This window comes from Natrix helvetica (genome assembly GCF_964273705.1).
Source record: "Natrix helvetica genome assembly, chromosome: 1".
NCBI lineage: Eukaryota > Metazoa > Chordata > Lepidosauria > Squamata > Natricidae > Natrix > Natrix helvetica.
Genome location: NC_138548.1, coordinates 210,079,062 through 210,367,419, shown reverse-complemented (window position 1 = coordinate 210,367,419; position 288,358 = coordinate 210,079,062). Strand labels below are relative to the sequence as shown.

At 42.4% G+C, this 288,358-nt stretch overlaps 2 protein-coding genes across 8 annotated transcripts; one reads left to right on the top strand and one right to left on the bottom strand.

Annotated features, from left to right (window-relative positions):
- Positions 1-38,706: 38,706 nt before the first annotated feature.
- On the bottom strand, positions 38,707-43,252 carry LOC309383071 (inhibin beta E chain-like). The gene is made up of 2 exons (XM_081935220.1): positions 42,667-43,252; positions 38,707-40,261 (listed from the first exon to the last, which is right to left on the bottom strand). Exons 1-2 carry the CDS (start codon positions 43,025-43,027, stop codon positions 39,543-39,545), a joined length of 1,080 nt encoding a protein of 359 aa, XP_081791346.1. The 5' UTR covers positions 43,028-43,252; the 3' UTR covers positions 38,707-39,542.
- Positions 43,253-79,647: 36,395 nt separating this feature from the next.
- R3HDM2 (R3H domain containing 2) lies at positions 79,648-279,594 on the top strand. Of its 7 annotated transcripts, none has more exons than XM_081934635.1 (25): positions 79,648-81,814; positions 198,629-198,825; positions 201,433-201,474; positions 203,505-203,591; positions 205,305-205,431; positions 209,292-209,370; positions 211,000-211,059; positions 215,048-215,188; positions 216,971-217,079; positions 219,914-220,009; positions 223,500-223,531; positions 223,628-223,681; positions 228,351-228,586; positions 235,955-236,109; positions 242,019-242,120; positions 249,444-249,686; positions 256,361-256,487; positions 260,188-260,423; positions 262,489-262,643; positions 264,006-264,106; positions 271,274-271,443; positions 271,561-271,708; positions 273,612-273,712; positions 275,206-275,290; positions 278,760-279,594. In XM_081934635.1, exons 2-25 carry the CDS (start codon positions 198,661-198,663, stop codon positions 279,098-279,100), a joined length of 3,192 nt encoding a protein of 1,063 aa, XP_081790761.1. In that variant the 5' UTR covers positions 79,648-81,814; positions 198,629-198,660; the 3' UTR covers positions 279,101-279,594. The 7 variants fall into 7 exon arrangements, with proteins under 7 accessions (XP_081790761.1, XP_081790765.1, XP_081790759.1 ...); XM_081934633.1 differs by having other exon boundaries at positions 81,093-81,814; positions 262,486-262,643; XM_081934634.1 differs by lacking the exon at positions 79,648-81,814 and adding an exon at positions 128,963-128,981 and having other exon boundaries at positions 262,486-262,643.
- Positions 279,595-288,358: the final 8,764 nt, after the last annotated feature.

Below are 288,358 nucleotides of genomic sequence, written 5' to 3'. Positions count from 1 at the left end.
TTAGGAAGCTAAACTATTGTACTGTGGACGCATCATGCAAACTGACACAGGTATGGAACAAATGACAATCCTGGCTAAAAGGGATGAAAGGTGAGGGAGAGATCAATAGCGCATGAGGTTCATAGGTGAAATTTATTTATTAAATGTATTGAAATACTGGAAGATTCAGGACTGCACTTGCACGATTTCCATAATGTCACAAGAGATAGAACTTGGAAAAAGTTCATTCTTAGCATCATTAAGAGTTGGCTATGAATTGATCTGGCAATTAAGGAGTACAAAATGTTCAAGGGGAATGTTCCACTCGCCTTAATCAGGTGTTCCAAAAATGCTTCCCATGTGATCGCACCAGTTCATTCCTGTTCCTCCCAGATACTGTTGCTCAAATGAAGTCCACTTCCTGCAGACATTTGTGCATTTAGGGTGAATGTCTCCAGGAGAGGAGCCAACAATCCATAGTTATTAGGACAACATTCATGATAAAAGCATACATTCTGAAGAAGAATTTACCTTTTAAGCAACAGTGGTGATGGGTGGGGCATTACTGGAGTGCTCTGTTTTTTTAAAGATTGAATAGGGCTTTTGTGATTGAGACTTCGGCTTCATCATGAAAGGAAAATGGGGATCTAAACCATTTATTGTGCTTATGGTTTTCAGTAACACTTCGTCAAGTTTATTTAGAGAAACACAATGACTTTGCCAAACTATTAAAACTTAAAAGAAAACCTGATGCATACATTCAGGGAATAATTTTTCCCTTGAAGTTTAAATTAATGTCAGTTTGACTTCCACCATTTTTCAACAGGAACAGGAGAAATGTAGAAGGAAATAAAGATAATGTTTAGCATGTAAACTACAATTCCAGGAATAAAAGACTGACCAACCCAATCTTTTTCAACGTATAGATGAGGTTTCTGAAACTCTATTTATACATGGGTTGGTCCCACAATCAGCCAGATATGTAGATGAATTTGGCATTTTTATTCACCTGTTGAGTCCTCCTCAAGGATGTGAGATAGGCAGATGCTATTTGATGATGTTAAAGATATCATTGCAACTTTTATGCTGTTCCAAATAAAGTTGCCTTTTGCAGTTGACTGATGGTCACTCTACTGCTATTTGCAGGTCTTTGTGATTTTCTTCCATTCTCTTTTACCATTTCCAGGGCCGTGGTAGCTCGTGAGGTTAGACCATTGGGCTGATGGTCAGCAGCCTTGCACTTGAGACCCATTGCTGCCACAAAGTGGGGTGAGCTCCCATCACACACTCCAGTGCCTGTTGACCAAGCGGTTCAAAAGTGGGCAACTGCAAATAGATATACATTTTGGTGGTAACTTCACAGGGATGCGAAAGGAGCCCCAGCTTGATGTCCTCCAGGCAACAGTGATGTCACCAGCAAATCCTTTCACAATAGAAATACTTCAGTGCTTCCAACATGGAAATATTAGTATCTCCAGGTATTGCAAGTTCACTGTCTATAGTTTTTTTTTTTTTGTCTTTCTTATCAACAATTATTAAGACTGGGATGTTATGTGGCAAGTGCTTCTCTGTTTGAATTCTAAAATCATAGAGAACTTTAGCTTCTTCATATTCTATTAGTTTATGTTTTTTGTGGTCTCACCAACTCATTTCATATTCCAATGCAGTATTGTTGCTACTTTGTCATGCCATTGTTTGTAATCAATCTTGACATGCTTAACTTGGTAGTCCATTGTTTCTCCAACTTTTTGCAGAGATGGCATTTGCTGTCTATAGCTGTCTTCTCAACCCTGGCTTTTTGTGCATTTGTTCTTAAAGCTTAGTCTTGTGCAGCCATAATTAGCTGTTTCTTTCTTCATTTTTCATTTTTTAGCCATTGCTAAGTCTTACTGTGTAATGACTTCACCTTTCCATGTTTTTTTCTATTCGTCATTTGTTCTTTTTGTAATTCAGTTTGGTCTCTTCAGTATTCAATAAGCCTTTATGGTGTATTAGTTTCAGTGCATCTTCTGTAATCTCCTCGAGATATTCTTCCAATGCTCTTTTTCCTTCTTCAACTGTCTGGTCTACTTGTAATACTCCATGCCTACATATGCTCCTTGGTAAATCAAATCTGTGAGGATGAAAGGCATGTTTCATTGTCATTATTTTTCTGGCCAGGGCTTTTAGTTCTGCTTAAGTCCAGTCTACAATTCCAGCTGTGCATATACAGCCTGAAGTAGTCTGTGTGTTTAATTGGATTGATGAGTTTGGGCTTTAAGATTTTCTTTACTTTCATGATATATTCACTTCTAATTTTCTTCTTGACTTCAATGTATTTGGAATTGTCAGCTTGAAGGATGGCCAGATATTTGTAGTGAATTTCTTCATCCAGACTCCTAATGTTATTTCCATAGGGCATCTTGATTCTTTCAGTTTTCATTACTTTATCATATTTATGGTAAGGGTGTCATATTCATCCAATCCAAACTTGCTTGCAATATCTTGGCTGTATATATAGACAGTGTTGAGCTGCGATTCTATTTCAAGCGATGTTTTTCCATATAGCTAGATTGTACCAGTGGTGAGCTGCTGCGTGGTTGCACGGGTTTGGGTGAACCCTTAGCTTTGATCGCTGGCTGGGCATGCCCACCCGCCTTGTACTAAGCTATCCATTTATAACTAAGTTTGTTCCCTCCGCCCTCGCTGCCCAGCTGAGTTTCGCACCACTCCTGCTTTACTCACTGGAGCTGCCTGAGTTGATTACCTGCTTCTTTGAAGCTCCGTTTCACTCCCAAAGGGGTGGTTCGCTGATTGTGAGTGTGTGTGCTCACAACCAGCAAACTACTTGTGAACATATCATATTTTTCGGAGTATAAGACGCACCTTTTTCTTAGACACTGAATGTAACCACACCCACCCACCGTCCCCCACCCTTTGGCCTCTGCCTCCCAGCAATTTACCTCCTTGCAGCATATGGGAAAATGGGGTTTGCGGAGCTGCAATAGGCAATAGCCATGATGGTGAACCTACGCCACGCGTGCCACAGGTGGCACGCAAAGCCATTTGTCAGGGCACGCGAGGCGTTGCACTGGCCAGCTAACTTTGGCCTTCTTCTGAGGCCATTTTTTGCCCTCCGGAGGCTTGAAGCCTCCGGAGCGTGAAAAACCAGCCCTATAGGCAAACTGGAAGTTCAAGAACGGACTACCGGTTTGCTCATGGGGCCGGTTTTAGCCCTCTGGAGCATTCAGGGGCCTTCAGGAAGCTTTCCTGAAGGCTCCGGAGGGCAAAAATGACCCTATGAGCAAACCGGATTTCCGGGTTGCTCGTAGGGTCGTTTTTTGCCCTCCGGAGCCTTCAGGGAAGCCTCCTGGAGGCTCTTAAACACTCCGGAGAGCTAACACCAGCCCTAGGATCAGTTTTTGCCCTCCAGAGCCTTCAGGGAAGCCTGCTGGAGGCCCCTGAAGGCTCTGGAGAGCTAAAACTGGCTATATAAGCAAACCGGAAGTCTGTTCCCGAACTTCTGGTTTGCTCATAGGGTTGATTTTTTGCACTCCGAAGGCTTTGGGGAAGCTCCTGAAGCCTCTGGAGGGCCTCTGGGGGGGGGCTGTTTTCACCCTCCCCAGGCTCCTGTAAAGCCTCTGGAGCTTGGGGAGGGTGAAAAAAGCATGCCAAAAAAGGGGGGGCGCTGCTTGTGCACCCATGTGTGCTGGGGTTGTGAGGATAGCACTATGGGTGTGGCATGCCCGTGCACAACTCCCCTGCGCTCCCCCTGCTTTTGGCACGCAAGCCAAAAAAGGTTAGTCATCACTGGGCTATAGCAATCCCTGCAGCCTGAAACAGCTGATGATCGGGAGGCTCTTAAACTGAAAGTGAAACTTGCTGTTTGCTCCACCAGGCAAATTGCTGGGAGGCAGAAGCAGATTGTTTTTTCTTGTGCTAATCAGGCTGTTTGCTGTTTGCTGCAAGAAGGTAAGTCAATAACTATAAATGCCTATAAAATGTTCAAATTATTAGACTTATTTTTTAAAGACTGCTTTATTATTGTTCTAGACAGCTTAATAAAATGAAGAAGCTTTTTAAAATAAATGCTCGATCTGAAGAGGACCAGTGCTATTGTATCTTCTTTTAAATAGCAGAGAAAAACTATACTTCCAGAAAGCACATCAGTTTTAACAGCATCTGTACAAGTATAATCTGAAATGTAACATTACAAACAGTGTATATTGTCTGTACTGCTTGCTGTTTGTTGCAAGGAGGCAAATTGCTGGGAGGCAGAAGCAGATTTTTTCCCCTTGTTTTCCTCCTCAAAACCTAGATGTGTCTTATACTTCGGAGCATCTTATACTCTGAAAAATATGGTACGTGCAGCCCACCTCTAGATTGTACATGCTAGAGCTAGACTTGACACCTCCATACAAATCCCTTTTTATGTCATCTTACATAAAATGATCTCCCAATCCGATATTCTTCATCTGTGCTGGACTTTTATTTCTATTATTACTAACCAACATGGCCAAAGACTGTGATAACATGGCGATGATTGGAACTGAAGCACTGCACAACACGCTGTAGCACTTCTGGACAGCAAAACTCTGGTAGTTCTGTGAGAATAGGAGCAAAGAGGTGCAGAATGTGTAAAATCTGGTAGCCCAGGATTTTTGCAATCTCGGCATGGTAGCTCAAGTCTTGCAACGTTTGGTGAAGGCTGTCATGTAGACTCCAGTAAAAGATTTGTCATTTCCTCTCTCTCTCTCTCTGCCCACTAGAAGGCAATAAAGAGCCATTGACTGATTGACGGGTTACATTGTGAAGCCCAAGACTTTTCGTTGCCTTTCTTCTTCTTGTCCCATTCTTCTTGTCATGTTCAGACGAAGGACCAACACTCTACCTTCCAGCTGAAAATAAGTGTGGAAAAGAATGAGATTTCCCACCTCTTCTCTTTGGGTGAAATAGGATTAAGGGCAAAGCAGTTTCCCTAAGATGGCACAGGAAGGGTAAGAGGAGATAAACTTCAATGGTGCTGCTGGCCGCTCCTGTGTAGCCCTTTCGCCCATTGCAAAGCAAAGTCAAATGCCACGTTGTGTATATTTGTGTATAAAGGGTAAGCAAACACACACTGTTGTGTTGCAGGTACTGCAAAATAAAACCTGCTCTTGGGCAAGGCTGGAGATGGGTTGCGTGTCTTGTCCTCACTGTTTCTTGTGCAAGTGGGGGGGGGGCACTGCCTGCTTCCCAGAAAGGCTGAAACTGTCCTTACCTTCTGTCCACCAGGACATCACACATTTCCCCACAACCATCTGTTCTTGCCTGTTCTTGCATCAGCACATAAGTTGATAAGCAAACTTTCCTTTGAGATTAAAACTTTATAGCAATGGGCTGTACCTTGTGTAGCAACATGAAATGTCATTATGGTAAATAAAAAAAATTGCCATAGAGGTAATTAATTACCAAGTGGGGGCCGATGTGGAGATGCTATTCCTCCGTAGCAGATCTGGTCTTTGGAACAGCCTCTCACCTGAATCAAACTTGGTCCCTACTCGAGTTTTCCGGCAGTTGCCGCTCTGGGAGTATGCTCTATGGTTGTGGGCTCTCTGCCAGCAGAGCGTACAACCATACAGCGTATTCCCAGAGTGGCAACTGCCGGAAGACTCGGCATCTTACCTCCGTGCTTTGGAAGCCGCAGAAAAAGCCATGTGGCGGCAGCGGCAGCGGAGATGCCCTGGCTCTGCAGGGAGAGTTAGGCAAAGGCATAGTGAGCCTGGGAGTCGCACGAGTGGGGAGCGGCAAAGCCGCTCGCACAAGCCCCCTCTCCAGCCATGCAGAGCCCCATTCACTGACCTAGGGGCATTCCAAAGGTGCCAAGCTGCGGGAGCCGGAGGGTGGTGAACAGGCGCTCACGCAGCTTGGCAATACCCCTAGGTCAGTGAATAGTGCTGTGCCCGGCTGGAAAGCGGGGTTGCTGGGTGGCTGCTGTGTAATGCTGCTGTGACAGCACAACACAGCCGTTTGACCCTGAGGCTGTGCCTGGCTCTTCGGGAGCCCACTTGCAAGAGAGCAGCTGCCCAGCAAACCCCCTTTCCAGCTGGGCACAGCGCCAATCACCGACCTAGTGGTATCCCAAAGGCACCAAGCAACGTGAGCCTTTGCCCCCCCCCACCTCGTTCTCGCAGCTTGGTTCCCTCGGCATACCGCTAGGTCGGTGAGTGGTGCTATGCCTGGCCAGAGACGGTTGGTTGTCCAGGAGGTTTATTTTTGGGGGAGGGCTTACATTTTTGTCCACTCAAAAAGTGTGGCATGGCCTTATTTTCAGGACATGTCATATTTCTGGGGAAACACAGTAGTAGGATGTCATATAGTTTGGTTATATGTTGAAGTTTGTTTATTATGGTCTGATCTAACATTTTAGTTTACCTATACTAAGGGCTTTTAAAATATATTTATATCTTTATTTAAATACTTAATATGATTGTTTTGACAGCTACTGGGCATCCAATGAGGTAAAAATAAAATAAATACCCTGTTTCCCTGAAAATAAGACCTCCCCAGATAATAAGCCCAATCAGGCTTTTGAGCGCATGCACTAAAATAAGCCCTCCCTTGAAAATAACCTTCCCTTAAATAAACAGAGTTTGACACCCCTGTTCTAGTCCAATCCTCTGTTTAAGTTAGGAGCCTTACATGATCCCTATTTTTGAAAACCTTGTGGATCACCCACAATCCCAAGAGGCAAGCTATTCCACTGTTTAATTGCTCTCACTGTCAGAAATTTTCTTTTACTTTATAGGTTGGATCTCTCTTTAACAAACTTCCACCCATTACTTCTTGTTCTGCCGTCTGATATTCTAGAGACTAAATCAATCCAGTGATTAAAGACACTGAACTGGAAAGCTAACAGCCTAAGTTCAAGACCCAAGCGCCACACAACAGAGTGAGCTCCTGTTCCCGTCCCATCTCCTCCCACTTAGCAGTTCGAAAGCATGCAAATGCAAGTAGATTAATATATACCACTTTGGTGGGCAGCAGGATTCTGTGGGCCTTTGGTATGCAGTCATGCTGGTTACATGACCACAGAAAATGTCTTCAGACAATGCTGGCTCCTTTGATTAAGAAACGAAGATGAGGACCATGCCCTAGAGCCAGACATGACTGAACTGGGAAACCTTTACCTTCTTATTTATGACAGTCCCTCAGGTACTGGAAAACAGCTATCTTGTCACTCCTAATCCTTCTCTTCGATAGGCTAGAGCTGTGATGGGGAACCTTTTTGTTACAGCATGTGTGCTATCGCGCGTGCATGCCCACTCAATCTCCCCGCCCACCTGCGCATGCACGTGCAACCCCCCAGGCTCCGGAGGCTTTCCTGAAACCTGGAGAGGGTGAACACAGCCTCTCCCAGCCCCCTGGAGGCCCTCCGGAAGCCAGAAACGGATTGTCTCCAAACTTCCGGTTGGGCCGTTGGGGCAGTTTTTTGCCCTCCCTAGCCTCCAGAGGCTTTCCTGAAACCTGGAGAGGACAAAAACAGCCTCCCCTGGCCCTCTGGAAGTGTGAAAAATCAGCTGGCTGGCGAACATATGAGTGCTGGAGCTAACAGCTGGCGTGCCACCAAATATGGCTCCGTGTGCCACCTGTGTCATGCGTGCCATAGGTTTGCCATCACGGGGCTAGAGTATCTAACTCCCTCAAACATTCATCATATGATTTAACCTCATTTAACCTTGTTGCTCTTCTCTGCACACTTTCTAGAGTCTCAACATTTTTTAAATAATGTGGTTACCAGAACTGGACTCAATATTCCAAGTGTGGCCTCATCAATGTAGTATGAAGGAGTAGTATCACCTCTCATTGTAGATGCTATTCTTCTATTGGTATGTGGGTATGTATAGTGGTTGTCCACTAGGATAACACAGGTTGTTCTGGTGGATGACCAAATCAAGTGTACCGACTCACATTTAAGTGGTTGTCCACTAGGACACCTAAATCCTTCTCATAGTCATTATAGTTGATCCAGGTACCATCTACTCTATTATCCTATTCCACCTGCACATTCGGTTTTTCTTGCCTTTTCTCACCACTGAATTGCATTTTGTTGAAGGGGCCCCAGTATTCATGGATGCCAGGCTGTCCATGGATGTCCATGGATGACCATGTGACAGCCGTGGCTAGGGGGGCGTTCCACCAGGTTCGCCTGGTGCGCCAATTGCGCCCCCTATTGGACCGGGACGCCTTACGCACAGTCACTCATGCGCTGGTGACGTCTCGCCTGGACTACTGTAACGCTCTCTACATGGGGCTTCCCTTGAAATGCACTCGGAGACTGCAGCTGGTCCAGAATGCGGCCGCGCGGGTGATTATGGGGAGTACAAGGTACTCCCATGTGACACTGCTCCTGCGCGAGCTGCACTGGCTTCCTGTGGTCTATCGGGTGCGTTTCAAGGTCCTGATTACGATCTTTAAAGCGCTCCATGGCTCAGGACCTAGTTACTTGCGGGATCGTATTCTGCCCCATACATCCCTACGACCCATTCGCTCGCACAGAGAGGGACTTCTCCAGGTGCCGTCCACCAGACAGTGTCGGGGGGCGGCGCCTAGGAGCAGAGCCTTCTCTATGGCGGGCCCAGCCCTGTGGAATGACCTCCCTCCGGATATTAGGACCACCACTGACCTCCGCTCCTTCCGTGTAAAGCTCAAGACCCACCTATTCCAAATAGCTGGCCTGGCTCAATCATAACCTCACATCGCTCCTGACGGGTTTTTAATTTGGTAATTTTATTCAATGGGATTTTAAATTGTGTTTTTTTTTTAATTGTTTTCACTCATCAGTCTACCTCCTCCATGCACATGTATATGTCTTTGTTCTTATGTATGTTTGTCTTTATCTGTATTTTATTTGTTTTGATTGTGCGCCGCCCCGAGTCCTTCGGGAGAGGGTTGCGGCTAACAAATAAAAATCATCATCATTATTATTATTATTATTATTATTATTATTATTATTATTATTATTATTATTATTATTATTATTATTATGTCTTTCAAGATCCTTCTGAATCTTGATAGATTGAAGAAACTCAAACTTATTGCATCTTAACTCTCTAGAGCGGGAAGGCAAAACATAGTCAGGCTTTAGCATTCTTTAATGTAGCCTCTATTGAAAAGTAGAATTCCAGTCATTATGAAAAAGACTAAAAGGCTGAGACATGAAAACTTAGAGAGATGCCCCCACTATGTTACTTAGAAAAAAGGCAGATATCAACTAAGCTGATACTTACTTAGGCTAGTAGAGATAAATGATAACATTTTTGATAAGGAATTACGATTCTCTGATGCTAGAGCTAGCATAGCCAGTGATGTGGACTGGAGGAATATATAGTTTAGCAACATCTGGAGAACTTACGTTTACTATGCAGAAAAGAGTAGACATCAAGGTGAATACTATGCCAAGAACACCCCTTTTCTGTTTCATTGCTTTACTATCAAGTATGGAAGCTACGTTCCTGATGATTGCCAGCCTGGGTAACTTAACCCAGGCTATTTGTTTGAATCCAGAATAAACCATTTCTGTTTCAGCTCCCCACTCAATCAGATCTTGCTTGAGGCTGCCCTCCAAACTTGGAGGGGATAAGTGGCTGAAGCTGACTTCTCCATTTTCTTGCACACTTATCAGGTTAATTTGCCTACTCAGAATTATTATTTTTTTTTTAAATTACACTACTTTGCACATTACTGACCTGGCACTAAGTAGCAGCACTTTGCGACCTAATAGATCTCCATGAGAAGAATTTGGAATCTGTGGACTGAATGATTTATCTCAGGGGTGTTAAACTCGATTTCACTGAAGGCCGCATCAGGTTTGTGTTTGATCTCTGGAGGGGGGGCTGGGGTGTGTGTGAAACCAGAGCTCGGGGGGGGGAGGGCATGCACAACCCTTGTGAGCTCTGTTTTCGGCTGTAACAGCCTCCTGCAACCCTCTACCAGCAAAAATGGAGCTCGGGAGGGCTGCATACGGCCCTCGCAAGCTCCATTTTTGCTGACAGAGGCACCGCGGGCCAGTCCTTCACTGTTTTCAGGGCAGCCCCACAAGCCAGATCTAAGCACCCCATGGGTTGAATCTGGCCCATGGGCCTTTAGTTTGACACCCCTGATTTATCTGAAGGAGGACACGCCCAATGTATTTCCAAGGATTTTCTCCTTTGGGGGCATTCCTGTGGGTTTTTTTTTTCTAAAAGAGAGGGGGTAACAAATCAATGCCCAACTGCTGTTTAGACGTCCTACCGGATTTTGTTAAATTGTGAATAAAATCATGTCTAGACTACCCTATACTTATTAGCTAACAACATTTAATTAACATTTAACTTTTAATCAGTAAGTTTTGTATTAATAAGTTAAGATATATAAAGAAAGGTTATCTAGGCAGTATCTGGTTCCTCCCAATGACTGAATTTGTGTTGCAAGTTGAAGTGTTCCATTTGTGGCATAGGAACATTCCCAAATGCAGGACTCAAACCAAGCAAGCATTCATTAGTAGGTTTCTTAATTGTAATAGAGGTTTATAGAAAATTCATTCACAAAGGGTAGACAAAACCTGCCACTTAGCTAGATCCTACCAGGAGGAGATTTAATGACCATGAATTCTTTGTTTGTTTCTTTGTTTGTGCATGCCTGCTTGTGAAAAAGAGCAAAAGGGACCTGGCTTCAGACTGCCAAACGAGCAGGCAGACTGATAGACCAAGGAAGGGGCACAGGGTAAATACTGATTTCGCTCCCATTGTTCCCTGGTGAACAGGAAGTCATGACATGCTGGGTTTCAGTGCCATTAGGTTTGGATCTCTAACAATTCGCACCATATGCAGGACCACAAGCTCACCACCCACATTTCATCTTAATTTTATTTTGCAAATTCAGTCCACGTGGTTAGTTTATGGCTGATTGTGATATGTGACACCTCACAGTTGGATTAAGTAAACCATGCTTCAGTTATTTAGGGGAAGCATGTCGTGCAAACACAGCCTGTATGACTCCTATACGGAGGTTGTTTGGCAGATTTTTAAAAAAAAAACTTGTATCACAACCTGATGTGAGCTGAAACTTAAAAAAAAACATTTCCTTGTCTCAATGCACATCAATTACATCTTTCCCCTCTCCATTATTTCCCTGCCTTGTGGTGCAATTAATTGTGGGGGGTGGGGGAGATACAGGTGGTCCTTGACTTACAACCACAATTGAGCCCCAAATTTATGTTGCTACGTGGTGAGACAGTTGTTAAGTGAGTTTTGCTCCATTTGGGGACCTTCCTTGCCACAGTTGTTAAGTGAAGTTAAGTGAATCGCGGTTAAGTTAGTAACACCGTTGTTAAGTGAATCTGGCTTCTCCATTGACTCTGCTTGTCAGAAGGTCCCAAAAGTGGATCACATGATCTCAGCACAATGCAACCGTCATAAATATGAACCGGTTGCCAAGCATCTGAACTTTGATCACATGACCATGGGGATGCTGCAATGGTTGTAAGTGTGAAAAAAATGGTCATCGGTCACTATATTCAGCGCCGTTGTAACTTCAAACAGTTGTGAGTTGAGGACTGCCTGTACTTAAAAAACACGTGAGACGTGAACCTCCTGAAACATTTGTTCCTTGCATCATTCATTCATTCAGTCATCGCTAGGGGGCATTAAGAGTAGATAACACAGTTCTCAGAGATGGAAACTTTCTATTGGAATGTGTAACTTTTAAAGATAAACTGTACTTGTCCTTTCAGACCTTAAGCACCTGTCTCTGGCTTCCTTTAACTAGCTTTGTTTGACTTGTACATAGATGCTTTTCTAAATATGTACTCAGTGGGATGTACTAGGGTTATCTTATCTCAATATTTTCCCTCTAAGATACCCTTTCTTTCTCGTCTTTCACTGACTGATTGCAAATTACACCTGTCCTTTCCTCTGAAACACAAAAGCTATTTTACTACCATCTTAATAGAATGGAATGGAATAGGAATAGGAATAGGAAAAGAATAAAAGAGTTGGAAAGGACCTTGGAGGTCTTCTAGTCCAACCCCCTGCCTAGGCAGGAAACCCCACACCACTTCAGACAAATGGCTATCCGACATCTTCTTAAAGACTTCCAGTGTTGAAGCATTCACAACTTCTGGAGTCAAGCTGCTCCACTGATTAATTGTTCTAACTGTCAGGAAGTTTCTCCTCAGTTCTAAGTTGCTTCTCTCCTTGATTAGTTTCCACCCATTGCTTCTTGTCCTGTCTTTAGGTGCTTTTTTTTTACAATAGTTGACTCCTTCTTCGTTGGGGCAGCTCCTGAAATGCTATCATGTCACCCCTAATCCTCCTTTTCATCAGACTAGACATACCCAGTTCCAGCAACTGTTCTTCATATCTCGGTGAATGTAAGCCAAGGACATGTTGACAGCAGAATGGTTTCCAACCCCAATCCTTCAAATGCAATTTGAAGAAGATCTGTGGTTGTCCTTGCTGTCACCATCTCTGCAAGGATGAGAACAAAGAGCATTTGGGGAAGGTCAAGTGAATCCTGCAGTGGGCAGGGGGGTGGATTGGATGACTTCCTTGGTCCCTTCCGCGATTCTGTAGTTCTATGAACCGTCTGCATGATCTGGGGAACTGCATTACTATAAAAAAGTCCTTCAATCCATCAGTCTCTCTGTCTTGATGATGATGATGATATCCATGTATTCATGTCCGACTCTTGGTGATTCTATGGATCAGATCTCTCCACATCTTCTGATCTGGCACTGCTTCTTTGACTTTTTCTGTGCTTTGGCTGGTGTCCAGCTATTGTGTTTTTTGGCAGCCTGGTTACTGCAAACTCTTCCCAACACAATTGCTTTCTCCAGTGAATTCCTCCTCGTGATATGGCTAAAACAAGTGAATTTGTTTTAAACCTACAGCCAATCAATTTATTTTGGGCAATGTTGACTTTAGTATTCTGCGAGAATGAGAGAATAATGTTTTCCTCTTTGAGACAGATATTCACTTGCTTTTGAATTTTGCCACGACTTTCTTCTTTTTTTGTTGGTTGTGATGCATCAATGGAACGTTCTGTTGTAGCCTGCCAGCGGCCAGTGGAGCGGGCAGCAGATTCGGACAGTGAGGAGGTTGGGGAGGAATGTGGGCCAGAGGAACATGGAGTCTGGGGAAGGCTCTGATGGGGGCTCTGTGATGGAGGCAAAGAGGAGGCCAGAGTTGTATGCCAGTTATCAGCTGCCTTCAGAGTCAGACATCAATGAGGCAGACGAACAGCTGGAGCCTGTTCCCAGAGTACTCATGCACAGAGTTGCCAGATGAAGGGAGCAGCTAAAGGACAGGGGTCGACTTAGGAGTAAGGCCACAGGTGGACGATGAATGGCATTTCCCAGAAGAAATAAAAGAGGAGTGAAAGGGGAGGGGAGTTTGCAGGAGACAATTAGTTCACTTAATTGGTTCGTGTCTCTCTGAGACTCCTTACCAAGTTTTGCAGATATCGCCTGGCAGCCCTCCAAGCCAGATAAGACTGTAAATCCTCCCTGGAAAGACTTTGCTGTATGTGAATGAGCAGAATGCACAGTAAATTAATAAAGGTTTTTTTGTTGTTGTTGGGACCAGTAGTTTGCTTCATGCTTTTGGGAAGCCTCGGTCAGAACACATTCCCAAATTGGCTTCCATTCTCTTCCCAAGCCCCAAACCTCAAGCTCATTCCAGTGCATGAAAGCACTGTTGGATCTGTGGCCATTCCCAGATTCTGCACCCATTTTCAGCAGGCCAAACAGTTCTTTCAAACTAAAGTAATAGACTCAGTTCTCTTTTGGAAAAAGGGGTGCAAGAAGCCTCACCCCACAGAGTCTGTCCTATCAGTGCCTTTCTCGTCTGGTAAGAAGATCAGGCCTGAGGTTTTAATCCCGTCAAAATCCTTTCTTCACTGCGCATCCCTTGGGATCAAAAGCCCCGGATCTTTGCTCTCAGCCCATGTTCAGACACATACAAGGACAAGAGGGGGGGCCATGGGCACCTTATCCAAGACCCCTGTTTATTTTTTACCTCTGAGGCCAAGCCCTCTTGCTCTGGCCTGCGGGTCCTTGCCCTTAAGTGTTGCCATGGCGCTTGAATGCAGGGCAGAGGTCCTTCCCTGGCGGAAGGGACAGGCAGCTATTTCAGGCAGTATGGACCTTGCCCTCTCGGAGAGTGCCAGAATATGACATAATACATGGCAGTGAGATTTGACTTCTGAGAGACCAAAGTCCATTGCCAGGTATGTCTAACTGTCTCAGCATTAACAGAAAGGGAGGAGGGGACCCATCCAGCGAAGTCTTCAAGGTAGAGTGGCAGTGAAATCTTTGTGTAAATATTCTTCTTGTACGCTCCGGGGTGGGGGGGACCTCTCTCGGCCTCATGACATAGTTCTATGGGAAATGCAATTGACCAACCTCCAGGCTTGGCTCAAACATGGCTATGATGCTAAGTGTTGCATTCAAGAAAATTATTAATATGACAGGAGGGAATTATTTGAAATCAATCCAGTCAGGAATGGCGTGGCTCTGTCAACAATGGAACTTTTCTTAGAGATCATGTGGATGCTGCTACTGATCTTCTCTAGGTGTTATGCTTTGCTGATACTTTGGGATTGTGTTTCTAGGCTTTTAGTTTAATTTTGATATTACATTGTCTACTATCTACATTAGATTTCCTTCACTGACTTAGTGGCCCACAAATACACTAAATCACAATTTCCAGAATTCATGGGCATTCAAAATCAGACAGTAGTGATCTAATGGAGGAATAATCCCCCCTCCTCCTCTCTTCCTGTCCTCCTCCTTTTTTTTCTTTTTCTTCTTCTTCTTCTTCTTCCTCCTCCTCCTCCTCCTCTTATTGTACTTCATAGCAGGGTGGGTTGCTGCCGGTTTTAATATGCGCGTGTGTGCTGTTCATTAGAAATTGTTCTTCGCACACGTACAGAACAATTTACAGTGAACTGCAATGCGCAGTCACTAATAACCAAAATGGCGGCGGCCCAGCAGTGGCAAGGGAACTTATTGAAGACTAGGTCGAACATAGGCATCAGAGTTACTGAGGTACTTTAATGGCTTTATTAACACAGAACACAAGCTCAGAGCAACAACAGTAACTTCAGCATCTCGCCCTGCTTGACAGCTATTTATACAGGAGCTGTCCAGCAGGGTAACCAATAGAAACCCTTTAAAATCACGCTTTCAGCCCGACGCGTCTAAGCCAATAGGCACAAGCCTTTGGTTGCTGGGCTGTCAGTTGTAAGTTGAGGACTTGTGGCCGGTCGTAAGTCGAGGTCTTCACACCGCTTCCCCCCAAGCATGCGCAAAGATGGTGCATGCATAATCTGACAAGTAGGCAGGGTGCCTCCGGATCCACCCAGAACGCCTCAGTTGTGGCTCATCAGCAGAGGAGGTAGGATGTCCCTGTGGTAGCTCCTTGCCAGCAGGAGTGGTGCTCCGGGTGACATCACCAAGTCCCAGCCCAGGAGGCAGGCCCAGCTCTACAAGTAAGTCCTGTGGTGGTGGTGAGGTGGCTTGAGGCATAGTTCTTTCGGGCAGCCGGTGGGTGGTGGCTAGTTGCAGGATGTTGGAGGATAGGCCTGACTGGGGAAGGCCTCGATTGGAAGGCAGCGCCTCAATTGATTGATGTGGTACCATCATTCTTGCCCATCTTGTAGGACGGCCATGTAGGAACAGGGGCCCATTAATACAGTTACAGTTGCTGGCACCCACTTAAGGTCCCCTATAAAATTTTGGGTGAAAACGGGGTCCCTCTCCCTAAATTGTCATGTAGCCATTTCCAGGGGTTCGGCCTTTGAGTTCACATAGTGGGGGTGCAGCCAGTCCAGGGTAGTCTGCAGGCACCTGCCCATCAGCAGTTCTGCTGGACTTTTATTCATAGTGGGGCACGGAGTGGAATGCTGCCCCAGGAAATAGGCTGCCACCTTGTCCGGCCATCCCCCTTGGCCCATCCACCCCAGCGGACAGCCCATTCAGCCTGGCCATTGTAAGTGGGATGGTATGGGGCGGTAAGGGCGTGGCGGATTCACAGACCAACTGGGAATCCCTGGAATCCTGTGGCCATAAACTGTTATCGGACACCAAGATGTCAGGCAACCCGTAAGTGGCGAATAGACACTGCAAACCCCGGATAGTGGCCTTAGTGGTGGTGGACTGCATAAGAAGCAATTCTACCCACTTAAAATAAGCATCCATCACCACCAGGAAGCTTTGGCCATGGAAGGGCCTGAGAAATCCACATGCAGCTTGGACCAGGGGCCTCTAGGCAGCTCCCAGTCTCTGACCAGCATGGCAGGGGGGGCAGTCGGGATTGCTAGCAGGGGCGGCAGCTAGCTACCCATATTGTGATGGCCTCATCCATCTTGGGCCAAGGGCCTTCATTCGAGCTATGCCTGGGTGGCCCAAATGGAGGTGGTCAAGCACCTGGGCCGCACGGTGGGGGGAACCACCACCCGATCCCCCCAGAGGAGGCACCCGTCAGAGCTCCAGTTGGTGAGCCTTGTAAGGGCGGAAATCATCCGAGACCTTGCTAAGGGCCACCCCCTGCACACTCAGTTAATGACTTGGGAGAGGAGGGAGTCAGCCTTGGAATGGTGGACAACATCTGTAGCAGATGTTGGTAGGTCAAGGTCCTCAATGGACAAGACTGTGGGGCCTGTGGCAGGATCGGGGCCATCCGAAGAGAGGAGGCAGTGACTGAGGGCATCAGCATGCCCAGCTGCTTTCCAGGCCTGTATTGCAAGGAGTACTGGTAGGCCACCATAAATTCTGTCCACCGTGACATGCGCGGTGACAAGATGGGAGGGGTGGGTCGATCACCAGCCAGAAGCCCAAGGAGAGGCTTGTGGTTGGTGAGCAAGGTGAAGTGGCAGCTGTACAGATATTCATGGAACCTTTCAATCCTGGATACTACAGCCAGAGCCTCCTTGTCGATCTGGCTGTAGTAGCCAGGATCAAGTTTCGGAGAAAGTCCAAGAGTAAAAGGCAATGAGGGCCTCTGAGCCATTGGGAAGGATATGGCTGAGGATGGCTCCCAATCCATATGGGGAGGTGTCACATGCTAACATCATCATCAGCCTGTCACTATATTGTACTAGAACAGCCGCTGACATAAGCATGGATTTGACAGCTGCGAGTGCATGCGCTTTGCAGCTGCCCCAGTACCACTATCGAGCAATCGATGGAGCGGCTCAGCTAGTGATGCCTTATGCTTTCTACATGGGGCTCCCCTTGAGATGCACCCGAAGGCTGCAGCTGGTCCAGAATGCAGCCGCGCGGACAATTATGGGGAGTACTAGGTACTCCCATGTAACACCGCTCCTGCGCGAGCTGCACTGGCTGCCTGTGGCTTTTCGGGTGCGTTTCAAGGTGTTGATTATCACCTTTAAAGCGCTCCATGGCTCAGGACCTAGTTATCTGCGGGATCGCATCCTACCCCACACATCCCTGCGACCAATCCGCTCTCACAGAGAGGGACTCCTCCGGGTACCATCCGCTAAGCAATGCGGGCGGGCGGTGCCCAGGAGTAGGGCCTTCTCTGTGATGGGCCCAACCCTCTGGAACGACCTCCCCCTCGATATTAGAACTACTGCTGATCTCCGCTCCTTCCGTAAGAAACTCAAGACCCACTTGTTCTAATTAGCTGGCCTGGCCCAATCGCAATTATAAGTGTAAGTATAATCTAATTCCTGACCTTCCTGGATGGCATTTTAAAATTTTAAATTCTGGGGTATTTTAATTGGTTTTAAATTGGTTTTAATGATCAGTTAGTTTATGGTTACTGTACAGACTGTGTGCTTAAGCTGTTTTGTCTGGGGTTTTGTGTTTTGTTTTGTTGTCTATTATATATTTATTGTCTGTACACCGCCCCGAGTCCCTTCAGGGAGAGGGGGCGGTTTATAAATTTAATAAACTAAACTAAACTAAACTTATGGGGAACAAAAGGGGCGTAAAAATGTAAAAGGCCAAGGAACGCCTGTGGTTCCGTCTTGCAAGTGGGGATGGGGGTATTCCGCACAGCCTTGAGTGTTGCAGGAGTGGGGTGGAGACCTTGGCCGTCAATGACAACGTCCAAGAACTCCACCTGGGGCACTCCTATGCAGCATTTGCAATTTTAATCCTGAGTGCCTAAAGCGGGATAAGACATTCCTTAGCATTTTGATGAGTTCTGATCAACTGCCAGCAGCAATCAGAACATCATCGAAATAAGGGACGATTCCAGGAAAGTCTTGGAACAAGTGCTCCATCAGGCTCTGAAAGGGGTCCGGAGCCACGGAAATGCCGAATTGCAAATAGAGGCAGTGGAAATCTCCCCAGTAGGTGACGATGGTCTGGGCAGCTGCAGCCTCGTCATCCACTGGGAGCTGCTGGTAGGTCTGGGTCATATCCAGTTTCACGAATATGCAGCCCTGCCCCAAAGAGTGGAGCAAGTGTTGCACAACTGGAACTGGATATGGATTTGCCTGGAGATCCTTGTTGATGGTTGACTTATAGTTGGCACAAATCCTGATGGACTCATTGGCCTTAATGGGGACCACAATTGGGGTCTCCCATTTGGAGCGGTCGATGGGCTCCCGGACTCCTTGTGCCAGGAGCTTATCCAGCTCTGCATCAATTTTGGGTCTCAAGGCAAACAGCACCCTGCAAGCCTTAAGCCTAATGGGGGCTACCTGGGGGTCTATATTGAGACTGTGTGGAGAGCCCTTGTATTTACCTAAGGACCCATCGAAGACGTCAGCAAACTCCCTAATGACATCTTCGATGGAGGCATCTGCTGGGTATGTAGCATGTATGATGGTGAGAGACAGCCCCAGAGGAGGGAACCAGTCCAGGCCCAGGAGAGCTGGCAAAGGCTTGGCAACCATGACTGGTAGGCGACCACGGAAAGACCCATAGCCAACTAGGACATCAAGGTAACCCAGGGTGGGAATAGAGCATTCCTGGTAGTCTTTTAAAGAGGTGGTAGGATCTAGCAGATCTTCTTTCTGGAGGGAAGGCATCAAGGCAGAGAGGGTGTCCCAGGAAAGGACGGTCTTAGAGGAACCGGAGTCCACTTCCATGGTGCAAGGGCTTCCCTCAATGGTCAAGGAGATGTGGATCTTGCAGCTGTCAGCAAAACAGGACGAGGCATTGCTGACTGAATCAGCTGGGCAGCTAGGCATTTTGTTGATGCTATAGCAGCCATCATGCTGGGGTGTTGGTTGGCGGTCTTGGCGTGGAGGCAGTGGACGGAACGGAGGCTGTCCCGGTGCTGGCAGGTTCGCTCGGCAAACATGTGACAGGTGGCAGGTGGAATTTTTAAAGGGACAAGCCGTGCGGGAATGAGTTCCCCTGCAGCTGAGGCAGCCTCCCTGGGAGGGTGTTGGTTGACCAGCTGGCCGCTTGTTTGGCAGGGACCGCAGGTGATCCACCTGGTCTTTTTCCTCAGGGGATGGCTCCTGAAGCGGGGTGATTTCATCGATGAGGCGGGTTTTAGGTGAAGTGTAACACTGCTGGCACTTTTGGAGCTCAGCTGTGGACTGTTCGGACATTTCGGCCGCCCGGGCCTCATCCACGGCTGCTTGCAATGTCACCTCCAAGCATGCCAGCAGGCACCACTTCAAAAGGATGTCCCTGATTCTGCAGATGAATTGTTCCACCAGGGAGTCGTCTAAATCAGGGAATTCACACTGGATGGCCGCAGTCCAGAGAGAAGTGAGGAATTGACTGACCGATTCCCCTTCCTTCTGCAGGCATTGCCTAAAAGCGTAGCGACGGGCAATGCGTAAGGGAGTGGGTGCATAGTGGTTTTTAAGTTTTGTCAGTAAAGTGTCCCAGGCAAGCATATGGGCTGGCGCTGGGACTGACAGGGCTCGTGCGGTCGCAAACATTTCTGGACCGCAGGAGCTGAGAAAAACTCCGGTCTTCCTATCTGCAGGCAGCTAGTGGAAGTTGGTCGCTATGAGGAAGCACTCAAAGCGCTCGAGGCACCCGTCCCAGGTTTCCGCAGTCGACCCAAAAGGGGCGAATTGAGGAAAAGCAGCCATCTCTCACAGCTGAGGAAAGCTGAGAAGAGCGGTGAGAGAAAAAAAAAATCCTTTCCCTCTAGTGTTGTCAGCACCTCAGGATACCATCTTCGTCACCAGTATTGAAGACTAGGTCGAACATAGGGGTTGGAGTCACTGAGGTACTTTAACAGGCTTTACTAACACAGAACACAAGCTCAGAGCAAGAAAAGTAACTTCAGTACCCCTATTTATACAAGAGCTGTCAAGCAGGGCAACCAATAGAAACCAGTTAAAATCCCGCTTACAGTCCGGCATGTCTAAACCAATAGGTGCAAGCCTTTGGTTGCCAGGCTGTCAGTCGTAAGTCGAGGACTTGAAGCCGGTTGTAAGTTGAGGACTTAAGACCGGTTGCAAGTCGAGGAATTCACAGAACTGGTTCAGCAGCAAGGCAGGCCTGGGTCCTTGCCAGTTCTGCGACCCAGGCTTGCATTCCACTACTGGTTTGGCTGAGCCAGGCCGAACTGGGAGCAATCCACATCTGCTTCATAGGATATCTGTCTATTGCAGCAGTATACAGTCCGAAAATCAATCCCTCTCTCCCTCTCTCCCTCTCCCTCTCCCTCCCTCCCTCCCCCCCTCTCTCTCACACACACACCATCACCATCACCACCACCACCACCACCACCACCATTGTCCATATATGCATCCATACATATGTACCTACATACCTACATATATGTATGCATCCTATGGTTTAAATTGTAAGCTTTTTCTTCTGGCCTTTCCAATGTAATGGCTAATTGGCTGATTTCCCCAAGGATAGGCAGAAGGCAGCGAGGGTTTGTTGATGTAAAGTTTCTCACTAATCTGGGAACTGTTCGTTCCTATAACATTGGATTCATTCCTGATGCCATCTCCCTTTCCAATTTCTCTCTCCCCTCATGCCACTTTCTGTCATGGGTGGCTGGGAACCATTGTCCTTCCAGAGTTTCCTTTTCTTTGCCAACTACAACGAATGAGACCTCCTCCCTTACAGACACCTTCTTGACTCAGGATAGTACTAAGAAGAACAGGATCTCCATCTTGTTGTGGGCCAAGGTTATTAAATATTCGATTTCTGTCCTTTCTACCCATCCTTCCTCCTGAGACTGGACAGCAAGGAGGAGGTTTCTTCCCAAATTTTCTACTTTTCTGCCTTGGTTCCCCACCCGCCCTTGGAACACTCCCCTCCCCCACCAATATTTAGTTGGGACAGTCTTGATTTCTTTCCCATCAGTTGTACAATTGTCTTCCACGCCAGAAACAAGATCTGCTCTTCTTCAAAGGTAGAAATATTGACAGTGGGTACCAGTGGGCGACTCTATGGCTGGACTCTCAGAAGTCTGGGGTCCATTGGCAGCAGATGTATGTCTTAACTGGCCTTAAGTGGCCTGAAACGACAACATGTAAGCAGAGGCATGAGCTAAACAAACTCAGCCATGCACAAAATGTCAGGCCATTGTTTAGGGGTAGCTTGCATAGCAATGAAGATATTACTCTAAGGTGGCATCTGCCCTCACCATTTCATAGTGGGCTGAGGACAGGCAAAGGTAAGAGTTGAAACAGAGCTTTCTGAAGATGGCCATGAACGGTAGGCTTTTGCCAGAAATAAAAGTTTGGTGAAGTTGTTGTTCGAGAACGCTTGTTACATGAGCCAGCTTAGCAGTGGAAGAGAGACCACAAAATGGGATAAAGGAAACATCTTAATGAACAAATAGAATGCCATCTTTGAAATGTGTTAGGTCACTTATAAAGTCCAAGGAACCTACAATCCAATAAGAAAATAATATGGAATAGGTCAGTGGAATAGGTCAGCCAATATTTTTACTACTGGTTCGGACGCGCAATGCTTCTGCACAGAAGTGTCCGGATGGGTGGGTGGAGCCTCCCGCCACCACTACTGCTGATTCACCTGATCCAGGCCAAACCGGGAGCAACCCACCTCTGGAATAGGTAATAGAAAGCCAGATAAAAATCGCTAGGTTTTCCACAAAACCAATGGGACATAAATAAAGCTTGCACGATCCACACGTCAGTCTACTGTAAAATGCAAGTAGTCACATCAGGTTGTCATGGCAACTGGGGCAGGCTTGCCATTGCTAAGTGATGTGGTCGTAATGTCATGTGACCACAGACAACAATTTCGTCATTCACAGTGGCTGTCGTCATTCAAAGACATGCATATTATTAAGCAGAAAATGATGGGAAACTCAGGCAAGGAGTGTGAGAATACCACAGGGGACGTGGAGGAGGCTGGGAGAGGGCTTGGAAGGCCCGGTGTAAGCTGTGCATGAGTGTAAGAAGGCTGGTGGATGGACAGTGCAACCCAACAGTGAAGAACAGAAGAAGCTTCTTGTATGAGAAGGAAAAAAAAAAAACAAGGTCCATTGGGACAACCATGACCTGAATGATTGAAAATCTGCACAGACATTCAAACATGGAGCTTGCATCCCTGAACTTAGATCCAAAATTTTATGGAGAAACTATGGAGTTTCATCAAGGCCTCTGACCATTTTCCCAGTATTGCTCTCCATAGATGTTATGATTTTGTTTACGCAGAATAAATTTGACCACACGAAGGTGACATAAGGCTTTGGAAACCAGGGAAAAGTTAAAAGCCCAGTCAGGGACAGAACACTCCTTCAGATAAGTTGTTGTTTGGGTAGGGGCTATAGATGAAAGATAAGGTCAACCTAATTGTTTGATGGACAGAATATGCCCTGATAACCGTCAAGGTCCCTGCCCTCACAGCCATTTCAGTAACTTTCCATACTCCCTGGAATTACTCTGGAAATCCCAAAGAGGACTGCCCAATATTTCTATTGCCATGTTCTTTGCTGCCCATAAAGTCGCCCACCAATCTTCTGAGAAGCTGCTCTTCTGACCAGAGTAGCTGGGTAAAGTCTCGGTGAGTCCATTCCAGTGGTGGGATTCAGCCAGCTCGCACCTATTCAGGAGAACCGTTTGTTAACTTTCTAAGCAGTTCAGAGAACCGGTTGTTAGAAGAAATCTTATTTTGTTTTTTTTCCAGTTTACAGGCTAATTCTTTAAGGAAGCGCAGGAAGGAAAGATTCTGGTGTTGCTTCTAGCCTAATCTTTATTGCCCTGCTTACAGAAACTGCCTCTCTGGTTAACCCTTATTACATTGTAACAGCTAAAGCAAAGCGCCCATCGCCGTGAGTGACGTTGAGTTGGCCACACCCATCCAGTCACATGACCATTGAGCCACGCCAGCCCAGCTGGTCATTAGAGCAGAGAACTGGTTGTTAAATTATTTGAATCCCACCACTGGTCCAGTCCCAATCTGAGGGCCAAAATGACATCTCCTGGCACCTACCTAGTGTTACCACCACCAAGTCTGCTGGGGATGGTGGACAATACTGTTGAATTGAATGCTCAGCTTGATGAGACAGAGAGGTGCCAGTTTCTCAGAAGAGTCTTCTGAATGGTCTATTCAGGAAGAGCTTTTCTCCAACAACTGTAACCAAATCTGAGTAGTGTCAGTTGTGCTGAAACAGACATAGAAACTCTCATCTGGGTACATTTAATCACTGGAATAATATCAGAATCTAATTCTTGCCTTCACTGATGGCATGATTTCGCTTTGATCATCTCTTGAATGGTGTAATGTTGCTCAGAGGTGGTATTCAGCAGGTTCTGACCAGTTTTGGAGAACCGGTAGCAGAAATTTTGAGCAGTTCAGAGAACCGATAAATACCACCTCTGGCTGGCCCCGCCCCCATCTATTCTCTGCCTCCCGAGTCCCAGTTGATCGTGAGGAAGTGGGGATTTTGCAGTAACCTTCCCTTGGAGTGAGGTGGGAATGGGGATTTTGCAGTCCCCTGCAGTCCCCTATCCTTCCCCTGCCACACCCACAAAACCACACCCACCAAACCATGCCACACCCACCAAGCTACGCCCACATAATCGGTAGTAAAAAAATTTGAATCCCACCACTGATGCTGCTGAATATTCTGAACCCATAGATTCTGGAACTCTTTCAGGAAGATGGGCAGTTTAGAAATGTGAAAAATAAATAAATAAAGTCTTGCTCTGGTGAAATTTGGCCCTACATTTATGGACTAATTTGCAGTGCTCTGATTTTGTGATGGTCAATTTTTTTTACTACCAGTTCTGTGGGTGTGGCTTGGTGGGCATGTCAGGGGAAGGATACTGCAAAATCCCCATTCCCACCCCACTCTGGGGCTAGTCAGAGGTGGTATTAGTTCTCCGAACTACTCAAAATTCCCACTACCGGTTCTCCAGAACCTGTCAGAACCTGCTGAATTCACCCCTGGTGGGGAAGCTGGGGGGAGTGGGGTCAGGGTGGGCATGGCCAGATTGACGTCCCTTGTGTTGGGGGTGCCTGTGGTGATCCAAGTGCTCTGCCAGTGAAAACGGAGCTTGGGCTGCACGTGGCCCTCCCAAACTCCGTTTTCACTGGCAGAGGCACCACAGGCCAGTCCTTCGCCGTTTTCAGGGTGGCCCCAGATCTAAGCACCCATAGGCCGGATACTGCCTGCAGGCCTTAAGTTTGACACTCCTGCTTTAAGGAGTTGCAGGCAAATGCTCTGTGAGTTGCTCAGATGCTCCAAAGCACTGATTTAGTAATAGATTTCTATTCTAATGTGTACAACTCAAAGCTGGTATTCAAAGCCTACCCCTTCCCCCCCATAAAGATAACTTTGTGAGATGGATTGAGCTAAGAGAGAGAGTGCCTGGCCCAAAATCACCTGATGACTGCCTACAAGAGGATTAGACCTCATGGATTCCTCTTTGCTAGTCCAGCACCAAGTACATGTGTGGGTGCAGCCATGAATGAACCGGCAGTAGTGACTGCCGGAACCCACCCCTGCCCCTGATCTAGAGGAAAGAAGGACTAGGGGGGACATGATAGCAGTATTCCAGTATTTGAGGGGCTGCCACAAAGAAGAGAGGGGTCAACCTATTTTCCAAAGCACAGAGGGCAGGACAAGAAACAATGGATGGAAATTAATCAAGGAGAAGAAGCAAGCTGGAATTAAGGAGAAACTTCCTAACAGTGAGGACAATCAACCAGTGGAACAGCTTGCCTCACTCGAGGTTTTTATGAAGAGACTGGACAGTCACTTGTCTGAAATGGAATAGTTTCTCCTGCTTGAGCAGGAGATTGGACTAGAAGACCACCAAGATATTTTGGTTGATTGAAATTGCCCCAGGCCTTGCAATTAATCTGGAGTATTTCAATTGTGGGAAATGGTTTTGCCAACCAGGCAGAACAACTGATTGGCTGTAGGACTGAAGTGATGATGAAGAAGAAGGGAAATTTGGTGCGTGGCCTTACCAAAGAGTAATCAACACCAAGAAGTGCATTTCTATGCTGGGGAGGACAACCTCTCTGATACTGATATTGAAAGTCTATTTATAAAAATGGAGCTACATTTGGGAACCAGGAAACAGAGCAGCAGCAATGCTATTATATTTAAACCAGATTAGAGGTGGTATTCAGCAGGTTCTGACCAGTTCTGGAGAACCGGTAGCGGAAATTTTGAGTAGTTCGGAGAACTGGTAAATACCACCTCTGGCTGGCCTCGCCCCCATCTATTCTCTGCCTCCCGAGTCCCAGCTGGTCAGGAGGAAATGGGGATTTTGCAGTATCCTTTCCCTGGCACGCCTACCAAGCCACGCCCACCAAGCCACGCCATGCCCACAGAACCGGTAGTAAAAAAAAATTTGAATCCCACCACTGAACCAGATGGTGGTATAGAAAAGGGAAGAAGAACAGCTGGATTCAGATTGCTGAGCTGGCCAAGTTAATTGTAATCTGCCCCCTCTTTGATCATTTCTCCTGCTTCCCGGAGCTGCTTCTGTGCTTTATAGGTTATCATATGTGCATATTCTATATTTGGTTACATTATCTTTTTTAAAAGCTGTATGTAGAGGTCGGGTGGCTCACTTGCAACTCAGGGAGAACGTGTTTTCCTTTAAAAGTGCAAACAAAGTGGTAAATAAACGGAGATTGCTGTGGGTCCTTTTCCTCCCAAATGCAATAGGTCAAAGGTGACATTCTAGTGCAGGTGAAACAGTTGTTTCCAAAGCTGGTAAACACTAGTCTTTTCTGGGTAGTAGGTGCAGGTTCTCATGTGAAGCAGAGAGAGGCACCAACACAGGGAGAAACGCAAGGCAAAGTAAGATGGCGGAAGGCAGGGAGAGAAGAGGAAAGCAGCTTTTTAGAGGTACACTAGCTCAGGGGTCTCCAACCTTGGCACTTTAAGACTTATGGACTTCAACTCCCAGAGTTCCTCAGCCAGCTTTGCTGCGCTATCTTAGCCTTAACCACAGATAACCCACTCTGATATAGTGAGCATGTTTCCATGAGAGGGCAAATTAAACATCTCAGTTGACCAGTGCAGATGGTCCTCGACTTACCACAGTTCATTTAGTGACTGTTCAATGTTACAACGGCACTGAAAAATGTGACTTATGAGCGTTTTTCATCCTTACCATTAATGCAGCATCCCTGTGTTCAGGTGACCAAAATTCAGATGCTTGGCAACTGGTTCACACTTACGACCGTTGCTGTGTCCCAAGGTTATGCAATCACCTTTTGCGACCTTCTGACAAGCAAAGTCAATGGGGAATCCAGATTCATTTAACAGCCAGGTTACTAAGTGATTCACTTAGCAACGGTGAGAAGAAAGATCAACAAATGGGGCAAAACTCACTTAACAAATGTCTCAGTTAACAATAGAAATTTTTGGGCTCAATTGTGGTCGCAAGTCGAGGACTAACTGTACATGTTACCATTTTACAGCCTGTCCAATGTGTCTCTTGAATCAAATGTTGCACCTTAAAGGGCTGCCCAAATCTCAAGGGAACACCATTTTGATTTTCCTAATATTGGACTTGTAAATTACACAAACCGTCAGTTTATTTATTTTTTTAAGACACTGATATAGCTGCTTATCTTAAAACAAGTCTGGGCAACTTGCAACCAATAAAGCAGTACAAAAAAGGTATAAAGCAGTGTGTGTGTGTGTGCGTGCCAGTGGTGGGTTGCAGGCGGCACGCCCCAGTATGGGCGTACCAGAGCCTGCCTGGAGCACCCGGTACCGTTCCTGTACAGTGCTCCGGAGGGCCCACCCACCCGCCTGAGCTCCTTACTTGTCCTTTAAGCCGTTGGTGCTTCCGCGCACACGCATGGCACATGCGGTGACTGTGCGATGCTCCGCCAAGCAGCTGGAGCATCGCGGAGGCTTTTGGAGGTGTCGCAGGTAGGTACGATGCATGCACGTGTTGCACGTGTGTGCGCACATGCTGTGCGCGTCCATGTGGGTGACGCAGGGCCCGTTCCAACCGTACCGGTTGGAACGGGATCCGGAACCCATCACTGGTGCGCGTGTGGGTTCTTGCGCATGCATAGTATCTTTGATTTACTCTTTCACCCTTGGCAACTGCCTGGACATGTCCTTGAAGTTTTCTTGATAAGATTTCAGAAGTAGTTGGTCCTTGCCTCCTCAAGTGGCTGAGAGAAGTGACTGTCACTAAATGAGCTGTTGTAAGTCAAACACCATATGTACTAAAAAGAAACAGTTAATAGGCAAGCTGAACAGCAAAAAATAGCATCAAATCCCTCTCGTAACACTATTAATGTATTTAACTTGCAAAAAGTTTGCAACGGGTTCAAGTCCAGCCTTATCCACTCCAGTCATTGCCTCCTGTCTTACCAGGATCAAATACCCTTGATTGCTTCTTAGTACTGTGATTCCCCGAAAATAAGAAAGAGTCTTGTTTTCTTTTGACCCCTGAAATAAGCGCTTGGCCTTATTTTTGTGGAGATCTTATTATTTTTGAGGTGTAGGAGATGGCGAGCATGGTCACCTCCTGGTTGCTCCTGTGTTGCAATATTTTTTTGGGGGGGTTATTTTCAGGGGAGGGCTTATTTTAGCGCATGCGCTCAAAAGCCCGATTGGGCTTATTATCCGGGAAGGTCTTATTTTCAGGGAAACAGGGTAATACAACGTCTTCTTAAAGTTATTACAATGATCTTTCCTTTCCATGCGTTTCATAATTGTGAGGATTATTTTTCAGTTCAAAAATTGGGGATCTGGACTGAATAGTGCACACGAAAATAGCAGGCTGGATTAGAACCAAAAACCTTTAACCCAGTAGTTCATTCAAGAGAAATGGCAATGCCTATTTTACATTTCAGAGAAACCTAACAGATATGGGTCTTGTGAAATTGTATGAATATGCCTGGAAATATTTACCAGATACCTTGACAAAGACCTTAAAATTTTAAAACATTTGATAAGTAACCTATCAAAAATGTACATTTTAAAAAAATGAGTACAGATTGCTCACCAAGTAGCTAAAATGAGTAATGAAATAATTTCTTCATGATGGAATTAGTGGAAACTGAAAAGCTGGCATGCTATTTTAGAAACTTTTAGTTGATCTAATTAAAGCTTTGGTGTAATCTGTATTTCTCCTCTCATGGTCAATACAGACTGCTTTTGCTTTTTCTATAATTGGAAGGGGGAACACACAACTTATTGGAAACACAACTTTAGCCAAAATGGAAGGGGGGCGGGGGGAAAGCAGAACTGCAGACACTGGAAAGTAGAGCACAACAATGATAAGAGCTATCTTGAATGCATTTGGGTCAATATTAAAGGTTGGGGGGGGGGGTGACATTGCCATAGGTCTATACTACAGGCCAACCAACCAAGCAGAGGAAGTAGATGTACTTTTTGCTAGTCAGCTAACTAAGGTATGTAGGAAGCACATCACAATAGTAATGGGGAATTTTAACTATCCTGACATCAACTGGGAAACAAACTCTGCACCAAGTGGAAGATCCAACAGGCTCCTAACAAACCTAGCGGACAACTTTGTTTCCCAAAAAGCAGAGAAGGGAACAAGGGGATTGGCCATATTAGACTTAATTCTCACTAACAGAGAGGAAATGATAGAAGGTGTTGAAGCCATAGGAACCCTGGGGGCAAGTGACCATGCAATATTGGAATTCAACATTATGCAAACACAAGTAGTAGAACAAAGTCAAACTAGAGTCTTGGATTTTAAGAGAGCTAATTTCAGTAAAATTAGAGAGAGCTTGGGAAGAATTCCATGGATGAGAATCCTCAAGGGGAAAACAAGAAGCTTGGGAAATTTTGAAAAACAAGATTACAAAAGCTCAGTCTAGCACAATACCAGTGAAGAAGAAAAATAACAGCTCCCAAAAGAAACCAGCATGGCTGCATAAGGAATTATCTGACAAACGGAAAGACAAAAAAGTTAAGTATAAAAAGTGGAAAGAGGGGGACAAAACTAAGGCAGAATATCAGCAAATAGCCCGAGCCTGTAAAGATGAAGTAAGGAAAGCTAAGGCTCACAATGAAGAAAGGCTTGCCACAAAAGTAAAAAATAACAAAAAAAAGCTTCTTCCAACATGTTAAAAACAAGAAAAGAGTTAAGGAAACAATTGGTCCATTGCTGGGAGAAAGTGGCAAGAAGGTGACAAGCAACAGGGAGAAAGCAGAACTATTTAACTCATGTTTTGCATCTGTCTTTACACAAAGGGATAAAACAGTCCAACCTATCAAAAACAGCACCACAAAAATCAGATTAGGAACACAAATTGAAATTGGGAAGAAAATGGTAAGTGAGCACCTGTCTACCTTAGATGAGTTCAAATCACTAGGACTGGACGGATTACATCCCAGGGTTCTGAAGGAACTGGCAGATGAGATCTCAGAACCACTGAACTATATCTTTCAGAGATCCTGGAGCACCGGGGAACTGCCATAGGACTGGAAAAGAGCTGATATGGTTTCCATCTTCAAAAAAGGAAAAAAAAATAGATCCAGGAAACTATAGACCTATCAGCCTGACCTCAATACAGAAAGATTCTGGAAAAGATAATCAAGCAATGAATTAGCGAACGCCTAGAAGTAAACAAAGTAATAGCCAAAAGCCAACATGGGTTTGTCAAAAACAGATCATGCCAGACTAATCTTATTGCATTCTTTGACAAAGTGACAAAATTAGTGGACCAGAGGAATGCCATCGATATAGTTTACTTGGACTTCAGTAAGGCTTTTGATAAGGTAGACCATCACCTACTACTAGATAAAGGGAAGTATGCAGTGGAGTACCCCAAGGCTCTGTTTTAGACCCAGTACTCTTCAACATCTTCATCAATGATTTGGATGAGGGAATAAATGGGGAACTCATCAAATTTGCAGATGACACCAAGCTGGCAGGAATAGCCAACACTCCAGAAGACAGGCTTAAGATATAGAAGGATCTTGACAAACTTGAACATTGGGCACTATCTAATAAAATGAAATTCAATGGTGAAAAGAGTAAGGTTCTACATTTAGGTAAGAAAAACGAAATGCACAGGTACAGTATAGGTGGTACCTTGCTCAATAGTAGTAACTGTGAGAGGGACCTTGGAGTCCTAGTGGACAACCATTTAAATATGAGCCAGCAGTGTGCAGCAGCTGCCAAAAAAGCCAACGCAGTTCTAGGCTGCATCACCAGAGGGATAGAATCAAGATCATGTGAAGAAGTATTAGTACCACTTTATAATGCCTTGGTAAGGCCACACTTGGAATACTGCATTCAGTTTTGGTCACCACGATGTAGAAAAGATGTGGAGACTCTAGAAAGAGTGCAGAGAAGAGCAATAAAGATGATTAGGGGACTGGAGACTAAAACATATGAAGAACAATTGCAGGAACTGGGTATGTCTAGTTTAATAGAAAGAAGGACTAGGGGAGACATGATAGCAGTGTTCCAATATCTCAGGGGTTGCCACAAAGAAGAGGGAGTCAAACTATTCTCCAAGGCACCTGAGGGTAGAATAAGAAGCAATGGGTGGAAACTAATCAAGGAGAGAAGCAACTTAGAACTGAGGAGAAACTTCCTGACAGTTAGAACAATTAATCAGTGGAACATCTTGCCTCCAGAAGTTGTGAATGTCCCAACACTGGAAGTCTTTAAGAAGATGTTGGCTAGCCATTTGTCTGAAACGGTATAGGGTTTCCTGCCTCGGCAGGGGGTTGGCCTAGAAGATCTCTAAGGTCCCTTCCAACTCTGCTATTGTATTATTGTATTGTATTGAAAACAATTTCTTTATTTTTAACAAAAATCTGATTAAAAATTATGGATAAGCAAAACAACATAAAAATAATTTTGTGTCCAAAATATGCAGCTGAATATAATAAATGTATATGTTTGAATTGGCTTAAAGTTGGGGGTGATGTGGGAAAATACACTTTTTTTGGTAAAAGAAATTCATTCACACAATAGTTCATCCAATAAAAAGCAATTTTATTAAAAACAATGATTAAAAAGGAAATGTAAAAGAACAAAAGACACACATATCTTCTTACATCCCCTCCAATCAAAAGGGACATACAATCATGGGTGTTGTTTTCAGTGTTGTGGAATTTTGCTATATAGATGGGGAAAACCTAGGAGGAGCAGCGATGCCTTAAAGGTGATGAACTTGTAAATAAATAGATGAATAATTATTTGTACAGCTAAAGGATAACACAAATTATTAAGAGGAAAATGCTCATAAAATATATATGTTATCTTCTAGAAATGAAAAACTTTTCACTGAATTATGTGGAATAGGTTGTAAACGAGAATCAGTTAAAAAGTAAATAACAGTAGTAGTAGTAGTAGTAATAGTAGTAGTAGTAACCTGACACTAAATGTAGGACACCCACCACCCCAGTTCAAGATAATCAATTCTTTTTAGCTTCATTCTTGGAAGTCATTGAAGGTTCTCTGATCTCTGAAATTCTGCATTGCCTAAGTTTGCTAGATAAAGATTTTTTTTTGTTCCAGATATTCTTTTTCTTTAGAATTCTTTATTTATTTATTGGCCAAGTGTGATTGGACACACAAGGAATTTGTCTTTGATGCATATGCTCTCAGTATACATAAAAGAAAAGATACATTCGTCATGAATCATAAGGTACAACACTTAATGATAGTCATAGGGTATAAATGAGCAATCAGGAAACAATCAATATCAGTATAAATCGTAAGGATACAAGCAACAAAGTTACAGTCCTGCAGTCATAAGTGGGAGGAGATGGGTGATAGGAACGATGAGAAGATTAATTGTAATAGTAATACAGACTTAGTAAATAGCGTGACAGTGTTGATCTCAAGTAAGAAAACCTGCAGAAACTCCAGATGGATTTTACAGGATGGGTAAGACAATTCTCCTTCAAAAGAAGGCTACAGTTGCCTCCTTCATGTGGCCTGTGAATCTATTCTTTGGGGATCTCAACAGCTCCCAGTATCTGTCCGGTACATATATCTTACCAGCCTTGTCCGTCTTGTTTTTTCCAACACTTTCCTTTTCCTCCCCCCTCTGCTGTCAAACTCTTCATGGCTGTCAGAAATAAAAATGTCCATTTCAATGTCTGGAAAGAACTTTATTGCTAGTAGGGCAATGCAGTGGTGGGTTGCAGGCGATACGCCCCAGTACAGGCATACCAGTGCCTGCCCAGAGCACCAGGTACCGTTCTGGTATGGTGCTCCGGAGGTCCCACCCACCTGCCCACCCAAGCTCCTTACCTGTATTTGAGCTCTTTGGCATTTCCACACATGGAGCGCATGGCGCCTGCGCAATGCTCCGCCAAGTAGCTGGAGCGTCGAGGAGGTTTTGTGGAGGCATCGCAAGAGGTAAGGACGCATGCGTGTTCATGTGGTGGACGCCGGGCCCCGTTGCAACCGTACCGGTTGCAACGGGATCTGGAACCCACCACTAGGGCAATGTAACAGTATCTTGGTAGCCTTCCTAAGGAATTATTCAGAGCAACTTATAAGTAGTATGAGTAAGGCAAATTAATGTCATGATCTGAGTGCAATTACTAATAAGCCAATTATCAGCAGCATGAACTGAATGATAAACATTCCATTCCGACAAGCTCTCCCTACGTTTTTCGTATGAGTTGGCTGAATTCTATTAAGTCCAAAGCTTTGTCCAAGCACAAGGAATTAAACTGCATTTAAACATTATATTTGAAGAGGCCATTCTTAAGCATAAGTCATGGTGTGCAAAACACAACAGCTGAATTTACATGACCTGCTTAGTCTATAGATTGAGCTGACTTGTTGTATCAGTTCAACCACTGTCAAGTGTTTATTCCTCCGTCAACTTTCTACAGCATCCAACTCCCAGCATTTCTAAATTTCAACTATACCAGTATATATCTCATGCTAAGACTCGAAGGTGTATATTAAGGAAAGTATTTCATCTGAAATAAGATTGAACCTTGCCCAGGAGAACACTTTCTTTGCATAAATAATGCTATCAAGCATCACATCCTCATAACAATAACAGCCAAAAATAATTTTTTAAAAAATGGGGAACTAGACATGCTCTATCACCAGAATATTTAGGCACTGGAGACTGTTCAATACAACGGCAGGAGGGGTGGGTTCTGGCTGGCTTTACTGCTGGTTTCTTGCGTGTGCACTGGACCTGCACTCTGCGCACATGTGCAGTTCAATTAAAATTGTTTTGCGCATGCAGAGAACTTAAAAACAAGATGGTGGCACCAATGGCGCAGACCGGGGAACCAGTATGGGGGCATGGCAGGCCTGGGGTGCTGCCGGTTCCAGCGACCCAGGCCGCCATACCACTACTGGTTTGTCCGAACTGGGCTGAACCGGTAGGAACCCACTTCTTAATGGCAGGGCACTCAGTAGTGTTCATCACAATTCTTTCAGCACAGGATTATAATAGATGTGTATGCCATTATTCATTAATAAGCATTATGCAACAGCAATAGTTTCAGTTGGACAGAAATCTAGTGATGGAATATCCCGCTTGTTTTTTTGGGGGGGTTAGAATGTTTAGCTCTTTGCTAAGCTTGAGTTGTCTTTTGAAGTTCTGAATTAAAAGCCATTAGGGACTCCAAGGGGACGTGCACATTGCAAGCAGAGGTAAGCCTCTGATGGAAATATCACGGTCTGTTTGATCCTTCCTCATCCAGGAATCAAATCACAATGTGATCTGCTCATGCACAGAGCGACAAGAGCAGTAGATTGTGCACAAAGAGTCCTGGCTGATGAAAGCTGCCCTTTGCTCTCTGCTCTGTACTTTGCCAAGCTACGGATCCATGGCCATGAGAGAGGGGAACCAACTTGGCTTGATGATCGTGGACTTCTGAGCTGCCATGCAACACTGGACTTTGAGCAGTATTTCTTTCACAGAGTGATAGAACAAAATTGTGTTTATTATGCCCGGCACAGCTCTTCTTTTGATTGAAAAGCAGAATAAACACATCCATTTCTTAGACATCCCCAGAACTATTCAGAAAGAGTACCTGTCAGATCAACTAGGAAGATCTCTAGATATTTATTTGTTTGGGTAGGAGGAAATGTTCATTGCTTGTTGTGGACAGAGTTGGGACGTATTTGCTTGAAACAGGAGATTTGTTCTGAAATTTCCATATACTTCCCAGGAAGTTGATATCTTGTTTATGGTTGGGTGTCTGCAGGCGGGGAGTGAACCAAGGATGGAGTGTTTAGGCAACTTGCAAGTTGCCCAGTGGTGGGTTTCAGCCAGTTTGGACTGGTTCGGGAGAACCAGATGTTAATTTTAATCTGGTTCGCCAAATCAGTAGTTACAAGGGCCATCTGACTCCGCCCACTCCACTCCACCCCTCCCAGGAGTCTCCATGTGGCCCGCTCATCATGCCAGGTAAGTGCAGAGCCCATGCGGAGCCTAGGGAGGGCGAACAATGAGCCTATCAGAAGTACCGGAAGTCCAGAAACGGGTCAGTTTCTGGTCTCCGGAGCCCGGGAAAGGCTGTTTCCACCTTCCTGGAGACTGAAGGAGAGCCTCTGGAGTCTGGGGAGGATAAAAATACCCCCCCCCCTGCCACCAGGGTGCAGGAAGCCGACTAGGCCATGCCTCATGGTCACGCCCACCCAAGTTGCCTCAAGTGATAAGTCACCAATATGAAGAGGTGGCGGCGGCTTGCAAGGAGCCTTGATGCTTTTCTTCTGTGTCACTGTGCACCCCTCCTCAGGGCCTGTGAGCTGTCGCTCTGGTTAAAAGGGGGAAACAAACCAAATTCATGCCAGTTTCACTCAAGCACCCATATATCCAACATGGTGGCAGTGTTGAAGGAAGTGGTTCTCAGTACCTGAAAGTTGTCATTGCCGGTCCTACTGGGTAGAGCAAACCAGGAAGCCAGCTCCACAATGAGGCTAAAACTAGGTTTATTGAGATTAGCTATAATATCTGAATCTTGCAAGTCTGATTGTGCTGTGCCTTCTCATTCTTATAATTCACCGAATTAGAGAGGTATCTGTGTGTGCTGCTTCTGAATGTTATCCATATTCTAGGCTTTAAAACTGCTCCAGCTCAGGTGTGTTGTCAAACTGGATTTCTTCGAGGGCTGGATCAGCATTGTAGTTCTCCTCTGTGGGCCAGCCGGGGAAAGGGACGGCACAGATGCCTCCTGCAGCTCCCTGCTGGCCAAAATGGGCCAGGGGGGGGGGGCTCATGCGGCCCTCCCATGCCCCATTTTGGCCAGCAAACTGCTGCAGGAGGCAGTCCAGACTGAAAACAGGGCATGGGGGGGGGCTGTGCGCCCCATGTGCCCTATTTTGGCTGCCAGAGGCACCACTGGCTGGTCCTTTGCTATTCCCAGGCTGTCACCACACGACAGATTTAAGCACGCTGAGGGCCAGATTCGGCCCATGGGCTCTGAGTTTGACACCCCTGCTCTAGCCTGTTTTGCGGAGGAAACAGCTTTTTCCTACGTCCATCAAGGTCATCTTCCCCACTTTCGACATTTATAAAGTAGGCAAAGTGGTGCAAGAGTAGACAAAAGGATGCCCCTCACTCAAGTATGTTTGCTTGAAACCTTGTGTTGGCTGAAGCAGCAGAAAGCTCATCTGGGCCAGAAGTCGCAAAGTACAACTGGCAGAACTTGGTTCTCATTCATCTTTTAAACCATCCTTTTCCATAATTAGGTTCGTTTTAGTCCTGTTTTTTCATAAAAACATAGAAGCTAGGAATAGGAAAGAATGTTAAGGGTCATGTACTCCAACCCCTTGCCCAATGCAGGAACTCACTACTACCACAGCTAGAACAGCCATCTGTCCGTCCGTCCGTCCGTCCATCTATCTATTTATCCATCCATCCACCCAGTCATTGTTGAACAGTTCTTACTGTCAGGGAAATTCTTCCTGATACCCTACTGAACCTAACTTTCTGGTAACTTAAACACACCTATCTTGCTTCTGGAACAATTCTGAAGAATTCTGGCCCATTTTCTACATAATAACTGTTCAGGCAACGTGTCAGCATTCCAAATAGCACCCAAAATTAAATCAGAGTCCAAGACAAAGTATTGCTCAAAGTTCCAATTTATTCAGAGAGCCATGTTGGCACATCTGGGAAAACCTGAATCTGAAAGCTTCCCAGTTTTCCCCACCTAGTTGAAAGTTCAAGATCTTGCCCCCACACCCACAAGTCCATCACACGGTCCAATCTCCCACTGCCATGCTGTTCCACCAGGGGTGGGTTTCAATTTTTCTTACTACCTATTCTGTGGGCATGGCCTATTCTGTGGGTGTGGCTTATTGGTCATGTGACTGGGTGGGCATGGCCAACTTAATGTCACTCACCAGGAGATATCATGGATTGGGTAAAATGTGGTGAAGTTCACTTAACAACGCTCTTGCTTAGCAACCAAAAATTTGGGCTCAATTGTAGTCATAGGTCAAGTACTACCTCTGCCTTCCTCTGCATGGCAGCCTTGTCCTAGTAAACTCCTTCTCCTTTCTAGCAATTTTCCTCTCTGTTAGAGGCAGCAAAATAATCCAGACAATGTAAGGTTTTCTGCTGCAGCAGGGGGTTGGACTAGATGACCTCTGAGTACCCTTCTAGCTCTAAATTGCTGTGCTGTTTTTCTTTCTTTCTTTCTTTCTTTCTTTCTTCTTTCTTTCTTTCTTTCTTTCTTTCTTTCTTTCTTTCTTTCTTTCTTTCTTTCTTTCTTTCTTTCTTTCTCCCTTCCCTCTATGGGAAGCAATCAACCCCCCACCATCACCAAATAAAATATTATTCCCAGAAAGGCTCATTCCACATTCCTGCCAGAGATAATGAGAAAATGAGCCTATAGAAAGTTTGGCTCCATTCACAAGCAGGGAAAGATCCAAATCGTTTTAGAAACATAAAGCCCATATTGCACAAACCCCAAAACTTCAAAAACATAGAACCATATAAGAATCCTACCTTTTATCCAGTTTGTTGTTCAGTTGACCCAAAAACAAACTGCTGAATGTCACTTTGCAAACTTCCTTTTGAGCAGATTTTCAATTTAAAGCAGGTGTCAATTTAAAGTTTGCAGCATTAAGACTTGTGGACTTCAACTCCCAGAATTCCACAGCCAGGCATGCTCAATTCTGATTTAAAGTGACAGCATTTGTTTTTCTCCTTTGCTGAATCCCAGCTAAAAAGTGAACTTCCTTCTTTCTTTTTCTTTCTTTTTCTTTCTCTCTTCCCTCCCTCCCTCCCTCCCTCCCCCCTATCTCTCTTTTAGTTTCTAAAACCTCTTTTCCCTTGCCTGAACTGGCAGGGGAAAAGGCTTTAGAAAAAAAAAAGCTTCTGACAAAGGTTCAGGGGCATGCCAATCCACCATTACTAGCGGTCCGATCCAGTACGCCAGATTTTCACTACCTTTTCTGGCGTACCAGACCAGACTGGGAAAATCCCACCTCTGAGTTCCACCCATCCAATTCCAGTCAGGTGCAGAGATGCATAGACAAAGAATGACCTTGGCTATCTAGAAAGAGTTTTGTTATGGCTAGATAGTATGTAACTCCTTACAATCCTCCCTCCCATTTTCCCAAAATAGAAAATGCATAGTAGAATAATAGAAAGTGTGGCAGGCCTAAGATCCAAAAGAAAAGATGGCTGCAGGCCTGACACAATGATCATGTCTTGTTCAGTCTTCTCTCCTCCAGGTTTAGCCTATACAGTGTTACTCATAAGTTTTTCTTCAATTATCATTTTGCTGGCTTTTCTCAAGCAGATTCTAGTTAGTTTGTCAGCGTGCTTCCTAAAATGGAAGGACAAGGTGCAGTCTGATGATTACTAAATAGAGAGAGTTAACATTGTACTTCTGTTGATGCAGCTTAGAGTTTTCCTTCTTTCTTTCTTTCCTTCCTTCCTTCCTTCCTTCCTTCCTTCCTTCCTTCCTTCCTTCCTTCCTTCCTTCCTTCCTTCTTCCTCCTCCTCCCTCCCTCCCTCCCTCCCTCCCTTCCTTCCTTCCTTCCTTCCTGGATCTTTCTGGTTTTCTGCATAGGCCTAAGTGCAACTGTGATATTGCAACTTGTGATAGTGCGTAGGCCAACTTCCATCTCAACCCCAGTTTTCATTATGATGTAATTTCATAGTGAAGTGACAGAAGAGCTCGAGAGTTTAGATTCAGAAATTTTGTTAGTAAAATAAAAAGGTTGGTGCAGCAGGAGGTGGGAGATGGACACCTTTGTGAGTCGCAAGGAGGAGGAAAGGGAACAAAAGTGAAGCTGTGGTTGAATTCTAAGGATGGATTCTTATAAAAGAGAGTATCTGTTTTTGAAGTCCACTTTTACTCAGGATACCCATTTACAGGTGCTCCACACATTTCTCAGAATACACGGAATTGTTGTTTTAGTTTTTTTTTATTGAAACTTGCTTTGCTACGAATGTCATTCCAAAAAAATAAAATAATATAGATACGTTAAGAGAAATACAATAAATCTCACGCACAGTACAAAAGGCAAAACCTACTTAGAGTCCTTCAGGTATGGATCTGGGCAGCTCTTCTTGGTCTCCTTCTTTTTCTGCCCACCCAGTGAAGGAGTTCCCAAGTAAACTTGGCCCAATCCATGTGGAGCCTTGGATTGAGAAGAACACCATGAAGATGAGAAGAGCAACAAGGAGAACTTTTAAATGCACCATGATATTTGCCTTTAGGGGCAAGTAGTTAGGCTTGAGAAGATGTGTGTGATTCAAGCATGTGTTTCTCCTGTTCGCCAACCCTATCTTGAAATCCTGAGGGCCTATGTACACCCTGTATGCAGAACTCTTATCATTCCAGGACCATTTTTCCTGACTCTTCTCCCCACAGAACAGGACTGGGGAAAGAGAGACGAGTGAAGCTACTGGGAGTGGGGTGGAAAGAGTTAGGGAAACAGCTTGGAGGGTCTATCAAGTAGCAACGTCAGAGAGGAAGACAAATACTGTGTCCCAGGACTTAGAAGGATATTGGCAGCCCTGCATAGCACTACAGTATACAATATACAATGGTAAGAAAATGGGCTAGTTTACATCTTAGTGTAACTTGTTCTCTCTGAAAGAACAAACACTGCTGCTCTTTTGAAAAGAGTCCACATGATAACACCACCCCTTCAATTTGGCTCAGAGTTCTTTTGAAGTTCGTGGAGTCCAAAGGGAAGTGGAAACTCATTTCCTACTTTTTGTCCATTCGGTTTTCTCTCTGCTGACCCTCCCATTTTTAGCTGCAACCACAAGCATCAACAACCATGTCGGGAATGTCTGTCTTGATGAGGTTGCTATTGGGGTCAAAGTACAGCAGAGAAAGGGCCCGTCGCTGTGTGGGGACGCAGCAGGAATGGCCTGCGATGGGGATGTTGTTGGCTTTGACCAAATTGAAGACAGTCGTGTGGAAGGAGGCTGCCACCCCAGGCACACCTGCCAGGTGCATAGGGCATTCGCCCATGCAATAGTTGATCTGATAGCCCTCTGGCTTGAAGATCCAGTCATTCCAACCAATGTCCCGAAAATTTACATAATAGTCTTTTCGACAGCACAAATCTGAGTTCTGGTCGCAGCTCAGGCTGCGTTTGGTGACCCGATGGCCCGATTCTTTTATCTTCGCCTTCACCACCAAGAATGGCTGATGGGAGTTGCTACCGGTAGCCATCAAAGACATAATGTTGGGATGGCAGCCTTCGCAGTGCAACTCCAAGCGCAAGGTTTTGTCTTCATGCTCGAAGAAGTTCTGCAAAGCTGGCATGAGGGAAAAAGTGTGCCAGCCACTGCCCTGGCTTCCCAGCTGCTGCTGCCCCAACAGCACTTGTGGCTGTCCTGTGACATAGATCTGTATTGTGATGTTTTCGTGCGCCTTAAGGTGCAGCCATAACTGGGCCTTCAGGACATGCATGGCTTGGCCTTTGGTATGGGTGAGCTGGAACTGAAGGAGGCCAGAAGGCTCTGTGGAGGAGAAAATGGTGAAGGCAAAAATCAGTATCAGTATCCTTTAAGCTGCCAGCCCCAAACCAGAGTTCTTCTAAGGGGTGAATGTTGTGTTGTTGTTGTTGTTTTTTGCGGGGGAGTTTTTACTTATTTTCCCAAATTTGCATTTAGTCTCACTGTCAATAATTTACTAAGAATGTATTACTATTATTCTTCTCTTCCTTCCTACTATATATCTCTTCCCAATTATGACTATAACCATGTTGCTTGTTATCTTTCAATTTATATTGTTTTTGTTTCCTTTGATAGTATGATTTGATGGCTTATTAGTAGCCTTGACTATCACTAAGTGTTGTATCTTTTTATTTTTGATGAATGTGTTTTATTCTCCTTATGTACACTGAGAGGATACGCACCAAAGACAAATTCCTGGTGTGTCTAATCACACTTGGGCAATAAAGAATTCCTATTCTGTTCTATTCTATTCTATTCTATTCTATTCTATTCTATTCTATATATTGCCTATTAATCTGTCTTTAAAAGCATGCTAGGCAAGAACTCCAACAAGGCACCAGGAGGGGATGGTCAATGCAGCTCATTGGATTGAAACCACAGAAAACACTCAGTGAGGTTCTTTTGTTTTTTGTTTTTAGCTCAGCTCCTTCTTGAAATAGAGCTACTCAGTCCAAGCAGCCCTAATAGCAACTGCAGTAGTAATAATCATAATCACAACAGCACCATTTCAGTGTTTCAAGTTATGGGTATGCAAATAATTGCAAAAAAAAAAGAGAGAGAGAGAGAGAGATAATTTCATTTGCTCTCTGAACAACATTAAATATATACTTTTGCCTACTTTAGCTATATCTTTGGTGTGACGAGTCTGTCCATCACAAAATATGGGTCCTAAATTGTAAACAACCTTACAATAATGTGCTTAGAAGCTTAAATAGGAAAGCTTGCCCAGGATGAGATGGTTGTGTGCACATTAAACCTGTTCCCCATACATTAATATAAAAACCATCACAGAGTGAAGTAATTGCATATACATGAATTAAGTTTGAGCAACAGCAGTGTTGGGGTTGAATCTGCTCTTGTGTTCTATGTGATATGTAAGGAATTCCCCAAGAACCTTGAGGTCTGGGGTTTACTGGGCCAAACCCAAAGGATGAAATCAGAAATATGGACGACTACATGAAACACTAAACTAGTAAGACATATACACAACTGTGCAGAATATTCCTGCAGTTACCTGTTTTCTATATGGATGAAGAGAGAATGACAGGCAAGCTTCTTTTAAATCTGCTTGTTGGCTATCAAAAGACATTGGTGTGTGTGTGTGTGTGTGTGTGTGTGTGTGTTGTATTTGTGCTGATAAATAAATAAAGGGAGACTAGTATAGATCTATTTCAAGCTATTTAGCTCTCATCAACTAGCCATACCCTTACTGGGATTCGAACCAGGGCTGTATTACATATTAGGCAGTTGTATTAGCCACTAAGCCACAGGCTCTCCTCCTTATCAGCTGAGCCAGGTAAATACTTTATCCTTTTTAAGCAGCTGCATCCCATTATTTTCATCTTAGGTTGCATTTTAAGCAAAGAAAAAATAGAGCAACAGCTGCAGGAAACAAACATTTTTTTTTTAAAAAAAAAGTCAATTTGATAGAATCTTCAATGACTCTGAGGGGACAGAATTGATTCTTTTGTCCTCCTGATGTTCTGGGTCATTTGGTTTTTAGCTTCTGTTGTTTTTTTTCACCATGGCAAAACCTGCAATGATAGTATAATATTCCCCAACCCAGTGGCTGCACTGGAACAGGTAAATGGGAATTGTAGTCTTTCAACATGATAAAGTTCCATGAGAGACTAAGGGAGGGGGGGAGTTCATTTGAATACAGTTCTTTTTTTAAATCACCAGAACCTTATCCCTTAATCAGGGATACTGGGATTTTATTTCATTAAAAAAAAAATTAACAGATTCCAGTACTTCAAAAAGTTTGAAAACTTCCAATCTAGCCGATTTTAAAGATTCAGCTGGTTGGATAAAGTTATGACAATGCCAAATGTACATATTTCTGACAACAGAAACACGCAGCTCCCTGGCAGAGGAAGTGATCTCTGTGTAGATCTGAGATGCCACAGGAAGCTAGACCTGATGAGAAAGGTGTAACTTGTTCCCATTGATCAGTAGACCCAAAACACACATTAACTTTTCCCTTTTGCAACTGATGCATTCCATAGTCAGGCTCCAACCTAAAACCATGGGATAGATTTCAGGAGTAATTTGTAGACTTTCCTCTCCATGCACATTTTTATAGGTAGCAAATCATGGAGCAGAGAAACATATACATAAAGGATCTGTGATCTCTGGTCTAGCATATGCAGTCCTTGGCCTGCATATTTGGAAGACCTACGAGCACTCACCTGTCTCTGCAAAACTAATGATCTCGTACCCCTGCTCATCAGACTCTGTTTTTTCCCAGCTGGAGAAGTGCCCCATCCCATCTGTCCAGCCTTTGCCCATGTGTAGTCGCCGCAGGGCATTGGCCACCGCCATGCGTGGCACAGGGTGGGTGATGTTGGGCCTCTCGCTCAGGTTCAGTTTCTGGAGTATCTGCTGTTTGGCTACTTCGATCAGGAAGGCTTTCTCGGCACTGGGTTCCAGTGGGGGCATCCTGCAGGAAGGGCAACTTGGCTTTCCTTCAACCCAAGCCAAAGAAGTCCATAGTATCGTCAGTGCAGCTAGAGGAGTCCAGCTTCCTTGGAGGCTGTAGGTGGAAGCCATGAAGCACTCAAGTAGCAAGATGCAGTGAAGAATGATGTTGTTAGGAAGTCTAGTGGCAGTGCCAGGAACTCATGGACTGTGCCTCTGCTGCATGCAGGGTGCTTGGCAGTCTGCCTAGAGTCAGGAGAAGACAATCAGCTCCAGCACCTCTGAGACTTTCTGGTCACCAGGACCTGCTGCTGTTGCCAGAACAGGAGGACTCTCTCCCTTAAGAGATCTCAGCTCATCAACTGGATATTCCCAAGTGTCAGCCTCGACATTTGTCATTCTGGCAGGCTTGGTCCTGCCCTTTGTCCCTCTGTGATTGGCTGCCTGCCTTCTGGTGCTCAGAGGGAGGTTTTATCCAGATGGGGAGAGAGCCAGAGTTTAGCAAAAAGAGTGGGAATGGGTGCCTGGGGAAAGGAAAGATTGAGCCCCAAACAGGGAGGGTGTGAAGGGAGGTGTGAGTGCCCTTTGCTCCAGATGGGGCTGCTGAAGTGCCGTAACATTGAGAGCAGGATGGGGGAAGCTTGACAGGAGAGGAATTCACAGGAAGAGGGGGTTGTGCGTGAGCCCTTTTTTATATTTTTAAAAAATCTTGCCATGGTGCACTTCATGGTAAACAGTACCTTTGGGGGCAAATAAGAGGACTGTTATAAAAGATGAATAACATCATGTGCAGTGCACAAGGAGCTGTGTGTGTGTGTGTGTGTGTGTGTGTATGTATGCATTTATTTTTTTAAGTGTTATGTTAAAGCACCTGGTATGCTCAAATATGGGAGGGAGTATACTGCTTCCCTTTTGCCTTTCAGCTCCACCCTAGGAGTTTTCCAGGCAGAAAACAATTTTTGTGTTGCATTTCTGCTTATAAATAAATGAAGACTAGTATAGATCTATTTCAAGCTATTTATCTCTCATCAGCTAGCCATACCCTTACTGGGATTGCCGGTAACTGCCTAACATGTAAAAACAGCCCAGGTTCAAATCCCAGTAAGGTTATGGCTAGCTGATGAGAGATAAATAGCTTGAAATAGATCTATACTAGTCTCCCTTTATTTATTTATCAGCACAAATGCAACATACATACATACATACATACATACATACATACATACATACATACATACATACATAATATATAAAAGAAACCAATATAATGATCTCCAGAATGTTTAAAATATATTGCTCACTGAGCTTTCGTTAGCAACTGCTAACATCGTCAGAGTGTGAAAGCCATTAAATAGCTTTCATTAGCAACTGCTAACATCGTCAGAGTGTGAAAGCCATTAAATAGCAGTTGCTAACGAAAGCTCAGTGAGCAATATATTTTAAATGTTCCAGAGATCATTATGAAGGTCGGCAGTTCGAATCCCTAGCGCCGTGTAACGGAGTGAGCTCCCGTTACTTGTCCCAGCTTCTGCCAACCTAGCAGTTTGAAAGCATGTAAAAATGCAAGTAGAAAAATAGGAACCACCTTTGGTGGGAGGGTAACAGCATTCGGTGTGCCTTCGGCATTTAGTCATGACCACAGAGACATCTTCGGACAGTGCTGGCTCTTTGGCTTTGAAACAGAGATGAGCACCACCCCCTAGAGCCAGGAACAACTAGCACATATGTGCGAGGGAAACCTTTGCCTTTACCTGTAATAAACTGGGGAGAATGTTAACATTCCACCTCTGCATTTTATATGCTTAATACCAAGCACGAATACCAATTCAAATCACCCGTTTTCTTTGGGATGACACTATCTTCCCTCCTGGTCTGCTATCTTGTTCTAGCAACTACCGATTCTCTTCAAAGACTTTTGTCTTTTTCAAAACATGCCCTTTAAATCTTAGGCCTAGTGTGAGTTTTTACTTAGGGTCTGAATTAGGCTTTTGGCTTGAAATCCAGCTTGGAGCAATGTTGCAAGAAGCAGAGGAAAAAGTCTGCATTAAACTACCTTTTGGTGGAAATGTTTGCTGTGCAGAGGAAGCAAAACAAACTGTTTGATCCCAAAGCGTTAGTAGACCCAGTAGATCAATTCTACTAATCTACCACTTCCCAGAAATGCTAGTGAACTTGAGTTTTCTTCAACCGGTAAGACTAGAATACAGAGAATGCATTATATTTAGCATGCAATAAATATTATATCTTTAGCATGCTAAAGCTAATGCCAATGAACGCTGACAGAATATTCAAAGGGCATGACTGCAGATACAGGACAAAGGAAGATAATCTAGATTCACAATTCATACATCATTCACACATCATACATCATTCACACATTCCTCACTGCTAAATTAAAATGCAATCCATTGAATCAACAAAAAACTAAACTGACTAGAAACTTCGCAGTCTCCATGTTCAATCCCTATCACCACTATCACCACTATTTTTGTAAATAGTATGTGGGAATGACATAACAGAATAACAGAATTGAAGGGACCATGGAGGTATTCTAGTCCAACCCCCTGCTCAAGCAGGAAACCCTATATCATTCCAGACAAATGTCTGTCCAGGCTCTTCTTAACAACTTCCAATGATGGCAGCTTCTGAAGGCAAGTCATTCCACTGGTTAATTGTTTTCACCATTAGGAAATTTCTACTTAATTCCAGGTTGCTTCTCTCCTTGATTAGTTTCCATTCATTGTTTCTTGTCTTGCCTTCTGGTGCTTTGAAAAATAAGTTGATCCCCTCTACTCTGCAATAGTTTTGTTGGCTAGAAATGATGGAAGTTATCATTCAATAGACTTGGGGTGTATCAAAGTAAAGAAGGCTGCTTTAATCACCTGTACTCATTATATCTGGATGGAAAACCTGGGCATCCAATGCCATATCTCAATTCATGTGGTGCCCTAGAGAGCTGATCCATACTTTCAAAATCCCACTATAGGGAGTCCTCAATTTAGGAAGGTAACTGAGCCCACAATTTCGATTGTAAGTTGTGATGGTCTTAAAACGGGTCATCATGTGGCCATGTCTGATTTTACCATCTTTTCTGTGGACAGTCATTAAGGAAATGTGGCAACTGTAAAGTTATTAAGTGAACACCAGGGTCATTAAGCAAACCCATGGGGCGTTTTTCTCCAGAAACCAGAAATAAACGCTGGTTTCCAGCAAAACCATTGTAAATTGCAGTAATATGACTACAGGGCACTGCAAATACCTGTAGCAATAGCAATAGCACTTATACTGCTTTACGGCCCTCTCTAAGCAGTTTACAGAGTCAGCTTATTGCCCCCAACAATCTGGGTCCTCATTTTACTGACTTGGGAAGGATGGAAGGCTTGGTCAACCAGAGGTGGGTTGCTCCTGGTTCAGGCCAGATCAGGCGAACCAGTAGTGGCAGCGGTGGCGGCGGAAGGCTTCACCCACCCGGACGCTTCTGCGCATGCACAGAAGCATTGTGCGTGCGTGTGAGCAAACCGGTAGCGCCGGGATTTGCAACCCACCTCTGGAGTCAACCTTGAGCCTGGTGAGATTTGAACTGCCATTTTGCAAGCAGCCAGCAATTAGCAGAGGTAATCTGCAGTACCGCACTCTAACCACTGTGCCACCGTGGCTGTAAATGTGGGTGGGTTGCCGAAAATGTGGTCATGTGACTGTGGAGGGAGAAAGGAACATCAGAACTTCAAATCCAGATCATAAGTCCTATTTTCTAGTGGTGGGATTCAAATTTTTTTACTACTGGTTCTGTGGGCGTTGCTTTGCGGGTGTGGTGTTGCTTTTTTGGGCGTGGCAGGGGAAGGATACAGCAAAATCCCTCCCACCCCACTAACCTGCTTTCCAGCTCCGTTCTCCTGTTCAGGGAAACAGGGCCAGCCTATTTGCTGGTTCTCCGAACTACTCAAAATTTCCGCTACCGGTTCTCCAGAATTGGCTGCTAAGCGATCCGTCATAAATTGAGGACTATCTACATGTGCTTTTATGCTCTTTTAGTTGGGAAAGCACTTCAAAGAGATAGCAGAAGGCCTGAAAACAGGCTTAGTGAAAGAGTGGAACAGTCTCAGGCTGCTCCTAGAAGCACAAAGGGCGGGGGGGGGGGAGGCAGAAAATTCTGCCTCCCACCGCATGGCATTTGCATCATCACCCTGCCAATTGCTGTGATTGCCCTTTAGATGGATACGCTATGCTTCGCCTGTGGCCAATGACCAGGTGGCCAACCTTTGTACCGCACTTCATTAGCCAGCCACAGAGAAACGGACCCAACTTCAGCATTCACCTGTGAGCTCATCCCGCTTCCCCATTTTTCAGAAGCCCTGAAGCCCTTATCAGCTGCTAATAAACCCCTAATAAACAAAGGGAAGGAAGGTGGATTGCAAGCACCCGAAGGATTTGCATCTCTGTATGATGATGTCTGGCAGGTGCAACGTCACTCGGCTGCTGCTCAGGGTTCTGCCACCTTGAGATATCAGCTAAGCTTTGCTCAGGTGTCAAGGTCCCTCGCCTGATTTTTCCATCATCATGTCCCATCTCCAATTCCATAGGTGGAACATATGATGCAGATTAAGAAAACGTATTGCAAAGCTAACTTCAGAATCATAATTCTGGTTGCAAAACGAGCCTGGAATTTTTCTTCTGTTCTTTACACCTGGCAGCTTAAAGGTAAAGGTTCCCCTCGCACATATGTGCTAGTCGTTCCCAACTCTAGGGGACGGTGCTCATCTCCGTTTCAAAGCCGAAGAGTCAGCGCTGTCCGAAGATGTCTCCGTGGTCATGTGGCCGGCATGACTCAACGCCGAAGGTGCACGGAATGCTATTACCTTCCCACCAAAGGTGGTCCCTGTTTTTCTACTTGCATTTTAACTGCTGGGTTGGCAGAAGCTGGGACAAATAACGGGAACTCACTCCATTATGTGGCGCTAGGGATTTGAACCGCCAAACTGCCGACCTTTCTGATCGACAAGCTCAACGTCTTAGCCACTGAGCCACAGCATCCTTCCTGGTGGCTTAGTTGCTTCAGTTTTTATGCCTCTGCCATTATTTTTTATGGAGGTCCAGACATTATTGTCTTCCATTTCTAATCTTCCTGTGTTCTTCTGTTGTTTTGCCTCTTCTCTTTAGTACAGGGGTGTCCAAACATGGGAACTTTAAGACTTGTGGACTTCAACTCCCAGAATTCCCCAGCCAGCATGGCTGGCTGGGGAATTCTGGGAGTTGAAGTCCACAAGTCTTAAAGTTCCCAAGTTTGGACATCCCTGCTTTAGTAGGGGGAAAAATCCAACAATGAATGGAAATGAAATACCAGAAGAGAATACCTGTGTATTCCATCTTATTATTTTTTACAAATAAGGCAGTGAACATATTCTACTTTTCCCCACCACAAGAACCTTGTGAGGTGAGTTGGGCTGAGAGAGAATGACTAGCCTTAAATCACCCAGCTGGATATCATGGCTAAGGCAGGAATTAAACTCATAGACTTCTATCTTCTAGCCTGGACCAAACTTGGTGCTCTCTGAGCTTGGTTGTTTGCTTGCAGGCATTTCATTACCCAATTACCGAATATAAACAGGGAGCAAACTCCACACTCACTAGCGCTGATGATGTTACCTAGTTTGGTAATGAAACATCTGCAAACAAACAAGCAAACTCAGAGAGCACCAAGGATGCCACTGAAATGAAATATAAGCAATCCTCAAGACCATAACTGAGCCCAAAATTTATGTTGCTAAGTGAGAAATTTGTTAAATGAGTTTTGCCCCAGTTTATGACTTTTTATGCCACCTTTGTTAAGTGAATCCCTGCAGTTGTTAAATTAGCAACACCGTTGTTAAGTGAATCTGGCTTCCCCATTGACTTTGCTTCTCAGAAGGTCACAAAAGGGGATCACATGACCCTGGGACACTACAACCGTCATAAATATAAACAGTTGTGAAGCCTCTGAGTGTAAATCACATGACCACGAGGATGCTTTTTTCTACTGAAAAAAGAAACAGAAGGCTTTATTTTGGCAGCTGAAGAACAAGCCTTAGCCAAAAACTGCATGAAGGCAAAAATTCAACAAGTTGTCACCAACAGCAAATGTCGCCTCTGTAATGAGAAAGATGAGACAGTCGACCACTTGATCAGCGGGTGCAGCAAAATTTCACAAACTGACTACCTACAACGCCATGACCGCGTTGCTAAGATTATTCACTGGAAATTGTGCCAAAAGTTCTTGAGCTGCCAAAATAAAGCCTTCTGTTTCTTTTTTCAGTACTCCTGATCTTAACCAGTTCCAAGTTAGTTTTTGGTCAGCTTTGCCTTCAATACTTTTCAAGTATTGGCCATGCATAGCTTTGCTTTTCCAATTTTCAGCTCGCTTCTCAATTACTTCTTTCGTATATTCAGCTTTTAACTTAGTTGCCTTCAAAAGGCCTCCTTTATTTACTTCCTTAATCATTGGTTCTTCACTTTTCTGGATGTAATCATTCACATCATTGTGTCTTTCTTCTTCCACAGTCTGCTGTACTTGTAGGAGTCCTCGACCACCCTCTGCTCTTGGTAGATACAATCGGTCAACATCACTTTTAGGGTGCAAAGCATGATTCATTGTCATAAGCTTCCTTGTTTTTCTGTCCAAATTGTCCAACTCCATCTGGGTCCAGTCAATTATTCCTGCAGAGTATCGAATTACAGGTTTAGCCCAGATATTTATGGCTTTTATGATGTTTCCTCCACTCAGTTTGGACTTTAATATCTTGCGAATTCGTCGAACGTACTTGGCTGAGGTTAATTCCTTGACTTTATTATGCATTAAGTCAGAGGCCTCTAAAATCCCCAAGTACTTGTAGCCTTCTTCTGGTTTTACTGCCTTTATCATTTCTTCATTCTCAAGTTGTATTCCATCATCTTCTAGGACCTTGCCTGCCTTGGTTGCCATTGTTGCACATTTGAATTTTTGCAGCATCCTTTATGTTCTATAGGAAGCAAGTCATTTCTTTCCAAGTATCCGTAAATTTGGTTTGCAATGATACCAGTAAGGAGCTTGTATGTTGTTGGCAAACAGGTGATTGGCTTATAGTTTCCAGGGTCCTTTCCGTTTTCTTTATCTTTTTGGATCAAAAATGTCCTTCCAGTTGTCATCCATTCATCGTCAGGTGTTTTTAAGATCCGGTTCATTTGGGCTGCCAATCTTTCGTGCATACTTGTAAGTGCCTCTAGCCAGAAACCTTGTAGCTCAGGTGCAATTATTATTATTATTATTAATTGTTAGAATAATTAATCGTGGAACAGCTTGCCTCCAGAAGTTGTGAATGCCCCAACACAGGAAGTCTTTAAGAAGATGTTGGATAGCCATTTGTCGGAAATGGTATAAGGTTTCCTGCCAAGGCAGGGGATGGACTAGAAGACCTCCAAGGTCTCTTCCAACTCTGTTATTGTATCAAGCTACATCCGATTGTTATAAAATACCAAACAGATGAATAGGAATAACTATAAAAACCACGGTGAATTGAGAGCCCAGGGTGCACAAACTATTGACTGCATTTGCATATTTTCTAAGCCATTTTTTAAATCCCTGCCAAATGATTTCTTGTAAAATAGCTAGTCTCAAGATCTGCAGGAAAGCAAAATATTTCCTAAGCATGTGGGATTGTCCATATTTTCCTCCTTTTCCTCCCTAAATAATTCTATCCTTGGGAGCAAAAATCCCTCCATCAAATACAACCTCCAACATGAGGCTAGGAGCAATCACCAATTGCTCCAACTTCTAGTAAGATAGAAAGATCCAGAGGAGACATCCCAAACAATTCCCAAAATCGGTCACCTCAAAAGGTTGTTAGAAAGTTAGAAAAGAATGTTATATCAGCAAGACAGTAGTGTATGCAAACAAACAACACAGCAATTTATTTCTGGATGGAGAATGAAGATAGACTTTTGCTTTGAAATGTTAACCATTATACAACTAAGCCAACAGAAGCAAAGCACATCTGCATCAGATCATAGCAAAGAAGTCAGCTGTAATTGCAGAATCCACAGGCTTATGGCTTAGTTATGGCAGGAGTAAATGGGGTAGAGATGGTAAGCTACACGGATGTGTTTCTCATGACATTTTATGTGGCTCTGCCCACATTTTCATTAGAATTTGCAGTGATTCACTGACTCTCTGGATGGGAAAACCTATTCTTGGTTCATGTTTTCATGGGTTTTTAATATTTTTTAAAGATCTGGATAGTCAACCAAGGATATTGCGTTAGCATAAATGCCATAGGATTCATGCATGCCTGTTGGCTTCTTAATTTGCTTATGTTTTGCAACACTGAAAATGGACTGGGAAACAAACAGGATCTGCACCTTTTCACAGAAATATGGATCAAGAACCAGCTAGGTCCAAAGCCACTGAGATCAGAAGTTTTGGGTTTGGTATCAACTCAGCATTCATGTGCCTAGTAAGAACACTAAGACCTTGCAGGGAGTTTCTTGGCAATTAACCACCAGGAAAGACAGCCTGGGCAATGCCTGACTTTGTGTGGTTGCAAACATCCCTGTAGCTCTGGGTTGCTGTTTGGGGTATAAATGTTCCATGACATCATTTTTATTTAGTTAGTTAGTTTGTTTGTCAAACATGTGTGAGATAACAGGTATAAGTATAAACATGGACATGAGCACCGAAAATGGGTACGAACAAATGAAGACAGTAGGACAGGGATGGTAGACACATCAGTGTGCTTATGCACACTCCTTTTACGAACCTCTTAGGAATGGTATGAAGTCAATGGTAGATAGTTTAAGGTTAAATTTACGGGAGTTTGAGGATATAACAACAGAGTCAGGTAGGACATTCCAGGCACTGACCACTCTGTTGCTGAAGTCATATTTTCTGCAATCAAGTTTGGAGCAGTTTACCTTGAGCTTGTATCTATTGTTTGTCCACGCATTATTACGGTTGAAGCTGAAGTAGTCATTGACAGGTAGGATGTTGTAGCAGACAATTTTGTGTACTATACTTAGGTCAGACCTTAGGCGGCATAATTCTAGCTTATCCAAGCCCAACATTTTGAGCCTTGTGGCATAAGGGATTCTACTGTGAGCAGAGGAGTGGAGTACTCTTCTTGAGAAATACCTCTGGACTCGCGCAACTATATTAATCCTCATTTTGTGAGTCTCTGGGCGTGAGATGGGGCCCAGGGAGACAGTTGGGCCTGTTGATAGTATACTTGGCTCCTCACTATACATCAACGGCCTTGCCCGGACTCCTCGAGCGGATCGCTGAGATGGCGGTTGAGACCCCCAAGCTATTAGTGATGGGGGACTTCAACCTGCCGTCGATAGGAGAAGCATCCGAGGTAGCTCGGGAATTTATGGCTTCCATGACAGCCATGGATCTGACTCAAGTAATTCAGGACCCCACACACGAGGGAGGCCACACACTGGACCTTGTGTTTGTCTTCGACCAGTGGACGAGTGATCTGGGAATAGGGGATTTAGCCAGCATGCCCCTGTCATGGTCAGATCACTCACTTCTCCAGCTGGACTTCCCTGGCGCTACCCCCCGCCGTGGGGAGGCGGAACCAGATTGTCCTAGATGGTTCCGCCCCAGGCGTCTGATGGAACCAGACAGGTTCCAGGCGGAGCTTGGGCCACCTCCTGCAGACCTGTCCCGCTCCCGGGCAGAGGACCTGGTAGCTGCATGGAATAATGCGGCTGCCGGGGCCTTAGACCGGGTTGCACGTTTGCGGCCTCTCCGGTGGCAACGATCGACCCGGACTCCCTGGTTTAACGGGGAGCTAAGGGCGATGAAACGCCACAGGAGACACCTAGAGAGCAAGTGGAGATCCTCCCATTCCGAATCTGACCGAACACAGGTAAGAGCCTACCTAAGGACCTACCTTGTGGCATTAAGAGTGGCCAAATGTCGATATTGTGCCACCCTTATTGCGTCCGCAGAGAACCGCCCTGCCGCCCTGTTTCGGGTGACCCGCTCCCTCCTGTCACAGGGGCAGCGGGATCCCCCTTTGCAGGGCAGGGCAGAGGAATTCGGGGAATACCTGCAGGATAAAATCGCTCAGATCCGGAGGGAATGGACCCCCTTCAGTGCTCCAGGGGGGGCGTCCGAGGCGAGTCTTGAGAGACCACGCTGGGAGGAGTTTGACCCTGTGGTCACCGAAGATTTGGACAGGTTGCGCGGGCGACTGCGAGCCACCACATGTTTATTGGACCCGTGTCCCTCCTGGCTTGTACTGGCATCCTGGGAGGGCTCACGAGGCTGGCTACTGGGACTGGTGAACGCTTCGTTGAGTGAGGGCCTTCTACCAGCCACCTTGAAAGAGGCGGTGATGAGGCCCCTGCTCAAGAAGCCTTCTCTGGACCCAACGGAGCTAGCAAATTATCATCCTGTCTCCAACCTTCCTTTTTTAGTGAAGGTTGTTGAGAGTGTGGTGGCTCAGCAGTTCCCGCGTCACCTGGAGGAATCTGATTATCTAGACCCGCGCCAGTCCGGCTTCAGGCCCGGACACAGCACGGAGACAGCCTTGGTCGCGTTGGTGGATGATCTCTGGAGGGCAAAGGATAGGGGTTGCTCCTCTGTCCTTGTCCTATTAGACCTCTCGGCAGCTTTCGATACCATCGACCATGGTATCCTATTGCGCCGTCTGGAGGGGTTAGGGGTAGGAGGCACCGTGCTGCCGTGGTTCTGCTCCTACCTCTCTGGCCGGACGCAATGCGTGTTGGCAGGGGAGCAGAGGTCGACCCCGAGGCCCCTCACTTGTGGGGTCCCGCAGGGGTCGGTCCTCTCGCCTCTCCTGTTCAACGCATATATGAAGCCGCTGGGCGAGATCATTCGTGGTTTTGGGGTGGGATACCATCTGTACGCTGACGACACGCAGCTGTACATTTCCACCCCAAACCACCCCAACGAGGCCGTCGAAGTGATGTCCCGGTGTCTGGAAGCCGTGCGGGTCTGGATGGGGGACAACAGGCTCAAGCTCAACCCCTCCAAGACAGAGTGGCTGTGGCTTCCGGCTTCCCGGTTCAACCAGTACATTCCATCTCTGGCCATCGGGGACGAGCAATTAGCCCCGGTGGAACGGGCGAGCAATTTGGGCGTCCTCCTAGATGCCCGGCTGGCTATGGATGACCATGTGGCAGCCGTGGCGAGGGGGGCGTTCCACCAGGTTCGCCTGGTGCGCCAATTGCGACCCCTTTTGGACCGGGATGCCCTGCGCACAGGCACACACGCGCTGGTGACGTCCCGCCTGGACTACTGCAATGCTCTCTACATGGGGCTCCCCTTGAGGTGCGCCCGGAGATTGCAGTTGGTCCAGAATGCAGCCGCGCGGGCAATTATGGGGAGAACGAGGTTCTCCCATATAACACCTCTCCTGCGCGAGCTGCACTGGCTTCCTGTGGCCTACCGGGTGCGCTTCAAGGTGTTAGTTACCATCTTTAAAGTGCTCCATGGCACAGGGCCTAGCTACCTGCGGGATCGCGTTCTGCCCCACACATCCCTGCGACCTATTCGCTCGCACAGGGAGGGACTTCTCTGGGTGCCGTCCTCCAGAGAGTGTCAGAGGGCGGCGCCCAGGAGTAGGGCCTTCTCTGTGATGGGCCCTACCCTTTGGAATGACCTCCCCCCAGACATTAGGACAACGACTGACCACCGCTCCTTCCGCACGAAACTTAAGACCCACCTGTTCCGACTAGCCGGCCTGGCTTAATTTAGAGCTTCTCCACCTCTTGGGCATTTTTAATTTTAATTTTTAACTTTAACTATCATTGGGGTTTTTAATTGTTTTAAATTATTGTAATTTATTTATTTATTGTTCCACCTCCTCCATATTGTATCATTGTAACCGCTGCTGGTGTACGTCGCCCCGAGTCCCTTGGGGGAGAGGGGGCGACTAAGAAGTCAAAATAATAAATAAATAATAAATAAATAAATTTTCAAATAGGGTATTTTCTAGTGAATGTGGAGCCGATCATGAAATCCTATCTTTTTATTTTGAAAGGCAATCAAAGAAAAAGTACACGTTCCCTAAGTCTCAGGGCTGAAAAGATAAAGGAAATTTTGGAACCTAGAAAATGATGGATTCCTAGGGCCTTCAATTATTTCCATTTGTTCTCTTATTAGAACAAACCAAATAAATTGGCTGATTAGGTGGGTGTCCCCCCTTTTGAAATGCAATGTATTTAAAGGCAGGAAATATGCATACTTGGCCATAGCTTTAATCTTCATTGTATGATCCACTGATCATAGTAGATAACAGCTTGAACCAACTCTGGAAATAAAACATTTCCCCCCGTTTGATCAGAGGACTAACTCATCTATAGTTTCTTTCTGTTTTTCTGTAATTGTGCAGACGTACTTCCTAAAGTTTCATATTGCCCCAGGATCTCCCAAATTGAACTGAAATTGTTATTGTGATAGGTGGATATTATAACTGGAGAGTGATTAGATTAACTATATTTCATTTCAATCAAATGCAGATGTAAATTAAAGCAAATGTACTTTTTGTCCAGGCTTCTCCCATTTTTTGGAGTGAAGCACCTGGCATGTCATTAAAGAACTGTGTGGCCTTTAGCCTGGAAAAAAATGTGATCATCTCTGGTGTTGGAGTCTGAAGCAAAGATCTCAGATGTGGTGTGCATCACTTGAAAAGTTTCCACCACCAACTTTGGCAGAAGGAAGTCCATCTGATATTTGTGGAGCTGCTTGTTAGGGTTAAAAGGAGCCCCTGTGGATTTTACTCCGCTAGTTGTTGCCGACTCTAGAGGGTAGTGCTCATCTCCATTTCAAGGACCATTGAGCCAGCACTGTCTGAAAACTTTCCCACAGTCATGTGGCCAGCATGACAATATGGAACGTGGTAACCTTTCATGCTGAAGTGGTACCTATTTATCTACTCACATTTGCATGCTTTCGGACTGCTAGGTTATGGCAGGAGCTGGAGCAAAGATGGGAGCTCACCCCATCTCACAATGCTTGGGTCTTAAACCTGGACTGTAGCAGAGGTGGGTTCCTACCGGTTAGGACTAGTTCGCCCAAGTAGGTAGTAATTCGGCCTGCCATGCCCCGAACCAGTTCTATTGGCAGCGGATTCTGCATGTGCAGAAGCATTTTTCATTCTGCGCATGCACACATTGTGCGCATCAAGCCCTGAGCAAACCCACCCCTGGACTGTAGGTTTTCCGGCTGTCAAGCCCAGCATCTTAACTGCTAAGCCATGGCACCGCTGACTGTTATGGAGGCTTATTTAATTGTGTCTGAGAGAGACATAACAGGAGAGTTGGTTTTGGCCAAAGGAGGAGGCAATGTGTAAACAGGATTGTCTGGGAAAAATTACCTCTGCAACATTGTGCAACTGAAGGGCTGAGATCAAAGCTCATAGCACACTAGGGCTGCTGGCAGCAGAGCTCCAGGAATAGGAGCTATGAATGCAAATAGTTAGCAATTGGCCTTGGCAAGATGCCAGGGCATATGTCACACGCTGCTTCTCTACCTGCCTGGAGATGCCAACCCCAGTGAAAGGAAGGCCTACAGTGCTGTTTCTGGGGACCTAAAGCTGGGGACCAAAATGTAGTTTCACTACATTTGGAACTCTCATATGTCCTAGTGAATCCGTGAGGTCATAAAAAATCTTGTTGTTATGAAACTGATTTTATGTGTTTCTTCCATTGGTTCTTCCAATGGATGGAAGGGAGAACCATGTTAATTTCGTACCTCTGGGGAGCAGCAGACCTCAAAAGTTCAAGCCTACTTCTACAGCAGAATGTTCCACTGAACCTGAGCCATCAGACTTTCAAGATTAGAGAGTGTGACAATCAGGCAAGCAAAACCTCAAAACTGGGATTTTCAAAAAGAGTTCAGTCCTGTCATCTTTTCAATTTTACCCTTCACTCTTGGAGATTGGGAAGCCGAAAAGAAATCATTTGGGGTTTCGGGGGACACGAGAGAGTGCTTTCAGTGACAGCATATCATCACACAAGGCTGCTTGGAATCGGTGCATCATAACCACAGAGGAGATACATTTGCCTTGATGGACAAGCAGGTAAACTTAAGCTGCACTGAATTTAAGGCAAGAGCATTTGAGTGCCTTTCTGGATTCTCAGAGCTCCAGCTTCTAATCCAAAGAGCATCTAAGGGAATCTAGGCCAGAGGTCAGTATGGTATTTTGAGATTTACTGTACATATTGCATAAGCCACTGATCAATAGAGCCTTTCTCAGAAAGCAAGCCTCACACCCAACTCACGTGCTAATGAGAAACAGAGTGGCATGATTGAGAGGACGTGAGCTTCAGCAGAGATAGCATTTAGGATGGGCTGCTTAGGGATTTGATTAGCACATCCCACTATACCACAATTTCTTTAATCACGGTTTTGGAATAAATCATCTTTGGATGAATATCTATGGAGAGTCTCAGTCATCCTTGAAAAAGCAACTTTGGGATTTCCATTGGACAGTACCCTTTGTGCTAAGCTAAGCCATAGTTTACACTTCAGAATGGCTGGATACGCACAATGCAAAAGACCACAAACAAACAGCCCACATGGGAACTAATGTTACAAAGTAATTTGGGGTTCCCACATTATGCTAAGACATGGTTTGTTTAACCATTGTTTGTGTACCGAACAATTTCCCAATATTTACATCACCACCAGCCCAATCCTGATAGATTCCAGGTGAATAATAATACAATAAAGCATTTGATATAAAAGAGAAAATGTAAATAGAATCAACCCAATGCCTAAGAACAACTAAGGCCTGAAATTATGTTCAAACATAATAGTTTTTTTTATTAAACATTTTAAATAAGTTTTACAATTATTACCCCCCTTTGCCCTTCCCTCTTCCCCCATCCCTACCCCTCATCCCTCCCTCCCTCCCCCCGACCTCCCAGAGCAAAATACAGGGTATAAACATTTAACAATCATACGCTAACATAAGCTAACTAATTTTAACTTGTTACTATTCTTGTGCTTTAACTCCCTCTTTATTAAACTAGCTTTGAATAAATTGTAGCATTCTTTATGCCTTCATTCATAAGCTAACTGAATTTTTTTAGTCCGATATTTATTTTGAATATAGTCAATCCATCTTCTCCAGTCCAGTTTGTACTTCTCATCTGAATGGTCCTTCAGATACGCTGAGAATTTGGCCATCTCTGCTAAGTTTACTACTTTTAACGTTCATTCTTGGATAGTGGGCAACTCTTCCTTCTTCCAATACTGCTCCACCAACAATCTTGCTGCCGTCGTTAGGTTCAAAATCAAATTAGTCTCTATAACAGTACAATCTGAAACTATACCTAACAGAAACAACTGGGGCGTGAACTTTATCCTCTTTTTCAAAATATTTTGAATACCCTACCATATTTTTATCCAAAATTCTTTAACTTTTTTACAAGTCCACCAAATATGGTAATACGTGGCACTAACACAATCACATCTCCAACATTTAGATTGTAGATTCGGATACATACAGGCTAGCCTTTTTGGATCTAAATGCCATCTGTACAGCATCTTGTAAAGATTCTCTCTCAAGTTCTGAGCTTGTGTACATTTTACATTTCTTACCCAAATCTCTTCCCATGTTTCCATCATTATTGGTTCTTCAAAATTTTGTGCCCATTTTATCATACAATCTTTAACTAATTCTGTTTCTGAGTCTATTTCTATCAATACATTATACAACCTTTTTACATGCATTTGACCCTGGTCCCTAATTTGTTTTATCAAATTATCCTCATTTTTAAACATAATAGTTTTAACTTTGTGGAAAATATGCAGGACTGGGAACATAATCCAGGGGGAGAATGTTCCAAAGAATTGGGGACTACCACTAGCTTGGTATGCGAAATACACTAAACCATAAACCATGGTTTACAACCACAGTGGTTCACTTCATGCAACATGCTAGCTGAAATTAATCAAGCTACTTTATTTATTTACTTGCATATTTACTTGTATATTTATTTATTTATTTATTTATTTATTTAATCGATCGATGCTATGATGATGTGAGTTTGACACCCCTGTTCTATGACATTTGAAGGGACTAAAAATTAAGATAGTTAGAATATAATGTTGGTTTATTTGACCAAGGTTTAAATATATATGTTGTTATCTCTAATAACCCTTAATGAACTTTTTCTGTCATCCAAACTGTTATATTTTAAGAAAAGGTGATATGTTTCTAAAAAGTTTATGATTGTTGCAATTAAGGTGGGAAGATACTTATATTTTCTTTCTTCTCTATTTCTCCTTCTATTTTTCCCTTTTCTTTCTTTTCTGCACTTTCTTTTTATTTTTTATTTTTTGCAATTTGTATTACATTTTGTAATTATAATATTTAATCAAATTACTATAACAAAGGGAAATTATCACCATAAATACAGTGATCCTAAAAACAGGAACAGAAGGGACAAACTCTAACATACAGATGATAGCATTAACATTATGCAAAAATAACACAGACATAGATTAATATGGGAATTGCAAAAAGGTTCTTCAGGAATAACTTAGATACACTCAAACCTATTATTTTACCTTGAAAATTAGAAATAAGACAAGACACAAGAAAGCCCGACATGTATCAAAAAACAGTCTATTGAAAAAGGTAAAATATCTACTGTATTAAATTTATTAATAAAATGTATATTCGGGGAAGCAAAAAACAAAAACTGGAATGGACGAGCTCAAGTGAGAGAACATTCTGGTAAACAAGAGGCCTCAAACTTTAGTTTTGCAAAAACAAGACATTCTTTGTTGTCACTATGATCCAATCTCATTTGTAGTTCCATGGCCAAATTTCAGATTTTTAAACAAGTTGAGAAACTGCTTACATTTGCTACCTTTTTTCTGGTTTGCTCCTCCAATTCTCATAATACTATTCTGATTTCTCCACACATATAAGCCAGATAAACACAAAAAACCTTTTCATATTAAGCAACTGTATTATTCTTTCATAGGGGAAGCAAATTCTTTTATAGGGCTAATATAAAGTATATTTGATATTGACAGCAATATTTTATTTAAAGAAATTAACATTTTTGCAAAAGAAATTAAATAGTTTTAGAGTAATCCTCAACTTATGACCACAACTGAGTCCAAAATTTAGGTTAAATGAGACATTTGTTAAGTGAGTTTTGTCCCATTTTACGACCTTTCTTGCCAGTCATTAAGTGAATCACTGCAGTTGTTAAGTTAGTAGTTGTTAAGTGAATGTCTTCCCCATTGACTTTGCTTGTCAGAAGATGGAGAAAGGTGATCAAATGACCCCAGCACACTGCAACCATCATAAATACGAGTCAATTGTCAAGTGCCTGAATTTTGTTCATGGAATTGTGGGGATGCTGCAATGGTCCTAATGCTCATAAATCATTTTTTTCAGTACCATTGTAACTGTGAACTGTCACTCACTGACCTGTTGTAAGTCAAGGACTACTTGTATTGTTCTGGCGCAGGGGTGTCAAACTTGCATCGTCACGGTGTCGTCACATGATGTATCACGACATTTTTCCCCTTCGCTAAACCGGCTTAGCCTCTACCTCAGTGGTGAAATTCAAATTTTTTTACTGCTGGTTCTGTGGCCGTGGCTTGGTGGGTGTGGCAGGGGAAGGATACTGCAAAAGCTCCATTCCACCCCACTCTGGGGCCAGACAGAGGTGGTATTTACTGGTTCTCCGAACTACTCAAAATTTCCGCTACCGGTTCTTCAGAACCTGTCAGAGCCTGCTGAATTTCACCCCTCCTCTACCTTCTGACAAGCAAAGTCAATGGGGATTCACTTAACAACTGGGTTATTAATGTCCGACCCTCAGGCTGCAAGTTTGACAGCCCTGTTCTGGTGGAACAGCAATTTTTCTCTCCCTTTATAAATCTATTCCCCCTAAAATGCCTGAACATTGAATTTCGCCTCATAAAGGATTCGTGTTAGCGCTCTTCATTACTTAGCTTTCACCTTTTTCAGTTTTTCAAAGTTCTTGTGGGGTTTTGGCCTGAAAAATACCTAGATTAGATCTGAATTTTTTTGCTTCTAGCTATGTATCTGCTATGTTGCTGTAACAGGAGATTTCAAGATTATTTACAGATCCAAATTATGCAATTTAATGCAACACTCTTGCCACCCTGTGGCTGCAGTTTGAATAATGAACCACCTTTTGTGCTTATTAAACTGAACAACTTCCACACTAAGACTAGTAAGAATTTAGGGAAATGTGTTTTTTTTCCTGGACTGCAGTAATGGGGGAAATAGTATCTGTATCATTCTTTGTGTATCATGATCCAGATGGAAACTGACAGTTCCTTTCTGTAGCAGAAAATAATATTTCAAAGTGGGAAACAAATTAAATTCCCACATTTAATGCCACATCTAATTTAACTGTTAAGACTCAGGACACCACATCTAAAAGTCACCCTATAAATAGTACATATACATTCTCATATTTTACAGTATCTTATGAAAATCATTGTTATAAAATTAGCACGATATGTAGTATAATCTATACCACGATCAGCTCTTTCCCCAGATTTAAATAGGAGGTATAGAACTCAAATGTGCACTGTAGTACTTTCCTTGATGTGACTGGAAACAAGGAAGGTGCTATCTGTGCACATCCTGCAGTATTTTTTTTTTACTTTAATTTCATTAAAAGTTTTAAATGCAAGAGTAAAAAATAAAGTAAGGAGGAAAAAAAGAAAATGGCAGAAATAAAAGACAAAGCTAAAGTGCAAAACAAAAACAATAATAAAAGCGAATCAGTCAATGCAGTCTTACAATAAAGTAGAATTACTTCTTCACATTGGAACTATTTCTCTTGGGAATTATAAACAAGAAATACAACAAGGGGGTTTATCATTTTAATTATACATATTATCATGGCAGCAAGAATGGTCTTTCCCCAAAATTGGAAAAACAGGGAAACTCCACATGAAGGGGAAATAATTAGGAAAATCTTGATCTGCGCTGAAACGAATAAATTGACGTGGGAATTTTAGAATAAAGGTGAATCTGAATATTATAAGATCTGGGATAAATTTTATCAATGGTTGGAATATAAAAGGGAAAGCCCAAAATAGGCATGAGCCAAGAATCATAAAATGCAGACTAGAATTACGTATGAAATGATAAATGCGAGAATGTACAAGATAAACACAAACCAACTACAGCTAGAAATAGTTACTTCTTTCCTTTTTGTAAATACGGTATGGATCAAATGTTAAAAAAACAGGGTGGCTACAATGTACAACTGAATATCTTAGCGTATATGGCATAGATTCTGTCAGGATGGTTTGCACTGTGTCCTATGTTTTAATTTATGTTTAATAAAAACCTTTTTAATAAAATAAAATAAAATAAAAATAAAGTAGAATTACTTCGTGTAGTGTTGTTTCCCATCTGGTTTAACAGGGAGGTCTGACATCACGTATCTTTCCCTCAACCTATTTTTTCCCCTAATTGTCATTCTCTTTGATGAGTGTTGTGATGGCCTAGAGATGGAGCTCTTGCCTCACAATCAGGTGGCTGTGATTTTGATCGTAGGAAACAGCAAGTATTTCTTTCTCTGGGTGCAAAGAGAAAATATTTGCTGCAAACTCTGGGTAGGCATCAGGAAGGGCATCCAGCCAGTAAATGCTTATTCATTCATCCATTCAGTCACCCTGACTCCACCCCAATGCCAGGAATTACAGGGTTGTTAAAAAAAGAAGAAGCATTCTCTTTCATTCATTTTTCTCACCATAGTCTCTTTTACTTCATCATTACACCACAGATCCTTTTCCACACTTCCCATTTGGTATATATTTTATTTGGTATATATTTATGTGCCACTCACTCTTCTTCAAGGAACTTCCATGTCTTCTTTCCTTATTCGATTTTCCATTCATTCTATGAGGAGATATATCTGTTATCTAAGCCCCTTTTCATACCTGGCTACATTTTCTCTTCTTAGAATCATTCTTTCACTTTCACTTTCTTCTGTGTCCTTTCCCCCACGAGATCTAGTCATGACACTATGAAAACCGATATCACATGCAGAATTTCACTCTTCACTCATTAATATCCTTTATTAATGTGGTAGAATATGCAATTGGAGAATGAATGCGGCAGAATTTCGGCAATCACACCATGGCTTGCAAGGAAGAGACCCAAATAAGAGCCTATTGATCCCAGAAACTAATACATACATTATCTTAGAAAAGTCCATGTAAAAGTGTAGGTAGCCATTAGCATTTTCTGAGAGTCATTGAGGCCACTTAGAGGTTTATCTGTGTTCTCAGGGTCATCTGAATAGTGAAAATGGGTGTGGAACCTTCTTGGAACTGCTGAAAGGACTGTGTTGTAAACTAGAGATAGGTAAAGATAAAGGTAAAGGTTCCCTTGTACATATATGCTAGTTGTTCCTGACTCTAGGTGGCAGTGCTCATCTCCGTTTCAAAACTGAAGAGCCAGCTCTGTCCAAAGACGTCTCCGTGGTCATGTGGCCGGCATGGCTAAACACTGAAGACCCACAGAATGCTGTTATCTTCCCACCAAAGGTGGTCCTTATTTTTTCTACTTGCATTTTTACATGCTTTCGAACTGCTAGGTTGGCAGAAGCTGGGGAAAATAACGGGAACTCACTCCATTATGCGGCACTAGGGATTCAAACCGCCAAACTGCCAACCTTTCTGATCAACAAGCTCAGCATCTTAGTCACTGAGCCAACGCGTCCCTTCAAGACTGGAGATAGATGATGTCATATCCTTCCCCCCATCAATCTTGATGTAGATGGCCTCTTTGACCTCTCTTTCAAACCAACAGTCCTCTCTGTTCAGAATGTGGATGAGAAGTGAAGCATCTTCAAGTAAAAACAAAGAAAGGCATTGCCTTTTGAAAAAAAAAACTTTTTTGGCACAACCATGACTGATGACCGAGAATCTCAATAGACATTAGGCTTCCTATTTCTTATCCCGTTTCTGATTTCTGCATCATGTAGCCAGATATGCAATACATTATTGATGTAATAAACCCTGCAAATATTGGTGCATGTGTTGATTGTATTTTATTGGATGTATTTCTTCTTCAGTTTGTTACTAGAAAATACTGCTGTTATGGTTTCTACATTGAGATTAATACTTGTTTTATAAAAGTTAATTTTCATAATGGTGGATTTTATTTATGTATCAGTCTCCTTCTCTGTTTCATAATTTTAGTGTAGTTTTTTTCTTCCTTTTGAATCACTTTCAAACATCTTTTTCTCTTTTCTTGTACTAATGTTCAGGTATTTGTGGCTCTCAAGTTATATTGAGCAACAGGTCTTATTTTTCCTAATTATTTGGCATCCTGCCTGGGGTCAGTTGGGACAGAAATCCTACTACTTTCTAGCCCTGGTTTTCATTTTTGGGAACTGGTCCTGAAATGGATCACATCAGTCAACAGGAAGGTACATATTCAATCAGATCTTCATTTTAACTCAATATCTATTCTCAATATCTATTTTCACACTTCATGCCAACTTGTTGTTTTGATTTAACTATGATTTGCTGAGCAAGTCCTTGTGGATTGATTTAGATAGAATGCTAACCCCTAAATCATGGCTTATAAACCTCATTGGCTAAATAGCAATAGCACTTATATACTGCATCATAGTGCTTGATTGCCCCCTCTAAGCGCTTTACAGAGTCAGCATATTGCCCTCATCACTCTGGGCCTTCATTTTATCTACCTCGGAAGGATAGAAGGCTGAATCAACCTTGAGCCGGTCAGGATCAAACTCCTGGCAGTCGGCAGAATTAGCCTGCAATACTGCATTCTAACTGCTGCGTCACCACGGCTCCTAAAATTCATACATTGTACTAAGCTGTAATATTGTTTGCTTGGTTTTGGCCAACAAGTGTAGTCCACTCAAAACAGAAGCACCTTTCTAAAGTCTTGGAAGGGGAATAGTCTATCTCAGCTTTGTTGTCAGGCATTTGGCAAGTTGAGCATCTGGTTCTCTGCTAAGGGGGCACTTTTCCTTCCTGCAGAGTCTTTTCTTTCCAGAAAAATCAGAGATCAGGTAGCTTACATGAGATTACCAATGACAGAGAAACATAACAACATTCTTGACAGAGGAATTAAAAATTAGCCCTTCACGTGATGAAGGCAGGATCTTTGGCAGATCTGGCCTTGGTCAAAATAGTCCCCTAGACCTTTGCTATTTGTAGATATTGATATTGGCAAAAGAGCTTTCAGAAGTAACAGACACCACTTTGTTATTGGCATAGGAGCAACTTGGCACTGATTGCAGTGTTTAGATGCCTCTGGTTGCTATTTCCCTATTCCAGCCAGGTGCCTATTTTTTTTTTAAAAAGGAAGATTTTGTAGCATGGAAAGAATGTAACCGATACACTGGTGGACCTGCCAATCCAATCAAACTGCTTTGCTCTCTTTTGTGCAACTGGACTAGAATCCTGCTTGCCACTGCAGAAACTAGAGTTAACGATACTAATGTAGAAGCTGGAGGGTGCCCAGCGGTTGCACAGCTTTGCTTTCAAATAAACCACCAATCTCCCTCCCTTTCAGCTTAGTTCTCAAAAACCACCCAACATCCGTGGAGCTGCTCAAGTTTGGATCCGGTTTTAAACAAGTATTAGCCTCCCTGTGATCGTGCGACACCTGGAACTCACTGAGTTGTCATGATCAAACTGGTGTAGAAATTGTCCTCTCACAACTGATTTTTACACAACCCTGCTGATGTTTTCAAGATCATTTGCAGACTTTGTTTTTCAACTTGCCTGCTATTGTCACTTTTTGAAGGTAGTGCAAACCAGGAAATCAAAACCAAGAACCCAAATACTATCTTTATGGTAAAATTACAGTAGCAGAATCCTTCAAGTCTGAAAGCCCTTCCCCATTCCTCTACCTTTATATTTCAGAAAATGAGGAAGGGTCCTTTGTGATATTTTTTTTCCTATTCCCACTTCTGCTTTTGGCCTCTTATAAGAGTAGGCTGCAGCTTTTCCTCCTGTCTCCTAAGTTTATTCTCACAGCTCACTACAGCTGTAATCTGGCAATGGGATCAGCAAAACATAAGTGCTGGAATGACTGCTGTAGCTTCATTTTTAACTCAGGATTCACTGGCAAAACCTTAACCTGTGCAAACTTGAGGGCTAAGGAAGAACTGGGTTTGTGATGACTGAACATCACTACTAAATGAAAATTCTGATTGGATAAGTGGAGGCCCTTAAAATCTTTCCATGAAACAGGAATGATGAACTGGTTCTTGTGAAATGGTCCATAAGATCCCTGAAAAAAAAATAGGCTGCATAAACATCCATCAATGTCCTAACTAAGACTGTACGGGGTTAATTCAGTCAACTTTGACTTAAACAACTGGCATCTGACAAAAGGCCATTTTTATATATGACAAAAGGATTGGGAATGTATTTACTACAATGTTTCTCCGAAAATAAGACAGAGCCTTATTTTCTTTTGACCCCTGAAATAAGTGCTTGGCCTTATTTTCGGTGAGGTATTATTATTTTTGAAGTGCAAGAGGTGGCAAGTGGGGTCACCTCATGGCTGCTGCTGTGTTGCAATATTTTCAGGGAGGGCTTATTTTTAGAGGAGGGCTTATTTTAGCACATGAGCTCAAAAGCCCGATTGGGCTTATTATCCGGGCAGGTCTTATTTTGAGGGAAACAGGGTATGTGGTTGAAGATGAAGGATGAGTTCTCAAGAAAGATTATGGCAAGTATAGCTACCATTTCCAATTATCACCTGGCAACAACTATGAACACCTTGTGACTTAGGAAATTGATTTGGAAGAAGCAAATACCTGTTGAGAGCCGTCGCCTATTCATTCTTTGTGTAAACCCTATACAAGTTGAAATATCTTTCATGTAACAGAATATATGAAATATAACAGAAAAAAAGCATGTTCCCTTCTAAACTTTCAAGAAATGGTTTAGTTCTTTTAAAATTAGTGTTAAAGATTTTATGCATTACTACGGTATAATCAGAATTTTGGAAGTGCAGTTAATGTACTCGAAACCCCTGCACTGTGTGTGTGTGTGTGTGTGTGTGTGTGTGTGTGTGTGTGTGTGTGTGTGTTTGAATAAGTGTTGGCATCTGGCAACTGCTTAGAAAAGTCCCTGCAGTTTTATTGGCAAGATTTCAGAAGTGATTTGCCATTGTCTGCTTCCTAGGGTTGAGAGAGGTGACTGGCCCAAGATTACCCAGCTGGCTTTGTGCCTAAGGCAGAACTAAAACTCACCATCTCCCAGTGGCTAGCCTGGTGCCTTAACCACTTCACTGCTCAGGTTTGACTGCCTGGCTGCCAGAATGATCTCAAGAGTCCAGTGCATATCTAAATGTTTCCGATTTGTAGCTTTGCACAAAAATAGGTGAAATATTGCTTCACATTGATGCTAACCAGGCAGCCCTGGATTCTTAATGGCCCAACATCCTGTTAGCCAGGAAAGACGAAGAGTGGGGTGCAGGAGGCTAATTTATAGCTCTTTGTTCACACTTACGTCAAAACTTGTTTAAAAATACAGCCCTTTGATTCTTAGTCACTTTTCATGTGAGTCTCATTACAGTTATAAATACTGCAGCCATATGCCTTGCCAGTCTGTGGCTTGAACATGGTTTGTTTCCTCCCAAAAGTCTTCTGCTTGGGGGAAAGAGGATCCATGCCCCACTACAAGCCTTTTTTCATTTAATCCTGAATGCTCAGGCCAACCCAATGTTTGTGTAATAAAACCCACTCCTTGATCATATTTTGCAGGTGTAGGAAGTTAGCACCCACCCCTCTCCTAAAAGAATGAAATATTCTAGGAAATATTAAAAAGGCAGAATATTATACTTCCCTGGATGAGAAAAGGAGACACATGTTTTTTTAGCCAGGAGCAGACTCGCTCTTAATAGCCCCCACAGCAGATCTCAGCACTTAAGAGATAAAGAGATAGCTAGGTCTATTCATAAGCAAATGCCCTCACAAGATCCAACAAAGGTAGGATTAGCCCTCTATCCATCTAGCAACAGAACTCATCACATGGCACCTGGGGAGATTACATCACCCAGCAAGATTCAACCAAGTTTGGGACTCAAGACACTACAAAGTTACCCCTGCATGGCCCCATGGGAATCTGACAACCAATCAGAATACATTTCTTACACAGGAAAAGGAAGCTACAAGCCCATGAGAGGGTATAAATCTCCCTCTCTCTCCCACCCATGTGCTTGCTTTTGTCCAGGATCTCAAACCATGTGGTCCTGTCCACCATTAAGCCATCTTTCCAAGCAGTCTCCATTTTCCCAGTGTCTTTCTTCCCACTTGGAACTGAACCCAGAAGGGCATTTCTTCCAACACAGGAAAATGAAACAGGTTTATTTCCCTTCAAGTGAAACAGCCTAGCATCACAAAGCATATTCAATGTGCATGGCTTGCATGTGTGTGTTTTTAACATTCGTAAATATATTTATTCAATTTCTATACTATGGAATGGTATGACTTGTCAGAATGATAAAATAGAAATATATACAATAATTAAGATAAAACCCCAATTTCAGTAAAATGCTGCATTATACTAAATATACCAACTAAATATACCTGGGAGTTGTCAACCTTAAGCAGCCTTAACTTAAGTTGCAAATCCCCTACAGAATAGCTCTGTTTTTATTGCTTGGATAGCAATAGCACTTAGACTTATATACCGCTTCATGGTGCTTTGCAGACCTCTCTAAGCAGTTTATAGAGTCAGCATATTGTCCACAACAATTTTGGGTCCTCATTTTGCTGACCTTGGAAGGATGGAAAGCTGAGTCAACCTCGAGCCTGGTGAGATTTGATCTGCCAAATTGCAGGCAGCCAGCAGTCAGCAGAAGTAGCCTGCAGTACTGCACTCTAATCACTGCACCACCATGGCTCATGAATGAGGTTAAGGCCAATCTATCCACACTGGGGGAAGGTGGCTATTTAGGAAAGTAAGGGCTACACTCTCCTTGATTCCCCACTGATCTCATGTTAGGCATAAGAGGGGGGTCAATTTATTTTCCAAAGCACCAGAAGGCAAGACAAGAAACAATGGGTGGGAACTAATCAAGGAGAGAAGCAACCTGGAATAGAGGAGAAACTTCCTAGCAGTGAGGACAATTAACCAGTGGAATGGTTTGCTTTCAGAAGTTGTGAGTGCTTCATCATTGGAGCTTTTAAAGAAAAGACTGGTAAGTCACTTGTCTGAACTGGTAAGTCACTTGTCTCCTGCTTGAGTAGGAGGCTGGACTAAAAGACCTTCAAGGTCCTTTCCAGCTCTATTCTGATTGAAGTAACTTCCCCAATTGAATGAATGTCCTGGTTGGTTATGCGGAAGGTGGTCTGGAGCATGCCCAGAACCAAGCCAAGTCATACTTCAACAATCCAAATGAATACAGTTAGGTCTCATTTAGTGGCCACAATTGGGATTAGCAACCTGGTTGTTAAGTGAAGCCATAGCAAAGTGAAATCACAATGCTTATGATATGATTTCAGCTCTATTTTGCTTTTACAGATCTGTGAAGACCATAAATGTGAGGATTGGTTGCAAAGTTACTTTTTCTTCACCACTGTAATTACAAATGATTGCTAAATGAGGCAGTCACTGAACAAGGATTAACGCTGCTCACGAGTTTGATGCCTTAATGTAGAATGTAGAATTCTTTATTGGCCAAGTGTGATTGGACACACAAAGAATTTGTCTTTAGTGCATATCCTCTCAGTGTACATAAGGAGAATAAGATACATTTATCAAGAATAAAAAGATACAACACTTAGTGATAGTCAAGGTTACTAATAAGCTACCAAATCATACTATCAAAGAAACAAAACCAATATAAATTGAAAGATAACAAGCAACATGGTTATAGTCATAGTTGGGAAGAGATATATACTAGGAAGGAAAAGAAAAATAATAGTAATGCACTTAGTAAATTATTTGACAGTGTTGTTAAGCTGAGTGATGGCATTTGTGAAAAAAACTGTCCTTGTGTCTAGTTGTTCTGGTGTGCAGTGCTCTATAGCGTCGTTTTGAGGGTAGAAGTTGAAACAATTTATGTCCAGAATGTGAGGGGTTTGTAGATATTTTCACAGCCCTCTTTTTGACTCGTGCAGTTTACAGGTCCTCAATGGAAGGCAGGCTGGTAGCAATTGTTTTTTCTGCAGTTCTAATTATCCAATTATCCATTGAGGTCTGTGTCTGTCTTGTTTGGTTACAGAGCCAAACATTAAGCATTTCTAAGTGCCTTATACCTTTGTTTAGATCTTAGTTGGAGCACATGTACATTTATACATTCAGATTACCCGATGCTATCTATATTATTTAAAACTAAGAAGTAAAGCCTCTGTAATCTAATAGCCTAATTTCCATTTCTTCCCCCCACAATAACTTTGCTCCCAGATATCATCTCTGACTTTCTAGTCCATAACAGTGGCCTGCAGGCCTTCAGCTTTTTAATGTTCCTCTTTCATCTACTGACGTAGACCAGTTGTCACCACTAACACCATGGCCTTATCATATCACTTTGTACCTTTTCCTCAGCATCCATCTGATTCGCCTGGCTGTCTCACTCACACATACAGGAACAGGTCAAGTCTGCCATATTCCCCCACCTCCCCCCAAAGCCCTAAAGGGATTCACACAACAGTCTGGTATTGTGGGGTAAATTTTCCATAAAAACAAAGCAAGAGATAGCATGACATAATAGTGAGGACTGGTTGCCATTGTGGGAACAATGTTCCCTTAACCAAGGACAATGCCCTGAATTAAGTGTCTGATTTTTGTGTATCCATAGGCATATTACTTAGCTCTTTCTGTGGCTGGAAATATTCAGTTCAGTGAAACAATTATTCACAAGAAATGGCACATTGTGCTACCATAAAAACCTGAAAAGTAGCCACATAGTAACTGCTTTTGTTTGTCTCTGAGTTGTATGGATTGGATCAAGAGGTAATTAGCACCTGTGGAAGATTTTAAATTCGGTTAACTTTTACATTTCTAGGCTGGATACGGTAGTACCAGAATCTTTACTGGAAGGTTTTATACACCCTTTTACATCCCTTAAGTATACAAAGAATTGCATGCAATTTTACAATATTTTTTTTTTAAAAAGATTTCTGTTTGGATAATGGATATTTTTTGAAAATAATATACTGTTTTGGATTTTTAAAAAAGCATCCATTATTTGAGCATGTGATTTTAAACACATAAAACCATGTTTTGCATTACAAAAGAGCATGATTCAAAACTCTGGAGCAAGGCTTTAAAAATATAAAACCTCATTCTGGAGAAGAAAGGGCTGTTTTGAAAGAGCACTTATGCAGTTTTTTTAAAAAAAAAACTGTTCTATATTAGCAAGCCCCTTAACTGAAGGATTTAAGCAGCTCTGGAAAATACATAAGAAAAGATAAGAAATATCCCATACCACTCAAATCAGCTACTGCCTTATATTGTCTTGTGTCTAACCATATGCAGGTATCTGGGAAGAGAAGTATGTGCAGTCAGCTGGAATCTTCTCTCAAGCAAACAATCATCTCTGCTCCCAAGACCATGTGTCAGTTTCAATATTCTGCTTCCAAGCCAGGATTTCCTGGGGCCAGTTTTTATGGCTGGATAATTCTCCTATCAACTGTACTTGTTTGAGCCAGTCTGGGACAGTTTTTGCAGGTTTGTTTTTCATGACTCAAGAATAACTATATCCTTACCCCCTTGCCCCAATCTGGAATTTGGGACCATCAGAAATTAAAAAGAGTGACCAAAAGAGTGACTCTTGATGCCCCAGAGTGGTTCTGCACAAATTTAAAGCAGCTCCTATTGTCTTTGCCTTTCAATCACACTTCTTTAGCCAGCTTTCAATGTAAATGATGTTATCATATGTGATTTATATATTTTGCCTTTTTTAAAAAATATATTTCAATAGAGGCACTGCTGTTAGGTTTTCTTGTGTGTTCAGTTGAAGGTGGAATTATAAGCAGAGCAAATGAATGAATAGAGGTCACCACACTGTGTCCCTGCTCACATAGTGAACGTGGATCTTTCTGCATTAATATTCTACAACATCATAGTGATATATCATTAATTAAAAGTCTTAATATGGCTCTCACAATAGCAGGCTGATGCTTTAACACAGAAACAAATTTCTAGTATGGAAATCACCTTGGCCGTATTTTTAGCTATAGATGATTGAATAAGCTGCATTTGACTAGTTGATCTTGAGCCTTTCCTTGTTCCTGGAGGACGTCAAACACTAGTTTCCAGCCAGATCTCTGGAAGCTTGTCCATATACAGCCTTCCATGTTCAGATAGGAGCATTTTGGAAAAAATAGTATTATGTTTCAAGTAAGCCTAGGATGCATTAGAGGCATGATGGGCATGGTTCTTGACTTTCAACCCACATGTGGATATTTCTAAGGAGCACCTTATATGTTTGATCATTTCCCAAGAGCTGTGTTCACATTGAAGGATTTTTGCTATCAGATTGAAAATTCTAATATATTCTCTCCTATATTCAGGTACTTGGCTGTAGGCTCGTTTTTACGGCAGTAGATACGGTAGCTACTACTTAATATTTTCAGCAGTGTCCCCAATATAATGCATACTGTGGGAAATCTTAAATCACAGTTTGAAGACTCAGCCATTGAAAGTAAGGAGCAATTTTCCAGTCCTCTGTGAAAATTTATTTTTATCTTTTTAACACTATATTCATGTATATTGACTTTTCCTTATTAATCTGGAATGAACAACCTGAGATGGGTCTTCAACAAAAAAAGTGTTGTATCACTCAAAGGATGAAAGTCAGTCGCAATTCACTTGCACCTTAGGCTGAAGAAGTAGGCAGGTTGTGGCCGTATCTGCTGAAAGAATATTGTGGAATAGGAAATGCTTGCTTTTGACTGACCAGATTAAAAAAGTAACAAAAAACAGCTTATTCAGATATTCAGTCTTTATTATGGTCACAAACCAGCACAAAAAAGTTATTTTTCATGTTTACAGTGACTGCAGGACACAAAATCTGTTTGTTAAGGTTTAACAACACAACAAATGGAGAAATATTACACTTCTGATCTATTTTTCCACTGAATTTTGTTAACACAATTTGGGGGACTGGAAAAGGTGGAGGGGAGGCCAAGGCACATAGCCATGGTGTGAATTCATTCATTATAACATGTCCAATTTAGCATTTCATAAAGGGCAATAATTCTTTAGTGAAAGATCTTGATTAACGTTATAAACACCAAAAGAAATGGCAATTCCTTCCTATTGGCTTCTCTTTTTCAGCTTTTCTGTCTAGATTCTCCTCCCTCAGAAACAGACTTGAGGTAGAGATTAAGGAAGGGAAAGAACTCAAATTACAGTTTCCCTCTGGGTTTCCTGTTCCTTTTCTGCACCTTTGATGCAGCCATTGTTGTATACTTGGTGTGTGTGGGTGGACCAGTAGATACACAGCAGAATCAGGGAGTAGCACTCCCCAAAAACCTCTATTTTCCCTCTCTTTTGTGTGTGTGTAAGAGCTGTATTAAAGATCATAGCTGTGCTTTTAAAAGCATAATCTCTTGACACTCTCCAATTGCTCAAATGTGAAGCTCAGCCCTAAACCTCTAGTTTCACTTATCCTATCTCTAATGTAGCATTATTAGGCTGTAGGGAAAATACATATAATTTCAGTACAGGACAGAACACTTTGTTTGTAGGCAGGGGACATATTTGTATAGTTGTACTGCTGAACTTAAAATACACTTAATAAGAAAAAGCCTGACCTTTACATAAGAAGTAAATTTAAACAGTCCCTGACAGGACCTTAGCTGGAGAATTATATTGTATACAAAACTGGATTCCATCCCTTAACAGTGCTTAGAATAGAGGACAAACTCTTTTACCTAAGCCCCAGTTTATCGCAATCTTTCTTACTACACTGCTGGACATGCAAGCCTGTTGTTAATGGCTGTTGATGTGTGATAAAGGAATCGCCTATAATGAGACATTGGATTATACAGGCAATCCTCAATTTACAACTATTCATTAGGGACCGTTCCAAATTATAGCAGCACTGAAAAAAGTGACATGACAATTTACACTGATGACCATAGTATTCCCTATGGCCAATTTGGATGCTTGGCAACTGGGATTGCATTGTCTCAGGGTCACGTGATCGCCATTTGTAACTTTCACAGACAGCTTCCGACAAGCAAAGACAATGAGGGAGGCCAGATTCACTTAACATCTGCATGATTCACTTAACAATTAGTGATTCACTTAACAACTGTGATAAAAAGGTTGTTAAATGGGGTAAAACTCACTTAACAACTGCCTTGCTTAGCAACATAAATTTTAGGCTCAATTGTGATAAATCAAGGACTACCTGTAATATGTTACAGTTGGAGATGTTTGACACCACTGTATCAAATTCTCTGTCCAGGCATCTTTAGATTTACAATCATAATATATTATAATAAGATAATTATGTTTTATTTCATTCAGGATGTCTAAAACTGAGATCAGCTCTGATTTACTCCATGCTAGCATTTTTGCACTAGAAGAAGCTAATAATATTAATCCCTTCCATAATGGATTTCCTTCCTTGTGATAGGTAAGGAGCTTGTGATGCTCTGATGAAGCTCAGAGCTATGCTGCCGGTAGTATATTCTACCAGAGGGGTTAGCCGTGCCAGGCAGGTCTCAGCTGAAGAGCCAGACTAAGTGAATCCATCAATCCATTTAATATGGTGAGAAAACAGAAAAAGAACCTTGTACTAGATTAGTTGTTGCCTGGGTCAACAAGGATCCTGCCAGTTGTTGGAATCCTGGGCATCTGTTAGCAGAGGGACCCATGAGTTACGGTTGGGCAACCAGGCCTTGGCCCTGAAGGATTACTGGAAGAAACAACCACAAAGGAGATAAAAGTATAAAGTGCTTGAAAATCAAGCCATTATGAGCCTCAACTGTAAATTGGAGCTAACAAAACGGGGTTACCTAAAGTTAATGTTTGAACCGTGGATTGTTTTAAAAATCCGGATTCAAATATAATTGAGCAAAGATTAGCAGATCAAAGGATATTCATTACTAGAAGTAAAATACTTAGGGATGCAGAATTGGAAGAGATTGGGAAAAAATATGAAAGTGGAAGACCAAATAGCAATTTATTTTATTATTTTATTTCTTGGATTTCTAGACCGCCCCCTCTCCCAAAAAGGGACTCGGGGCGGTGTACAGTCAATGCAGATAAAAATACAATCATAAAACAACATTTGGATGGAGGAGATAGGCTGTACAAGAAATAAATATATTCTAAAACCCTAAAAACATCCCCAATTAAAAACCCAAACCCAATTAAAATAAATCCCCGGGAGGTAAAACTAAGAAAGTGCCAGGCCAGCTGATTGAAATAGGTGAGTCTTTAACTTTTGACGGAAGGAACGGAGGTCGGTGGTGGTTCGAATGTCGGGGGGGAGGTCATTCCAGAGGGTTGGGCCCATCACAGAGAAGGACCTACTCCTAGGTGTCGCCCGCTGACACTGCCTAGCGGACGGCACCAGGAGGAGTCCCTTCCTGTGTGAGCGAATAGGTCGCAGGGACGTGTGTGGTAGGATGCGATCCTGCAGATATCTAGGTCCTATGCCATGGAGCGCTTTAAAGATAGTGATCAATACCTTGAAACGCACCCGAAAGGCCACAGGTAGCCAGTGCAGCTCGCGCAGGAGCGGTGTTACGTGTACTCCCCATGATAACCCACGCGGCTGCGTTCTGAACTAGCTGCAGTCTCCGGATGCGTCCCAAGGGAAGCCCCATGTAGAGGGCATTGCAGTAGTCCAGGCGAGACGTCACCAGCGCATGAGTGACCGTGCGCAGGGCACTCCGGTCCAGTAGGGGGCGCAATTGGCGCACCAGGCGAACCTGGTGGAACGCCCCCCTTGCCACGGCTGCCACATGGTCCTCCAGTGACAGCTGGGCATCAAGGAGGACGCCCAAATTGCGCGCCCGCTCCACAGGGGACAGTTGTTCGACCCCTATGGCCAGCGATGGTGTCAGCTGGCTGAACCGAGGTGCCGGTACCCATAGCCACTCGGTCTTGGAGGGGTTGATTTTGAGTCTGTTGTCCCCCATCCAGACCCCGACGGCTTCCAAACACCAAACATCACTTCGACAGCCTCGTTGGGGTGGTTTGGGGTTGAAATGTACAGCTGAGTGTCATCAGCGTACAGGTGGTACTCAACCCCAAAGCCACGGATGATCTCACCCAGTGGCTTCACATATGCGTTGAACAGGAGAGGCGAGAGGACCGACCCCTGCGGCACCCCACAAGTGAGTGGCCTCAGGGACGACCTCTGCCCCCCTGTCAACACACATTGCTTCCGGTCGGAGAGGTAGGAGCCGAACCACCGCAGAACGGTGCCTCCGACTCCCATCCCCTCCAACCGGCGCAATAGGATACCATGGTCGATGGTATCAAAAGCCGCCGAGAGGTCTAATAGGACCAGGATAGAGGAACAACCCCTATCTCTGGCCCTCCAGAGATCATCAACCAACGCGACCAAGGCTGTCTCAGTGCTGTGCCCGGGTCGGAAGCCGGACTGGCGTGGGTCTAGATAGTCGGATTCGTCCAGGTGTCGTGGAAACTGCTGCGCCACCACATTCTCAACAACCTTCGCCACGAAGGGGAGGTTGGAGACTGGACGGTAATTAGCTAGCTCCATTGGGTCGAGCGAAGGTCTCTTGAGCAAGGGTCTCACCACCGCCTCTTTCAAGGCGGTTGGTAAGTAACCCTCACCCAATGAGGCGTTCACCAGGCCCAGAAGCCAGCCTCGTGTCACCTCCCAGGCTGCCAGTACCAGCCAGGAGGGGCACGGGTCCATTGAACATGTGGTGGGTCGTAGCCGTCCACGCAACCTGTCCAAATCCTCGGGGGCAACAGAGTCAAACTCCTCCCAGAATGGTCTCTCAAGACTCGCTGTTGACAGCTCGTCTGGTCCATTGACGGAGGTCCATCCGCTCCGGATCTGATCGATTTTGTCCTGAAGATATTCCCCAAACTCCTCTGCTCTTCCCTGTAAGGGTGTCTCTCGTGTCTCCTGCGATAAAAGGGAGCGGGTCACCCGAAACAGGGCGGCAGGGCGGTTATCCGCGGACTCAATAAGGGCAGCACAATGTCTGCGCTTGGCCGCTCTTATTGCCACAAGGTAAGTCCGCAAATAGGCTCTTACCTGTGTTCGGTCAGATTCGGAGCGTGAGGACCTCCACCTGCTCTCTAGACGTCTCCTGTGGCGCTTCATCACCCTTAGCTCCTCAGTGAACCAATTGTAGAGTAGTAGAAAAAAGTCAGATAACAATTGGAAATGTAGAAGAGGCAGCTGTTAGGAACTACAGACATGATAACTTAGAATAACAACCACATCAGTATAGGTACATTAATGATGTTACCTAGCCAGATAACAAAACTTCTGCAAACAACCAAGTTCAAAGTTCACAGAGCACAAAGAACTCCAAGATATGAGGAAAGTCAGTTTTTGCCTAATGTCCACTTTTTATAAAACAAACATCTCAAGAGATACTGTATAAGAACTTGTTAGAGTTCTTATCAAATTAAGGATGGCTTCAACTATGCATATTTCAGCCTAATTATTCCCCCCACCCCAGGCTTTTGCCATGTTTGGGTGAAGAGGGTATATATTATTTATAAATAAGAACTAAAATGAAACTATTGACTAATTTGACTAATTATTGACTACCTCCATAAACTATGGAGTTTTGTTGTTAAAAACCATATAGTTTAAGCAGATTTTTTTTTCAAGCCAAGTGTCTAAATAATTTTTTGCCCAATTATGGGACTGCAGTCTTGGCAAGCTTCTCTAGACACTTGGCTTGAAAAAAAATCTGCTTAAACTGTATGGTTTTTAACAGCAAAACTCCATAGTTTATGGTGTTAGTCGATAATTAGTCAAGGAATCCTACTGTGATAGACCATAGCAAGATTGCTTTGTGTTTGTAGGCAAATGGTAACACCTGGACCCTTTTCTTCAGTGGTGCTATCAAGCAGTGATTCTGCTGAGCAAGAGTGGGAGGAGTTGACTATGTATGGATAGCTTGTGCAGAAATTAGTTTCACTAGTTAGGTAGCTATAGATGGGACTTGTTTCAAATGGAGGGAGATGGAGAAGGATATCAGATTGTGACTTGCAGTATTATTTTTTGTTGTCCATGAAGGTAGGTACTTAGCTCTATACTTTGGACAACAAGTAGAATTGTATTAATTAATCACATACTATTCTTTCCCAATATAAAATCAAAATGGTCTTTATTGCAAAATTAACTAGGGACTTTTGGAAGTGTTATAATTGAAATATCTTTTCCACAGAAAGGGAATGTATATCTGATAAGGATCTTTTTAAATTCTCAGTTGAATTTAAAAAAAGAACAGTTTTCCTGCTGACCACTTCATGTCTAAAATTGACAGATGAGTCTATTCTTAACAAGGAAATTATTACCCTGCCAATGTCTATAGATTATCTGTTAAAGGAACAGCTAGAATACCTCTACTGTTAATGCTGAATTTAAAATTTTATTTACATATTCTAATATTTTGTGTATGAGTATCTTGAGTAGATTTCAGTCTTTCAGCTTACATGCTCTTACTATGTAGACAAAAACAAACAAGATTTAAGTAATATGGGGATGTCAATGCAAGTATTAAGTTCCTCATTGGATTTAATCTAAGAGGCTTGTGTTCCTGTAACTCCTTTATCGTACAGACAGTTGGGGATTAAAGTCCATGAAAACTTATGCCGCAATAAAGTGGTTGCTCCATAAGATGCATAATGTCTGAGCTTTTCCTGCTACACACGGAAGTTGCAATCTTATTCTTGTGCAGTGATTCGTTTTCCAATGGGAGCGCCATATTAACAACTTGGAAATCCTTTCAGGGTGTGTAATTAGAGAGAATAATGGAAAAAGCAGCATTCACATGTCTTTCTAGAAGTTGGGATTCTGACTTGACTGTGCTGTATTGTAATTATAGGAGCTGTATGCACATATGTTAGATGAGGCTGAAAGGTCTCCTTCGGGCAATCCTGATCCAAATCACCATTTTCTTCAATGCATTGCAATTGTTAAGGACAAATATATTCAATTATAATCACAATTATAATCACAAAGTTCAGGGCAAAAGGAACACCAATGCCATTGCGGACTGTTCTGCATTATTCCTCAGCTGCTTCTCCAAAGTTTTACTCATGGCAATTATGCTTTGAGTCCAGAGCAAATAATTTTTAATTTATAGGTGATCTTGTTGCAAATCTTATTTTAACAAACACAAAACATAAACAATTTGCTTTTTTCCCCATGGGAAGAAAACACCACCCAGTTGGAAAGTAGGTATATGGTAAGCACAGGATATACTTAAAATATTCCTTCCCTAATACTATTCAACACATGCATTAAAATCAGGTGAAGAGTATATGATAGTAGCGACAGCCACAGTAGTAACAGCATAGAGTATAAGTGACAGTCAGGACTAGGGCTATACTACTATGGAACTATTTTCTTGAGAACAATTGTTTTGAAATTTTGTTCTCCCAAGACATTTTAGGATATCAAGTCCAGTAAGTGGGACTGTCCTTCTGATTTTCTACTTATCAAAATGAGCTTTGTTTTAATTTTTATATTTTTCAAACAATTGTTTAATTTTGATTGTACTTAATTCCCCCCACCCCATCCCACCCCTCATAAATAGTTCTGCATTTATCCAGGAAGAATTGCATATATGTTAATGATATGCTTCAAATATAGTAGGCTTTACAGTTCAGGTTCCAGCATTTTTAGCCAGGACAGACTATAATTTATATCCTTCATCAATTATGAAGGAATACTGTTAATTATGAAACTAGGATAGTGGTCTAACATGACTAAAGACACCCTCGTATGTTCCTGGCCTTTGCTTCCACAAGGGAACTGTCTGTGCAATGGGGTGTGCACTGTGTACATTGCAGCACATTTGGCATGATTTCTTCTGGAACAATTCTGAAACAAGATATACATAGAAAAATATGGATAGGTCCACACATGGCCAGTTCCAAATGCCAAATTTAATTAACCAGATTATATATAACCAGCATCTTCTTTCCATTTCAGAGTTATTTCTCTATAAACTTGGTCTGTCTTTTGTAATTACATCATACTTAAGTGCTGTAAGATGAATATACTTTCATCTTCTAAATTAAGTTCTAATGAAAAGGGATGAGGCAAACTTTGAAAGTGCTGAACTTCCAGGAACTGGTGAGGCATCAACCTAAAAGTCACCCCAAGGTCATCCTACATAGTTCTTAAATATATACATGTATCTTGAATCTAAAATTTGCCATTTACAAAAAAAGCATCTGGGGAGTGGGGCAGCAAAATACTCTGTAGAAAAATATATATATATGCAGGTGATCCAAAGCAATTCTCATTATAGTTCAGCCTCTTCAACACAAAATGCTTATTTAATCTTTGATTCGGAAGGCTTTATTTCCAGCTAAGTCCAATGGAAGCTTAGTCCTAAGTGCCCAAGAGTACCGTAGTAGTCTAAATCTGAAAGAAGCCGCATGGTGTCACCTTCCTTTCCCTCCGGTAGAGAGACGAACTGCAGGCGGCAAGAATAACAAGCCGCACAAAGCTGGGTTTTTGAGGTACGATTCCCCCTCAGACCAGCCACTGGAGCTTCCAATGCGGCCCAGACCTCGAATCGAGATTGACCGTTGACCTCGTTTCCTCAGAAATATATTTTTAAAAGAAAATGTCTTCCTCAGCCCGGGATCCTTCAAATGGTGGACTACAGGTTTCCATGCTCCCCTGCCATCACGGCAGGGCATTGGCGGGAGCTGGCAGGCCAACACATCCGGCAGGACCCCAGCCGATGGGAAGCTGTTTCAGGGACGTTTCGTCCCGTCCCCCAGCCGACCAACCGGGAGCTCCGGCACCATACTCGGCCTGACGGCCTCCATTAAAGCTCCGCTACTTAAGGACAGTCCGGGGGACCACTAGCGCGGGACGCGTCGCCTTGCGACGTTGTCCAGGGCAACGCCGAGCAAAGCGACGGAGTGACGGGCGCGCCGAGGGTTACGTCGCCTGCGCCGCGTCGGGCGGGAGTGACGCAAGGCGCGCGCGCGCAGGCAGGGGGAGGGGCCGGCAGCTTCTTTCCCCCCTTTTTTCTGTTTCTTTTTTTCCCCTTTTCTTTTCTTCCCCCCTTCTTCCTCCTCCCCCACTCTTTAAAAAAAAAACTCCATTTCCCCCCTCCCTTTCTTTTCTTTTGGCCTTCCTGCCTCCCGCTCTCCGTCCCCGCGGCCTCGGCGGCTCCACCTTCACCGTCCGCAAGCCATCCATCCATCCATCCGGACGGACGGACCCAGGCCCCCGATCTGCCCACCCCTCCTGCCTCTCCCCCCCAACCCCTCCGGGTTAGCTCTCCGGCCCGTGGGACTCTCTAGGAACTCCAGCCTCGGTGGCTCGGCGGGTAAACCTCCCCCCCCCTTCTTTCCATCCTTCCACCCGGCCCGTCGCTCCGCCCCGAGTTGGCCCGTCTGCTTTCTCTCGCCGGGCGCTTCAGCCCCGCTGCAGCTGCCCTCACTTGTTGCTGCCCAGAACTTCCTCCTCCTCCTCCGGCGGCTTCTACCTACGCTCTACCGCTCACGTCAGAGGAAGCGGTGGGGGGACAGCAAGGTTCCCTCGGCCGGCGGCGCCACCTCTCCTCCTCCTCCTCCCCGCCCAAGAGGGAGGGAGGGAAGGAGGGAGCAGGAAGAAGACGAAGAAGAAGAGGAAAGCGGCGGGCACGAGGACACGCCAGCGACGGAAAGGCGAGGGGGGGGGACGACTGGGGTCCCTGCTCTCCCCCCTCCTCCTTCCTCCTCCCTCCCCCTCCCTCCCTTCCTCCCTCCCACCCCCGGAGGTAAGTGGCGCCGTCTCGCCTCTTCGGGTTGCAAAGTTCGGTCCCCTTCCCCATGCAGAAAGGGGACCCTTTCGGGTGGGAAGGAGCGGGTGGACGAGTTCAAGCCTCTCTTGTGTTTTTCCCATGCTGAGGGTGGTGGGGTGATGGATATGGGGGTGGGGGTGGGAGAGAAAGAGGAGGAATTGTCTCCCCCCCCCCCGGGAGAGAGAGAGAGAGAGAGGGAGAGAGAGAGAGAGAAGAGAGCGAAGATGCAACAGGTCCCAAGCAAAGAAGTGGGGAATGGTGGTGTCTGCAACGTAACTCTATTTTATTTTATTTTATTTTATTTTATTATATTTATTTGATTTGTCAATCGTTTACAAGATAATAGGTGTAAGAATAAACATGAGTATGAATGAAATGGAGATGAATAAATGGGGATAGTAGGACAGGGACGGTAGGCACGATGGTGCGCTTATGCGTGCCCCCTTTACGGACCTCTTAGGAATGGGGTGAGGTCAACAGTAGACAGTTTAAGGTTAAAGTTATGGGGATCCTTGAATGTGAGGAATGGCAGGAAGCTGTGGTTTCTTCTGGCCTTCAGAAACCAGCCCTCAATGTTGTCTGGGGTGGAGAAAAGAAGTGCTATTGAACCTGGTTTAAAGGAGGGTGCCCCCCCCTCTTGCCATTCAGCGTTTGGCTTGAGAGTCTTAAGTTTGGGGCCAGATGGAACAGTTAGAGGCCATGTGTGTGTTGTTAGAGCTGGGGTATATATTAGGGATTCATAGTTGCTGGGTGCATTCATGGCCTTCCTTATTTTGCAGAGGCTTTACTATCTTGGTTCATTGGTAGGCTTGATGCGCTGTGTAAAAAGGGATATTTCTTAACCATAGGGGTCCCAATGATTCTTGGGGGGGGGGTCCAGAGGTGGGAAAGCGCTTTCGCTTGCTGCTGTTTTTACCGAGATGAATATAGTAGCTTCTGAGTGGTAACCAAGATCCTTAAATGATGATGATGCCTGTTGTAAAGGGCATGAACATTCCCAAACCTGGAATTCTGTCCAAGAGTTTTAAAAAAATAGTTCTCAGAATCAGAGCCTGTCTAACATTTTGGAAACAGACTTATTATCTCTTTTTTTTTTACCTGGCCGTTGGAGTTCAGAGTTTAGTTATTAAAAAAAGTGGGGAGATTTAATTTATGGATAGCCTTAATCTGTTTTGTGGATGGACTTTTACAGATGTGTGTGTGTTTTTGCAACTCTTTGGGATGAGGTGAGCATATTTAAATAAGGAAGTAAGGAAACATTGGGGTTTTTTAGGAGTGATGAAACCAAGGCAAACAAACAAACAAACCCTCAGCAGCCACAAAAGATGGAGAGAAGAGTGATTGTTAGTCATTTTCGATGTTGTCTTTTGTTCAAGACCTACTAAAAACCTTTGAGATCAACAGACCTTAAAATGTATGCTAGTTTTGGAGTCAGTAAATTGGGCTTAGTACCTATTGACTGCATGGAGAAATGTTTGCCATTTTGACTTGTCTCTGGTAATAACTTGTAGCTTTTCTGGGGACAATTTTGTACTTAACTTTGATTCCATTCATCTACCTTGTCATTTTTCCCTTCTATTTCCCTCAGTTAACTAGGCATAGTTATTGTTTTTTTGCTCACCTGCCATGCTCAAAGCATTTGAGTTTCTGTTTGCTGATCATACCTTTCAGGCAGCAGTCAGTCTTTATTTGGTCAAAGACTGTTGGTTCTTTCTACAATCCATAATACTCTTATGGATTATTACTCCAAATCCATAATTCAAAGGTGTGTATATTCTTTCTCTCATCCTTTTTCAGTGTTGTCCAGTATTCACAGCCATGCCTTGTCATTGAAAACACCATTGCTTTTATCATTTTGATTTTTGTTGTAATAGTACTCATGATCTTGTCTAAGCTTGTTATTGCTTTCCTTCCTGTTAATCTGTTTCAAAACTATACAGCATCTTCATTTTTTCAGAATCAGTGAACTCACTAAATATATTAGTTGAAATTACCATTTTTATATATAACAATAAGTTACATTTTTACTTTTCAGTTACTTTTATAATTAGTTATTTTTCCAATTAACAAAGCTATAGTCTGCATATCACAAATAGTTATTGTCACAGCATCTGTTTGATTCTAGCTTTCTGTCATATATTGCAATCCTAGTATTTTTATATGTTCATATAAGTGAAACATGGGGACAATATATTTTGTGTGTGTAGATATGTGTGTGTGTGTGTATGGCTTACTCTAAATGGTTTTGCAGATATATTTTAACAATAGTTTCCTTTTTGTTGTAAAAAAAATCCTCAGAAAAATAATCAGATGTTCTGGCATACTCATTAACCTTAATATATTCAGTTCTGGTATGAGCTATGAATCAAAAGCCTTGATATATTCAATAAAGCAAAGATAAATATCTTTCTTATATCCTTTGGTTATATCTTAGGTCAACTATTGATTTTGCCAATTGCAAAACCTGCCTATTTGACATTTTTTCTATATGTTTATTGTTCTTTGTAAAATCTTAAACTACTGCTTTAAGTTTAATAATTTGCACATTCTTTTGTATGTTCCTGCTTTGGTGTCACACCAATTTTTTGCAGTCTCTAAGTAGCCTCGTTCCTTATTTATTGATAATAGAGCTGTTACCACTTTAATGATCTTCTGCAGCTTTAAAGAATTCATTGGATATTTCATCTTCTGATGCCTTTCTGTTTGACAAGTGTAATGATGCCTGTAGCACCTCACCTATTACCTGTCCTTTTTTTCCTGCAAATGTTTCTTTCATCTATAATACTATTTGTAAACAATGTCAGTTCTGCATAGCTTTTCTAATTTTCTTCCCACCCACATTACATCTCTTTTACAATGAAACAACTTCTCTCCGAGGTTCAAAAGCCCACTACTCCTTTTGGCCTTCTGGAAGGCCTTAATGGCCCTCAGGTACTGGGTGAGGATGTAAGTTGAGTCCAACATACGTGTAAAGGCTGTGACGTTGCTAGGAGCCTAGTTAAAATTTGTTAGTCTTTAGTTTGGTGGAGAAGTTGTTGGTATTTTTAAAAAATATGGGTTTGATTGATGTTAGTTTCCCAGGGTTACATTGTTGCCATCTAAATCTTAATAATAAGCAAAGGTAGTACCCGTAGTAATAGGCACCTTGGGTGCAGTCCCAAAACATCTGAAGTACTTCAACACCATTAGCATTAACAAAATCACAGTCAATTGCAAAAGGCAGCTTTTCTTAGAACAGCTTACATCCTGCAACAATACCTTTAACACCCATCCTAGTAACATCTGCCTATCACAGGTTATCAGCACACTAGGTGTCATATCAAAGAATTGTGGATGGCTCTTAGAAAATCTGCTCATTGGCAAAATTTACATCAATTACAAAAGACCACACTGCTTGGATCTGTACATATGTTATGCCAATACACTATTGCAACATCCTATGTTCTTGGGAAGAATGATATGAAGGCCAACACTGGCTAAAGAACTGGCAGCTGTGACAACAGGCTCTTCACTTGTTGTGAAGAGATAATAAGAATGACAACAATCCTTGAGTATTAAATGGAAATTTTCTTATGATTTCTCTGATCTTAGTAATACATCTTTCTGTTTTGTTTTGTTTTCTTCTATGTCCCTTCTTAATATTGGAAGTTTGTGGTCTGTCATCCTGTGCTTTTCTTATCCAAGACTTATTCTCTGGTTTTCTTTGGTTATCATGATAGTTTTTCTTTGAAAATGAGTTATATCTTTTCATCTGCACATTTTTTCCAAGTTGGTTTTTACAACAACTTTTTTCTCTTCCCATAGTTTTTCAGATTTTCCTTTGCATAAATTAAGTATTTATATTGCTCTTATATTTGGTCCATAATTCTTTCAGGTGTAATCTTATTGACTTGCTTTCTAACTTTCTAAATTTAACCTATATATTGAATGTCAGTAATTAATGATCTGCTCTATAATCTGAGCCTCAAAATGTTTTAATTGACTGGATTGTACTGTGTAGTCAATTTGATGTTAACATTGTGTCTCCAAAGATGCCGTGTTTTAAGGCCATGTTTAAATTGCTTAATGCAAATGTTGGTAATAAACAATAAATTCTCTACAAAATATTATTGATCTATCTTCTTCACTATTCAATTCTATTCATCCCAAATCTTCTGGTATTTCAAGTTTTTTTTCCATTCCTGCCCCTTTCATTTTGCAATTATACATTAATAATTCCGTGTCCTTCCTTGATATTGCGTTTAGCTCTTCTTATATATGCCATAAAATTTTTCAGTGACTTCTCCCATTTTTTCTGTAATAGGTGCATATACTGGATATCCACAAATCCTAATAGATATGATCCATTTTTTAATTAGGTTATAGCAAAGCATTTATTTAGCAATGTCTTTTGGGAGAGGTATTTGTCACAATTACCATATGAAGACTAGTTAGACTGAAGGCAGCAAAACTAAAGCTTTTCATGCATTGATGCTAAAATGTTTAATGAATCGAAAATGAAGAGTATTGTGGTATGCCATCACATCTACATTTATTAAATATCCAAATAGTTTACAGCAGCCACACAACCTTTTACCATCAATCAGAGTGGCAAATCAGCTATTTCATTTTGGCTGCTTAGCTGCCAATATGTTTTAATAATCAGAATACTAGTGTTAATTTTATTGCTGACTATATAGCTATATTTTGTAGAGGAGGGGGATAAGACCCAGGATGATACAATCTCATAAGAGTTCTGTTCTGTTCTATTCTATTCCTCTCATCTCAACTCATCTTTGGCTCCCTCCTGAGCACAGATCTTTTTCTGATTATTTCTATTCTTTCTCCATACCTGTAGTTCCTTCTCCTTTTCAAGAGAGCACTGCCAGGTTCCTACCATAGCTAGGGTATTCCTCGTCTGGAGGTGCTTCTTTAGCATATCCTACAGATCTAAACTGTGGTTTTTTCCATCCTTGTTGGGTAGCATCATCAGTGTGTACAGTATGTTGTGCAGACCACATAAATTATTTGAAACCGCCACATGACCAATGGGCTGTAAGTTTGAAATTCCTGTTACAGAGTATCATTGCCCCTGTGTTCTTTAATAAGGTGTCATGATTTGAACAATTTTCATCATAGGAATCTGATTTAAAGTGATCCATTCTGTTCCGTCTAAGTTCACTTTATTCTAAAATACCACATTTATAAAAACTTCATTTGTACTTCGGCAGTTTCAATGATCTTTGTTACATTGCTGTGTCTAATTTTATGTATCACTGTAAAATTAGGAACTTCTTAAAGTGCTTGCTCCATCAGCAATTAGACTTCCTTGTGGCTTTGGTCTGATCATATCATTACCTCCAGATCTACTTGTGAAAGTTTGATATTTTCCTCTAGTAAATAGAGGAGTATTATTCGAGTTGAGAATAGCATGACCTGTCATCCAAATGCATTTAAACATTTTAGCCAATTCTGTACTTTTCTCTTTACAGCAGAACTTGCCAAAATTTGATTTTGGAGAATTCTTCTCCTAAGTGATTGGCTTTTCTCACACCTGCAGCATCTGAATAGTTCTCACCCCAGCTGTAGTTTGCTTTTAGCTTCACTTTCCTTTTGACGTTATTGTCAAGAGTGGCCTTTACAACTAGGGTTCCTGCCTCAGTCATACTCAGAAGCACTGAAGTTTACAAAGCCCCACATGGCAGCAATATGGTTGTAATTTGTTGGGGCAAAATATATGGGTCATCCTCAAAAAGTATCCTTAAAGGCGGATCGTGATTCTTTTTAGTTATGTGCCTCAGATTAAAAAAACAGTTAAAGTATGCTTTTATGTTGCTAAGTTGCATGTTGCTCACAGTTCATTTTAATTGGTAATTTTTGTTTCAAGGTGTAGTAGGGGTTTTCAAGTTGCAGCATATGTGTTTTTGGTAGCTCATACATCTTTCCTATCTTTCATTCTTTTGTTTTTTTGAGTCACCCCTTTAGAGGAAGTTCCCTTTTTAAGGACTCTTAGAGCAAACGCTCCTTCCTTTTTAGCAAACTATTTCAGTTGTGGTCTTGTCAGATTAGAGACCTCAGCTCCTTTTCTTCATCTTGAATTATCTTTTCTTCAACACATGATACTCAGAAAATGACTTCTATTTTAGATTTAGATTTTAGCCTTGTTAGCTAGTTTGATAATCTGGTCAAAAGGATCATCAGTCTTTGTCATAATAAAGCACAGAACCAAGAACATATATTTCTTAGTTGTTCAGCAATTTTTCTAATAGATAACCTGAATGGATGCTATGGTACTCCTTGTACCAGTACTCCTTGGATCACAGTTTTGAAAATCTCAAATTTTCCTGTACGCTGTTTGGAGAGTCCAAGCATGGGTTAAACTCAGCCAATCTGCCCAGGACTGAATTGAAACTTTAGCCACGCCTCTGGTGTTGCCTTGACTGCCAGATTTTTCAATTCAGTCAAAGCCCAGTGGATGCGTTTTATTTTTCTCTCGGTCCTACAGATTGCTTGGACTCTCTAATTCCATTTTTTTGCTGTTACCTTAAGATTTTCCTTCCCATTCTTTCCCTAGAGAGCAGGAGCGGTGAGAAGAGTTTTTTTAAAACAAAGTTTTATTGGTTTTTTGGTGTTTTGCAAAAGGAAAAGGTATGGGGAAGGTTACAAATTGTGGCAGCCGCAAACTGCGGTAGGTATACGCCCCCTCCAGACTCATAGTGTACATTTGCATAGCATTCAAATATTACATAATAACATATAGTCAGTGTGGTAAATTCAAAAATAATTTCAATCAATTTGTATCATATGGATTTTCTTACTTATTTGTGTGATCTGAGCTTTCTTGATGTCGCCCCATCTCCCCCCGTTGGCAGTGCTCCGGCCCCTCCCATGTCTTGTGTATCTACTGGGATGTCTTCTGGTTTTTCTAGGCGTAATTTATTTTTTTCCATAAAGGCCTGCGCCTCTATGGGTGTGTTAATTCTGACCCTTGTCTCCTCCCAGAATATTAACATACCTTCAGGCAGCAACCAACGAAACCACACCCCCTTCTGGTATAATTTATTCGCCAATTGCGAATAATATTTTCTTTTCTCCCTCACTTTCTTGGGGATCTGTTTCAGTATGGTTATCTCCTTATCTTTGTATGTCAGGGCTTGTCCCCTTTGTATATTCAGAATTTCATCTCTTGTGCTTTTCCTAAGAAATTTAATGTGCACCTCCCTGGGGACATTGTGTGTTCTAGCATATGTGGAGTTCACTCTATAGACCAGGTCTATTTCCCATCCCATCTGTTGTTTTTCTTTCTGGGTATACTCAGCCAAGATAGTTGTCATGGTGTTCCTAATGTTTTCATCATCAGTCTCCATCACATTCTGAAATCTAAGATAAAAGGACATTCTCTCAAACTCTATTTTCATTTGTTGGGTGTCAAGCTCTTTGTTTCCCTTTTGCACGCCCTCCACCACCACCCCTCATCTCAGCCGCCCCCTGCTCCAAGTGATCCAATCTCTGTGAGTTCTTATCAATTTTTTCCTGGTTCCCTCTAATTTCTTCTTTCATCTCCTTCAGCTGTTTCTTAATTTCCTCTTGTCCCTGTAGAATTTGTTGAAACATTTGATGAAACTCCAAGTCCGTAGTTTTAACTTGTTTAAAAGCTGTCAATGTTGATTGCGTGCTCGGACTTGAGGTTGCAGATGTCGGGGCAGAGGCAGCAAAGCCGGACTTTCCAGGAGGTGGTCTTTTAGATGTCATTGTTAGTAATAAAGAGTCCAGTCAGTATAGAGAAGAATCAGTCAGAGTGGTAGAGCAGCCAAGGGAGTTCGGGGGGGTAGAGAGACCAGGCACAAGGGAACTCTCTAATCACCCTGGCAGGGAACAGACGTTTTTCACTCCAGAAAGTTCAAAAGCAAACAATCCACAAGAGAAGTATCCAAATAACACGGAGACAAAGACCGGAAGCCTGAAGTTAAAAGATGGAGTCAAGTTCAGCTTTCATGAAGACAACGGAAGTGTGCCATCTTGCCCTGCCAACTTCGAGAACTGAGGCAACAAAGTTTTCAGGATTCAAAGTTCCCAAAGATCACATTTTCTTGAAAGGGTTAAGTCTGAAGATCCATTTAGTTGGAGTGTGACCTCATTGGTTTGGCTCTCCCCCTCCTCCTTCCCTGGGGCTACGAGCACTTTTGTTTCTAGCCGCTTGTCCAAGGGGGGGGGGAAATCCCCCTCCCCTCCAGCCGCACTTCTCCAAGTTAAACAAAAGTTCCAAAGAGAAGAGTTTTTTTATTGCGCTTTTGTTTGTGTTTCTAGTCCTCCCTCACCATTCCCAGTTACCACGGTGTCTTAGGCTCGCTTGGGCGCTAAGGAGGTCGCAGGCAGCTGCCAGGTGAAGCATGGGGTCAGTGCCAATGCCCACGCGATCGTGCTGTTTTTGTCGCCTGTGCGATCATGTTCTCGGCAGGGGTTTTCGTTGCTGCTGTCCATGCTCACTTGGAGGAGCTGGCTGCTGGTGGGGAGCCTCGGCAGACTTCTTTAACTACTTCTTTAACTACTTCCATTTTGGATCAATTTTCGGCATGGCTGCCATTTTGTTTTTGCATTTTTCCTGCATTTTTCTTGCCTGCCAGTGCCTTTTTGCCCAGCTCACAGCAGATCGCCGCGTCAGACTGCTTGTCTGGACCTCTGGCGGGGTCTCTCTCTTGGGATTGATTCTCTGTGTCTCAAGCATTCTCTTGGCCTCAGTGGTCAGGCTTGCGACTTTTCCATCTGCGCTGGTGCTGGGAGTGATTGACTCGCACTGATCAATTGGCCTCAGCTTACACCAGGTCCATCTGGCTGCCGCCTTCAGTGCCTCCACCTCGGGAGCGCTAGGGCATTGATCCAGGGTCACTAGGGTGGTGAGTGAAGAGCCCCTAGTTCCTTTCCAGTCACCCCAAGATCGTTGAAATGGCGGAGCATGGCCCTGGGGATATTAGCCAGCCAAGCCCCTCTACCTGCAGGATTCTTTCCAGACAGGCTAGCAAAGCGGCCAGGGAGACCCTAGAGGCAAGCAAGCCTTACACTTGGCAAGATAAGCAGCTAGGGCCAGGCCTCGATAAGGATGCCCTTCGTCGCCAGAAGGCCTTGGAAAAACAATTCCACAAGGCCCAGCAGCAAACCCAGGCTTCTAATCGGTCCCCTCCCAGAGATTCCTCACCTGAGGCTAGACCAGGGCAAAGGCCTCCCATCTCTGAGAATGAAGGCGAAGGGCAGGCATTCTCCCCTCAGGCATGCTATCTGAGGGAGAGGAGGGTCCAGCTCCCTCGAGCCATCTGGCCCCACAATTCCCACTGGATCAACCTTCCATTAGGGGTCGCCCTGTGGAGGATCGGGCCCCCAATTTTTCTGTTGAGGTGCAGGACATTATTGCCAGGGCCATCTCCCAGGGGATTGAGAATGGGCCAAGTGCCCGCACAAGTCCCACCACTCTCTGGCCCCGGCTCCCCCCAAGGAGGTTCCACAGGCCCCACAGCCTGCCTTTTCCCATTTCTCACTGGACAGTGAGGATTCCGCCTGGGAGGAAGATATCCTGCCCAACCCTGAGCCACACTTCTCAGGGAATGAATCTGCTGTACCAGATAAGACCACTTTCACTGGTTTATTCACGCATACTAATTTCAAGATTATCTTGAATAAGGCTAAGGTCTCTACCCATTTGGGCCCTGCCACCCTGGACCAGGCGGCTCCTAATCCCTCGAACCTCAGTGAGGGCCTGTTCGAGGAACCGGTTCAGGCTCAGGAAGTAGTGCCCATTCCCAAATTATTCCTAAACGTCGTACCACAACAATGGGCACAGCAGGGTACCCTTGCCACTCCTAGTGGTAGTGACAGAAAACTATAAACGGTGGATGCTAGTCTGGAGGACTTGCTGAAGCTGCCCCCTGTGGACGCGCCGGTGGCTGCACTCACGTCTTCCTCTGTGCTTCCTCCTGACCTACTGGAGGGGCTCAAGGCAGAGGACAAGAGAGCAGAGAAAGCCTGCCATAAAATTCATCAGGCGGCTGCTTGGGTGATTAAGACGTCTGCCTCTGCTTCCTTCCTTTCCAGAGCCTCTCTCCTCTGGCTGAGACAGTTACCAAACTCCCGGCCATGGATAGCAGACTCAGACAGGATGTCAACAAGATTATTGCGGCTACTGAATACACGGCGGATGCCACCTTGAATGCCGCCAAGTTTGCATCTAGGGCCTTAGCTTCCAATGTCACCATCTGTCGCCTCTTATGGCTTAGACATTGGAATGTGGACATGAGATCAAAGTGGAAGCTTGCTTCCGCCCCGTTAAAGGGGGATAAGCTTTTTGGGGAGGCACTAGATCCAGTCCTTATAGAGAATAAGGACAAAAAGAAGGTTATGCCTTCGGTCACCAAAAAATCTGAACGTAAGGGTTCCAACTTTTATAGGAAGCAGCCCTTTCGGGCCTCAGACCAGCCCTCCACCTCTGGCTGCTACCAGATGCCCTACTCCCAGAATGCTGACAGGTCTCATGACCGTCAGTCCTTTTGTGACAGAGGCCGCCAGCAGAATTTCTCTAAGCGAACTTTCCGCGGGGGGGGGGGTCTGGCTGCAGACCTTTCCACCGGTACAAGTGACCACCATCGGATGGCTCCCATAGGGGGTCTTCAGCTGTTCCATGCCCAATGGGAGCACATCACATCAGACTAGTTGGGTTCTACAAATGATTCACATAGGTCTGATACTAGAATTCATTTCACCTCCACCTCATCACTTCATCCAGTGCCCAACCCCCTCCTGCCTTGTCAAAAAGGCTCTCATGGAACAGGAGATCCTTCACCTCAGGGAGATCAGGGCCATAGAACTGGTTCGACCCGGTCACGATGGGACACGGTTTTATTCCATTCTATTCCTTGTTCCAAAGAACTGGGGAGGGGGGCTATGGAGGGGCATATTAGATCTAAAAAATCTAAACCATCAAATAGCGTACAAGAGGTTCAAGATGCAGTACCTCCAATCCATCTTGGGCTGTATCAGGCCAGGGGACCTTCTAACGTCCATAGATCTGAAAAAGGCTTACCTGCATGTACCTATCTGCAAGGCCCACCGCAGATTTCTAAGGTTCTTCTATGCAGGCCAGCACTTTCTGTACAGGTTTCTGCCATTCGGCCTGTCATTGGCACCCAGAACTGTCACAAAAATCCTCGCGGTGCTAGCAGCCTACCTCAGATCGCGTCCAGTGCAGCTCCAATGCTACCTGGACGACATTCTCATCCAGTCATCGTCCCGCCAGCAAGCAAAGCAAGACCTGCAGTACGCGATGAAAATCCTCCGAGACCACGGGTTCTCTGTCAACCTAGAAAAAAGCCATCTGGAGCTGACCACCAGGTTGCAGCACCTCGGCGCCATCATAGACACTGTAGCGTGTCAGGTCTCCCTGTCTCCTGACTGAATGAAAAGCCTCAGGACCCTTGTGCAACAGGTACACCAGTCACAACACGCCCCAATTGTACAGTTATCCCAACTGTTGGGCAAGAAGATATCCTGTCTGTCCATTGTGCCTTGGCCCAGGCTCCACTCTCGATGGCTGCAATGGCATCTCTTACTGCACCAGCGGGCCAAACAAAGCAGCGGTGATTCCGGTCCCTCGGGTGCGTCGGTCTTTCGGAGGGTGGATGACTTCTGCCCTAGCAAAGGGCTCCTTCTTCAGAGAACCAAACTGTCTCATTATTACGATGGATGCCAGCATTTTCAGCTGGGGGGCTCACTTCCACAACCAAATAGCACAAGGCAGGTGGTCAGCAACCAAGTTGACACACAGCATCAACTGGTTGGAGTTGAGGGAGGTGAGATTGGCTCTGCTTCATTTTCAGAGCAGCATCCAGGGGCACCACATGATGATCCTGACAAACAATGTAGCGTCCAAGACACACAGAAACCACCAGGGGGGCACCCCGATCCAGGTATCTGATGGCGGAGGCTGAATCCCTGGGAAGGTGGGCAGAAAGACACCTGTGCTCAATTCAGGTGGAGACATCTCCGGGGTGAACAACATCCAGACGGATTGGCTGAGCAGGGCCACGGTTGACCATTTGGAGTGGCGCCTGCATCCGGACCTGTTCCATCGTCTGTCGCAGAGGTTCGGCCGACTGATAGTTGATCTATTCACCACCCTGGAGAACACTCACCTTCCCAGTTTTTTCACATGGTTTTACAACCCGCAGGCGGAGGGGGTCAATGTCCTACATTGCCCCTGGCTGCCGGGACTTCTTTATGCATTTCCTCCATTGCCTCTCCTGCCCAGAGTGATTCTGAAGATCCTGATGGAGGGAGTAGAGGTCCTGCTCATGACTCCCTTCTCGCCCAGGGGGGTCTGGTTCGCCGATTTTGTGAGTCTGTCTATCAATCCACCTTGGCGAATTCCCCTGCAAGAGGTTTCTCTCAGCCAGGGGGCTCTACAACATCTGGAGCCCCAGTAGCTTCAACTAGCTATCTGGTACCTGAGAGGGACCTCCTGAGCAAGGGCAGACTCTCCGCCAAAGTCATCTACACCATTCAGGCATCCAGAAGACCTGCCACGACCAAGATATACGATGCCACCTGAAAAATGGTGCACGACGCATGAGGTAATGCCGGCAGCAGCTACTGTCCCTCAAGTTCTGGACTATTTACAGGATGGACTGGACTAGGGCCTGGCGCCTAACACCCTCAGGTGTCAGGTGGCTGCCTTATCCATGATCCTTGTGCCTGACAGTCACTTGTCACTTGGCCGTCACCCCATTATCCGTAGTTTCCTGTGGGGTGTCATCAACCTGAGACCACTGGTCGTCTATAGGTACCTGTCATGGGAACTTGAGGTCGTGTTACGGGTCCTGATAGCCACGCCCTTTGAGCCTCTACGTTCTGCCAGTCTGAAACATCTGACATTTAAGACTGTCTTCTTAATTGCCATCATGTCTGCGCAACGGATCTCGGAGTTAGCAGCTCTGTCGGTTCAAGAGGACTTATGTCTGATACATCCTGACAGAGTGGTCCTTTGGCTAAGCCTGGCATTTATTCCCAAGATCAACTCCTGGTTTCACCGGGCCCAGGAAGTTGTCCTTCCGGATTTCTGTCTGCATCCCAAAAATCCGAGGGAAAAGAGATGGCACATGCTTGACGTTTGTCGCACGCTAGGTAGGTACATCAAGCGAATAGCAGCTTTCAGACGTTCTGAGTCGCTTTTGTGTCCTTTCAACCTGCATCCCAAGGTCACAAAGTCTCTTCATCTACCATCGGACATTAGCTGCGTGCATGCATTGCCCTCTCTTATGTCCTGCAATCCAGAAGAGTGCCACACCATATTACTGCACATTCTACATGGAGTGCCGCTACCACCAATAATCTCTACTGTGCTTTGAACTCAACAAATGTTCCTTGTTATTTGTGCCTGATACTTTCTATTCCAATGAAGGAAGTGGTGAGCAATGTCAACCAGCAACTGTTTCCTATCCATAGCAAAGAACTTATTGTCCTTGTTCATTTATCCTAGGATTAAGGCATAGACATCCACAACACATAAGCTACAAATTCAAACATAGGACAACATTACGTAGGCATGAAAACAAGATGTATGACTCTTTCTGTGAATCCTCAACAAGAAAACGATATATTGCTGGTGTCTATATTCAGGTTGGCAGTTCAAAGTTAGTCAGGCCCCAAATTTATTCTGCAGCAGGACAATGACCCCAAGCATACAGCCAAAGTCATTAAGAACTATCATCAGAGTAAAGAAGAACAAGAAGTGCTAAAAGTGATGGCATGGCCGCCAAAGAGCCCTGATCTCAACATCATCGAGTGTGTCTGGGATTACATGAAGAGACAGAAGGATGTGAGAAAGGCTACATCCACAGAAGATCTGTGGTTAGTTCTCCAAGATGTTTGGAACAACCTACCAAGTTCCTTCAAAAACTGTGTCCAAGTGTACCTAGAAGAATTGCTGCTGTTTTGAAGGCAAAGTGGTCAAATCAAATATTGATTTGATTTATATTTTTCTTTTGTTCACTCACTTTGCACTTTGAAAATTGACAAAAATAAACAATCATTTGTATTTCTGAAAGCATTCTTTGTTTACAGCATTTTTTCACGCCTGCCTACAACTTTTGCACAGTACTGTATGTCAGATGCGCTAAATCAGTGGTTCCCAAACTTTTTCAGTCCACCGGCCCCTTGGTGCTACAAACTGATCCTCAGTGCCCCCCACCCAGTGGTGGAATTCAATTTTTTTTTTTACTACCGGTTCTGGAGGCATGGCTTGGTGGGCGTGGCTGGGTGGGTCATGTGACTGGGCGGTTTGCACGACGGAAGGAAGATAGTAACAGTAAAATTCAAAACTGTAACAATTGCACATTTATTCAAAATCCAATTTAAAAACCTTTTTAATTAATGTTAATTTAACAAAATTGTTGAACATGATCCCTTGATACCAGGTTTTCAAATTCTGATAGTCATTTATCAAGAACCTTAGTAACTAGTAGTAAACTCAGTAGAATTTAGTAACTACTTCACTGTTCAGTAAATTCTTAATGTGATGGATGGGCTTGATGAAGTGATACCAGTTTCCCAATGTCTGGTTTTAAGTCACTTAACAGGAGTCTTAAATCACCACGTTCAGAAATCTGGAGTCGATTTCGATTTCGATTAGGACTGCGATTATATCTATAATTATTGCAGGTAATTGCTGTAGTCTAGTAAGATTGTAGGTGAGCAACAATAAAGAAACTGTTCAGAAGTAAGTCCATGTGTTGTTCATGGTTCTTTAGGTCTGACAAAGCCAGAAACCCAAGTGTTGCTGGACCTCTGCTGTTGTCAGGAATGCAAGAGGTACCTGTCTTGTGAACACTGGAGAGATGTGCCAGTGTCTCCCAACACTGGAGATATGTGCCACTTCCCAAATTCATTTTTGTTCCCCACAATAGGTTGCTGATCTCAAAATAACAGATAATAAGCAATACTAATTTGCACTTTGTAGCTATGGTTGAAATAATATGGACTTATGAGGAAAATGCCACTTTATAGCTAGTACAACTAACGATTAAAGATATTTCACTCATTACTGGGAATAAGATCAGGGCAATGACAATTCATTTTGGGGGGAAACACAAGGATGTAGTCAGGACATGATGTTAAACTGCACTGTAAGCTACTTTTGATAGGTGTGTCAATGCTTGAGAACCACTTGTCTCAATTCCACAAACTATTCTGAACAAAACGTGCCTCCCTCTTTCAGCAGATCAGCCAGGCAGCTAGTGCTATAAAAATTATTACTAATTTAAAATACATTTTGTGAAGTATTTCCAGCAGTGGGCAAGATTAAGATTGTTTATTGATGCAGATGATTTTTAAAAGAATCCTATTAACAATACTAATCCTATAGAAAAAAACATGCATCTATGAAGTAGCTGCAAAATCACGCCCTGCCCCAGCATGAAAGGATTACAATCCACAACCTCTTTTGTACGCTATTCAATCCTTATTTACATAAGAAAGTAGCTAAAGCAGAGTAGACGCTCTTCCTCTTAAGAATCACATTCCAAAATTTCAGCTTCCCCTGCAATTTTTTACAGAGGCAGCAGCTCAGTTTCTACATAGCATGACAGATCGACTGAGGGTCTTCGTGCGCTCATGTCAGGTGGAATAGGACTTTCGGCTCTTGTGAAGTTGTTCACCCACGTGCCCATTCAGCGGGCCGCGGAGAAGGAAGGGTGCAAAGCCAGTGAGAAGCGGGGAAGATAACTCCATCGCTATGTTTAGGGGTTCACGGTCGCCCCCCCTGCAGCTGGAGGAGCAGTTTTAACTGCCAGTCTCACGCGACGAAGAACCCAGCCCTTCCACCTGTTGAAGGCGCATGCGAGACCCGAGCCTTCCCAAAGGCGTGGTGTCGCCGGTTCCTGGTGAGACAAGACTGAGCCGCCACCTCCACACAAGCCGCACATTGAAGGACTCTCGCTTTTGGTCCCATTGCATTCCCTTCCACGCCTGCGCGCTAAGCTAGGCGAGTCAGGAATACAGTACAGCAGAACACCTCCAGCACTCCTCTGCCACCTCCCTTGTCTCTTAGCGCCCCCCTACCGCCCCTCCTTGCCTCTTAGCGCCCTCCTGCCACCCCCTTGCCTCTTAGCACCCCCCTAAGTCATCCCACCACCCCTCAGGCGGCGGTACTGCCCACTTTGGGAACCACTGCGCTAAATGACCATTGGCTTATCTGAAGGGTCGTTTTCTATATGCTGCGAGGAGAGTCCAAGCATGGGTTAAACTTAGCCAATCTGCCCAGGACTGAATTGAAACTTTAGCCACGCCTCTCGTGTTGCCTTGACTGCCAGATTTTTCAATGAAGGCGTGGATCTGTGCGCGTTGAAAGGTAGTCCATAAGATCATCCAATCGACAGCGGAGAAAGACTCCAGGGTGGGGTTCGACTCTCCTCGCAGCGTACAGAAAACGACCCTTCAGGTAAGCCAATGGTCATTTTCCTGTATGCTGCTTGGAGAGTTCAAGCATGGGACATCCCCAAGCCAAATGTCACTAGGGCGGGAAGCTGAAGAGTCCAGGGTCTCTCCGTTGGTATAAATACCCTGTAGGACTTGCCTCCCAAATGGCCCCTCCGCAGAAGCGAGTTTGTCCAATTTATAGTTCCGAACGAACGGAGATAAGGAAGTCCAAGTAGCTGCCCTGCAAATCTCCTCTATTGGTGCCTGGGTCGCCCTTTCAAGTAAATGCATGCAGTTTGCTCAATTCTGAAAATACTTCAGGGAAATCATTGGGAGTTACTAAATAAATACATTTAGGATTGGGTAACATTTGAGAATATGAGCTGTTAGATTGTCACCTAGAAAATAATTTCCCTACCTCACAGGATAATTCTGGGGATGAATATGTTAAAAACTTCATGTACTAGGATATAAATGTATTGGGGCCATGTAAGCATCTAAAAATAGAAAATGTGAGCTCTTCAGGGGAGGGAACTGAACAAAATCTGTAGGAGTGAAAATACATAGTGACCTCTCTTAAGAATTTGTGATGACTCTGAGTTCTATTTCTGTCCATGTCATCTTATTATGGGAGGAGAGATGGAGTATTTATTGAAGATCTATTTTAAAGCCCTATTGTGGCACTAAACTTACTAATTAACCTTCCTATCCCACAAAATAAGGTAAATTCAAAGAACAGTTTTTTGATGTTAAGGATAAAATCCTGTGCCTCCGATTGCATTGTGACTGCTGAAAAAAGCAAGTGGTTTTGCATATGCATATAGGTGGAGGCATCCTGGACTAAGCAGGCTTTGAAATGGCTGTGTGCACTTTGTAAAGGATGTGGCTGCTTTAATGGTTCAGAGGGAGTTGTTTTAATCATGGCTATGTAGTTGGCAAAGTAATATTTTCAAATGCCTTTCACAATCTTGCATGTATTCTACTAAAGTGGAATTTCGGCAGCACCTTCAACTAAATAAGTGGGCTCTAGAAGAAGAAAGTATTTCCTTTCTGGGAAAAAAGGAGCTGGAATACAAGTAAAATTGAACTCTGTTTTTCAACAAGTGTAGTGAGAGCTCTTCTTTGATATTTGGCTTAGCCATTATTATTCGCCAAATGGTGCTTGCTCTAAAACTTGTATGTTGTAGATTAAAATATATATTTATTAAAAATCCCCCCAATCTAAAGCACTTTTCCCAGAAAAATTCAAATCCTACTTCATCAGGTTTTCAAATCAACATATTCGACTGTGTGGGGGACATTTTCCAACCCACCCATTTCCCTCAAGAGATGTTGCTAGCACTAAAGAAGATTTGGGTGCTGTTCCAGCTGACATCGATTTCTGAAATAAGGAAATTGCTTTTTTCTTTAAGGAACTATCTAAATTGGTGCAAGTGTCCTTTTATCTTCTTGATTGTATCCCATATTATTATTTCAGCTCTCTGCATATTTGCAGTTAGAACACATGACTAGCAGAAATTTTAGATTGCGTGGGGGCGTGGGGGGGGGGGGGGGGAGATAGAAAGAACAGAAGTTGGACAACATGGCCAAAGACGGAATGTGGCTTATTTCTGTTAAGGGAAATTAATGAGAATTCTCATCTTTATGACTAAAAGAAGAAATACCTTGATGTATTGCATTGTTGATTAGGAGTTTATGGTGTTGTTTCTGGTTTGTTTGTTTGTTTGTTTGTCTGTTGTTTCTACAGACTCTTTTATCTGTAGGAAAATGTGTCGCCTACCTCATTTCACAAAGCAGCACCATAGATCTGTGGCTATACCCTGTTTTCGCAAATGGAAGAGATGAACGCACGTGCACGACTGCAAAACAAAACACAGCTGGCAGCAGAGCTAATTTTAGGTTATTTGCTTGGTCTACTTTAACCGTTGTGGAACGGAATTCCAGTAATGGAGAATCTTGAAGGAGCCTTTTGACCTTTAGAAATCATTTCATTTTCATAAAGGAATGATATCTTGGAATTCTTCACTGGAAATTCAGGCATCATTTAAAAATCATGAAGATTCCCCCCCCCCACTCTTCCTAGCAGCTCTGCCAAATATTGACTGACTTTGGTCCTCCCCTCTCCCCACTTTTGTGTTGATAGGGACTTCATCTGTTAGCTGAATGCTTCTACTGATCCTTCCCTTAACAAAATGTACAATTATTTGTTATTAGCATGTAAGCATTTTCTTAACAATTCCATAGCCTTCTCTGAATATTTGACACAGTTAAAAGAGGATACTTTCCTTTTGCTACTTCTTTGAATTCAGTATTGCATTTCAGATTTTTTTTTCCTTTTTAATAACTCATTAGAGAACCGAAGAGCAAGAAAAGATGGAAGTTTATCAAGCCGGAGGGTTAAAGTAATTTAACTGCTATATGTATTTATTTGACTTAATTTATACATGGCATTTTACTTTGCAAATACTCAAGGTATAATATGGGTTGTTCATGCGGAAATGGAAGAGATACTGCAAATGTTTGATGGAGCCATGGCACAAGTATGTGCATTTCAAAAGGATATGCATTTATGCTTATTAACTGAAGTCTGTGATAGTGAACATGATCTATCTGAAAGAAATAGGCATTCTAGAACATTTGATTTGGATGATAAAATCATTGTTCAATAACCAAGAAGCCCTTGTCAGAACAATTTAGAGAGACGAACTGGTTCAAGAATGGAAAAAGTGTACAGTAGGGCTTTATTTTATCCTCATTTTAATTCAAAACACAATGGCAGTTTTGAAAAAGTTTAACAGATGATTTGGAGATGATTTAAGATATACTGGCACTACTTTACTGTCAAAACATTTAAAATATATAAAACAACATATCTTAGAAAGTAAAGACATATAGTGAAAAGGCTGGATTGTAGCTAAACAAGAAGACCAAAGTAATGACAATAGTTATAGAGTGACAGTGAAATAAAAATTAGTAACAAAGACATTGATTTAGGGCTTTATTTTGCTTGGTTCCAAAATTCACTAAGCAGAACATACTGAACCCAAAATGAAATGCAAAATATCATTTGGGTACACTGCAATGACCAATGTGGATAAACGAGGACATCAATCTTAATACCAAATGCAAAGTAATGTTATCCCCCCCCCCCCCCCATGGTTATAAAAATTGGCCAATAAAAAAGGCAGATGGAAGAATATTAGATTCCTTCAAACTATGGATTTGGACAACAAAATAAAATTTTAGATTGTATCAAGCTAGAAATACCGCTGGAAACTAACATGACCAAATTAAGGTTGTTTTATTTTGGTCATGTCATTATTTTAAATTCTTTAAAAATAAGTTATATTACAAAGTAGATATTAGAAACTAAATAACCAGTGATCTGTTGAATCATAATTTCAGAGCTATTTACTTACCAGGTCATTTCATTCTTTTAAATTCCTTAAAAATAACTTATATTAGAAACTAGATAACTGATGTCCTGTTGGGTCATATTTTCAGAGATATTTCCTTACCAGATTCCTTAATGCCTTCAACAGTGACAGAGCTTCTAATATACTGCCCTTAGTGGAAAAGTTGGAATATATTAAGAGATGCCTCTGGCTTGAAATTAGCCCATGTTGAACTATAGAGCAGAATCAAACATCAGCACGGGAAATGTTTTATGTAATAAACTTGTATTATGTAATAAATTAAGAATTATGTAACTTACTGCTTTATGATGATTTTTATGACATAAGATGTTTTATAAAATTTGTGAAATAATTTCCATGGGAATCATGGGTTCTGGAGTTTGGATGCATTCTGAAAATCAGCCATTTTGAGCTACATTGGTTCAAAACGTTTTGCTCTACAGTATACTATTTCAGCTACAGAAACCAGAGGTTTAGTAGTATATAAATTGTTGGGGGTCATAGAAAATAATGCCATCAGATAACATGCTGGATAAATACGGTCAAGTAAGACAGAAATATTAACATTGTAAAAACATCGGCAAGAATGGTGATACATAGATCAATGAGGCCTTTTACAATTTTCCTTGTCCCTTTTTCCTTTCCATCTGTCAGATGAGAGAGGGAGAGGGAGAGAGAGAGAACTGATTTATCAGTAGTGGCCTTTCTACCAGGTTCTAGATATCTGGTGGAATTAAGTTTGCTACCCGCTTAATGAACTGTGAAGAATTTTCAGATTAGAAAATCAGTTTGAATGGAAGTTGTTAAATATATTTATTTTTCATGCATGAAGCATACAACAGTCTTGGTAGATTTAACTATAAGGAAGCTTATATAAAATAATGAAATCCAAAAAGAGGTTCAGTGTACTTTAAAACAGAGGCCAATTGGATGCCAGATTCAGCCTCCAAGGACTTCAATGTGTTATTTACCAAGGTAGAATATTATAATGGCAGATACTGAAAAGTATTAGATGCATCACTTTTTAACTAAACAAAAATATGAAATAATAAATGAAATCAAAAGTAGTTCTTTTACCCTTCCCCGACCTTTCTGGAGGGCAACCTTTAGCCTAGATCTCAAAAACTAAATACAGCTGTAATCCTAGGTAAGGTTGGGCAATCTGCTCTAAAGATTAAACTTGATCTAAATAGATGTTTTGCATTTGCTTGACTGGAAATGTAATTTCAGATGTAGATTCAGAACTGTTTGTATATTGTACAGTTTTCTAATTTTGTGTCAAATGTCAAGATGCACGCATTGCATAAAATTGCAATTTCTCTTCTCCCATGTATATATACTACCTATGTTTATGTGAAATTGCAAAAACTTGAGAGTAATTTGTACTCTCAAGAGACTTGTTAAATCTGAAACAATGCAAAACGTAGCTTGCAGTTTTCTCTAATCTAAAACCTGCTTAGTTGGGTCCTTGTTTCTAACCTAGGACATGGACAAATTATGAAAAACCGTATGAAAACAGTTCCTAAAGTACAGTGCACGTACAAATAGTATCACCCGCATCAGTAGATAGTATGTGTTTTTAGAAGTAGAATATATTTCTGAAATCAACTGCCTCCCTACTTTTTCTCTGTTGGAAAAAGAAAACCTTGATTGAACATGTTGATGGGTGGCCATATAAATTTGATTAATAAATACTTTGATTAATAAATACCGGTTGCCTGAAACATAGGTTGGTTGCCACATTGTGTTAATGAACAATTGTATGATTTATAATGTTATTTGAATTAAACTGCCAGTTTCAGAGTACATTAATGTGTATACATTTCGAATTGGAGAGTTACAAAGTATTAACAGTTGGGAGCCAGCTCAATGGTCATGCTCTTGTTTTATCATGGTCTTCTTTTCCTGGTTGCTAACTAGTCTGTTTACAACTAGAATTTGAAGCCAATCTTAATTTGTACGTCACAGGTAAGCAATCTGAAGTAGCTGCACTAGCCTGTGCTGCAGTGGTGGGTTCCGGGGCCAGGCGTCCATCACATGATTGCATACAACACGCTCGCATGCATACTTACTGCCCGTGATGCTCCACAACGCCTCCGTGATACTCCAGCTGCTTGGCGGAGCGTCGCGCAGGTGCTGTACGCTCTGCGCATGCGCGGAAGCCCCGAACAGCTCAAATACAGATGAGCGTGGGCGGGTGGGTGGGCCCTCAGGAGCACTGTACTGGAACGGTACCTGGTGCGCCCAGCAAGCACCGGTACGCCCATACCGGGGTGTACCGGTCGTATCCCACCACTGCTGTGCTGGTTATCTAGATACTGATAACGTTTAATAAACCTGAAATATTTATTGAAGTATACAAATCTGATTGTCAAAACAGTATGATGCTTATCTTTGAGGAAGTCTCAAGGGTTTTTTTCCCTTTTACAAATGGTAACTGCTCAGCATTCATCTATGACTTCAGTGGTCAGTTGTTTTCTTGCTATCTGGTAATTGCAGTGTAGACCGTATTTTGATAAATAGTCACTAGCAAAGTGTGATATAAAAAGTGCAGTGTAAGCACAATTGTGATGGGGGAGGGGATTTTTGAAATATTGCAGCCATATATCCTGTGAGAGCAGTGCTATACTTTGGAACAAAAATCCCTGGCAAATTTTACGGAAAGGTCAAAACTGGCATGCAGGAGAAAGGAATAGTGAGGATAATTAATGAGAAACCATCTTCCAGTGATAAGCCTTAAGATATGCAATTGAATCTGGTAGAAGAGGTCTTGCTAACCTTACTGATTCTCTCGCTGGGTGATGTCCCTCACTGTTACCCTCCACCCTCATTTATACAGATGCTTTTAACTCCTGTTGGAATAGCACCACCAGTTGTGCTACTATATTTAGAGTTGTGCCAGTATTTCCATGATAAAGACCCTGCTTTTCAAAGCAGGATCCACAACTCATCTTTAGTTAGGAAGGCAAGAAAACTCTTGCTTGAGCACAAACATCTTTGTGAATTCAAAATGTTAAATGCATTTCTTTATTAAAGATTGAGAGTGTTGTACAAAATTGCATTAGAGGTGCCAGCATATTGCACGTATTTAGTATAAGGATGGAACAATTACTTGTACAAGTAGAGTGTACCTCGACTTGCAACAGTTCATTTAGTGGCCAAAAGTTCCAACGATGCTGAAAAAAGTGACCTTACGACCGTTTTTCAGAGTTAGCAACCATTGCAGTATCCTCAAGATCATGTGATCAAAATTCAGTTGCTCGGCAACCGGTTCATATTTATGACCATTGCTGTGTCCTAGGGTCTTGCAACCTTCTGACAAGCAATGTCAGTGGAGTAGCCAGATTCACTTAAGAACCAGGTTAGCAACTTATCAACTGCAGTGATTCACTTCACAACTGTGGCAAGAAATGTCGTAGAATGGGGCAAAATTCACTTAACAAATGTCTCACTTAACAACAGAAATGTTGGGCTCAATTGTGGTCATAGGTTGAGGACTACCTGTATTAAGCTATATTAGTTGCCTGTCTGTGATGGCATAGTAAGAATTATTTGCAATTAGCATGTTATAATTCTAACAACGTGCAAGAATCAGAGCTACTGAACCTCATATTTGAAATGATAGGGTCCTAATTGCCTCCGTCACCATTTTCAAAGCTATGGCAGTGTGACAGTGCTTCTACTTAGCACAACAAACAGTGGGAAGCATGTGGAAGAAATAAGTGGGTAAGTTGATTTTTACAAATTGCTTAAACAGCTTTTGTGATATAGCTGAAGATGAGATTGGTGTGATTTTGAGATTGGCTTAGCTTTGCCTTAGAATTCTTGAACTCAAATAATCATGAATGCTGCATGAAATCTTGTTCAGCAGCCCAAGGGCCATAATACTGAAGCCTTTTTTAGACCTCAGTCTAAAGTAAATCTCTAGTACAGTAAGTAAGAAACAAAGGAAAAGGAAAAGAACCCATAATACTACAATATCTTAAGTAAGCCATCCATTAATTTAAATGTTGTCTCTTGACAAATTTAAAGGTACTAGACAATACATGCTTCCTGTTTATGTGAACTGAATGAAGGAAATTCATTCCGTTGAAATTGGGAAATATAAAACGAGGGAAGTTAGCAACCTATCATAAGCAACTTTGCTACATACCTTTGAATTTCCATTATTCCATTGTTCCTCACTAATTTTAAGAAAGGGTAGAGGGGTTCTTTATTTCTGAGGGACGTACTTTTTTTCCTGAGGAAAAACATATAGATGGTCCTCAGTTAATGACCTCTAGTTCAGCTACTGTTCAAAGGACATTGAATGAGTGGTTGTTATGACTGGTCCTTGGCGTTCCGGCCATTGCAGCATCCCCATAGTCCCCACAATCACATAGATTGTGTTCAAGGCATTCGGTGTCCAGCTTGCGAATACAACATCACAGCATCCTATGCTCACACGACAGCCACTTGCAAGCTTCTTTTCTGGCTTTTGACAAGCAAAGTCAATGGAGAAGCTGGCAGGAGGTCGCAGAGCAAAGAGTGGCTTTTTTGCTTGTGATTCGCTTAACTCCAACACTTGTACTGCAGGAATGATCTCTTAAGTGGTGTTTGCATCACGTAACAATGGCAGTTCTGGCCTCAATTGACTTCATAAGCTGAGGGGCCATTTGTACTTTATTTCCAAATCTGACTTTTGCATCTGTTGACATCTCAATAATTTTTACCTGCTTTTCTGGGGGGAAAAATGGTCATTCTGGAATAATGTCACTGGGAATCTTAATACAATGAGGACTGAACCACATTCCATAGATGAAACACATTTTCTCCTGAGTCTAGGCACATCTGTATTTCCAAGGGTGCAGTTTACCACATAATGTCAAGATTGAAGTAGAGTAGTTTATAATCTGAGAATTTGGAGTTTAAGCAAGCATGGAAAAACAGCAATGAAAGAAAACCTTCGAAACACTCGTGCTTTAGCATTAAAAAAGGGAAAACCAGTTGCTTTACACATTATGGACACTGATACATGGGAAAATATTTATGTCTGTGTATGAAAGAGAAATCTAGTCTTTTATATACTCTATATTTCCCTAAACAAAATTTAACAGCTGGTTCTTATGAACTCAATATTAATGCTCCTGTCACTTAGATGGCCGCATACCATCCATGTAAATTTGAACTCTATGCCCTAGAGCAGGGTTTCCCAACGTCTGCTCTAGTACCAGTCCATGGCCTGTTAGGACCACACAGCTGAAGGTGAACGAAGTGAGTGAGCGAAGCTTCATCTGTATTTGCAGCCGCTTCCTAGCGCCTCAGCTCCATCTCAGATCATCAGGCATTAGATTCTCATAAGAACATGAACCCAATGGCAAACTGTGCATTTGAGGGATTGCCCCCCTCCCCTGTTTGTGGAAAAAATGTTTTCCACAAAACAGGCCCTTGATTGCCCTAGAGGCTTAGGGATAGCTTTTTTAATATATGTATTTGAGAAGAGAAAGTTGAAGAGGAGATGGACGAGGTGGACTTTGTAGACCTTACACCAATGGTTCTCAGCCTTTTCTTCACAATCCAGGGCTGGGGGATTACTTTTTGTGGCCATGTACCATGGCCATGAACCACCAAGACTTAACTCAAGATTTAAATTGTAACATTTCCTGAAGCCTTCATGGACCACTTGTGATGACATCGCCCCCTTCTCCCAAGAGGCCTGTGGGCCACAGGTTGAGAAACACTGCCTTACACAGTCAAAGATGGATCAACTATGAAGTGAAATATATTGGTGAATGCAAACAAACAAAACAAAACAGAACTGTCATCACAAAATACTTCTAGCTTAACACACTTGCTTTAGCTGATACAGTAGCAAGGCTGTAGAAATTAATGGCATAGTTTTGTATCAAAAATTTAAAATCTCCACTTCCTTATAGCAGGTTTATTATAAACAACAAAGTATGTAGCTTCTGAAGATGATTATGCTTGAGTAGAAAGCATTATTTGCTTTTATTGATTTGGAATTTATAGCAGATCATTGAGCGGGGGGGGGGGGGGGGCTTACTGTAGACTAGAGTTGGGAATTAGTAGCTCTATGGAAGTTACTGATTTCAACTCTTGTAAGTTCCAGTCAGAGTGATCAAAGGAAAGGGATGTTAAAGAGTCTGGAGATCAGTAGTCTCACAAATTTTCTGTGATGAAACTAAGATTCAGTTTGTGTGTCAAACTTTGAATGGGAAAAATGATGCCCGTGGAATTATTTAACTTTGAGACAGTATAAAATTTGAAATATTCACCAACCTAACCGACTTTAGTATGGTTTTGGTTTTAAACAGGTAGTGTAGATAGGATTAGAATTAAGGCAGATATTCAAAGTAAGCTTGATTTAGTGTTTCTATCATCAAGTGTTGCATTCACCTGCTTGTTGGAATTAATGATTGGGGTCCAAGGTGCTGCTTTTCCAGATTTCTTTAACTTAAGATATTAGGAAATCACACGTATAAAGCCTTTTTTGCAGCTGAGTCTTTGCTCCAATTTTTGGAATCTAGCTTGTGTGTTACTTTAATTTCAAGTAATGTTAAAAATCATTTTACATTGCCCACGATGAAAAGAATAAAGTATTGTGCCTTAAAAGACTAATAAAATAAATATGGGATAAAAGTTTCATGGACAGTTCTGTTTGATAGATGCAAAAGTATTTCTGAGAGAGAGATGAATGAATGAATCCATGATCTCTCTCTCTCCCTCTCTCTCTCTCCCTCCTTCCCCTCCCCCCCCCGTGTTTGTGTGTGTGTGTGTGTCTTTCTCCACCCCCACCCTCCCCACATAATTGGGGTTGTGATGGAGGGTATAAAGATATATCAGTTTATCAGTTTATCTTTATATAAACTCTGGTTCCAGGGTAGTCTATTGTTATAGGATATACTATAACATAATTTTGAATATCTGTTAGAATTTCCCTCTGCTCCGTCTTGTACCGTACAGAATTTAAGATGTGATTATTTGATCTTTCTCATGCTCCATCTTTCCCCAAATGGAGATGTCATCTACTGTCTCTTTTATATGCACATCACTCATGCATTCCTTTGCTACAATTATCCCTCTATTCTCGTCACACAAGTTTGGAAATGAAGATGAAATCCAAATGTAAAACTTTTCACTTAGGTGGTTTGGTCAGATTATTCTTATTTATTATTTATTCATTAAGTTCATATCCTGCCCTTCCTCCAGAATTTTGAGGAAGTGTTCTCAATTTTCCCCTATCCATAACAATAATTCTCAAAATAGGTTGGACTGAGAAATAGTATTTTATATAGTACTAAGGCCACTCGGTTTCTGTGGCTAGGAATGTATTTTAATCTGGGTATCTCCAGCTCTAGCCAGGCATCTAAACAATCCATACTGTGTCTTTCTCTTTACATAGTGCACTTACTTGGAAGTTAGCTACCAGATTTAAACCAGGTCATTGAATCTGCCTGGAAGCTTTTATGATAAAGCTGTTATATATTCAGCTAACAATAGCCAAGCAAACTGGACTAGCAAGAAGACGTGGTTTAAGAGGAAATTGGGAATCTAACAACAGCAAGATATTAAATAAGGTTGGGCCTGACTTGTTTCACTTGACATATCGGAATTAAGTGAGGGATTTATCAATAGAGGTGCCCCCTTTAATTGTAGGGGTTCATTCCAGTGTAAAATCTCTGTGAAATCACAAACTGCTTCTTGAACCTGCAGACAGGCTGAAAATAATCTGGCCAAACTTCTGAGGCAAACATTTGCTCCATGCACAGAGGAAAACATCCTTGTGCATGTCCTTTTCCAGATGTGAGAATATTGGTTTTATTCTTTAAAACCCTAAACATTTTATTTCTGTCTGTACTTACTCATCTCAGTTTGAACCTGCCCAGTTATTAAGACCTATGGAGCAAGTTCTTTCTTGATGACACTGTCACATCCAGAATTATTCCTGTGCTCCACGCCAATTTTAGAACCTAGGAATCCTTGCACCAACCTTCTTTGCTTTTGAAAAAGATAATCAAGTTGCGTCTTTTCAATTCATACAATACAAATTATTATATTTTTGTTTTGTTTTTTTATCATATGGTTGATCATCTTCCCAAAATGAACCTTTGCAACAAATGACAGGCTCCTCCAGAACCTAGCCCAGCCATGACTAGGAAGGCCTTTGCATACCTTGGAGTTGTGCCTATTCTTGGCGTGGGAGGCCCTACTCACCATCATTGCCTTGTTGCCCCCTGGGTGGACTACTGGAGTGCTCTCTATACAAGGCTGCTCCTGAAGAATATTCAGAAGCTTCACGTAGTGAAGAACGCAGTGGCACAGGTAGCTAATTTCGCCAGGTATTCGGTGTACATATCACCACTACTTTGTGAGATGCCTTGACTACAGATGTGCTTTCAGGTGCAACCCAAGGTGCTGGCAGTTATCTTTAAAACCCTTCATGGCTTGGAGCTGGATTAATTAAGGGACTTTCTCTTCCTGGTTGTCTATTTGTTCCATCCGGTCCTGCTGGATGGCAATGCTGGGAGTCCTCCTGGCTAAGGAAGGCCCAGAAGACAAGCCATTTCTCTCATAGCACCCACTCACTAGGTTGACTTCAACCCTGCTGGCCTTTCATAAGATGCTAAAGACCTGGCTCTGTGCTCAGGCTTGAGGCTCTGAGTGTGTCAAGGGACCCGTCTCCTGGCTACGTGGGTGATGGTTTGTTTCTCTTGGCTGCTGTCTATTTAAATTTTGGGGTATGTATTTCTTTTATTTTTATCGTTTCACTACCCCGCATCATTGTTTTGATGGTTGCTGTATAAACTGATTGAAAATAAACTTAACAAAGATAGGTGATTTTTCAGTTTGAAAACGAGCGCCATTGCTTAGCAGTAGGAATGCATTGCAGGGCTGGGTATTTTAATAATGATAATGTATTTCCCTTGCTTAAAAAATAAAATAAAATGAGCCACTGCTTTTAGGAAGCGGCGGTTTGATGAACCCGCTGTATGCTGATGGTTGACTAATAGTGTTAGTGAGGATTGAAACGCCTGGGTCTATATTGAAGAATAGAACATGATGCAGTAGCAGCCCTATTTGAAGGCAAGAGAGTCTGCAGAATACTTTCCATCACTGTCTGTGGGAGAGGTTGGGGTGGAGGGGGATTTTCAGTACCAAGGATATCAGTCAAGATCTGTCTTAAAGGGAAAATCTTCAGTTGGGTTGAAAACATTCACAGATTAATAAGGTTATTCATGTAATTTTCATGAGGCACAGCCAATTAGAAGCTGCAGTCGTTAGTGGAAGTGGGTATGTTACTCTTACCTTTTGTTGTGAAATAGCTTCACTGAAATGAGAAGGAAGCCATTTTCCTATTCTGAAAGAAATGGAGAAATCAGCAACAAGCCTGGGATTTGTTGAGATGACCAACCTGCTTGGGGCCATGTGTGGTTTGTGTTGCTTATAAAGAACTTGCTGTTCTAAGAACTATATAGCCCAGTGATGGTGAACCTATGGCACGCGTGTCACAGGTGGCACACGGAGCCATTTGTCAGGGCACGTGAGGCGCTGCTCTGTCAGCTGAGTTGTCAGCTGAGTTCACTGTTTTTAAAAGCCATTTTTCACCCTCCCCAGGCTCCAGAGGCTTTATAGGAGCCTGGGGAGGGCGAAAAGAGCCTCCCCCCCCCGAGGCCCTCCGGAGGCTTCAGGGACCGTCCGGAGGCTTCCCTGAAGCCTTCGGAACGCTTAAAACGACCCTGCGAACAAACCGAAAGTGACTTCCAGTTTGCCCGGAGGGTCATTTTGAGCGCTCCGAAGGCGTCAGGGAAGCCTCCGGACAGTCCCTGAAGCGTTCGAAATGCTTAAAACGACCCTCCGAGCAAACCGGAAGTCACTTCCGGTTTGCTCGGAGGGTCATTTTAAGCGTTCCGAAGGCTTCAGGGAAGCCTCCGGACGATCCCTGAAGCCTCTGGAGGGCCTCCGGGGGGGCGGGGGGCTCTTTTTGCCCTCCCCAGGTTCCTATAAAGCCTCTGGAGCCTGGGGAGGGTGAAAAAAGCATGTAAAATGGGGGTGAGTGGCTGTAGTGCGCGCATGCGCACTGGGGGTGTCGCGCAGTGCATTATGGGTGCGGCACGCCCGCACACGACCCCCCTGCGCTCCCTCTACTTGTGGCACGTGAGCCAAAAAAGGTTCGCCATCGCTGATATAGCCTCTTCAAAAAATAGACAGGATAGGAAAGAAATTTAGCAGTCACCTAGAAAATGTATTGGTTGCCCTAAAGTACTACCAGAAGCCTTCTCCAATCTGGTGGCATTCAAATGTCCTAAACTGTATCTCCTAGGACCGCGATGGCAAACCAATGGCACACATGCCACAGGTGGCATGTGGAGCCCTCTCTGCTGGCATGCGAGCCATCGCCCAGATCAGCTCCACCGCGCATGTGTGCACGCCTCCCGTCAGCCAGCTGATTTTCGGGTCTGCTGTGCATGCGGGAGTTGCACATGTATGCACGGGGAAGGGGTCACACGTGCATGCATGGGGGAAGGGGGGAGCACGTGGGGTGTGCCCCCTATGCCACTTTTTCTGTTTCAGTAGGCTTCAGAGAGGCCTGCTAGGCCCAAAATGAGGCACGAGGGGAGCGCAAGCATGCGTGTGGGAGTGTTGAGGGGCCTGCACATGCACAGGAGCGGGGGTGGTTGTGCGTGCATGTGCATGGGGGAGGGTGCATTGCATTATGGGTGTGGGCATGTGTGTATGTGCTGTTGCGCACACACAATTTTGGCACACGAGGACAAAAAGATTAGGCATCACTGTCCTAGGATCTTTTTTTTTTTACCAGTATAGGTAATTTTTGAACTTCAGGCTCAGCAGCAGAACCAAATCTTTAGGAAGAGAAAGCCAGTAGCAAGTTAATCTCTGTGGGAAATACGTTGCAGAGCAGGGGTGAGGAACCATGGCCCTTTTATGACTTGTGGACTTCAACTCCCAGAATTCCTGAGCCAGCCAATACTTCCTAATGGGTGGGATCCAGAGCATGCCTGTCCTACTGGATCTTACAGGATAGATATGTATAATTGGGGAGAGACATTCCCCCCAAGTAATCCAGTCCCTTCTCATGGAAGACTTTATAGACTACATATTACCTTGAATTGAACTGAGAGGCCTACAGGCAGCCAATGCAGCTTGTGGAGAAAAGGTGGTCACATGCGCCAGAAAAATGTTTGTAACTGGCCACATTACTTCATTGCAGTTTTTTCTTTTCTTTATCATTCTACTGGCAACTAATTGATTCCCCCCCCCTTTAAATCCTTGAAGCTATGGGTTGACTGTTTGAGCTTGCTCCCAACTAGTAATCGTCTGGATTTATATGCCAAGATAAGGAATGTTGAAGAACTGGAATTTGAGAAAGCAGTTAGTTGTGTGGATTACCGTGAGAGCTGTGAATTATCCTAAGAACATACAAGAAGTCCTCGACTTACGATTTTGAGCACAAAATTTCTATTGTTAAGCAAGACAAGAGAGTTTTGCCTCATTTCTTGCAACAATTGTTAAGTGAATCTGGCTTCCCCATTGACTTTGCTTGTCAGAAGGTCACAAAAGGTGATCACATGACCCCACTATACTGCAACTGTCATAAATGTAAACCACTTGTCAAACACTCTTTTAAGTCACTTTTTCAGTGGCATTGTAACTTTGAACAGTTACTGAAGGAATGGTTATAGGCCAAGTATTACCTGTAACACGAAGAGAGAAAATAAGGAAAAAGGATTTTGGAGGGAGCAGAGTCCAGTGGGAAGGGAATTCCTTGCTAGGCAGGCCAAATTGTACAAGAGTGGAGTCCTTTTGATTGTATATCCAACCAGGTCAGATTCAAGGCTTCACACACTCTAGGTCAGGGATCACCAACCTTTTGGATCTCAGGGACCACTAAATTCATAATTCTAAATCCCGCAGACCACTAATATGGTTTTTTAAAAAGATAAATTGTATTTAGTGCAACATAAAAAAATGCAAATAATTTTTCTGCTGACCACTAACATTTTCTTGCGGACCACCAGTTGGTGACCACTGTTCTAGGTGGACTAGTGGACTATCAGCCAATCCATTTAAAAGCAAACTAAAAAAGTGTCTGCAGAAGCAGGAATTCTGGTCTTCCTTGTAGCCCAAGGAGGACCAAGGGGTTGGAGAAAAGGTTTGGGGGGGGGGGGAGGCAAAGGGCTTATCTCTCCAGTCCACATCAGCATGGCTTACAGTTTTTCCCCACCTTTTGTTAATGGAACACACACAACACACACTCAAAAATGAAAGCTTAAAATATATCTAAAAAATAAAAATGTGCACATTCAATATATGTCTCTCAAAATGCAACTTAAGCATTTCAGTAATCACATTTTATTGTAATAATCCATAGGTAATTTATGTCAATAAGTGATTTTTTGTTTATGTGTTGCTAATAATATCAGCTCTCTAAATCATTAAGTAATTGAGGCCATATCTTACATTCTTCAGCCTTGGAAGGTTGAACATATCAACATGTTTTAATTTGACTCCAGACAGTGTCTCCAGGCAGAATATTAGGGAAAGCATTCCTTCTAGAGTATAAGCATCTTAAGCTATCCTCAGCAGAAGGAGGACTCCAAGAAACAGGTTGAGCATGCAGCCTTGTGCTTGGGGAATGGTTAGATACCTGCCCTTGTGCCCGGGCAATGATGCTGTGTGAATTGGTCCATAATCTGACACATCTAGAGACAAGATTCGGAAAGATTGTTTCATGTGGCTGGCTGCAAGGATTACAGTTAAGATGTTGGAGGTGAATCTTTCAATGCTCTGTACAGATATAAAGAACTGCTTTTCAGATAATATGTTTATGTTCTATGTTCCTTTTGTACCTCTGGACTTTTAGATTGGGTTCACATGTCACATCATGCTAAACCACACTACAGGTAATTGTTGCTTAACAACAGTAATTGGGGCTGGATTTACTGTTGCCAAGCAAGTGCAGTTAGCCGGGAGAGGGGTTACAACAGTGCCATACAAACATGGCCAAATGAGCAAGCGTGCAATACAGAGTGTGTGCTTGAGGGTGGTGCAACTTAGAGAGATTTGCGACCTTCCCTGTTGACTCCCCCATTGACTTTGCTTGTTGGAAGCCAACAGAGAAAGTCAAAAGCGACAATCACGTGGCCATGAGACGCAGCCACTGTAGTAACTGTGTGAGTTGGTTGCCAAGCGTCCAGGATTGCAATCATGTGACCCAGAGGATGTTGTGATGGCTGGAACTTCCAAGACCAGTTGTAGGTACTAGTTGTAAGTACCCGTTGTTCAGCACTCTTGCAACTTCATACCATCACTGAATGAGGGGACTATCTATACGATTGTTGATTATGGCATAGTGTATTATAATATGCCAAGTTGTTGCAGCTGTGAGTCCTGATTTATGACTTGGATGAATCCAGTTAATTTAGGAATCTCTAGTTAAACACCATGGCTTAAAACTAAGCACCGCTTAATTTAAGTTGGGACTGGGTGTAACCTTCCATTCCAAATGAAGCCAGTATCTTGAGCAGAATAATTAATAACGCTATTCTGTAAGCAACAATGTATTCCTATCACAGTAACATTTTTCCTTTTTTAGTTGAGTAATTTAAAATCACCCAGAAATTAGCTGCCTGGCAACATAGAAGTGCAGATATTAAAATGACTTCCATGCCTTCCGACTGTTTCCATTACCTTGCTAAATTTAGATCAAGTAAAGCTTAGGAGCTGGCATTTTAACAGAAGTCAAGAAGGATAATACTGCATCTAGTCTATATAATCACTGGAGAATAAAGTAGCCATTTCTAGCTTCTTCTCAGTTATCCAATTTACTTCATTAAGACACATAATTCATCAAGTTCTCACTGCAACATTCATATTGAAGTGATTTGCTATATATCACCCTCTTAAAGAAATCTTGCATGTCTTCTGGGTTTTGCTCTTTAGTTCCTGCCTCCCACATTATCCACATTGGCTGGGAATTTTAGTTCAACATCATTTAGAGAGCTGCAGAATTGATATTAGCATAGAAATACTTCTTAAGTACATAAATCAAATGAGGCACTATTCATTTTAATAACATTAAAGTTGCCTCAGGTTTAAAAGGAATTTTTAACCATCTATTAACATCTAGTTAAAGCCTTTCTAAATGCTTTGGGTTATTTGTTTGCATATACCGTATTTTTCGGAGTATAAGACGCACCTTTCCCCCTCAAAATCTGGGTGCATCTTATACACTGGGTGCGTCTTATGCACTGAAAATCTGGGTGCATCTTATACACTGGGTGCGTCTTATGCACTGAAAATCTGGGTGCGTCTTATACACTGAATACAGCATTTTTTGCCTCCTGAAACCCCGCCCCTTCACCAAAATGGCCGTACATAGCCTTTAGGAAACTTGCAGAATGCTCCTGGGGGCTAGGGAGGGCAGAAATGAGCGAAAATGGGTCATTTTTTGCTCAATTTCCCCCCCCCCCAGCCCCCAGGAACACTCTGCAAGCCTCCTAAAGGCTATGCATGCCCCTTTTTTGACAAAAAAGGGGCCGTTTTCATGAAAAATCGGCCATTTTTGGCCTCCCCACACCCCAGGAGCACTCTACAAGCCGCTTAAAGATATTCTTGCCCTTTTTTTTTTGAAAAAAAAAATCAGGCCTGCTTTTGCAAAAAATGGACCGTTTTGGGGAGGTCTGCGGACTGCCAAAACTTTTTTTTTTAATTTGCCTCTTCAAAATCTTGGTGTGTCTTATACTCCGGTGCCTCTTATACTCCGAAAAATACGGGTATTTAAAATATTTTGGGGTTTATGAAGCCCCAGATATTTAATATAATCAATAGAAATCATGAAATCCATCTCTTTATGTAATTGGATGTACTACGGTCTATAATTTATACACTGGTAATGTAATATCCTTAGTATCTAAAGATCAGTGCAAAACTTCTTCAAAGCATCGGTTTACCTCTCATTGCTTAGGCACCAAAAGCTTGCTTTGAAGGTTCTTGAACTCTGATTCCCATTGGGAGACTTTTCACTTGAAACATTTAGAATGTTACTCAAGCTATTGAATCATTAAGAAGCAGCCTCTGTTCTACAAAACGTTTGCAGTGATGGTTCAGAAATTTACTCCTGATGCTTTTGCCATTTGAAGTAGGAAGATTGTTAGGTTAATTCTTGATCTGCTAAACAGTGGATGAAATGGCTGGGGCAAAAACATTGGGCACATTTTAATAAATTCTATGATGATATGTAATGCTTTCTTTTGAATGATCAAAATAATTAATGGGTAGCAGGCTGGTAATCTCCAGAACAGTCTGACATGAAGAATCAGTTTGAAGCTAAGAGATTCTGTCTTAGGTAAAATAATAAGATTTAAGATGGAAAATTCATAGCTACATTGCTGAATGTTTGTGAGTTTTGTAAGTACAAGTAGTACTCGACATGACTTTAATTGAGCCTAGAATTACGGTCATAAGTCATGCTAGTTGTTAAGCAGGTACCACCACCAGACAAAACCATTTCTGATTTTACAACCTTTTTCCAATGGTCGTTATTTACTTTCTTACTTATTTATTATTTATTTAATTTCCATAGTTGCCCAACTCAACCAAGTGACTCTGGGTTGCTATAAAAATTGAATAAAATAGAAATTGAATAAACTGAGTGAACCACTGCGGCCATTAAGCAAATGCCGTGATCCTTAGGTGACCATGTCAATTGTTTAGAAAATCCATTGTCTGCAAATTTTTTTTTTTTTGCTGGAAATTGGAAGTAAATGCCGTTTCCAGCAAAAAAACAAAACAAAACAAAAACCCCAAAATCTGCACATTGCGATTACGTGATCGCAGGATGCTGTAAATAGACATAAATGAGAGTCAGTTGCTGAGTGCCAAAAATGCAATCGCATAACTATGGCGGGTGGGTAGGGGAATCATAACATCAAACCTGGGTCATAAGAAACTGGGAGATCCATCATAACTTCAAACAGTCGCTAAGCAACCCGCCATTAGTCAGTCTAGCTGTATTCTTTATCATGCATTGCTGTGATCTGTAATATATTTGTCTTATTTATATATCAATTGGTTGTGGTTTAATAAACAGTACCTAAATAAAAGGTAAAGGTTCCCCTCGCAAATATGTGCTAGTTGTTCCCAACTATAGGTGGTGGTGCTCATCTCTGTTTCAAAGCGAAAGAGCCAGTACTGTCCGAAGACGTCTCTGTGGTCATGTGGCTGGCATGACTAAACACCAAAGGCGCATGGAACACTGTTACCTTCCCACCAAAGGTGGTCCCTATTTTTCTTCTTGCATTTTTACATGCTTTGGAACTGCTAGGTTTGCAGAAACTGGGACAAGTAACAGGAGCTCACTCCATTACGCAGTGCTAGGGATTCGAACCGCCGAACTGCCAACCTTTCTGATTGACAAGCTCACCGTCTTAGCCACTGAGCCACTGTGTCCCCGGCATAAATCCATTACTTGGTTGGCTGTGATTGGCAAGTAATGGGAGATAATTCTGTTACGCGACACTAGGGATTCAAACTGCTGAACTGCCGACCTTTCTGATTGACAAGCTCAGTGTCAGTAGCCTCTGAGCCACTGCGGCCCTAGTACCTAAGCAGGAACACATAAATTGTCTTTATTGAACTATTTGAACAACTAGTCATTTCTTTGTTAGAAAAGGCTGAGTTTTAGACATAATTACAAGTGGTGGCATATCCTTTACAAGTAATTATTTCAATCAGATGTTCCCTGAACCTGTTGATCATTCATGCATACATAGTGCATGGAAATTGGGTATGTCCCTTTTAGGAAGTTGCTTCAGCTCCTTATTAGTTTTGAACCATCTAGCTTGCTGCTGGCTTCAAGTCAATTGGATTAAAATTAGAGCCTTCTGTCAGCCATTCTGTAGCCTGAAATTTTTTTTTTTTACCCATTTTGTTATAGATTTACTTGTGTGTTTAGGATCATCATCATACTGCATGACTCACATTCGTTTCAGCTTCAGATTACGGATGGGCACCCTGACATTCTCCTGTAGGATTTGTTGGTGTAATTCAAAATCTATTGTTCCCTCAGTGATGCTGAGCTGACTCATCTCAGAACAACCCCCGAATCATGATACTTCCTCCACTATGCTTAATGGCTTAATGAAGTTCTTTTTTTTATGGAATGCATTGTTTAATTTTCTCCAAATATAGCATGTTTCATTAATGGCAAAACATTCCATCTTTGTCTGAACTTTCCACAGAGCATTATTCCAATCACCTGTTGTATCCTTTAGGTTGTCTTTCCAACCTTGAGACAGATGGCAATATAATTTTTGGAGAGCGGAGATTTTCCCTTTGCTATACACTCCTGTCAGTGGTGGGTTCCGGATCCTGTTCCAACCGGTATGGTTGGAATGGGCCTGGTGTCGTCCACGATGCGCACAGCGTGTGCGCATGCGTTGTACTGTCCAGCAACGCCTCTGTGAGCCTCCGCAATGCTCCAGCTGCTCAGTGGAGCATCGTGCAGGCGCTGTATGCGCCGTGCATGGAAGTGCCGAAGACTTTAAAGAGAGGTAAGGAGTGCGGGCGGGGGGGTGGGCCGTCTGGACCACCGTACCGGAACGGTACCCGGTGTTCCGGGCAGGCTCCGGTACGCCTGTACAGGGCGTACCGCCTGCAACCCACCACTGACTCCTGTGCTCATTCTGTGTTTTTCTTATGGGGAAGTCATGAAAACCAGGATTCCAGCCAACATTAAGAGTGGCATCAGATCCTTTAGGAATCTCTGGCTTTTGTTGGAAGGGTACTCTTGGGAAAAATAACAATAGCATTCATTTTCTCCATTTGGGCACCATCAGCCTGACCATAAGTTGATAAAAAGGCAAAGCTTTTCCAGTTTCATCAGTATTAAAAGCTTTTTTTTAAAGTTCACAGAGATGTTTTTTTCATTAGGACATGATTCATTTCCATAGATTTGTATTGGGAATAGCAGGCTGTGATGGCAATAACATGAGTGTGTGTTTTTTTCAACATTGAAGGGTCTCTCAAATTCACACATGATTATAGTCCCATTGATTGGAATATCTCAATATTATGAATCTCTCTCTCTCTCTCTCTCTCTCTCTCTCTCTCTCTCTCTCTCTCTCTCTCTCTCTCTCTCTCTCTCTCTCTCTCTCTCTCTCTCTCTCTCTCTCTTTTTCTCTCTCTTTCTCCCCCCCTTCTATTTCATGTGCTCAGTGAAGACATGGCACAGTAGTGTTTTAGTTGTTTAGTTAATCAGAATTTTTAATATGTGATTGAGACTTTGCTAAACCACATATATTGTAGATCATGAAGCTACAATATTACTGATAGTTTTAAAGGGTTCCCAAACTTAAACTTTTATCTTAAAGAAGTGCTGTTTTACTTTTTTGGGTTTTTAAACTTTACTGTTAATCATGTTAATGCATACAGTGTTCCCAGGTTGACCGTTTAATTTAAAGCCTTTTCTGTAATGTGAATACTTCTGGATGCTTGTCTACTAATCAGTTGAAGTATTGCTGTCACAGAGTAAGATATATGGATTTCTTAGAAAGTTTTTTTTCCTCTGTATTGAAGCAAGTAACCTAATGTTCTGTTTTTCTACATTACATCTTAGGACTGCTTTGGTACAAATTAACTCCAGGTTAGTACTAGGGCTTACAGTGAGTAAGTACAGTACTGATTCATTCAATATCACTTAATTTGAACTAATACAATCTCCAATTCTTGCTAGAGGAGTATTTGGGGCAGTGATAAATTGCTCTGGGATTTTTCATAGATTTCTTTATCAGAAGCCATCTTTTTAAAATGGCTTTGGAATTTGCATTTGCAACTTACCCTTCTTTTGGCTATTCCACTGGCTGTTCAAAGATAAGAGGGGTGGGGAAATCCTTCCTTTTTAAACTTGTTTGCAGTTGGGAAATCTGCTGTCTTTAAAATTACCCCTTGTACCCTTTGTCACATGCCTAGGTTGTTTCTTAAACTATATTGTGGATGGAATAGGGTCCCTTTAGGTTGTCTCCCTGAGTTTGTAGGCAAAATGGTGGGGAGGGCAGTAGCCCTCCCAACCTTATTTTTCACTTTGAGGGTTAGCGATGCGTCAGATAAATAAGTGGGTCTCTTACTTCATAGGCCGCCTCTGTGTCAGAACCCTGGGATTTCCTTCCGTGCCTTTTTTAGTGTGGCTCAGGTTGATGTATCCCTTCAGATATTGCCCAGCTTTCATTTTGTATTGTGTGTGTGTGTTTTGTGTGCACAGCACAGCCTATGACTCATTTATGACTCCCATTAATTTCCTTTCCAGTCAGTGTGGGCACAAGCAGCCCACTTGCTTTGTCAGCCTTTAAAAAAAAAAGTTAAAGTTTTAATGTTGGTTTGACGTGATCTTTTGAAAAGGCTGTTTTTTTCTGATGTTACTTTCCTCAGAAATTATTTAATTGGAGGCATCGTCATTTCTTTCTTTACCACTCGCATTTTTATTTCACTAACTGCAGTCCTTGAAAGGGGGGGGGGGAGGAAGAAATAAAAGCCTGTTGTGCAGCAGAAAATTAAAATACACCCCTGCAATTCAGCACCTTGCAATTGAAATATAACCATGGATGTCTGCTAAGGTCTTTGAACCATTGTCAGTAGCATATATTTTTCTCTATATTTTTCAGATCCTAAGGCCAAAAATGAGCAAGCTTTCATGTCCTATTTAGCAAAATTCTTAATTTTATCCAGCAGTTTTTACATCAGCCTTGGAATTATTCTTCAGTTGTCATAGAGATGGTGTGTGTGTGTGTATATATAACTATTTTTAATGCATGTTTTCTTCCCGCGCCTCTGCGAGGTGGAACATTTATTTCTTTCATCACCATGCTACAGAAGCAGTATGCGAGGATAAATTGAGATGTTCTAACTTCCCAATATATAAATAAAACTGCCAGAAACATTAATCCTATTTTTTTATACCCATATATAATGAGACGATAGGCTTGAATGGCAAAGATTGTTCTACAGTTATATGACAAAAAAGGGTTTATTTCATATTTAGGATATTAATTTGAGAAGCTTAGATGTGGGCATATTCAAACCTGTCAGGAAATGGTGTGATTGTCTCGGGATGATTCTAGGTATAGGATGTACGTTCTCATGAACTTTGCTTATTTCTAGAAAATGGAATCAGGAGGGCAAAGAGTATCTTTATAGCAATCTTGAGTTTCATTAAGAGGGATATTACTTGGCTTCAGAATAGAAATAATTCTGCCTCAAGAATTCTTCTGCACTGCTAGTAAGGGGGGGGGGAAGAAGCATGCATATTAGCGTAGCAAACACACCAAATTTGTCTACTTATTTCAAAGCAAACACTATCTAAATGATATGTGATACATTAGAGACAATTTGATGGAAGAAGTTAGATAAAAGAAATATTTCGGAGCAGCCTTGTCTAATTGAGTGTCCTTCAGCTGTGATATAATATAATGATTTAGGTTATTTTAAATCACTTTTTAAAACAAATCATAATTCTCCATAAGAACAAGATATAAGTTTTAAAAATGATTCATGAAACCATCCGGCACTGCCTCCCCCCTTTTTTTTTCTTATAGGACATTTTTACATAATTTTGGAAGCAGTATTACTGATTTGGGACATACGGTAGCTAAAGCTGTTGTTGAACCCTTGTACATTAGTTATGGGAGATCAGTCATGGAAGAATATTAGCTTATCAAATAGCAAATTTGTATGTAACTTCAGTTTATTCATTATTTGATATCTTTGCCCTTACCAATCACAGGATTAATGTGAGCAGTTCCTATAATGCATGTCGATTGATTATGGCATATTGTCTTATGATTGGCTGAAATAGGAATATTATCTATTCTTAGAATAGCTCATAGTTAAAACTAGTTAAGTTATTTGAGGATTTTTTAAAGCTCAGCCTTACGTTTCCAAGATATTCCCATATTGTTTTGTTGATTGAATAGTAATAACTTGTCACATCTAGAGAGAGAGAGGGGCAAAAATCTTAAACATATTTAATGATATAATCTGTTTTTCACACTAGGACATTGGGAGATCTTAGTTTCCTTTCTTGTCTTATTCAGTAAAATGCTGACATTTTTTCTAATACCTGAAATATAATTTTGTCACTTACAGTCTGTACTGCAAATAATCTACCAAACCTTCCACAGTTTTGCACTATTGTTAGGATATATTTATATGTTTGACAGTGTTTTTTTCCCAAGAGAACAGAAGAATGTAACAGATTCTGCATACAGATATAAGTTCAAATTCAGTTCATCTATTTATATGGTCTTTGAAAAAAAAAGTTTTTTTTCCAAAATAACCACAATTATGCATCTTGCTGGATATAGAAACTGGAACAACAATTTGCTTGCTGTTACCATCTCCTTTTGTTTATGATAGTCTTTGTACTGCATCATTTTATATTTAGGAATGTTATATGCTATCAAAACTATCAATACAGCATTCCCATTAACACATTAAGAATAAAGTCATATTTTTAATTATGTACATGTGTTGATCCATACAATTTTAAGCCCGGATTTCAGTTTCCATGAAATCAAACTAAAATCATGTCTTTTGTTACCCATCTTTTTCTGATATGAGCGCTTAACTTGACTTATGACCACATTTATGTTGCTAAGTGAGATATTTGTTAAGTGAAATTTGTTCCACTTTACCACTTTTCTTGCCACTATTGTTAACTGCATCACTGCAGATTGTAGGTTAGTAACATGGTTGTTAAATGAATCTGGCTCCCCCCATTGACTTTGTCAGAAAGTGGCAAAAGGTGATCACATGATCCCAGAACACTGCGACCGTCATAAATATGAGCCAGTTGCTAAGCATCTGAATTTTGATCACTTGACCATGGAGATGCTTCAATAGTCGTAAGTGTGAAAAATGGTCACAGGTCACTTTTTTTCAATGTTATAATATTGAACTGTAACTTGTAAGTCGAGGACTACCTGTATGTATTTTTTGTTGCAATTTGTAAACAGCACTTCTTCCTCAAGAATTCTTTAAAAAAATACTTTAAAAGCACCAATTAAATATCCCTCCAGAGAAGGAATCCAAGTGTTACTTAGTATAGAACGTATGGTACAAATGGCTAGAGGAAAGAGGGAAAAATAGGAAAGCAATAAAGGGAAGAAAAAAGATTAAGAGACCAGAAAATAAATACAAAACTGCAGAATTAGCAAGAGGGAAAAATATAAGATGTATTGTATATAAAAATAGTATGAAATTTGATCAAATGTATTAAAATGATGTATTGTATGGAATTAATAGAGATAGAAGATGTGTGTGCATGTGTGTGTGTGTGTGTATACAAACACATAGATGCATAAGGCATATATGTATAGATAAAAGAAATATAATGGATATTTAAAAGATGTAGAAGGGTTGCAAAGACAATATAAATGTATAGTAAAAAATAATAAAAAATATCCCTCCAGAGAAAATAATTAATTTTAATAATGTATTAATATAATTTTTCATAATTCATAATTATATTCATAATTAATATAATGGGATTGAACATTGGTTTTCTTGGCTTCAAATGCTATAATTTAAATGTGCGTGAATATTTGAGGACATGGATGAATTGTCCTGACTGGTCAGCCTATTAGCCAAGCTTCCTGGTGGTTAATTGGTTTTTTTTTTTTTTAGCATATACTGTATATGCTGTGGCTGCTGCAAGAATTTGCTGGATGACACAACTAAGGTAAAGGTAAAGGTTCCCCTCGCACATATGTGCTAGTCATTCCTGACTCTAAGGGGCAATGCTCATCTCCGTTTCAAAGCCAAAGAGCCAGCGCTGTCCAAAGACGTCTCCATGTTCATGTGGCCGGCATGACTCAAAGCCCAGTACTCTTCAACATCTTCATCAATGATTTGAATGAGGGAATAAATGGGGAACTGATCAAATTTGCAGATGACACCAAGCTGGCAGGAATAGCCAACACTTCAGAAGACAGGCTTAAGATACAGAAGGATCTCACTATCTAATAAAATGAAATTCAATGGTGAAAAGAGTAAGATTCTACATTTAGGCAAGAAAAACAAAATGAACAGGTACAGTATAGGTGGTACCTTGCTCAATAGTAGTAACTGTGAGAGGGATCTTGTATGGACAACCATTTAAATATGACCCAGCAGTGTGCAGCAGCTGCCAAAAAACTAACATAGTTTTCCAGAGTGGGTTTGCAGGATGGTCCAGTGATGATATTGTCACAGCCAATTGGCCTCGAGACTGGGTTGAATCTGAAGCCACGCCTCTGGGCTCCTCTCTTCTGACAGATCCAGGTCCAGGTCTCTCCTGGGGGGCCCTTCTAGGCAGGATTCTCCCCCCAGGTCCCTTGATTTCCTGAGGAGGTGCAGGGGGGGGCCTGCCCATTCCCCTCCCCTCTCCATGGAGGATCTTGACCAAGTAGCTAACCAGCCTGAGTTTCTATCCCTAGAGACACAGCTGGGAGATAGAGATCTGTCCAGGACCGCTCTGGAACCTATCCCCAGCCATAGTCAGATGCCAGTGGGATCCAGCTGGGTTTCCTTAGATATGGAGGACCTGCCTGTGGGTCTTCAGAACCTCATTGAAAGAGCCATTGCCTCTGGTGTTGCTGCAGGTATGCAGCACCAGGTGCCTCACTCTGCTTCTCACGGCGAGGTCACTGTTCCCAGCTCTTCATCATCCCAGCCACAGGGCCCTTCCCAGCCAGCATGTCCCCCTAGGTCCCTTCCTTGGCAAGTGAGGAGTCTGTCCTGGGGGACAAGGTGCAGCGTGACCCAGATCTCTCTGAGGACGAGGAAGATCTGGAGCCTGACCCCCCGCCTTCACGGGATTGTTCCCTGCTACCTTGTTCCGGTCCCTCCTATGCAAAGCGCATGCTACTGCTCAGCTGGGGGAGGGGGGCAAGTCGGCAAAGGAAGGGGAGCCATCAAGGAAGCTCCAAGGCACGGTCTACTCTGAGCCCAAAACGGTTAAGGAGGAGATCTCTGCTCCTGACCTATTCCTGGAAGTAGTTAAGAGGCAGTGGGAGACACCTGGGGCCTTCCCTACCCCAGGCAGCAATGACAGACGGTTCTATAACATTGAACCAGATTTTTCCCAAGCATTGCAGATGCCCTCTGTGGATTCGCCGGTGGTGGCTTTGGCTGCCCCAGACTCGCTGATACTCAAGGATGTCGCAGACAACCTGAAGGCAGAGGAAGACATCCTCAGGAAGACATTGCGACCATAGAGAGAGTCCCTGCGGACCAGGCGGCAAGGGTTTCTATTCAGACCTGTTCCTAGTGCCAAAATCATCGGGGGGATGGGGAGCCATTTTAGACCTAAAGCTCCTAAACCAATTCTTAGTACATAGACTTTTTAAAATGGCATCCTTCAAGTCCATCCTGGTAGGGGTTCGGGAGGGGGACTACATGGCATCCATTGATCTCACAGAGGCCTACCTGCACATCCCCATCCTCCCCGGACATAGGCATTTTCTACGCTTCTCCTACTTAGGGCTTCACTACCAGTACAGGGCTCTACCATTTGGGTTGGCTTCGGCCCCCAGGACCTTTACCAAGGTGTTAGCGGTAGCGGCTTCCCATCTGAGGGAGATTCCCATCAGGCTCTTTTGCTACTTGGATGACATCCTCGTCCAGGAGACGTCTCCTGCTCAGACTAGGTCAGATCTTCAGCAGGTCATTGACACCCTCCAAGGCTTAGGGTTCTTGGTTAACTTCGAGAAGAGTACTCTCTCCCCATCCACCCGAATCCTACACCTGGGGATGGTGATTGATTCCCAGTTGGGTCAAGTGTTTCTTTTCCCAGATTGCAGGTCCAGCTTCTTGAAGTTAATTAACCAGATCTGGAAGGATCGTTGTGTCCCTGTAACCCTTCTTTCCAGCTTGCTGAGAAAGTTCATCTCATGCATCGAAGTGTTCCTATGGGCGCAACTACATGCCAGGACGCTCCAATGAAGGCTGCTGCCATATCAGAGGGCCAATTCCAGCAACTCGACGCTCAAGGTACCAGCGACGCCACAGGTGCTGAAGTCTCTCAAGTGGATGTCCCCGGCATTGCTCAGGGGCTGCGAATTCAAGGAACAAGAGTCTCATATTGACAACGGACGTCAGCCTGTTCAGTTGGGGGGGGTGACCCTAGGCTCCCAGCTGGCACAGGGCCGGTGGTCAATGAACGACCTTCAACACAACATAAATTGGCTGGAGCTCTGGGCAGTCCACCTCGCCCTACAATGGTTCCAAACCTCAGTAGAAGGTCATCACGTCCTCGTTTTAACAGACAACGTTGCAGCAAAGGTGCACATCAATCGGCGGGGGCACACGATCCAGAGCATTGCACACTGAGGTGATGTCGCTGGGATACTGGGGCGGAGAAACACTTGCGCTCCATCCGAGTGGAGCACATCACCAGCATTGACAACCATCAGGCGGACTGGCTGAGCCGGGAGACGGTAGACAACAGAGAGTGGAGTCTGTCCAAGGAGCTTTTCCAAGGGATCTGCCAGAGATTCGGGAGACCGGTGGTGGACTTGTTCGCCACTCTGTCCAACACTCAGCTGCCGTGATTCTTTCAGTTCCCAGCTCGGGGAATGGAGGGGGTCAACGCCCTTCGCTCCAGGTGGCAGGTCGGGCTGCTGTACACTTCCCCCCCCCCACCTCTCCTTCCCGGGGTCATCCAGAAGGTAGTCAGAGAGCAGGCCGAAGTAATCCTAGTGGCCTCTTATTGGCCCAGGAGGGCCTGGTTCACGGACCTGCTGAGTCTGTCGGCAGGGAGACCGTGGAGGATTCCCCGGGGTGAGGTGAGATTGCTACAGGAGAAGTTGGCCCATCCAGATCCACAGTGGCTCCAACTGGCCGTGTGGAGATTGAGCGGGAGCGCCTGAGATGCACCCTCCTGTCCCAGAAAGTGATCAAAACCATCGAGGCCTCCCGCAGACAGTCAACCAACAGGATTTATGATTCCCCCTGGGTGACGTTTGTTGCCTGATGTCAGACCGCCCACGTGACCCCTTCCAGCCACGGTCCCTCGTGTCTTGGAATTCCTCCAGGAGGGTCTGGACAAGGGCCTGTCCCTAGCCACGGTTAGGAGACAGTTGGCGGCACTGGCCACGGTGCTCCCTGGGGAGGGCCCCACTCCACTATCCCGTTTGCCCCTAGTTAAGAGGTTCCTCAAGGGGGCAGCCCACCTTCATCCACCGCCAGTCCACAGGTTTCCTACGTGGCACCTCTCTACGGTGCTACGAGCCCTTATGGCCGAGCCTTTTGAATTGCTCTGGACGGTCAGCCAGAAGCTACTCACTTGTAAGGTTGTGTTCCTGGTGGCAATCACCTCGGCTAGGCGGGTCTCGGAGCTGGGACCTCTCTCCTCCAGGGAGGATCTATACATGTTTCACAACAACAGGGTAGTGCTACGCCTAGACCCAGCATTCCTGCCCAAGGTAAACACGGTCTTCCACCGGGCCCAGAGGTGGTTCTCTTGGACTTCTGCCCAGACCCGGCCAGGGAGCATAAGCACAAGTGGCACCACCTAGATGTAAGAAGGGCCTTACGGATCTACCTAAGGTGGACGGCGGAGTTCCGAAGTTCTGAGGCTCTGTTTATATCGTTCCAACCCTCGTCGCTAGGAAAGAGGGTTTCCCCGTCCACCATTAGCCGGTGGATCCAGCTGGCCATTGCCCTAGCCTATGAGGTGTAAAACTTGCCAGTTCTGGCTGGCATCACTGCCCATTCCACTAGGAGCGTGGTCACCTCGGCGGCCTGGGCCACTCAGGCCCCTATAGAGGACATCTGCAGGGCAGCGACGTGGGTCTCCCCGTCGCCCTTCATCCAGCACTACAGGCTGGATGCCTTCGCATCTTCCGACATGGCGTTCGGCCGCAGGGTCCTGCAGCAGGTCCTGTCGGATCAGTGAGGGCCCACCCTATGGGACGGAACTTGGGTATGTCCCATCACTGGACCATCCTGCAAACCCACTCTGGAAAATGACAGTTGGTCTTACCTGAACTATTATTTTAAGAGGTGTTTGCAGGATGGGCCAGTTCCCACCCTAGGTTAGATAGACAGTATTGGAGGTGGAGGTGTCTCTTTTGTGACTTGTTTTCAGGATCTCGGGAGCGCATACTGCATTGAAACTGGAGTCAGAGGAGAGGAGGCCAGAGGAGTGACTTCAGATTCAACCCAGTCTCGAAGCCAATTGGCTGTGTCAATACCATCACTGGCCCATCCTGCAAACACCTCTTAAAATAACAGTTCAGGTAAGACCAACTGTCATTCTAGGCTACATAAACAGAGGGATCGAATCAAGATCACGTGAAGTGTTAATACCACTTTATAATGCCTTGATAAGGCCACACGTGGAATCCTGCATTCAATTTTGGTCGCCACGATGTAGAAAAGATGTGGAGACTCTAGAAAGAGTGCAGAGAAGAGCAACAAAGATGATTAGGGGACTGGAGACTAAAACATATGAAGAACGGTTGCAGGAACTGGGTATGTCTAGTTTAATAGAAAGAACGACTAGGGAAGACATGATAGCAGTGTTCCAATATCTCAGGGGTTGCCACAAAGAAGAGGGAGTCAAACTATTCTCCAAGGCACCTGAGGGTAGAACAAGAAACAATGGGTGGAAACTAATCAAGGAGAGAAGCAACTTAGAACTGAGGAGAAATTTCCTGACAGTTAGAACAATTAATCAGTGGAACAGCTTGCCTCCAGAAGTTGTGAATGGCCCAAGCCTGGAAGTTTTTAAGAAGATGTTGGATAGCCATTTGTCTGGAACGGTATAGGGTTTCCTGCCTAGGCAGGGGGTTGGACTAGAAGACCTGCAAGGTCCCTTCCAACTCTACTATTGTATTGAATTCCAAAGGCGCACAAAACACTGTTATGGACATTACTATATGATTCCCTAAAAAGCTAAAATGAATTCTCAGCCACTATTCTTTAGTAAGCACAACAGACAAACAGGAACAAAGGTGTTTAGCCAGAGAGTTTTAAGAGGGTGGAAATGCAGTTGACCTCAGATCCTGCTAAAAGACTGGATGTTTGTGGAACAGCCGTGGTGACTTGTCAGGTGTGTGTTGTGTTTGTCTTCTTACCAGAAAGGTTTGCTAATTGGACTTACTGCAAGTACAAGCTTGTTTCTGTGCTGGAGAAAAAAAATCAATGGCTGGAGGCTAGCTTTTCTTAACAGAAAGTTTTCTAGGAAGGCCAGCAAATGAAATCTCTTAAGGAGGACAGAGTACAAGAACTTAGCTTGAGTGCAAATGATAGGACATGCTATTAGAAGATGAGTACTTGGGAATCTGTAACCCCCACTCAAAAACAAACAAACAAACCCAGGAAGACATTTGAAATTGATTTGAAGATCTTGACATGGAAGGTGTGGTGCTCCAGTCATCTGAGATACCATCCTTTCCAGAACAGTGGAAAAGACTTTCAGCTCTGCAGAGATCAATAAAGCAGACCCTCTCTACTAAGAAGAGTGTGGTAATAGAAGGTGGCAGAGGGGCAAGAATAGTTCTGTTTGGATAAATAAATAAGAGAACTTTTATTATGAGAAGTTTCCTGTCTTGCCCTGCCACATATCTAGGGGTGTCAAACTCGATTTCATTGAGGGCTGGATCAGGTTGACCTTGGGGGTGGGGGAGCTGGTGTGGCCTGTTTGATGCCACTCATGTCAGGCATCTGTGGCAGCCTGAGTGCTCTGCCAGCGAAAACAGGCTCCCGAGCTGCGTTTCCAGCTGCGACAGCCTCCTGCAACCCTCTGCCAGCGAAGACAGAGCTCAGGAGGGCCGCATGCATAAGTGACTAGGAGGGGTGCTGTAGGAGAAACATAGGATTTTTTTCTTTGCAGCCCCTAACTGATTGAGACATTTTTCAGTTCACCCCTTCCTTCCAAATTTGGTTCAGTTCTGTTTTTGAAGAGTTATTATGCTGATGAGCAGATAGATAAAGTCTTGATTCTCTTTATTTAATTTCTTCCCGACATTTGATTGGATGGGGAGAAATGCAAATTATACATAAATCCTGCTGGAAAAATGAATTTACTGTGTTCATTGTCCCCGAGTATCATTTCCAAGAATGAAATTATAGTCTCCTCCGCATCATCATTACCTGTGGATAGCTTTGTGAGTTGGAAAGTGTCCTGGGATTTTGTTTACCGCTGTAGGCAAATCTAAGTCTTCAAACAAAAAAGAAGAGAGAGAAAGATGACTTAATTTAGAAAGAAAGATGTTTCCTCCCCCACCCTTGTTAACAAGAGTGACATTACTACATGATTGTAAACAAGCTACCTTTAATGGTTTTGTGATAGAAAAAGCTCTTATTAAACTACTAAAGCATTTGCATTAGCTGCTTATCGGGGAATCAATCAATAAAGGAAAGATGGCTCAATTAATTTTGATAGATAGTCCAAAACCATATAGAAAGACAGAACTTATTTATGTTTAGGCCATGATTGGTGAAAATAAGTGATTGCTGAATGAAGTGTAAAGTGTGTTTTAGATATTGAAAGATGAATCTGGAAGGGAAGGAGTGAAGTCCAACTTTCCTAGGGGAAAGATAGGGCTTAAGGTTTCTTTCTGTCATGTGGAGAAAACCCTGTCCCTTTTAGTCTCATGGAATTACTTCAGCTGTGTGTTGTTAAAGTTCTTTATTGAATAATTCACTTTAGCTACAGGCAAAGAAACAGAGAAAATAGAAGAACATTGTACCTTAGTAAATATGGTAAAGTAGTTAATGGGTTGACTTTTGACTGCCCTGTTCATCTAGGATGGGAATGTTAGGTTCATCCTTTGGTGACTAGAAATGTACTTTGGGGTAAATTTATCCACAATTCTTGGACAACAACAAAAATGACATACTATGGCATTATTCCCAGGAAAAGTCAGTGGAAATTAAAAGTACCTTCTCTGAAACTGTGTGCTTGAAGGCCATGTTTGCAGAGTTGTTTATTTTATTTGTATCCTGCCTTTATTTATTTTATAAATAAGGTGGCAAACATAGCCAGCACACCTTCTTCATCTTATTTTCAGCACAACAACCCTGTGAAGTGGTTTGGGCTGAGAGAGAGCATTGTTGTTGTTGTTGTTGTGTCGAAAGTACCAAAGGCACTTGCTGGTTGGAAAGGAATAGCCAGTGGCACCACTGTTCCTCAAGGGGTGCCCAGTTTGAGGCTTGAGAGAGAGAGTGGCTGGCCTAAAGTCACCCATCTGACTTTCATGGCTTTAATGAGCATAGTTGGTTCTGCCTAGATTCCTTCTTTATTGGAGCTATTGATATAGCCACCCTGCATTAAAATGTGGATCACCTTATCTATTATCTAGTTCATCCAAAATCTGCCATGAGACATTGATGTGAGGAGCTTAGACCTTGGCTCACTTTACTTGGGCCATGAAAGACATTTTTCTTTTAAAAAAAGACACTTGCTATGCTGAAGAAGCTATACAACCATGGTTAATGTTAGTTAAATATATGAAGACCCCCAACTTTTCTGTTTGATTATAAATTTTAACTTATATTGAACTATGTGGGAATAATAGCTGAGAATGAATGAAGAAATGCAGTGGAGGGTATTGTGGTCTCTATACATGTAACTGCATTTAATTGTATTTATCTCCATGCCTGGCTTTTTTCTTTTATCCATCCATTTTTTAAATTTTTTGTTATAATACCCTTCATTTCTTAAGCGTGATAGGTACCACGTATTATCTCAGATCAGGAGCCTTCCTTCAATATTGGGAGTAAAAGAAGTTCATTTCCTATCTGGAGAATCACTGAGCAGGGAGCACTACAACCATATCAATATGAGACGTCATACGTGATTAACATAACAAATACATCAATAGACATGAATATTATATTACACGATCTTATCCTTGTAAGAATACAAATCCTAGTAAAAACAATGACGTTACGGGAGCTCTTGGCTCTCAGGCTACCCTTGCAAAACAGAATTGATGCCTGCAAAATACATTTTAAAATATCTACGAAGGAGATTTGGGATTGTTAGAGTATAATTTTTGAAAGACTCAAATGATGCATACTTTAGCAGAAGTGCCAGTTTGTGGCTTCACATAGTAGGTTCAGGTTTGCCCTGGATTTACAGGTGGTGACAATGGCTTTTTCTATACTTGACTCAGTAAAGATTGGGAGCAGCTGGTAAATAAAGGATGGTCTTTAAGGTGATCTGGAAACTTCAGCTGGTGTAGATTGTGGCTATTTGAAAATTCATGGCACTGATGTGATCAATTCATGTGATATCTACATTATGCCAGCTGGACTGATTTTAAATTAAGTTCTTTGCAGGATGTCTGCCATTCACCTCACGTATGTTTTTTGAGAAAGGTTAGTTGAGTCTTTTCACCAGTGGTTTTATGAATAAGTTATCTTCTGTTGCCAATGAATCTCATCATTATAATTTGTTAAACAGTCTGACTATATTCTGATAGTTAGAATATAGCTTTTAATGCTTTTAATGAAACTGTATGATATGTTATTATTAGCTAAATGCTGAACTTGGATGTTGCTTGTAGTTACTGGTGTCTTTAAAAAAAATTATACTCTTTTATTATTGCATGAAGGTTTATTTTGGAAATTGCCTTAAGGTACCTTTGCCCTTAGAGAAATCCTAAGATGCTTTTAATAATAATTAAATGTGTTAACTTTTTTAACATTAATACTGTTGGTTTAGCTTAGTCCACTGACTTTTAAGCTAAGTTTGAAATACATTTTAAATCTTTCTCAGCATTAATGCTAGAATATTAAATGTTATTCCTACTTGCCATTGTTCAGTTTGGAGCAATATATATTTGAAGTCTCTGTGCAGTGTGAAAACTCCATAAACTTCACTGTATTTGATTCCTATTTAAAGAGCAACACTTAGGGGTTGTACAAAACATTCTGTGCAAAAAATGTTCCATACATAGAATGGCTACTTTTGAATTGTCCATGCTTGGAATGAAATGAGGCTGCTTTGTTCCTAGCAGAAATGACTTGGAAGGAGGGAGGGGAAAAACCCCCAAGGACATTGGCAGCTGGGAGGGAGGGAGCAGACTGGTAGAAGATACACTGTGAGGGGAGGAAGTGTGACTCCCACCTGCTTTTGCAGTTCATTTAGACTTATATACTGCTTCACAGTGCTTTACAGTCTTCTCTAAGAGGTTTAAAGAGTCAGCATATGTCCCCAATAATCTTGGTCCTCAGTTTATCAATCTTGGAAAGCTGAGTCTTGAGCCGGCCAGGATTGAACTCCTGGCAGTGGAATGCACAGTTAGCTTGCAATACTGCATTCTAACCACTGGGCCACCACAGCTCTACTACTCCCTACTCACCTTGTCCGGATTTTATCTGAAAATTTGAACAAAAGTATTTTCAGTTTTAGTTCTGCTTGAACTGTCGCTGACCTAAACAGTTTGGCATACCTCTAGACCAGTGATTCCCAAAGTGTGCGCCGCGGCTCCCTGGGGAGCCGCGCTATCGTCATAAGGGCGCCGTGAAATATTCAATTAATTAATATTCAAATATTCAACTAGCGCTGCCGGGGAGAAATCAGCAGGAGGGGGAGAAGAACACAAACTTCTGCTAGGGATGCCTTCTCCCCCCCCTCGCCTCCCCCTGATCTCTCCCTGGCAGCACTCGCCTCACGCGGCAGCAAAGTGTGTGTGTGCGTGTGTGTAATGGGGGTCTGGCTGGGACCGATCAGCTGAGAGGCTGGCAAAGAAGCGGCGCTTGGAGGAAGAAGGCAGAGATGCTGGCTGGCATTCGCTTCCCTTACTTTTTGCCGCCGCCGCCCCGGCAGGACGGAGCATTACCACCCCCTCCCTGCTGGTTGCAGCCCAGGCCCCACCTGCCCTGCTTAGCTGAAAGTGGCGAGGGAGCAAGCCGCGATGAGCAGGAAGGGAAATGAGCGCTGGCCACTATCCCTGCCTTTTCGCGGCAGTGGGGAAGACTTCTTTGCCAGCCTCTCAGGTGATCGGTCCCATCCAGCCCATTACACACACACACACACACACACACACACACACACACCGCTTGTTGCCGTGCGAGACCAGCGCTGCTGGGGAGAAATCTGGGAGGGGGAGAAGAAAACAATCTTCTGCTAGGGATGGTCTTCTCCCCCCTCTCCCCCTGATTTCTCCCCAGCAGCTCTCACCTTGCACGGCAACAAGTGGTGTGTGTGTGTGTGGCCGGCGCTCATTTCCCTTCCTGCTCATCGCGGCTTGCTCCCTCGCCACTTTCATCTAAGCAGGGCAGGCGGGGCCTGGGCTGCAACCAGCAGGGAGGGGTGGTAATGCTCCTTTCTGCCGGGGCAGCGGCGGCGAAAAATAAGGGAAGCGAATGCCAGCCAGCATCTCTGCCTTCTTCCTCCAAGCGCCGCTTCTTCGCCAGCCTCTCAGCTGATCGGTCCCAGCCAGACCCCCATTACACACACACACACTTTGCTGCCGCGCGAGGCGAGCGCTGCCAAGGCGTCCCAGTACCAGGGCTGAAGGGGTGGCGGTGGCGAGGACGGGCGGCCAAGGGCTTCCCTCCCTCCCCACCCAAGCGGACTTCTTGCACGGCTCCAGCCTACGGCTCTGATGAGGATCCGCGGTCCTATTTGTGCGAAGCTGGGTTTTCGGCAGTCGCGGTAATAAAAAGTAAATATCGCTCGAAAATTAACGTCGAGCAAGAAATGAGAGTCGCCATTTCCAATTTTATTCCAAGATTTGAGAAGTTGTGCAGCGAACAACAAGCCCATCCATCCCATTAATAATTTTAAATCATTAAACGATGTTCAATAAATTGTGAATTTAAAGCTCGTGTTTAATTTATTTTTCAATTAACCTAACCTTAACGAACTAAAAAGTAGATTTCCAAATCCTTAAAAAGTCAAAAATTAAAAAAAATCGGATGTACCTATTAAGGGAGCCTCGGAAAAAATCTGAAGTGTTATGGGAGCCGCAAACCGAAAAAGATTGGGAACCTCTGCTCTAGACAGTTGTTCAAGTGTAATAAACTTGGTAAGAATATTAAATAAATGATTATTTAGGTTAATTAAAACATAATGGCAACTCTCTTACCATGTAGTTAACGGAAAGCTTTTCTTGAAGTAGATGAAAATAAAATGATCTCAATGGCTGGTTAAGATACAAGGGTATGAAAAATAAGATACAGTTCTTAACACCATTGCTTTCAGAATTGGCAAGCCACATGGATTCTAAGCAAAAGAATATAAAATTGTGCATGTGCATTGTTTCTTGTTGACTAGAGCAGATGTAGGTAATATTTTTGGTTCACCAGGTACAATTTGCCATTTGGAGAGGAATGATCGAGAGTTTTACATTGTATTACTGTAGTTCTCCAGGATGGTGTCTACCCTCTGCTTACCTGTTTGTATTTGTGCTGAGGCCACACTTTCCAGGAATGGTTTTAGTCATTCATTCATTCATTGATTCATTCATTCATTCATTCATTCATTCATTCATTCATATTCTGCATTTATTATTTAGAATGTTTATGGAGCCTGGATAGATGTAAAAGCATCAGTAAACAAACATTATGGTAGTGGCTTGGTAGGATAATACTTTATTTAATTTTGGATAATTTTTGAAATCATAAGCAATTACACATGTAACAGTAGGTGGCTGTGTCAGGTCTTTTTGGCATTTTGACAAGCTAGTCTTGGCACAGGGCACCATTAGTAAAAAGACAACTGATTTTCAGATTGGAAGATGCTGAGGTTCCTATAACCATCCTGATCACAAAAAATGCAAGCAAAGTTAAACTTTCCATGTATTGTGCTGTGATCTTTCAAAGGTTAGTGTTCCAACAATTAAATGTAATCATCCAGAAAAATTTTGAACAGTTATGATAGTTTAATAATGTAAGACCGTATTCCTCTCTCTCTTTTTTTAATGAACCTATGCAATTAAGTTAATGCTAGCATTTTGAAGATTCTTGTGCATGTGCACATGTGACAGATTTTGAGAAACTGGAGCTATAAAGCTGATGAAACTGTTCTGTACTGGTAATCTTGGACTTACATTTATTTAGCAACCATCCAAACTTAAAACAGCACTGAAAAAAGTGACCTGTTCCCACATTTAGGATTGTGACAGCATCCCCATAGTCACATGATCAAAATTTGGTGCTTGGCACCTAACATGTATTTGTGGCAGTGACAGTTGTCACGTGATCACCATTTGTGACCTTCCCAGCTGGCCTCCGACAAGCCAAGTCATTGGTAGAAGCTGGATTCCTTTAATAACTGCAGTGATTTGTTTAAATATGGCCAAAAAAAAAAGTGTGCAAAATTGGGCATGATTTGCTTAACAAATGCCTTTCTTAGCAGTGGAATTTCTGGTTCCAGTTGTGGTCATAAGTTGAAGACTACCCGGAATACCAATAAAATAATAATAATCTTAGTGTCATAACTGTAGCCATTGCTGTTTTCCAAGTGTAACGAACTTTAATTGAAGGCTAAAAAGGTAAAGGTTCCCCTGGCACATATGTGCTAGTCATTCCTGACTCTAGGGGACGGTGCTCATCTCCGTTTCAGAGCCAAAGAGCCAGCGCTGGCTGAAGATGTCTCTGTCATCATGGGCCGAAGGAGCATGGAATGCTGTTACCTGCCCACCAAAGGTGGTCCCTGTTTTTCTACTCGCATTTTTACGTGCTTTCGAACTGCTAGGTTGGCAGAAGCTGGGACAAGTAACAGAAGCTCACTCTGTTATGTGGTGCTAGGGATTCGAACCGCCGAACTGCCAACCTTTCTGATTCACAAGCTCAGTGTCTTAGCCACTGTGTCCCTGATCATTGAAGGGTACCCATGTGAAATATCATATAGCCGAATCAATAAAATCAATCCCCATGAATAAATCAAACAGTGCTTCTATGGCACATAATGGTTTTAGGTTGTTGAGCTGACTTGGTTGGGCATGCATGTAGAAGAGAGGGCCTTTTTCGGTAATTAAGGCAGTAGGTGAAAATTCCATCTGTTGTTTACTTTAGACACTTTAATTACAGATGAAAGCAGATCCCCTTGGAGATTTACAAAGGCACCTAATATCTCTGCTGTTGTGCTTAAAGAAGTAGCTTGTCAAGTTGCCCCAGCAACTTTGAAGTGCAACTCATGTGAAAGCAGCAGCAGCAGCAGTAATCATTCTACCAGAAGAGATCAGTTGACACAGATCCTCCCCATTTAGCTACTAACATTTGTTTTTGTACCAACTTTCTTTTGGAATCCATTAAAAGGGTACAGAAAAATAGTCACCCAATGGAATAAAAACAAGAATTAATGAAGCCATTTAACAGAGAAGGATACTGTTGAATAATTATTTTTCTGTAGAAAAACAGAAGAGTTCACCATCTACCGCTGCTAATTTAATAATCACATTTTCCCAGGTGCCTGAACTTTTCTTTCAAGAACTACTTTAAATGCAACTGGTTGCTGCTATTTGAATTATTTTACAATCTGCTTTGATATCATGTACATTTTGTTCTGTTAGCGCTTCAAAAGAAGCTCGGTGTTTGCTTTTTGAAGCATTTTTGAGATTATTTTTTATTTCATATCCACTTATATAGTCAGGGGAACAAACTACTTTTGGTCTTCCAGTAAGTAGAACACAGGTGACATACTATCATTGTAAATCTGTGTTGCTTGAGGCTAGGTGGTATGAAGGAGATTTTTTTACATACAATTTCAGGCTTTTTTCAAGGCATTCAGTAATCTGGGGAAGGGATTCTGAAACAAACACATCTAAAAGGAACCACGTTTGCGAAGGCAATTGTTAGCTATACCCATCAAAGTCTTTCCTGAAAGTAAACTGAATTGTAAACACATTGATTTTCTGTGAGAAAAGTGCATATGATTCTGGAAGGGAACATTGTTTGCTTTGGCACACTTCATTTGATGATATAGGGAGAGAACAAATGGACTGTTTGAATTTAGACACTCAGCTCAGTGTTGTGGAATCAGTGCAATAAAACATTCCACAGAGAACTGAATCCTGGTAAACTTTTAATAAGGATTCTGCCAACTGTGCTTGAAATATGCAGTGTAGGGATAGTCATTGCCTTGATATATCGTTCAATAGTTGATTTTTTTTCTGAAAAGAGTTAAGACAAGAGCCAGGAAGGCAACTGAGATAGTCCGCCTCTAAGGAGGTCACCATGTTGCAGTGCTGGTTAGAAACTGGGCTATGGGTTGAATTCAGACGCATGAGCTTATGTGAAACAAACTGGCTTTTCAGAAAATAACTTTTTTTGTCTGTTCTTTTAATAAGCAGTTATTTTCTAAATCTTACAGCTGGTATTTGGTAAAATGCAAATTTATTTTTGTCTAATCTATTAAATGAATGCTGACAGTTTTTAATTGGCTGGCTGTTCTATTAAAATAATGTATTTGTGTTTAGTCAATACTTGCTAATCAGTCAACTGGGTTCCCCCTCCCCCCCCCCTTTTGCTTTTTTCACTGTTCTGATACATAGAGCTGCTCTGACTGTCGATCGCATCTATTATTTGACTCCAACTAATAATCCCACCCACCCCCCAGTGGTTTTTATGAAATACGCTATAAAATAGTTGGAGATACTTTCTAGCACTTTTAATTTTCTTAATATTTCTATTGATCTTCCCTGTTTAGCAAAATTAATTACAATTTAAACACGAGAAAAAGAATAATCTGAAAGGCAGAACATCATAAAATGCATGACACTAGATTCAAACATATATTAATGTCACAGCAAACTGTGGATAGTACGCTAGGTTTGTGGCTTTGTAGGCAATGTACACAAGTACCACAGTGAGGTAGAATCCGAAGAGGTGTGTTAAACAACACAAAGCTAAAGTGCAACAATTTTAACTGCAAAGCATAAGATAGGCGGGAAACATTCACCGTCAAGGCAACCAACAGGAAGTAGCAACATTCATTAGAGGAATGTGAACACGGAGCAGAATCTCATGTTCTTTTAGATGTTGGAGACCCATCAATAATAAGAATGAATGTTCCCCAGATAATACTGGCTGGTATACAGTAGTTTTCTGGGGAATACGGTCTATATTGCAGCTGATCCCTAAGAAGGTTTTCCAAACATGCCTAGCTGCTATTAGTCATATTTCTGCTTAAGCACACTCATCGTTTATATGTCTTGCCTAACAGCTGTCAAAGGTTTCTGTGGGACAATATCGGCAAATCTTCCCAGCAACAGGTGGTTGACCTTGAAGGGATAACCTCCTCAGCTATACCGCATTAGAAGATAAGAACACAGCTGGGAATGGGGAAGGACTGGGAAAACTGAGAGACTTGCTTTAGAATCTTATTAAGCAATGCTCTACACATCTATATATTAAAAGAGTCATTTTCTTTTTTTTCTACAAGAAAACACAAAGGGAGAGGGAGCATGCCTCTTTGCCATTATAATAGTCTTCTGCATTGAGATTTAAAGCTTTTTGGATTACCCATCAATTATCTCAAATACTGTTGGGCCTCCTAAAAGATGTAGTTGAATACTCTTCTCTCAATAGCCTTGAAGGCAGGTGTATTAATACATCTTTCCTTCCAGATACCTTGCTCATTGCAGATTAGGGGAGGTAGAGTCAACACATGGTCTTATGGCACTAGTTCTGTACCAGTTGTTTAATAACATTCCTTGAGTCCCTATCTAAAAAAAATACCAAATGTGATATTTGAGGGTCAGATAGAAATCTAATAATTATATGCCGATAGTTCTTGACTTACAACCACCACAATTGAGCCCAACATTTTCCAGGGCGCTGCTCTGGAGAGTCCAAAGAAGGGTTAAACACAGCCAATCTGCCCAGAACTGAATTGAAACTTTAAGCCACGCCTCTGGTGCCGACTCTCCTCAGATTTTTTCAATTCAGCTAGCCCAGTAGACGCGCTTTAAGAATTTCTCCAGTTCTAAGATTGATTCCTTGGACTCTCCAGAGGAAGAATAATTTTTTAAAACAGTATATTTAAGGATTTTTAGAGCAGGCTGGTGAGTTTAAATTTAAGTTGTTTTTTTCCCTTTTTAATTGGGTTTTTCTCACCCTTTCGGCTCTCCTGGAGTCCGGGGCTTTGCTCTGGCTCCTAGAAGCCACAGGCAGCTGTTGGGGGAAGCGCGTGGGTCGGAGTGCCGACGCCAGCGCTGTTGGGGCACCCCTACTGGGGGCCGATTCCCACTGGAAGCCCTCCGTTGCAATTTGTGCTTCTAGCAAGTCAAATTGCTGCGTGGGCTTCCAGGGCAGCCATTTTGGCTTCTTCCCTCTTTAAAATTGGCGCGCAAAGCTCCGGTGAGTTCCGGCCACCATTTTGGATTGCGCAATCTTCCGGCTTTACTTTTAAAAGTTTTTGCCGCAGCTGCCTGGTGCCTGGCTCTTTGCAGGAGCCACGTGGAGTCAGACTTGCCCGGTGTGACCGGCGACCTGGGCCCCAATCCAAGCAAGTGATAGCGGCGTGGGATCGTGGCCTGCTGGGTCGCCTCCTTTACTCCTGCAGGCGCTGGGAGCGAATTCTGCTCGCGCCTAAGAAATTCCAAGCTACTTCAGGCCTTGCAGTTTCTCTGTCTCCTCAGGAGCATCGTGCTGCGGTGGGCTTTCTGGAGGTGGTGAGTGGTGGTTTCCCATCCCCCTACTGCCCCAACCAGTGATTGTTACCATGGCAGATCAGGTCCCTGAGACTTCTGAGGGTGTCTCTTCCAGAGCCCCTGTAAGACAGGCCGGGAAAGCTGCCAGGGAGGCCATTAGAGGGAGTAAGCCTTACTCCAGGCATGGCCCCAAGCAGGGCTCAGGCCTAGACAAAGATGCATTAAGGCGGCAGAAGGCCTTAGAAAAACAGTTTTCCAAAGCCCAACAGCAGGCCCAATCTTCCCTTTCGGTGTCTCCTGGGGAGCCCTCCAGGGAAATTCCTCCAGCCCAGGGAGGCCCCATTTCTGATAGTGAAGAAGAAGGGGATTCCTTGGCCATGGCAACTTCTCCAGGCCATTCCATGGCTGATCAGGCTGATCTCTTTGCCTGTCCCTCTGATATGGAGGAGGGACCAGCTCCAATGGGGCCCTTAGCCCCTCAACAGCCGATCCCCGGGCCCACTCAAAGGGTTCGCCCCATTGAGGCCCAAGGGCCTAACCTATCCACTGAAATGCAGGAAATAATTAACAGGGCCATTTCCCAGGGCATTGAGGCAGGCATGCGAAAAGGTGGCAAGCGCACTCGCAAGACCCACCATTTGCAACCCCAGGAGGATTCCAGAGAGATGACTCCTAGCCTTCCACCCCCGTCCCTGCATTCTTCAGTGGCCTCCGATGAGTCAGACTGGGAGGAGGAAGAGGATTTTCTTCCTAGGCAGGAAGCTGAATTCTCTGGGGATGAGGCAAGCCCCGCCAAAAAGCCGGCCTTTTCAGGCTTATTTAATTTGGATAATTTCAAAACCATTTTAGATAAGGCTAAGATCTCAACTCACATGGGGTCCACCCCCCCCCCCCCAGCTCAGGTGGTTGTAGACCCTGATGATCTATTTGGGGATCTCTTTGAGGAACCCATTTCGGTCCAGGAAATAGTTCCTGTACCCAAGATGTTCCTCAATTTAGTTCAAAGACAGTGGGCGCAGCCAGCTACCATGGCTACCCCCAGCAGCCATGACAAGAAGCTATATACGGTGGATGCCAGCCTGGAGGAGCTGCTCAAGCTCCCTCCTATCGATCCCCCTGTAGCGGCTCTTACCTCCTCTTCTGTGCTCCCTCCTGACCTGTTGGAGGGGCTCAAGGCTGAGGACAAGAGAACCGAAACTGCTTGTCACAAGACCCATCAGGCAGCTGCATGGGCCATTAAGTCCTCCGCTTCAGCCTCCTTTTTCTCCAGGGCGGCTCTCCTGTGGCTGAGGCAGTTGTTGAGGAAGATACCTGCCAAGGACGTTAAAGTCAGGCAGGATATTAATAAAATCATGGCAGCCACAGAGTACACTGCTGATGCCACTCTGAATGCTGCTAAGTTGCCTCGCGTGCCCTAGCGTCTAATGTTACTTCCAGACGCCTCCTGTGGCTAGGCACTGGAATGTGGATATGCGCTCCAAATGGAAGCTTGTTACTGCCCCCTTTAAAGGGGACAAGCTGTTTGGTGAGGTCCTTGATCCAGTCCTTGTGGAAAACAAGGACAAAAAGAAAGTGATGCCATCAGTCACCAAAAAGCCTGATCGTAAAGGTCCTGGCTCTTACAGGAGGGAGGCCTTTCGGAACAATGAGCCCTCCACCAGCTCCGCCCCCTATCATCGGGCGTATCCCCAGCAGGGTGAGCGGTCAGTCCTTTCAGGACCGTCAGTCCTTTCGAGACAGAGGTCGCCAGCAGCCCTTCTCCAAGCGGCCATTTCGGGGGGGCTCCGGCTCCCGACCCTTTAGGAGGTATAAATGACCATCACAGGTCAGCTCCCATAGGAGGGCGGTTGCAGTTGTTCCACGCCAAATGGGAGCAGACCACGTCGGACCAGTGGGTTCTTCAAACGGTCCGCATGGGTCTCACTTTAGAATTCTGGTCCCCCCCTCCCCGCCACTTCATCCGGTGTCCAGTTCCCTCAGGGTTAGTCAAAAGATCCCTCATGGAACAGGAGATAAGGCACCTCAAGGAGATCAGGGCCATAGAACCTGTCCCAGCAGGCCAGGAAGGAAGAGGGTTTTACTCCATCCTGTTTCTGGTCCCCAAAAACTCAGGAGGGTGGAGGGGGATATTAGATCTAAAGAGGTTCAATCACCACGTGACATATCGCAGGTTCAAGATGCAGTCCCTCCAGTCCATCTTGGGGGCATCAGGCCAGGCGATATACTAACGTCCATAGACCTCAAAGAGGCCTACCTCCACATCCCTATCCGCAAAGCCCACCGCAAGTTCCTGAGGTTCTCTTACGCGGGCCTCCATTACCTCCGGGACCACGGGTTCACCATCAACCTGGAAAAAAGTCATCTCGTTCCCACGACCAGACTGAAGCATCTAGGGGCCGTCATCGACACCACCTCGGGCACGGTATCCCTGTCCCCGGAAAGGGTGGCCAGCCTTCGGGAGATGGTCGTTCAGGTGCAGCAGTCACGTCTAGTCAAGGTGGTTCAGCTCTCACAGCTCCTCGGCAAGATGATCTCGTGCCTGTCAATCGTGCCTTGGGCGAGACTTCACTCCCGTCCCCTTCAGTGGTTCCTGCTTCCATATCAAAGAACAAACGAAAGCAGCTCAACAAGACTGATTCCAGTTCCAGCAGAGGTACGTCGCTCTCTAAGTGGTGGTTGTCTCCGGCCCTGTTAAAGGGGTCGCCATTCAAGGAGCCAGTCAGGCTCACCATCACAACGGATGCCAGCCTGTTCGGTTGGGGGGCCCACTGCCACAACCAGCTCGCACAGGGCAGGTGGTCCCCTTCCGAAGCCGCTCACAGCATCAACTGGCTGGAGCTGAGGGCAGTCAGGCTTGTGCTGAAGCGCTTCCAGAGCACCGTTCAGGGCCACCACGTGCGCATCATGACAGACAATGTCGCCACCAAGGCGCACATCAATCGACGGGGGAACGCGCTCCAGATCCCTGATGAAGGAGGCGGAGCTCTTGGGTCGATGGGCGGAGAGGTATCTCCTTTCTCTTCAGGCGGAGCACATCTCGGGCACGAGCAACACCCAGGCGGACTGGCTGAGCAGATCCACAGTCGACCACTCGGAGTGGCGTCTACATCCGCTGCTGTTCCAGCAACTGTCCCAGAGGTTCGGCCTCCCGCTGGTGGACCTGTTCGCCACCGCGGCCAACGCACATCTTCCGCGGTTCTTCACAAGGTTCCACGACCCGAGGGCGGAAGGAGTCAACGCGCTGCACGGCCCGTGGCCGAAAGGTCTGCTTTACGCTTTTCCCCCGCTACCTCTTCTTCCCAGAGTCATCAGGAAGATCCTAGCAGAGGAGGCGGAGGTGCTGCGGGTAGCACCGTACTGGCCCAGGAGAACCTGGTTTGCAGACTTGGTGAGTCTTTCGATCACACCACCGTGGCGGATTCCTCCACAGGACATCTCTCTCAGCCAGGGGGCCCTTCAACATCCAGAACCCCAGTGGCTGCAGCTGGCCGTCTGGCACTTGAGAGGGATCTCCTAAGCAGAGGCAAGTTGTCAGACAAGGTGATTGGCACCATCCAAGCGTCACGACGGCAGTCCACGACGCGCATCTACGACGCCACTTGGAAATCCTTCACCAGCTGGTGCACGGCTCATGGTACGTCTGCGCCCCTTGCTTCGGTTCCTGTCATCCTGGACTTCCTGCAGGAAGGTTTGGACAAGGGCCTGGCACCTAACACCCTGAGGCGCCAGGCGGCAGCCCTGTCAACCATCCTCTCAGTTGAGGGCTACGCATCTCTTGGCCGGAATCCGACCATCCGCAGTTTCCTCAGGGGAGCGACCAACTTGAGACCCCCCGTGGTCCACAGATACCCATCTTGGGATCTCAATGTAGTGTGCGGTCCCTCATCGGGCCCCCGTTTGAGCCCATTAAGACGGCCAGTCTCAGACACCTCACATTCAAGACGGTTTTTCTGGTCGCTATCACGTCTGCTCGTCGCATATCGGAACTGGCTGCCTGTCAGTCAGAGAGGACTTGTGTCTCATTCGTAACGACAGAGTAATCCTGAGGCTGGACCCTTCCTTCAGTCCGAAGGTCAATTCCGGGTTTCATCGGGCGCAGGAGGTGGTCCTTCCGGATTTTTGTCCGCATCCTCGGCACCCGAGGGAAAAGCGCTGGCACATGCTGGATGTGCGCAGGACTATTCGCAGATACATCAAGCGCACGGCCAGTTTTCGGAAATCCGAATCTCTATTCGTTTCCTTTCAACCAGCTTCTCAAGGCAAGAAAGTCTCTTCATCTACCATTGGCGGATGGCTGCGAGCCTGTATTGCGCTTGCCCACGTTTTACAGTCCGTTCCTGTGCCTCGCAATATCACAGCACATTCGACTAGAAGCGCCGCCACCACAGCTGCTTGGTCTACACAGGCACCGATTGAAGAGATCTGCAAGGCGGCCACCTGGACTTCTCTGTCTCCATTTGTCCGAAATTACAAACTGGACAGTTTTGCATCGGTGGAAGGGGCCTTTGGGAGGCGTGTTCTTCAGGGCATCCATACCAGCGGAGCGACCCTGATGGCTGAGCCTTCCCGCCCTAGTGACAGTTAGCTTGGGCATGTCCCTTCTTTGGACTCTCCAGAGCAGCGCCCTGGAAAATGACCATTGTCTTACCTGAAGGGTCCTTTTCAGGGCGCTGCAACGGAGAGTCCACCCCGCCCTGGGGTCTATTCTCCGCTGGTGTTTGTGAAGTCACAGTGTTTGTTGTTTCTGTTATTGTTGTTGGACTATTTTTGACTTGTTCCATATTAGACTTCCAGTTGAAGTTTCAGCGCGCAACTGTTCCACGTCTTCATTGAATAAATCTGAGGAGAGTCGGCACCAGAGGCGTGGCTTAAAGTTTCAATTCAGTTCTGGGCAGATTGGCTGTGTTTAACCCCTTCTTTGGACTCTCCGTTGCAGCGCCCTGAAAAGGACCCTTCAGGTAAGACAATGGTCATTTCCATTGCTAAGCCAAGCCACACAGTTGGCAAGCGAGTTTTGCCTCATTTTGCCACTTTTCTGGCCAGAGTAGTTAAGTAATTCGCTGCAGTTGTAAAGTCAGTAACATGAGTGTTAAGTGAACCTGGCTTCCCCATTGACTTTGCTTGTCAGAAACTTACAAAAGATGACCATGTGACCCTGGAAGACTGTAACCATCATAAATACATGCCGCTTGCCAAATATTTAGATTTTGGTCGTCTGATCATGGGGATGCTGCAATGGTTGTGAGTGTGAAAAAGTCAAGTCACTTTTTTCACTGAAGTAACATCAAATGATCACTAAAGGAATGGTTTAAGTTAAGAACTACCTGTACGCAATGGCAAAATATTGTCTTATAGCAAGTAAGACATAAGAAAACTGTGGTATCTCACAGTCTGCTTGCTCTTTATCAGCTTATCTATTGGCTATGTTGGTTGAATAACCAAGGCTATCCATCCTTTTTTACTTTTCAAGCCTCTCTCTCTATTTCCTTTCAAACTGTTTAGAAGGCTCCCATCTCCTATTTCTACTTATTTGCTGAATGTATGTAACTTTCAGTATTTAAAGTAAGCCCCAAACTTATTGAACAACCCCTTTTAAACATGAGTGGATCAGTCAAAAACAATGTATTTGTCATTCTGACCCCTTTTTCACCTATTTCATTATGTTTGATGTTGGGACTGGTGTGTTTTTTTTCCTATTTCCATAGACTTTTCATTGTCTTCTCTCTGAAAGAAGGATGCAGAATTTATCTCCCCCTCCTTGACTTAAAAGTTTTTGGTAGATACACACACACACACACACACACACACACACACACACACACACACACACACACAGTGTTTTCCCTCCATTCCTTTGAATTTGACATTGTTTGTTTTCAGATGAAAGGGTGGGGTGGGGTGGAGTAAGCTGGTATAATGTTGATATGCTTGTATTTTACTGCTTGGTAGAAACTGGGAGATCTCCCAGATAGCTTTTATTATGCACTATTCTCCCCCCCCCCCCCCCCGATTATTGAGGTAAAATATGTGAAAGAGACAAAGTGGTATTCTGTTCAAGATTTGAGGTGGCATAAGATATTTGGAACTAAGACCTGCAGTAAAGGTAGAGTTCTGGAGAACAAATACCTTGATCACTCAAAACGGTTCATTTTAAAGGCTGCAACTTTGATTTTTAAAAGTGATAATGCTCATGTTTTAGAGATAAACATGTAATAGTGTTGATTTAATTGTGCTAAAAGCTGGACATGATAACACAACTCCATTAAATCAGAATAGTATTTTGGTTGATTAAAGCTGAGATTTCCATTGTCTAAGAAGTGAATCAATGATGACTTGTAGTTCTTTAGTATTCTTCATGATAAAGATGGAAATGTGAGTGGTTTGTTGTTCTTGAGCTTAAATCTAATTTATGATATGCTGTTATCCTCCTTACTGAGAAATTTAACTCAATCTTGGGTTTTCATTAATTCATCTTTGGTGGCAAAAATGATATTTTCTTGTTCTCTCTCTCTCTCTCTCTCTCTCTCTCTCTCTCTCTCTCTCTCTCTCTCTCTCTCTCTCTCTGTGCGCGTGTGTGTGGGGAACTGTGTAGCCCTCTTTTAAAAAGAATGAACAGGTACATTTTGTGCTTATTCAGATGAACAAAATAAAATTGTGTTGGTTAATAAAGTAAGTTCCAGTGACAGTTCTATATTTTTTTTCTTCCAGTAGAACTTGCAAGGACTTACTTACAGACATGGCTTATCTCCTTGGAAACAAGTGGAGATTATTATAAAAGAAGAGAGAGTTAAAAGACTTGGGTAGTTACCTTGTCTTCGTGGCCATCATCTCAGATGCTGAATTTCCCGCTGAATATCCAGTTACTTGCAGTTTTTGAAATAATCAGTATTGCTTAGATCTAGGATAGGAAATTGTGATCAAAAGTGACCCTATCTGGGAAAAACATTTAAGGAAGAAACTCTCCTTTGTTTTAGTGCAAATTGCTTGTATCAAGTGCATTCTTCTGACATCAATAGTCCAATAACAAGTTTAACGAAAGATTTATGAGAATAAAAGATACAACTGGGGTAAAGAACACTTCAGTTGTATAGTCCCACGCACGATTAAAACATTTCTGTTCAGATTTATTCAGAGATGCAATATTTTCAGGAATTTTTAGGGCTGGAAAAAAATATCAAAATACAGAATAGCTGTAATTAGTTCTGTCTCCTATTGTTCTGTGTGAGTGCTTCCATGTTTTACAGGAGACAATAATTGTTGAAAGTAAAATACCTAGCCAGTGAGAAAAGATTAACAGCAGAGATAGTAAATTACAACTAGTTTGAAACCTCAAATTTTGGGATAGATGGGGTGGGTGGGTAAAATAGGTTGATTAACATTGGCATTTCCATTAGTACTGTATACCTTAGAAGTGAATCAGCAATGCGTTGTATCTTTTAGTATTCTTCATGATAAGGACGATCGAAATTTCCATGTGTGTTTATTCCCTGGTTTTCTTCCATCTGATCCCGAAATGCAGTGGATTTATATCGTTAACGAAAGAGCTCATGTTTCATCTTGCTGAATAAGTATTTGTTTTAGAATGAATTGCTGCATTTCTCAGAGAGAACGAATGGGGCTTTCGTTCTTTTAAAGCACCGGGTGTTGGGTGACAACAGGATGTCGTGATTGCTGCAATCTGGCGGCAGCCGACTCTGTCATGATCGCAGCATCTGGTAGCTTTTTGATTTGTTGACACAGATCCCTGTTCTCTATGGTGCTTGCACTCTTGCTGTCTCCTCTTTTGACTTCTCTGTGTTCTATTTTTAAACCCTGCTGGGGACTCTGTATTGCGGTATTTTTCTTCCTGAATTATTTATCATTGTTTGGAGCTGAATGGAGCAGCATGATCTCCACCTCACCCTCCATCCCCCCCCCCCCCCCGCCTTACTTGCTCATTAGAGCCCACAGGTCTGTCTTGACAGATTTGGTTCATGTCAAATTCTGCCAGCTTCAGGAAAAGGAGAAAGAAGTGTGGATACCCTGCCAGTGATAATGCATCCACTTGCGACCTCTCCTCCTCCTCCCAATGGGTGCATGTGTTATAACCTGATTTAGAATGGTCAAAGTCAAGGGTCCTCAAACTTTTAAAGTAAAGGTTCCCCCACACGTGCATGCTAATCGTTTCTGGCTCTAGAGGGCGGTGCTCATCTCCGTTTCTAAGCTGAAGAGCCAGTGCTGTCTGAAGACGTCTCTGTGGTCATGTGGCCAGCATGACTAAATGCCAAAGGCGCACTGAACACTGTTACCTTCCCACCAAAGTGGTCCCTATTTTTCTACTTGAATTTTTTACTTGCTTTCGAACTGCTAGGTTGGCAGAAGCTGGGACAAAGAACGGGAGCTCACTTTGCTAGGGATTTGAACTGCTGACCTTCTGATCGACAAGGTCAGCGTCTTAGCCACTGAGCCACCGTGTCCCTCTTTTTAAACTTTTTAAACAGGGGGCCTATTGATGGTCTTTCTTCCCTAGGGAAAATGAGGAATTACTAGACTGGCCTGCCTTCCCAGAAAGTGCTCCCTCTCTCCCCCCCTCCCCAACCCAAATTTGGTTATTGAAATTAAGGCTGGCTTCCGCTCTGCCCTGCTCTTGATCAGGAAGCCCATAGCCTCAATCTGAAACCTACGAAGAGGGATAGGGGAGTATGGGAGACGCGCTCGCATATTCCAATTAAGAAAACTTAAAATGCTGCTTTTTCAGAATGCTGCGCCAAAACCCTTTTCTTGAGTGGGAAGGAGGAAAGCCACCCTTAGTGCAGGGCTCCTGCTCTCGCTGCCACCATGTAAGCCTGGTGGCAGCAGAGGTGACATCCACGGGGCTCTGAGGTTGGGGGTTTCCTACCTGTGATGTTGCATCGCTGCCGCCTGACAGGTGAAGTAGGAGCGACGGGCCCTCTTTATTGCGAGGGCCTCCTGGAAGGTATTTGGACACTTCAGATCCTCCTCTACGCGCTCCCCGGGGGCAGATATTAAACTCTGCCTGCCCTACCAGAATTGGGCAGCGAAGGGTGAGTGTCCCAAGCAAGGCGGAAAGCAGCAATGGCGGCATTTGGGGCAGGGAATTCGGCTTATGCGAGGAGCTTTAGGGAAGAGCCGGAGAGTGTTTCAGGAAGCCTCACTAGTAGTCCCCCCCCCCCCTGCCACCACCGTCCTGTCTGAAGAGCCACCACAAACTTCCCAAGCACATCAGGGAGTGGTGGCAGTGGCATTCAGAGCGGGCCATAGTTTGAGGACCCCTGGTCAAAGTGCAGATGGGTGCACTTTGCTTTTGGACAGAAGTGATTCAAATGTAGCAGGAGAACAAAATATTACAGCGTTATGAATCTGCTAGGAGTGGGATGAAGGGCTCTGCCAGTACTGAGGTTGGTATGTAGATTTCTTTATCTAGAACAGAGGACAGCAGTAAGGGTGCTTATGTTAGTATAATGAACTTCAGTTCCAGATTTAGGGCATCTAGAACTGATCAGGGCATCAGCTTATTTGATGGGTAACACCTAGTTTCCTGCCCTGAGAAGAGCCATATTTCTTGTAGAAGACTTAGTGGTATGTCTAGGGGCCCCATCCTGCCTTGCCCTTCAAACTTTAAGCTAAGGGTCTGTTTTACACCTGTATATTATAGTGGTCCATCAAATCAAATCTTGTTGACATTTGTAATCTTTTCTCTAAAGTTTCCTGGGACCCACTGCAGGACAGATAAGTGTAGTGCCTGCTATATTTTCCATGCAATCTATTAGAATCCTTGCCCTGATTCAAACAATAAGGTAGCTTCGTACACAAAGCAAAGTGCCAACCTCTAGGCTTCATGTAGATAGCCACATTAATATATAGAAAAACGGTTGACTGCCTACCTGCCCACAAAAATGTTAACCAATTTTGTCATTTTGTATTTAATCCTGCTCTTTTTCATTGAGCAAAGTCAAGTCTGTTTCATGTTCACCTCAGTTCTTGATGACTTATTATTGGCAATGACAACATGATTCTTCCTGGATCAAAGTTAAATAAATAACTTTTATTTATTTTAACTTAGAGTCTGGGGGTTCCTGTTGGTATTTGATTCAAGTACTAACCAAGTCTGATCCTACTTAGCTTTTAAAATCAACTAAGGTTGGATACTTGCTGCTATTTTGCTGGATACAACAACTAACCTTAATCAATGATTTATTTTCATTAAATCTCTGTGCTGGGCTTTGCTTTTAATTATGTCTTTTTTTTTTGCAATTTTAAATAGAATTTATTACAAGGCAATATAATGGTTTAAATTAGCTTTCAATTATATAATATCCTTTATATCTTCATATGTAAATTAGTTTCCTGTCCTTCTCTCTTCCTTTCCTTCCCTCATTTGACAATTTATTGCTTACATGAAAAAAACCTTTGACTGCTTCAAAATTTGCCATTAAGTATAACTTTGAATGTGACAGAAGGAAAATGCATTATGTTCAAAAGGAGTAATTATATTAGTTGCCTTGAATTACATTCACTTAATCTTAATTAAATTTAGACCTGAGTCAAGTTTGAAGAATGCAGCTGCCTATTGTGCTGTGCCAAGCAAAGGCAGCCTTGGCCTCCTACAGTAGCTTGTGCATCTTTGATCTACTGGGTCAGCTTTCTAAACTGAAAGCCCCATCAGAGAAGAGACAGCCTTTTTCCTTTTGGAAAGTGCCCCGTGTCTGAATGGTGACCTTACATATGAAAATTTAAGTCTTTTCTTCACTGGGGACATTCTGTTTAATGAGCTGCAAATTAAACATTGGCCTGGGATACCGTTACTAATACTAATGGCAGTCCATTCCCCTCAGGATTCCCCTCAGGATTCAGAAGGCTTCAGAATTCCTTCCTTTCTTTCACAGAAATATTTCTTCTATATCTTGAAGAAATTTGGAATGGGAAAATAGTATTGCGGACTTGAAACTGGTCTATTGGCACCTGTTCATCTACGTTGTATTGCTTGTACTTTGCCCACAGCTATGCTTTAAAATAAAATAGAAAATTGCTAACTGTACCTATTTATTTCAGAGTGCTGGTATTTATTCTGAGTATATAAGTGTTTCATAATAATCTGCCCATAATTAGTTTCTTTGCTGAATTTGGATTTGTGGGTAGCACATCAGCTTATAGGTCATTGGTGTTAGTTGCGTTGCTCCTTAATCCTGGGCAGTTTATTCTCATCTCATGAGTTCAGAGAAAGCATAAGATCTTGTTAGACGCATGATTTCACATTTTATTAAATCCATACTGCACTTTTGGGTCAGTGAGGCATGAGTAAAGTGGTCAGCTTTAGGTGATTTTCCAACACCTTCTAACAAAAGAGATGTAAAATCTTCTAGCTTGTCTCAGTAGGCATTTAATTTGGCTACTGTTGCCTACATTTAGTCTGATTCAATTGTCTTCTGAAACAGAGGAATTTCTGCTTTATTGCGGGCCACCCCAGTGGTTAGAGAGTGCAAATTTCCTTTCAGAAACATATTTTCAAGGCCAAGTAGCTGCAGAGACCAAATTTAAGACCTAATGGAGCCAAAATTCAGCTTTTGATCCAAAAGCATTGCTCTGAAATATAAAAAAGAGCATGTCGAAACAAGTACAAGTTTATCGTATTTGAGCTTTATGGAACAATTCTTCATGGTTACGAATGAGTCATACAAATTCTCTCTCTCTCTCGCACACTCTGGTATGATTGTATCTAATGAAGAATTCCCTGTGCTGCATTTTTAGAATTTCCTTTTGAGGTTGCTCAGTTTTTGACTTTTGCTGCACACCAAAGTCTCATCTTCAAAGAAATGATGGCTTGAAAATATCTGGGAGAATGTTTTCCTGAATGGGAGAACATCTTCCTGAAAACTTACCAATAGAGGGCTAGATTATATTCATGGCTTGTGGTACTTTGGATTGTTCCTGGGCCAGTGCCAGCCAGAGAATTGATGAAAATAGTCTGTCCCTACTTCTGGCTGGAAGAATGTCCCAATGGTCCTGAGCAAGTGCTTGACTTCTAGCATACTGGATTGATTTTTATTATTGTTGCTCAACAGAAAGCTTTTACCAGGCTTGCATGCAATTGATGGGAGTGGAAGAAAAATGAATTAGAGTAGTTAAAGAACTGATTTGGCCTATTGTGAGTTGAATGTCACACATGAAAGCATTTTGCATTTCAAAACAAGAATTGTGTCATAATTATGCTCTGAACAGAAAGCCCACAAGAAGTCCTTCCTCCTGCTTTTTTTAAATTAACAAAGATGATTAGGGGACTGGAGACTAAAACATATGAAGAACGGTTGCAGGAACTGGGTATGTTTAGCTTAAGAGAAAGAAGGACTAGGGGAGACATGATAGCTGTGTTCCAATATCTCAGGGGTTGCCACAAAGAAGAGGGAGTCAAACTATTCTCCAAAGCACCCGATTGTAGAACAAGAAGCAATGGGTGGAAACTGATCAAGGAGAGAAGCAACTTAGAACTGAGGAGAAACTTCCTGACAGTTAGAACAATTAATCAGTGGAACATCTTGCCTCCAGAAGTTGTGAATGCCCCAACACCGGAAGTCTTTAAGAAGATGTTGGATAGCCATTTGTCTGAAATGGCATAGGGTTTCCTGCCTCGGCAGGGGGTTGGACTAGAAGACCTCCAAGGTCCCTTCCAACTCTGCTATTGTATTGTATAAATTTGGCATTATGCACCTGATTCATCCTCTACTAGATATCCCAAATCTAGGGCAGAAGTTGTTGCTTGTCAGCTCGTAAACTGGCAAAGTGTTGTTATTATTATTTTTGCCTGTGACCTAATTTCTGAAGCCTTGTTTTAAATATTTTCCAATGCTGGCAGCACGTCTTTGAAGGTGATTCCAAATTTCATTCCCAAACAGCTCTATAAATATGGATATTATATTTCATTAATTCATAATAAGAACCACAGAAGTAGCAAGCAATGTGGTTAGCACGTGATTTGCATGTAGGACTAGCTATGGCACAGAATAGGATGGGATTGGGACTTGGGAGATCTTCAATCAGATGCTTGACTGAGGCTGCTTGAATATGGTAAAGGTAAAGGTTCCCCTTGCGTGCTGCCAGTGCTGTCTGAAGATGCCTCCGTGGTCATGTGGCCGGCATGACTAAATGCCAAAGGCGCATAGAACATTGTTACCTTCCCACCAAAGGTGACTCCTATTTTTCTACTTGCATTTCAATTCAATTTATTTGTGCTTCTAGACCGCCCCCTCTCCCAGAAGGGACTCGGGGCGGTGTACAGTCCATAGAGAATATCACAAAAATACAATAAAAAATTAAATATGTACAGTTTGGAGGAGGTTAAAATTCAATTAAAAGAACTGTACAAAGCTAAATAAATATAATTTTTTTAAAATCCCTAAAACAGACACAACAGATTAAAAAACCCTAAGATAACCAGATAATAATACATTTGCCAGGAGGGATTTTTACATGCTTTCAAACTGCTAGGTTGGCAGAACTGGGACAAGTAACAGGAGCTCACTCCGTTACGCGGCACTAGGGATTTGAACTGCCGAACTGCCGACCTTTCTGATCGACAAGCTCAGCTCAGCAGTCTGTTTTCTGTATGTAATGTGCCTTGTCTACATTCTGCTAACCTGGGTTGAATAAGTCATGGTTGATGTTAGATGTTGTTCAGGGAATCATCTACAAAGCTTAAATTGTCTGGTAGCTGGATTTTTGTCCCATCTGTTGAAGCTATTTCACTGTGTATATATCTAGTGAAAGCCATCCCAAGAAGCAGAATTTGGTAAACTTTAATGGTGGCTTTGAATACTATGACTAGGCTTAATGTCTCTGGAGATTCTCAGTCATTCAGGTCATGGCTGTTCCAAAGGTGCTTTTCCAAGAAGCAACTGGACTTTCTTGGTTTTCTTTGAAGATGTTTTGCTTCTCATCCAAGAAACTTCAGCCCTGACTGGATGGAGGGATTTATATTCCTTGCAGACAGCTGGTCATTTGTATTATTTTAGAGAGTTGTTCAGGCCACTTAGGATGTTTGTCTGTGTCCTCAGAGTCACCTGATTTGGGACAATGATGACTAACAATCTTCATAGACATTTAGCTGTGCATTTTGGGATGAACATCCTTCAAATGTTGCGGTAGTATGAATGGATTTCTGGAAAAAGTGCAGGCTACAAGAACCATTTGTGCTTCAGTTTGAGATGCAGACAACACACACTCATCCCCAACAGCCTGCGCCTGTGTTCAACAGTGAAGGGACACAGAACAGAAAAACTTCCTGAAGAAAGCACAGCTCCACAACACAGTCCTCTCAGCATTTCCAAAAAGGCTCCACATCCATTTGCATTACTCAGGACACAGACAAATATCCAAGTGGCCTCAACAACTCTAAAAGAATGCAAATGACCAGCCTGTGTACAAGGAATATGCATCCTTCTTGGATGAGAGACGAAAAGTCTTCAAAGAAAAACAAAGTCCAGTTGCTTCTTGGAAAAGCACTTTTAGGGGTAGGCTTGCATGGAAAGCATCCCCCCCCCCAAATTTAGTTAGATATGAAACTACTAGGTTTAACAGAATAACAGAATTGGAAGGGACCTTGGTGGTCTTCTAGTTCAATTCCCTGCTCAAGCAGGAAATCCTATACCATTTCAGACAAATGGCTGCCCAGTTTCTTCTTGAAAACTTCCACTGATGGAGCATCCACAACTTCTGAAGGCAAGCAGTTCCACTGGTTTATTGTTCTGACAGGAAATTTCTGCTTAGTTCTAGGTTGCTTCTCTTCTTGATTAGTTTCCATCCATTGCTTTTTGTCCTGCCTTCAGGTGCCTTGGAGAATAGATCGACCCTCTTCTTTGTGGCAGCCCCTGAGAGATTGGAACACTGCTATCATGTCACCTCTATTCTTTTCATTAAACTAGACATACCCAATTCCTGCAACCGTTCTTCATATGTTTTAGCCTCCTGTCCTCTAATCATCTTCGTTGCTCTTCTCTACCTTCTTTCTAGAATCGCAACATCTTTTTTATATTGTTTGCTTCTTAGCTGCTTTTGAAGCTACCTGTTGAAATCTTATTTATTCTTACAACAAGGCTAAAAGAGGCTCAAGAATAGTAATTCAGCTGCAGCCAGATAATGAATACTGGATCTTTATAACTACTCTAATATGACTTCTTAAAGTTAATTCATTGTAATAAAGTAATAATGATTTTGTCAGTGAAGTCATTCAGGGCCAAACAACTGATTGAAGGATCATCATATGTTTAATGCTAAAAGCCTAAGAAAGATCACACCAATAAGGCAGACACATATATTTAGAAATCAAAACAGTGGTGGGCGAGGCTTGTTTTATAATTGCCATTTACAAAATCAAGCACTTTTTTCACAAGAAAAAAATGTTTTTGTTTGAATTTCATGCTTTTGAATCATGAGCCAGATGGAAATCCATGGTGTTTATAATTCAGAATTAAGATTTAGCAGAATAGCTTTGAAATGCTCTGATCTTTTAAATGAAGCTATAACTTTTGGAGATACAGTTTAGAAATCGGCAAGTACCATCAGCAAATGATCCATCAGAATTGAGTGTTTCTTATAAATTCTTTTAGAAACTAAAAAATTGATTGATTGATTTATTTATTTATTATTAGCGTTTATATACCGCCCCCTCTCCCGAAAGGGACTCGGGGCGGTGTACAGTCCGTACCAAAATACAACAGATTAAAACGTAGAAATAACTATATAAATACATGTATAAGAGGAGGGTAAAATATGCCAAACTGTACAGCTAATAAATAAATCAATACAAAACTTTAAAATATCAAGTTAAATTTAAAACAATATCCCTCTAAAAACCAGTAAGAATGTGTATGCCAGGAGGTAGACGTTAAAGTTATGCCAAACCAGCCAGTCGGAACAGGTGTGTTTTCAGTTTCTGTCGGAAGGAGCGGAGGTCAGTAGTGGTTCTAATATCGGGGGGGAGGTCATTCCAGAGGGTTGGGCCCATCACAGAGAAGGCCCTACTCCTTGGAGTCGCCCGTTGGCATTGCCTCGTGGACGGCACCAGGAGAAGGCCCTCCCTGTGAGAGCGGATTGGCCGCAGGGATGTATGTGGGAGGATGCGATCCCGCAGGGATGTATGTGGGAGGATGCGATCCCGTTTTACTGACATATCAGTAAAAATGTCTTAAAATTTAGGGCCGTTTTCTTCTGTGCCCCATAAATATATCATTTTCCATAGTGAGGGGAGGAGTATCCAGGATGGGTTGACCTTGTCCTCTCATTAATTGGGCTGAGTCAGATAAGCTCTTTGGGCCACACCCTGGTCACCAGGTACCACCCAGTTATCGACTCAGCCCCTCAACGGGCGGCTGTGATCATCCCAAGCTCCTGGAAAATTTTAAAGAAAGGATTGAACTCACCATTAACTTGATTGCATTCGCTGCCTCCCTCCCTGCCTGAGTGAGTAACTGGCTCTTGCTGATTCCCTGGCCGGGAAGAGAGAGAGAGAGACCACACACAGCAAACCCTTCAGGGCAGCGCGCAGCCCATGTCATAGAGACCTAGGGCACTAATCGAGACTGTGGATGAGGGGACGGTCCCCTGAAAGCCCTGGGAAGACAGTCACGTCGGAGTGGTTCAGCCGGCGCCGGAGCGTTCTGCCGCTTCCCCTCCAGGGGGTCGAGCGGCGAACTGCGGAGTTTTTAAACGCAGCAGAGCGCCCGCACCTGCCTGCAAATGCTGGAGAGAGATAGCGGCCCGCAGGAGCTTGCAAAGCTCGGAAGAGAGCAAAGGAAGCGAGAGAGAGAGAGCTCTCTAGCAGCAGCGGAAGCCGCGCGGCAGCCCCAAAGGCACAAGCCGCTTCCACATGTTCCCAGGGAGACGAACTTTTTGAATTTGCAGCTGGTGGCCATTTTGGAACCACGTGATTCAAGATGGCAGCACCCAGCAGTACAGGGGATGTCGGCAAGTCTCAAGCCTCCAGCCCAGCAGCCAGCAGCCCCACCGGAGGAGCAGAGGAGCAGCTAACCAAGTCAGAGACTGCTACAGAGGCTGCTAAGGGAGGAGGAGGAGGCAAGGCAAAGGCAAAGAAAAAGCATGTCTCCTCCAAGGGGGCCAAAGAGGCAGGCTGCAGCTGCAGCCACATTTGCCACAAGGCCAGCAGCAAGAGGGCTACCCCTGGCCAGGAACCTGGGGAAGGATTTCCAGGGATTCTTTCTCCTGGCCTCATCTGTGGCATCTCGCAGGCTGCTTTGGCTGAAGCAGTGGCAAGCGGAAGTACGCCACAAATGGTGCCTGGCAACGGCCCCCTTCATGGGAGAATCCCTCTTTGGAGCAGCCCTCGACTCATTCTTGGTAGAGAACAAGGACAAGCAGAAGGTGCTCCCCACCGTTCACAAGAAGTCCAACTTCAGGGCAGCGCCATACCCTAGATGCCCCAACTCCCGGGGGCAGGATTTCGGTACCTCATTCCTGAGTCAGGATTCCTTCAGGGGGTCAGAGTTTGGGTACTCGGGCCCCAGGCAGTGCCAGGGAGGTTTTTCATCCAGGCAGAGATACCCAGATAGACAGCAGAGGGGCAGGCAGCAGAAGAGGCCCTTTTGAGGTGGCGGAGGAGGTGGCGGTGGGCGCTCCTTCTGCAAGAACTAGACCTAGACCTAGCTCACCTCCCCTTTTGGGGGCGCTTGGCGTACTTCACCGACCGCTGGGACTTAACCTCCTCCGACAAGTGGGTCGGTATGGTGTTCTGAGGCCCTTTTGAAGGAGGCCAAACGACTGGGGCAGTGGGCCGAAAGGAACCTTCTGTCATTGACTGAGGAACATATAGCTCAGCCGGACCGAGGTGGACAATGCAGAGTGGAGGCTGCAGCCGGAGGTCGACCTGTTCGACACCCCTCTCAACGTCCAGCTTCCAAGGTTTTATTCCAGGTATCAGACACGGGGGGTGGAGGGGGTGGACGTTCTCCGATGCCCATGGCCCCGAGGGCTCCTCTATGCCTATCCACCATTACCCCTGATTCCCAAAGTCATACAGAAAATCCTGCGGGAGGAGGCAGAGGTGGTGGTGATTGCCCCACACTGGCCCTGGAGGCCTTAATTTGTCGATCTCCAATCTCTCTCAGTGGGCAGGCCCTGGAGGATCCCCCAGGAGAGGATCTCCCTCATCCAGGGATCGCTGGAGCACCCTGACCCTCAGTGGCTTCAGTTGACCACTTGGCGCTTGAGCGGAGCATCCTGAGGGAAGGCCACTTCTCCCCCAGGGTGATACAGACTATTCAGGCAGCTCGTAGACCTTCCACGGAGCACATTTATGGCGTTACATGGTGTGCCTTTTCAACATGGTGCAGCTCCAGGGACCACGATCCGGTTCAATTTGAGCCATGATCCTGCAGGTTCTGGACTTCTCTCAGGCGGGCCTGGATAGAGGGTTAGCTCCCAACATGATTAGGAGACAGATCTCGGCCATCTCATCGCTACTTCTGTGCGGTAGGTCTCAGACCTTGACTCACCACCCCATGGTCAGGCGATTCCTCAAGGGGGCATACAATCTTAAACCACCCACGGTACACAGGCACCCCTCCTGGGACTTGCATAAGGTGTTGGATGCTCTGACAGGCCCTCCTTTCGAACCCTTGCGAACTGTGTCTCTTAAGTTTTTGACACTCAAAGTGGCCTTTCTGGTGGCCATCACCTCAGCCAGGTGGATATCCGAACTACATGCACTGTCGGCCAGGGAGGATCTCTGCGTGTTCCACCAGGACAGGGTGGTACTAAGGTTGGACCCCTCCTTCATCCCTTCCATCGCTCGCAGGAATTGAAATTGCCCAATTTCTGCCCGGACCCCTCTCACCCGTTAGAGAGGAAGTGGCACACCTAGACGTAAGGAGGGCTCTGAGGATTTACCTCAGAAGAACCCGGCCGAACAGGAAGTCTGAAGCCCTGTTTGTCTCTTTCCAGCCAGGATCCCTGGGGAACAAGGTGACATCCACCACCATAGGCAGGTGGTTACGAACCTGTATTGTTACCGCCTACCAAGCACGGGGTCTGCAAATACCAAGCTCTATTACAGCGCATTCCACATGAAGCACGGCCACCTCAACAGCCTGAGCCACCCAGGCCTCATTGACTGAGATCTGTAGGGCAGCTACGAGTCTTTCCCCTCACCATTCGTGAGGAACTGCAAACTGGACTCCTTTGCCTCTGCAGAGGCTTCATTCGGGTGTAGGGTGTTGCAGGCTGTGCACAGGGCGGAGGTGACGCCTCACCAGGCATAAAGTTTGTATGAGCTCTTAACATGGGTAACCCTCCCTAGGGACGTGTAAGCTTTGGTACGTCCCATCCTGGATACTCCTCCTCTCACTATGGAGAAAGGGCGTTGGTACTTACCTGATACGCCTCTTCTCATAGTGGGGGAGGAGTATCCAGCCCCTCCCTAATATGGGTATGTAACATGAACGTTAAGTTTGATGGTTGAGCTGCTCTGTTGAAAAAATAAATAAAGGTTGAAACTAAGATAAAGTCTGGAGTGGATGACACAGCGAGTCGGATAAGGTTCTTCGCCAATAACTGGGTGGTACCTGGTGACCAGGGCGTGGCCCAAAGAGCTTATCTGACTCAGCCCACTATGAGAAGAGGCCTATCAGGTAAGTACCAACGCCCTTTTCCTTCTGTTTTCCATGTATTCTCCCCTGATATGCTCCTGCTGGGTTTGTTAATCAGGTACACCTTTTCACTAATTAGATAAAAAATGTAAAAAGAACCCCCCCACTCACAGATTGCAATTTTGGATTGAAATGTATAAATTAACACCATTGCACTAAAGGAAACATAAGATTCAACTTAAAAGATTGACTGCTATTTTCAAGTTTGCCCACATCCTCCTAGCATCTACTGAATCTCTTTTTCTGTTCTATTTGACTCTCTTGAGGCCAGAGGAGAGATGAAACTTATGTTGCTGTTCTGGTACTAGCTGCTCGGCCAAACTAAGAGGGTGGCTTGTGCTAACAAGGGAGGATGGTATGAAAAATGTTTTTGCTTTCTTTAGATTAGTAAGAAAAATGGTTCTTGTTTAAATGAGCAAGCAAGGGAGAATAGCAAATTGCAGGCTAAATACAGGGAGAGAGAAGATCCATCCTTTGACAGTGCAAGGTCTTCTCCAACCCTTTTGGTGCTTTTTATTCCCCTTGTAAATGGAATGGTGGTTTCCTTGCAGGCTACTGTTGAGAAAAGGGAAGATTTGGCTTTCTAATCTTTTTCATTTAGAATTACCCACCACCCCCTTTTTAAAAGGACAGGTTGGAGGGAGGAAGCAGCAGCTCTGCATAATAATGAATATTGCTGTAATAATCAGTATAGCATAGTTCCTCCATAGGAAATAAATTACTATGGCTGTTGCCTGTAGAGATGTAATGATGAATGAGGTGGTACAGGAGACAATTGGAAAAAAGCAGTGGTCCATTTTGTGGATTCTTGTCACACCAATGTCACAGAGTTTGTTTCTTACAAAGGAGGAAAAATTGAGTCTCTACATTATGAGCACAATAAGTTTAATTGTCTCTTGAATTGCCCAGCTCAGTCTCAGGTCGCTGGGTTCAGACAAGGTGCTACTTTACAAACCATACCACATAAACCCAGCATGAACGGATCCCAGGGCTGGCACAATTTGTGACCCAGCATGATCTATTTTACCAGTGCTTCACCAGAGTATAAGAGCAGAGATCCTGGCATGCTGTACTTTTAGAGACTCCTTGGCTGAAAATGACAGGGACCAAACCCAAGACATTTTATACACAAAGTAATGGATTTATGCCGGGGACACAGTGGCTCAGTGGCTAAGACGGTGAGCTTGTCAATCAGAAAGGTTGGCAGTTTGGCGGTTCGAATCCCTAGCACTGCGTAATGGAGTGAGCTCCTGTTACTTGTCCCAGTTTCTGCAAACCTAGCAGTTCAAAAGCATGTAAAAATTCAACTAGAAAAATAGGGACCACCTTTGGTGGGCAGGTAACAGCGTTCCGTGCGCCTTCGGCGTTTAGTCATGCCGGCCACATGACCACGGAGATGTGCTGTCTCTTCGGCTTTGAAATGGAGATGAGAAACACCCCCTAGAGTCGGGAACGATTAGCACATATGTGCGAGGGGAACCTTTACCTTTACCTAATGTCTTTTATCATTGAGCTCTAGCCTCTCTTAACAGAATAGCAGAGTTGGAAGGTACCTTGGAGGTCTTCTAGTCCACTCCTCAGGCAGAAAATCCTATACCATGTCAAACAAGTGGTTAGCCAATCTCTTCTTAAAAACTTCCAGTGTTAGAGCACCCACCATAAATTGGAAAAAAAAGATTGTATTCCTGATAGGCTTAAGACTACTAACCAGGATGGATCTTATTCTTGTTTATTGCGCTCAGCCCTGACACTCATATCAGAGTTTGTACCAATATTTGTTGACTAGCCATAGTAACTAAGTTCACATATAATGTTAAGCTACAAATGATGCTTTATAAATAAACACAATGGACCACACAACACAGCAAGTTAAAATGTCGTAAAGCCCATTATAAGATAGCACAGTATGAGAAATTAGTCGAACTGTCCTAAACTCAAGATTAAATTTTGGCTTTGCTGGCCATGTCAACTGTCCGTAGATAATACCTTCCTTTCTCTTTGCTTCCTGCAGTTTAGTCAGTTTAGGCCAGGGGGCTTCTGGCTTCTTACTGTGATTCTGTCTCTCTCTCCCCTCCTCCTCTCTCTCCTCCCCCTCCCCACCCCAGTTTGGAGGAAATAGAAAATTAAGATGATTTAGGAGTTGTTGTTTTTTTAACCAGGGGCCTGAAAATATGAGAAGGTTATTTTTTTTAATCCCACTTCATCTGTTAAATACTCTTCCCCACCATGCTAGATACCTAAAGCCCCAAATATTACCAAAACTGAAACAAAAAAACAAAACAAACAAAAAAACCCTGGTCCTCTCACTTGCTGCAATCAAAAGCAGGATTTATTATAAATGGCTGGAGGAAGAACCGAGCAAAGAAGGCATGGGCTCAAGTCTTAGAATATAACTGGCATTGGGGAAATTCTAACCCCCCTTCCCCCCCCCCCCAATCCTCTTCATTTATAGTGGGGTATAAGAAAAGCTGCCTCTGCTGGAGATTTTGAAGAAAAGTTGTGTGTCAGAATCAAAAGACAGCAACAATAATCCGATCTGGAATAACCAATCCTCATCTTCTGTTACTGCTTTGGAATTTTGGTGGGGGGAAAAACATGACTTTTACCTAAGAACAAGCCGTCTTTGTAGAATGAGAGTAGGAATCAACAGGGAAAATAGGTGTGTGTACACAGTAAATCTACACATACACACACACACACACATGTCAGGAGTGTGCTTGACAAGCTTTTGGCACCAAACAAACCTGCATGCCTTTCCCTTTCCTGATGACACAGACCCCTTCGTTATAAATCTAAAGCACGAATGACCCAAATTCCGTTGCATGCACCTGCTGGGCCTAAATTAATTGTTTCATACGACAAGTACGGCCCAGCCAGGTGGTATATGAGGAACACTCTACTCTCTCATTGTCATTCGGGTAATGACTTCCACTTCTTTGCCCTGGAGTTATTGCTGGGGATAAATTTGACCATTAAAAAGAAGTCCTTAAGTGCACAGCCGCTCTTTAAACAAAGACTGAAAATAAACATTGCGAGTGCTGCAGATTAGGATTGTAAGATCTCTCTTGGCCTATATTAAACTGTTCAGGCAATTGAGAGAGGGGTGGGGGGTGGGGGATAGAAAGTGTCTGGGTATGCTGTGCTAAAATCTTAAGGGGAGGGCAGCACCACATGAAAAGAGAGAAGCATATGCTTTGCCATGATGCTAAACACGTGAGGCAGCCAGAAATGTTATTGCTGTGCTCTGAATAACTGTCTGCGTATGAAGGTTTGAAACAATTCCTGGACTTTTTTCTTTCCTTCTCAAAGCACATTGTGTTACCCTTTTGATATGGCCAAAGATAGATGAATTTCATCTGATATTATGACTCAGTGCGTAGGACAGGTTGGTAAATAGACATTTTCCTGGTGCCCTGTGATGAGTAAGAGTGACAACATCTGGGCAAACATTTCCCCCTCCTTTGAGGGTTCTAAATAGCATATATGTTATGCAGGCTCATAATTTTTGTGTGGTAATGGGAGATCACTTTTGCAACCCAATCAGCAATTAAACTCAGTTCAAGAATCAGGAGTATCTTTACTTAGCATATGTATTGTAAAGGGAATGTAAAAGGCAAGATTCAAAATTTATTTATTTTTCCTTTTACTGATCTTTGGCATTGGTCTCAGAGCTTTGCTTTTGCTTGATGTGCCATTACTCTTGTCGCAGTTTTCAACTGGATGTATTGATACAGAAACCAGGAGGGGCTTGTCTAACTTTCTGTTCTGAGAAGGGTGGGTTCTGACAGTCACTATTGCTGGTTTGCCCCGTGGGCGCGCTGGGCACGCATGCACAGTGCAATAAAAATTCTTCTGCGCATACGCAGAAGCAAAAAACAAGATGGCGCCGCCCAGAGAACTGCTTTGAGGGCATGGCAGGCCTGGGTTACTGCCGGTTCCAACGACCCAGGCCGTCAAACCACTAGCGGTTCGGCCGAACCGGGCCGAACCAGTAGGAGCCAACCACTGGTTCTGAGGTTGCCTCTTCTGCAGGTATAAATGTATCCTAAATTGTCTAGGCAGGAATAGGATGAAACCTGTGTTTGGCATTGAATCTTGATTTTCTTATAGTGGATTATTAGATTAATTAATTTGGTCCTTTCAGCCAGTTGATAGTTGCCTGAAATTGAGCTTGCTACAACAGATTTTACAGGAGAGCTTCATTGCACTGCAAGATTATAATTTAACATCCGTTAGTTTATATTTCTGCAAATTTTTCAGAAAGCGATCTTTTCGTGAAACCTTCTTTAAACAGTTGTGTAACCCACATGCTTAATGACATGTCACAGTAGCCTGATTAGATGCATACTTTTGAACATTATGTAAAATTATTATATATCTCTTTAACTGTCCTTTTAGTATTTAGTGAGTAGGTAGATTCTAGCTTCAGAGATTCTGCCTTCAGTTCTATCCTACATATAAGCAATCCCCTAACTTTCATCAATTAGAATTCACTAATTCTTAATTAGAATTAAGTGCAGTGTAGAGGTTTTAATTTAGCTCCCATAATGTATCTGATCAAAATTGTTGCAGTTTCAGAATAACCGTATTAATCAGCTTAAAGCCTTTTCTGTGTCACCGCTACCATTCAGAATTTCTGCCGCTGTGAAAGAAGCTTTTCCTTTACCCCCTCTTCCCCAGGTGTTCTTCCTACAGAAATACAAAATAAATTGTGACTGCCAATAAATTGTTGTTACCATTAGCCCCACTTTCTAGTTAGTTCCTCACGAGAGCCTTCTAGAAACCATTGCATAGCCAGTTCCTGAATATTACGAAGGTTATGTTTTTAGAAAGTAAATAGGAAAAGAGTACATGTAAAATGGAAGGAATTTGGCCCTAATAGGACAGACATTATGTGGATCATGAGGGGACTTTTCTGTTTCTCTTAAGATATGAACTCAGAACATTGTATAAAGATGAGAGCAGACGTTATAACAAAAACAACAATAAAGGTGTTACTTTGATGGAGACTATGCTGGCTTCTCTCTTGTATGGTTTTGTATGGAGAAACTGTCTTCAAATTTGAGTTTTCTTGATTTCAGGATCAAAGAATGGACAAAATTGAACTGTACCTCAGTTTTAGCCCTACCATAAGAACTTTAAATACTTAAATCAAAAAAATCTTGCACCTAAATATTTCAAAGCTGAGAATACAACCATATTGTAGAATGTTCATGGATGAATACTGCCATTTGAATAACATTTTGATTATTTCTATGTAGCAGAATGTAATTCTTCCCACTTTCCCCTTATACTTTTTTTAAGTATGAAATTTACAAAAGAAAGTGTGAATCGGTTCAGCTGGTGGCTTTTCTTGCTTTACTAGATTTGACAGCCATGGGGCTGTTTACACGCGTTGCCAATATACATTTATGTGCAGAGACCAGTTCTATTATAAACTTTAATGTTGAGATAGGAATTCATACATGCTCAGGTGGCTGGTTAAAGTTGCTCTAATATTGTTTTTAATGTGTAATGAAACATTATTATACATTAATATTGTGGGTGTCTTTGTTTTTTGACAAAACCCCATTCATATTATAAAAGAGCTAGAGTATGAAAAATGGGGCATCTAAACATTTGTTGCTTCTTGGAAATGCTGAATTTTTGAGTTGAAGTCCCTAAGGAGCCTTGCATATCCTGAATTTCAGGACTCCTCAGAAGTTATAGAATAATGTGACCTCCTTTTTAAGGTGCTCACCTTAGATTTAAAAGGACAAAACATCCCCTCTTAATAAAAGGATAAGCTGTGCCACATCCATGTATGTGACAAAAATATCTTTCCCTTGTGAAGATATGGATGACTGCCTTTGTTTGGCATGTAGTTTGACTGCATATTTTTCTAAATAATATCCAAAGTAACATAAAATAAACATGCCTAAGCTAAAATACCATCCTGCATTCGTATTTTAGTTCATAGTAATGCATTAAAACCATGTACAGTTTTCTTCCTGTAGCATTTAGAAATAGCCAGGGTGGAGTCAAATCAACTCGATTTGAATCACAATTTAAATCACTAGTAAAAAGACTTTATTTAAATCAACTCGATTTAAATCATAATTGACTCACTGACAGACCCAATATTGCAGAATATACAACCTCATGCTACATAACTAAGCTCCATTTCATGCTGAATAAACTAAATTATTAATGTATCTTTATTAGAAAACTACCTTTAGATAGACTTTTTATTCCAAAAGCATTTTATTAAAATAAATGTAATTTAAAAAATCTGATTTAAATAAAAAAAAATCTGATTTAAATAAAAAAGTCTGATATTTTTATTTTTAAAAAAACCATTCATTTTTATCCACCCTGGAAATAGCTGTCAGCTGTGATCCCTCCCCACTTTCTGAGAGTAGGTATTTCAGTGCATAAAATGCATTTGAGCAATTTTTTTCATCTTAGCTTTCAACCATCAGGGACAGCTATTCTATATCACAAAATGGGCCAACTCGCAACAGCCAGCTTCCTGTGGGACAATTTGCCATAGCCAATTTTCCACAGGCCAATTTAACGTCAATTTCATTATTCAAAATATTTTTTAAAAAAATATTTTATCATTCATATTTCATTCTATTCCACCATTTCTTTCATATTAGTGCAACTGTTGTCCTACAATGAATTGTTCCATAGCGAGTTGACCAATGTGAGTTGGCCGTGGTGAGTTGGCCATGGCCAATTGTCATGAGCCCTCTAGATCATGTTGTCAATTCAGGAACTTCTGCAGATCGTGGAAACGTCAGATTCTTGGGCACGTAAATATTATAGGAGCACACTAAATTTGTCCAGGTCAGACTGGTTTTCATTGTGTACTGGAGGGCATTTTTAGTTAAGGTTAATTGAGGTTTAGCTCATCTAGATTGGTGGTTGTTTTTTTTGTTTTAATCTTGGCCACTTTTAAGATGCATGAACTTCAGTTTCCACAATTCTGGGAGCTTGAGGTCCACACATCTTAAAATTATGAAGTTTGAGAAACACTGATCTAGATTTATATCAATTCATTCTTTGGAAATCAACCAAATTTATATTGCAAAAGAATGCTTGCAAGGTTTTGCTTTGTTTTAAGGAAAGTTGGTCTACCATACCTGGACTTCTAATTGAGAAACCATAGATATTTTTAAGAAACTCCAACACAGTTTCAAAACGTTGCTATAGAAGAAAGGGTGTCTGTGAATAGGAAGTTTCAGGTATTTTTCTATAAAGGGTGTACATATGTGCCACATAGAAAGGAATGCTGAATTACTGGGGATACTTAAAATTCTGAATTATAAAAGTATTTCATTTCAATTAAGTTTTAAGTAATCCACCTTTCACAAAACATTGGCTTTTTAAGGCACATAATTAAGATTTTTGATGAATCATTTTGGAATATATATAATTGTCTTATTTTGTGCATAAAGAGAGTGACAGCAGGAAAAAACATATTTAGAATGATAAGATTACTGCCTCAGTAATTGTCATACAAAAATATTGTGCTCCGTGGTTGGTTTGACTTTGTGGCAGAGAGATTGGTTAATATTAAGCATTAGGTGGCCAAATACTTTGGCCACCTAATGAGAAGGAAGGACTCACTGGAGAAGAGCCTAATGCTGGGAAGGATTGAGGGCCAAAGAAGAAGGGGACGACAGAGAATGAGGTGGCTGGATGGAGTCACTGAAGCGAGTAGGCATGAGCTTAAATGGACTTCAGAGCATGGAAGAGGACAGGAAGGCCTGGAGGAACGTTGTCCATGGGGTCATGATGGGTCGGACACGAATTTGCAATTAATAACAACAAGCATAAGTAAACTATAAAGGCCAATAAATAAAAGATTTGGAAGTTGATTTCATATTCTTATTTGTTAATGTGATATTGAAAAGAAAAATAAGTGTTAAAGAACTTAACGTGTTGTTAAATTATAAAATGAAACAGGAATCTATCAAATGGTGAAGAGCTTTTTGGATTTATTGTGCCTCGGTGCTGCTAAAATATTGATTTATTTTGATAGACAGTTAGACGTGATTCAAAATCCTGGCTGGATTAAATATGTCCACTCTTTTTATCTAGAAATTGGTTTTTTAATTGACCTGATTAATCAATGTAACTCCATGAGGTCAAGATTTAATCTCTTGTTAAAAAATTTGTATGTTTTTCCTTTATTTTAGCATATCCTCCCCCCCCCTTCCCTTCCCTTTCCACTATATATGGAGCACTGAAAAATCTTTTCAAACCCTGAAATAAGCAGTTGCTTTTTAAAAACAGCCCTGCGGTTCCAAACCCAATATTTCATATTTTATGCAGAATTGCTGTTTTTGTTTGGATAGTGGGTAACCTGGTGGCAAAAGATCGCTGAAATCTCTGAAGGATTTGATTTGACTAGATTGAGCCTTTCAGGGATTCTGATCCCATGTTTTTAATTGTATAAGATTTTCCTTTTGTTTAACAGAGAGATTTTTGTCTTGGTTTTGATTCAGGCAGATCCATAAAGTATATTTCACAGCAATGAAAGTGTCATCAATTATATCCAATCCAATCAAAGACGCTTTGAATATTTTTGACTGCATAGGGTTTTTAATTTTTTGCCTCTGCTAAAATAGAGCTGTATTCAAGCATTAACATCCCAATATCTGTGCAGTATAGTATCATATTATAGCAGGCTCCCTCCCAAACAGAAATAATACTTTGCACTCGGCATCTGAGTCTTGGTACCATAGCTGAAAAAGAACTGTATCTCCATTCTCCAAAAGGGATAGACAGAGGAGGAGCTGGAAGCAGAAATCCATAGAGGATTTAAATTTGCAGGCACATTCTTTTGAAACAAGGCAGATCATGAGACACCTGAATTATTATTTTTTTACTGATTTTTTTTATAGAGAGAGAACTAAAGGAAGGGACTATTTTGTTTTTTTCATTAAAAAACAAACAAACCTTGTAGTCTCAACAAGCTTTCCACTTGCTAATTTTTATTTCACTTGTTTGTCTTTGAAATGTATATTGGTTTACAGTCACTTAATATATTAAACCAAGAGTTAGAACATTCTTAGGGACCCCAAAATCACATTTGCAAAATAGCAGTCTCCTCCTTCCCTGTTTCCCCAACATTAGTAGCGATTACTTCTAAATTTCAGATACCTGCCCCTAGTAGGCAAAACCTCACTATTTTAGCATTAAAAATCATATTAGTATAATGTATTGTGAGCCAGTAAAAAGTCAGGCAAATGTAGTCGATCATAATTGAGGTAGGAAACACTATACCATTTCAGACAATTGGTTATCCAATCTCTTCTTAAAAACTTCCAGTATTGGAGCATTCACAACTTCTGGAGGCAAGTTGTTCCACTGATTAATTGTCCTAACTGTCTGGAAATTTCTCCTTATTTCTAACATGCTTCTCTCCTTGATTAGTTTCCACCCATTGCTTCTTGTCCTGTCTTCAGGTGCTTTGGAGAATAGTTTGACTCCCTCTTCTTTGTGGCAACCCCTGAGATATTGGAACACTGCTATCATGTCTCCCCTAGTCCTTCTTTTCATTAAACTAGACATACCCAGTTCCTGCAACTGTTCTTCATATGTTTTAGTCTCCAGTCCCCTAATCATCTTTGTTGCTCTTCTCTGCACTCTTTCTAGAGTCTCCACATCTTTTCTACATTGTGGCGACCAAAACTGAATGCAGTATTCCAAGTGTGGCCTTACCAAGTGGTATTAATTCCATGTGATCTTGATTGTCTCCCTCTGTTTATGCAGCCTAGAACTGTGTTGGTTTTTTTGGCAGCTGTTGCACACGGCTGGCTCATATTTAAATGGTTGTCCACTAGGACTCCAAGATCCCTCTCACAGTTACTACTATTGAGCAAGGTACCATCTATACTGTACCTGTGCATTTTGTTTTTCTTGCCTAAATGTAGAACCTTACTCTTTTCACCATTGAATTTCATTTTATAAGATAGCGCCCAATGCTCAAGTCTATCAAGATCCTTCTGTATGAATGTGGGCACTTGGCAATTGGCATGTATTCACAGCAGTTACAGCATCCCAGGATCATGTGATCACCATTTGTGACCATCTCAGCTAGCTTCCAACAAGCAAAATCAATGTTAGAAACTGGATTCCTTTAATGATTGTGTAACTCACTTAACAACTGCAGTGATTCGCTTAAGGACTGTGGCAAAAGCAACCATCTTGCTTACCAGTAGAAATTCTGATCCCAATTGTAGTCGTAAGTCGAGGACTACCTGTATATGCAAACTTTTGAATCTCTGTTCAGTGGTCTGGAATATTCGTTGAAACATTGAACTCTGACATATAGATCTGTTGGTGCAATTAAAAATACTAGAATGTATGCGACCAATTTAGCTGCACTTAGGTCCAATTACAGCTAGTTTCTTTTGGTCCAGCTCCTTATATTTCTGTTCTGCCTTTTCCGAATACATACGGATGCATCTTTAATTTCTTTGGCTTACCGTATCTTATCTTTTGGTCTACTTCGCATGATGTTTCGTGCCACTTACAAGGAATAGCGATATGGACATTGTATATATGCATAATGAAGATGGACTGTGTAGACTGAGAGAATATTTGCAAGATGGTGAAGTGTTTCCTAAAGTAGAAACTTGGGAATAAAGCTTTTATATTTATGTACACCTGTCTTTTCCAACCTGGCCATCTTATAGACCATCTCAGGGACTCTCAACAGTGACTGGCTGGCTAGGGAATTCTAGGAGTTGAAGTCCACACTTGGAAGTGTGGACGTTTCCTTGTAAGCTTGGGAAGAGTAATGTAAACAAAATGAAAGATGAATCAAACGTACATACAAATCCTTATGGAATCAAAACAACTGGGCAGCACCAAGAACTTTCTCTTTCTGAGGAAGCCCATTGCATCTTCTATGGGCTTCTTCAGCCTTCCTTTGATCAGATTGTTCTTTTGTAATTGACGTTCTTAGGGCGGAAAAGAGGGTGCTGTGTCTTTAAAGTGCTTATCCTGAGCCTTGCAGAGGCGATTCTGCATAAGTCTTTGAATGAGAGAGAGAGGGTGTGTGTGTGGAAGTTGCCATTGGAGCTTTCTATGCCATCTCTTCCAGCAGATGAGATTTGCTTCCTTCTGAATGGTTTGCCAGGAGTAATTAGCTGCTGTAGCAAGTGGCGAGGAGCCTTCTTTTTTTCACTGGGGGCTGGAAAGGCTGGCACAGCAGTGACGCGGAAGAGGGGGGGTGGGTGGGGGATTCCAAGAACCATGAGCCCCTGGCATGATTCCTCCGATCAGTGTTCCTGGCAAGAGATCCCTGTTGAGGAGGGGAAATAGATGACCTACTTGGAGATGCCGTTTCCATCAGGGTGAGTTTATTTTTAGGACGAAGTCACTAATGATTTTGGAATGATGTGGGGAGGGGGAAGCTGATAGAAGAGAAATCTTGTGCCGATTGCAACGAATCAATTCCTTGTAAATCTATTGTGCAGCTATCTGGCTATCATGATACGTCAGCGATGGGGGTTCCTGCTCTTCGGTGAGGATTTTGTGAATGGCTTTTCCCCTCCCCACTTCTGAATGAAGAATATCTGATTCCATGACTTCTCCCTCCACACAGTCTCTTCTTCAGACTTGCAGGGTCTGGGTGACTTCCATGTCACCAGTTTTGCTGCTTATTGCTGTTCTTTCACCCTAGAGGGAAGAAGGGAATCCCCCCCATAAATGCACTCTTTTCTTTTGTGTCATGAAGAAACTCTCCCTGCTGGATTCTTGACGAGGAAATTTTGTGCACATTTTCATTCTTTCTTTGGTTTTGAGAATGAGGTGAGCATCTTTTTGAACCCACCTCCCCTCCTATTCTGAATTTGTGCACTTTGAATATGTACGTTGTAGGGGGTTTGCTTTGGCAATATAGGTTTGTTCAGATTCAAAGATCATGGCTGTTAAATTGGAGCGACCTGCCAGCCGAATTTGTATGTCATTGAACACAGTAGGATGAAATGGATGCATTTTTTGGCTTTCTTCCCTGTGTTTCATGATGGTCATATTATTTTTTCATAGGGAACCTGGGCTGCCTAAGCGGGATTTCCTCGGAACTTTTCTGGGTGTGTTCACTTAGGTGTTTAATTGGCAGATCCTCCAAACATCTCTGCCTGAAATAAGTGTGCTAAAACTGTACTTTTAGCTGATGGAAATGCTGAAGAAGCATTACAGTGTCCATAGAAGGTTAATTTATGAGCTAGTGGTGTCAATAATGCAGAATTGCTTCAGTTGGATGGTTTCATCAAAGGTGAATGGAAAGAACTTTAGCAAGTGGATGTTCTCTTCAGATTTGTTCTTGTTTCTCTGAAGCCAAAATTCAGATAAGGAAAGCGGGAGGAAGCTGAATTACTGTTGCCATACTTCCACTTCTCTCTGTTTCAAGACTCATTCCCAGTAGAAGGTCCCTTGAGTGCACTTGGTAACTCAGCTGAGAACTGTCTCTGTCTTCATTTTGCCTTTGTCCCTTGCTTTTGGATGTCTCAGAAGTGAACACGCCCAGCACATTCAAAGTAAGCTTGTACTGTCTTTTTTTGAGTGTGGGTGGGCACCTCTGCAACCTGTTTTTTTTCTAAAAGCTGGCACGTATGTTATAACATTAGAAACTTTCTTTGCTGTTCAGCATGAGCTTAGCTCGGTTGTCGGTGCCCACCCCCATCATGTTTGGTATTTTGTTTATTTCTTAATTCAGTTGCTGAATATTCTGCATATCCAGTGGACAGCAATGGTTAATGAAAAGCTCGACTGGATTTCATGCAGCTGCTGTAAAATTATATAACCCTCAGACTCGTTTTGTGCAGCATCTCATTCTGGGTGGGAAAGAGTTAAGAGCTATTTTTATGAGTGGGCATATTTTTTCATCCCCCTATTCCGGAAAGAAGCAGCTGGTTCAGTATTCACCAGCGGCTAATAACCCCAGAATGTTCCCCCTCCCACTGTTGTTATTTGAAAGAATAAGGGAATTGGGCAAAGAAAACGGATGATGCCAGGAAGCGGAGGTGTTGTCTCTGCAGGAATGGGTTAAAAGGAATTCCAGTGCAGTGTCGCACATCTTGACATTACAGAGGAGGTGGGTAATTTTCATGCTAAATTTTCAGGAAATCCCCATGGTGGATGGCCCTCTTAATCGTTGCCAAGAGACTATTTTGACGTCACTGATGGCAGTTCCCATCTGCATCTTAATAGCTTTGAAAAAAAAAGAGAGAGAAATGTCAGCTGATGTAAAACTGGTACTTGTGCTGGGTAGGGGGAATATTTTTTCCTTAATTTCCATCTTTGCAACAGTGAGACAGTCAGAATTCATACTTAAAGCTAATGTGAGGACCGTTTGCGGATTTCTTTGAAAAATGTTGATATCTGTCTGTGTCTCACGGCTAGACTGGAAAGGAATTGTCTTATGAATGTACGTCATCAAAGGGGAAAGACCATGGTTTGTTTTGGCGCAGCCTTCAAATAGGAGGGGCATCGATATAAGTAGGGGTAGAAATGAAGGAAAAACAAGGATTTTTAATGAGCCTTTGGTAAAGCTTGGAGCGAACTAGGAAAGCATCACACAGAGAATCAGTCCAGTTTCTGCCTTGCATAACTTCTAAAGGGGCTTGTTTTGAGCAGAAATGGCTGAAAAGAAAGGTGAAAACCCTTTGCTATGTTCTGCAAAACGAATTACATTTTAAGTCAAGGCTATTACATTTCATTTTTATTATTATTAGAGTCAGCACTCCATCCCCCAAATAACCTTGGGAAATAATTAAAGCAAGATGCGTTTCTGTATAATCCTGATCTCCCTGTCTTTTTCAGAGAGTTAACTATTCTGATTCTGGAAGAATAGAGTTTCTTATCTATGTCTTAATTTGATAATGAATAAAGAATTTTCTTCTCGGCGGAATGGCTATAGTTTTTCAGTATCACATTCAAAGATTGAAATTGCTGTGTACAAAACTGTATGTTTTACTTAGCATATGTTTATCCTGACATTCTCTCTCTCCCCTCGCAGCAACTCAGTGCCTCATAGAAATGAATGAAATATCCCCTTTGAGGCATGAGAGTTAGGAGCTGCTAGTTGGCCATTTCAGGACAACACATTATAGCCGGTTTTCATTTCTTATTCCTTAGTAGGATTCAGTAAATAGAAGTTAACCCCAGAACGTTCCATAGTAGTGCACAATATGGTAAAGTTTTATTATGCTAGATTCCAGTTGCTTTCCCATTTTTTCATAAATATTCTTTTGGATGCCAATTTTGAAGATTTGGGGGTGGTTTTACAGCATGCATATAGCAATAGCACTTAGACTTATATACTGCTTCACAGTGTTTTACAGCCATCTCTTAAGTGGTTTACAGAGTCAACATATTGCCCCCAACAATCTGGGTGCACATATTGTACATATTGTCTTTTTGTAGAAATTTACACTAGCTAGCCTATAAAGAGGAGAGAGCTACTGTATTTTTCAGAGTATAAGACACACCTTTTTTCCTCAAAAAAGAGGCTGAAAATCTGGGTGCGTCTTATACACTGAATACAGCATTTTTGCCTCCCGAAGCCCCGCCCCCTTCACCAAAATGGCTGTGCATAGCCTTATGGATGCTTTTAGAGAGCTCGTGGGGGCTGGGGAGAGCAGAAATGAGCAAAAAACTGGCCATTTTTTCCTGAATTTTGCCCCCTCCAATCCCCAGGAGCACTCTATAAGCCTCCATAAGGCTATGCATACATTTTTTTGACAAAAATGGGCCCTTTTTTGTGAAAAATGGGCCATTTTTTGCTCGTTTTTGGGTCCCCCCCCAGGAGCACTCTGCACTCCCCACCCCCCCAGGAGCACTTTTTGCAAAAAATGGGCCATTTTGGGGAGGTTTGCAGAGTGCAAAAACTCCCCTCCCCCTTGGAAAGCTCTTTAACTGATTGATGAGAATTACATTGATCAAGTGATTAGGTGCTGCAGATTGTCAGCGATTTCCTTCTCCAGCACATGGATAAATAGACGTGGAAACATCTACCTACCTACCTACTCTCTCTCTACCTACCTACCTACTGTATTTCTCCCTCTCCCTCCCTCCCTCCCTCCCTCCCTCCATCTACCTATCTACCTACCTAACTACTCTCTCTCTCCCTACCTATTTACTGTATTTCTCTCTCTATCCCTCTACTTACCTACCTATCTACCTACCTACTCTCTCTCCCTACCTACCTACTGTATTTCTCTCTCTCTATCCTTCTACCTACCTACTACCTACTCTCTCTCCCCCTCTCTCCCTACCTATCTACTGTATTTCTCTCTCTCTGTTTCTCTCTCTCTATCCCTCTATCTACCTACCAACCTACCTACTCTCTCTCTCTCTCCTTACCTATCTACTGTATTTCTCTCTCTCCCCCTCTACCTACCTACCCTCACTCTCTCCCTACGTACCTACTGAATTTCTCTCTCTCTCTCTCTCTCTCTCTCTCTCTCTCCCTACTTTTTAAAAAATTTGCCTCTTCAAAACCTTGGTGCGTCTTATACTCCGGTGCGTCTTATACTCTGAAAAATACAGTAATTGCACGTCTAGTTCAAGGATAGACTGAGTCAAAAAGCTGGGAGGAACTACCACAGGAAGTGTGACATTACAGTTTGTAGACTCTGTCCAATTGGATGCTGGATGGAGTTAACCCATTCCTGGATGCTATCTCCACCGCTCTGAGAACGGGCATCTCAGGTCAGAACCAACACCCATTTTATTCTTAAAGGGAAATTTAGGGATTGATATGATTGATAGTGGTGGCACAATTCCAATTCAGCCCTGTGTGTGTGTGTTTTTTTTTTCTTGTGCTGTTCCTGTATGCTTGCTTATAGGAAGAAAACAATATACCCTAAATATAGTATTAGAAGGAACAAGCATAAAGTATGTATCAAAGTTCAAATATCTACGAACAACATTCACTGAAGATGGTGAAATGGATAAAGAGATTAACATATGATGCAGTAAGGTAAACCAAGTATTAGAACAGCTTGCTTCACTCCTACAACATAAGGTAGTAGATCAGCACAAAGAAGCAAGTCATACAAAGCATATTCATCCCCACCCTATATATTGCCAAATATGGACACTTGCAACAAAACATAAACAAAAGTTAGTCACCACGGAAATGAGATGTTTGAAGAAAGCTGCTGGAGTGTCCAGAAGACGTAAAATCAGAAATGAGAGCATAAGAGAAAGAATTGGCATAGAACCAATCTTAAACTACTTACAAAGAAAGCAAATTAAAGACAGGATGTCATGGGATTCCATACCACACAAAGCATATACAAAAAGAGAAGAAGGTCAAAGAACACGGCAGACCCAGAAGAAGATGGAGAAACAATATCAAAGACACACTACAGCAATATCAATTAACAATGAGTGAGGCCGCCAGAAGATCAAGAGACAGAACTTTGAATCTCCCTCAACAGTAGAAGTGATAAAATAGGAAGTTAAGAAAAAGCTATTCCTGTACTTCCAGATAGTTGTCTGAAATATATATCTTCTTGACTGTGTGAAACAAAGTTTTTATGAAATCACTTGTCGATCATTACCAGGTGACAATTTTTTTTCAGCTGCCAAAGAATTGGATTATTGGAAATTCAATATGTAATGCATCTGTACATTTGGACTTAAGTGAAATTGCTTTATTGTTGGGAATGATACAATTTGGACATCACAGTTTTAATTCTTTATTCCTGAATTAGGTATTTAGAGCCAACAATTCAGGATGCTGCCACAATGAAAATGTTACCTACCTGAACTTTGGCACGTCTTGGCTAAGTGTTTCTTCAACACATCTTGATAGGGAGCTTGTTCTAATAATTATCACCAATGTTTTATTGTTATTATTGAAAATTGATTGAAGGTGAGATTCTTCTGGATGTGGATAATATTTTGCTACTTTTCCTGCAAATAATAATCACTACTTAGTTGTTTGTACTGCAGCGTAACGATAAAACAGCATTACTTAGGTTACCACTGTATTTCTGTAGTTATAAAGAAAGTGGCTGCCTGATATGGTTTGTTTTGTTTATGCAGGCAGTGAAAACAGGTGAGAGGGTGTTTCTTTTTATAATGATAGTATTGATTTATTATTTATCAATTGTCATTATCATTTACAATGGTGGCATGTTGGTCAGGGTGCTGGACAATGGAGAATCCTTAAAGGCATTTCCAGTCACCAGCGATATTGAACACGACTGTGCTCTTGTAATCACACTGTTCAGCATGATATTGTTTGCCATGTTGAAAGATGCCTCCTGGGACAGTGATGCTGGAATCAGCCTCAAGTACAGAGTAGATGGGAGGCTCTTCAACCTGATGAAACTTCAACCTACGTATCGCCAAAGTGAAGGAAACTGTTCGGAGAGATTTCCTTTTTGCTGATCACTGTGACACTTGGAACCAGAGGTGCCAATCAATATTGATAAATTCTCTATGACTTGTGACAACTTTGAACTTACTATCAACATCAAAAAGACTAGAATCAGGCACCATCCTGCTTCTCATGCGCCATACACAGAACCCAAATCACAGTAAAAGGGCCGAAACTACAGGCAGTGGACCAGTTTAATTACGTATCCTCTCCTAAGCAATGACTGTTGATGGAAAAGTTAACCTGCAGGAATAGCAGAGACAAATTCTACTTTTAATGGAATTGCGCTCCACTGTGAGGGGAAGGTCAAGGAATCAGCTGTGGTACTTACTATCCTTTTGTATGCCAATGCAATGTGGATTCTGTACCAAAGACATGCAAGACAGCTCAACCACTTCAACACTACTTAACCTTGCAGGATAACAGGGCAGCAGATGGCAAGATCAAATACCAGATACTAAATTTTTATCTAGAGCATGTCTACCATCAGTCCACACCCAGTTGAAAGAGAGCACAGATCCACTGGGCAGATCATGTCACTTATATGCCAGACAAGCACATATCCAAGCAGCTTCTTTTTGGGGAACACACTGCCTGAAGAAGTGAGTGTGGAGGACAGAAGTAACACTTCAAAGATACACTAAAGGTTTCCCTGAGATTGCTCAATATAGACACAACCACTTGGGAAAAGATGGCACAAAAGTGCCCTACTGGCATCGCCTCATCTATAAGAGCTATCAAGCATATGAAGCAAGGCACACAGCTGAAGCACAGCATAAGTACAAGCCACATTAAGACCAGAGCTACTACTGCAAGAACTACAGTGCCTTCACACATGTCTGTCCAATATGTGTGAGAACATTCTGTGCCCAAATTGGCCGATCAGTCATCTTTGGACATACCACCTCTAATTTTAACATGATTAAAAAAGATAAAAACACAGTGTCAATAGAGTGTTTATCAGTGACGAGGAATGAACAAACACAAGATTTTTTTTTATGCTTTCCTCTAAGATAACAACAGAACCCTCACTGTAAAAAATGGTCTGAATTAGAACTTTTTATCCATGAAATGATAGTGATAGTTTTTCTACAACACAAAAGAGTGGCAGCTTCACTTTAGTCCACTTATTTTTCTTTGCTTATAGACCTGGATCTTTGGTGGTGGTTCTGTAGGCCTAATTTCCCCCAGGCTTAGTGTGATTTAGCAGTTTGATTTAATAACGTGGAGTGGTAAAGAAGATTTGTGAATTATTTATCTATAATCCTAAACTACTGCAATTTACTCTGTGGTCTAAACTTTGTCTAAATCTTATTTATAGATACGGAGATTTTGGTTAAATATGTAAATAACATCTCCCCACCCTCCAAAAAACACCCAACAACCCCAGTTACAATGCCATGTCTTTAATGAACACATTCAATCAACATTCACTGTTGAGGAAAAATAAAAGTAAATATGGCCTACAGATCTATTGCTGTTATTCTGAGTTTCCTTATGATGTTAGAGTGTAATTATTGTGTGTCTTGCTGTTGGGGTCACTTTCGTTGGATAACCATTCCAAGAGTAACAAAGGTATTGCATGTTCTCCATTTGTATACCATCTGCTTGGCCATGGACTGATAGAAATAAACGTGTTTGGTAATGGTTTTGTAGCCATTTCCAACCCCATAGGCATGACAAACCTTTTAATGAGATCTATAGTATATCTTTTGATCAGAGGATGAGTCACTTATCTAAGTGGTAAAGAGGAGACTTTGGTGATATCAAACATTCAGTATGAGCCATATATATGTATGTTTGCATATACAGTATTTATTTATTTAGGATGCTTTCAAGTCAGTATTGACTCCTGGCAACTGTCTGGACAAGTCCCTGCAGTTCTAGCTTATGCCTTAGATACTATACCAAATTGGCTCTCTTCAATGGTGTAATCCTCACATAATTGATTTTTCATAGTTTGGAAAATCTGCCAGTTGACTCCTTGGAAGATATTCCACATACTTTTTCCAATGACAGTGGAAAGACAGTGAAATGATTTAATATGTTCAATGAACGCATGATAGAATGTATTGGCTATTGTTTCAATAAGACTTAGATGAAGCTCTTGTGATAGTAGGCCAAGATATCACTTATATTACAGGACTGCAGATACTCCTAAAGAGTTTGTAAATTTATCTTATACTTTAACTGTGGATCCAAGTTCATTTCCATTGGAGTCTAACAGAGCTGTTACCATTTAACACCTCTAGCATTCATATAAGTAAATGCGTAGACTATGCATAGACAATTTGATGAATACTGAAACTTATTTGTGGACATATCTATCAGTTTCATCAATCTTAGTTTTATGTTACAGGCTGTTGCATGACATAAGAATCTTGGAAATTGTTGGTTAGCTGCAGCTAATAGTTGCCTTTGTTGACTTATAGCTAATGTTTGTGTATGCCATATTTATGCTTTGCTTTGAATGGGTTGGAGGAGGTCAGCATAACTGAGCATGCTATATTACAGGCTATATAATTTAGATAACATCTGAAAGTGTTGATAAGGATGCTACAAAAGGTGAGAGTTGATATTTCCTTTGGTTAATAGAGTTTCCAAGCTTAGTTTATTTCTATGAATTTAATGCTACTTATGTTATGAAAAAAACATGAACAATCCATCATGACAGTAAACTTTAATTAATTTCCTGAACTAATTTGAGGTGCTAAAGCACCTGGAAGTCAGAAGACCTCCTGTTGTTTTTCTCCAAAATATCTAACAACTGCTCTGAGAATAGAGTGTGAAATGACTGTCTATCCACAGTAAAGTTGTTAAATCTCTTCTGCTCTATCTTTAGCCAATAGATACAAGATATTTCAACAGGATCTGGACCAGGAGTGTGTTACTATAGTTCCAGGGCCTCATGGAACCCACAACCCCTATTATATTGTGATAGCAGGAAGGAAACTATTAAATGAATGAAGAGTAACCAAATGATATCGAGTTATTTTAATTAAATGAAATCCAGTTGTAATCCTTATTGGTTTTGTCTCCAGCCACTTTAGGGAATGTGGCCCCCAGTAATGCATCTCAAAGGCCAAGTGTAGCCTTGAGTCAGAAAAAGATTGTGCACCCCAGATCTACTTAAAAGGAAATTCTGCTGAAGAGCAATGGAGCATTGCTAATGATCTCACACAGACTAGAATAAATGGACCCCTGTGCCTTTCATTCGTTATTTTTTTCCAGATTCAATTATTTTTACTGGTTAGAATTCCAGCAGTTTTTCTGGTTTACAATGAATACCAGACATCTTTAAGTGCTCATATATTAGAGTAACTTGGGACAAAGAGTAGGAAAAGAACAGAATGGATTCTTCCAAGAAGTAATGCATTTAAGCCTGGGGTTCTTAAATGACAGCAAGGTTTCCCCAAGGAAGAGGAATAGCTGCCCTGTATGCCTTTATTTTTACTTAAAAATGTATATCCCATCAATACTACTGCAAACTCTGACCATCATTGCTACTGACAAATACAGGATTAAAATAGCCAAAGGCAACGTAAGTAAAAGGCAAAACACAATCCAAGTATCAATTTTAGTGTTTAAAGAATCTCTCGGAATCTTGAGAGTCCCAGGACATAGCTTCTTCTAGCTGACTAGCATAGTAGTCAGTTAGAAAGTTGCTTTCTTAAGGAAATGGAGTTTTCTGGATGCTCAAGTCTCAATAAAATTTAATCACTAAAATCGGTCTCATTGCTCTGACTTTTTTCACAACACAGCAGAGTCTCCTCCAACCTGAGTGCCCTCCAGATGTTTGAACTGTCTCACAGAATTCTTAGTATTGTCCTCCTGGACCCTAGTTTTGTCAGCCAAAGTCAACATATCTGTAGGGGACACACTGGTAAAGTAAGGCTGGCTTACTTTGAAATACAATAAGAGCATATCTTCATCCTTCTCTTGATTTTTGCAGAACTTAGAGGAACACAAAAGCAAAGGCAATTTACTCTGCTCTTGCTAAAATTTGGAGGAAGTTAGGCAGAGTGTCTCTCAGGTTAGCTGAATAATATTCAGCATTGATTCCGAATTTGTATGTTCAAGTGGAGGAGAATAGCAAAGGAGGCACTTGGATGAATTCTTCCTAGACTGCCTTTAAGTAATAACAAATTGTCTTTATCTTACCGGATCCCTAATCATAACCCTCTCACTCTCAATAAGACTATTAGTCAGAAAGAAGGTGTCTATCTCCATCATGGTTGCTGCAGTTAATCTAAGATGTTTTCTCCCACTCTGTTTTTAAGTAATTTTTAAGTAATCTCTCTCTGTAGACACATTTCTGTCATTTAATTGGGCTGAAAAGTAGCTAGGTCCCATGTCAGTGTTTTAAACCAAGCTATACGATCATAGCATTACCATAACCAGTATACAGAAAAGCAGACTTAACTAATTAGATGGAGAAAAATGTAAAGTGGTACACTATTGTCTCAAAAAGCTAACTTCTTGGTTCGCTTTTTAAATATTTCCTTACCCTCACTATTGAAGCGATTATATTCAATAAAGTCAATTCAGAATGCTAAGATTTTAATGCAGTTATGATTGGGCAAAAATGTGCATGCCACTGCCTTAAGGAGTACCGGTAGCGAAGAGAGGAGTTGATTATCTTTCTGACTGGAGTCAAGTGCCGACACAAATTATTTCAGACCAAAAGAAGTTCTCTTGTACGTGCTTGTAAATATTAAAAAGAAATAATCTGAAAAAATACAGATAAAATAATTCAGTATACCAAACGTAGCAGAGATAGGTTGAGCGATGTGGATTATACTAGTTCTGTGGGTATTTAGTTTGCTGATGGAAGGGCTAGTTAGGATCATAAATGGCAACTTTGCAGTGAAGTCTGATGTAATGTAGAATGTTTATAGAAAAAAATAACAGACAGAATTGGTGGTTGGCAATGAAAAAAAGATGGGTGTGTCAATGTCAGAGGCATCTTTGACTCATTATTACTCTTATTATTTGTCATTACTACTATCCAACTTACAGTGATTTTGAAGAAAACAATCCTGTCAAAACCAGAAATAGATACTAACGAAACCCCAGATTTGCTCTATATGAATGACCTTATTTGAAACCAGAAATTGAAATCCACTCATTGACAAACACTGCATGAATTTTTAGCAGAGATGTAGCAATGGAATTGGCACTGAGAAATGTGTAAGAACATTAGAGAAATGTGGTACAATAGCAATAAACTGGGGTAAAATGATGAATAGTAATGGAATTAAAATAACGAATGGTCAAACCATCAGGATGGAACTTAGAGGTATCTGAGCATTTTACAATTGGATAATAACAAGCATGGGCAAGTTAAAAATGAGAATACACCCCCAAAAAAGAGAATACACCCCAAAAATTGCTGTTGATCAGTGGAAACACTACCAAAATCATCAATACCCAGATTACACCTGTTATACAATATCCTCCACTGGAATTATTAATTGTACACAAGCTGAACTGAACAGTTTGGACTAGAAAACAAAAAAGCTCATGACTATTCATGATGCATGACATGTGATATTGATAGAGTATTCCTACCCCACAGAAATTGAGCCAGTGGTTTACTTCAGACCAGCTGTTGAAGAAGGAAATCATGTGTTGGCTGATTAAATAAACAACAACAACAGCAAACCCTGCTGCAAGTTAAAAATGCATTTACTAACTGAATGGGAAACAAACAGTGAATGTGGCAATGGTTTACAACTGGAACATTAAAAAAGAAAAAAGGCCTGGCAGCTTGATTTTGGCTGCTCAAGAGCAAGCCATTTGAACGAATGCAACCAAAGTCAGAATAGAAAAGTCATCAAATGATTCAAATTGCACATTGTGCAAAGAAGCACAAAAAAACCCAGTAGCTCATACAGACATCTCATGCAAGACGACAACACAGACAGGTGCTAAACAATGATATAATATAGTCTACTCACTGGAACATCTATAAAAATTACCAGGTGCCATGGGTGGCAAAGTAAGAGTGGAAAAAGTTGTAAAAGATGAGCCGGTTTAAAATATTGAGAGATTTCTAAATACAAATTGATAAACGTCTTGGAACACAACACACCAGATTTAACTGTGGTTGAAAAGAATGAAGTGTGGATAATTGATGTGGCAACACCAGGGGATTGTAGAATAGAAGTATGGCAGGATTCAAGCCCACACGAAGATGTCAGGGTAGTAAGAATTCAACTTTTGTACCTCACGTTTATCAACAAAGTAGTTAAAGAAATACCATTTGAACAAAATAGGTCTATTATTTTGACCTGTATGAAAGTCTCAGAGCAACAGCAGGACAGTATTCCTTTTCCTTTCCCATTTCCCAGGCTGTATGTAGGCCACCGTGACTGAAGGAATTCAGGTTAAAGCATCTGCAACTGAATCAAAGCATCTTTGCTTCTTTGTTCTATTTTACCTCCACCCACGAGTGTACAGAAGCTGAGACTGCCGTTCTTGCAAGCATCCTTTACACCCACTTACAGAAATGCAGCTTTTCCATACCTTCCCTTTAAGCTCGGTGTGTGTGAATGCCTAGCAGTTTTAAATGAAAGAAGCAACCCTGTTCACTTCCAATGGGTCTTGCGTGGCAGGCCCATGGAACAACTTTTTTCCTCATTTTTGTTTGTTTTTTGTTTTATAAAGAAACTTAGGAACCTAGATGAGAATTTAAAAATAAAAGTTGCCTTGTCGCTCATAGTGATAAGAGACCGTTGCCATGGCAGCATGATTCAGATTGGCTGACCCAGAGGCCAATGAATAAATAGGAAGCAAAAGCATCATCATTTAACCTTGCAGGAGGTACTAATTCAGAAAGATGTGATGTTGACCTCAAACCCTTGTGTAGAGCTATAGAACCGAATACTTAAACGACAGAAGAGAGCCGCTCTGGACTATAGCGATCTCTTCCCACCACCGATGATTTTGCGTTAGAAAGAAAGAAAATAAAAACTTAATTTTTGCCAACTCTTGCAACTGAACAGGCCCATATGAAGACAGCTTGTAGTCAGAGTCAATTTTTAATTGCCAGTCTTCTTTGATTTGTCTGGAAACACTCCCCCTCCCCCCCCCAGATAGGAAGCGTTTTCCTATCCAATTTCTTTTTATTTACTTCTGTGTTAATGTGGGATAGAAGGAAGAACGTAGTAACCTTTACCCAGGCTGGCTGATCCAGCAACTCACCTTATAAAACGTGCTAGGCTTCTTTCTAAAAGGTTACTGTCAAAATACCAGGTAGGAAGAACATTAGCACGTTTTATACTGTCCAAAATTTTGGGAAGAATATTTTCTTGGAGAACATTTACAGTTTTTTTAAAAATTGTTATCTGGGCAGGGACAGTGATATTATCTGGCTAGCTAGGCCAATAATCTGTTTCTCAAGACAAACTTGCAGTCATGTATTGAATTTTTTAAAAAAAGAATAAATACTAACCTAATATTTTTGCATCATTTCATTCCTGCCTCCTGGAAATGTATTTTATTTATCCATTTTATTTATTTATTAGACTTATATGCTGCCAATCTCGCCAAAGGTGCCTCACAATATTAGTATGGAGTGGCCTGTTTGTGAGTTGCTCATGACCAAATAATTTATGTAAAAATGAGCATAATTACTATAATATTGGTAATAGAAACAGATGCATAGGAGAACTGTGTTGTTTACTTAAAGTAGAGTGGAAAGTAGTTGACTTTATGGCATGTTTTCTGGAGGCACCTGGGTGGCAAAGCAGGATGATAAAGTATGAAAATGATTTGAAACTCGCAGATGTGGCATTCCAAAACAAACTGTATACCATAGCTCCATAAATTATCAGTTAAAGAATTTGATCTGTGCTTTCCTTTGAAGACCCAAAATAAAGAAATTTAGGAGATTTTTTACTTGGTAGATTTTTACCACCAAATATAAAGAGCCTCCAGAGGTTGTGGGTGCTCCAACACGGGAGGTTTTAAAGAAGAGGTTGGACAACTTTTTTGTCTGAAATGGTACAGGGTTTCCTGCTTGAGCAAGGGGTTGGACTAGAAGACCGCCGAGGTCTCTTCCAAATCTTGTTATTTTGTTAATCTGTTATATGCACAAAGAGATACATTGCAGAGTTCAAGTGAAATTCCCACGAAACAGAACATTTCAGATCCAGAGTGCATTTTATTATTTTAATATGTCAACCTGAGAGTGTTTTGACCTCCCTATAAAAATGATTCCTTGATATTGGCTGGGTGTCGTTGCTGATGTCAACCTGGTAATTTATGTATTTAATTATTTTATTAACAGCAGGAATGGAAGGCTGCCATTAATGATAGCCAGCCCCTTGACAAGACAGATTGATTTCATTAATTTAATTACGTATTTTGAAGATGGGTAAATGGCTCCTTTCTTTGCTTCAGGAAATGCTCAAGTAACATCCTGGGAATGTGTGTGTAAGGTGTATGTGTATGGGGGGGGGGGAGGAATGACAACAGTTATTAATTAACTTGAAACACCCCGATGCAATTCCTCCCATTCGTGATGAAAACATGCCTTCTGCATATTTAAGCTTGGAGTTAGGGTTAGCGTTGGGGTAGTGATGGCGAACCTTTTAGACACCGAGTGCCCAAACTGCACATGTGTGCACATGCCCAAACTGAAAGGTGCATGCAAACGCGGACATGTGTTTGTGCATGTGTGGACACGTGTACAGACGTGTGCTGATGTGCGCACACACACGTGCAGCAGAGACCCAAAGACCAGCTGGCTGGCACGACGTGGGGCATCCCAACACTGGCAGATTTTTTTTCTTTTATGAGCTTCTGTTTCATTGTTTGCCGAGAAACAGAAGCTCACCAAAGAAATGCCACAGAGATCTGACCTGGGGTGACGGTGCTCATGCCGTCTGCGTGCCACAGGTTCACCATCACGGGGTTAGGGTGACAGAATCAATTTTGTCTCTCTTTGCTCAAGGTGTTAGGTTTCATTCTCTTTGCCTTACACCTACAAACTAGACAAAAACCCTCATATTTCTTTTCTGTGCTTTCCACCTCCAATTTTCCTTTTGCCCAGCTCCTGTGAACCTCAACGTTTTCCACAAACCTTACAGGCCACAGTGCATCATAGTCAGCTGCCTTCTTGCTCCAATCCATGTTTGTCCTGAGGGAAGAGTGGCTGACTCATTCACACAGAAAGAGAAATCTTTTCACGAAAGAGGTTTTTTTCCTTCTTCCCCATCCCCTCCTTTTAATAAAACACTTGGGTGAAACAATAGTTTTCTTTTCTTAATTTGACACGCCAACCAGCATCTTGTGAATGAGGAACATATATAACTGGCTTCTACAGCAATTTCCCACTGAGGCAGAGAGGAAATAGGTCAGCTGGGGACGGTAGCGGTGGCAGAGGCAATGAAGTGCACGCAGCGAGGATGGCGGAGTGTGGGGTGGCCGAAAGGGCAGAAATGGGGGTGGGGAGAGTTGCACATGTCATGATCGTAAATGCAGTCAGACTGCCAGGAATCTGAATTTTGATCATGTGATCACGGACACACTATTACGGCCATAACGTTTGAGGACCAGTTGCAACTACCAATCACCCAGCACTATCGTAACTTTGAAAGGTCGCTGAACAAATGGTCATTATGTGAGGACTTAAATGCATTTCCTGGGCAGAGAAGAGAGCGAGCTTTTCAAGCTGGAATGCCTTCCTCAGAAGGAAGAAAGTGGGGGAAGAGAATACACAAATAAACAGTTGCTTATCCATTTGTAGTTGAAGCTGGGTGGCTGTTTTAGACTCTCGGCATGAAACCTTTTATTGATGTAGAGTGTATTGTGATCGTCCAGTTGGGTGGTGTCCAGGGCAAGAGTCACTGTGAATAGGACTCCTTGATCCAGGGATGGGTGCAACTGGAGCACAATTTGAATTTATGCAAAGGGCCTCCTAGCCGCGACTGCCATCTGCTCCTTGAGCAGGAGTTAGGAATCCAGGAGCAGTCCCAGATTGCACACAGGGTCTGTTTGGGCCAATGCAACCCCTTGCAGCACCAGAGACTGTAGGAATGGTAGTTACGATTTATGGTTTTGTTGATTAGGCAGAATAGATAATGGAAGGAAGAGTCATGATGTAACCTTAGAGAAAGAGGTTAGAATATAAATATACTTATAACTGCTTTAAAGAAGATTGGAAGCTACTGTTTTATATTTTTTGATATTTTCTTTTTCCACTTTATTTTTTCTTCCTTACTTTCCTCTTTTTGCACCTTTAACCTTTTATTTCTTCCTTTATCTTTTTCTCTTTCTCATTCTACCTTAGTTTGTATTAGTTCATTCTCTCTTTCTCTCTCCCCCCCTCTCTCCCTCTGCCTCCCTCCCTCCCTCCCTCCCTCCCTCCCTCTCTCTCTCCCTCCTTCACCATATTCATTTCCACACACATATCTGGGAGCTGAGGAACAAGTCTTAAACTGATGCTATGAAATCAGTTTACATCCCTGGTTAGATATTTTATTTCGAATTTTACTTTGAATTTTGGCTTAGATTGCTGAGACTCTGAAGAGTCTGTTTTGGTTTTCAACCCCTGTCCCTGATCATTCCACAGATGAGGAAGAATAAACTTTAGCAGGCTTGACATATCTTTGGAAGTATAGCCTGTGTTTGCTTTCTATTATTTTCTAGTCAGCTATTTCTCATACTAGAAGGGTTTATGTCACAATCATCTTTACCCTAATTTTTATAGGTGGTAGGGACGTTGGTCAATCTATGTAAATGTTAGTATATAAGTGTTTCCCAGAAGCCAGTATGTGCAGACGTTATATTTTCCTTTCACCTGTGGCAAGATAAGATAAAGCAGGCATAATGGGTGTCAGATTTTGATACCCTTAGGGAATTCTTTTCCTAGTTGTCAGACTTTTACAAATGTAAATGAGATGTTTCTGAAATTGAAATCCTTAGTAGCTATTTGAATGGGAAGCAAACTGTGTATGCTAGTTAAATTATTGTTTCTGTTCTGTTGATAGTTTGTGAAGTTCTTCCTTAATGTGTGCAATTATTAGGCAACTGTATGTAACTGATGTAGCTTCTTCCAGGGTATTTGAAGTTTAATCTGTGTCAGGAAAAATGTACACTCTATAAAATGCATGAATAGTAAGGAAGTTTTCTATCACAAATGCACCCCTTGCCCTTTGTATGCTTTGTTTACTTTTCAAATAGTTGCAAGCAATCTTGAAATGGTATAGAATGAGAAATAAATAAAGCTGTTATATTGATATAATTAATTTTGGATGTTACACGCTCCTTCTTTAGAAAAGTATCTTATTTATTTTATTTAGCATATGGCACGTGTTAGCCAAGAATCAACGAGGTGGCTGGCTGCTTCTTTGAAAAGGATTTTTTTGGGTGATGTTATCTTTACCTGCAGGATGCCTGAATGCCGGTAGGCAATCAGGGGAGGCTCCTTTCTTGTCCCTCCGCCGTTTATTAGCTCACGGGAATCGAGCCACTGAGCTGTCAACCTTAGTGGCGCACAGACGCAGCGTCTTACCACGTGAGCCATCACAGCCCCTAATAACATCTTAAAACAATTACTACAAAAAGATAACTTATTATATGCCTGTATCTCTTAGCAGGACGTGGTGGCTCAGTGGCTAAGACGCTGAGCTTGTCGATCAGAAAGGTCAGCAGTTTTGCAGTTCGAATCCCTAGCTCCGCGTAATGGAGTGAGCTCCCATGACTTGTCCCAGCTTTTGCCAACCTAGCAGTTTGAAAGCATGTAAAAATGCAAGTAGAAAAATAGGGACCACCTTTGGTGGGAAGGTAACAGCATTGTGTGCGCTTTCGGTGTTTAGTCATCCCGGCCACATGACCACAGAGACTTCTTTGGAGAGTGCTGGCTCTTCAGCTTTGAAACGAAGATGAGCACCGCCCTCTAGAGTCGGGAATGACTAGCACATATGCGCGAGGGGAACCTTTACCTTTTATCTCTTAGCATTCTATTCTGTGATAGAGATATATACTGAGCATGAAATGCTAGATGAAGGCCAGTTGAGACCCAGTTTGTTCTAGTGGCTAAGGTATCAGACTGGAAAGTAGGAGACAGTGAGTTCTAGTCCCACCTTAGGCATGAAAGCCAGCTGGGTGACCTTGGCCCAATCACACTCCCTTAGCCCAACTCGTTTGACAGGATTGTTGTTGGGGGGAAAAGAAGAGGAAGAAGATGTGTTGGATATGCTTGCAGCTCTGAGTTATTTGAAAAAATATCAAAGGTTGGAAATAAACAAACAATAAACATCAATTCACCGTGTAATATGTGGCTAAGTGGAACTCTTCTGGTGTAAGAAGCTTTATGGGAGCTGGCTGATTTTCCATCAAATGTGTCACTTGAGTGGGCATATTCATGCTTACAAAATTAGCTGATTATCAATCTGTGTGAGTGGGTGTCTCTTGGCATTTGTGTAATCTCAGAATCTGATTTTTCTTTTAATGTTGAAGAGGAGAAATGGCATGGATTGTCCTTTTTTTCTTCTTCTAGGTCAGGTCCTGCAGGAATTGTGTTACAATTGGTGGCAATTGCATTCCTTCCGGTTATGCTTAGGTGATTTCTGAAGCCATTTATCCTTTGGCCATTTTCCCCAAGCTAACTGGAAACTATGAGAAGTGTATCTTAATTACATCCAGAAGATATTGAGTTGGGAAAAATTGGGCTATATAAGCAGAAAGCTTAAAAAAAAATTGGTGAGTCCAGCCTGCTCTTCAAAACAAAAACAAAACAGATTTTAAGGAAATGTTTAAGATAAGATAGGATGGGCAGTTAGTCCTCAGTTAACATGTGAGATGTCTCAGCATGTGGTATCACCTACCCAATTTTATCTGGCCTTGGAATCTAAGTTTAATTGGCCTAGGGTTAAAATTGTGTGAAAGATCAGGGGAATATTCAAGTCATAAATATATATTGAGAAAGGTAACATCAGTTTCACAATGTTTTCAATACCTGCATGAATGCTCTCATGGTCACCAAGAGTCAAACATGATATGAGGGAATGTTTACATTTTTTTACCAGAGGCAAAAGACAAAGACTTTGAGTATGGAAGTTACATTTAAATATTTCAGCCTTTCCCAAACTCTGCTACTCTGGAAGTTTTAATCCCAAACATCCGGGAAGGAGTTAGATTAATGAGATCTGGCCTTAATTGCTTTACGGATCCAGACTTTCATATACCACAAAGACATATACTTGGTACTAAGATATTTCTCAGGTAGGTGAACCAAATGATCCACCTCCTTCATACCCTGCTTCATCAGTCATGAGGATTATTATGGAGAACACAGTAGTTACACATAACATTTTTTCATTTTGGTATTGCATTCTGTACTGTGTTGTTCAAACCTTATTTTCCGTCATCTGAAATTTCAAGTTGCCACATAAGAAGAAAAAAATCTTTTGAATCTCATTTGAATCTGAGAGAGAACTGTTGCATACAGCAAAGTGATTCTGTCTGGCAAGGCATTTATGGGTTTGCTGAACTGTGCTGTATCTTTTTTGAGGTGTCTGTGTGTTAGACGGGTGAAGGTAATGATTTTTTAGTCTTCCCTGCTGTCAATGAAGACAGAACCTTAGTTGAACTCAGAAACCTCAGTTTGCTTCTCTGCATGATGCATTGCTTAAAGACCTGTGTAGGATTTATGACATTTTTTTTATTTTCTCTGTTCCAAAAATGATCTCCGCCAGATCATCTCTTTTGCTTATGTTGATGTGTATGTGTATGTGTGTATGATGCATATGGTAGGGCAGTAATTACGATCATATGTGTGTGGTTGCATGTTGTGTATGCTTTATATAAAAATAATAAACTTCCTGGTTTTGATTCGCTTCAGGTTGGAAGTAATTGCCTTTTAAAAAGGAGGATTGTGAATGATTGTGAATAAACTGGGACTTTAATGGGATCATTTCAAACAGTAATCTAAAGAATCCAAGCAAGTCCATCAAGCAAAATTAGTACATATTTGATTAAAGGTAAAGGTTCCCCTCGCATATATGTGCTAGTTGTTCCCAACTCTAGGGGACGGTACTCATTTCTGTTTCAAAGCCGAAGAGTCAGCGCTGTCTGAAGATGTCTCCATGGTAATGTGGCTGGCATGTCTAAAAACCAAAGGCACACAGAACGCTGTTACCTTCCCACCAAAGGTGGTTCCTATTTTTCTACTTGCATTTTTTACATGCTTTCAAACTGCTAGGTTGACAGAAGCTGGGACAAGTAACGGGAGCTCATGCTGTTACGCGGGGCTAGGGATTCGAACCACTGAACTGCTGACCTTTCTGATCAACAAGCCTAGTATGTTAGCTACTGAGCTACCGCATCCTTATAACATACTTGATTAGTAGGTTCATTTTTATTTTGGAACAGTTTATTAACTAATAATTCTATAGGAGTCAGATTGGGGTAAATTGCAGATATGCTAAGTGTACCAGGATAGTGTCAGTAGTGTAAATTAACTTCATTCTTCGAGTAACAGGTGCTTTTTTTTTTGTAGTGTTTCTTGGATGCTTTCAAATAATGAGAACTTGAGAAGTTTCTTCTTTTTAAATTAAAACGGACTGATAGAAATTTTTATTGGATACCAGATGGTGTACTAGATGCCAGATTTCATGCATCGGAATGATAGATTAGTAAGAAGGATAAAAGAAAAATAGATTTTTTATCTACATACCCACTTGTTTACTTCACAGTTTAGCAGTTGCTGCTTGAGACCAATGTTGTTTTATTCAACTTAAAATGTCTTTCTGATGCAGTACAGCTTTTTTTTCAGACTGTTAAAATCAAGCAAATCTGTTGTCTCTTACAGTGCAACGCTTGGATTTGAGGATTGCCTAGAACTTCAGCAGTAATCTAGATCTGCTGAAGATCGTTGTGCAAGTCAGTCACACGTGACCTTTTGAATCAATGCTTTATGTTGATGTTCATCTCCTAAGCGTTTAAAGCCTCCAATTTATTTCTCTTTCCTAGGCTACTTGCAGTGGAGCTGAGGTCATTTTAGATTTTCTACAATATGATTGATTTTGTGGTTCTTTTTGGTTCCTAAGGCAGCAGCTCAGGGGCTGTGATTGCATATGCGTGCATATATGTGTTGATTCCTTTTCTATATAGTCCTCCTTATCCAACACATTATTTACACATTAACTCCATGGATCTTCATTAGATTTTCCCTCAGGGTACCCCTGCTCAAGATTACTGGATCTCTGGGAATAAGAAGGAAGTGGTAGGCCTTCCTTCCAGAAATACTTGATCTTCATTAAGGTTCAAGGAGAGAAGCTTTTCTTCTTCCATACTGGTCAGGGGAGGACTCCTTGGTTCAGGTTCCAGCTCCTCAGGATTATGCTTCTTCTATCTTTTGCTTTATCCCTATTTGTGGACCTCATTTAAGCCCTACGTATTCTGTGACTCCCAAAGGAGTATCCCTGGAGGAAAGGGTTCTTCAAAAGAAGAATGACTAAAAACCATTTCCCCCCTAGAAATACAATACAATATAATACAATAGCAGAGTTGGAAGGGACCTTGGAGGTCTTCTAGTCCAACCCCCTGCCTAGGCAGGAAACCTTATACCGTTCCAGACAAATGGCTATCCAACATCTTCTTAAAGACTTCCAGTGTTGGAACATTCACAACTTCTGGAGGCAAACTGTTCTACTGATTAATTGTTCTGTCAGGAAATTTCTCCTCAGTTCTAAGTTGCTTCTCTCCTTGATTAGTTTCCACCCATTGCTTCTTGTTCTACCCTCAGGTACCTTGAGAATAGTTTGACTCTCTCTTCTTTGTGGCAACCCCTGAGATATTGGAACACTGCTATCATGTCTCGCCTTGTTTTCATTAATTTAGACATACCCAGTTCCTGCAACCATTCTTAGTCTCCAGTCCCCTAATCATCTTTGTTGCTCTTCTCTGCACTCTTTCTAGAGTTTTCACATCTTTTACATCGTGGCGACCAAAACTGAATGCAGTATTTCAAGTGTGGCCTTACCAAGGCATTATAAAGTGGTATTAACACTTCACGTGATCTTGATTCGGTCCCTCTGTTTATGTAGCCTAGAACTCTGTTGGCTTTTTTGGTAGCTGCTGCACACTGCTGGCTCATATTTAAATGGTTGTCCACTCATTCTCATTCGCTGTTTTCACATTGGCTAAAATGAGACCTTGAACATGTTAGTTGTTCTAGATTTTGATGGTACAACCAAAGTTTCTTGCTTCTTGGCTTTCTATTCCCTTTCTCCTCCAAATGGTCTATAGGACAGCTCTCCTGACACTCTTTATCTTCCCAGCCTCTTCACTTTCCACTTTCAGCTATTTCCATATGTTTGGTTCTGACCTGGACAAACTAAATAACTTGTTATTCATATACTTATCTTTTTCACATCCCTAGTAGCAATCATAATGTTACTCTTTGTGCTGGGCCTTTAAGTAAGTGAAATCAATATACTTTTCACTGATGGGCTTAGACACCACTTTCAGGAGAGTGCAGGCAAATCTTTTTGTTAATAGCTTAGTAATAGAGCTTCTGCCTATAAGCTACTGCATATGTAAAGGGTTTGAAAGTCACCAATTCACACATGACATGTATTAATTTTTACTTTTAAATGCCTAATGTTGGCAGGAAAGTGAATTACCCTACAATATACAGTATAGAAAAGACATGGTGAGCAAAATTGTAAAAAGCATGGATCCCTCCCTTTTATCACGAAAGCTTACTTTCATCAACCATTCTTCTCTCTCCTCCCCACTTGAGTAGCAATTGTCTGAAAATCACCCTTCTGGCTTCCACATGGGTAATTACCAAGGCGCTGGCTGTAAAATCAGCAATAATGTATGTTTGGTGCTCTACAGCATTACAAATTAAAGATAAATTACTTTGAATTAGTCTGCCTGTATTAGTAAACCCAACCTACGGCCAACATTCAATAAATCTTTGTAGACTTTGACTGCTTTTCTGTTGAGACTTGGCAGTTGTTTAATAAAATGAGTTGATGAACACTCTCTGGGGCTTTTGCTTTCTGTTTCCAAATTGTTTGATACCAACAGTCCTCAAAATACACACTCTACAGATTTAGCAAGGCATAGGCAAGGCACAGCGCTTAAACCAGGGGTGTCCAAACTTGTAGCAATCATAATGTTACTCTTTGTGCTGGGCCTTTAAGTAAGTGAAATAAATATACTTTTCACTGATGGGCTTATTAATTATTATTAATTCTGGGAGTTGAAGTCCACAAGTCTTAAAGTTCCCAAGTTTGGATACCCCTGGCTTTAACCAACCTTCCTGTTTAGCTGAATTTCTGTCAGACTAGCCACATTCCTAATCTTGCACTAAATTAGCAATGATATTTTCTTTTCTATTTATGCATTTTGTTAAAAATAGCTTGTTAACCAAGGGAGTCTCAGCAGCACTAATAAAACATGACAAAAAGTGGGAAGCACTTCTAGATATGTTTGCTTCCCTTTCAGCTGGTTAAATGCAAAGCCACCTGAATTCAGGTCCCCATGATATCTGTTTGAGAAGATGCGGCTACCGTGTTTCCCCGAAAATAAGACAGGGTCTTATTTTCTTTTGACCCCACCTAAAATAAGCCCTTGGCCTTATTTTCGGGGAGCTCATTATTTTTGAAGTGCAGGAGGCGGCGAGCATGGTCACCTCATGGCTGCTGCTGTGTTGCAATATCTTCGGAAGAAGGCTTATTTTAGTGCATGCACTCAAAAGCCTGATTGGGCTTATTATCAGGGGAGGTCTTATTTTCAGGGAAACGGTACCATATTTTTCGGAGTATAAGATGCACCCTTTTTCCTCAAAAAAGAGGCTGAAAATCTGGGTGCGTCTTATACATCAAATACAGCATTTTTTTGCCTCCTGAAGCCCCGCCCCTTCACCAAAATGGCTGTGCATAGCCTTAGAGAGGCTTTTAGAGAGCTGCTGGGGGCTAGGGAGGGCAGAAATAAGCAAACAATGGGCCTTTTTTTGCCCCCTCAGCCCCCAGCAGCACTCTATAAGCCTCCATAAGACTAAGCATGCAGGTTTTTTGAGAAAAAAACGGGCCCGTTTTTGTGAAAAATGGGCTGGTTTTTGCTCATTTTTGCCCCACCTTACCCCTGCAGGAGCACTCTGCAAGCCCTCCCACCCCCAAGGCTGTTCATGCCTTTTATTTGAAGAAAAACGGGCCATTTTGGGGAGGTTTGCATAGTGCAAAAACTCTCCCCCCCTTTTTTTGGAAAGCTCTTTAACTGTTTGATGAGAATTACATTGATCAAGTGCTGTGCCATTAGGAACAAAGTGTTAGGTGCTGTAAATTGTCAGCGATTTCCTTCTCCAGCACATGGATAAATACGCCTGGAAACATCTACCTACCTACCACTCTCTCTCTACCTCCCTCCCTACTGTATTTCTCTCTCTCTCTCTCTCTCTCTCTCTCTCTCTCTCTCCCTTTATCTACCTACCTACCTACTTACTCCCTCCCTCCCTACTGTATTTCTCTCTCTCTCTCTCTCTCTCTATCCCTTTATCTACCTACCTACCTACTTACTCCCTCCCTCCCTACTGTATTTCTCTCTCTCTCTCTCTCTCCCCCTCCCTCCCTCCCTCCATCTACCTACCTACCTACCTACCTACCTACTCTCTCTCCCCCTTCCTACCTACTGTATTCCCCCCCCCTCCCTCCTTCCCTCCCTCCCTCCATCTACCTACCTACCTACCTACTCTGTCTCTCCGTGCCTATCTACTGTATTTATCTCTCTCTCTCTCTTTCTATTTCTCTCTCTCTATCCCTCTAGCTACCTACCTACCTACATACACTCTCTCTTCCTACCTACCTACTGTATTCTCTCTCTCTCTCTCTCTCTCTCTCTCTCTCTCTCTCTCTCTCTCTCTCCCTCCCTCCCTCCCTCCCTCCCTCCCTCCCTCCCTTTACCTATGTAATTATTCTCTCTGTCTCCCTACCTACTGTATTTCTCTCTCTTTCTGTCCCTCTCTATCCCTCTATCTACCTACCTACTTTTAAAAAAGAAAATGCCTCTTCAAAACTTTGGTGCGTCTTATAGTCCGGCACGTCTTACACTCCGAAAAATACGGTAGTTCTGAAAGATGAATTACTGAATTACTTGCAGCCTGCAGCAACTTGTTGTTGTTGTTGTTGTTGTTGTTGTTGTTGTTGTTGAATGGAAGGGTTTCTGTAACTTAAATGCAGTGGTAAATTCCTCTAGGTAGAATAGCAGGAGATCTGGATTCAATCTTTATATAGTATAGGTATCAACTGACTTTGTGGCTGCTTTCCTGAAATCATATACTTAATCATGTGGAACTCCCTCTTTTATTTCATTTTGTTTTTCCTAACCAAAATACTTTGCTGTAATGTGCAGCTCCCCCCCCCCCCCCCCGGCGCTTTGGTTAAGCTTGAGGAAACTTCTTTTGTCCTTTCAATTCTCTTTTACCTTTAGGGAAGGTTCATTGTAATTCTAAGAGAGATATTGAAGAAAATATCTTAGCAATTAGCTATATGGTAATATGGATGGAAAGCTGGTGCATTGTCCTGTATGCATTGCATTGCATTGTGTTGCATTGTCACCTGAAGTAGTTTTGAGGTAGAGAAGCATAGAAATACCAGTAATAAATATTTCAAGTGTACTAGCATAGTATATGCTTTATATACTCTTTTACATACTGAGTGTATCAGTGGGATTTTACTGGCCAATCTAACTACTGAGAAGAGACTGATTAGGTCTACATTGGGTAGGAAAGGAGAATGTAAGTCAGCCATATTCTTGATAAAAAGATACTATATATTAAAGGAGAGCCAGTTTGATGTCATGAGTAAGGTGCTGGCCTAGGAACCAGTACTCTGAATTCTAAATCTCCCTTGGTATGAAAGCTGGCAGGATGACTTTGGGCCAGTCCCTCTTTCTTAGCTCAACCCACCTCATAGGGTTACTGTTGTGGGGAGAATTAAAAAAAATCCAATAATAATAATATATTCCCTCTCAAAAAGAACAGCTATTTGGGAACTGCTTTGTCAAAAACTGAGTAGAGAAGGAACACTGAATGTTCTTTCCAACTGCAAAAGGGATGAAGTGATCTAGAATCTGTAGTATATCTTCAATAATACAAATAATGATCTATGGATCTTTAGGGGATTTAAGAAGCAAAAAAGCCTGTTTTAGGGAAGCCTCAGTTAAGCCTCAATTAAACAAGAGGCAAAAACGAGAGAGGAAATATTATAAATAATAGAGCTCTGTTAAAAGCAAACAAGTTCCAACTCTTTTCCTCCTGCTTGCAGGTATCCATCACTAACACTATACTGTGCTGAAGATGTCTAACAGCAACACCACACAGGAGACACTGGAGATAATGAAAGAATCGGAAAAGAGATTGGTTGAGGAATCTTTGAACAAAACCAAATTTGTATCCAGGTCACCAAGCAAAGAGGAGCCTGAGAAGGACGGGGAGGAGAGTGGTGTACGGCAAGAATCTCAGGTAATTGGACATAATGTCTCATAGATAGCCAAACCAGCAGGCTCATGAAAGCCTTCAATTGACTGGCTACAGTCCTTGGACTTAATTTTATTGTATCTTGGTCAGTTATCTTCAATGATGTTGCTAAATTTACTCCCATTAGAAGCTCCATGGAATCTACCTCATGAAATCACACCAGTATTTAATCATAATCATATTGTTTATAGAGTTATGCACCATTGCTGGAGTGTAGTGCAGATAAAATAATGTTAGAGAAATTGCTACCATTTTACTTTATGTTTGGTGGGGTTGTTTTTTAATATGAAATCTCTTTCAATTCAGTGTTTTCCTCTTGTTCCTAAGAAGAATCCCCTGTAGGTTTTTTTTTTTACATTGATTCTTGTCTAGGATTTGGAAGAAAGTATCTGTGGGTATAGTAAGACCTATTCCCGTGTTTGCCACCTTAATATAGTCATGATGGGCTATTTCTGAATTCTATCAAGAAAACAATAAAAAAAACCCTCCTAAGGCCAGAATCATGGTGCAATGGTATAGCGCAGAGGTCAGCAATCCGTAGCCCTGGAGCCGCATGTGGCTCTTTCATCCCTCTGCTGCGGTTCCCTGTCGCCAGTTGGTAAAAGGAAAAAGGACACCGTGCTAGGAGGAGACTCTTTGGTGGGGGAACCAGACTTTCGGTCCGGTCCAGAATTGAACAGGAGGCTTCCAGTTAGGACCTTTGTGGCTCGTTGAGTGTTTAACGTGGCCGACCCCTGGTATAGTGCCAACCCTGTTCAGTGTCATACACAAAGTAATTTAATAGAAGTGTCCCAGCACAAGGACATTGTAACTGGAAATTCAATAGCATTGAAAGGCAGTTGAGAGAGGGGAAAGGTGAAATTGGCCTTAGTATACAAGTTGTCACTTTGGCTGCTGCTACACGCATAGTCTTCATTTTAAGAATGACAAGGTTAGCAAAATCTTGACAGAAAAGTTGGGAATTAGAAGTCAATTTAAGGGAAGGAAGGAAGAAGGGCATTGGCACTGGAATAGAAGTTTGTTTTTAAGCCCCTGTAACTAAGTGATACAAATTTTGTTTTGGACACAACATATTTCTTTACTTGAACTGCATTCTGTTTCTTCATTTGCCCTTTTGATGTTTAATTTGCTGTCGTCTGATCTTTTTTGGATTTTCCCTAAACATACAAATTAGTCAGTTTTTATTAGACTCTAGTAAGTGTGTCATGGAAATGACAGGCTGCGTAATTTTGTGATCAAAATCAACTAATGCCAAACCCTTTGGCTAGTACATTTATACCTCTTACAAGAGTTCAGAAACAGGCCTAGGACTGACGATACCTTTCCTTTGCAAGAAAGTATATAATTCAGTAAAGAAACTACCATCATTTCTTGGTGTAATACATTTCTTTTAACAAGATGGAATCCCCATACCCTTTTATTATCAGTTGGAGGAAGACAGAATGTGTTAAATGTTCAGTGTTGTGCCTATGTTAATTCTGAAAAGCAGCTGCTGCCTCCTTCGTATGCTAAACTAATAGTATATATACAGATTGACAAAAATGGTAAAAAAAAAAGGCAGAAAGGAAGAAGAGGCATTGGGCAGGCATTGCCAGTCTGGTGCTGTAGGTAGATTTCTGCTAGCTGAAAATTTTGGGAGTTTTATTTCTATCATACTTGGATAATACAGGATTGGGTAAAGCTAATATAGGAATCTGGGAATCCTGAAAATGAAGCAGTAATTTGATCCATTGATTCCCTCTTCCAAGAACAGAAACCTAATTCAATTCATTGACAAAATGAATTGACAAAAAGTGAATGCGGTGTTTTTCAACTTTGGCAATTTTAAATCTTGTGTACTTCAACTCCCAGAGTTCTGCAGCCAGCATGTCTTAACACATCCAGTGAGGGAGAGTACAACCATTTCTGTAGATAACTGATTCCTTTGTTAATTGTGCTTGCTGGATTTCAACTGCTATGCCTTTGTCATTCATTATGGGTAGAGGTAATTTCTCCAGGTCAACAGTACACTTTGCAGTACCTATCACCCCTGCTCCTTCAAGCTTTGGGGATGCTTGGGAGGCACATTATTATAGCAGATATTCATATTTTTATGAATTTTTTTTATTAAAAGAAGATTGTCCTAAGGTTTTTTAAAAATGATAGAAACTTAGAAGAAAAAAGATTATTAAAGGTAAAAAGAAAAGTGAAGAATAAGAAAAAAAAACAAGAGAAAGGAAGTTGTCTAAAGAGCCAACTTCTAATTTTCTTTGCAGCAGTTACAAACATAGCAATTATCACCTCCTTCCTAACATATTGCATATCATAGTTCCCCTCTTCTTCCCATAAAAATATTTTTAATTAACCAATCATGAAATCAGTTCATTTTTGTCCATTTTCAGCAAAAAAAAGTCTATAAAGCAAAAGTCAGCAAAAAGTCTATAAAGGGTTTCTAGTCTTTAATAAAAGTAGTTGTAATTCCCTCCTTAATCAAACAAGTCAACACAATAACATATTCATTCCTTTCCTAGCGTGTGTCTTAGCATGTATAAAGAATGCACAGAATAACTTTTCACCTTCTTCCTTACTCCCATCTTTTTTCTTCTTAAACAGAGGAGAACATCCAATCACGGACATGCTAGAAAAAGAGCTAAGGTAAGAGATTCCCCGTGTCATCTTTTTTATGTTGCATTATTATTATACCTCAGAAGATGGTGATGTGATACTAAACCTGTTTCCATCCTTAGTTCTGAGTCCCAGCCTTCCTAACAGGGTGCCTGATTCAGTACGTATCAATCTGAGTTGATAACCAATTTCAAGGCTCAGAATGCCAGAGCTATTGCATTTTGTTCCTAGATCTCATAAGGATTTTTCAGGTGTCCCCTTTGAATAGCTCACATGCACTTTATCTAGCCATCTCAAGGTGGGAGGTTAAGGCCCCTATTCTCTCTATGGCTACAGCATAACCGTAGAGCAGACTGTTTTTGGAAAAGCATGATGAAAATTATCCACCTTCTGGAAGCCATGTGAACATGTTAAATTTGTCCTAGCTCTGGATTTTGTATCTCGTTTGTTTTAGCTATGTCTCGGTTGTTCTGTTGCCTACAATAAGTCAGGGTGATGATGGAATGCCCCATTATTAAATCTTTCCCATCTATTTTTTTTCCTCTACATAGAGGAATGCCACACTGTGAGGAAAGCCAAGCTCTCTGTCATTTTGCCTGGCATGCTTGTTAACCACACGCTGGGTTTTGTTTTCCTTTTTTTGGTTGCGATGGAGAATTCATTCATACTTTTCCTCCACTCTAGGCTGAATTGGTGCAGCCCAGAGTTCCTATCTTGTTTTGCTTTGTTGGTTCCACTCAGAATCTCCAGGCTGCTTACAAATATTATAAAATAAATAAGTCTAAGATTGCTGCTTCTGTAAAAACAGAGTTGATAGGAGTTTTATTTTTTTAATAATTTGACAGTAAATCATTACTGAATTAGGCATTTGTCATGAATGCTTTTAATATTCTTTATTTTAGTACAGCTTCCAACTAGTAGTCCCTGGAGTTAAATTAATTTATTTCTATTTATTTATATAAAAAAATATGTAGAATACATTCTCAAGAATCCATATTTCAGCACATGGGCTTGTCCTGTGTAAAATGTTGTGGGCATCACCATTCCCGCCCCACAACAAATTCTTCAACCAGTTTGAGACAAAGCTTTATTTTTAGCATATTTTTAAATGAACCTGGCAAACCACTCAGAGTAGCTATGCTTGTTAAAAGCAGTGGCGAGATTCAGCTGGCTTGCACCAGTTCAGGTGAAACGGTTGTCAAATTACCCACCCACCCACCACTATCAAAGTGTACCCTGGCCGTGGGACTGTGCTGCAGTGGAGAAATGGGCAATGGAGTGGCCAGTGTGAGAGAAAGAGGAGGCTACTTTCCCTCTTTTTTCTCCCTGCTCCTCCTCCTTCCCTTGTGCTCTGTTGTCCTTTTCTCCATTGCAGCCAGCAGAGCACAGCACAGCACCCAGGATCCACTTTGATAGCGGGGGTGTGGTGGTGTTTAATTTTATAACTGGTTTGCCCAGGGTCAGGTTGGCCGTCACGAGACACTTGTCCAGTGTGCAGTGGAGCTGGAGTGCAGTGCAGTGGAGCTGGAGGAGGGGGGTGGGCTACACTTCCCACGACAGCCAAGCTGACCCTGGGCAAACCGGTTGTTAAATTATTGGAATCCCATCACTGCATGTAAGGTGCCAGCTGTGGAACGGTAGGTTTGGAATTAAGGCAGGAAGAAACTACTTATTTGTTACTTACTTTTGCTACATATTGGAGGGTGGGGGAGAGAAGTTATATAATGAATTTGCAACTAAGAAGCCCAAATCCCATATTTGTTTGTTGTTTAAGCTCAGAGGATAGATGGAGTGGCAAATTATCACAAATAATGGGATCCCATCTAAGATGCCAAGAGAGGAAATTTGTCCCAGTTATGCGGTTACTAATGTTGATGGAGTTGACACCCTTTGTATTGCTCCATGGCAAAAAAGAAAAGAAAAAAAGAATCTATCTTTTTAATGAAAGTAATGCTACCTTAATTACTAGTAGGTGACTGGCAGGTCCATGACACATCAAAAGGAAGCTGTAGTCACCTGCATCTTAACTTCAGAAGCATTTGTGTGTTTGTTTGTTTCAGTCAAATTCGAAACTGAAATTAGTGAGGGGCCTGGCTGTATGTGAAGAGTCTTCTAGTCCCTTTGTGGATGGGCCTTTGGAAACTCAAGTAAGCCAAACAACAAGTAAATAAATACCCTTTCAGCTGGTGGGAGGGGTGTGTGTAGAGAATCCCTTTCAGTATTAATTATTTCTGGTCTAGATTAAGGTAAGACATCTTGACAAAAGCTTGTCTGAACCAATAGCATCTTGTGACAATGTGATAGCTAGGTTAAAATGTATTAAAAGTGATATTGATATACCATTGCCATATCAGTAATCTCCAATGGTCTGATTACAGATTGCCATATGCATGAGTCCATGTTCTGGACCCTTTATTAAGAAAGCCCGTATTACATAGCATGATCAGGACATATGATTGTATCACGAAGAGTGGCTTAAGGAGAACTTTCAGGATATAATAACTTTTAATCATCTAGTGATTCCAAATAATACATATTGAATCTTTCCTACCTGTAGAACAGCAATCTATGCAGAAAATGATGCACATTATGATCCATGTAGTAAACCACTATAGTTCAGGTAGGGTGCTGTAGGTATAGGATGCTATTATTCTGACCTAGGCTTCCCCAAAAAGCACGAGGCAGAGCCCTGGTCCCGACAAAACCCCATTTATTAAACAAATGTGAATTCCTCTCATTCACATTCAGCAAGGCCTGACAAACAGTCTTTCAAAGGAATATTTCTGAGTACAGACCTTATCTGTCTTGGAAAGCTGCCATGTAAATATTTTCCAAATGAGGTGCTGTGCAAGGGAAGACTGGGCACAGAGTCTCTGAGATTCACGGACAGATCTTCACACTCCTGAAATGAATCGTAATGACCGAACAAATGAATTGTTTCCTGCAAAAGTCCACTCCCCTTTCGCCCCGCTTTTATTTCCTATGGGAGGGGCCAATCACCTTCCTCCTGTGAGTTTGCTCCCAAGTCTACCCTGATTTCTAAGTTGTTCTTTTTTTCTGGCAGCTCTGTGCATGCACACACTGGGAACAGGCTCTAGCTGTTCCTCTGCCTCATTGCTGTCTAGCTCTGTAGGCACCTGATCATTGCCAGATGGCCTTGGCCCCGTCTCTGTCTCCCACACAGAGCCCTCATCCGAGCCTTCCCCAGCCTCCAGGACTGGCTCATGCTCCTCCCCAACCTCCTCACTGTCTGATTCTGGGTCACAACAGCTATAAAACAACAAAATCAAGAATTGTGGCACATACTAGAGATTTACCAACCGAGCGTTGTAGATTATTCAAGCAAGTGAACAATGCTTAGAAAATATCAGTGCAAAATCCAATGGGTTTTTAACCTATCTGATCTGGAAAAGCCTTCCATTGTCACACCTAATTGATCATTTATTGGTTGGCTCCCTAAGCAGAATTTAGTGTTCTCTTAGTGTGAAATATCACATTTTCTCCCCTCCTGCGAGGAAAAACAGGAACAGAACAACCTGCCTAGTCTAGCCTTCTGTCCAAATCAAATCAGCATTTTTAGTATATTTACTGTTGCCTCAGAAGTAGAGACCGTTGATAGCATAAAAAAGTTATTGATTCCATATATATGGAATATATATATATATACATATAAATAAATAACTCACACACAGAGGAGAACTTAGCCACACGGAGAAGGGTAGGCCAGAATCTTCAGTGATTGATGGCCAACCTGACCCAAAGTAAAATTCCTTCCTAGATCCAAAAAGTTGATCATACGATGCTTCCAGCTTCTGTTGATTGCAAAGCATCAGCAAATACAGCTTTTGTCCTGTCATTAGGATATCATACATTTGCACATCAGTTGCCCATCTGACAAGGAAGATGACAAATCTGCAAAAGATGGTCCCGAAAAAGAAGAAAAAGAGAAAAACAAAGAGAAGGCGCCCAAGAAAATGTTGTCTAGAGGTAAGACAATCTTAGGTTCCAGTCACATCTGTTCTTTGCAAAATTCCAAGGGACCTGGACGATGCCAATAAATTAATAAACGTCCTAAAATTTGTAAAAGTGAATTCGTAACATGCTTTAATAATCCTTGAAGCTTGTGCAATATATTTGATGTCATTCAATTTATGGATCATTTATTTGTTAGGTGTATTATCTTATCTTTTCTCAAGGAACACATAACCATAACCCACCCTTCCCAACTACACTCCTGTGACGTAGATTGTGGTTGGAGTGATGGAACCTGGCCCAAGTCATCCAGTCATTTTCTGTATCTGACCCTCCCTGACTGGATTAGCCACTATACTGCATTGAAGACAGAGTCAAGGAAAAAATTGCAACTTTATATAGTTATAAAAGTTTAGACCAGGGGGTCACCAACCTTTCCGACCTTGGGGACCACTAAATGCATAATTTTAAATCCCGCGGACCACTAATATGAATTAGTGACGGGATAGGGTCCTTAGTGGAGAGAAGTGCCCAGGGTCAACCCTGGGTTTGCTGCCCATTGCAGCTAGGAATTTCAAATATAGAGAAGAATGAATGCTTGTCTTGTAGCCAGCTCAGGTGCTAGATTGGCCCCCTGCAAACGCTGTCTTTCGAGGAGCCTGGCCGAAAGCGTCTGGACTCCCAGGGAGGGAGGGAGGGAAGGGCTGGAGCTACTAAACAGACAGCCAAGCTAAGTGCCTGAAGGACCCCATCCCATCAGTGAGCAGAAGTAATTGCTTTGGCGGACCATATCTGGCCCAGGGACCGTAATTTGAGGATTCCTGATTTAGGGCAATATAAAAAATGCAAAGATTTTTCTGTGGAACACCAACATTTTCTCACAGACCACCAGTTGGTGACCGCTGGTTTAGACTAATGCTATTATGTTTTTCAAAGTCTTACTGTGGAAGTGCGTGAAAAGACTCAGATTTGTCTGAAAGTGCACACTTCGATGATATTTCCCACTGCCAGTGAGAGAGCACTTGGATTTCTTCCCACAAAAAAAACCTATCTCCTGATGATAAGATTCGGCAAAGAGGCCGAAGACCAGATTGGAATGAAGATGTACATGATGAAGTTTATGGTCTCAGTGTAACAAATTATATTAATACATATATGTGCGCACATGCACACACACATATATGCACATATGTATACACACACATGGGTATATGTAGACATGTGTATATACACACATATACACATGGCACTTAGCGGTAAGTGTTTGTTTAAGAAACCTTCCCCCACCCCCCACCCCCGCCCTCCTTTTTGCCATTTCTATAGTGACTGGAGAAAGTTTCTAACACAAGGGATAGAGCTATACTGAGTTCCTGGTTCAATCCCTCCATCCTCTTTTCTCCTAGGGATGAAAAATGAAAAAAAAAAATCTGTCACAATTTTGTCCCAAATTTCCTCCATGTACAGATAGTCCTTGACTTACAACCAGTCCTTTAATGCCCATTCAAAATTACAACGTTGCTGAAAAAAAGTGACTTATGACCAGTTTTCACACTTATAACCATTTGCAGCTTCCTCACAGTCACATGATCAAACATCAGGTGCTTTGCAGCCGGCATCCACTCTATTTACGATGGTTGTAACATCCCGAAATCCTTGAATTGTCATTTGCAACCTTCCTAGGGAGCTTCTGGCAAGCAAAGTCAATGGGGAAGGCAGATTCGTTTAACAACTGCATGGTTCACTTAACAACTGTAGTGATTCGCTTAACAACCATGGCAAAAAGTAAAATGGGGCATGTCACTTAACAACCGCCTTGCTTTAGCAATCGAAATTTTGGGCTCAATTGAGATTGTAAGTCGAGGACTACCTGTACCTTAACCTCACTTCAGTTTCTTTTTTTACTGCTGCACTGTTACAATGGCATCTTAGTACCTGTGCATTACCTTATTAGTTATTTAATTAATTATGCATGTTTTGAAATATGAATCAGCATGATAAGAGATCTGTCCACTTGAAATAAGTATTTTTCAAGAAAGTCTTCTCTCTCTCTCTCCCTCCCTCCCTCCTTCCCTCCCCCCCAAATTTGCACACTGCACACAGGCTCGCTATCTCAGAGATCAATTTTAATTAAGAGTCGTGGCTCAGTGGTTAGAATACAGTATTGCATGCTAACTCTGCATTCCACTGCCAGCAGTTCAATCCTGACCTGCTCAAGGTTGACTCAGCCTTCCATCCTTCCGATGAGGACCCGGATTGTTGGGGGAAATATGCTGACTCTGTAAACTGTAAAGCATTGTAAAGCGACATATAAGTCAAAATGGTATTGCTATTCTTATAAATTTAGGTAGCAGTACATTTCACTTCAAGCCCCCCCCCCCCCCCCAATCAAATTTAAAATAATAACCCTTGGGATTAGAAGAGAAAAATCTGCCATTGTATATTGTAATGTGGCACAGGAAATAACCTGCAAAATTGGAAAATCCTTCTTCAGATTGCATGAAACAATTATATTATATATCACCCAGTATTGGGGCGTTCCTGTGTTCACATTTTCTTTGGCACACAGACGGTCTAAGACTGGGTTATATTTGGGGCAATTACGTGAAAGCATGTATATGAGAGTTTTCTTTCCTGGAGAATGCTGTGTTCCAGCAGACTCAGCATAGCAAGCATACACGTTTCCACTGAGCCCACTAAATAATTGCTTCCAATATTTAAACTCTGCAGGGTGCCACTGCACATAGCATTTCCCCTAGACTTGGTATCTGTTTCCTTCTGTATGAACACAAATGTTGTGTATCTCTACTGGAGGAAAAAAAATGCTATTAGTTGCTGGTTGGTTAAATATACCTATAAAGCTCAGAGCCTATTTAATCAGCAAATTCACCTAGGCTGGCAACTCTAAACTCTTCAATTTGGGAGAAAAAGAATGAGAAATCTGAATAAAAGGAGCCCCAAACTACTAACAGCTTCTGAGTTTGCTTTCTCCTCCCCTGAGATCAAAAGACGTTGTAAATAATGCAGAAACTAACATACTTATTACAAAACCCTGGTATATGATGATATGTCCCACACAACGTCTTCTGATGGATTAGTGTAATCTTCGTTAATATGAGGCTTGAAGATCAAGCACTGAGGTTTGATAAATTTGAACTCTAGGAAAAATAAGATCAGTCTATTTCTGGTCTATGTCATTTTATGATCAATTGATTGATTACATTGATAGAGGCTGATAGGTTATAACAAGAATTCAGAGATATATCACAACATGCTTTGATCAAATAGGCCCTTCCTTGTTTTCCTGTAGTCTGGATTTATATATTCAACTTTTTAGAATCTAGACAAGGTGGAAGCGCTTTCCATTGTGGTGGAATCGGTAGTAAAGAAAATATTTGTATTGAAATATTTAAAATTAATTTCACCTTCCTAAAGGTTTAGCCTAAAGGTTTAAAGTTGAATTTAAAGGGAGCTGAAAGGTTTAAAGTTGAATTTGGAAGGAGAAGTTTGGAGTGTGCATTGAAGTGCATGCAATATCTGTCAGAAAATGCCTCATAGTCTTTCAGCTATGACTTTACTTGAGCTGAGATATTGTTCCCATTGCTTATTGCTCTTATTCTGAGCAGTATATTGGCACAAGGGAATTATAGTGCAACATTTGAGTATCCCAATGGAAGGAAAAGTCTATACTGAAATTGTGTCCATTCTATCATCTGCATTAAATTGAGGTGCTTGAATGCCAGATCCATCCATCCATCCTTCCCTCCCTCCTCCCTCCCTCCCTCCCTCCCTCCCTCCTTCTTTTCTCCCCCCCCCTTTTTTTTTTCCTGTTCTATAAGTAGGTCATTTCTTGAGTTTGCTTCTATTGTCTGTTATAGATTCCAGCCAGGAATACACAGACTCCACTGGAATAGATTTGCATGAATTTTTAGTAAATACACTGAAGAAAAATCCAAGGTAGGTTCCAGGAGTGGCTATGTTGTGGATCCTGCAACTGCTTGCAGAATTAAACATGAGAGGCACATATATAATCAAGGGTAGTGTTAGCTGCTTTAAATCTAACATGTTTATGTTGGTATGTGTCTGCTAAGGGTAGGATGGAGCAGCTAAGCGGCCTTCCATGCCCTCCTGAAATGATGTAAGTATCATAAACATGAATTACACATAATTTAGAGTGTCCTCTCAGTTTACCTAGTCTTGCTACTCCTAAGCACTTCTATGCTCATCTTGCCCTGGAAAGTCTTGAGCTTGACATGGCAATAGTGAGATCTGGACTTTGATTTGACTTTGGCTAATGCCCAGGTTCTGGGTAACAGTGCTCCAAAGAATTATAATAATAGTTCATAGACTACTGCTGATTGGTCTACAACTTCATTAGTATCTTCTTTACCATTACCAATTTGCCACTAATGGAGATCAGAATATTTGTGAGAACTTTCCCCATCGTCCGCCTAGTTGTGTAGTCCAATATAACAGGACGACATTTGGCAGGGGAAAGTTGATGCCGCCTGTAGATTATCTGAAATCTGTAATAATGAATAAAATCTCATTACGTTTTTTTCTTAGTGTAACATGAGGTTTACAGCTTTCCTACTCGTGTTGTTCCTGGAATATAATCTTAGCTTTACTATGTCATTCATCTGACCCTTTAGAAAATCATGGAAAGTGGAATCATTCATGATGCAAGCTTGTTGCTACTTATTTGCTTGCTCATTGACATTTTGCAGTGTCTCCAGAGGTGTAAGAGGGATATAGTATAATCATGTGGCATAGATTGGAAAGAGAAAATGTGGCTGGCCTAGAGTTAACTAAGTAAGGTTCCATTGGTTTTTGAGTTCAGTCTCATAGTCTTTCTCTAAATCTTGAACCACTGACTGTGACGGCTATCTAGTGGTACAGACTTTTGTAAAAATAGATGCATTTATTTCCTCCTATGCTATGTTTGTAGAGTATATACTATACTATATATTATAGTACAATGATGGCACGCGGAGTGTGGTGGCCAGCTGAGTTCACCCTTTTTTAAAGTCATTTTTCGCCCTCCTCAGGCTCCAGAGCCTTTATAGGAGCCTGGGGAGGGCGAAAAGAGCCTCTCCCGCCCCCCAGGAGGCCCTCTGGAGGCTTCATGAGCTTCCCTGAAGCCTCCAGAGTGCAAAAAAACCAGCCCTATGGGCAAACCGTAAGTTCGGGAACAGACTTCCGGTTTGCTTGGAGGGTCATTTTGACTGCTCCGGAGGCTTCAGGGAAGTGTCCTGAAGGTCCCTGAAGCCTTCGGAGAGCTCAAAACAACCCTCCGAGCAAACCAGAAGCCACTTCCGGTTTGCTCGGAGTGTCGTTTTGACTGCTCCGGAGGCTTCAGGGAAGCGTCCTGAAGGTCCCTGAAGCCTTCGGAGAGCTCAAATGCTGCTTTTAACTTGCTACATCTGTTTTGCATCTGGCAACAGTGCCTTTGTTGTTGAATCACCTTGAGCTTTTAGCTTAATATTAGAAAAAGAGAAGGGCGTAAATCTACAGATTTTGCAAGACACTTTTCTTTCTCTGCACTGAATGTTTTGCTTTGTTTCTCCCTTGATTTTCTTTTAACAGGGATAGGATGATGCTGCTAAAATTAGAACAGGAGATCCTGGAATTTATTAATGATAACAAGTAAGTAAGTGAGGCGGGTTGATTTATGAGTAAGAGTAACCGTGGAGACTACAAGCTTTCTTGTCTTGAGATGGAAATAATCCATTTGTGGAAAGTGCAGGGGCTCTATTTCCTTCTCTTTTCCTCAACAAGTTAAGCCTTAGTACATTTGCATGTAGGACCCAATTAGGTGTGGTATAGAGCAGCTATGGAGTTTCCATTTCCTCCATTTGTTTGTTTGTATCCTGCCTTTTAATTATTTTTACAAATAACTCTTTAAACTCGGCGTCTGTATTCGTAATAATGCCTCTGAATGTCGTAGACGTTATTCCCAGCTATACCATTCTCTGGTTCCTAATTGAACCAGCAGCGGGGGGGTGGGGGTGGGGAGACAAAACAGCACAACCCCCAAAGTCATTTTGGTACATTTTATTTCATTTTCCCTTTCTCCAAGCAGCTTAGGGCAGCTTTCAAGATTCTTGTCTCCCACCCCAGTTTATCTTTGGAATTATTCTCAATCGTTCAGAAGGTGTTAGAGTTAAAAATGGGAGTTTCAGCTTGAGCCCTTCCAGTCACAATTGAATGCACAAGCTGCGGTTGCTGTGGCGTAGAAGTGCAAGGCCTCCCTTGGGGTGTCCACCAAGTCAAGAGGGCAGTACTACCGTGCAATCAAAAAAGCGATCTCCTTTTTATGCGCAGCATTTTTAGCCTTTTCACAACAGCCACCTGTATTGCTACGCCTGGGAAACATCTCTGCATAAATTGCAGCTCCTGGCGTTTTCTCTGATTTCAGCACAATAAAAAGTTGATATAAAAACAAAGTCGGCTTTTCATTAACTTCTCCCATGCTAGAAACATCTTAAATTGACTGTGCAGCTATTCATTTATTTGTCAAAGAACTTTCCAACCCTTTACAATAAAGCTATCTTAGAATCTATAATAAACATGTCTGCTAAGCATCAGTGGCCTATAATCAGTCTGTGTGTGTGTGTGTGTGTGTGTGTGTGTGTGTGTGTGTGTGGCATTTATATATCGTATGTAATGTAATCATGTAATGCCCAGCCAACTTCTTAGGATTAGCTGAAAATCACTAATTCAGCTGGCTAAAAGTACTGTAGCATGAACAGGTCTGACTGGAGAGTTATAGATTTTCAGCTTTTATTATCAGGGGTTACTGTTACTAAGTCCTTGTAATTGGCCCAATCTAATTCTAGAACTATTCTGATCATAAAATGAAATAACTCATATACTCAACTATCCTGCTCTGACAGCTGCTTGTTTTGGGGTAGAATATACCAAGATTCAACCAAGAGCTGTGATACGGTTCATGTTTTAGAAGGTTTATTTCCCTCAATATTTATAGTTCAGCTGATGCCAAATGACATTGGGCAGCTTACTACTTAGGCATATGTGCCTATAATATTAACATTGTTATATATCATATTTAAAGGGACAGGTGGCTTAGTGGCTAAGAAGCTGAGCTTGTCGACCAGAAAGGTTGGCAGTTCGGCGGTTCGAATCCCTAGCACCGTGTAACAGAGTGAGCTCCTGTTACTTGTCCCAGCTTCTGCTAACCTAGCAATTTGAAAGCATGTAAAAATGCAAGTAGAAAAATAGGAACCACTTTGGTGGGAAGGTAACAGCGTTCTGTGCGCCTTTGGCATTTAGTCATGCCGCCACATGACCACGGAGATGTCTTCGGACAGCGCTGGTTCTTTGGCTTTGAAACGGAGATCAGCACCGTCCCTTAGAGTCAAGAACAACTAGCACCTATGTGCAAGGAGAACCTTTATCTTCACCTTTATATCGATATTTAAGTCATTATTCCTAGAGCCAGTACACATGACTTGAAATGGATTGGTTGCGCAAGCCATTCATTGCATAAAACTATGGGAAGAATTGCTTCAGTGCCCATCCTAGAAGAATTCGCATTACTCCCAAGTGTACTGAATGAACTACTAGTAGAAATTGGAAGATTTTTCTGGATTGTCAATGATTTTTAATAAAATTTCAATATTGTATCAGTAAGGCAATATTACCGAGTTGCTAGTGATGGTTTCAGTTCCCCACATTGGTATTAAATGAATGGATGCTTTCTACGGTGGTTTAGCTTGATCTTTTACGCTGTTAAATTTGCTGAATGAGGGTGTGTCTCTGATAACTCATCCCACCAACTGCCATGAAGCCAATGACCAAGACTGCCCACATGTTCAGTTTTCAGGAAGACCTAGTTGAGCATTACTCATATGGAAATAAATATTTATTTGTTCTGCCCCCTTTTGACACCCTGCAGATGTGTTATAATTACAATTCAAAGAAGGATCAAAAGAAGAAAACACTGGGCTTCACAGTCCCAGCTGGAGAGGGCTAGTTGTGGAAGACTGTAAATTTGGGAGGGCAGGTATCAATCGATGGGATGCTACAGGTCATCCTGGATTTACAACTGGTCGCTTAATGACTGATCGAAGTTACAATGGACTTTTTAAAAAGCTATCCTTGAAGTTGCGACTGCCTTCCTCCCCCACAGTCACCTGATTGCATTTCAGGCATTTGCCAACATTTGCACTGATAACTGGTTCCAATGACCCACAGTCACACAACTACAACATGCAAATTTTTTTTTTTTACTAATTTCTGATATTTTTTGCTGACTTCCGGCAAAAAAAAAATCCCACCATTCGGAAGAATGGATTTGTTTAACAACCCATCATAAAATAGTATTTTAAATAGTAAAAGTTAATTACAAGTAGTCCTCGACTTACAACAGTTCACTTAGTGACCGTTCAATGCTACAATGACACTGGAAAAAAGTGGCCATTTTTCACACTTATGATCATTGCAGCATCCCCATGATCATGTGATTTACATTTGGATGCTTGGCAACTGACTCACATTTATGATGGTTACGATGTCCCCAGTCATGTGATCATTTTTTGGCAATCATCTAACGAGCTAAGTCAATGGGAAAATCAGATTCACTTAACAACTATGGCGAGAAAAGTTGTAAAATGGGGCAAAACTCACTTAACAAATTTCTTAGCAACATAAATTTGGGGCTCAATTGTCGTAAGTTCGAGGACTACCTTGTATTGATTCTTGTTCTTTGTCACAGTGAACTTGCACAGTTCTGGGTTTTTCTGGTTGCTGGGTTTTCAGCTGCAATAGAAAATGAAACTGTTGACATAATACATGTTTAGTTTTGATTTCGACTCTTCAAGAGATGCTGAAGAGGTCAAAAAACGAATGCCCATGGGTTATTCTTTTCCCTAAATGCCCTTTTCCCTTAAACCATGTCAGAATGCTTTCTCAAGATGCAGTTTCTATATTTTAGAAAGTGTTTATGTCCTCTGAAGACGTCCTGTAGAACCTGTTACTGCTTACAGTCAGCATCTCTCTTCTCTAGCTAACATTTTGTTTCATTTCATAGGCCTAGGGCAGTGATGGCAAACCTTTTTGGCACTGAGTGCCCAAACTGGAGCGCGTGCGCATGCTGGAGCCCCAGAAACTGGAAGACCAGTTGGCCTGTGCGCATGTGCATGCCGGCCACCTGGGCAGCTGGTCTTTGTGTGTGCCGGAGCACTGGAAACCCAAGGACCAGGTAGCCAGCATGCGTATTCGCACCGGCCAGCTGGTTTTTGGGTGTCCCGCACTCGGCACATGTGAAGATCAGGTGGCCAGCATGCATGCACATGCCAGAAACCAGAAGAGCAGCTGGGCGATGCCCCGTGTGCCCACAGGGCTCTGCGTGCCACCTCTGACACGCATGCCATAGGTTCGCCATCGCAGGCCTAGGGCATTTAATGTAATGGCAGGGCAATCGGGAGTTTGCACTTTTCGTTCTGTACATAGTTTGCCAGCCTTTTAAAGTCAGTTTCTTCACTGCACCCTTGCTTTAGTAAAGAACTTCAGTATAAGTAATTCTGAGATGACATTTTTAATTGAAGCAACGTAATGTTTCATAGCTTTTTTTAAAAAAAATTGTCTTACTCTTTGCCCTTGCTGTGGTCAGCAATCAGTTCAAGAAGTTTCCTCAGATGACCTCATACCACAGAATGCTTCTACACCGGGTGGCTGCCTATTTTGGCATGGACCACAACGTAGACCAAACGGGGAAAGCTGTCATTATCAACAAGACCGGCAACACAAGAATGTAAGGCAAGAATGCATTTCAGCTAGGAAGGGGATAACGGGGAAATAAATTACATTCTTAGTCCTTATTAACACTTCTGTTGCTCTTCAGAATAGCCAGAGCTCTTTCTAACCAGCTAATCCCAGAATTATAAAGTTATGTAAGATGCCAGCATATTTTATTGCTTCTTGTGCAGGCTGCTTGCAGCAACCTTGAGATTATTTATGTCTTTCCTTCCCATTGCTTTGCCTAATTGATTAATGACAGAAATGGAATATGTCAGTCAAAGCTCTTTATGGACAGCCTCTTAGTGATTGCCCTTATCTGTGGTGGCACATTGGTTAGCTTTCCATCCTTCCGAGGTCGATCAAATGAGGACCCAGATTGATGGGGACAATATGCTGACTCTGTAAATGCTAGAGAGGGTGTAAAGCACTGTAAAGCGGTATATAAGTCTAAGTGCTATTGCTATCCTAAAATTTTGACAGGCAGCATGGTGCCCTCCAGTTGCTTGGAAACTTGTATCAGGCACAGCCCACATGTCCAAAAAGATATATCACTCCTTTCTTGATCACAAAGCTTTTCCCATTTTCCTAATTTTTTTTTCCATTGAAGGAAGAAAAGCATCTAAAATGCTATAGCTTTCTTCCCTATTTACTTTCCTTCCTCTTAAGCGGGAAACTGGAGATGATTTTTTTCCTCTCTTTGTTCTACAGGGTGTAGAAGTTTCCTAGAGTGGTCCTTTGTTATGTTGGCACTAATGTTAGGTACCCTTTTAAAATGCCATGTGAAGTGCCTGCCAGCATGAGGATTTTTTAAAAAAATCAGCACTTACAGGCCACAGTTTGAAATGCCTTCAGAAAGATACCATTTTTGCTTTTTTGCCAACCTTAAGGTTATAAGTATCCCAGGGAAGAGGGGCATGGGGAGGAAGAGGAGGAGGACAAAAGCCAAGTACCAGAATAAGTGGAAGGTGGATGAGTTTTTGTCTAGACACAGTCTCGGGTGATTTTTTTGAACAATTCTAAAGTCTGTACAAGTTTTCAAATCGAAATTCCTCATTTAAAGCAATAAAGAAGATTCTATGTTGCTTTGCTGGGTAGGTTGCTTTGCAGAACCACTCCCAAAGCAACAAAAATGCATCTGCTGTGAGATTTTTAGGCTACAGGATCTAGTTCATGTGCATGTAGCTAGAAAGAAAAGAATAGTCTGTCCCACTTAGCATTATTTTTACCAGAAAGAACACCTCAGTGCCAAACATGTTTTAGGAGATTTTCTCTGGCTTAACTGACACCAAAGGTTCTCATTGGGCAAAAGCTTGGTAAATCTGGATGCAGTTCTGCTGCAAATATAAAGCTTTGCCTAGATAAATTTTGAGCTGATCTTTATAGTATAGATATACCAGTATTGAGGATAGACCAAAAATTGCCCCCAATTTTTTGGGCACCAGGGACCGGTCCCATCGAGAGAGGTTTTTCTATGGACCAGTGGGAGTGTGGTTTCGGGTGCTGCCTACATCCCGTGGATGGGGCTTCGCTTGTTTGCGTGGACCGGTTTCTGGCATGCTGTGGATCAGTGCCAGTTCACGGACCGGTGGTTGGGGACCCCTGGTTTAAAGGGGAGTTTCTTGGGGAATGGAGAGGACAGGTTGGCAGAAATCTGGCATATGCCAGTTGTGAACCTAGTATCTCCTCATAGGTGCATTGGTGTATAGAGGCACGTGAGTAAATCTTTTACTTCTTTTGCATCCTGAATGCTTCACCATCTCATCTGCTAAAAAATTGGCTTGGGTCTTCTCCGCAGCCCTGAGCAGAGGTTCTCTGAACACATCAAAGATGAGAAGAACACTGATTTTCCACAGAGGTTTATCCTCAAGCGAGATGATGCCAGCATTGATCGAGACGATAATCAGGTAAGAGAGGCCATATATAACTTTACCTGATTGTGTTCCATAATTATGAAGCACAGCAATCACTTTTATTGGCTTTCATCATTTGGGCTTTTTTTTTTGAACTGACACTGCTTCTTTGCAATATTTATTTACTTGGTCAAGTTCCTCCAAGATATTTTACATCATTCAGTCAGAATCAGTGACGTGCGGTGAGGTTTATGGTTGGTGAGGCACTGACCCAGTGGTGGGTTTCAATTTTTTTTAGACTTGTGGACTTCAACTCCCAGAATTCCACAGCCAGGCATGCTCAGTTCTGATTTAAAGCGACAGCATTTGTTTTTCTCCTTTGCGAAAGAAGTTTCCTTCTTTCTTTTTCTTCTCCCTTCCCCTCCTTCCTCCCTCCCTCCCCCTCTCAAACACACACACACACACACACACAGAAGTTGGATTGGACTACACACACTTTCCCCCCAGCCCCGGAAGGATCCAGCCCAGCTTCACTGATTACAGGTTTGAAAAGGCAACATGGCTCTGCCTGCAATCAAACTACACTTGGGGAGGGACAGCACAAGCGAGCCAGGGTCCTTTCCTCCAGCCTTTGCCCAAAGCCCCACACCAGGAGGATGAAGTTTAAATTCCTCCCCCTCCCTGCGACACACACGTACCTTTTCCAGCTGTTTCAGAGAGGATTTCAATTCTGCTCTTGCCTCGGGTCCTCTGAAGAAGCCCTGCCCAAACGAGCGCCCTCTACTATGAGGCAGGAGAACTGCGCGCCTCACTTACGTCAGGAATTTTTAGGCTTTTAACCCTCGCTTAACTCTGCTCGAGTGATCATAAAACGCCTAAAATCAGACTAGATGAGGCATGCAATTCTCCTGCCTCATAGTAGAGGGCGCTTTTTAGAGGCTTTTTTAAACAGTTAAGCAGAGTCATCCATGGTGAGGCAGCAACTAGCTCAGCCTGACCTCAGCTCTCGCCTTTTTCCTTTTACATTTTTTTTCTTTTCATGATGACAGTGGTGAGGCTGTGCCTCCCCTGCCTCACCTGACTGCACGCCACTGGTCAGAATCATATTTGTATGGAAAGTAGCTGTCTTTCTAATCTAATGCAGCAATGGGACAACAACTTGTAATTCCTAGTAACATGATATAGATTTGGATATATTGACAAGGAATTTAAGAAATTGCAGGAAGGATGGTGAAGAAGCTTTTGCTGATTTAGTTTCAGATAGGAGAGTCATAGAATCATGTTCTGACCCCCCTCTTCGTACACCAAAGCACTCCAAGACAAGAATACTGCTAGACAATTTATTTACAGTAAATTAACACACTGACTCACTGGCTGCAATCCAGACTTCCCAGATAAGAAACAGACACGAGAGCTTCTCCAGCATTGGTAATTGTTGAATCCTGCAACCAGCCTCCTCACAAAGTCTCTCCTTATATACTATCTTGAGAGGAGCCTAATTACAACCACCTGGGTCCAATTATCTTCTGTATCTGCGTAGTTCTCTACGTCTATCAGCCCTCCGTTGCCGGGCGTCCAGGACCAACTCCCTTGTCTCCTCCCCACTGCTCCAAGGCATGACGTCAGGAGCACACTCCCTTTGGCTTTCACTGCTGCTCCATGCCTCAGGCGCCTCCTGGTGGCCATCCAGCCTCTCTGATCCCTGCTCGGAGTCGGAACCCTGTCCAGGGTCCTCCACATCTTCCAGAGCCGACTCATAAGGCACCTCGCTGTCGGAGTCTGGTTTCAGCTCCAACAGCTCCTGCTGGGCCACAACAGAATCATATTTTTTGAAAAGGTTTATGGGAAGTTCCAAGGAGAGCTGGAATGGATTGCAAAATAAACAAATTCAACTCAACATGCAAAGCGTTAATTACAGAATCCAAGGTTTGTTTATGCCTATGTGCAATCCATTCTTTTTCCTTACCGTGTTAGAGATTGGGTCCAGTCATTTAAGGTAAATGTGGAGAGATTCAGGACCAAAAGAAGAAAGGTGGCCCTTTATTCCACATAGTCATTAATGGAAATTTGGGGCAATGGGATGAATGATAGCTCATCAGTTTAAAGGAACTGGGCAAATACTTGGCACATTACGCTGTCGGTGACCACTCTACTACTTCTGAAATCACAATCTGATATCCCTGAAATAATCATTTGCAAATAATAAATTGAAGTAAACAAGGTCAAGGAAGTAACAGTGAGAAATCCATACAATCTATATCTGTGAGCTTCCATAATGTATCTAACTGATAACAAAGAATGCTGGAATAGTTGGGCAGTGGACTTGATCCTGTGGGACTCTTTATATGGTCTTATATTTTCATTAAATTAAAGAACAGTAAAGTCTAGCTTCAATTGTTGAACCTGAGAGTTAAGAGCACCTTTTTTTCTGTGAGGTTATTTTGATTCCGGTGAACCAGAGAATGAAGAAGGGAACATGTTAAATTGGTATTCCTTCTAACAAAAAAGGATAGCTTGCAGTTTAACAGGGTGCTTAGATTTAGATATTGTGTTATAATGTTGAAGGGTGAGGTCAGGTTGTCCCTGCCAGCCTGCCTGTTACGTGGACTTGATTTATACATGTGAACTATGATGATTGAAAGCAAAATAATTCTTAGGTTTTTTTTTGTCACAAATATTGTGATGAAGGGCTTTAAAAAAAATTGCTCGCCAAAACCTAGAGATATTTCCAAAGCAGACTCATTTACCCAGGAAAATCTAGGCAGTGTGTTGTGGTCTCAACCAGCTGAAAGAATTCATGAAATAATTGCTGATTGCATGCGTAAGATTTGCTGCTGGGCTTGGCACAGAGTAAGGCTGTAACTGAACAAAGTTCTATTTGTCATTAGATTAGGATCCCACTGCAAGATGGACGAAGGAGCAAATCCATAGAAGAACGAGAGGAGGAATATCAGAGGGTTAGGGAACGCATATTTGCACGGGAGGTAAGCGTGGATAAATTTTGATGGGACCCAGAAGATAATCAACAATCTGTGTACCCATAAGTTGATTTGTATTTAATCAAACACTGAATCATTATATGTTTGCTGGGGCTCAAACAGGAATCACCAGAAATTGCAAATACAGTACAACTGTGAAGGTTCTTTTCAACGAGATTTTAAGACACAGAAACAGAAGGTTGACCAAGTTAAGCAGCTGAATTTTATCTAATCCAACCTTAAGGCCTAAGATAGCCACTTAGCAAACCCAACAAGACAAGAATACTGCTCTCTGACACCAAAAAGCAAGCCATTAGCCATCACAAGTTAGAACAGTTTTCTCCCAATAATGGCCTCCTGTAATGATAGTACAAGAAAACCATTAGTGTCAGGGAAAGGGAGGGAGAACAAAAGGGATAATCCAGAACATGACTTTGTAAGTAAAAATTGTTTCTGCCATTTCTAAGGAATGCAATTATCTCTCTCCTTTTCCTAGCAATCAGGGTGTTTTGAAATACAGTGGTGCTTAAAAGTTTGTGAACCATTTTGAATTTCAATGTTCTGCATAAATATGACCTAAAACAGGGGTGTCAAACTGGATTTCTTTGAGGGCCAGATCAGCATTGTAGTTCTCTGTGGGCCTACCGGGGTGAGTGGGGGTGGGGATGGATGCCTCCTGAAGCACCATGCTGGCCAAAACAGGGTGAGCCCCCCCCCCCTCCGGTGCCACAATTTGGCTGCCAGAGGCACCCTGGGCTGGCCAGCCCCATGGGCCAGATTTAAGGGTTTTGAGTTTGACACCCCTGACCTAAAATATGATTTGTTCTCCACCCCAGTCCTTAAAAAGATAACGCGAATCCAGTTCAACATATGTCAAAAATTATTCTTGTTCATTAATTTATTGAGGAAAATGATCCAAAGCTACAGTACATATTTGTGTGTGGTAAAAGTACGTGAACCTCTTGTCCCTAGGGGCTGGCTGAAAGAGCTGCTTACTGAAGGGTTTCAACTCCCATGTTTATTTGGATTGCTGAAATCCAAGCAGGCATGGAGCTGAAATCCCTAGGCAGGCAGCTCTTTTAACCAGCCCCCAGAGACAAGAAGGAGTCTTCTTGGCTGGCATTAGTAGCTCGCAAACTTCACTGTTGGTTTCCCAATGGACTTTCTAGGGAAGCCAGCAAAGAAGATTGCAAATGGTGATCACATGATTGTGGGGTGCTTTACAATTGGTTGTATGTGCTAACAAGTTGCCAAACATCCAGGTAATATTCAAGGGGGGGGGGGGGGATAAATGCTTTACAGGATCTAAAGCACCCTTTCTGAGACTATCATTAATTCAAACGGTTGTTAAGTGAACAATCATAGATCAGGGACTATCTGTATCAAGGTTTAGGCTTACTTTGCTGCCTCCGATTAGGATGGCTTGTCATTACTGATGGAACTATAAATTCTGAATTGTGCCAACAAACTGTTCAGGGAAATGAACTACCGTATTTTTCTGAGTATAAGGCGCACCTTTTCCCCTCAAAAAAGAGGGTGAAAATCTGGGTGCGTCTTATACACTGAATACAGCATTTTTGGCCTACCGAAACCCTGCCCCCTTTGCAAAAAAGGACGTGTAGAGGGTTTGGGAGGCTTGCAAAGTGCTCCTGAGGGCTGGGGAGGACCGTTTCTGCTTGTTTTCACCCCCTCCCCCATAGCTCCTAGGAGCACTCTAAGAGCCTCCCAAAGCTCTGCATGTCCCCCCCTTTTTTTGCAAAAAATAGCTCGTTTTTGTGAAAAACGGACCATTTTTTGCTCGTTTTTGGCCTCCCCCCAGCCCTCAGGAGCACTCTACAAGCCTCCCAAAGCTCTGCATGCCTCCCCCCCCTTTATTTTATTTTTTTGCAAAAAATGAGGCATGCAGAGGGTTTGGGAGGCCTGCAGAGTGCAAAAACTTTTTTTTTTAATTTACCTCTTCAAAATCATAGTGCGACTTATACGTCTTATAGCCCGAAAAATACAGTATCTAAGAAGCTCAAGAAAAACAGGATCATACAGCAAGACAACAACCCAAAGCTCACAAGTCATGTGACTGAAGAATGGCTTATTTTGAAATTGCCAAGTCCAGGAGCTGACCTTAATCCTATAGAAATGTTGTGGAAGGACCTGAAGTTCCTGTGAGGAAGCCCACCCACAGTCCAAAGTTGAAGCTATTTTGTAAGCTGATGTGCAGGAGTGACCAACAATTCCTGGAAAGATTTTCTTGGAGTTATTGCTGTCTAAGCGGGGGAATAGCAACCACTGAAAGCAAAGGTTCACATACTTTTGCTGTACGGACAAAAATAAATACACACAAAAACGAATACACACAAATACGAATACTGTAGGTAGCTTCAGACCATTTTCCTCAATAAGTAAATGCACAAGTATAATTTTCCCTCATTTTTTAAAAAAAATGATATTCTCTTTATCTTGTTTTAAGACTTAAGTAGAGAACAGATATTGGTTTTCAATCATATTTTTGCAGAAACATTGAAAATTCAAACGCGTTCATAAGCACCATTAGAGGACTGCCACCAGATTTCTTCATAGTTGTACAGGTAGTCCTCAACATACAACCACAATCGATCCCAACATTTCTGTTGTTAAGTGAGACCGTCAACTGAGTTTTGCCCCATTTTACAATTTTTCTTGTCACAAATGAATCCCTGCAGTTGTTAAGTTAGTAACAAGGTCTGGCTCCCCCATTGACTTTCCTTGTCGGAAATTCACAGAAAGTGATCACATGACCCTGGGACACTGCAAGCGTCATAAATACAAGTCACTTGCCAAGTGTTCAGTTTTTTTGATCACATGACCATGGGGATGCCACGACGGTCGTAAGTGTGAAAAACAGTCAAAAGTTACCTTTTTCAGTGCCGTTGTAACTTCGAACGGTCACTAAATGATGTATTGCAAGTTGACAACTACGAAGGTTAATATAAATTACAAACCTGGAACTCGTGTAAGGTCAAATGAGCATGATTTTGATTATTATTATAGATTTTCTGCCTGGTAGTTGTAGTCAGAGGTGGTATTCAGCAGGCTTGACCAGTTCTGGAGAACCGGTAGCGGAAATTTTGAGTAGTTTGGAGAACCAGTAAATACCACCTCTGACTGGCCCCGCCCCCATCTATTCTCTGCCTCCTGAGTCCCAGATGATCAGGAAGAAATGGGGATTTTGCAGTCTCCTTCCCCTGGAGTGGGGAGAGGATGGAGATTTTACAGTATCCTTCCCCTGACACGCCCACCAAACCACACCCACCAAGCCATGCCACATCCACCAAGCCACACCCACAGAACTGGTAGTAAATTTTTTTGAATCCCACCACTGTTTGTAGTCATGAGAAAGTTTTAACAGGGCTTTTCGGAGCCCCTGGTCAGATACATCTTGATTTCAGCCTGCCGTAATCATTATCTAATGAGATTTCTTTCCATTTCTGTTTCAAATTGTGCGGCTCCGCTTGATGATTAGTCGGGCCAAAACGGATTCCTGAGTGAAGGCAGGTGAGTAAAGCTTGTGCATGCTTCCTTCTAATCTTCAGTCTTTCTTGAGGATCGTGAAACTCCGTAACAATGCTTTTCTTTGATGTTAACCAACAGACTCGCCAAAGAAGGCTTTTCTTCTAGCTCTCACAAAAGGCGACAGATCTTTAGGTACCTCTGTGTGATTTCTTGCATACATTTGTCTTGCAGAGCAAATTCGCACCCATGCATGGCTGTTTGTCGAGTCCTTCCAGTTGTCATCTCTTTTGCAACATCACTTTCTGTTTTTTTCTTCTCCCACAATAAGACAGAAAGGGTGCTTAGAGACATTTCATCCTGGGGAGCTGGGGGTTGAGAGCATTTACTTAGGAAGTAAATTCTCTTGCTCCCCATGCAGCTGACTTTCAAGTAAGTAAACTTCAGGTTGAAGCCCTACAGAGAAATTAGGGTGGGGAAATGGATGGCAAAACCCAGAAACACTCCAGGTTTTGTGCAGCTGCTCCCACTATCTGTTGATGCTTCTAGAACAGGAGTTTCAAACTTAAGGCCCGTGAGCTGGATACGGCCCATGGGATGCTTAGATCTGACCCACGGGGCTGCCCTAGTAACAGCGAAAGACTGACCCGTGGTGCCCCTGCCAGCGAAAACAGAGCTCGGGTGGGCCCCCTGGGCAGCCCCCCACCCCACCCCCGAGGTAAAAGACAACCCTGATGTGGCCCTCAATGACATCAGGTTTGACAGCCCTGTTGTGGAAGATGTAATTCTGTATCTTGTAATTCAGCTGGTTTTCTTTAACCTTATGTGATGAAGTGGGTGCCAATAAAAGCACAGGGTCAAATGTTAAGCCGTCTTTTGTTCTCTCAAAATAAGTTTCATATGGCTCAGCATAGGAAGCTGCTTTATACCAAGCCAAATCATTGATTCATACATCTCAAGACTACTGGCTGTGTCTGACAGGAATCCATTCATTGATGGTTCAGACCGGAGTCTTTCTCAGCCCATTATGGAGAAGATGCCTGGGATTAAGCTTTGAACTATTGCTCTATACCTATCTGTTCTCTTCAAAGGGATGGAGTAGTCATTGTGTGCCAGCAAAGTAATTGAGCTGAACAGTTCTTGGAAAAGGATTTTTGCAATGAAGAGGGAGAAAGTTAAGTCTATATCCCACTGTAGCTTAATTATGCTTTTAAAAGAAGAAGAAGAACAATAATAGTCAACATTGATGGGTTTTTTTCTTGAATCCAGGAATGCATTATAAAAGCAGGCATCAACTCCTTTCTTCAAATAAGTGAAGGGAAAGGCTAATGGGGGGAGGGGATTCTTGAAGTCTCTCTATACACTCACAGACCACTCCTATTCCTCTCAGAAGTGCCATGGAAAGGGAGGGATCCAGTTCTCCGCATCGACATGCTATCCAGGAACCCAAGCATTGTAGCAACTTACCATATTTTTCAGAGTATAAGACACACCTCCCCGCCCCCAAAGAGGGTGAAAATCTGGGTGCATCTTATACACCGAATACAGCATTTTTGGTCTACCGAAACTCCGCCCACTTCCTAAAAATGGATGGTCAGAGGGTTTGGGAGGCCTGCAAAGTGCTCCTGGGGGCTGGGGAGGGCAAAAATGAGCGAAAAACAGGCTGGTTTTTTGCTCATTTTTGCCCCCCCTCCCCCCCGCAACGCCCAGGAGCACTTTGCAGGCCTCTCAAACTCTCTGCATGCCTCGCTTTTCACAAAAAATGGGGCGTGCAGAGGGCTTGGGAGGCCTGCAGAGTGCAAAAACTTTTTTTTTGATTTACTTCTTCAAAATTTTGGTGCATCTTATACTCCGAAAAATATGGTACACTGGAGAAGTGTAGAAAATAAATATCAAATTAGACCCAAAGCCATACATTTGTAAAACAGCCATACATTTAGAAATGTTGAAACTAAACTAGCAAAATCTGCAGATGCTTTAAAAGCCCAGTGATCCAGATTGCTGCAACTTATTTAAGAAACACAGGTGACTTCTCGTGATACCCCAAGTCCTCAGGAATGGTTTCAGGGCTTTATATTTGTCAGGATGCCATTATGAGAAGGCCTTCCGTCTTGGGATCATCTGGTGCTCAGGCCGGCAGAACCTTGGCAAAGTATCTTGGGTAAATATGTATGATTATAATTTTAGAACCTTTGAAGTTTAGAGTCTGCTTAGTAGCGAAAGCAAGTAAGGTCAATTGAGCTCTACTGATAGTGCTGGATGAAGGAGCACCATACAAACTATGAAAACGAGAGCAAAACCACCTAGAATACATACACACATACACACACGTTACCTTTTCAGTAAAAAAGTTCATTTTATGAGTACCATTCACCTGGCTGAATATGTCAATAACAACTTCTATTTTGTTAAGATTCAGCCTCAGGTTGCTCCCTTCAGCCTCTTCATTAAAATAGCTCAAGTGCAGGTTGAGGATAGCAGCAGCAGCAGCACACACACACACACACACACACAAAACAACCCCTAAGGATCAACAAGAACAAAAATCATAAAAAGATTGAAAATACGAAGCACTGAAAACTAATTTAATGCCAGAAAATCTAAATTTCTCCATAGTCAATATATGCATGACACTGAAGAGGAAATCACATCAATATTTGACTTGGCTGCAGCTAAAAGCTGGAATTCTTTCAAAGAAAAAGTACAGAACAACCATCATGGCAGTACAACAGGCTAGGAAACATCAAAGCCAAAATTGGACATATTTTAAATTACAGCAAATACCAACTACGTAAGATCAAAGATGAACATATGGATCATCTCATTAGCTGTTGCAGTAAAATTGCCCAGAGTGTATTACCAATGCCATGAAATTGCTAGAAAAATTATTCTTTGAAATGTATGTAGAAAACTTGGCTTTACTGTTAAAAAAAAGGCAACTGGCACCATACACGTGAAAAAGAAAATGAAGTCAGAATCTTGGGTTTTAAAATATAGAAGAAAAGTCACTTGAAAACACACTAGGCAGTACTGCTATTTGGTGGGGGTGGGGTGGGGTAATGTTCATAGATGTTGAAATATTAGGACATAAATAAATTGATGAAAATCAAATGGAAAAAATACTGAGATTTGTAATTTAAAGTTGAAGGACTTTGGGAGGAAAAAAATCAATTATAATGCCAACAGCTATTGGAGTTCTTTGTACCGTACCAAAGATATTTACCAAATATTTCAAAGTTTTAAATAAAAGTATAATATCTCCATGATTCCTCAGCTTGAATAGAACAGAAATCTTTGGAAAATGTCAAGTCTAAAAGCTGATATTCATTGGATGAATTTGCAATGTCCCAAGATACATTGGACCAAATCCTAATTACCTTTTCTAAAGTTCCTTTTTAAGAATATAAGAGAAAAGAACCTTGTAAATCCTAAATTGTGATGCCAAAGCTTATGCAGTAATTTTCTACTGTCTTGAAGTAAATGTGTAAATAGGAGCAGGATCAAGGAATTCTTCATTCTTCTCTTGTGTTACTCTTTTTCCATGGTTACCTTTAGCATGTAACTCATCTATTGATGTTGCTTTTGCTATCTTGGGAAAACAAGCAGTTAAATTGTGTGGAGTGCTTTGGTATACTTTAATAAGAGCAGTCTGCATTGATCATCTTCAATAATAAGGTATCCACCTAGAGAAAATGAAGGGGGGAAGATTGTGAATATGTAACTCTTTGTCTACAAACTCGGTGCTGTTTAAATGAATATCCTTTAAGAGCTCTTTCAGATGCAACAAAATCAAATCTTTTTAAAGTAACGGTTTAAAACAGTTATGTTCTATTCCCAGGGATTGTAAACATGAAGTCTGAACCCGAAAGACTTGTATAAAGCCTTGAGATACAACATGGTGTTGGCTATGTATATTTAAGTTTCAAGCTTGTGAATTCTAATATAATCTCAGTCTGGGCAAGCATGAATAGTCCTTTCAGCCAATTAAAGTTTTCCTAAATGACTTTCAGTATTAAATACTTTGATTGTCCTTCCCGACTTACTTCTGAATTGTTTTTCTTAGGGAATTGTCGTTGAACGGTGTTCTTGGAGACTTAAGCATTTCTGCTGTCCGCGATGTTATATAACTCCCTGTAATTTTAATAAACGTCCTCCTATTATCCTGTCTAGTTCTGTCCTGAAATTTAGGAACAATCTTGTTTTTCATTTGTACCCTTGCACATACGAACTAGACTGCCGTATTTTCACACTTTTCTTCCAGCTATGCTCCCATTTCTCACCAGTTTGGCTCTTGTTTAGTGATGCAGTGCAGATTCTGTGCTTTGAGCCCTGAGGTATTTTGACAGTGTTTGTAAGGAGCTGTTACAGGTCCATGCTACGTGGGGAAACATTCCAATCTCTAGCACAAAACATTTCGCGATGCCGATGCGGCAGTTTACTCACCAAATAGTTAACACTGTTTAAATTAAACAGACTGCTGGAAATACCTGCTACCTGAGTTAGGAGGGAATATCCGAATTCTGATGCCAGGGCACAGGGCATGCTTGAACTCATCCTGCATTTTTGGTTAGAGCACTTGGGTTTTGAGTGCATCTGCAGGGCAGTTTTGACTTAGATTGTCACCAAATATTGTGACGCTGACCATTCTGTCTATTTCTCCAGGAGCAGCCTGTAAAGTCCATCTGACTACACGTCAGTCTGTTTGAAAGCCAGTAGCTTTGAGCTGGCTCCTTTTCAGTGTTAGCTACCTGTGCTCATTTGTCTGCTGTTCCAATACCAAAGCATTGACATCTTGAATGTTGAGACATGCTGTGCCTTTTACTGGTCCACGATGACTTTAACCGTTGCCATCCCTGATATGCAGGGGTAACCGAGATGGGCTCAGCCGGGCTTCAGGCAGCCGCCAGAGCAGCACGGAGAGTGATATGAAGTCCCTGGAGCCCCGGCCGTGGAGTAGCACCGACTCCGATGGCTCGACGCGCAACCTGCGGCCTCCGGTCACCAAAGCCAGCAGTTTCAGTGGCATTTCCATCTTGACCCGAGGAGACAGCATTGGCGGCATTGGCAAAGGGAATGGTGCCAACAGGACTGCCAGGCCAGGTATCTCTTCCTTCTTCATTTGCCCCTTTTCAAGTAAAAAGAGATTCTAAGTTTGTGATGAATACAGCTTGGGAGTAAATCCACTCTGCCTCCCTTTAAGTGAGTCCCAGCCCACTTCTTATGCATTGGCATTGCTTAACACTATAGAAAGATGCAAAGAATAAGAAAGCATTAGAGGGAAAAAAGATTAAGAAATTAGAAAACAATCATAAAACCACATAATTAACAAGAGGGGGAAAATGTAAGATAGATTGTATATAAAATAGTTCAGAATAAGAGTTATAAGAGAAATATATTTACATAGAAGGATATATATTCTATAGAAATAAGTACATGGAAAGAGTAATATGTATAGAAGAAATATAAGTATAAATAACTATATGGGTAGATGAAAAATGTGTAAAAATAGACATGTATGTATGTAAAGGTATATATGTACGGATAAAAAGAGTATAATGGAGGCTTAACAATGTGTTGTAAAGATGATATTTGTGTTTTTTAAAAAAGGGAAAAAACGGTTTAATAAAAATATTTTTTTAAAAAAACACACTATAGAAATCAAAAGGAGGCAGCTAGAAACCCACCCTGAAACATTTGCTCTAGATAGCAGGAATGTCACTTTTCAGAAACGGAGCCAGCAACAGCTGGTATCAAGGATTTTGTCCCATTCCAGAGATGATCAAGATGTTTTGAAAAAGTCAATCTCTGCCTGTTAAGTGCAGCCTGGACCTGGATCTTATCTACAACGCTGGCCCATCTTGAGAAAAAATACCTTCTGTCTTTTTAGTCCAGTTAGAACTGCTTTAAACGCAAGAAGATTTTATTTTTGAGCCCTAATTTGTTGGGTTTCATGAAGCCCCTTGTTAGTGTTGTGTCAGCTTTAAAGAACGTTCACATTGAAAAGCAGCCTGCAGGGATAATGCTCAGTCTTCGCTTTTCCCCTTGAGCTGTTTATAGGTCATACCATGCCAATCTGGTACAGGTTTCAACCCTGATGGCTGCTGACACCACAAAGTCCTGTTGCGTGATAACCACCAATGAGAACGGTGTGCAGAAATAAGCTTTGTCTAATACTTTTGGATACAAAAAAAATTCCCCCTTCAGAATGCTGTAATTTCATTCTGAGACTTCTTTATCTAATTGGCAGGTAATTCAGTAAAAAACTGTAGACCCAACGGTGCTTTTTCAAGAGGCAAGTGGACAGTCTGGTTTTTCTTTGAAGACATTTCGCTTCTCATCCAAGAAGCTTCTTCAGTTCTGGCTGGATGGTGGGGAATGGAAGGATTTATACTCCTTGCAGACAGCTCCTATTGGACAGCTTTGTAGTCAGAGCTGAAGAAGCTTCTTGGATGAGAAGCGAAATGTCTGCAAAGAAAAATCAGAAAGTGCAGTTGCCTCTTGAAAAAGCACCTTTGGGATAACCATGTCCTGGATGACTGAGAATCTCCATAGACACCCCCAGCTAGAAACATATCATAAGAAAAACTGATAAGCTCTCATATATGCAACCCAAAATGATGGTGGCTCTTGAAAAAAATCATTGGGAAAGATGTACTTTACATCTCTTACATCAGGTAAACAAGACTAGGAAATGTGATTTCGCCTACCTAGCATGTCAACAATTGAGATGATCAGCTTGTAATCTGAAACATGAACAAGATAGCAGGCTGGGAAACATTGGTTAACATTAAATGCAGTTCTGAAGGAGAAATGGTACATGGAAAAGTTCCTTCAATCCTATTTAACCATCATCAGCATCTTTGTTGGTACTTGCTATTTCTATGGGTAAGTCAGCATACTGTTATTTCTTTCCTGTCCAGGTGAAAGGACATGCACTTCCAAGATTCTCTTCCACCACTCTGCAGCATTATGTAGTGGGGTGGATGATGCAGTATTAATATGTGGGATGGATGATGCATTTACAGATGTACTAAAGCATCCTCTTACCTTTAGAAATAAGGATGTGTCAATAGAGAGGGTGGCACAAAGTAACATTGTGTCTCCTCTCTCCACTGTTGTCCTACAGCACTTGGGATGACTCATATTTAACCATCCATCTACTCACCCTGTTTACTTCAAGGGCAGGCACTGATATCCCTTTGTTTATTTCTTTTGCCCGCATTTTCCTTTTGGCGTACTTGTTTACGAACATGCTCCCCTGCCTTCATAGCATGGTGTTGGAGAAAAATCCTGTCACCCATCTGGTTGTGCAGATGCATGAAAAGTTGGTCTTTGCATCAAAGAATGTTGGCATTTTTGTTTTGTCTTTGGCATCTAGCTGTATGACACCCATTTTTAAGCCATGTGCATAGCTTTTTAAGTGACAGAAGAAAGCATCAAGGCAGGCACGCAATAATCAGTGTGGTTCACAACTAAAGCACCAAGAATAGACTGTTGCTGGGTGATTTAGTGATTCATATTCTCAGATTTTTTTATTTCTTTTATCTCATTTGTACAAAAACTGTAATAAAAATGCACAATGAATGCTGCTCCTTTTTATGTTGGTCCTTTAGTTTTATCTCCATTGGTTACTTTGAATTATTCGGCCATCATTAACTGACAAATAACTAAGTTTCATCCCTTTCCTGCTTCCATTATTCCTTGTCACATTATTCCCATGTGAAGAGAGACTGGTGGAGGAGTGCTGCATGGCAGCTGGTACATGAATATATTATGCAATGAAAAGTTCTTAAGAACACTAAGAACTTGTGTGGGAATGTGACCGAAGGCAGGAGCTGTGGGATAGGAAGTCTCGAATGCAAATTCATGGGGTGGCTTTAAGCAAGTAGTTATTTCTGCCCTCACAAAAGTACTATTTTGTAAAGTATTATCAAAGAGATGTATAATTAAATGTATTGGATGTGCCGTATTTTGATCACACAGCTTGGATTTCCCTTCATGCTGGACTTATTTTGGAGTAGTAACATAATAAGACACAGACCTGAGTGATACAGAATACAATTTGGATGGTGCTACCTACTCCCCAACGTAGGAGTTTGAGTGCATAATTAGAGCAAAAAGGGAATTTCTGTGTCTGGGTTGGCATTTCAGACCCAACGGGGTTCCCGGAGGTTATAATTCTAGTCCTGTTTCTGATTATGTCGCTTTTTCTTCATGCCTCTTCATTGCCAGCATTTTTCTTATTGGGTAGTCGTACTACGTAACCTCTTCCCTGCCACCAATTCTTTCTCCTGGCCCCTCAGGCACTTCTCAACCAGTAAACATCCAAAGTTTTGGAGTACAGTCCCATCAGTCAGTAAGGTGCAGATAAAACACATTTCATTTGTAAGCTTCCTGGATTGATAATCAAGGAGATCATGTTTCTTTCAGTCACAGAACTGGAGAGAACTACAGTATTTATGTTATTTTCCAGCCACCCCTCCTCGGTGCAGAAACTGTTGATTATTCAGATTCTTGATGTTGGGTATGCAAATATATGAAAAAAAGCTTCCTTCCTTAGGAGCAACCCCTGAGAAACTTACAAAAGAAGAATCGTGTAGATTCTTGTACAGATGCTTATGGCATACCTACATGCAAATCTATGGTTTTCTTAAGCCAACGAGTTAAAGCTCGGTCCTCTTTCTCTCTGTCCTTCAAACATTTTAACCAGAGACTGTGTCAGGCGAATCCTTCATGTGTTTTTAAAGAAGACTAGATGGTGGGTTTGGTTGAATGTTCCTGCAACAGAAGTCTACTTAGTTATACTTTTCTTTTTGCATAGCAACCATTCCTTAAGGCCACTTATTTTCAGCAAATGCAGCACTGCCTTTAGAAAGGGGTTTTTAGTTTGACATTTTTTAAAATCATTGATGTAGAATCTTCTTTAATAGCAAGAGGCTGACAGGTATCCGAGGTCCAAATACTAGCAATATGAGTAAAATATAAAGCAAAATGTCAAGTTATTTTTCCATTTATTTTATTTTAACCTTGTGTTCTGGTTTTTTTTTTTCCCAATTACATATGTCATACATGAAAAGAATAGGAACCACCTATGGTGAAGGAAAGCAATTTATTGGCAAGAACATGCTGAGTCATTTTATAATAGGTGATAACAGCATCATTCTGTGTCCTTTGGTGGTTAATCGGAATAGTTAACTAAATATGACATATAACAAATGGGAAGGCTAAAGCAGCTTCATACAAAGTTGTTTTGGATTATTTATTGCATGTGCACTTTAAATCACAATGCACAAATATCACAAGAATATGTACCACAAGAATCCTAAAGAGTTGTCTCAGAATCACCTATTAAAAACTTACATTCTCTATCACACATGCATCAGCCCTTTAATTATACAGAGACTTTCTGGGAAAAATCAAAGAAGTGTGGCGTTATGCTTGGGCCCTAGAGCAGTCAGCTTGTACAGGTGAATTCCTAATGTGGGTACCATTCAGTGTTATAACAAAGAGCAGTTATATCATATCATGTATCTGTGATGGCGAACCTATGGCACGCGTGCCTGAAGTGGCATGCAGAACCATGTTGGCTGGCAGGCGCAGCATTGCCGGATCCTCTTCTGAGTTTCTGGCGCACATGCGATGATCAGCTGTTTTTTACGCGTACAACAGTGTCAGAAACCAGAAGAGTGGGTCTTCCGGTTTCCCTTGTGAGCATGCGTGTCGGCCAGCTGATCGTCATGTGAGCATGTGCGCCAGTAATTGGAAGACAAGCTGGCCAGTGCACATGCCGAAAAGGCACCGCGTGTGCCCCAAAAGAAAGATTGCCAAGTGGGCATGCGCGCGTCGGAAAATGAACTTCTAGTTTCCAGCACACGCACATGCCCACTTGGCAGCTTCTCTTCTGGGGGGTTGGTGGGTTGCAAATATTTTTACTATCGGTTCAGGTGCACTTGCGCACACGCCCAACACTTCTGCGCTACTACCAGGTCAGCTCAACAGGGAGCAACCCACCACTGGGTGTGTCCCTGATGAGTGTGCGCACACAGTGCCTTTTCGGAACTTGGTGCAGAAAAGGTTCGCCATCATTGTCATATATATCATCATATATCATATCATCATATATCATCATATATCCCATATCAAAGTAAAACTGCTGTGGTGCAGTGGTTAGAATGCAGTACTGCAGGCTACTTCTGCTGACTGCCGGCTGCCTGCAGTTTGGCAGATCAAATCTCACCAGGCTCAAAGTTGACTCAACTTTCCATCCTTCCGAGGTGGGTAAAATGAGGACCCAGATTGTTGGGGGACAATATGCTGACTCTGTAAACCGCTTAGAGAGGGCTGTAAAGCACTGTGAAGCGGTATATAAGTCTAAGTACTAGTGCTATTATGCAAAGGAAGTTCCAGAGTATGGTGGATTGAGATCCGTGTGGTATTGGTTGTTGGCTCTTAACTAAAAGTAAATAAATGTAATATATTTCCTGAATCCTTTGAATCCTTTCATCAGGGGAAGTGGTGATGATAATTCTGTCCCTTGCAAGAATGCCTGTGGGAGTAAAAACTAGTCATTGCCTGCTGTTGCTCAAATGCCACTGTAATTATGGTCAGAAACGGAACTTTGAAAGCCTTCCCTGCACAGGGAAAAGAAAGAGGGGCTTTTGAAGGGAGGCGAATTTGTTTAGAATATTAAGTTTGGCAGAGATTTTTTAAAAAAGGGCTCATTTTGGAGTTAACCCAGAGGAAGGGATACAGAATAGGATGAGAAAATAATCAGATCCTAGTTTTTTTGCCCTTACCGAGGCAAATATTTGATTCGATTGTATAAGATTTGGAATCCCAACTTTATCCTTGAGGCCTACTGTGTAGATTTGGACTGTCTCATACTCTGTCAAGGATAGTTATTAACCACATGTGGGATGGCACCGTATCTTGGTTGCAGGCAGAATCAGCGTTCTAAGAGACTTAAATTTTCCCCAGCTTTTAAATTGAAAATTTACTTTAAAATTATGGCTACATTGAATGAATGGTACATATACCCAGTCCTTGTTGCAGCCATCGCAGAGCTCCCACGGTCATGTGATCGAAATTTAGGCCCTTAGTAGCCTGCCCAAACGTATGACTTCAGGGGCACTTCAATCCCCCCATTTGCCATTCCCCCCACTCCCATCTCTGCCTTTTTGGGCCCTACACTCCGTAGCCCCTGTGCTCTGTTGACCACACTGGCCTTTGACCTTCTGGAGATAGAGTGTAACACTAAGTGAAACTGATGCAAATCTAGAACTCTGTGAATACATGGAAATAATTACGGCTAGCATCCGATAAAGCATCATCTTTGCACTTAGTATAAAAATTATTTCTAATTTTACCAGATTCTTTGACTAGGATGTATGGTATACATAGGAATGGCTTGCTCACATGTTGTTTTTCATCTTCTGTCTTACATTTATTTGGAAGCCATTTCTTCCTAATTGGAAATCTCTATTTTTGGTGTAAAGGTACTTACTGTTACCAAGAGGACAGTTTTTAAATATAGTAGTAGAGAGAGGTGTGTGTATATGAGTGAGGGGGGGGGGAGGGGAGAGGCTCAAAGAAAACCCCAAATATTTTCAAAGATTTCTGAGGAAGCTAGAAACGTGGTCCTCATTCAGCTTTGCTTGCATTACTATAACATAAAATAAGATTTGCTGGTTGGATGTCATTCACAGTAGCCTTTTCAGTCTGAGATAGGATTATACAGGATGTTATTTTTAATCATTTCAAGGTTAAAACATTCTGTCCTTGGAACATCCCATTCTATCCTCAACATGTCAAGTGTAGTGGTAATAAAATTGTATTGTGGTCAATGGAAAAAATCAGAAGTATTTCAAGAGGCTGTTTCATGATCAGATCATTTCTGGTACCCCTCAAAGAGATGCTTCAGTGATGGAAGATTGCACAATTTCCCTTTTCCTATCATGAATTTGCCATGGAGCTATATTTTTTTAGACCCCTCAGAGATGCCCAGAAGGATGTATCAAAATCAGTAAAACCTGAACTTATCACAAAGGTTTCAGTGAAGCTAAAGGGCTGAGCATGCATCCATAGAATATCTCAGCTCGGACCTGGACCAGGTAAACTAATCACAGGAAGGTTTGAGTAGAAATGGAGTACGTTCAGACACATTTCTATCAATAAAGGAAACTATCTGCAGCTCAGGGTTGAAATGAGGCGTCCTTGGTGTTCTGTTAGAGATACCAACGGCTGATGATGATACCTAGTTTGGGTAATGAATTATCTGCAAGAAAACAAGCAAGCTCAGAGAGCACTAAAAGAAGGGCACATTTCTGCATACAGTCTAGGATTTGGAATCCTGTGGTTTTTCTTTCTCTAGGCACTGTTGACTCCTGGCACCACTCCTTTCAGGAAATAAAGCCGATTCTTTGCTCTCACCTACCCATGCCATTTTGTTTTTGTTTTTTTTAAACGAAGGTCTCTCTCTAAGTACTCCTGAAGCCTGCAGTCAAGTCTCCTCTGCACAGCCTGGCCGAAGCCTCTTGCCGTGTGCCGCTCAGCAACTGCAGCAGCAGCCGCTTCCACCCACACCGCAGCAACAGCCAGCAATGACTAATCACATCATATCACAGGTGAGTCATTATTCAATCTTACCACTGTGTGGTGAGCTCTTCCTTGTGGCTCCTTACTGAGGAAGTGGTGGCCAGTGGGGCACTCGCAGATGTTTATACGAAGCTTGAATAATATTTATGACCTTGTGCGCTGTCCCCTTTAGACGGCCCGCCTTCTGCTTTGATTGCAGCACAAAATTGGGACATGCCTGGCTTCCTGTCAGGTATATTCTGAGGTGACCCTCAAACATTCGAGTGGGAGATTTTTTTTTTCTAAACAAGGCTTAAGTTCTCTAACGTCTATATTTGATAGGGACAGAGCAGAGGTGCACACATTCTGTACTTACCTTCCTTTTCAAACAGTGGTGGAAACTAATCAAGGAGAGAAGCAACATAGAACTAAGGAGAAATTTCCTGACAGTACAATTAGTCAGCGGAACAACTTGCCACTGGAAGTTTTTAAGAAAAGATTGGACAACCATTTGTCTGAAACGGTATAGGGTTTCCTGCCTGAGCAGGGGGTTGGACTAGAAGACCTCCAAGGTCCCTTCCAACTCTTCTATTCTTCTGTTTTTTGGTTTTGTTTTGCTTTTTGTTATTTTTTAGTTGGATCCTTCAAGATGTAGTGAAATACAGTGAAGAACTTGCCCTCTCAAGGAAATTTTCAGGATGGATCAATAGAAATACGAAGAATAGGCACATTAATGCTTTAGATTCTTCATTAGGGACGCGCTGGGTAGATGGTCTGAAGCAATAAAGGTGCTTCAGATCAGGCATGAGTGTTCAGACTGTGTCGGCCAGCACTTCCTTTTCTGAGTTGCATGGTAGAAAATAAGGGTTTGAGTTAAGGAGCCTGCTCATCCTTGATCCTTGGTTGCATCTTGGTGGTACCACTTATATTTCTTGAGGGCATGTAGCCACATGCATGCTCAAGAAAAAGCACAGCTGCTCTAAATAGGTGCTGATAAATGCCTCCATACCTCTTCGGCTGCAAGCTAGATCAAGAGGAGGATTGTCAAGTCGTGTTATCATGGACGACTCCTGCCCTGATACCTCACCCTGCTGAGTTTATTTTGCCGCACAGAAACAATGCATGACTCATTGTAGAATACGTGTATGGCTTGCAGGACCCAGGCATATACTTACCAGTTTAGTCCAGGTGAAGGTGCTGATTAAAATGTATCTGCCACCGGACTCACAGCGATTCCGGATGGTTCAAAACATTTAAAAACAAGGGACAATAGAAAAACAGAACTGATGCAAAACAAAAAAAGCAGAGATGGCAAAGGAAACAAACTCGAATGGCAACAAGTTGAAAGAAAGAAAGAAAGAAAGAAAGAAAGAAAGAAAGAAAGAAAGAAAGAAAGAAAGAAAGAAAGAAAGAAAGAAAGAAAGAAAGAGGCATCGGTCATCCTTGCCAAAGACCTGCATGAAGAGCCCAGTTTTCAGAGTCCTTCAAAATGCAAATGGGGTTGGGACCAGTGGTGGGTTGCAGGCGGTACACCCTGGTACAGGCATACCGGTGCCTGCCGGGAGCACTGGGCACCATTCCAGTATGGTGCTCCGAAGGGCCCATCCGCCCTCCTTACCTGTATTTGAGCTCTTCGGCGCTTCCGTGCACGGAGCATATGACACCTGCACAATGCTCCGCCGAGCAGCTGGAGCATTGCAGAGGCGTCACGGAGCGCTGCAGGAGGTAAGGACATGTGCGTGCTGCGCGCATTCATTTGGTAGACGCCAAGCCCCGTTGCACTGTACCGGTTGCAACGGGATCCAGAACCCACCACTGGTGAGGACCATTTGAATCTTAGTAGGAACCTCATTCCAGAAAGCAGGTGCGGCTATACAGCAGTTGTGTATTTCTATGGTCTCAAGAGATGGCATTGTTTAATTGATGGGACCTGGAGCGTACCAATTTTGTCAGATTGAGCTGGCCAGACAGATACCATATTTTATAAGAAAAAAAAAATGGAAACGGTTTTCTCCCTTCTAGGCACCCCCTTTGCCTCTGTTTTTTCCCCCCTTTTCCTTTTAATGGGCTGTGTCTCTTCAGCAGTAGCATGGGAGAGAGCAGACCTCAGGTATCCGGGATTTGAAGGCCATTAACTAAAGCCAAGTGCAAATTCATGGAAAGGAACTTTACATTACGGATACATTCCTGCAAAGGTGGTATTCAGTTGGTTTGGACCAGTTCGCCTGAACCAACAGTGGAAATGGCGGGTGGGCCAGCCCACCAGCCCCAGCTCTATGCTGTCCTATTTAGGCACGTTTTTGAGGCTGGGTGCATGCACAGAAGGCACACATGTGAGCAAAGCACATGCATGGAAGGCCGGGCGCATGTGTGGAAGGGGCACTTGTGCCTGTGAAGCAGGCGCATGTGGAAAGCGTGGAGAACCAGTGGTAACAAAATGTGAAACTCATTGCTGCATACCTGGTTCTGCTCTAGATGAAGAATTGTAATCCAAAGGTTTCTTTTTCTTTGAACATACAGTAAATTACTGGTAGTATATTTTATCCTACATTGTTTTTTTTTAAATCCTTTCTTGGCCCATGAGTGTCTTCCTCAATCTCAGGTCCTCTGCCAGAGCCCTATTGGCGTTTGAGGCTTCTGTGCATATCTTGCACTACACTCTTCTAATTGTTGCTCTGCACAGCTCCGAGGTTGAGAGGGTCCTTGGTGCTCTCTGAGCTTCATTGTTTTCTTTCAGACGTTCCATTACCCAAATTGGGTAATATCATCAGTGCTGAGTGTCTGTGGAGATTCTCAGTCGTCCAGGTCATGGTTGTCCCAAGGGTTCTTTTTCAAAAGGCAACTGGACTTTCTTTGTTTTTCCTTGAAGATGTTTCGCTTTCATCTGAGAATTTTGTTCAGTTCTGACCGAATGGTGGTGAAGGGAAGGAACACACCTATCAACACAAGATTCAGCAGCCCATCTGAATTTGAAAGACAAAGTTCTCTCTTTTGAAGACAGCCACATTCCACACAAGTTCACATTTTGGACAGAAGAGGACTGTTGGTTTAAAAGAGAAGTCAAAAGGGCCATCGATGTTAAATTTGAACAGCCCTCTCTCAACAGAGGGGAAGGGATTCAATGCCACCTATCTCCTCTTTACAACCCAGTCCTTTCAGCAATTCCAAGAAAGTTCCACATCTACTTGCACTATTCAGGTGACCCTGAGGACAAAGATAAACCTCCAAGTGGCCTGAGCGGCTCTCAGAGAGATTGCAAGGAACTCAACTCCTTCCATTCTCCACCATTCAATCAGAACTGAAGAAGCTTCTTGGACAAGAAATGAAATGCCTTCAAGGGAAAACAAAGAAAGTCCAGTTGCCTTTTGAAAAAGAACCTTTGGATCATCGGTGCTAGCCCTTGCACTGATGATGTTACCTAGTTTGGGTAATGAAACGTCTGCAAGAAAACAACCAAGCTCAAAGAGCATCAAGGACTCTTCATTTCAACTTTGAGCTACAGATATTCTCCTTTATTAGCTCTGATGTTGCTCCTGGCATCTGTTCGAGCCATTATTCCAGCTTAGGAGTCACAACCCTGAGTGCTTCTACTAAAGGAAGAAGCGTATATCAGATACTGTTAGGATGGTTCTGTCTTTGACCTTTCCACTTGATTCCTACTGCATCCCATAAACACCAAGTCAATGCAGAAACTAGACAACTAGGCAACCTGAGCAAGAAATCCCTTAATGACCCAAGCAAGGAAGGTCAGATGAAAAGTAGTGAACCCATCACCCCAAACTTCTGTGGATGCCCCAAGTCCCGATATACATCTTCATCCAGTAGTGTCGCTACTCCAACGTACAATACAGTTAAAAACTTACAAAGAAGCTTGTATATCTCACGGAGATAGTCTATCTTCCCACTATAATACTTGCAGAAAAGCAAAGACCTAATAGGAGAAAATGAGATCATTGTTTCATTTGATGTCATAGCAGTCTTTCCAGGCAAAGACCCACAACTAACAAAAGAATCCATGCAAGTAAAGTGACCACTCAATCCACTACAACACAACCAACACAAGCTATGAAAAGGATAATACTTCCATACATCAAAAACATCTCAGAAACAACCAACATCACACACTATCATCATAGAACACAAATCAACTATGGCACGTCAGAATATTTTAAGCAAACCAAACAACCCGCTAGCCCAAGAAGATAAAACAGGAGTAGAGAGAGTATAAGGAGTCCAACATTATGTTGGGCAGACAGACAGAAGACTAGCAGGGTGCAGTCATGAACACCAACACCAGCAAGTCAAAAGATACAATGGGAACCTCTTAGTTTTACCACACGTGGACAGAGTCAACCAGCTCTGAATATCCTAGGCCAAGCTAAAAAAACACTAGCAAATTCCTAGAGGTTTGGCACTCTGACAGATCAGCCATCAGTAGACACATAGAGATAAACCACATTTAAACACCAGTCAAAAGTGACAATAAAAAAGCTAATAACGAAACCAAAATACCAGAACACATCCTCTCCAGCAGCCAACATCCAGATAAGTAGGAATTAACATCAGACAAAGCAGAAAACAATACCCTAATCAAGCAAGCAAACAAGTAGGAAAGTATACAGTAATCAAAGAACTACCAAAAGAAACAGAGAAACACACACACACACACACACACACACACACACACACACACACACACCAATACCAATATTTGCAGGGGAAGCTACTGTTTATAAAAAGAGAGCAAACCTTACACTCACTAAGACAGATGATGTTATGTAGTTGGGCAGGAAAGCCAGCTAGGCGAGATTGGGCCAGTCGTTCATCTCTCTCAGAAAAAGAACCCAAAGCAATATATATATATTTAAATCTATGGGAGGGCTTCAGCTTTCCCTTATCTGAACAATTTTTGGATGTATTGACTTCAACTTGTTAAACCCTCCAGCCAGCATCACTGATGCTGACAATTTTGAAAATTGAAGTACATCCATCCAGAGGATGCCTAGATTAGGGTAAACCCTTTTGTTTACTTTCCTGGTTTGTTAGAATGTACAGACCTTTTGATAATTTTCTAAAAGCCCATGGAGACATCCTCAAAATAATTTTATCAATTGCATCCCTCTAGATCAGGGTTGTCAAACTCGCGGCCCGTGGCCCAGATGCGTCACAAGCTGGCCACGCCCATGCCTGGTTTAGCAAAGGGGGTGGGGGAAATCGCAGTATGTCACGTGAAGCCGCTGTGGTGACCCGAGTTTGATACCTCTGCTCTAGACCATCCAATGACATTTATCCCCTTTTGCTTTCTGACGGGGAGAAAAAGAACAGAACAAGTATTTTGAATAAGTAAGCTTTCATTTATTCTGAGTTGCTTTAAATGTATGTGTTCCAGCCTAGTGGGCTGTTGTAGAATTGCAGATTGTGTGAAAATTCCCATGTAGAAATAAATAAACCATTGCTCTGGTTGGAGTTGAAACTACTACTTTTTTCCTTTGCAAAGCTTTCCTTTGCAAAGAATCGGGAAGATGGTCTAAAATCTAGGTTGAGAAGCATGCTTCCTGAACTCCGCAGTGTTTCAAGAACCTGGTAGTCATTATTTTTTATGAGGTTGGATGGACGTATGCACACTTGCTTCTGCTGGGATATTTGCCTTGCGGGAAAATGGGGAAAAAAATCCATATGTATATAATCTCAGGTTCCCCAGAGACCATGCAACTCCTCCTGTCCTTTTCCTCTGAGCAAATATTTTCCAGAACACCCATTTCTTTCCCTCTCTCTCTTTTTAAAATGGATGGGGAGGTGGGTGTGGGAATAGCTCAGTTGCTATTGGAACTCTTAAATTGCTTATCAGTATGTATATATAGTTACTAACCTCCTTCTACCTTTTCTCCTCTTCTTTTCCCCCACCCTTTTCTCATGCCTGTTTCTTCCCTTCCTTTCTCCCTTCCTGCTCATCTCTTAGCCGGTCCCAGCATTGCAGTCCTCTCCGCAGCCAGTTCAGTACTCTCCAAGCTCCTGTCCCCAAGTCCTCCTGCCAGTCTCTCCACCCCAGCAGTACAATATGGTATTAAAAACCCTATATCTTGCTGTCTTTACTCTCTGCGTATATTTCTGCTTTGCTTATCCACATGTGTATTGTACATCCAAACTGATCTTACCAACTGCTTTGGGAATCCTTTTAGAGGAAGTAAAGTTCAGTAGATGGATTTTTCTTGCAACACGTCATTAAACTGTTTGTCAGACTTACTAGGTAGAACAGACCAGGAAATACAACCATTTGAAACCTGCAAATCTGAAAGTATAATGAGCCATGGTGGCGCAATGGTTAGAATGCAGTACTGCAGGCTGCTTCTGCTGCCTGAAATTTGGCAGTTCGAATCTCACCAGGCTCAAGGGTTGACTCAGCCTTCCATTCTTCCGAGGTCGGTAAAATGAGGACTCAGATTGTTGGGGGCAATATGCTGACTCTGTAAAATGCTTAGAAAGGGATGAAAAGCACTGTGAAGTGGTATATAAGTGTTATTGCTATAATCCCCGCTCCCCCTATCTCCTTGAACACATAAGAAACGAGGAAGGGTCTCTCTGAGCCTCTTGCCTGCCCAATTATCTAGCTGCAGGCTGTATTGTCTCTGATTTGATTGTTCCCTTGGCAGCATTATTTGGCTTGTTCTGCCCAGGTCTTTTCCACATATTATCACACTACTGCACACTTTCACCAATATCTCCGGCTTCATTTTAAGACAGGGGTCCCCAACCTCTGGGCCGTGAACCGGGCCGCATAAGTAGCAGGTGAGCGCGCGTGCGTGCAGCTCCATTTGTATGAGCCCTGGGCACTTGCACTCATGCATGTGCCTGCCACTCACATGAAACCCTCCCCTCCCCCTCTTGCCCTGCTGGGCTGCTAAACCAGAAAGGTTGGGGGCCACTGCTTTAAGATCCTTTCAAGGTATAGTAATTGTTTATAATGCAACAGGTACGGGCTTGCTAACATGTTTGCATGAGATCCAAATGTTATCTCCAGAAGGACGTCATTGTTATGGTGACGGTGGTCATTTTAACCGCTGTTCCTTATTGCATTTATTGTGTATCCCATTTTTCCTTTGAAAGCTCAAGGAGCCACAAATGGGATCTCCCCCAGCTTTATCTCCCCAGCAGTAATCTTGAGATGTAGGTTGCAGGGAAAGGAGGATTCACACAGTGAGCTCCACCGTTCATTGAGAACTTGAACGCTGGTAACTTGGTACCAAAGATCTTAACCATTTTCTATACCATGGTATCATAGCTCTGAAAGTAAGGTGTAATTCTCAAACCAGCACGCCCTCTGTGTTTTTCTATATTAATTGAAAAAACCCTAATTATTTGTTTATTTAAATTAGTTATAACTGCCGGACTCTAGGCATTGCTTTCCTTTTGACGAGTGCCTGTAACATCACTGAGGACAGTTGGCCAGAGTCCACTTCTCATCCTTGCCATGTTTTCCATTGCCAAGAATAAGTAATGAGTGAGGCCAGAAAGAAAACCTGTTTAGCTATTTTGGAGTTTTTGCTTGTTTTTCCATCTGGTGAGACAAGCCTTCCTCAGCTCAGTGTTGAATAGCCTCCTCGTCTACTAAAGTGTGTTAGCTTTAACATGGTTTTTATGAGTTAACCTTTGCAGGATTGCCCTGTAAAAAGCTGGAGATGCTTTCCCAAGTCTACCTGCAATAAATACCTTGATTTGTCACCCGGTGTGCATTCAGAAACTGCCCTCAATCCCACCTCTCAGTTGTGTCCCTGTGATGGCATAAGTTCAAAAAGCCTGCTTGCTGAAGAAGAAAAAACAACAACACAAGCTCTTGCAATAAAAGGAATATAGGAAAAAAGCCTGAAAAGAAATGGGGGACTCATTCCAACTGAATCTCTTGCAGTAGGCTCTTTACAGGATGCTGCTCAATTCTGTGTCTGAATTAAATTCCCTTTTAGCAGCTCCTCTTATTATACCCCAAATTCCTTAATGACAGACATGCTAAATGGTGAAGCAATTACATGTATCCAAGGTAGCTGCCTAGTATTTGGAGGGGGCGGGGGAAACCCTGGATATTTCAGACACCAGGTGGCGCTCGTTCCTCTTTCTGATGAGATTTTGCAAAATGGGTGACCTTTGCTTTTTTTTTTTCCTTGCTTTGCTTATTAAATGAGCAGCCGTTTTTCCACATGCTCCATTTCTGAGGCAGATTGTGCACGACAAAAACGTCATACTTCTAAAAGGAGTGATGGCTGGATGATGTTGCTTCACACTACTCTCACCTCCCAAAATAAGCTTTCTTTTTGTTTTCTGATCCATAGCTGATCTGAGGACGTGAGAATTGTAAAGACGATCATTGTTCATCAGTTGAGCAGATTCAAGCATGATAAGAGTCCAAAGCTTATTTATTTATTTATTTATTATTCGTATTTATAGACCGCCCCTTCTCCCGAAAGGGACTCGGGGCGGTGTACAGTCACTAAAATGCGTTATAAAATACATACATAAAACAGTTAAATAATTAAATACGTAGGTGGAGGAGGTTGCAAGACTGTATATAGAATAATAAATATAGTACATTAAAAGCTTATTAAAACCCCAAACCCAATTAAAATGAATAAATCCCCGGGAGGTAAAACTAAGAAAGTGCCAGGCCAGCTGATTGAAATAGGTGAGTCTTTAACTGCATTTCACTTTCCTCTGATTCCCCTGCCCCTCCACCCCAGTTCTCCCAAACACATACTGTGATAATATACTGAATAGAAGTTCAGTAGGAATTCTAGATTAGCAAGCAATTTACAGAGAATCTTGTAAACTGAGAGGGAAACAGGCTGTGATTTGCCACTGGAAATTGGTGGCTCTGCTCTTGCCCACATCAATTTTCGGCAGGAAAAGCAGAAGTGCTCTTGCCAGTAGTAACTCCTCTTGCCTGACTTTGTTTCCCTGATTTGCAGTCACAGAGAACGTTTAAAAAGAATATACTAAGAGGATTGGGCTGTTTCTAAAAACCTGCTCAGGCAGATGATATCTAGATGTCCCAACCTCAGCGTCCATCATCCCCAAGTCAGAGTTGCTAATGATCAGACTGCCTAGAGGAATATGGGACTGCATGTTTAGGAACACTTTACAGGTAGTCCTCAACTTACAGCAGTTCATTTAAGATTACAACGGCACTGGAAAAGTGACTTACAACTGTTTTTCCCACTTATGACCATTGCAGCAGCCCCACCATCATGGGATCAAAATTCGGAAGCTTGGCAACTGACTCGTATTTATGACAGTTGTAGTGTCCTGGAGTCATCACGTTTTGCGAACTTCTGATAGGCAGAGTCAACAGGGAAGCCAAATTCCCATTAACAACCATGTTTTTAACTTAACAACTGCAATGGTTCACTTCATACCAGTGGCAAGAAAGCCGTAAAACGGGGAAAAACTCACTTAACAAATGTTTCGTTTAGCAACATAAATTTTAAGTTCAATTGTCATAAAACTGAGTACTGCCTGTATCAGATAACTTAAACACACAGGCAACATACATGTATTTCAGTACCCTCCATGTACCTCTTAAGTTTATAATGCCCTCTTGAGCCCATCTTGCATAAAGTAATTTGACCTTATTAATATAATCAATGGTGGCAAGAAATGCTACAGCAGCAGCCCCCAATTTTTAGGGTACCAAGGACCTGTTTCCTAACAGACACGCTTTTCCATGGATCGGGAGGAGCCTGGTTTTGAGTACTTCTTGCATCCCGCAGGTGGGGTTTTGCTTGTTTGCTGGGTCTAGTTTCTGGCATGCTGTGGACCAGGTTCCAGTCCATGGACCAAAGGTTGGGGACCCCTGTGCTACAGGTTGCTTGAAAACTTCTATTACTGAAATCCTAGCCTAGCCTAGTGTTGTTGCCCGCCAGCAGCTAGTGGAGCTGGCAGCAGATTCGAACAGTGAGGAGGTTGGGAAGGAACATGGGCCAGTCCTGGAGCCTGGAGAAGGCTCTGATGAGGGCTCTGCGTCAGAGGCAGAGGGGATCCCTCTGACAGTTATCAGCTGCCTATGGACTCAGACATCAGTGAGGCAGATGGACAGCTGGAGCCTATTCCCAGTGTGCGCATGCACAGAGCTGCCTGGAGAAGGGAATAGCTAAGAATCAAGGGCCGACTTGGGAGTAAGGCCACAGGTGGATGATAAATGCCCCCTCCCATAGGGAATAAAAGAGGAGCGAAAAAGGGAGTGGCGTTTGCAGGAGACAATTAGTTTGCTTAATTGGTTCGTGACTTTCAGAGGCTCCTTGCCAAGTTTGAAGATATTGGCCTGGCAGCTCTCCAAGCCAGATAAGGTCTGTGACTGTAAATCCTCCCTTGAAAGACTTTGCTGTATGTGAATGAGCAGAATTCACAGTAAATTAATAAAAGGTTTTTTTTTGGGGGGGGGGTGTCTGGACAAGGAGTCTGCTTCGTGGTTTGGGGAAGCCTAGGTCAGAACACCTATATTTTTTACAGCTTACTAAAACACTATCCTTAACTGACAAAAGCTGTGATGAGCGATAGAAGTCAGTCTTTGTGGTGACAGTCATAGCATAAAGAAAATCGAGGGTTGGAATCTTAGAGACATAAAAGGTAAAGAGCATAAATTAACAAATGAAATTGGGGGTGGGGAAGCATATTGTGGGGGAGAATGTACTAGCTCCAAAGGAAGTACAGGCGCATAGATAAGATATGAATGAAAGGGCTAAAAGACATGTCGGCACATACAAATTAGTGTCATCCAAATTATCCTGAGCGCATATGAAAGTAGAAATTCATGGGTTGATAACTGTGGTTTCTTAGCCTAATGCCTGGGGAAATGCTGCTATTGTTCTTTTATACAAAAGGAAGGGTGGTAAGAGTGAAGACAATAAATACAGAGGCATTAGCTTCTTAAAAGCACCTGAGAAGTTATTTGGTAGAATTTTGTTTAAAATGGAAAGGGAGGGGACACTGAACCAAATTTTGTAACTGTGGTGCTGTTTTTATGCCGGGCAGGGGTCAAGAGACCAGATATTTACTTATCTGTCATTGAGAAATATAAGAATATAGTAAAGCATTTGAGAAAATAAATGGGATATTTAACCAATGCTTCAGTATTAAGTAGACAGTAAGATCCCTTTTGTGTCCCTTTTGTTGTTTAGAGTTTGATAAATGTATAAGGAATGTTTATGGGCATGTTAGAACTGTGCTGGTTGAGGATGTGAATGTATGTGTACATTCACGTACAGATAATTGACACTTGAAACGATTTGCAGCAAATGTTTAATGATACGATATTGTGAGGAATTTAGGGCCAAGCAGTTGTGAACAATGCAAATTACACATGTAAATAGAACACAAAAGCAAATAGGTGAATTCATGTGCCTTGCTAAAAAGCTTACTAAAAATGGAAAAAGTGAGAAATTTTAGGATGAGAAATGCTGGTAGAATGATTTTGGAAATAAGTAAACAGAGGGGAAAAGTGTGATTTGTTCGCATAAGTAGAATCGAAGAGGGGTGAAGGGCAGAATCTATCTATCTATCTATCTATCTATCTATCTATCTATCTATCTATCTATCTATCTATCATCCATCTATCTATCTATCTATCTATCTATCTATCTATCTATCTATCTATCTATCTATCTATCTATCTATCTATCTATCTATCTATCTATCTATATAGCTGTGTGTGTGTGTGTGTATGTTCCAGCATAACTCAGGAACACCTTGAGCAATTTCAACAAACCTTGGTACACAGATGACTTACTATCTGAAAAAAAAAACACTCTGGGGAGGTAAGGCATCCCTAACACCTCTTGGAGTGTGAGTTCTGTTAAGATACAGCCTGTTGTGCCTTAAAATGGCTTCTACTGTACTGCCGTAAAATGGATTCTACTGTACAGTGTAGTGGAGTTGCCATGGTAATGGCTTCACAGTACTCTACAAGGGGGCTCCCTCTGGTAAGGTGGAAAATCCAACATTAGAAACTACATTTGGTCCGTACATTTCCCCCCTATGAATAAATACCGGGCAATGCTGGTTTATCAGTTAGTAAATTATATGACAGAAGAGGAAGGGACTGAGAAGATAGTGAAGTGAAAAAGTCATAATTAGATGGAGAGGATAAAATCCTGAGAAAGAGGGTTTTTTTTTTTACATTTTCTTATTTCATGCCTTTAATTTTTCTGACTTATTATATTATATTCTCTTTCCATTGTAAAGCATTACTTATCGGAAAGAGAATACTGTGATGGACATGTACGTAAACACACAGATGTATGCTGTACCTCTCTTGCGCCTCATAAATCTCTTAATCCCTAACTGAAGACCAAATAACCTATTGCTCTCACAACATTTTAAGCTCATTCCCATCAACGTGGAGAATTTCGAAGGACTGTATGTGTTATGGAGGCCATTAGGTTGTCTTACCCAGCCTGATAAACAACTGTGTTGTGTAAGAGCTGGTGTGATTCCTGCATATATGCCATAGTCTGACGAGGACAAAGTGTTAGCTATATGTATGATGGAAGTTATGACTGGAAGTAGGTTCTTCTATCAAACAAGCATAAAAACTTGAAGGAATCCCTGATGTTCAGTTGTCGGTTCCTCCTGCCTTGTTTCTGTTCCCTTTCCCCACCTTTACTGTTATTTGAAAGTAGGCAATAATTCCTTAAAATGACACACTCTCCTTCTCCAGATCAAGGTCTACTCATTTTGCATGGTTTGCTGTGGTGGCCTACGATCTATAAAAGCCATATTTAAAAATGTGTTACTTTGTGTGTTTTTTTTAAGCAAATGCTTAAAACGCATGGTATAATTTAGGAATGCCCAAGTAGTCATTTAGTCTTCTTTGATCGTTTCTAGGTTGGATTCTTCATTTTCCCAGCGTATTCCCCCAGTCGCAATGCAAATTCCAATATGGCATTTAGACTGTCACTTGGCCAAAATGGAAGTATCATCTCCTCCTTCAGCACTTTGATGGTTTTAATTTAATGGTGTAGAAATGCTTATCTGTACTTCATTATTTTTCATTCTATTTTTTTTTTTAAATTTGTGGAGCTGAACCATAGTTCTTAAGTATGTCTGGTGTAAAGGTTAGTATAGGATTATTGTGTGGGGTGATGAATCAAGGTGTTAAAGTAACACCGTTGGATTTCCTCTTTCCCTTTCTCCACTTTCCACCAACTTGGTGTATGTGATTTTCTCGTTCAGCCTTCAGAAAAAGGGCTCGTATTCCTGCTAACTGGTATGCTTTGCTGGTGCATTGATGCTGTATTCACTGTGCTGGCGGGTGGTGCTGGCACTCTGTGCATGCTATTGGAAACATCCCCAAGGCCAGTTTTTCTACTTAATTTGTTTTCTCTCCTTTGTTTGGCCACAGGCTGATGAACTCAGCAGCCCTTTTGGACAGATCAGCCTCAGCCGCCAAGGATCCACTGAAGCCCCTGATCCATCCTCTGCCATGTTCCAGCAACCAATCATGTCCCAGCATCCTCAGCAGACAGGATTCATCATGGCTTCCCCAGGACAGCCAATCACTGCCTCCAACTACTCTGCCTCAGGGCACACGGCGCCAGCCCAGCAGGTCCTCCAACCCCAGAGCTATATGCAGCCTCCGCAGCAGGTAAATAGCAGCACCGGATATAAGGGTAACACCTCCATCGGACTGTCTTCTGCTATGGTTTTCTTAGGATATAGAACAGAATGGTACAGTCCACTGGTATACATTCCATTATAGCACAGAGGGGCAGTCGTAGCTCCCGTCTATCGGCCTTGAATTAAAAATGGGAGAAACCACTACGTCTTTGGGGGAATCATGTTCAAGGGACAATATGTACTGCAGTTATCTGTATAAAAATAAAAAAGCTATTATACAAAAATACTTAAAATAATGAGAGGGGAATATACGACACTATTTTTTTCCTCTAAGCAAATTGATCCAAGCGAATCGTAAGAGAATTCATGTAACTTCATCACAAGACAGATTAGAACAGTATGGTCTCAATTTGTGATAAACATTGATTGTCGAAAAAAAATTGGAAAGTTTTGAAATGGCATGCATACTAAGCCATCATACTGCTGTTCCCTTTTAGGACAGCAATATTATACAAAGTACAAGAACAGAATAAAAATAAAGTAAGCAGAAGGAATTAAGGGAAGGGGAAGGGAAGGAATCCCATTTAAGGAGTCTTTAAAGGAATTAAGTAAAGGTTCACCTCGCACATGTGTGCTAGTCGTTCCCGACTCTAGGGGGCGGTGCTCATATCCGTTTCAAAGCCGAAGAGCCAGCACTGTCCAAAGACGTCTCCGTGGTCATGTGGCCGGCATGACTAAACACCAAGGGGGCACGGAACGCCGTTACCTTCTCACCAAAGGTGGTTCCTATTTTTCTACTTGCATTTTTACGTGCTTTTGAACTACTAAGTTGACAGAAGCAGGAACAAGAAATAGGAGCTCACTCCGTTATGCAGCGCTAGGGATTCGAACCCGTCGAACTGCCAACCTTTCTGATCGACCAGCTCAGCGACTGAGCCATTGAGCCACTGCGACCCTTCTAAAAAGAATTAAGATGTGTTAAAAAACGAGAAAGAAACAAAATTACATCTATGTTGATGAAAATTCCGTAAGCCATTCACTATATATCTCCATACATTTCTAGACTCATAGACAATATTTCCTCCTTGCCAGAGCTATACATGGCTTTATATGTTATATTTTCTACTTTTTAACCAGTTCCTTTTTGAGGCTTTTATCAACTTCATCCAACTATTCTTTTGTTGGATCTTCTCTTTCTGTCATCAACCCATTAACTCTTACATCTTAGACCTGATTTGTAATTCGACCCTCATTAGTTTTTTCTACATGACTACTCCCATCACCAGTTTTTCATATTGGTTACTAATTGTATTCAGTCCACATTAAAATAATCTATTCATTCTTGACCCCATCTAAATCTTCTTTTACCATACATTTCTCTAGTAATCCATTCTCATTATATGTATCATACCTCTCATTTGCATGCAACAAACTGGTACAAAGACACACTCATACAGAGCTATTTTGACTTGTTTAAAATAAATATTCACTTGTTGCAACAGATCACATGCTACCTACTACCTTTTCTGTCAGCATTTGTGTGTCTGTTATCCATTTTTTCATCTTTAGTAAACATGGTTCTGAAGGACAACATTTCATTTGTTTGCGCTAGGGTTTTTTTTTTTTTTGCTATTAATGTATAACTTGAAATTGTTTGTCCTACTTTCTCTTACAAATTCAGTTCTCTTTGGTCTTTTACCACATGAATTTTAGATCCCTACTTCTCACTGCATCATATTTTATTATTTATTTTATTTATTATTCATATTTATAGACCGCCCCCTCTCCCGAAAGGGACTCTAACCTGCCCACCATTTTTGTTAAGGCTAGACACCTTAAGTCACAAAGCCAGCTGGGTGACCTTGAGTTAGTCACTCTCTCTTGGGCCCTATGAAGGAGGCAAGGACACACAGTTTCCAAAACCCTTGCCTAGAAAACTGGAGTCGCCAGGTGTCAACACTGACTCAAAGGCACAAAAACAAACAAACAAATACATTCTCAGCCAATAGCATGCTTATGTCCTTGATTAGCTAGCCTAAACGTAAGTTTATCATAAGCAATCTTTACTGGAATTTTAGTACAAGCACTCCTTAACCATAGATACATTAAACAATCATTGCATGTCCTTGCTTGGTGATAAACTACTCACTAAGCATTATAAAATCATTGTCTTAATAGGTTATGATCCTAGAAACCCTAGTATTCAAATAGTATGCCACAATACAAATAGCAGAGCTGCTAGAAAAAATAGTTTATAGTGGCAGAGCACTCATGAATGAAAATACCTTCATAACCCTAACCTTCCCAAGAACAAGGATTTATCCTAATACTTTCTTAGCACTTTTTCTAATTAGCTGTAAAAGGTGTCTCATGTGAGTCAGTAGCATATATAATGTCATATATATTCTTTAATTCCTTTCAAATCACATGAGAATCTCAAACTTTTCTTCATTTGAGTTGTTGTTTTTTTCTTCACCTGAAATGTTATCATCAGCATATTTCTTCGGCGCTTAGGTTACTCATTTTGGGAAAGGGGAGGAGGACACTTCAGCAGCAATAACGCCCCAAACTGAGGAGAAAAGCAAAATAGACACTAACAGAGTAACTTATACATAGTACCTGACTTGAGTGGACAATAAATAAAGCAGCAAGGCATTAACTGAACATTTCTCCCCACGTTCATCTGCCATTTCTGGTTAGCCCAGAATTGAAACCCAGAAAAATTATGCATAAGCAAAGACATTTTTGCTATATAGACATCATTCCCCTATTCAGCAATCATGTATGAGCAAATTTGTATTGTATAAACCCATGCTATATAAGAACTGATTGCATTTATTCTTAGGAATACTTTACTTCTATTGCATGCCATTCCTCTCTCATTTAGAACTATCCTGTTCTGGAAACATTCCAGAATTCATACTTATTTACTTTAAATCTTCCTTTATATCAACAAATGTACAAATATTTCTGTGACTTGACAGAGAGCAAATCTCTTTCTTTCTTTCTCTCTTTCTCTCTCTCTCTCTCTCTCTCCCTCCCTCCCTCCCTCCCTCCCTCTCTCTCTCTCCTTCCCTCCGTCCCTCCTCTATCCAAGTAATTCTGCATGTCAAACAGCAATAAAATATAACTAAAGGTTTTCTTGTCAGCCGTGTCTGACCCTGGGTGGAGCTGCTTATCTCTGTTTCTTGGTCAGGGGAGCCAGCCTTGTCTGAAGACATTTCCCATGCTTATATGGCCAGCATGGCTATATGCCAAAAACACACAGAACACTGTTACCTTCGCACTGATGTGGTGTCTATTAATCTACTTGGCATTTGCATGTTTTCGAACTGCTCGGTAGGCAGGAGTTGGGTCTCGAACCCGGGCGGTCAGCATCTTTAAGCATTGAGCCATCACCCCTCCTAAAATATATCTATACATGCCAAATTAAAACTTTAGACTGAGAGTCAGTTTGATCTTGTGCTGGAGACCATGAATTCTAGTCCTGCCTGAGCCTTGAAAGCCAGTTGGGTGACTTTGGGCCAGTCACACTGTCTCAGCCCAACGCACTTCATGGCGGTATTGTTTTGGGGAAAACAACAGGTGGAAGGAGTATTAGGTATTCACCATCTCGAGATGTTTCTAAAAATTGGAAAGACAAACTTTAAATAAATGTTCAGTTCAAAAGAAACTGATTGAGGACCCTAAAAAAAACCACATTGTTAGCTTGTGAAACCACACCAGGACTCCAGCCATAACAACAGGGCTTGGGGGAAGACCCAGGTTTTCACTAGGCCTGTGAAAGACCAACAGGGTTGGGTCGGTCCGTATTTCTAAGGAAACTGTTCTGCAAAAGAGACACCATTACAGAGAAAGCATGTGTTCTGCTGACATAGATTCATTAATGAGACCCAGAGCATAACCACATCCCAGTAGTGAAATCTATTTGTTTTTTTGCCACCGGTTCTGTGGGAGTGGCTTGGTGGGGTGGGGGTTATGTGACTGGGTGGGTATGGCCAACTTTTTTTCACTTTTTAAAACATCCCCCCTCCCCTCCGTTCGGGCGAATAGGCAGGAAAAAAATGCTTTTAAAAACGGGGAAAAAAGCTTCAGACAATCGTGCGGCTCACAGCTGAGCTGCAAGATCCTTGGAAGCTTTTTTTTTTACTACCATTTTGCAGAACGAGGCACAATCGTCCCTACTGGTTCGGCTGAACTGGGCTGAACCTGGAGGATTTCACCCCTGCCACATCCCTCTTCTTGGCTTAAGGTTGCACTGCACTTCCCAACTTTTACTTCCTGTTACCTCTCCTTTCTTTTCAACCAGAGTTCAAGCAATAACTTTCCCCAGCATAATAAAGAAATAATCCCTCCCTTCCGAATTATTACCTTATTGTATATTCTTTCCATTTGTATAAGAGAACAATGACCTTCTTCCAGTCATGAGGAACAGACGCATCCTTCACCTAGTCACATTAGACAAGATGCAGAGCCACTCCATAAGAAAATCACACCCATATTTTAACATTTCCCCAGTTACACTGTCTACCTCCATAGCTTATTATTTTTTGTATCTTTTCCAGTGCCATCTATGTTGATGATTGCAACATACTGTAGATCTTGCAGACACCAGGTGTATTACAGGTGGCGCTTGTCAAGCTTAAATAATTTTTAAAAACTGAAATGAAAGACAGGAAGCATCAAATGTGATTGTAAGAATTCACCAAAATCTTGCAAGATTCTGTGGTCTTGCATAAAGCTGTGAGAGCGCAAGCAAGAATAAACACGATCTGGTCCTATTTTTTTTAATTTTAATATTTTATTGAAAGATAAATACAAAATATACCCGCAGTGCCAATGGCATCATACAATCTTGCAACAGTGGTGCTTAGCATGAAGAACTAGTAATAGTTACATAGTCACTGCAGTAAGATTATTATATACCAAAAAAAGATGGAAATGTTCTGAAATGCCTGCAGGGAGGAATGATTGGTGAAGATGACCTAATTTGCAGAGAGGGCCAAAATGACTTTTTAATCAGAAAAGACAATAAGCACATTTGTCAATGACTGCAAACCCTTTATGGTTGTCGGGTTTTTTTGTTGCTGAAAACCATAAACTTGTAATCTTTGGGGTTAATGCTTTGAAAGCTTAGAGATGAAAAGAAGGGAGCAATCGTGTAATCTTACAGTTTTTACATTAAAAAAAAGTCTCTAATAAAAATTACCTTTAAAAAAACACCTAATAATGAGTGTTTTGAATACAGGTAGGTCTTCAACTTATAACTGAGCCCCTCCCAACAGACCCCCTCCCAAAGCTACTTACGACCTATTCCAAAGTTACGACATTTCTCACACACACACCATCCCCACGCATGCAATCTTCTGACCGCATTTTGGGCACTCAGCACTGACATGCATTTACAGCTGTTTGCAATACCCTGCGATTACATGACTGCAATTTATGATATCTTTTTTTTTTTTTGCTTGAAAACGCATTTTACCTCTGGTTTCTATGAGGGAAAAAAACCCACCCCCATCACAAACTTTGCTTTATGACTGCTAGGTTCACTTTATGGCTGCTGCTGCTGCTGCTGCTGCAGAAAAGGCCATATAGGGGGTCCCGTTATGTAATGACCCACTTTATTTTATTTTTTTGCAAAAAGTTTTTTATTTTTTCCCTTTTGAATTCATTCATAGATATACATTCTGATAATTGCTATTTAACATTTATCTATTCATCATTAATCTCTATACTCATTTTTACACACACACACACACACACACACACACACACACTACAGTTTGGATCACTTTCTTGCCACCCTGTGCCTCCATCTTACTTTGCAACAGCCTTACTCCTTCTATCTTGTCAACCTCCCTTCTCTGCCTTCTTCTTTCCTCTTCTCCTTCCTCCTTTCTTTCCCCCCTCTCTTTCCCCTCTCCTGCTCCCTTCTCCTCTTTCTTACCTCTCTCTCCTACTCTTCATTCCCCACCCTTACTTTCTCTGCTTTACCCTTTCTTCTTTTCCCTCCTCATCCCACTCCTTTGCATTGTTGCCTGAGTCACTTTATGACTGTCATGACTTACAACTGTAATTGCCAGACTCAAATTACGGTTGTGAATTGAGGACTACCTAGTGTATTTGTGGATACATTTTGTTCCTGTCGTTAAGGGTAAGACTGATTTTTCTTTGAGGAGGTTGCAATGAGAGTCTGGCTTTTCCTCACTGAAGCTTGTCTGCTTTCTTTGTTTTTCTGTCCTATCATCTGGACCAACTCTTAGTGATGTACCATCAGTAAATGCAAGGCAGCCACACATACTAATAAAGCTAACAGCGAGGATCTCTTGATGCTAACTACCGTATTTTTCGGACTATAAGATGCATCAAGATTTTGAAGAGGAAAAATTTTTAAAAAACGTTTTTGCACTCTGCAGCCCTCCCAAAAATGGCCTGTTTTTTGCAAAAACGGGCCTGTTTTTTGTCAAAAATAGGGCATGCATAGCATCTAGGAGCTGAAAGATCATATACACTGAAGACGGCATTTAATTCCGTTGTACCATATGCAATGACAATAAACTAAACTAAACTAAACTAAACCTAATTGCAACGAGAGCAGAAGCCCCTGCCTTTGACTCACTGGGAACTTAGCCCTGCTCTCTTCTCTGCCTCTTGCCCTTTGTTTTTGTTCTCTGACAACATCCTTTATCCTTCTGACAGATTCAGGTTTCTTACTACCCTTCTGGGCAATATCCAAACTCCAGCCAGCAGTACCGGCCTCTCTCGCACCCGGTGGCTTACAGCCCCCAGCGCAGCCAACAGCTGCCTCAACAGTCCCAACAACCTGGTAAGTTTCCAGATTAGCAGCATTCAGGCGGGAGAAGTTGGAGTAGTGGGGGGTGAGGTGGCAGCCGATCCTTGTTCAGGGAGAGCTAAGCCACTTTGCCCTTTCTTGGAACCCGAAGCGAGTCATCCTATTTATAGGGTTTGAAACCTAGATGCATTGAAGATCTTTGTGAGGGCAAATTTACCTCAGCCTTAACTCTTGCCTTCTGTGGATTCTCCATGCATTTGAAAATCCGAGCCTGAAGGGCTGTGTTCATGGAAAACCAGTATTTTGGAGAGACTCGTCAACTAGAATTGACGAAGTAGGAAACGGGTTTTAAAAGCTGTAATGGAAAGGTGCAGCAGAACTTCGAATGTGTTGCTGCAAAGAAGGTACAGATATAATGTCTTCAATAGGATGAAGCTAGCAAAACATGATACACATTGGGATAGAAAAGAGACTAGCAATAGCGGCAAATATCTGTAGCTCAGGTGCAGGATGAGGGTGAAAGTTTGTTCTCCCAGCTTGGTTTCTGAACATTTCGCTACCAGGCTAGGTAACAGTCTTCAGCGGCGTTTAGGCAGGGGTGGGATTGCAAAATGTTAGCAACTGGTTTTATGCCTGGTTGCTGGGTGGGCATGGGGGACGTGGCCTACTTGGCCTCCTGCACCATGGTGTGTGTGGGGGAGCGTTTTTACCCTCCCCAGGCTCTGGAGACTTTCATCAAGCCTCCGGGAAGGCAAAATCGACCTCCCCAGGGCTCCGGAGGCAAGAAACAGGCCTGTTTTCAGACTTCTGGTACTTTCAGACTTCCTTTTCAGACTTCCGGTACTTCCCCAGGCTCCGGAGGCTTTCTCCAAGCCTCCAGGAGGGTGAAAATGGCCTCCTCCAGGCTCCGAAGGCTCCCAATTTCTGGGAGGCCCGTTTTTCCCCCTCCCAGAGCCTCCACGCAGGCCCTGCACTTACCTGGCATGATGAACAGGCCGCATGGAGACTCCTGGGAAGGGTGGGGTGAAGTGGGTGGGCAGGGCCAGCCAGTCCTTGCAAGTACCGGTTTGGCGAACTGGATGTAAAATTAACATCTGGTTTACCCGAACCGGTGCGAATCTGATGAATCCCACCCCTGAATTTAGGGGCTTCAGGTTTATAAAGGCTTCAGGTGTGGATGTGTGAAGTTGTGGGGGTGAGTGTATTGTGATGAGTCAGCTGTGAGTCATCAGTGAGTCTTGCGATGGGTCTTATGGTAAGGATAAGGAAAAGAGATTAGTTTAAGTTTCCGTAATATATGCATAAAACGGCAGCTACATCTTGAGCAAGTCTTCTGCAAGAAGCAGGCAACATTTGAGCGGTTAGAGCAGTGGTTCTCAACCTTCCCAATGCCGCGACCCTTTAATAAAGTTCCTCTTGTTGTGGTGACCCCCAACCATAGAGGAGTGGTGTCTCGGTTCCTAAGACCATCGAAAATATGTGTTTTCTGATGGTCTTAGGCGACCCCTGTGAAAGGGTCGTTCGACCCCCAAAGGGGTCCCTACCCACAGGTTGAGAACCACTGGGTTAGAGGCTACTGTCCGCTATTTAATTTTGCAAAGGATATTGTAATCCATAGAAAAATGGTGATGCCAGCAGAATGGAGTCAGGCTTTTTGAGGGGCGGGGATGAGCTAAGTACAGGTGGTCCTTGACTTACAATAGTTCATTTAGCAACCCTTCAAAGTTACAATGGCACTGAAAGACATGACTTGCCACTGCTTTTCAAAGTTAGGACTTTTTCAGCCTCCCCATGGCCACGTGATCAAAATTCAGACTCTGGGCAACCGACTCATATTTATGATGGTTGAAGTGTCCCGGAGTCATGTGAATCCTCCTTTGCGACCTTCTGACAAGCAAAGTCAAAGGGAAAACCCGATTCAGTTAACAGCTGTGTTACTAATTTAACAACTGCGGTGATTCACTTAACAGTGGCAAGAAAAGTCATAAAATGGGGCAAAATCCACTTAACAAAAATCTCACGTAACAACATAAATGTTGCGCTCAATTGTGGTCGTAAGTCGAGGACTACCTGTTGCAATGAGAAGGATGGGTTGTAAAAAAACGCTATGAAAAATTTAGTTTGCTGCTGTATTTTAGCAATAGGATCACAAAACATGAGGGATATGGTGAGGGGGGCACATATGAGCTGCATGTTGTCTATCCCTTAGTAAAAACTTAACTCATGTTTTTTTTTTTTTTAATCTTATGCCAAGGGAATCGTAAGAGAATTCATGTAACTTCATCACAAGACAGATTAGAATAGTATGGCCTCAATTCGTGATAAACATTGATTGTCGGGAAAAAAATGGAAAAGTTTTGAAACGGCCTGCATTACTAAGCCATCGTACTGCTGTTCCCTTTTAGGATAGCAGTATTATGCAAAGTACAAGAACAGAGTAAAAATAGTAAGAAGGAATGAAGGGGAGGGGAGGGAAAGGAAGAGAGCTGAAAGGGTAAGGGAAGGAATCCCTTTTAAGGAGTCTTAAAAGGAATTAAGACGTGTTAAAAAACGAGAAAGAAACACAATTTTATCTTTGTCGGTGAAAATTCCATAAGCCATTCACTGTATGTCTCCGTACATTTTTAGATTCGTAGACCATATTTGCTCCTTGACAGAGCTATGTATGGCTTTATATGTTATATTTTCTACTTTTTGAGGATCACAAAACATGAGGGATATGGGGGGGGGGGGGGACATATGAGCTGCAGGTTGCCTATCCCTTAGTAAGAACTTAATCCATGCGTCTTTTTTTAAAATCTTATGCCAGCAGTAGAAGGATGTGGAGAAATGGTAGAATGTCATGACCTCATGCAATGCAAAGGTTTTTTCCCCCCTAGAGAAGAGGGGAGCCAAGTGTCAATATCTGAGACAGCACGCCGTTCAAAGTGGCCACAATGTGCTGTTTTGGAGTTGCCACACACCCGTAGGGGGAGGGGGATGCATGGGGCCACAGATGGCTTTCAGGTTTTGGGACTCAGCTGCTTTTATCAATGCCTGCTTGACATTCCCCCAAACTCTCCTCAGGTTATCCATCCACTCCATCAGGCTGCCTAGTGAGGGTACCTCCCAGTAATGCTGGTTAGAAACCCTTTTACTCTTGTTCACCACATGCCAAGTTGAGACTCCAGTAAAGAGACCGGTTCTACTCACCGTGTGGCCTCTTGTTTTGCTGGCTTGGTTTGGAACCGTGACACCAAGTCCACAACAAGTTGCAATGTTAGCAGCTGTTGCATTCAGCCAAAGTGCAGTTTGACTCTCATATTAGCTGAGCTTCTTTGGATTCCCACCTGCTTAAATTCCTAAACATTTATCAGTTCCAAAAATCATGCTACAATAGTGCAATTCCCTGGTCAGAGAATGGGCCACAGCATCCACCCATAAGTCAATTTTCCTACGTATTCTAAAGAAGGGTGCTGAAGAAGAAGAAAATGATTAAGATATACCTTGCCCTAGAGGTGGCTAAGGCAGATAGAATTATGCTCAGAATAGCTCTCCTTCCATATTGGGGGGCGGGGGAATCTTCAAGAGGAAACTCCCAAGGGTTCCCTCATCCCATCTGAAAGGATTAAATGTGCTCCATAGCCATTGAATGCCGAGTGGCTGACTGGCTGGCTTGAACACAGAAGGGAGGTCTCCCACCTCTGGCTCCCAGCTGTGGTGTCATAATCTCCCCTCTCTTATTACACTGCAGGGTTACAGCCAATCCTGTCCAATCAGCAGCAGACATACCAAGGCATGATGGGAGTGCAGCAACCCCAGGGCCAGAGTCTCCTCAGCAACCAGCGCAGCGGCATGGGTAGCCAGATGCAAAGCATGATGGGAGTGCAGCAGCCCCAAAACCAGAGCCTCCTGAACAGCCAACGAGGAAACCTGGGCAGTCAGATGCAAGGCCTGATGGTCCAGTACACTCCATTGCCTTCGTATCAAGTAAGTGGTGCCAAAGACGGCAAGTGGGAAAGGGAAGGAAAGGAAATGGGAGGAAGGGAAAGGACGAAAAGGGGGGGGGGGGAGGCAAAGGAAGAAAAGGGGGGGGAGGGAAAAGAAGAAAAGGGGAGGGGAGGGGAGTCACAGTTCTGGTGTTACAGCACTACATGGCTTGGAAACCAGTTGGTGTCACTTTTTTCAGGAATCCAAAACGTAACCAAACTGTTCAGGTTTATTATTTCATGCAAAATTCACAATGCAGGTAATCCTCAATTTATGGCCATAGTTAAGCCTATAATTTCATGACAGTTGTAAAACGGATTACCATGTGACCACTTCCAATTTAATGACCTCTTTTTGTGGCAGCCTTTAAGCAAACACCACGGTCGTTAAACAAACTCCATGTTCTCCGCGGGGTGATTTTTGCTGGAAACCAGAAGCAAGCTCTGGTTTCTGGCGAAAAGGTTGTAAGTTGAAGTCACATGACTGCAGGGTGCTGCAAATGGTCATTAACAAGGGCCAGTTGCTGAGTGCCCAAAATTTGGTCATGTGACCCCCCCTCGGAAAAGGGGGGGGCGCAGGGAGACATTAGATCCAATCCAGCTTGTAAGTCCCTTTTGGGGGATCCATTGTAACTTCAAATGATTGCTAAGCAACCAGTCATAAGTTGAGGACTACCTGTATAAACAATTACACTGAAAAGTAGGAGCTAGGGAGTGGGAAAGAAAAGTTCAGACCTGGAAAAGTAAAACAAAGCAAAAAAACATTGCTGCCAGCAAATGTAAATAAGAGACAATGTTATACTGAGACTACATCAGTGGCTAAATCCATATTTTCACTTGGATGGCAGTGAGCAACAAAGTCTGCTGTTTTCCCCACAACTTTTTTTTTTCCTTCTGGAAGCCAACTTCTAGAAGCTTTTTTTCCAGTCAGTGGATGATAACTGTGTGCTAGGTATTGTATAACTCAAAAAACCTAAACCACCTTTGTTGCATAGTCTACAAAATGTATAATCAGAGATATGTATTCTGTGCAAGAGCTTCTGCTTCCCAGCCTCCAGCTACGTAAAAAGTATATACACAATTTGCAAACTATTCAGCATTTTTTTTTAAATGGGCTGCTGTTTGTCTATCTGTAAAACCAATTTTGCATTGGTCAGAAATATTCACATGAACTACAGTCAAGGGCAACAGTGCATGACAAAAACCAAGCGCTCGGTTTTAATGTATAACTCTCCAAACCTGAGTTTGGCAACTTAGAACCCCCTGTTACCCAACATAATTTTTTTTCACCTGGATCTTTTCACCTGCTCACTGCCATTTCTATAGTGGATGAGTCCGGAGAAGTACAGTAGCTCTTGGAGTACAATTGCATTTTTAATGCGGCAAATAAAGCGTTGGTAGGCTGAGGTTTTCATAAATTGGAGTTTGTTCCTGGATGTGGATAAGACCTGAAAAATAAGAGCACACAAGACCCTGAAAAGGAGAAGGTGGAAGAATGAGATGGCAGATGAGTTGGGAGGAAAGAGGGAGTGTCATATTGAGTATAGTGTGCTTTGGCCACTGTGATATAAAGTCTATTTAAAAAATAATAATAATAATTCCTGTTGAATCACAAATCTTTCCAGAGCTGTAGAGGCCGAAAGAGAAAACTGTAGATGTTACATAGAATCTGATATTGGAGGAGGAATCACAGAGGGACCTTGGAGGTCTTCTAACCCAACCAGAGGAATCTGATGTTTTTCTCTTTCTCAATCTATACTTAGATCTACTTTTAAGGCTTTTTGTCATTTCCTCCAGAATTGTGTTTTCTCTCCTTCCTTCAGGATCCAATCTGGGTCGGCCACCAGAACCAGAGGTTTTCTCTTCCGAGCTTTTGGACTTGTGCTGGAGCCCATTTTCTGAAGAACAGGATGGGATCTGAAGATGGGCTCCAGCACAAGTCTGAAAACTCAGAAGATAAAACCTCTGGTCCCAGTGATCAACGCAGATTGGGTCCTGCGACATTATCCTGGGATATGAATATTCGCCTTCATTCATGCCTTTCTGTCTTTTAATATCCAAAGCAGGTTCCAGTGGCCAATGACTCTCAAGGCGTAGTCCAACAACCCTTTCAGCAGCCCGTGTTGGTACCAGCAAACCAGTCTGTGCAAGGAGGGCTCCAGGCTGGAGGGATGCCAGTCTATTACAGTGTTATCCCCACAGCCCAGCAGAATGGCACCAGGTATGAGCAGGAGCCAAAACTCTATTTAACCTTCCTGCTTTGGAAAAGATCATTATTTTCTTCTAAGAATTCCCTTGATATATCAGCCAGGATTGCAGAGAGATAGAAACTCTGCATCAAAAGCACTCGGAACAGTGATGGACTGTTGTCTTTTGGTGCATATTAGATTAATGGAAGGGCTGCATTTTTATGCTATGCGAATTACTTTGAAAGTTTTATTACCAGAATTCAGGTTCATGACTTAAAAAAAAAAAGGAATTGATTGATCGATTTAGTTACCAGATTTATAGACTGTCTTTATTTTGTGCAACTCGGGGTGGCTTACATAACAATCCAACCTTCCACTTCCCTCATAATAATAAACTTGTGAAATGATTTGGGATGAGAGAGAGAGTGGCTAGGCCACCTCCATGCTTTAGGAAGGATTTGAACTCACAGTCTCCCAGATTCCAGCCCAGCAAAAGGGGGAGAAGGGGAGAGGAAGGAGGGGGAGACCGAAAGAGATAAGCAGAAAGAGAAAAATCTTCAAAAATTACAGAACAGTTACAAGGCCAGAATAAATGTGTTTGGCATATATTAAAAGTTTTTGTATGTTATACTTCTTTTTAAAAAAGAAATTTCCAAAGTAATGTACTGTATACAGTTTAACCCAATGATGAATTGTAACCAAAATGCCATCCAAAAAGAGGCCAGGAGAGAATTATTCACAGTTCTCACAAATCTATCAAGCTTGGAAGCTTCTGTGAGGCAATATTATTTATTTTGGCATATTCACCATATTTATAGACAAATTTTCATTTCTGCAAATTCTAGTTTCTAAGCATTAAAGATTACCATTTTCTCTCTTGGCTCCTCTGAGTACAGAGCAAAAAAACATCCTACTCCAGCCCTCCTTGATTTCTTTAGAAGCATCCATGATCTTAAAATGTTGGTAGTATTTGTGTCCTGAAAATGCACAAGCTTCTCAAAATTGGTAAATCCTAAAAAAGATTTACCTGGTCGAATCATCTGAAGATGAGATTTTATCCTCAGCCTTTGATCTCAGCAGATTCATTGGCTACCTCTTTTCACTTGGCTAAGTCTGATGTAACTAATTTCTTTTTATACTGCTAGACCTCTCTGGCATAAGCCCAACAGTAGTAACCAGAGAACGAGGAAATACTCTGTGTATGCCGTTCCTATTCACTGAAGCACTGAATAAGCATCCCCTTAATTGAAATCACCCAAATAGCATTAGACTGGTGAAAATTACTGAGCAAAAATAGGCCTTAGGAATGACCCTCTATCAGTATAAATACAGTTTTATCTCCATCATGATGACAACCTGCTTCAATTGATGTGCTTTTCTTTTTCTTTTTCTAGCCCTTCTGTTGGCTTCTTGCAGCCTCCAGGTACAGAGCAGTACCAGATGCCCCAGTCCCCTTCTCCTTGCAGCCCACCCCAGATGCAGCAACAGTATTCAGGTAAGGCTGGGCACTTTACCAATAGAAACAGCAAACCTGGGAGACCGTGATTGATCTGCATATAGTACACCTGCCTCCTCTAAAAACCTATTGGAGCTAGGTTGATAGGAGTCACCTGTGGCCCAACAATGGAGGAGCTACCTTGATCTTGCTGGGCAAAGAATTCCAAAGTCTGGAAACAGAGGCAAAGGAGGCCTTCTCTTGCATTGGCCTCAAATGAGATGGAAATTAATGTGTTCTACAGATCTTAAAGGCTTTCACAACAGCTTTATCCAAAATTATGAAGTCATATTAAGCGCTAAATAACGTTCCATATTAAGTTTCTGAACCCTTTTGAAAAAATATATCTGGTACGTTACCAGTTAGGAAGTAAGTGGAAATTATATGCTTATTGCTTATTATATATATATAAGCAACTAGGGACCCAGATTCTTTAGTCTGTAAACTGCTTAGGACTGTAAAGCACTGTGAAGTGGTTTATAAATCTAATTGCTAATTGCTATTAGCTGTGAAACATAACCCTGGAAATCACTGTAATTTGTCTGTCCGGTGACTAATTCCTGGAGAAGACCCAAGAGTGTAACTATCCCATGCAGGTGCAATTCCTTATTCAGTACATTATTATCCAGTAACATCGTATATGTGCTTCCCTTAGAGTGTTTTGGAAGCTTGGGGTCAGCCCAGTACTGTATATGCAAACTGGAGAAACATCATCGTTGTCATTGCCCAATTATTCCTGTTTATGTTTTTTTGCCCATCAATATTTTTTTCCTGCATAACCCTACCCCCTTTGGGTTTAGGCTGCTTTGGACTGCCAAGAATTTGCAAATGTAGACCACATGTACAATACCATCTCCTAAAGATGCTCCAAAGCCTGTTCCTCAATTCTGTCCCATAATTTTCTGGAATGACTTGTAGGAAGCCATATTGTGCTTGACGAGATTTTGAATCTAGTAATCTAGATGCTCAGTTTGGTGGATGCTCCCTTGGAGTCAAACATAATTTTATTAAAATGTCTTGAAGTATAGCTAGGATCAGAAAGCTGTTTAACACCGATTTGGCTTTATGTGAAGGAACGCCAGATACGCTTTCAAACAAGTTTCTGGACTCCCTAATATTTTGTTTATTTCCATGGAGCCCAACTCCAAGCCAAGTCTGAACTGCTCACAATTATAAAGAAACAAGATAAAAAGGGTAAATGAAAATACAGTGAAGGAAATAAAGAAGATGGAACTTCCAGACAACCAACACCAAAACATATGCAAATTATGTAAAACACATCTAACAAGGGGCTCATTCCAGTCTACTGAACACCATCAGGGAAGCAGCCACACAAATTTCTAGGGGAATCTCATTCCAGGAGGCAGTCACCCCCACAGAGAAGGCATGCTTCCTGGACACTGAAACTATTTAATTGAGGGGATCCACCCAGTATATGCCCATTCTGTTGGCTCGTACTGGCCAGGGAGAAATTATGGTAAAAAGGCACTCCCTCTGGTTGGTCCAAAAACCCCTGAGGATGGAAGGAAAATTAATTCCTTGTCCCAGAGGTCTCTACTGAATAGACTCACCTTATGTTCCAATATCTCAGGGATTGCCACAAAGAAGAGGGAATCAAGCTAATTCTGCAAGGCACCTGAGGGTAGAACAAGAAGCAATGGGTGGAAACTAATCAAGGAGAGAAGCAACTTAGAACTGAGGAGAAATTTCCTGACAGTTAGAACAATTAATCAGGGGAACAGCTTGCCTCCAGAAGTTGTGAATGCCCCAACACTGGAAGTCTTTAAGAAGATGTTGGATAACCATCTGTCTGAAACGGTATAGGGTTTCCTGCCTAGGCAGGGGGTTGGACTAGAAGACCTCCAAGGTCCCTTCCAACTCTACTATTGTATTATTATGTATTATTTTCTGTGTAGTGGCTGATGCCATCCTGGGTGTCAGAGAGGGCATCACAATGGACCCCTATTAATTGTGCCCTTTGTGGGTCTTTTTTAGAAGATCTTCTCGGTCATGGACCTCTGCCAAACCTAATGAATAAGGTCAATTGTAATGATAGGTTTTCAATAATGAATCAAGAGTAAAATCTAGTTTTTGGCAGCAAGCAGAAACGGCATCTCGGAACCATTTCCAGGGTTGTAAATTATATAAGTGTAGCATTTTGTTCTTTTGAACTTTCTTGTGTTTGACAGCAGAGGAAGATTTTAAACGAGCAATCGTTTTTCTCACTGTGACATTGAAGTGGGCGGGTCTGAGACGATCATCGCTGCCAATTCTGTGGAGCAGCAGTAATTTCTCTGCTGAATGGGGCCCATCTGGTTTTATCCTGCAGCTTTTCCCCAGCTGTTTTCCTCTCGGCCTCGTTCGTGTGTGTGTGTGTGTGTGTGTGTGTGTGTGTGATGGTTCAAAGTTACTGCAGTGAAGTGAAGAGGTTTCTGGGTCAAGTGCGGTTTCCCCATTTCCCAGGCAAACAGAGTGAGCATCTTCACACTGTTGACTAGGAGCCAGTTTCACAACCCCAAAGCTCCAGACCCACCATACTGCCAGTCTGAATGTTACATTCCATCCTTCCATCCCTTCAAGGAGAAAGTCAGTAAGACAATCAATTTCAAAAGCTTATACCGCAAAGCCTACCAAAGGAGAACTGCCTGTGAAAGCCGAGTTGTTCTCCCCCCTGTCTGCCTTTTCTTGTATACGAGAATCGGCCTTGAAAGTTATGCAATTTCAGATCCTTTACCCTGTCTGTACCTGTGCATGGATATGTTCACCCTGTTTCAAGTTAAGGGATCTGGAAAAAGAAGCTGAAGTTTGAACCTTGGGGGAGGTAAAGTTGCTACCCTGTCATCCATCTCAGGCAATTATTATTTTTAAGTGAGTTAGTTTAATGTTCTTAGAATTCTTCTGGCCCTGGGAAGCAGCTTCATTGAGCCAGGACTGCAGAGAGACAGAAATAATTCAAAGTATCAAAAGTACCTGGAACAGTGATGGCGAGACTTTTGGGCTCAGAATATCAAAAATTCAGAAACCGCCTAACTTGATTCTATTGGCATGTCCAAAAAAAAAAAAAAAAAAACCCAACCCTCCAAACAAACAAGAAACATGAATGTTTTAAACATTCATTTATTTTTCAAAAAAATGCAGTCCAATCGTGTGTGATCCCCAGGATTTACTGCTTACCTTCAGGTGGTGGTTCTTTGTTTTCAAATGCTCTTCTGCAGCCTTGGAAAACTGTCCTCGGGCCAACAAAAACATGGTCTTTTGGGACAACTTCTGACAGGGTCCAGAGGCCACACAGAAGCCTATATAGTGTCTGTGGAGATTCTGAGTCATCCAGGTCATAGTTGTCTCAAAGGTTCTTTATTCAAAAGGCAACGGGACTGTTTTTTTTTTCCCTTGAGGAAGAAAAAGACAACTTGGATGAGAAGCAAAACATCATCATCTTCTTCCTCAAGGTGAAAATTGTCCAGCTGCCTTTGAAGGGGGGGAAAAAGCACCTTTGAGACAAAAGTCTGCCCCATTCTCACACGGCCTCTGCAGTCTCCAAAAATCGCCTCAAAAGCACCCCACATTCTCACACATTTTTCAGAGCCTCCTGAAGCTAAGCTTGAATATAGGCCTCTCACACAAGAATATAGAATAGAATATTTATTTCTAAGCCTCACCCTCTCCCGAAGGACTCGGGGCGGCGTACAATAAAACAAATAAAATACAAAGTACACTACAAATCTGGACAGGACATACATATAACAAGGACGTATATAAGACGTATACAAGGAGGAGGTAGGCTGATAGCTAAAAAACAATTAAAAAGTCACAATATTTAAAAATCCCAATAAATAAATTCAATTGAATTACACTAATAAAAACCCGTCAGGAGCGATATAGTTAGATCATGGTTGAGCCAGGCCAGCTACTTGGAATAGGTGGGTCTTGAGCTTAACTCGGAAGGAACGGAGGTCAGACGTAGTCCTAATATCCGGAGGGAGGTCATTCCACAGGGCTGGGCCCGCCACAGAGAAGGCTCTACTCCTAGGTGCCGCCCCTCGACACTGTCTGGTGGACGGCACCTGGAGGAGTCCCTCTCTGTGCGAGCGAATTGGTCGCAGGGATGTATGGGAAAGAATACGATCCCGCAAGTAACTAGGTCCTGAGCCATGGAGCGCTTTAAAGATAGTTATCAAAACCTTGAAACGCACCCGATAGACCACAGGAAGCCAGTGCAGCTCACGCAGGAAAGGTGTCACATGGGAGTACCTAGTACTCCCCATAATTACCCGCGTGGCTGCGTTCTGGACCAGCTGTAGCCTCCGGGTGCATTTCAAGGGGAGCCCCATGTAGAGAGCGTTACAGTAGTCCAGGCGGGACGTCACCAGGGCGTGAGTGACTGTGCGTAGGGCCTTCCGGTCCAGTAGGGGGCGCAATTGGCGCACCAGGCGAACCTGGTGGAACGCCCCCCTTGCCACGGCTGTCACATGGTCATCCATGGACAGCCGGGCATCCAGGAGGACGCCCAAATTGCGCGCCCGCTCCACGGGAGCAAGTTGAATGCCCCCGATGGCCAAGGATGGAATTAATTGGCTGAACCGGGGAGCCGGTACCCACAGCCACTCCGTCTTGGAGGGGTTGAGTTTGAGTCGGTTGTCATCCATCCAGACCCGTACGGCCTCCACACACCGGGACATCACTTTGACGGCCACGTTGGGGTGGTTCGGGGTGGAAATGTACAGCTGAGTATCATCAGCGTACAGATGATATCCCACCCCAAAACCATGGATGATCAAGTTCTGGAGGCCATGTGAGAGTACACCCCATTCTGGCATGGCCCCCACAGCCTCCCAAAATTGCACAAGAACAGGTCATACTTTCGAGAATACTTATTGAGTGTCGGGTGAATGCTGACATGCCACTCAAATGTCATGGCGAGTCTTTTAACAAGCATGTCACAGGCTTGTCATCACTGATCTGGAAACTTTGCTATATCCAGTGCTGAGTTCCTGTCTCTCTTCCTCTTTTCTCATATTTGAAATAAGTGTTGATTAATGTGGTATTATATGGCTACTGCTGCCCATGATAACTCTAGAGTCAAAGCAGGCGTAGCTCATTTCTTCCCGAGTAGACCGTATTCCTAAGACTGGAAGCATTTTAGGGAAGCAAACACACATGAGTTTTTGTCTTCACACTTACCATACGCCAGGGGTCGTCAACCTTAAACACTCAAAGAGCCACAAAGGTCCTAACTGAAAGCCCCCCCATTCAATTCTGGAGCCGACTGGAAGTCCGGTTCCCCCACCACAGAGTCTCCTCCTAGGGCAGCATCCTTTTTCCTCTACCTGTGCTAACCGAAAGCCCTATCAATTGTGGAGCTGACAGGAAAACCCAGCCCTTGCCATAGTCTCTCCTCCTAGCATGCCGTCCTTCCCCCTCCCAACCAGAAGCTACTCTCAAAATGGTGGCGCCAATCGGCGACAGGGAGCCACAGCAGAGGGATGAAAGAGCCACATGCGGCTCCAGAGCTGCAGGTTGCCGACCCCTCTCATAGGCAAACTGAAATCAAAGACTGGCATCCAAAGGGAAAAATTTATCTATTCTCTTCACAGCCGTTGGTTTTTGACTAAGAGCCATGTGCTTCCTAGCCTGTCCAATCTTACCTGTGTACCGTTCCCAGCATAGCACCCTTCAGATATTTTACAGCTCTTCCAGCTTAATTAGCATTCTGGAAGTTGAATCATGGCAGCTGGACTTCTTTTCTTTTTCAGTTTGAAATATTTCTTTATCAGCCTATTCAGATTAGGTGAGAAATGAAACCATCCTGGAGGACCAACTTGCTCAGACTGCAATGCAACATTTCAGACAAAAAAAAAGAAAAGAAATCTGGTTGCCGTGATTCAAACTTCCAGACAACTCTACTGGTTGATTGAGAATCTTCATTGATGTTTTAACTACCTGTGCTGCCTTGCTGTGGACCAGAAATGGTGTTGTGGAGCAGCTGCCAGTTGGGATAAAGTCCAATGCTTCCTGGTTGCTGGCCTAGGATCAGCTGGGTCCCTAGACCTCCTTGGAGGTAGTTTGGATGTTTTCTGATGTGGTTGCAGGCTGAGATTTGGGGTACAAATGCCCTGGTGGTCCTCTCCAATGGGGATGGGGAGAGTGCCATCCTGCTGCTTTTGCTTTTGGCCAATCACAGATTTGGGAAAACCCCTCATTCTGTTGAGGTTGATGTTCCTTGAAAATATCTGCATCCCTTTTTTTATATGGATAAGAAGGTTTGGAGAGGAGACCTCCAAAGGTTCAGAAGTTGCCTTCAGAAGTTGTGGGTGCTTCATCACTGGGGTTTTTAAAGAAGAGACTGGACAGTCACCTATCTGAAATGGTGTAGGGTCTCCTGCGTGAGCGGGGGGCTGGACTAAAAGACCTCAAAGGTCCCTTCCAGCTCTATTCTGATTGATTGGATTGATAGTATTGTTTTTGAAAATGCTGGCAGTTGCAGTCACAGCGTGTACCAGAGGGGGGCACAACAGGTTAAGGAAGATTGGTCTGCTACGGCAGTTGACCAGTCTGGTTTATTGCTCATTGTTCTAATTGAAATGCTTTTCTAAAAGGTTTAATGTACATTCATTCATTTAATGTACTTAATAGTACACTATGCCTCACACCTTTTAGAACGTTGCTTTTTTCCCCCTCATGCTTTCAACATTTATTTAATCAGATTTCTGAGAATAAATAATTTATTTCAAATAATTTATTTTATTGCTAATGTAGTTCGACCATGTAAATTCATAAGCTGATGAAATGCTAGCATAGGTGGTCTCTGAGTTAAGCCAATTTACATGTGTTTAAACTGCATCAAGGAACATAAAACACGACTCACCATTTTAGCCCTTGCAGAAAAAGCGGGACATCCTTTGCATACATGGAGGAAGCTACCTGTCATTTTGTGCATATGCAAATATGGCAGGCAAACTCTGGGAAAATGGACTTTCTCAAGCGGTCCAGGAAGGAAATGGTGCCATAAGTCAGGAATTGCCTCTGTTAAAAATCGATTCCCATGACGTTTCTCTTGTGACCACATCATCTCCAAGGAGAGAAGAGGCTGGAAAAGAGACCAAGAAGGTTGATGGCTTGACACGATGTCCAGAATACTCTGATCGTTTCCCCCCTTTCTCCTCTTAGGGGTGTCTCCGGCAGGGCCTGGCGTTGTGGTCATGCAGCTCAATGTGCCCAATGGCCCCCAGCCTCCTCAGAATTCATCCATGGTGCAGTGGAACCACTGCAAGTACTACAGTTTAGACCAGCGAAGTCAGAAGCCTGGTGACATCTATAACCCAGACACCAGCGCTCAGGTAAGGCGAAGGGGAAGGGGGCCTGGTGGAACAGGGAGAAAAGATTCAGTTGTCAGTAGTTTTGCTAATTGCCAGCCTGTACGACTAACCTTTTGACTCCCCCCCCTCTGTTTCTAGGCCAGCAGCACCCAGCTGAATAGCCCTATTACATCGCCCACACAGTCCCCTGCACCATCACCCGTTACCAGCCTCAACAGTGTCTGCACAGGTCTCAGTCCCCTTCCGGTGCTCACACAGTTCCCCCGGCCTGTGGGCCCAGCACAAGGTAACAAAGATAGTGGGGTTTATCATAATGAACAATGGAAAATTAGTCAATATGTTTATATTAGAATAAAGGGCGATTCCATACCAGTGACTTTGGTCTTCCGGACCTGAGCTTCTTGCTTGGTGTCCTATTCACCAACTTGTCAGTAGCAGCGTGGGTTATACTCGACTTAAGGCCACAATTGAGCTCCAGATTTCTGATGTTAAGTGAGACATTTGTTAAGTGAGTTTTGCCCCCATCTCACAACCTTTCTTGCAGCCGTGGCAAGGGGGGCGTTCCACCAGGTTCGCCTGGTGCGCCAATTGCGCCCCCTACTGGACCGGGATGCCTTACGCACAGTCACTCATGCGCTGGTGACGTCTCGCCTAGACTACTGTAATGCTTTCTACATGGGGCTTCCCTTGGGACACGCCCAGAGACTGCAGCTAGTCCAGAACGCGGCCGCGCGGGTTGTTATGGGAAGTTCTAGATATTCCCACGTAACACCACTCCTGCGCGAGCTGCACTGGCTGCCTGTGGTTTTTCGGGTGCGTTTCAAGGTCTTGATTACTATATTTAAAGCGCTCCATGGTACAGGACCTAGTTACTTGCGGGATCACATCCTCCCACATACATCCCTGCGGCCAATCCGCTCTCACAGGGAGGGCCTTCTCCAGGTGCCGTCCACCAGGCAATGCCAGCGGGCGGCGCCAAGGAATAGGGCCTTCTCTGTGATGGGCCCAACCCTCTGGAATGACCTCCCCCCCGACATTAGAACCACCACGGACTTCCGCTCCTTCCGACAAAAATTGAAGACTCACCTGTTTCGATTAGCTGGCCTGGCATAATTTTAATTGTTACAACTTCTACCTCCTGGAAGTATACTCTCAACTGGTTATTTTAAGGGTAGTATTTTAAATTTAATTGATTTTAGGGCTCTTAGAGCCATAGTTTATTCTTCTATACAGTTCTTTTAATTTTTAACCTCCTCCATGTGTATATGTATATTTATATTTATATTTATATTTATATTGTATTTATTACCTGTTATGTGTTGTGTGAACTGTACGCCGCCCCGAGTCCCTTTTTGGGAGAGGGGGCGGTTTAGAAATGCGAAGAATAAATAAATAAATAAATAAATAGATGTTAAGCAAATCACTGCAGTCGTTAAATTAAGGTTGTTAAGTGAATCTGGCTTGCCCATTAACTTTGTTTGTCAGAAGGTCACAAAAGGTGATCACATGACTCCGAGATGCTGTGGCCGTCATAAATATGAGTCAGTTGCCACAGGTCTGAACTTTGGTCACATGACCATGGAGATACTCCCAATGGTCGTAAGTGTGAAAAACAGTCATAAGTCACTTTTTTCACTGCCATTGTAACTTTGAACGGTCACTAAATGAACTGCTGTAAGTCGAGAACTACCTGTAGTGTCTTTACAGTTTCAGATTAAAGTAGCTTCACTACAAATTGCAACACCCAGCCATTAGAAAACCACAGAGCAGTTCTCCATGGTTTTACGCTATGATGCTGAACAGTCCCAATATTCTCTGATATTCTTCGAGCTTCAAATGAAAGCAATCTAAATACTTCTACCTGAATATTTGCCTAATTAAGGACATTTTACCAGTAAATGGGTATGTTTTCAACTGTTTGCCCATTGATTTATGAAGAAGTGAAGATCCCTCTTAATAAAGAAGAGAAGATTGATTAAGATCCCACCAGTATGCCCACTCTTCCTCAGTCAGATACATTTCTAAACAGCTGAAATATCAGGAGATCACTAAATTTCACTTAGAAAAGATTGTCGACCTTTGATTGCTATACTCTCTGTGTCCTCTCTCCCACCCTTATTTATGATACAAAAAGAGAGTCGGGGGGGAGGGCATCAATTAACTTTTCTTGGTCTCTTTTCCCTCCCCAGGTGATGGGCGCTATTCCTTGCTGGGCCAGCCACTGCAGTACAATCTCTCCATTTGCCCCCCACCTCTCTTGCACAACCAGTCCAGCTATACAGCACACCAGGTGAGTGGAGACAGGACTGGAGGCCACAAGAAACGTTTCTCAGCGGAGTGGTCAAAATTTAAGAGGGTCTTTTTCCCTTTAAGAGATTAGTCATAGGCTTTTTTGACGTTAGATGAGCCTTGATGGTGCAGCGGTTAGAATGCAGTATTGCAGGCTAATTCTGCCGACTGCCGACAGTTCAATTCTCATCAGCTCAAGGTTGACTCAGCCTTCCATCCTTCCGAGGTCGGTAAAATGAGGACCCAGATTGTTGGGGGCAATATGCTGCATCTGTAAACTGCTTAGAGAGGGCTGTAAAGCATTTTGAAGCAGTATATAAGCCTTAATGCTATTGCTAATGCTATCAACCAGTTTTTCCCAGCACAATTCTTTTAAGTGTCAGGTTCCGAAGGGATAATGAAACCAGCCAAACACAGAAACAGTTTGAAATGCAGTTTGTATTCTTCCTCCGGCACGAACTGACCAACAAAGCACGAAGGCAATGAATAAATTGTCAGAGCTGCCACCCTGTGCTTCCCCACCACCTTTTATAGCTACATTGGTAATTAAGATAAGCCGCACCCCATGCGTGCGCACACCCATCACCTTGTAACCCAGAGCGAAACCACCCGGCAATTAATCATGGATTGTTAGCATGAATTTCTTCAGTTTGTGTAGGTGGGACGGTGAGTCTTGGCAGCTGGCCCAGTCTTCTCCCCCCTGAATGGCAGCTCCAGGGCTCTGAGCTGGCCGGACCTGACATTAAGATTCTTTCCCTTTTTTCAAAAATAGGAAGCAGTCATGGCACAGCAGCAAGCAATCATCCTGTAATCTTTGCTTCCAAGAATTGTTCTGGGCTCCACATTGCCCTATAGACCTTCCTCAAAAATAAAAAACTTGATAATTGCGGCACAATATTTTAATATGGACCTGTGACTGCCACTTCCTGCTAGCTCAAGAGATAAAGAGAATGGCTGCTGAGTGTAGTATGTATCTGGCAAGTGGGTGAAAACATTCTCTCTCTCTTAGCCTCCATACACTGTCAAAACTCCTGGTGTACTCGTAACAAGACAAAAAGATGATGGGTCTGATTTTGTCAGAACAGAGACCAAAGTAAGTCAGAGGACTTACTTCATGTTGAAAAATGAGTAGATAATACAGAACTTAGATGTTAAATAAGCACAAGTGAAACATTTCCATACATTCTGTTTTGTAATTTGCTGTGTTTGTGGCTATTAGTGACAATGGTGAAGGCTCGGTAAGACCTTTGTGCCCTTTAAAATTCACCTTCTTTAGTAGTGGGGGTTAAAGTGTGCACAATGCCAAATCTCCCATCCAAGCCTGCTAAACTTCATTTAGCATAATTGCTCCTTCTCAGACTTGGTTTGGTTTGACCCATTGGTTAAAGATTAAACAGTAGCACTGGCGGCTCCTGCAATGAATTCCAGCATAAAAACGTGAAGGATAACGTATTTGTGTATCTGTGTTACTATTCCTTTGTTCTTCCATCACAGGCACAAACAGGGATGAAGCATGGCAACCGAAGTAAGAAGCAAGCTCTCAAGTCAGCATCCACAGATCTTGGGACAAGTGATGTAGGTAAGTGACACCTCCCCAGTCCCATTATAATAGCCTTCTAGAACTAGAGCATCCCAGCTCCAAGAATTCCTAGTCAGCATGGCCAGATTTAAGCTCTACTTCGAAGGATCAACTTGATGTAGGCTTATCCTCTGCCAAGATGCCAGGGCTACTTGGTCATGGGGATCTGTTATCTTACTTATCTTACTTTGACCAGAGCTTAGACTCCAAATTCATGAGTGATTATATCTTTGGGTTTGGTAACAATAAACTGGTATTTTATGCAGGAAGTCCTCGACTTACAATACTTCATTTAGTGACCATTCAAAGTTACAACACACTGGAAAAAAGTGACTTACGACCGTTTACACTTAGGATTGTTGCGGCATCCCCATGGTCATGTGATCAAAATTCAGATCCTTGGCAAGTGATTCATATTTACGACAGTTGCGGTATCCCGGGGTCATGTGATCCCCATTGGCGACCTAATAAGCCAAGTCAATGGGGAAGCCAGATTCACTTAATAACTCTGTTACTAACTTAACAGAGTTTTTTAATATGACTGTACACCGCCCCGAGTCCTGTTTAGGAAAGGGTGCGGTCTATAAATTAAAGTATTATTATTATTATTATTATTATTATTATTATTATTATTATTATTATTATTATTATTATTATTATTTGCAGTGATTCACTTAGCAAATGTGGCAAGAAAGGTCATTAAATGGGGCAAAATTCACTTAACAAACATCTTGTTTAGCAACAAAATTTGGGCTCAGTTGTGGTCATAAGTCAAGGAGTTACCTGTTCTACACTTTGAATCTGAAGCTGTAGATGTTGCCCCAGGATATTTGATTCATTCCGTTGCTATTGATAATTTTTGTTGGGCCTTCTCATCAACAAATGTCCCAGGTATCCACTCCTGGGTGAATCCTAACAGACTTGCCTGATAGCAACAGCAAATAGCAAAACCATTACTGTCAGTGCCAAGGGGCTAGAAGTATTGGCATCTCACAGTGCTTCAAACATAGTGCCACTATTTCCTCAAGCTTCCTAAAAATGTCTAATAGAGCCAGCCCTTTTCATAATTTATCTATTTTACACTCTTTTCTCTCTTATCAATACTGGGTTTATAGATATACAGTCTATTCCTTTTCCTCTGCAAATATCTTTTTAAAAAAAGAATAATGCTGACTTTTAAGAAGTTTGCTGTGTGAAACTGACCATTCAGGAGTCTTTGTTCATTCTTGGGAAATAGTAAGCAAATTTGATTTGTGCAAGGCAGGCTAAGAAGCCAAAAAAAGTTCCCATCTCAGTCATTGAGGAGGGGCCCTGAAAATTCCCCCATAAACAAATTAGAGCTGTTCCTTTAAGCCGTTCTGTTTGCACTCTCCAATGGAAAATTGCTTGGTGCTATATTTGTTACGTACCTGTTTAATATTAGTAAAGAATCCCGCCTGCTAGGACCCAGCACTCCTACTCACTGGAAACTGGAACTGCTATAATGCTTGCATACTTGAGGCACACACATTCAAATGTACTGCCAAGCAAATAGTCAGAAGGACTAATTCCCCGAGCACAGAACCCTTCTGAAAAATGATTCAGTATACATAAAGTTGACTGTAGGAAATATCCTTTTTCCCAGCAGAGCCTTATATTTAGGTATATGGAGGAATATAGATTAGATGCAGATAAAAATGTATACCCGCTCCATCATCCTCTCATATTAATTTCCAATTTGGTAGGTTTTTTTTTTAATGAGCAGTCTATGAGAAAGGGATTTTTGGGGAGGTGGTATTTCTTTTTTGAATACATTTGGGGAATTGTATTTAAAGTGGGGTGATTAGAAACATCCCACCAAACTACATTTCCCAGAATTGTTTAGGAAACTGTCACATTTATATAGCCTGCATACTGTAAATCCCAGAATTTTCCTATCATTTTTTTCACCAATCTATAACACTATGATTTACCTCTGTAATACAGGTAGTTCTCAACTTACAACAGTTCCTTTAATGGCCATTCAAAGTTACAACAGCAGTGAGAAAAAAGATTTTCAATACTTGCAGCTTCCCCATGGTTATGTGATCAAAATTCAGGCATTTGGCAGCTGACTCATATTTATGACGATTGCAGCGTCCCGGGGTCATGTGACCATCTTTTGTGACCTTTCTGACAAAGAAAGTCAATGGGGAAGCCAGTTTCACTTAACAGCCATGTTACTAGCTTTGATAAGAAAGGTCGTAAAATGAGGCAAATGTCTCATTTAGCAACAAAAAAATGGTGGCTCAATTGTGGTCTTACGTAGAGGATTGCCTGCAAAATATTCTTTGGAAGACATTTTTTTTTCATTTTTTCTCCCTTTTTTTCTTTAAAATTCTGTGTATAGTGCCCTTCAAAACCAGATTTTGCTAGATGGTTTGCTGTACATTTGTAATATCAAATATAATTAAATGATAATTAAGTCATACAATAAAATAAAAAGCAGCAGTTAGATACTTAAAAACATTATTGCAGCATTGAATTTACATAATGATAGATTAAGAGACCCATAAACTATAACCGTCTTTGCCTCGTACTGAAAAGATAGTTAAAGCTGGCACCAGATGTATCTCAGAAAGGATGCTGAGTCACAGAGACTACCAGGGTAATATGAATGGCCATTCACATGCGTATTAGAACATGTTCATGGTATGTTTAGTGTACTGGTAAATAGGAATTCATTACCAATCAGCACCCAGCAGGATTTGATTAGAAACCAACTTTTTCTGCATTGGATCTCATGCTTTCAGATAGAAAACTAGAATGATTTTGTATCGTTTCTGGGGGGGAAACCCCAAAAACCTCATTACGTTCTTATGTTTTGCCATGGTTGGCTATCCCTGCTAATGTCTAATACAATGAAACCGATGGAGAGGAAACTGACTGAGATGTGGAATAGTTTCCCAAAAGAGGGAAGTTGGTGTAGCATTTTGCAGACATTGCTGAGGGACCGACTCACTGATAACCAAAGCCTGGCGAAAGCAATTTGATATGTGGAGATACACATCCTACACTGCGGGGGGGGGAGGGGAATATTTCATTTAAACAGGCTGCACTTTAGTAGTGTAGTGAAGGAGATCCTCAGCCTTGCTTGCTTGACTTAGGGAACAGGTGTTGATTGTCCCAAAGGAGGTAATAACAGATGTTAGTCTTTTGCTTTCAACAGAGTGGGGACTTCTAAAACTAACCTTCCTATGATACTTAGGTTCTGTTTCGAAGGCCAGTAGCCAAAACCTCTAAAAGGCAAGAATTCAGGCGATGGGAGAGCATTGGCCTAGGAGAGTTAGGTCTCCAAGTCAGAAGTCTAGAAAATTATTAACTTATGAAAGCTGAAGTCCCCTCATGTTTTGCTTACAGCCTCTTGCTTCCCCCCCCCCCACTTCCTCAGAGGAGGATACTAATCATATTTCTCTTCCTTCTTCTTTGCTCCGGTTGCCTCTTCCGACAGTGTTGGGCCGTATCTTGGAAGTTACCGACCTGCCCGAAGGAATCACACGTACCGAAGCTGACAAGCTCTTCACCCAGTTAGCCATGTCTGGTGCCAAAATCCAGTGGCTGAAAGAAACTCAGGGGCGTCCTGGGGGCGGGGGCGACAATAACCACGGGACTGCGGAGAACGGCAGGCATTCTGACCTTGCTGCCTTATACACCATCGTGGCCGTCTTCCCCAGCCCTTTGGCAGCCCAAAACGCATCCCTGCATCTCAACAACTCTCTTAACTGCTTCAAGTTGCGTATGGCCAAAAAGAACTACGACCTGCGTGTGCTGGAGCGGGCCAGCTCCCAATAGGGGCAGACAGAGGGGCGGGGAGGGGGAGGGCAACAAGCACATTGGACTGGCCTCTCCAGCCTCACCCCCCCCCCAACGGCCCCTTGACCAGCCTCCTTTAGTTCCACATGCGCCTCCCCGTCTTTCTTCCCTCCCCCCCCCTTTTTTTTTAAATTTGGGTGGTAGAGGGGGTAATTTCCTGGAGATATTTATATGGACAAAATGAAGAGAAAGAGACATTGATTTGTTTTTGTTTTGTTTGGGGGGGGGCTTCTGTTTTTTTTTTTTATTATTATTATTTTTGTGTGGAGGAACATGTCCTGCCCTTTGCCCCCTCTCCGGAACACGTGTATATTGTTTTGTTCAGCGTTGTGCCGCGGTACGGAGCCGTATTTAATTGCACATAACAGATGTTGGCTGGGTATATTCACTGTACATTTTATTTAATCTGGGTTTATTATTATTAATATTATTATTTGGTTTTTAAATATAAAAGAATCGTCTGTCACTTTAAAGCTGTTTCTTGCCTACCTCTCTTTCGCAAACTGAATGTTGGGAAACCCATCACAAGCAAGTAGTGTTGACCAATTTTTCATCCCAGGCTTATAACATTAGGAATCAGAGCCGAAATATTATATTTGGCCTTTTGGGGGTCGAGGTGAGGGAGGGCAGAAGGTAAGGTTAGCTATGACCTTAAACCAGAGCCTGTTTGAACCTTATGCAGACAGTTTTGTCCAGTAGTTAAGCCACCAGGCTAGAAACTAGCAGAACATGAGTTCAAGTCCCACCTTAGCCATGAAAGCCGGCTGGGTGACTTTGAGACAGTTGTTCTCTCTCAGCCCAACCTGCCTCACAAGGTGGTGGTTGTGAGGAAAATAGGAAGAGAAGGAAGATGTGTTTGGATATGATCGCCGCCCAGAGTTATTTGTAAAAATAATAAGGTGGTAAATAAATTAAATTAATAATAATAAAATCAATGTAATAAGTTGGCACCGAACTCTTGGATACCTGAGAAGCAAGTAGTTCGAATCTGTGCTTTTATCTCTACACAAAGGTCAGGTAAGATGCCCTTTGGAGATGCTTCCTTCCTCCTCCTCCTCCTCCTCCTCCTCCTCCTCCTCCTCCTCCTCCTCCTCCTCCTCCTCCTCCTCACTGCACTTTAATTCAGAGGAATTACAAACAGAATTGCATACAAAAGGGACACAACAGTTAAGATCATAGAGTTTTTACAATGTTTTATTATATAATCCTAGTTTGTATTACGTGAAAAAATAAGGTACTTGTAAAACTAGTCAATTTTTTTTTCTCCTCTTAGCCACAGCAGCAGAGATGTGTGTAAGCGCATTTTGTGTGTGTATGTGTAGCACTAAGTCAACACTCCCTTTGGGTCCTATTTTAGTTTATGTTAGATTTAATTGCCCATTGTATTTTGCCCCCAGAGCCTTAGATGAAAATTTTAGCCTAATACATTACAGTGCAATAAATTACAATTTTAGATTTGCATCAATCATTTACTTTCAGTTGGAATTTACTCTGATCAAAAAACTTCCCCATGATCTTCAAATATGAATATCCAGACATGTTGTAGATGTTTTGCTTCTGATGTTTAGTTATACAGTTATTTCTTGATTTAATAACTGGTAATTTGGTAATTGCTACAAGATGATCGGTTTTTACAGTCCATTATTTTAACACTGTGAGGAAAAAGAACACTCCTGTTCATATATTCTTTGACTCTACACCTATGCTCCTGTACGCCTATATTCTTATTAGAGGCCCAGCCCAACACTGTCCTATTTGTAGAAGGAAGGCGATAAAATCAGAGTTATGATACACAATATCATTGTAAAGGCCTGGCCTATGCCAAGTTCTCCCCAATTATATAATATTTTATTTTGCTGCTATTTGCATTTTAGCAGCAAAATGGCCTGAATATTATGCAATTGGGGAGAACTTGGCATAGAATAGAATAGAATAATAGAGTTGGAAGGGACCTTGGAGGTCATCTAGTCCATTCCCATGCTCTGGCAGGAAACCCTACAACACTTCAGACAAATGGTTATCCAGCATTTTCTTAAAAACTTTCAGTGCTGAAGCATTCACAACTTCTGTAGGCAAGTTGTTCCACTAATTAATTGTTCTGTCAGGAAATTTCTCCTCAGCTCTAGGTTGCTTTTCTCCTTGATTAGTTTCCACCCATTGCTTCCTGTTCTACAATCGGGTGCTTTGGAGAATAGTTTGACTCCCTCTTCTTTGTGGCAACCCCTGAGATATTGGAACGCTGCTATCATGTCTCCCCTAGTCCTTCTTTTCATTAAACCAGACATACCCAGTTCCTGCAACCGTTCCTCATATGTTTTAGCCTCCCATCCCCTAATCATCTTTGTTACTATTCACTGTATTCTTTCTAGAGTCTCAACATCTTTTTTACATCGTAGCGACCAAAACTGAATGCAGTATTCCAAGTGTGGATGATGTCCACACTGGACATCATCCACCAGGCCTTTCCAATGACATCATGTAGCCTGGCTCTGATTTTATGTTGTCTATTTTCAGATTGCCTAATGAAAAAGGAAGCACAGTGTCAAAGTGTTAAAACCTTGCAGAAGCCTTTTCCAATTCAGTTATGCTGGAACTGCAAATCCCAGAATTCTCAGTCATGCTAGCCAGAGGAAGAATTGTGGGATTTGTGGTTTTACAGTACTTTGGAGGAGAAGATGTCAAGGTAACAAGGGCTGCTGTAAAAGACAAGAAGAAGGGGTTTTTTCCCCCCCTTTCTACAGTTAATCTGTTATCCTTAATTGAGTTAATAACACCTCTGAATTGGATAATTTCTTTTTAAAAAATGTAAAACCTCTTGGCAAGTATGAAGCATTAGGAAATAAAGTTGTTTTAACAAAGAATTTTTATTCTGAAAAGGCAAAAAGAGTTGCTTGTGGTTTAATAATTGCATGAAATCTTTTCAGCGTGAAGAAGGAAGGCTGAACAAGTGAAGGGGTGCTACACAAGAATTGCTTTGAAACTCTTCGGCTCTCCACAACAATTTCATATCTAGGATTAGAGGTTACAAAATTTCAACTTGCAAGACTGACATCCAAGCAAGCATCAAGTTCCGAATCTTCTCAGTTTAGAAATTACAACACATAAATCCAATATCGTTGAAGAACTACAGTGAAATGGATTCCCAATTGGTACTATTTATATGGTAGCTTTTGTGTAGAATTGTACGACATCTGGCTCTTGCCTAAATAATGTTTTTCTCTTTCAAAATTCATGGGAGGAATGGAATCAGTCCCTTAATGCAAGCAAAACCCTTGCAGTTGATTTCCAGGTAAATGATATTTCAGTATCAATCAAATATCAGGTTAAAGAATTCTGTAACGGTTATGTTCAGTTCTGTATTTGCTTTAAGAACAAAACTATGCAGGTTCCACTCGACTTAACAACAGTTCATTTAGTGACTTCAAAATTACAACAGCAGTGAAAAAAGTGACATATGACTGTTTTTCACACTTATAACTGTTGCCATATACCCATGGTCATGCGATCAAAATTGAGATGCTTGGTAACTGGTGCATATTTATGATGGTTGCAGTTTCTGGGGTTGCGTGATCACCTTTGGCAACTTTCTGACAAGCAAATTCAATGAGGAAGTCAGGTTCACTTAGCAGTTATGTTACTACCTTAACAACAATGTGGTAAGAAAAGTCATCAAATGAGGCAAAAGTCAAGTGCTTCACTTAGCAACATAAATGTTGGGTTCAATTGTGGTTGTAAGTTGAAGACTACCTGTATTGTATTCCATTTTTAAAAAATTATGTAGAGTACACATCATCAAATGACTTTTAGCATAACTTGTTTGGTTCCACCTGGTCTTGAGGTAGAAAATTTAAAACATATACTGTATATTGACTTGGAACTCCTCCATAGCTCTCTATTGCTGTAGAACCTAAAAGTTGAGTTCATAGATTGAATGAAGTACTATTGCACTTACCCTACTTTTCCCTGACTGGCTGATTTACAGCAATTACAAATTGAATGTGTGAAGACAGCCCTTTGTTCTCTATATCCAGGACATTTAACATTTAATGAGTCCCTCTGTGTCTACTTTTGACTCCTGATTGACTGTGGGGAAAAATGTGGTGAGACCCCAATTCTTTCTGCACACTAGGCTGTTAGCCCAATTAGATTGGTTCATCTCACTTTAAGGAGGGTCTTTTATTCCTAAGGAGTATCCTAAAGACTCACCCCAACCATAGTTAAATAAACCATGACTTGTGTTGCAGCCATTATGGATTAATTAACAAGTCATGGTTAAAAACCGATTGAAAAATGCAACAAAGTCCCTTGGACTCTGCAGGAGGAATCTTGTTATGCAGTTATAGAATGGGGGAGACCAAAATCGTTGACCGTTTGTGGGGAGTTAGTAGCAAAATGGGTACAATGGAAAAATTTTGTGCATTTATTTTTCCCCTTACATTATTAGGAGAATTGACATTTTGAGAGTGCTGTCTTAATAGAAATGGCCTCGGGATTATTCATCCTTGATTTGGTGCAAGACATCAACTCAGCCTTCAAGTTGGCCATCAAAAGTGTACCACACATTCAAAAGTTGTAATTTACAGCGCACTCAGAATGTACATGTCCTCAAAAGTAATATCAAGCCCCATGCAGGTGGGCAAAAGCAAGAAAGGTAAGATTTACGCAAAATTGAGATGTATACTAGTAAATATCAGTATAATTCAGAATCTTAGTGCAGGAGGAATTTCCTTCAATTAGTTATTAGTGAATTCATTAAGGTGGTCCCTTCAAGTCTGCTGTGCTACTTCATCTTGGAAGGCGTGTTTGAGAAAGGGAAGTGTGAAGGAAGAATGCTAAGGGCAGATGTCAACAACATACACATCCATTAGGGTTACCCAAGGTCTGAAGGTCATCTCAGCTGTTTGATTAAAAGCCAGGCACCTACATTTCAGCATATTGATATTGCAGCAGCAGTAGAAGAAGATGCTGGAGGTGGAGGTGGATGATTATTTTAGTGACACCAAGGGCAGAAAGCACTATAAACCTGTTGTTTATTGTTGTTATAACCACTTGTGCCCGACTCTTGGTGATTTTATAGGCAACTGCTCGCCATGCCACCCTGTCAAGAACAGTTTTTTTTTCAGTTGTTGGATGTTCATCTTTGAATCAGTTTTATGCTATTTGTTACTCAGACATAAAAGCAGTGTTGTATTCCAAGGGAAGATCTAGCAAATCAGTTTTTGGGCAAAATGCATCCAATGACCTAATAAAAGTTAGACTTCGTAGACACCCTTTTAATACAATGATTATCCAACTTTATGATTTAATCACTGAGGAAGAGGAGGTTGAAGGTTATAGTTAGTTTACTCTGAAATCAACAAAATGTACTGGTTGTGGTGGAGATTGGAATACCAAAACTGGAAATATTAAGGAAGAATATATTGTTGAATTCTATGACTTGGAAAGTGGAATGAAGCAAAACTACTTATCAATGTCCATCAGTTCAGTGAATATCTTCATTGCCAACAACCAAATAACCAAAATGATGCCTATGTATATGAACATCATCAGAAGGTACACAGAAATCAGATGGATTAAGTCATTGGTACAAGAGGTAGAATTTCTGTTATAGCAGCATGCTGTGGTCAGAGGCTGAGACTGGAGCAAATGATGAAGTGTTCATTGCAAGTTACAAGTCAAGTAAAGGAGGAAGGAAAAAGCCTTCCAGTTTCCACTACATGATCTTGAGCTTATACTTACCATTTTCAAAAACATCAGGAATTAATGTCCTAAGCCTAATCAAAGGAACCAGAGGAACTGTGGAATGAAATTAAAAAGGGATGAATGTGAAAAGAGACTGCCAAAAACCAAGAAGTGAAAGAAAGCAAACTGGATGGGGCGAAATGGCGGAAATTATCAATTAGAGAAATCAAAGAAAAATCTCAGGAAGGATCATAACAAATAATTTCAGAGAACTGTCAGAAGAGTAAAGAAGCAGAATTACAACACCTGATAGGAATAGGAAATATGCTTTTTCCATGGCGGTTCCTACCCTGTGAGACACTCTGTCCTCTGAAATTTGAGAGGTTTCTACCCTCAGTAGCCTTCCTTAAAGCTTTGAAGATCTGGGACGAGATTGAAAAATTGCACATTAATTTTAATGCTTTAGTGTGTTTGCTTTTATATGTTTTATGTTATATAACTTCTCATTGGAAGTTGCCCAGAGTTGGTTAGAAGACAGGTAGCTATATACATATTTTAAATAAAACAAATAACATTAGAACCGTCATTAAAAATGCACAACAAAGAATGTTCTTCCTGCACTGACTTAGAAAGCACAGACTGCCCAAGGATCTACTGATACAGTTCTACAGAGGAACTATTGAGTTTGTCATTTGTACTTCTCTGACTGTCTGGTTTGGTACAGCAACCAAACAGGACAGGCACAAACTTCAATAGATAGATAGGACTTCAGAAAAAAAAATTGGAACCAGCCTGTCTTCCATTGAAGACCTGTATACTGCATGAGATAGAAAGAGGGCTGAGAAAATACCTACAGACCCCTCACATCCTGGACATAAACTGTTTTAACTTCTTCCCTCAGGATGTTGCTACAGGGCATTAGATGCCAAAACAATTAAACATGAAGACATGTTTTTACTCCTATACCATCACTCTGCTAAACCCATAATTCTCAACAACACTGTCTATGGCGGAAGAGATTTAACCATGTAGCAGGACTGTAGTACTATTCTTATCATTCCTATTACCTACTGCTATTGGTATCTTACGGCTATCATTTCGTTGGTTGTCTGTTACGATCTATGATTGTATCTTATCATTTATGATTTATTGTTTTGTTGCTGTATGTATACCGAAAGCTTATGGACCAGAAACAAATTCCTTGTCCGTACATTCACACTTGGCCGATAAAGAATATTTCCTATTCCCATTTCATTCCATTCTATTCCATTCCATTCTATTCTATTCTATTCTATTCATCAGAGAAGAATTCATATAATGAAATAGTGGGGGAGACAAGTAGGATAGAGAACTGATTCACTGGCAGTCAGACCAGCTGTGGGCACTCTCCAATGGCCAAGATCCTTGCCTACTTTGAGGAAGGCTGGTGCCAAAGAATGAGATATCCCAGGAAGCAGACAAAAAAAAAAGAGAGACCAAAAGGAAGGCATCCACCCTAGCAGTGTTGGACATGAAGAGCCAACCAAAGCCCATATAAAAAATCCAGCCAGAATCGGGATCCTTCATAAAGAGGTCTACAACTAATTGCAGGAGTGGAAAATCCCTGCATATTAACTATCAACAAGAAATGGCTGTATGTGTTTTTTTTTAATTGAAAAGACATATCAGGATAATAATTATATATAAAACAAAGCCAATGAAAAGTTAATAGTAAATCTTACAAGCTAGTAACTATAACAATAATAATAACAACAATAATATAATAACAGTAATTATAGTATGACCAAGAGTAAAGAAAAAGAGCTTTAACTAAATGTCTATTTACATTAGCCTACTTACAATTTTCCCCTTACTATAGTCATAGTTTTATACATCTTTATTTTCCATTCTAACAATTACTGACATAGGTAAACTTTTTTTCCTTTTCATTTCTACCTCTTGTCTATCCATTCATAAAATTTATTCCATGTCTGATAATAGTTTGAGTCTTCATCTTTAATTTTTAAGGTTAATCTATCCATTTTGGCACAATCCCAAATTTTCCTAATTATATCCTCATCCGATGGCTGTGTGTTTGTTTATACAATGTACATAGCCACTGATTACATGGAAGGGACTCGGGGGCATGCAAATAAAATAACAACAGGAAGAAGCCTTAAGCTTCCAACTAGGTGGTTTTGGGTAAAACAAATTTTTCTTCTTTATTGGGTCCATTTTTAGTGACCGGGGAAAAATCTTTAACTGGCACTCCCAACTATTTCCTACCATTATGAGGAAATTCACTGAAACTAGTGTGAATCCTGGAATTGACAGCCTAGTTAAGAAAATTACCCACATTTTTCTCCAAATGGCAAGAAAACAGAGAGAAACAATCTGCAGCACTGCCCCGTTCTTGTATTAAATCTCCCATTTGTGCTGAAAATAGCAATCTGTAGTACTTCACAAAATAATATTTAGTCTTGACTGTATGTAGTAGCTTGACTGGCTACTACATTAATTAACACTCAAGAGGCCAGATGCATTCAGTTCCTTGCTTCAGGTCAGCCTTGCAAAAGCTAGGACCTTCCAGATTTATTTGATTTCAGCTCCAATGACCGCTAGTCCGTCTCTAAGCGGATAACTACTTTTTCTGCTATAAGCTTCTTATAGACACCATTTTCATAGATTTGACTATAACTTGAAGAGAGAGGCATGTACAATAGGCCAAATTTGTTGGGGGAAAAAATGTATATCAGTCCTCTGGTCTGATTTCTTTCTTAATTTATTCGATTTCTATTCTACCTTTTATTCAGCTCAAAGGAGTATATTTACTGCTTTCCCTTCTAACAACAACCCTGTAAAGGAGCTTGACTGTACATTTATTTATTTATTGTTTATCCTGGCCAAGCACTACTTCCTTCCATTTCCCTCGCAACGAGCATCCTGAGAGGTAGGTGAAGGCTGAGTAAGTGGCCAAAAATCACCCAGTGAGCCTTGGTAGGCCGGGGTGGACTAGAACCCAGCTCTCCTTTGGGCCAGTCGATGACTTAACCATGAAACTGCAAACCAAATCAGCTTGCTTTTCAAAAGAAGCTGGGATTTCTGCTGTCATACCTTGGATCCAACATGTCAAAAAAAGGAAAAATGTTTTATTTCCAATTTGGAAACAGGCAGTTCAGAAGATACAGGAGAGCGGGGTGGATTTCATATACCCATATTTTTTCGGAGTATAAGACGCACCTTTTTCCCTCAAAAAAAAGAGGGTGAAAATCTGGGTGCACCTTATACACTGAATACCGCATTTTTGGCCTCCTGAAACCCCGCCCCATTTGCAAAACTGGCCTTGCATAGCCTTTAGGCTTCCAAAGTGTTGCTGGTGGCTGGGGAGGGCAAAAATGAGCAAAAAATTGGACATTTTTTGCTCGTTTTTGCCCCCAGCCCCCAGGAGCACTCTACAAGCCTCCTAAAGGCTATGCATACCCTTTTTTGACAAAAAACAGGCCCGTTTTCACGAAAAACAGGCCGTTTTAGGAGGTCTGCAGAGTGCAAAAACTTTTTTTTTAATTTGCCTCTTCA

What these genes read in the sequence shown, in the direction of transcription:
- LOC309383071 (XM_081935220.1), bottom strand. Translation starts at nt 43,027, where the DNA reads ATGGCTTCCACCTACAGCCTCCAAGGAAGCTGGACTCCTCTAGCTGCA. An exon ending in CATTAGTTTTGCAGAGACAG is followed by an intron (nt 40,262 to 42,666) that starts GTGAGTGCTCGT and finishes TCTCCTCCACAG; the next exon opens with AGCCTTCTGGCCTCCTTCAG.
- R3HDM2 (XM_081934633.1), top strand. Translation starts at nt 198,661, where the DNA reads ATGTCTAACAGCAACACCACACAGGAGACACTGGAGATAATGAAAGAA. An exon ending in ACACTGAAGAAAAATCCAAG is followed by an intron (nt 209,371 to 210,999) that starts GTAGGTTCCAGG and finishes TTCTTTTAACAG; the next exon opens with GGATAGGATGATGCTGCTAA. An exon ending in GATGCAGCAACAGTATTCAG is followed by an intron (nt 264,107 to 271,273) that starts GTAAGGCTGGGC and finishes TTCTCCTCTTAG; the next exon opens with GGGTGTCTCCGGCAGGGCCT.